This window comes from Tiliqua scincoides, chromosome 1, assembly GCF_035046505.1.
Source record: "Tiliqua scincoides isolate rTilSci1 chromosome 1, rTilSci1.hap2, whole genome shotgun sequence".
NCBI lineage: Eukaryota > Metazoa > Chordata > Lepidosauria > Squamata > Scincidae > Tiliqua > Tiliqua scincoides.
Window position 1 is genome coordinate 40274708 of NC_089821.1, and position 288358 is coordinate 40563065.

The 288358-nt window shown below is 43.4% G+C and overlaps 2 protein-coding genes and 1 pseudogene across 3 annotated transcripts; 2 read left to right on the forward strand and 1 right to left on the reverse strand.

Moving 5' to 3' along the window:
• Positions 1-19624: 19624 nt before the first annotated feature.
• KIF18A (kinesin family member 18A) lies at positions 19625-70487 on the reverse strand. Its single transcript, XM_066636643.1, has 17 exons — positions 70160-70487; positions 69373-69530; positions 64462-64566; positions 61334-61444; positions 60258-60455; positions 57123-57299; positions 55297-55371; positions 54990-55099; positions 50765-50927; positions 47897-48061; positions 43112-43233; positions 41700-41935; positions 36266-36274; positions 25825-26293; positions 25153-25257; positions 22459-22562; positions 19625-19771 (listed from the first exon to the last, which is right to left on the reverse strand). Exons 1-17 carry the CDS (start codon positions 70485-70487, stop codon positions 19665-19667), a joined length of 2742 nt encoding a protein of 913 aa, XP_066492740.1. The 3' UTR covers positions 19625-19664.
• An 8500-nt stretch (positions 70488-78987) lies between these two features.
• METTL15 (methyltransferase 15, mitochondrial 12S rRNA N4-cytidine) lies at positions 78988-171067 on the forward strand. Of its 2 annotated transcripts, none has more exons than XM_066635093.1 (6): positions 78988-79073; positions 87892-88157; positions 136488-136624; positions 155789-155980; positions 159580-159758; positions 168882-171067. In XM_066635093.1, exons 2-6 carry the CDS (start codon positions 87909-87911, stop codon positions 169325-169327), a joined length of 1203 nt encoding a protein of 400 aa, XP_066491190.1. In that variant the 5' UTR covers positions 78988-79073; positions 87892-87908; the 3' UTR covers positions 169328-171067. The 2 variants fall into 2 exon arrangements, with proteins under 2 accessions (XP_066491190.1, XP_066491199.1); XM_066635102.1 differs by lacking the exon at positions 78988-79073 and adding an exon at positions 79976-80044.
• A 16605-nt stretch (positions 171068-187672) lies between these two features.
• LOC136637042 (5S ribosomal RNA) lies at positions 187673-187789 on the forward strand (annotated as a pseudogene).
• The last annotated feature ends 100569 nt before the right edge of the window (positions 187790-288358 follow it).

The following is a 288358-nucleotide window of genomic DNA, read 5'->3' on the forward strand; positions in this document are numbered from 1 at the left end:
GGGTGAAAAGACAATGTTTGCCTGTGCGCAGCAATGCTGTCCCTGGGGAAAGTGGGGGCACAGCTGTGAGGTCAGGGGTGGGGCTTGTCAGCACCTCCCGGGCCTTGCCACACTGTGAAGTATCTCCAGGGTTAGATGATTTTTGAAAAGAACATCAAATAGCAGCAAATGATCGAATATTCATTTTCCACTTTTTTGTTTACTGCTGTGGGCTCCAGTGTTGATATTTTCACCTCAGGCACTTGGAAAAAATATTGGAAGCAGACAAAGAGCAGCACGCATCAAGTAGATAAAAATGGGGACCATAGGAGGAGTGGGGGAATAGATCTCTCTACCCCTCTCTTTTTTGGACCAGAATGTATTGGGCACAGCCTGAACCTACATGAGGATGAAGTTTTTAATAAGGAGGGGGAAATCCTTTTGATTGGTGTCAGCAAAGGAAAAAAGGAAGTGTTTATATGTATATTAGATACGGTCTGAGTGAACACAGGAGGCTCACATAGCTTGTGGGTATGCAAAATATGTACAAGAGGATAAACGTAATCAAGTTGTGCTTGTGCAATGAGAAGAATGAGTCAATTCTCTGTTCAGTGTTGACATGCTTTCTGTTAAAGATATACATTATGTTTTTTGCCAGGGAAATGATTGAAACCTGAACCCAGAAAACTGCTTCAGCTCAGGCAAAGTGATCGTGCCCGCCCAGTGGAATTGGGGACCATTCTTTTCTTTGAATAGCTAACTCTCCTGCCATATTCCAAAGTTCTTTGCCAACTAGCCTCAAACTCCCTGCAGTTTGCATTACAGAACAGGAAGGGATGCTGCTAGGGAATAAACAAGCTTGAAGCCCCCTGCCCTAGTTTCGTGAAAACTAGTTCCTTAGTTTGGTGGATCCCATCCTTAAATTGCTAGTTACAGGACAAGAAAAGGAAATGAGCACTTTGGACCCTATTGATAATTTTTCACCAGCTCTGGCTGAACTTTGCTGCAGATGTAGGGTGGTGTGTGTGTGTGTGTGTGTGTGTGTGTGTGTGTGTGTGTGTGTGTGTTGTACAAGATGCCTTAGTGTCAGGGAGAAAACAACTTCAGACATTTTATTTGGTAAGCAACCCATTCAAAATAGTTGATAATATAATAAAATGTAAATGAAACTGCCTGTTGGTGGTGAACACCTTTATTTATTTATTTTAATCACTTTGATCAGTCAAGGGAAGTCATATTGATTTAGCTGCCTGGGTAAAGAGCAGTTGAAAAGCAGTGAGTCAGAGGCAAAAATACAGAGGAGCTGTGTACAGAACAAGTCTCAAGCTGGTTTGCCACACAATAAGGAAGAGTTAAAAGGAACACAAAGGATTAGCCTGCATTTTTAAACAAAATGGAACACAATCCTCGCCACGCTTGTGTTCTGCTGGAGTGAAGCAGGAGACAGAGATGAAAGCACTGCACTTTTCCAGCAAAAAAAATGGTGGCATCTTGACAGACACCCACTGTCACCCAGGTTTGCCTAATGAAGAGTATTTTGCTCCTTGCATAATTGAGTACAGAGCTGAAATGGGGAGGATGGACACCGAAGTTGTTTGGCATTGATTTGCTAGCCCTTGCCAGTCTAGATTAAACATTGGAGGGAATGGAAGGAAAATGGATGGGAAAACTTGCTTTAAGGTAAGGAATTGTCTAAAGAAGAATACTATCCTCCTGTCTTGGTGGCATTTGCTGAGATGCCTTCAAAGACGACTTGACAAATTCATGGTGGATAAATCTATCAAACACTATTATGATGGCTAGATGTTATCTCTCGTTTCAGACCTGTATACCAGTTGCCTGGGAACAACAATGGGAGAGAGTTCTTGACTTCAAGTCTTGCTGCTGGGCTTTCCAGAGGCATCTGGTGGGCTACTGTGTGGGAAACAGGCTCTTGGACTTGATGAGCTTTTGGTCTGAACCACTAGGACTCTTCTTAGGTTCTTACCATCATGCAGAAAGTCAATAGAAATAATGTTATACGCTGGCACCATTGATGGGATACAGCAAAGGTCTCATGAGATTTGAGCTTCAAGGGCACAATTTAGGGAAGGCAGAGGAGAACATAAGAGCTAAGTTGGATCAGGTCAAAGGCCTGTCTAGTTCATCTTCCTGTATCTCATAGTAGCCCACCAGATAACTCAGGGATAACTCAAGACAACAAGATACCTGCATCTTGTAGGGCCCCCCTCCCACAAAGACACTAGTGTTTCAACTCATACACAATCCTGCAAAGTACCAATGTCTTTGGCCAACACACTGTTTCTGTTCACTATTGTTGTAATGAAATTATTGTATATACCGTGCAATATAAGATGAATATCCACCAAATATAGCCCAGTCCATTTGCCTAAAAAGTGAAATGGCACCCCTGTTTTGCTTGGTGATGGTTAAGTGTACATGTTGTCTACCATCTGAAGACAATTTGATACACTTTGAGTTGTGTCTGGAAACCAGCTAACCAGAGGAACCTCTACCTTGTCCAGATTTTGTTTCTGCTTGCTCACCCTCATTGAGACCTTTACCACCTCCAGATACTGATTCATTATATTCACAGTTTCATGTAGATGTTAGCATGAAAGATAGGATGGAACCCTGAAGAATGCCATAAGTCAAAGGCCATGATGTTGCACAAGAGTCCTTCAGCACTACTTTCTGGTACCAGTCCTACAGGAAAGACTGGAGCCACCATAACAAGGTGCCCCCCCAGTCTCACCCCAGATAGTCCAGAAGGACACCACAGACAATGGATTAAAACACCACCGAAAGGTCCAGCAGAACCAAGAGAGGCACACTTCCCCTGCCCAGGTCCTGGTGTAGGGTCTTCTACTAGAGTAACCAAAGCCATTTCAGTTCTGAATCCAAGATGGATGGCCGGACAGATGAATGGATGGACAGACGGACATGTAGTTCTGCCTTTAGTCAGCATTTATATGGTCTTACAAAGCAAATGGTAAATGGGAAAAAGTCTGTCTTAGGTGAGAAACATCAAAGCTGGAGCATCAAGCAAACAAGGGCATATTTATTGATTTGAACAAGATTCAAGGGAAGACTGTGATGTTGTTGGTGTTTTTACAATTATTTGTGTTTCCAACGCTTGGTTATGCCACCCACAAAGGGCTCCCACACAGCTCATTACATAACTTCTAGACAGGAGAGTGTAGGTACTGCTGATTTCGATACCACATGAATCAAAATGTCAGCTAGAATCCCCACCTACAAACTCCAGAGAAAGTCGCATCAGATGCTGGGTTTCCTTAGGAAATTTAATCAGCAGGGAGGCACAGACATACTACAAATGTTCATTTTCCTCATGCTGTGGAGGAACAAAGAGATTTCCACCACAAATTTCAGGAGTCCAGCAGAGGAAAACTCTTTGGATTTAAGCACAGAAAAAGGAACATGTTTTGCATTTCTAGACAGCTACGACATTGTGATGAAATACGGGGAAGGGTAACTGACCTTCCTTTGGGGTATAGTTATTAGCTCCTGTGTCAAGCAAGCCTCTTAAGATTCAAAGCTTCATGGAAACTTCCAAAAATACAGACAAGAAGAGATTCCGAGCAAAGGCCATGCAAATATAAGCGCGTTGTTAAGGAAATGAGTTTTTACTAAGTGAGGAATAATAAACGCAAGCTACAGATCCAGATTGATCATATTTCTGTCTGATCACTTAATTAAGGCCCTGTGTTGCTCTACACAGCAGATACCAGAAAGGTACAGGTGTCCCCCGTATCTGTGTATCCGGTATCCACGGTTTATCCACGGATAAGTTCTCTACAGATTTTCTGTACTTTCTGTTTTTCTCGTATCTTATTGCTTAGCACAGGAAGAGCTTCTTACTTCACACAGAAACACAACATGCAGACAAGCAGAAAATGTCCTGCTTCCTGTTCAAGTTCTGTTTGTGTCCCTCTAGTGTGCGGGCTGCCTGCCTGCCTGTGTGTCACATTCCTACACTCTTCCTGAGTTAAGCCCCTGCAATCTTAAGGGTTAAGAAACTCTTCCTGAGTTAAGTAAGAAAATAAAAGAAATTACAGAAAAATGAAGATAATGGGCATGGGGAGATATGAGGGGCATGTTGTACAATGCTTTATATAGGGTTCCCCCATATTCATGGTTTCCATATCCACGGCAGAGCCAGAATGCAATCCCTATGGATACAGGGGGACACCTGTACATGGCCTAATGGGTGCTCTGCATTGGTCTTCCTCCTCTGAAGAACAAAATTCAATCCAGGGAGCTGCCCACCCAAGAGCTCTTTGTTACTATCAAGACCACCCTGGACCTAGAATTATAAATAACCTCACTGGAAAAAGAGTTCACTGCTTGCCTCAGCACATGCTGGTTGACATATCCCGATGGAAATCTGCAGCTAACCACCCAAGAAGTTGCCCCACGTGGGGATTCTGCAGTCAACACAATACCTCCAAACTGGTCCCATATCCCAGGACCAGACCTTCCCCCATCAGTCAGGGCCCCAGGGCAGAGATCTGAGCTGAGTCTGAATGAGTCTGAGCTGAAGACCCCACCAAAACACACAGTTCATACATGGTAGGATAAAAGACCCATTTCTGAGACCTATTCTGGAACAGGTAATAAGAACCAGAGCAGATCACAGGACCCCATGGATGCTCCAGGAAGCAGTGGAGCAGCAGGGGTAGCTATAAAACCACTCATTGCTGTTCGGCTACAGCAAATGCAGCAATACTTTTTGCTCAGCTCCTTGTGCTCTGGCTTGACATTGACTGGACAGCTCCCCAGCTGCTTCAGCAGACCTCCTATTAGACCTGCTGCTCCCTAATGGACAGCTCCCATCTTCACCACTACAACTGGGAATAGCCATAACATTGGGATTGAGAGGAATAGTTATATAAAACTGTGCATACAACTCATAATTAAATGAGGCATTCACTGCTACGTATATTCAAGGGATTGGAAACAAAGTACATGTATCTTGTTGCTTGTGTGCTCCCAGAGGCATCTGGTGGGCCACTGTGAGAATCAGGGATGGGCCCTTGGCCTGACCCAGCAGGGTTCTTCTTATGTACTTATTATATGGTACTAATGAAACATGTTCATCTCAGGGATGTGCCATAACCAACCAACCCCCCCAGACTTGAGTCAAGTTCAGAGTCCCCACCCTCCCAACTCGAGTTGCAAATGATATATAATGGGCAGCCTTTGCAACTCATCCAGTGCTGTTTTTAGAGTTGCTATGACTGGGGTTAGAGTTTTTCAAAAAGAAAGCAAAGCTACGAGGCAGCCACAGCTCTGTGGAAAAAAACATGTGCTGGTGAGGATGGGGTGTGTGTTGCATTTCCAATTCACAAAGTGCTGAAGTCCATCACTTTTCAACCACCATTTTTTCATTTCACTGATATAAACAAAAAGCTTGAGATATTCTTCTGTCACAAGGAAACACCTCCTCCTCCCTCCTTTGCCCTCCTCCTTAGCCTCTTTTGCTATGTGACCCCTTTCTATTGGGCTTCTCCTTCTCCCTTGTCCTTGTCAAGAAAAAACATCTGGCCATTTCATTTGGCCAATCATTCTCTCAGTCCTTCCAAAATGGACAAGAGACCCCACTCCTCCTGAGTCCTGGCTGCCCACATCTTCCTCTGGTCACTCTCTCCAGCCTCATGCAGTTTGACTCCCTCCTCCCCTCTCCCAGCCCCTGCCTCCTGGAGTCAACTCAACCTGCTCTCACCAAGCCTGTTGCTCACGATGCTTTGAATGCAGCTTCCAGACCACGCAAGAGGTCTTTCGGGGCACCATGGAAGCTGTAAAAAAAAAAAAAAAAAGTAAGCAAGTACACAGAGACACAGGGCTGGAGGGCAATCAACTCACTTGTAGAAACTCAAGTGAGAAAGTTAAAACTCATTTCCAAGAAAAACATGAGTCAAGAGTCACTTCTGTGTTCCAAAAGGTGTGCAATTCGAGTGCATACGAGTTGCAAAAATTGCAAGTTTTTGTGACTCGAGTCAGAGTCATTTGAGTCTCAGTCCAGTCTTAGTTCATCTCTGAAAAATACAGGCACCTCCCCCACCATATCCGTGGATCCAGTATCTGTGGTTTCACTTGTCTGTGGATTTACAGTTCCAGGGAGATCCCCGTGCCCCCCCATACCCATTATAGTACCTTTTTTTCCTGTAGTAGTGCTTGCAGTGTGGGTGTTTCCTGCTTGACATTCTTGCTTTATTGAAGAACCAAACGGGCAGGCAATCAGCCTGCACACTAGAGGGAAATAAACTGAACGTAAACAGGAAGCAGGACCATTTCTGCTTCCTATTAATTTTCAGTTAGGCTCTTCTCTGTAGTGTGCAGGCTGGTTTCCTGCATGTTCAGTTCTTGCTTAACAGAACGTTAAGCAAGAGACACCTGAGCTGCAAACCTGAGTACAGAAAAAAGTACTATAATGGGCATGTGGAGGTCTGGGGGCACTATTTACCCAGCATTCCCCAGTATCCACAGTTTCCATATCTACAGGGAGAGGGGGTCAGAACAAAGCCTCCATGCCTGTACTTGGCCCTGTCAAATATTTAACAGCAAATGTGGCTGAATCGCTGAGGCCAAAAGCATTTTCAGTTTCGTCATCTTAGTATTTAATGTTCTATTGTGTACATCCAGCTCCACATACAGTATTACACATTCTATTTTGGGAAAGTGAAAGTTCCACAAGGACAATAAACAAGCTCTGGGCCAGCTTGGTGGTTTGACCCTATTTTAGACAGCCATTAGCTTCTATTTTAGACTTTAGCCATTAGCTTCATTCACGTAAACAAAGTGAATAACATCAGCTACTTGCATAGGGGCTATTCTAGAATAAGCTTTTATTTATTCATCTGCTATGTGTGTGACACACTGTCCCCCTATTTGAAAATACAAGACCTTCTGTTACCTATTTTAGATCCACTGCACTGGTTGCCAGTTCACATCTGGGTCCAATTCAAGGTGTTAGTTATTCCCTTTAAAGCCCTATATGGTCTGAGGCCAAGATCCGTCTACCTGTACAAATATATCCAGACATAGCTACATCTCAGGCCCTGCTCTCTGGTCTGCCTTTAAAGGAGGTGAGTGCCAGGGATAGAGCCTTTTTGGTGGTGGTCATGTTTATGAAATTTATCGTCTGGTTGTGTATATCAGGTTTCTGTACTGGTTACTCTTAAGACATTTTTATTCTTCCTTACTTTGTAGAGTTGATCTTTTGGGGATTCTAACACTCATTTTACGTGCTGGTTTTACATAGATTTAAACTACCCTATTATATGTTTGTTTTATTGCTTTTTATCTTTTCATTCTTTATTTCTTATTTTCTGTTTCTATTTTTTAGCCATTTTTGAAGACTTTGGCCCAAATCCTAATCAACTTTCCAGCACCGACTTAGCTGTGCCAATGGGGCATGTGCTGCATCTTGCAGTTGGGTGGCAGTTACGGAGGCCTCCTCAAAGTAAGGGAATGTTTGATTCCTTACATTGGAGCTACATTGCCCTTACCTCGGTGCTGGAAAGTTGGTTAGGATTGCGCCCTTTGCCTTTAAAAACAGTATATACATGCAACAATAAGAATAAGAATCATCTTATGTCTTATGTGCAAAGAAATAAGGTCTATCCTGTCCTTGTAATGAAATTATCAGATGCTGAACACAGAATTAAGATTATGTGGCTTTTCCAATGTCCGTCAAGACAAGTTTTATTAGAGATAGGGGTGAAAATAAATAAAGCACACCATGTATATGTTTGCCACTATAGGATCATCTTGCAAAAGTTCATTGGAAATCTCCCAGAGACAGTAGCAAAATTAAATTCATAGTATCCCTTTCTAAGATACACTTATAATGGTATAGAATTGAGACAGGAGGGGCGGATAGGGGTGTAATTTACCTAAATAATCTCCAAATACTTTGGGATTTAGCAAAAGGGCACTTAATGAATACATCAAAAGGTAAATGTTGTTGTTGCTATAGGAAAAAAATGTTTTCAGTGTGGGAAATAAGTGCCAAGCGCTGGATATTCCTCATCTAAAGAAATTCCTGTTTTGCCTTCATTTTTTGAGCTAAGAAGGCCATAGAATATAGTGATAAGACAAAACAGTTACATTGTGCCTACACCAGAAAAAATGGAAGTGAGACAGCATCACTGGATTTAACCAAAGGCCACAACTTTACTAATATAATTGCAAATTAATACATTGTCTGTTTACTTTTTGAATTCAATCTGGGTAAACTCACAAGCCTCTGTGCAGTTGCTGTAATGACTCCCAGCTTCTCACTGTCACACATTCTAGAACATGTTGAAGGAGGCCTGCTGGACAGCCCAATCCTACCCCTTGGGCTCCACTGGCAGAACACTTGTTCCACCAGTGAAGCTGGCAGGTTCCAGGTGGGAGTGCCTGAATCCTGGTGGATGCTGAGCAATGGTGTTGCACACTCCGGCACCACCAGAAAGCCCAATGAGGTTGCAGCAGAGTTACTGGGTGACCGCACACATGGGACAGTGGTGAGGTCGCCATCTGCTGGTGAGAGATAAGTCGGTGGTGGGAGTAGGTAGTAAGAGGGCGTGGGGGGATCAGTGATGTTCCTGGGCAGGGAGGGAGAATTAGCCAGAGAGGAGGGGAGGCAGGAGGGAGTGGATCCAGAGACAATGGCACATGTCTCATCCTATCCCCTTCTTTTCAAATCTCCCTGCTGCTTTGAGAGGCGGTATGCGTCCCAAGAGACCCATTGCTGCTCATGCAGCCTATCAGAAAGTAAGTAGAAAATATCCTACTTACCTCCTGCAGGCTGCCTGAGTGCTTTCCACATAGGATGAAGCATATCCTGTTTTGGCACACATGTATTAGAATTAGGTGGAAGATAGAATTGGGGCCTCAGTATGTTCCAGTCAAAGTTTTTATTGAATGGTATCACACAGGTCGGGTTGCCAACCATCTCCTACCAGCAGCGTTGCTGTGCCATTGCAAATTATAACAGACAGCCAAATAACAGGTACCAATGAGGTCTGGCTGAACTTCTTGGTTTACTGTCTGCCATGGAGTTTGCAGAGCTACAGGGGCCTGACTGGAAGGTGTAGTTCAGCAAGCTCTCCAAGCTGTAGCTGTAGCTGGGCTCAAACTGGTAGGCAGGCAGGCAGGCAGGCTATAGATGTCCCTTGTGGTCTGTTCAATGTCCTCACCTGTGGGACAGCTGTCTGTGGGGAGCAAGGAGAAAAACAGATAGAATAATCAGGAATAGACAACAGAATCACTCCACTTAGGAAAGGGGGGGCCAAAGTGGTGGCAGGGGTGCAATTTTCATTTTTCCTTATGGGGTCCCTCCTATCTATGCCAGCTGTGTTGTTGGCATAGCATTTCTCTGGTTTCAGTGGCATATCTGTTGTCACAAGATGGGATACAACAGTACACATTGGCTCTTCCCTGTCCTTCCCACATCCTTCCCATTTCACGCCCCAATCTCCTCTCTGCTTTGGTTCCTCTGCTGGTGGAGTTGGCACGTCCATGATGCCTCCATTGGCAGGCTGGTGTCTATGCCAGCAGGGCTGTTGTTGGACCAGTGTACGTGGGGATACAAGGCTAGGATTGGGCCTTTCATCTGTTTCAGCAAAGCTTACTGATGCCCCCCCGATAAATAATAGGCAGTCAGTTTAACTTAAATAGACAATATTCACGCTGCATTAATCTTAAAGTCCTCATGATAGCAGGGAAATTAAAGTAGAAGCAACGATTGTAATGGATATTTTCTCACAGAGCACCATGCTGCTGTGAAATAAAATGGGTCATTTACCATTACAACCACATACATTCCCCATTAAACTGTCTACCGGGATACCCCATCAGGAAGGTTCCATCTGCTTTGTACGTTTAGTGAATTGAAATTGCCAGACACTGTGTGGATAGCAGCCCAGGATGTTAGCACTTCCTTGCATGATGGTGCGCAGAGACGGTGGCATTCCTGGCATCCCATTAGCCCCCAGCCAAAGGAATAAATTAGAGGCAGAGGAATAACATGAGCAGAGGGCTGTATGTCCATGGAGACCTGATGGCCCATGCCCAACCCTTATCAGAAGAGTATTCAAGTCTTCTCAGGCAGGCTTATGCCTGTGAGGAGGGTTTGGATGGATATGGTTCTTTGTCATGTCTTTTAATTATTTCTATGGCTTGTGTGGTGGGTTATTAGGTTGGATCTTTGAGCATCCCTCTTTACCCATTCAATCTGCTGCTGATCTGGGGGGGAAGAAGCAGCCATAGCTTCTTCCACCTGTTGTTCCACCTGGTGTGGTCATCACCCTCCTGCTGCTGCTGTAGCAAGCAGGATTTCACCTGCGTCACACAGCAGGTCGATAGGAGGAAGATGTGGATACAACAGGATTGGGGAGGAAGTGAATGGGAGAAGCGGTGTCTGCTTTGTCTCCCAAGTCACCAGCAGGTTGAACAGGACAGAGGGAAACTGGGTTGCAAACTGGCCACTCGACTTAACTATCGATCACACTACAATTCCACTATTTGGTTGAGCCAAGGAAACTAAAAGTTTTTTTTTCTATATCAGGGGTGCCCAAACCCCGGCCCTGGGGCCACATGCAGCCCTCAAGGCCTCTCAATGCGGCCCTCAGAGAGCACCCAATCTCCAATGAGCCTTTGGCCCTCTGGAGATTGGTTGGAGCCCACACTGGCCCGACGCAACTGCTCTCAGTTTGAGGGCGACTGTTTGACCTCTCGCGTGAGCTGTGGGGTGAGGGCTTCCTCCACTGCTTGTTGTTTCACGTCTGTGATGCAGTAGCAGCAGCAAAGGAAAGGCCAGCCTTGCTTTGTGCAAGGCCTTTTATAGGCCTTGAGCTATTGCAAGACCTTCATTCATTCGTGTAAGTTCATCTTTAATATATTCATTTATGTAAACTTATGTAAATTTATTCAAATGTTAAATGTAAATTAATTCTTTTTTTTCCCCCAGCCCCCCCCCCCGACACAGTGTCAGAGAGATGATGTGGCCCTCCTGCCAAAAACTTTGGACACCCCTGTTCTATATAATACAAAGGCAATGACTTTTTCACATAATACCTAGTTTACTTCTGGATTTCACTTGTGATAAAGTGTGGGGATGGCCCTAGCTTGGATGGCCTTAAGATTAGATAAAATTCAAAATGCCTGTGAGCTTCTCAAAAGCAAATGGCTGTTCACTGTTTGAGAGATAGGCTTCAATCCCTACATGGATGAATGGAGCAAGGTTTACTTCTCACTCACTCTCCACACTGCAGCCCCCCCGATCCCTCTAAAGAAGTTCTCTTCACCCTCAAGAAAGGCTTTTAAGGGGATGCAGGAGCTGTAGTGGGGAGGTCTAATCCAGCAAGGCAATCATTACGTGATCATTTTTATGGAGAAAACCCTGCAGACTGAGCTTCTGGTTGTCAGACAGAGCAGCTTCAGTGATCTGTATGGCTTCTTGGTCCTTTCCCATGGAGTCTGTTCTTTGACTCTGATTGCACGCTACCCACTGACTCTCAATTGCCAATGCCTGTTCTGTTTAAACAACAAATAAACAAAAACCCTCAATTACTTTTAATAATCTGACAGAACAATTCTATGCATATTTACTCATAAGTAAACAAATAGGGCTTATTCCCAGGTAAGTGTGCCTAGGATTGCATCTTTAGGGCCCAATTCTATCTAGTTTTCCAGCATTTATGCAGCTGAGCCAATGGGGCGTGCATGTGAAAAGCTCACAAAAGTTTTATCAAGGTAAGGGAACGTTTGTTCCCTTAATTCAGGGCTGCAGTGTGGTTGCATCGGCATTGGAAAGCTGGATAGGATTGGGCCCTAAGCTTTGAAAATTCTGGGAAATGTGCAGATATTTATTTTCGGAATTCTGATAGCAGAATTGGGAGGTTTCCTCAAACACAGAGCCTGAGCATTCTCATAATTCAGGACTGTGCCATACCAAAAACATGCAGTGTGTCCAGGACTCAGTTGTGATTTGGAATGAAGTCTCCCAGAATCAAGTTCAGTGTACATTCTATTGCACAAATACCTTACTTGCTTGCATCACCATTAGCTCCCTACACAGTCTAATTTTAAAACTGGAATCTCTGGATAAATGTCAAAAATAAAATACAACCCAAAGGGAGGTTGAGCATAAATGGATCTAAAGGAAAGAAAGATAAACTTGTGATTAAAATGCTTCATTTCAAGTATTTGTGTAACCTTTAATAGTCTTTTCATTATGTGCACACTCCTGATGAGTGCTATTCTGATCTTTTGTTCACTTATTGAAACTTCAGCTCATGCAAGGTTTGTTAAAACGCTTACCAGTATTTGGTGTCAAAGATGACAAGCTAGTTCCACACTGGAATTCCAGGAAACTGTGATTTGAGGTTCAGGTGTCGGACATCTTTCAATAGTTGAGATATCTTCGTCAGATGCAAATGCCAGATATACAAAGATCAGACTAGCTAATACACCAAACAACCCACACATAAGAACACAGTGCCATACTTCTCACACAGTGAGAAAGATGAGTCACTCATTACCCAAGAACCTTCAGGTGTCTCAGATGTCATGATCAAAAAGGAGCACAGGATATTTATTTTAGCTTACACACTCACCCCTCTGATTTTAAAGGGATCCAGATAATTTTCACTCTCGTCATATTCTGTTCCATGTAATATTGCTACATGCTGTCAACTGTGATTAAGCATATATATGTCAAAGAGCAGTCAGTATGTGCCTGGATGTCTTAACAGAGATAGAAGAAAAATTCTAATTTTAGAATAAACTGTGGCAATCCACACAACTCATTTAAATTAAGGCATTTTGAGTGTCATATCAGAATATTTTACAAAAGATTAGAATATGGTCAAAGCCAATTAAGATAGGAATTCACTGGTTGAAGAGACACTGAATAGGATCCTTTAGCTTGGACAAATCAACTGAAATTGTGAAGCATGGAAGATGTTGTAGCTGTGATTGGCCTAAAGACTCTCTGTTGCTGTTCACTTCTTGGTTTGCAAGCCCTCTCTAACTCCCTGAGGGTTAGAGATCACCCCCCCCCACCCTTGAAAGTCTTACAGCACATATAGTGCCGAGCCAAATTGATCAAGAGAATGATGGGTGGAGGTCTCACAAATATCCTTTCTGTGATGTTCATGGTGTTAATGAGAGGCATGCACACACAGAGCATCAAGAATCAAGCATGGTGAGGACTCAGTGACGCTTATGTTCATGAAGAAAAAAAATTGAAGCTATTTTACAGATCATGATGGAGGATGTTCTATGTAAACCTATTTTCCCTGTATCTTTATGGTTGGCCAGTTCTTGTGAGCCAATCAGAAGCATTGTTAGAACTGAACAAGCAACATCCAAATTCTGCATCTATATTCATATAAACATGACCCATGCGATGTCATCTCTTGTGATGACACTATTATGTAAATGTCCGGCTTTAAAGATTGGGCACTTTATACATTTGGGACAGTAGGTTAGGTGAGCATCATATGCAAGAATGTAAACTCATGTAACATATTTTTTCTCACCCAAAGCTCCTGGAAAGCTATTGACATTCAAATACAAATATTCCATACATTTGAGATATTTCTATACTAGCTAATATCTGGAAAAACAACCCACCTTGCACTGATCTATGGGATATATAAATAGCCAGTGTGTTTACACTTTGTGAAAGTTTTAGAATCTTGATATTGAAATCATGCAGTTTAAATATGGTTTTCAACTCTCCCATGGATATGCACTTCCCCAGCTAGTTTATAATTAACAGGCAGTGAGGTTTAAGGGCAGTTACAGAATCGGCCACTGTGTTGGCCCGGAGTGCAGGACACAATGCCACTCTCCCCCCCCCCCCCGGCATCATACCACCACCACCACCCCCGGGATACTTACCTAGCTGCATGGAGCCTTGTGTGTCATTCAAGACCACTCCAAAAGCCTTCTGAGGCTTTTGGAATGCTCTTAAACAGTACTTCTAGTTTCCCGGAAGTACTGCTTAAGAGGGCTCCTGATGCCTCAGAAGGCTTTCGTAGCAGTCCCAAACGCCATGCAGAGCTTCCCCGTCCCTTGAAACAGCTCTGAAAGATGGGAAGAGGCAGTAGTGGCACCACTGCCAGCCCCACAAGGCCCACAGGTGCAGCACCTGGGGTTTTTGCCGCCCCCAGGCCCTCCACTGTTTAAGAGGACAATTATCTGAAACCCGTCAACTTTTATTGTGTCCTTCAATCATTCTGACTCTGTATGCCACAACCCATCCACCTTCCATCACTGAAATTGCTAGTATATTCGATTATCTTTCAAGCCAAATGTTGTCTCTCAGTTATGCACTGCATGCAGTCTGTGGTGTTTGCAATCACTTAACAAAAATACAGAAAAGTCAGAATTTAGCATCTTGAGAAAGTGAAATTTCATTTTTTTAATGAAAAAAAAATGCTCCAATTTTTTAAAGTAAATCTCAAAACCCAGGTGTGTCACCCATAAGGCCCACTGGCCTGATAAATGCCCACAGAAGCTCTTTATCCAGGCCATACAGATAATTGGGCTTGTGTTAATTGAGCTAGGAAGTGACACCTTGGCAGCACACAGTTGTAATAAGAGTTGAAAAAGGAAAGATGTTGCCACCAACTTCTATATTGTCGAATCTCCCTCATGTGGGCTGGAGCCAGGTAAGGTGTGCAGATCACCGATAGAAGTATCACTTCTAAGTGAGTCAGTAATGTAGAGCCAGGTATGGTGACTGAGGGAGGCAATATTAGCAGTGGCGTCATTAGGGGGGTGTGGGCCACTCTGGGTAACATGCACTGGGGGGATGACATGCTAAAATCGCGGTGTTTAGGAGTAATACCGTCACGTTATATACCGTTGGATGCGGAATGTCTGGCAGAATGCAATGCAAAAAACCAGTGAAATATCTCCTTTCTATCAAATGTTACAGCCAAAAAACCAGAGAACAAAAAATGCATGGAGCCTATGGAAAGTGAAACTGAGCCGTATCGTGTGTTTACTCACAAGAAGGCAACCTTGCCTTAGCCCATCAGAAAGGGCAGGCTGAGAGGAATCCAACTACATCAGAATGGTCCTGATCCAATGAATGCAGCCCCCAAAAACACCTGAGAAAGAAGTCTCTCTCTCCAAGCAGACAAATGTATTGAGCCCTATGGAAAGCAAAACTAAGCCTCACAGCTGCATTTACTCATGAGTAAGCAAACGTGCCTTGGCTGGTGGTCAGGCCAGGCAAAGGGGAATGTGAAACCACCAGAATGGTCCTGATCTGATGGAACTGGAGCTCAGAAAATGCTCCAGAGGGCAGCCTCTCCCCCCCACCCCAACCACTAAAAAGGATCAAAACAGAGGCTTCAGCTGATAAGATGAACTTTTTTGAGACTTGCAAAGCCAGGTGGATCCTGACAGTGATCTAGTTTAAACAGAAGTTCTTAAATTGAACTGGGCACTGGGTAAGGTTGAAAACCTTAATAATTTTGGAGGGGGGCGTTATTGCAGGCAGGCTACAGAGAAAAATTCACTTGGTGGCCCAGGGCTGGCATCTGCTTATTTATTTGCTTTACTTTATTTATACTTATTTATTTTAATTTGCCTGATGTCACTTCTACCATGACATCGCTTCTGGTGGGACTTGGACAGATTGTCAATATACAAAGTGGGTCCCAGTGCTAAAAGTTTGAGAACTGCTGCAATAAGTAGTTAGTAAGTTGACATCCTGGGGAAGGGGTGTGCGACACCACTAGTGACCAAAATCACAATCTGGAAGAATACCATCATGTTATATACCAATCAATGTGCAATTTAATGCAGAATGCATTCTATCTTTGTTCCATCAAAAGGTACAGCCAAAAAACCAGTGTGGGCAGAGTGATGATACATGCATGATACACTGCATGGGGGTGACTCGAACCTTAGTGACACCAGGTGTCACTGAGAGCAGGTGCTGCTCATATTAGAGAGCAGGTGCTGGGAGAGGGAGTATTGAGGATATGGTCATTATAGTTAAATCAGACTGGCCATTGACCATTTTAAGAGGACAGTTGTTATGCACTGCTCAGGTTATTAACTGCATGGTAGGGGCAAAAAAAAATTTAGAGGGATCACTGCTCAGCCAAAGCAGCACTGCTGAAAGGGTGACCCTAAAGCTAATTGGGCTCGCCCATATTTTGAAAATATGATCATGATTTGCATATTTTCTGTCATTTGCAGGTAATGAGTTCCTAAGTGAGACTGAAGTGCTAATTTTCACTTCTAGTTCTCGGCATCATGGATGCTAACTTCAGCCCACAGTATAATTATAGTTTGACACCCTTGCCCTAGCCCTTATAGGTTCAATGAAGGGCTTGAAAGTAACTACACAATGATGAGTGAAATGTTGAAGCTAGGGGCATGCAACTGTTTGCCAATTATTACTAATAAAAGGGGGGCAGTTTGATCCAAACATACTGCTGTGTAAACAGAAGTACCTTCCATGGGCACAACTCTACTTTTGTTCACAGAAGCGCCTCCTGTTTACCAAGTGGTATGTTAGGATCCAAAGCAGGATAAATACAGAACACACACACACACACAAGAAAAGCCCCACTGCATCAGGCCATAGGCCCATCTAGTCCAGCTTCTTGTATCTCACAGCAGCCCAACAAATTGTCAGGGAGCTTGCACATGCACACACCAACACACAGAGTCAATCTGCTTAATTTGAAGAGTGTATACAAGTTGTAGAAACTAACTTTTCTCCACTGATTTGGGCAATCTTGGTGCAGAATTTGGAGCTTGCAAATGACTATTCATCAAAACAGTCAACTTAAAAAAAAGAAAGAAACTCAAAACATTCTCATTTTTTAGAATTCTTGTTCACATGCACATTGTTTTCAAGGTCATTTTTTTGAAATGAATTATCTGAAAAGAATCTGTTGCCTCTTTCGTCTTCACTTCCTCACTCATCATTGGCATTTTGCAACTTTGAATTAATAGAACAATAACCTGCCTTTCCCATTATCTTTTGTTTCCCTCCACTCAACAATGCCCTTCTGAAGCTTTTAGTCATACTCAGACTCACAACAAACTCCCAGGTAATGTCATCCTAATGACCTTGTGGCAGAACATATGGTGGGGGAAGGCAGAGTACACTTGAATAAGACCTAGGAACTTGACTGCTTTTTATCAAACTGTAATGCCCCTGACTGTTTTGACATTGTCTGCTCAATGGGCAGATACCATAGGGTAGTGGTTCTCAAACTCCCATGGAGTTTGAGCTCTGTAAGTCCTTGCAGGGGAGGGGGGGAGGCAGCGACCTGATTGCCAGGATCGCATTGCTTTGCAGGGGCACAGGGGCTTGGTTGGACTTACCAGAGCCTCCTGCAGCCTCCCGGGGGTGCGGGGAGTCCTGTGCTCAGCTTTCACTTTTTAAATTTTGGGAAGCCCTGCTGAGGGAGGCTGCACCCCAGGGAGGCTGCAGCCGGGACTGTAAGTAAATGCCAGTGCCTGCACCCCCTGTTCCCACCCCTTAACAGGGCAGGGGCCAGGGTTCTCAGGCTGGGGTGTCATGACACCCATTTGAGAAGCCTTGCCATAGGGCTAGATAGCTAGTCCAGTGAAATGTAGGTGCACACCATCAGTAGCTATTGCATTACTTATGATCAAGATTCCCCAACGTATCAAATAGTTTTTGCCAACATTTTCTGGCTTTCACAGACTGATAACCACATTTAGAATTAGCCTGTTTACCTTCCCATTGTCTATTGCATATTCAAACCCCTTTAGACAGATCTTAAGATCTCATTAGACAGATCTCTTTAGACAGATCTTAAAATACATGCTTTTGATTGGCTGTGGGGTACAGAGGGTGAAATATTACACAGATCACAAAATCCCTTCTGAGAAGGATGTTTTCTCTCACTGGAGATGTCCTGAATTTTGCTTAACAGCATCCACCGTAGTGGCATAGCTAAGGGGAAGCAGGGGGTACACCGACCCAGATACCAATGCCTTGAGGCAGATCTGACGATGGATCCAGAGCTGTCCTATCCACCACATTGGAACAAGTCAGGAAGATGTACTGCTAATGTGGTGGTATGAAGTTTTGAAAGGTTTCTGGTATTAACACATTTTAGTCCAACACATAGTACAAAACAGGAACCTCAAAGTTTCATGGTCAATTTTGCTGTGGTATTTTGTGGCACACAGAACAAAATGAATCAAGAACAGTATTTTTATTTTCAAACCACTGAGTGAAATACTGGCAGATTCTTTTGGATCTCAGATAAGGCCTGTATTAACATTTAAGCAGTTAGTTCCCTTAATTATGGAACTGCAACCTTAAGGACATGTACCACAACGGTGATTTGTTGGTGGGTTGAAGGCATTTGAACTGGGTTTTGATGCTACTAGTTCCCAGACCCCCTTCAAAATGACAAGATAAAAATGCACTACAGAAAGAAAAGTGATTCTCCCCTGAGCAGCCTCAATTATTAATTGCCAAGATTCAGCACCCACTTGATTGAGCTGGCAATTGGCATGGTTACAACAGAAGCAAGAACTTTTAAATTCCGCGTGCAATAGAAATACATTTCTAAGAAAATAATTCTGATAGCCAGACCTAGAAGCGTGAGTTTCGGCTGACAATTAGTAAAACTTTATTCACAGTTGGCATCGTTAAATATACACAAACAAAAATTAAGAGACTGTAGCAAGACTAATATACAAGGACATATTTTATACATTCAAGTTGTTCAGGAGGAAGTTTGAAACCAAACACTAAATACCATTTAAAAAATAATAATCTAAAATTTATTACTTCAGTGGCATGTGTGGAGCACAAATGAGCAAAAGATCTGACATTTTAATGGTGAGAGACAATGTAATATGAATAAGCTTTAATTTGCTTTAATTTTTAAGTGACAATGAAAAGGATGATACAGGAGTTTCAGTAAAAAGCTGCCTAGTAGGAAATGAAATCCAAGGACACAATCCATTCCCTTGTGAGCTACAGATACAGGGGAGAAGATTTCCACAGGGAACCACTGAGCCTTCTCCCTTATACTGGCACTCAGAATGGCATATATAATTGCCAGGCTTACAGCAGGATGCCTGCTGATTAAGATAAAATAAGTGAGGTTTTTCCCCCCTTCCAAAAAGGTTCATTTTAATCTCTTGTAGAGAAATTGTGTTGATTTTCCTCTTCCCTGGCTGACAGTACTTTTACATACTTGTCTGCCACATTGGGGGACGGACGGATTAGATATCCTTTTGAAAAAAGATACTCCAGGTATCATATAATCTATAAACACCATTAGCACTAAACAGTAAAAAATGGAGGCCCACCATTGTTTGACATTATTTTTGAAAGGTATTATTTAATCTAGTTATGTTGAAAGGCAAACATATTAAAGCAGTGTTAGTTCACCGAGGTTTCCAATTATGTATTACGACCCAGAGAATGTTAACACTAATCCAGATGTGAGCATTAACTTTTTTTGTAAACTAAAATGGATAATTTTATTTAAGAACTTCTTGGGGTTATGCTATATTTCAGTAAGTAAGAGTACCACCACAGACAAGAGCTAAACAGAACAGAGAAAAGATGGAAAGTTCCAATCCCCTTCCCGCCAATAAATTAAAAATCTGTACAAGGGAAAGTTGTGTTTCAGCTCGAGTCATTTTGAGGTTCTCAGCTTCATGACCATGGCGGCATTATCCTTGGAACTACTTTTGAGACGGTTTCTCAGCCCATCAGGTTGCTTCCAACTCCTTGTTCTGTTCCCTGTGAAACAGCAGTTATGAAGTTTGTACTGTTTTGTCATAGAAAACCTTTTTGAACAGTCTACTAACACCACCTGATCCCTTGCTTTTGCAAAATGACTTCTCCCTCATCTCCAATTTTTGACACCTGCTTTCAGAGTCTAGCTTGAAAAGAGAGCGACTTCAGAATTATGTTCTTTTAAACATTCTTTTGGCTTATCTGCTAAAAACTAAAAATTGGCAGGTTGCAAGTTTGCCTGCAATTGGCAGGTAGCAGCCTGTTTTGCCAAGTTTTTTATATGGGGCTCAGCATCATGTATAGCCCAAAGAATAGCTCCACCCATGTTATACTGAGCTGTTATATCACTCTTCAAGGGTCTTTCATGGGAAGAGCCACAAGCCAGTTCCAGACTTCTTGGTCAGCAAGTTACTGTGCAGAGGAAGATCATGCTCACATGGTTCATTTCGTTCATTTTGTGCCCCACAAGACTCACCCATCAACCTTTCACATAGAAAAGTTGCAAAAGAAATCTCTGAGAAAGGTTGCAACAAAGGTGGTGGGAGCTCACTTTCTGCTCTGCAGAATGGACTCTAGAAACATCTCTCACCCATGCCCTGCCCTGCCTTCTGATAGGCCCAGAAATGCTGAGAAACTTACCAGCTCAGCTAGTGCAAAAGAAATCAGATTGTATAGAAATATTCTCCTATTTCCTATGGTAAGCTTTCACTGCATCTGTGCACAGTGTGCATTTTTTTTAAACTGCTTCAGAATATTTATGCTTTTTTGAAATTCTGAGCATGTCTCACGCACTGCTGCCTCTAAATTAGGTATTCAATTGCATGATTCTTTAACAATACAATTACAGTAATTGATGCTGGTATGCTTTATTACCTAACATTTAGTACAAATAATTAACATGATGATAGCATTGTGTGGAGTACTGATAAAACTGTATTCAGCCTCTATTAGCTCCGAAGACACGACATGTAACACTTCACCAAATGAATCACCTAACAGAACATTATTTTGCCTGGAGGAAGGACAGGTTAAAGAACAAGAGTGATTTGTTTCAGGACAGCTAGAGTATGTACTTGGAATGCTGACCTTCCCAAACTTAACTGGCGCTTTCATTACTGTTTTAAGAATGCAGGGAGTGATGCAGTGATAGAGGATAAGTGAGCAGCAGGAGGTCCCAAAGCAGCAACACTTACGTGAGACTTGACCACTCCCAAAATAGCTTTCCTGCCACACCTCACTGCCCTAAGATAGGGGTTCCCAATTTGTGCATTGTGAGGAACCCTTCAGGGGCATCGCAGGAGGCTCACTGCAGAGCAGCGAGACCAAGGTCCTAGCCTAAAAATAGTGAGAGGCTTGGCACGGTGGGCAAAACTGCTGTACATGAAAAACCACACACTCAAAAAAGCCCTCCTGCCTACCCTGTCTCCCTACTTTCTGATACAGAGAAATCTGCCTGACCTGCACACCGCTGTCTTTACTATCATTGTTTCAAAAACACATGAAAGTAGATGTGATGGATGGAGCCAGGGAGGCGAGACTAGAATCAGAGGTGGGGGGGGGAGAGAGAGAGATGGAACCGAAATGTGTTTATGACGTAGTGGATGCAATATTGCGGGAGGCGGGTTGAAAGTAGGGAAGCACTTGCCCATGCTGTCCCTGTTAAGTGGGCAGAGATGCTTTTTAAAGTACTGGTTCTCTTAGATTTTGCAAGGGGAGAGCAACTCTTCATCCTTTCACAACATTTTACTTGTGGCTACTGGGTGGTGTTTCTTCTGCATCGTTAAGACTGCAATGGCTTTTGGGGAATGGAACCATTTGTTTAGCTGGGTAAGCCACTTTGTGACCTTCTGCACACCATTTTCCAACCAATTATTCTAAATAATAACCAGAGGGCCTGTTTCCCCAAAAATCAACAGGGCTGGTCTCATCTCATGGAGAAAGAATGTGAATATGCATACTCCACCCCCTCCAACACCCTCTCCTGTTACTATCTAATCGTTCATCAGAACCACCCCATGCAACTAGACAACATTGAGATGGCATAGTGGCTTGGTGGGGAGCCGAGTACGTGCCCACAAATGCTTCTCTCCCACAAGAGGCCACAGTATTGTCTAAAAACAACACACTGTCTTATCAAAAAGAGGCACTGAAGGTATGTGGGAGGGAGTGGGAAAGAACTCTGAAGTTCTGTCCTGAGCTACAGTGGCACTGCTGGTAGGAGCCTCCTATAAGCCAAGACAGGGTAAACAGTTTAACTATCAGTTTAAGAGGATGTGTCCATTCCTAACAGGAGGATGGAAGGCTAGAAAATATCTGCGCACTCCAGTGAGGATGAGAAAAACGTAAGGGTAGAAAGAGTTACATACAGTCCTGATGCAAATGAGAACATGTTTAAGGGTGGCCTGAGAGCACCTGTCCACCCAATTTTGTCTTAGCTGTTTGGCTTCTCTTTCACTGTACTAAAACATGGATATGGCTGAAGGTGTCTCTGAAACAGAAAGTGACCTATTCGTTTTTTAAAACTGAACAAGCGAACCATATCCACAAAACGGTGTCTCTAAATGATCAAAGCAAAATACTGAACATACACTTTCTAAATACCAGGCCCTAACCTTGGACAGACTATGCAGCTAACAATTCTTTAAGTCTAGATATACTGTAATAACAAAAAATGGTAATTTGAAACTTACCTGTTGCTTTAGGTACTCTTAGTGGTTTATTACTTAAAATGCTGTCAGATCTAATTCGTTTTGCAGCCACATGATCTTGTTGATTTGTTAAACCATTGTTCGAGCTGAGAAAATTAGAAAATGTTTGTTTTTAGGAAAGTAATATTAAACCAACATGTTGCTACCTGGTTTTTTAGGACATAATATCTCAGAAAAGGGCCAAAATTTATACATTTACTATTGTAAATTATTGTAGCTCCTATTGCTGATTCCTTGTTGTGGACTATGGTCAATATAGTCAATTATCTGGCAGAAGGTCTGGTCTAGAGGGTAGAGCTGCTGTTATGCCTAAAGACATCATCTGAAGGTTGCCAGTTCAAGATTACCAGAAGCCTCCGTGTGTGGCGAGACCTCAAATCCAACAAGCTTGACTGAGCTCTCCTGAGTGGGAGACAAGAAGAAGCCTGCTGTACCTGTTTGACAGCGTGGGAGGCAACATGGCCCGAGTGATGACCAGACAGAAAAAGATCTATCTGGAAAATAGCGTGTTCTTGAAAGACAGAACTTCTTGGTTTATTGTAAAAAAAAACAAAAAAAAAAACCCTTGGGGAGTTTAGAGAAAGCTTGCCCATGTAAACTGCCTTGAATGAAGTCAAAGGAGCAGTCCAATGACCAGAAAGGTGGTATATAAATACCATTATTATTGGCAATTTCCCTGATCTCAGAAAAACAAAATAATGTAATCCAGTGGTTCTCACACATTTAGCACCGGGACCCACTTTTTAGAATGAGAATCTGTCAGGACTCACTGGAAGTGATGTCATGACCGGAAGTGATATCATCAGGCAGGAAAATTTTTAACAATCCCAGGCTGCAAACCTACTCACACTTACCCAGGGGTAAGTCCCATTTACTATCATTGTTAAAAGAATATACATAATAGCTTGTTAAAAGTACAGGTCTGCAACATTCCCCCAAATGCAGTCACATACCATGACAGCATCAAGTCTAATACCTTAAAAATATTGAAATGAATAGAGACCCACCTGAAATTGGCTTGTGACCCACCTAGTGGGTCCCAACCCACAGTCTGAGAAACACTGATGTAATCCAAATTATATTTCTGGTGTCATTATCTGATTTGTTTTCCCCTTTTCTAAACATTCACAATTGTTAGAAATAGATAGATGTATAAGTTATGGAAAGGTTAAAATCCTATCCAACTTTCCAGTGTTGATACAGATGCGCCAATGGGGTGTGTGCTGAATCCTGTGGTGGGAGAGGTAGTCACGGATGCTTCCTCAAGGCATGGAACATTTGTTCCCTTACTTCGCGGCTTCATCAGCAATGGAATATTGGATAGGACTGGAACCTAAGGCTGATATCCTACACTCCTGGGTGCAAGGCCTACTGGACACAGTGGGGCTTTCTTCTGAGTTAATGTGTACAGCAGTGGTTCTCAAACTTTTAGCACTGGAACCCACTTTTTAGAATGAGAATCTGTCAGGACCCACTGGAAGTAGTGTCATGACTGGAAGTGATATCATCAAGCAGGAAATTTTTTTAACAATTCTAGGCTGCAATCCTACCCACACTTACCCAGGAGTAGGTCCATTTACTATCATTTTGTGTGTGTGTGTGTGTGTGTTATAAATATAAAAATTATATAATATATAATAAAATTTTGAAATGAATGGGAACCCACCTGAAATTGGCTCATGACCCACCTAGTGGGACCCACAGTTTGAGAAACGCTGATGTTCAGGATTGCACTGTGACACAGCTTTACAGAAAAATCAATTTCGTATTCATATATTGATATTACAATATACAATTACAAGTAAACAAACTCTCAATAAGACAAAACTTTACAGATAGAAAGATTAATCTTGTATTTGCAGAATGGAATTTATGCAAACTACATATTAGGGAATGTTATTTATAGTCCAATTCTATGCTCACCGAGATGTGCCACTGACTCAATAAGACCTACTTCCAACTAAGTGTTGATAGAATTGCAGTCTTTGTCTGCCAATACAGGTCAAATTTGATTTGGATAACTATCTATGATCAGCATCACTCAAAGATGTTCAAGGTACTGTCATGTACTTGAGGTTAAACGGTGTGCCAAATGGAGAAGAGTCTCAGTGCTAGAAGGGAAGCAGGAGGGGAAATAATGAAATTTTTTTGGCAATGGGAAAGTACTGTGAGAAACTGTGATAGTTGGAAAAAGATGGCTGCAGAGATTCTTTTCGATTTCCAGTGGTCTCGGGCCATTTCACCAACATGGTTTTCACCTTTTAAAAACTCTTATGAGGGTGGGAAACATACTCATTCTGAAGTTGAAAGCTGGGTCTCAGGAAGTAATCAGATATTAGAATGGAAGAGGAAGACATTTCCAGTCCAATTCTGAACATGTAGTAAACCAAGGTTATTGTGGAGAAGTCAAGATGGCAGCTTTCTATGCTCTGTTTGACACTCGGACAGAGCAATCTGAACAAACAGAAAGACCCTGTCTCAGACCCCAGAGGGTTGTAGGCAATTGTCGCAGGCAATACTGAGCTAGATGGACCCATGGTTTAATTTAGTATAAGGCAGACATACATGAGATACAACCCCCCAATCACCGTTATAGTACCTGCTTCACTGATTGGAGGCTAAATCCTAAATATTGTCAATGCAGTATCCAAAGTAACTTGCAGAAGCATTACCCACCTTAATAATTTCCTTTTCCTTTCAGCTGCTGATGTCATTGCCATATATGATGGTCTCTCATGTATGGGACCTGGATGCCTATTTAGCAATGAAGGAAGGCCAAGTCTGAAACAAACAGAAAAGCTGTGAAAAATCCACTAAGTATTCTCTGAAACTAAAATTTCCATCTTTCTCCACATTTTTAGAACCTGTTTGGTCCCTATTAACCAGGGCTTGTTAGTGGGAAAGACTCTGCATATGCACAGGGTCAAGGGTTACTATTTCTCAGCTAATTCCCCCACAGACATTGTGCTCCTCTTGTGCTCTAGCTAGACTTACTGAATGGCACCATAAAAAACTAGTAGTTTTGCTTAGCCATCATTTTGGAGAATTTCCCCCTTGCTTGTGTTTGCAAATTTAATGCTGGAACAAAATTTTTTGCACCATGTTTTTGACTAAGTCTCACTCTTCCTGGGTTCCAGATGGACAGCCCAAGTTCAGTAGGCATCATCCCACATATGGCCCATTGCTGCAGCATGTACATATTAATACATATGCCTGAGCACATGTAGCATGTGAACAGCAGAGCAGGGACCAAGTGTAGATTGTACCAAGTGAAATAATTAAGACTAGAGATTAAAAGGGGAAGGAAGAGGATGAGGAATGATATTTCAGATGCTGTTCCACACACACCTTTGTAAGACACTACCACTGTTGGTAGACTGTGACTTGTTTTCAGCTACATCAGACGAAGGGTAATCTGTACTGTCCGTGATATTTTCATAAAGAGTAATTGTTGAGTTCATCTGACACTCTGGAGTCCTATTATGTTCAGTAGCCTTGCGGCTGTTCTCCTTTAATGACTCCTGAATTTGTACAGTACCACTGTTTGTTTCTTGAAGACTTGCTGTACACAACACTTGCTTGACCACAGTCTCTGGACACCAGTTCTCTTTAGACTTCCTGCAGACCTCAGGTGTATACACAATAGGACGAAGTGCCTTGCTGAGGGAGTCCAGCAGCTGACCAGGGCTTGGCTGACTGGATTGCTCAGGAGTTTTTACTGCCAGGGGAGAGTCCATCAACTTCCGTCTTGTTCTTTTGACAGGAGGTACTCCACAGTAGGCTTCAAGCTGTACGTTTGTCTTGACTTTGCCTGATGCTGACATACTTGAGGGCGTACCTAATACCAAGACAGGAAAAAAGCACTGAATTAGAGGTGCTAGATTATGGGAATTTAAAATCAAAACCACAGCCAAGTCATGAGAACTATGATGGAAAAGCCTCCTCACCCCTTTTAAATACCAGCTTTTGATACAAGTCATCTATAAACCTGTGTTCATAAGAACAGGCTGACAGAATTATGCACATGGCCTGGTAAACATCACTTCCCTAATTCATTCAATACGATTTGTAGTCAGGATCATGCAACTCACATGAAGGTGGGGCTTCACCTCACATAAGCGAGATGGAATGAAACTTCTAGCTTGATGGCTGGTGGTGAAATGCCTGAAAGAAACACTGTGAGAACCGATGTTCCCTCTAAGGTGGGCAGTCAAGCGGTCGCAAAGCATGAAACTTGGCAAACTGAAAGTTCGGTGATGACGTCAATGCAGAACGTCCAGAGGCAGTGTCACGACACCAGGCGGCTGCTGGAGGGGTCTATGTACCAGTGCAAACCCCTCAGTACAGGGGTAAGGCCTCTTTACCAGATGCACCCCCCGGAAGCAGTTTATCCAGCCCTCATTATAATTAGGCCTCTCATTTCTTAAAATTATGAACAAGTTTTGTACATTCTCTCTACTGTCATTTGCAGTGAATGAGTTTCTATGCAAGAACAAAGTACTTATTTCTAGCTGTCATCTGCTTAATGATGTCACTTCCTACTTAATGATGTCATTTCCGGCCCCCAGTAGACTCCATGAATGCTATTTGGCCCACCATATGCCAACACCCCTGCCTCAGAGGGAGTGCTCAGAGGCACACAATTCTGAAGCCTTTTCTTAGCTCTTGTGTTCCTGCCATCTTTGTCCTAAATGCCTCAGGCAAACCCCCCATTTGGGGGGGGGGAATGATGATGACCCAAAACATACAGCACAGCAGGTCTCCGATCATTTTACAATATGATTTGAAAAATGTAAGTGCAACAGTAGCTGTGCAGGGGAGAAGGAAACAGAAACACACATGCACACACACTATTTTATCAGTGCATATCTCTACAGCTGCTGGTGGTACCAGCTTATGCACCATAATTAAAAGCAGCTGAGCTTTTGCATGCCTTACAACAGAGCCATTGTCATAATTCCTGATTTACGGTATCAGAGTGAAGGAAGCAAGAACAGAACATAGAAAAACTTCAGGAGGGAGGCAGCGGACACCATGGAAAGTGGAAATGGAGAGTTGCAGTGGTCTTCTAAACTCCAAAGTATTTAAACAATCCTGCATGTTGCATTTAAATTTCTGTTCCCCTCTTGTTTTAATTGCCATTCTTACGTATGTGAATGGAAAAAGAAACAAAACCAATTATGGTCACAGTCCTAACCACCTTTCCAGCACTGACACAGCTGTGCCAATGTGGCACGCACTGCATCCTGCATCAAGGGGGTCACCTCAAGGTAAGAGTATGTTTCTTACCTTACCTTGGGGCTGCACTGCGGCTGGAAAGTTTGTTAGGATTGTGCCCTATGTTTCTGAAGGCTTCATCTAAGGGTTTGTGGGTCGTAAATGAACAAGCATGCATTTCAAACCAAAACACTAGACTATAATCTAGACAAGACTGAGTTGGGAGCCAGGAAGTTTCTAGTTCAAATCTCACATCCTCCATGTACTCACTAGCTGGCTTCAGCCCTACGCTCCCCCCTCCAATTTTTAAGTAGGAAAACTAATACTGGCCTATTTTATAGGGAACAAGGCTTACTGAGATTGTGGTATGAGATCTAAGCATTCAAGAAAATCATGATTTTTAATCCTGACAATGTGTGTGCTGTTCTAGCCTAATAATCAAAGGTCCGCTGCCTGCTAAAACATGAACCATAGTTAGAAATTAAAGCAAGAATGTTTGCTACCTTTGGAATGTACACATGATTTGATTTGCTTGTCTACCTCCTAGAGCAGCCATTTTCAACCACTGTGCCGTGGCACACTGGTGTGCCACGAGTGGTCCACAGGTGTGCCACAGGAATTTGGGGCAAGGTCATTTATTAAGAGGGCCAGTGGGAGATGTGAGCCCCACTGGCAGTGCCTTGTCAATCGTCAACAACCTGGTGGTGTGCCTTGACCATTTTAGTGCCTTGTCAGTGTGCTGGGAGATGAAAAAGGTTGAAAACCACTGTCCTAGAGACTATCACTTGCCTGGTACTAGGTAGAGGCAGGAATAATGCAGTTAGTTTAACCCTTTTTAAAATTTACTCAAAAACCATTTGATTTTGATAGATGAGCCTTGGCCTCCAGTGTTAAGCCATTGCAAAAATAATGTCAGGAATAATAAGTTCTGTAAACCCACAGTTAACTTTGATGCTACCAAAAGATGTACTGATGGCACAGAGTCTTGCTTCTGTTTGGAATAGTGAAACAAAATAAGCAAAATAGCTGGAAAAATAATGGCATCTTGGCAGAAGGCAAGATACTGGCAAAGTCCTCCATACAAACAGCAATTTATACAAAAGACTTATAGAATCTATTCTTAAGCCATGTGAAAACGCCTACTTCACTACAACAGATCACTCAGAGTATAACTATAATCCTGAAAGGCTGTAGTTCACAAACTGGGGCATCGTGATGCCCCAGTCAGAAAGCCCTGCCTTCTGCCCCCTTAAGGAGCAGCGACGTGATCACCAGGATCATGTAGCTTTGGAAGGGTGCAGGAGCTTGCTGTATCCCAGGGTACAGGGAGCCATGCACCAGCCTCCGCAGGGCTTCCCAACATGCAGAGAATGTACAAATAACGATCGTGACCCACTTCTGGTTTGCAATCGTGAAACGAAGTGGGTCGCGATTGTTATTTTGCCTGTCTCTGCATGTTGGGGAGCCCTGCAGAGGCTGGCGCAGGGCTCCCTGCACTCTCGGGTGGCTGCTGCAGGCTGTGGTAAATCTCAGCAAGCCCCTGCGCCCCTCGAAAGTGATATGAACTTGGCAATCATATCGCTGCCTCCCCACTCCTCCGCAAGGACTTACAGCGGGGCTCAAACTCCCTGTGAATTTGAGAACTGCTGCCATAAGGTAAGGTACCTTACTGCAGTTGAGCACAGAGACCAGGAGACAGGCTTGCCCAATGCTACCTAGTAAGCTTATGGCACAGGTGAGATACAAACTGGGGAAGATGTGCTTCTGAAATGATTGGTCCAAAGAAGTCCATCAGGCCCCCACATTATTTGTGCAGGCATAACTTTTCCTGTTGAGTAGTTCTTACTTTTACAGACACAGTGATTTCATGTTGCCATATGAACAAGAATTCTATATTCCTTTATAAAATAACCCCTCTATATTCGGTTGCCTTTTAATATCAATTTTATATTGTTTTATGGTTTTATTGTGCACTGCTTTGTGCAAATTTTAATTGGAAAAAGCAATACATTAAATATATTCAAACATCAACCTAAGTCCCTATTCATAATGTAACACCCTATGCTCATAGTGCAATCCGAAGCAGAAAGAAGATCTGCTTGTGCAGTGGCACTCTGTGGACGCTGCAGTCAGGCCTCCCACCTGAGGGCACAGATCAGGCTAGGACTTGTGGTGGGAGGATGGAATGGAAGTGGGGGAGGGGAGTGTGGTACAGGGGGTGGATTGGGCCCGGGAAAGGTATGGGATTGGCGGAGGAGACTTCTGCCATATCCTAACCCCCTTCCTGGGCCTCCTGGTGTTACACCAAGCCACACCTGCTATTTAGCAGGCACAGACCTGAGAACCCCCATAAGATAGGCTGGGGTGTTACTCAAGGTAAGGAGAAAAAGATCCCCTTACTCTAAGCTGACCTCCAGCCTGCTCCTAAGCTGTGCTGGATTCAGCAAAGGCCACGCAGCCCTAACTGCGCCAGCAAAGCTTAGGACTGGGCTGCCCATCTTTTACAGCACAGTCCTATGTGCATCTAGTCAGAAGCAAGTCCTATTGATTTTGATGGGACTTACTTCCAGGTAAGTGTGTACGCAGTCTTAGCCACCACTATACCAGCTCCTGTTTAAATATGTTTTAAGTTGGAAAAACAATCCTAAAAACAAAAACTAGACACAAAACCCAGAACGTCATGCTGAATTACATCGCAATCATGACTTTGACATAAGACTCACGGTACAGATGCAAAGTCAAAAAAAATTATAGGCATAAGAGCAAAGAAGCATGACATGCAATACTCACTGGATGCGGTGCGGCAACAGGGCAAAATGGAACTATTGCTGTAGTTAACTGCTTTATCTGACTGTTGCTATCTTGCAAGGAACACGAGCAACGGAATTCTACTGAATAGACATATACCAAGGCTCAGGGACTAAGTGGCAGGTTTCCCCTCGTTAATTTAGATTAGCTGAAAATAATTCCATTACTTTTCCGTTTAGACATTTTTGTTTCAAGAATTCCACAGATAATAAACAAACCCTTTGTGCTCAAAATATTTATCCTCCAAAATCCTAAGGCAAGGAAACCAAATTTTAAGACTAATCACCCAGGCCTCCAATCAAAACATTCTGAACAGCCACTTTCCCCAATGTCAACAATGTGCTTTGCTCAGGGAATCCAATTATCTTTCAAACAGCTATGCATTAAATATCTTAGCCAACACTTTAAAATATTAATTTATGAGGCGTTGCTCAAGCTTATGCATCTGAAAATGTGTGTTTCGGGAAAAACTTGTACTTGGTGAGCCCACTGGTATGCGTTGCTACATCACAGCAAAGAAGTTCCGCTTTAAGAAAAGAAGTTTCTTTACTGTAAAGCGCTGGTGTTTTGCAAAATGTCCTAAGAGCAATTGGGAAGGAAGTCTACAACAGAAACATTTTGGTGAGGATGCCAAGTTTTAGAAGCTTCTCCAAGTCCAAGTCCCGAAACCACTTTTAAATTAACCGTAAATGCAAGCATTTAAGCTATAAACCAGATAGGTGGAGAACACAAAAAGTATTGCCAACATTAATAATTTGTTGAACTTCATCACAATGGGCCATATTTAATATTGTACTACAAGTACATTAATAAAAATCAGATTGCTGGGGTTCTATGTAGCACAAATTCAAAGAGAGAGAGAGAGATAGAGAGAGAGAGAAACCCCCAGGCCTTTAAAAATAGCTACTGAATGTCATCAGAATAAAATCCATAGCAAAGAATGAATTAAAATAATATTATCTTGCCATGAATGTAACAGTTGTCAAAATATTGCAAATAAAAAGGGCTGTCTTCATAAAAGAAGGTTTGCTGAAGTTCATTAATGTGAACCGATATTGACTTTTTTTTTTAAAGGAGATTTCTTGACAACATCTGCATATTCCATGTTCAATCCGATTATCATTTCTTAGAATCCAGAAAGATTTACTAAGTGGCATAATGAACAGAAGGATGGAAGAAACCAAGTGTCTAAGGACAGAATACCACATAGCGTGTGAAGTTTTAGACTCAGCAGTTTTCCATTTTGTACTTAAAAATAGTTCATTAGGTACAAGGAAGCCTGGTCTAAGGCCAGTTTAATTGAGATACTGGATGGTGAAAAGAATGTATGCATTGAAGGTACTACGTGGCCTAGTATTGCATTTAAAGGTTCTTAGGGCTCAAAAGGCCCTTAACGCAGTGCTGAGCTCTAGTGCCGGGTGTCGTAAATGTGCCGTAAAGCACGTTTACGGCACCCTAAGAGTAGGGAGCACTGGCACTTGTCCAGCTCAGGAAGGAGACCGCTTGGAGCAAGGCAAGATCTCCTGGCAGCAGTGTGGGTTTTCAGGGTAGGAGAGATGCACTCTGGGGCAGGGGAGGAACTGGCCCGGGAGAGGGGTGGGATCAGTGAAGCCCTGCTCCGCTGTATCCTATCCTCCATATCAGGCTGAAAAGCCTGTTATGGAGGTTCTCAAGACTGTGCTGGCAGACTAGCCAGCACAGATGTAAGAAGCCCTGTTGTGGGGTCTGGGGCTTTCCTGAGGGGAAGGGGCAAAAGTTCCCTTCTCCTGAGGAGACCTCGCGCAGCTTCCTGGCACCAGCAGAATACAGCAATCACCATTTTGGTGCTGCTGATCCTCTGGGCACCAGGAAGCATAGGATTAGGCTTCCCGCCTGCACTCTGGCCCCTTGATATCCTAAGTCTGTATGTCAAGTACAAGTTTCATTTAGGTCATAAATATTCTACACACATCCGGGTCAAAACATGGATGACAGAAACCTTTAACATAATGGTGCCAGGCCATGTGAAATGGAATTGGTAAGGTGCTTTTGCTTTCTCTTGCCTTCACTTTCTATAGGGAAATGGCTACTGGTCAAATTCCTAAAATGTAGCTAAAGTTGGGTGTTATAGGCTGCGGTCCAAGGTGGGCTCCAACTCTTCACAAATGGAAAACCACTGCTTTTGACCACAATGCTAAACCACCTATTAACATTGTTATTTGGATAGCATTAATTCAACAATCAATGGACTTACAGAAGAGAGCTGATATTTACTAATTATTTAACATTCTTATTGATGGTTTTATTGCTGCTGTTCACTGCTGAATTGGCTTCTAATATGGTATTTATGTTTAGTTATGCGTTTTATAGTTTTACCTTTTATATATTTTCAGTATATATGTATTTTTATTGGTGTTCATTTTTGTTTGTGTGCTTTGGGTGCCCTTTGGGGAGAAACATGGAATCCAATCCAATAAAAAATTTGAGGGGAAAAACAAAAGTAATCTAAGGGCCCAAAACTATCCAATTTTCCAGCGTCGATGCAGATGGAACACAGCCCTGAGGTAAAGGAGCAAGTGTTCCCCAACATTGAGGAGGCCTCCATGACTGTCCCCCCTCCACAGGATGCAGCACACATCCTGTTGGCATGGTTGCATCAGTGCTGGAAAGTTGGATAGGATTAGGCCCTAAATTAGTTTATTAGGCAGTCCACATTCTGGGGCAAATGTTTAAGACATAACATTCATTTTAAAATGGTATATTTTATAGCAAAAATTCCATTGTGCCTAGTTAAGACACACAAATCAAGGGTAACTTAAAATACTAAACAGAGCAATTGTTTGTTGTCAATGGCAAAACACTATAATTTTAACAATCAGAAGCAAGAGAAGGAACTAGTACCTCTAGCCAGCTCTATGAACCGCTGATTAACCAACTACCACATTAAGAATTCCAAAAAAATTTATGCAAAATCCATCCTTTTTTTCCCTTACTATGAAGAATGCTATGGTACAATGAACACGGCTCACGCCAAAGCTGCTACAGAATGCACACTTACTTGGGAATAAGCCCTTTTGAGCAAAGTGAAAGTTATTTTTCAGTAAGGATTATGCTACATACATTCTTGGTATGCTTTTATCTGTCATGTAGAAGGAGTGAAGCATTAAGGTGTCCAAGTGAATACATTCTCTCTCTTTCAATTAAGACTTTTTGGACAGCCTTGGCTGTGCTATGTCATCCTGCCCACCGAAGCCATTACCCCAAAGAAACTAATTTATCAAGGAGCGAGCATATGAACACAAGAATTAGCATAGTATCAAGTAATGTGGAAAGTGTGAAAGTAGTATTTAACAAACATGACTCACAGTCTGCAAAAAGTTGGGTTCTTGTCAAAAAGACATTGATGAATGGGATTAGCTCTAATTGGGTTTGGGACAAAATAACGGAATGGGATTTTTCTACTTCCAAAACGCATGTTAATACATGCATGAGCGGATATTTCTGGAAACTGTGCTAAATTAAGTCTTGCGAGGTTGTTCGGCTAAAGTGAAATCAAATATTAATGTATTCATTTCAATAAACATTGCTGGGCTGCCAGTGATTGATCCAATTACTCTACTAATCATAAATTTTGATTCTTTTAACAGCTTTCTGACTCATGGAATTCCAAGCTGCAAATGTTACCTAGTGAATGAATTTCAACTATTTAATATTCATGTGACCCAAAGGTGTTCTTATGCTGGGCAATTTAATGACATTCTTAAAGCAATAACTGGGATATGAAGACACTACAAAACAGCGTGCATTTTTAAATAATGGCAACAGGGTCATTAGTACTATGTTGTCACTCCAAGATGAAGAAAGGAAGTTGTGCAATGGCAGGTTGGATGGAAGCAGCTTGCTGGTACGTAGTGAATCTTACAGGTAAGTGCAAAAGAAACTGAGAATTCTGTCTTTAAAGTCAGTCTTTCGCTTATCAAAAAGAATTCATGGTAATTAGCTCTTCCCAGTAACAAATTGGTGTTGTGCCTGTTCAATTCCCTCTACCTTTAAAAATGGATTTTCTCCTCTCTCTCTCCCTACTAATGCACAGCACGGCTTAAAGAAATGGGATGCCTGAAACTATGCCAAGAACCTTCTGCACAGAAATACCAGCTTGTGGCTGGCTGTGCGTGTGTGAAGCTCTTGTTCATATGCACCTCGCACATAAGAGAGCATGGATCACACCATCAATCAAAAGCCCTACTACTCAAATGTCATCCTTAACTCAGAGCTTGTGCTTTCCTGGACTTCTAGAATAATTTACGCTGAGCTCAGTAGCAGGAGTTAAATATCACAGCTGCATGTGATTTTGCAATCTGCTATTCAACTCACCCAAGCTGTAGCCAAAAAGGTAGGTCCCTCCTTTAAAAAAAGTTTTAATAACAAAGTATGATGTTGTTAGCCTACAGCCAAGTTTGAACTCGTATTCTCATTCAAGTGCCACTGAAAGCTGATAGTAACAAATCTTTGAAGTCTCTAGTGGTATAGCAGGTAGCAAAGGTAGGATCGACTGGCTCCTGAAGGAGCTCCATTGCCAGCAGTCAAAAACCATTTGGCACCCACACCCATTAGAGGTGGAGAAGTATCTAACCACCTTAATAATTTTTGGAAATGTGGCATTTGAAATCAAACGGGGGACTACATCTTTGAAACTATACAACTGTCCTATCTCTCTAGAGCAAGCAGTGGGGTGCTGAAATGAATAAAAATTGAATTTTGCAAAAAGATGGCAGTTCTCAAAAATTTAGGTTGGCCAGAAGCAATCACTGATTGCTTGAGTTCATCATATTCTGCGTGCATCTAAAGTTCTGGAACATCCTCCTTGGTGACTTTTACTCCACTCATTCCAAGTCAATGAATAATGGTCAATGAATAATGGCTTGCAGTTGCTCTACCACTCCATCATCTGCCCCATCTCCCTATCTCTGAAGTAGCTAATCTTACAATATTCTTCTTTTAAGCTCGTGTGCTGCACTTTCTCCCTGCAAGCTTGGATTGGAATGATATAGCTTCAGTTTTCTGTATCTTCTGATATCTGGCCTTGCCTGCTCTCTCTAGATTAAAAGTATAAACCCTTTGGACAACAGCCATGAGACTTGTATATTTTAAACTATATCTCATTGTTCTTTAAAAACTTAAGGTTTATAACGCCAAATAAAATGCAATAAAAATAATATAACAATTAGCAGCATTTATCGGGCAGGAAGGCAATGAAACAAACAAGGCATGGACAATACCGTAATACCTCCGATAACAGTGCTTCATTTAGTGTTATTTCATTACAGCTTGATTGTCAGTTATTGTAACCAGTGGGAGCAGTGCATTTTGGTTAAGCAACGTCAGCTTCCTTCAATGATATCTCCTAGCCTAGACCATATTTTAGATGGTGTTTGGTTTTCTAGGAAAAGATACCCCAGTGTTATCAGAGGTATTACTGTTTACAGGGGGCATCCCCTATCTGCAGATTCACTTATCTGCAGAACAGGTCTGTATCCCCACCCATGCATGCCCCTCTGGAAGCAAGGGGAGCTCTTTTCCCCTTGCCTCTGGAGGGTCCTCTGAGCCCAGCAGAGATTGCACAGATCTTTTAGCAGAGGCACATCCATCTTGCTCACATCTGGAGGGCCTCCTAATGCCTTATAAGACATTAAAAGAGTCACTTCTGGTTTCACAGAAAAAAAAAACAGAAGTCACACTTTAACTATAAGGCTTAGTCTGAGCCCAGTAGAGGCCGTGGATGGACATGTTCGGCCTCTTGTTAGACTCAGAGGACCCTCCGAGGTGAGGGGAGCTTCCTTCACCTTCTGAGGGTGAGGGGGTGTTTCTTGGTATCAGCGGTTACAGTTAACCGCTGGGGGAGGGGGGTTTCTGGAACTGAACCCTGAGGATAATGGGTCACACCTGTACTTTTAATATGGCAGTAAATTACAGCATATAATGCTGTTGAAATAGTGGACTCTTGAGGCAGTACCAAAAAACTGACAATGAGGGTACCAGCCTCACTTTCAAAAGTTAAGAAGAGCCATAGAGTACACCACCAAAAAGGCCCTCTCACATGCCACCACCAAGCCAATCTCTGACAATGGTGGAATTTGCAAATGACCCTCTCTGAATTATCTTCTCAGATGGGCAGATAGTTGGTGCCAAAAGATTAGTAAAATAGAAATAGTGAAAGAATACTCTTTTTTAAAGAGGAATCAGTATTAGCATGGACCAAGTAAGAGCATAAGCCTTCTTCTTTAACTGCTGCAATCCAAATTTGGACCTTGTGTTGGGGAAAGATTAGTACCCAAGAGTGCCAGCCCACGCCCCCAACCCTGCCAGTCAAGACCCACCAATGTAGCCTTCCTGTAGCACCTCTTATTCCAAAATAGTGTTGGGGGAGGATCAAGGAACTTGAACCTCTCAGTTTCCAGCCATTTAGAAATAACAATGCTGAAAAAGGAGAAGGTGGTAAGACCCCTCCCCCACTCCCATCCTTTTCTTGCTCCATACGGCTCCATTTTGTTTCCCCCGCCGGGAATGGCTCCGAAGGGAGGGGCCGCTTGCCCGCCGTGCTGAGGCTCCCTGCCAGACTGGGTGCTCCGCCCCCCTCCAGCTACGCCACCGCCAGTGATTTAAATGCATGGTTCTGCAATGGAGTCAGACTCTAGTACAGTCATACTACAGGGAAAGTTGGCATTTTGTACCTGAGAATTCCAGTTCTGGGAAAGGAAGAGTGGAATTCTAGCAGTAAGAATGCCAGCCCTTCCTTCTCAGAGAACCCTCCGTTTAATGTACTAATAGGGGAGATGGGGTGTCAATGTCTGTTAAACTCAAATGCATTTCTGAAAATGCCACATGCCATGGCACTGCATATGCAAAACATATGACTAGTTTTTAAGACGCAGGCAATGTTCATCCTTTCCAAAGTCTGGCTAAATGAAGGATTGACTGTAGTACAATGACTGTAATTGATCAAGGCTTTTTAACCATTGTGGAGCTATGGCACCTCCAGTGGAAGCTTGGATCATTTTCTTTACAGAATCCCTCGCAGCTTCATCGCAAGCTGCTTTTCAGATTTGTCCAAAGCTTAAAAAGCAGCTTGAGATAAAATGAGTCGTTAATAATGAAATAAGCCCTTTGGGACACATGGAGCTTCTTATGTGGTTCCTAAAGTGTGATTAAGGAGCTTTCTCCTATACAAAGAAGCATGAATAGCTCCATAGTCATTTCCCACATGAGAACCCACAAAAGTACATGAAAGATTGGGTCAAATGTTGGCTAGAATTACAACTATACCAATTATTGACCACTGCTCCTGCCCAAATTATCTGTGGTAGAATAGGTTGCTTAGGCCAGTTGTTCCCAAACTTTTTTGATTGAAAGCTCCCTTAACCTATGGGCTATTAGTTGCAGCTTCCCATTAGGGTTAGAATCCTGTACATTGTATAGCGTGGCAGATTTTTCGCAAGGATTCCATGGCTCCCTGGCTGGAAGTTTGAGTTCCAGCCAGGAAGTTCCCCAGGGAACCATGGTTAACAGTTTGAGAACCACTCCGGCTCTGGCTTTTTAAAGTGGTAAAGGCCAGTAACATTGAACAAGACGTAATTGACTAAGGCAGTGGATCTCAAACTTTAAACACTGGGACCCACTTTTTAGAATGAGAATCTGGACCCATCTTAAGTGATGTCATGACCAGAAGTGACATCAGGAAGCAGGAAAATTTTTAACAATTCTAGGCTGCAATCCTGCCCACACTTAACCAGGAGTAAGTCCTATTTACTATCATTGTTAAAAGCATAGACATAGTAGCCAGTTAAAAGTACAGATCTGTAACATTTCCCAAAATGCAGTAATATAACATGGTAGCATCAAGTCTAATATATTACAAATACTGAAATGAATGGGGACCCACCTGAAATAGGCTCACAACCCACCTAGTAGGTCCAGACCAAACTATTTCACAGTTTGAGAAATACTTTCTCATCCATAAGGTATGGATGCTGGCCAATTAAGCTTTGGACAGATCAACTGATTATTTTATGGTTAAATAATGGGCAATGTTTTTATATTGCATTATGGTGTAATCTGATAGCTAATGGAAGCATGAGGGTTCCTGATCCCCTTTCCCACATTACTATAGGAAGGAGTTCCAGTCTTGAAGATGGTTTAATTTCTTTGGTGTGCTGCTGTCTTCAGTATGTTTCTTAAGTCAGTTTGAAACCTTTTCAACTCCGAAGGAGAGCAGTCTGGACAAATGGGGAAAGAGGGCAGAACTTTCCAATAGTGCCCTTGCCCTAGGGCAGTGGTCATCAAACTTGCAACCGCTGCATTCTGAAAAAGCCATCCCTGTTTGAAGTGGCGCTTACTGTTCTGCCGTGCCTTTCACAATCTGCCCACCCAATCTGAACACAGCCATACTCTGGGCAGTCAAGTCTGTAGCCCACTACCCCAGCAGGCTCTGAACCTCGATTTCTGGGCAGACACGACTGTGCAAGGGGTTGAGCTGTACAGATTGGGTGGGCAGATTGTTAGCAGTGCAGTGGAATGGTAAGCGCAGCAGACAGGAGCAAGAAAAGAACAAAGCATGAAATGGAATTGCTCGGCCTGCTCCAAATCTTAGTATTACAGGATGGACATCCCTTCCCCATTCTCCTCTACAGTGTACAGATACAACAAGCTTCTGTCTGCTCCAAAGCTCAGTATAAGAACGCCTCCCCCTCCAAGTTTTTTGGAATTTCTGGAGAACTCTGGGGTGGGACTCTGAGTCTCCAAGACACACTTGTTCCAAGTAATTTATGAAGGTCTGACGACAAGTTTGGCCAGGATGAGTGTGCCACTGGAAAGAGGAACAGTGGAGGGGAATGGGCCAATTCTCCACTGTCATCATATTCCAAAATGTTGAAATGAGACTATTAAAGCATGACAGCCATGGAGGAGACAGACATGTTACTGGTTAATTGACCAATTTATTTTTTTTACAGGTCAAATGCCCAACTTTATAATTATTCCTTTTATGCGCTGTAAATTGTATGTCATGGAACAGATGTAAGTATCACTAAATATTAAGAAATATACTGAAAAGCAAGTCATTGTTCACTGGTAATTCATAGTAAATGATTTTATTAGTACTAAACAACGTAGCTAGCATTCAGAAACATAGCTGCATTGTGTATCTAGAAGACAGCATTAGCAAAAAAATTCAAAATTATTAACCCTTAGTAATCAATCCACACTTAAGAATAAATTGGCAAAGTACATGCTAGGAAACTGAACCAACGCACACCCTTCCTGTTCTACTCCCAAGAGGCACATAATTTTATTAAATGATACTGCATACATCATTTTGAACATAAATAAAACATTATGATTACCAATTAATTTATCCAAAATACAGAGTATTTTGTAAAACCTCTCAAATATTCCCATGAGAAGGCATACATATTTAGAAAATATTGTTTATGTATTTTGAAAAGTTAGATCTCAGCTCATAAATGAGTTGAAAAATCAAGAATCTAGAGCCAAGAAATAGAACTGCATTGCTCTTATGTTGACAAGTAAAGCCCATGCAATTACGCAGCATGTGAAATATGGATTTTTAAATAAGGAATAATGACCACTGTGTAACAGGTGGCCAGTGTTTTCTCAGCCTCTGTGCAAAACCCCATTTCCTGTCCAACATCTTGAATAAATTAGGTACCAAAAATCAATGCACCAAAAGGGGCAATGGGATCTGTATAAATCTTCTTTTGAAATATTTCTTCCCAAGAATCTTAGATAGGTCAGGTCTTCCCAACAATCACAAGCTCTTTTTTTTTTTTAGGTGACTTGGTTGAGCAAACAATGCCTATTATTGACAAAGTGTTCTGTTTTGGATCTTTACGCAAAACTGGAACAAATCATTGCATTGCTCTTGTTTGTATGGATTCTCAGTTCTGTATGAACAGTAACATTTCACTTATTCATATTTAAATTGTAAGAGTTCTGCCATGCCTAAAAATATCTCAGGTTTCGTACAGGCTCATTTTTAAGCATAGGTTTCCATATTGTTATCTGGTTTCTGAATAGATTTGTGTTTTGTTTAAGACAGTATTTTGCACATTTTCTGCTGCTAGAGAATGTTTCCCACAACTACCAACCTGCCTGAAGAACTTTTCCATAATTAGAGAAGATTCTAGGGGTAGGCACAACTGGTTCACATACAGGGTGAGTCTGTTGGGTCTCACTGGCACTCCTTCTGAACTGAGTGTGCATCCTAGAACACACCCCTAAACTCACTGCTGTGCACTCCAGAAGAAGACTAACAATGGCAGTCATTCAGGGACATTTGTCTGCAGAGATCACCCCAGAGTTCCCTGTAATAGAGTTTGAAAACTACTGACTCACTAAGACCAAAACCCCTGGCTTTATCTCAGACCAGTTGTATTAAAGATGGCCACTTCTTAGCACTTTCCTGCTAACCTCTCTATGAGGGGGAGGAGAGAAGAGCAGCCAACACAAACATTGTAACATTAGCTGTCAGGCTTCCAAGACAATGCAATACATAAGGTTGTTTTCTGAATTAAACTGGAAAATGCCACACTTCCATTTATAACTAAATTGATCATATATTCTTCCAAAAATAAAGTGATGAGACCCTACAAGGCCAGTGTTACCACTGAATGGATATTTACACAAGATTAATGCTTTCTAAACAAAAAAAAGGTAGCTAACAAATGGCTCCAATCCAAGTCAATGCACTTGCATGTGAACAGTGGGAGTATTTGCTGTCATTCTAAGCCAGTCCCCTGCCTTCCAAATATACCAAAGGCAGTTTATTCAAACTCCAGAGTAATTCAGAAGCAACAATAAATAACCTTAATACGCAAGGATTGGTCCACACACTACTCTGGATCAAGGTTAATGGCAATATTTACTTCTTTTGATTATCAGGAGCAAATTTATAACGCAGATTTACGTCAACACCTAGACTGTTGCTGTTTGTAACTGCTAGATGAGTCGATTTGTGCAAGCTGATGTTCCTGAGATGAAGATGAATAGCAATCCCAGGAAAGGACTCTTCTTGTTAGCTTGTACTTCAACTATGACAATCAAATATTTATGCTTGGCCACATTGTATCCAATTATATCCCAAAACTGACCTATTCCAGCACATTGAAGCATTTCAAAACACAAGTTAGTTATGTACTTACAGCAAGGAGAATTCCGATTGCTTGCAAGTTGTGGAAATGCCATGATAGCAGACATTTTTGGCTGATCGTTTTGTTGTGGTTCTTCTTCAACCATCTGATCAGCCCAAACTACAGCTTTCTCTCTCTGAATCAGCTGCTCAAACTCCCTGAAGTCATCTGTGATGACACCGTTTGCTAGCCCGGCATTTTTCAGAGCTATGTACTGTTTTCTTAGAATGATAAGTGAAGCATTTAGTATCCTGTAAAGCAACAAGAGAAAAAATTGCAGAGGTATAATTATAAATATCTGAAAAGATATCATGAAGGCAGTGGTATTCAAACTGGGGTGTTGCGACACCCTAGACTGAGGGCCATGGCCTCTGCCCCCTTAAGGGAGAGGGCAAGGGGAAGGCAGTGACACAATCCCCAGGATCGCATCGCTCAGGGGGGCTGCAGGGACTGGGATGCACCTACCAGTCCCTGCAGCAGCCTTCCTGGGGTGCAGGGAGCCCTGCATGAACGTCTGCAGGGCTCCCCGTGTCTTCAAAAGTGAAAGTGCAGCGATCGTGTTCCACCTCCGCAAAACCGGAAGTAGAGCACGATTGCTCCACTTTCACTTTTAGAAGCCTGTGAGCCCTGCAGATCCTGGGGGTTGCGTTGCTGTCTCCCCCCCCCCCCCCGTCCCCACTGCCTCACTCTTCTCCCCTGCAAGGTCTTACTGTGGTCTTCAAATTCCTGGAGAGTTTGAATCGCAGAATTGAAACCGCAGCACTAAGGTATCATAAAAAAATTTTAAGTGTCTGTATGGTGGGGGGAGGGAAGGAAGGCAAGAAACTGAATACATTTTGGAGTTAGGTGCCATAATATCAGTAACAAGGGCCTCTAGCACTTGCTGGATATTTTAAGGCTGGGCAGTTTCTAGAATAGAGATGTCAGGTCCCAAACAGACCTCCTCTAAAAAGGATAAACCAGAGAGACTGTGTGTGGGTTCAGGTGACTGAATGAAGATGATCTGAGCTCACATGGTCACCCTCTCAGCTCCTGTTTACAGCACTGCAGTTTGCAGAAACCTCAGCATTATTTTGTACCCGAACCTGGAGCTACGCTTTAACTGGTTTTACAAATCAGTTTTTGAAATAAAAGTTCAGTCTTGGTTTAAAGCACAGCTCTAATTTAGGACACTACACAGAATTTAAACATGGTTTAAACAAACCATGATGTTAATATCACAGCCCAGTAGCAGAGCCAAGTAGGTTAAGAGTAGGAAGCGCCTGGGCTTGGGTCATATTCACAAAGTTTGTTTACCATATTTACCTCCTAAAGATTCCCCACATGGTAAATAGCAATTGCTGGAAGAGAAACATAAATTGCAGCCTCTACATACATCAAAAGTTTTAGATACGAAAGTCAAATACAGCATTTGAACATGGCCTTACTTTTCTGTTTGTTTATGTTGCTGTTCTTGGAGGGATGCTAGAGTCCTCATGCATTCAATCTGAGTTTTCAAATCCTTAACTTCCAACTTCAGGTAGTAACACTTCAGATCTCTACAGAGCTCCTTGAAAAAGAGAATGCATTTAAATAGAAGCAAATGCATATGGAGTCAAAGGAATTACAGTAATGCTATTATTTTGGAAAAGAAAAAAGAAACAATGTTACCCAATTACTTCTATAAAGAATGTGGTTCATAACTCCAACCATTCTGCGAAATCTTGGACCTTAAAAAATCTTGGCTCTGTTAAGCACATTTGGTTTGCAGGATCCCCTCTCTAAGCCTGGAATTGCCAGTGCCAGAAAGACCTGTCCCGGAAGTGGATGCAAGTGGCAGACAATTCGAAGTACAGGTTAAAGAGGAAATCCTGCCAGAGTTTGTATTCCTAAAAGACATATCAGGCAGGAAAAAGAGGCAGAAGCAGGTGCTGAAGAACCACTTCCAGAGGGTAGATCAGCTCCACTGGGGATACAAATTGTGGCATAGCTAGATCATTTGACATCCGGGGCCCATGTTTTTGACACCCCGCCATGCAAGAAAATTAATTAATCTGGGTTTCAAGTCCAGGTGGGAGCCAGATCTATCTGCTCAGCAAACCTCAGCCACAGAGGCCAAAGTTCAACTAGGAGACCATGTTTACTCACCTGGAAGAGATGGCTCCAGAGGGCAGTCAGAATTGGAGCCCAGGTCTACCCAGCTGGTAAACTTCAGTCAGAGGCTGAAGTTCAACTGGAAGCCCACCGAACCTACCCACCGTGTTGACTTGGGCTCTGGAGTTAAGAGTGTTCGTGCCCCCCCCCAACACAAACATTGGATCAATCCTGGACTCGGTGACATACTGCCCTTGCATTTGGAGATTCAATGTAGCCATCATGGTCAATAACCACTGACAGACTACATTCCATCATGAATGTTTAGAATCAACTTTAAAAGTCATTTAAGCCAGTGACCAGCAATACCCAACCTCCCATTCTGGTAATACATGGTGTCACCCCCATTTATTTTATTATAGAACAGTACCAGTTACCAAACTTATCAGCAACCAACAGTGGCCAACTTGTTGACACTCACACAACTAAACATGAGTTTGAGTATTAGCTCTGATACATGGAAAAAGGAGATGACTCATAACATCTTATTGGTTCCATGCTGTGTCATAACAACACCTTGTTAGCTCTCATAACACCCAGGCTCATTGGTCAGTTTTGAGTTAAGGAAATCCACTTTTTGTGACAAAAGTCAATTGTGTTTCCTTTCCTGGTTATTTGGCTATAGCTTTTGTTAGAAAAGATACTTCAGTGCAGTTTATTTCATTGCATTCTGCTCTAAATTACATTCACATTTTTTGAACACGATTGCCACTGTTGACATCAAACACGCACCAAGGTATTAAAGTGCACAGAAGATATTCTAATTGTCGAGTGCCATAAACACTAAATCCATTTTGTTTATATCAGTGGTTTTCAAACTGGTGGGTTGCAACCCACCAGTTTGTGTAACACTTCCCCTGTCCCTTTAAGGGGCGGGGAGGGGAGGCAACAATGCTATCCCCAGAATGGGGGGAAGGGGGTGCTTTTTACTTGCATTTAACTAGATAGGACTGCTGGAGTCTGCAGGAGATGTGGGGAGCCATGTGTAGCCCTCCACAATGTTCCAAGCCTTGGGGAATGTTCAGAAAAAGCAGGAGTAAAGCACATCCTGCAAAACAGAAGTGCTTTGCACCCGCTTTTTCTGAACATTCCAAGCCTTGGGGAATGTTATGGATGGCTACGCATGGCTCCCCACATCTCCTGCAGACTCCAGCAGTCCTATCTAGTTAAATGTAAGTACAAAGCACTCCCCTTGCCCCCCCCCTTACAAAGTGATCCTGGGGTTGCTTTGTTGCCCTAGCCCCTCCCCTGCAAGGACTTACTGAGCTCCCTCCAAGTTTGAGAAAGGCTGGTTTATATAATTGGTCTTCAATTAGAAGAAAGGCACTTTTCCTCCCTTCCTGCCTTACTTTCTGAATTTCTTATGGGGCTATAGCTTAGTAGTAGATAAGATCTGAGGTTCAATACCTGGTACCACCAGGTAGGGCTGGGAAAGACCCTTTTATGAAACCCTGGAGAGCTGATGCCAGTTAGTGTGTACAATACTGAGCTAGATGGCCCAACAGTCTGATTGGGTGCAAAGTCCTGCATACATTTATATTCATGGGGTGTTTTCAATACATTCAAAATTCACAGCAACAAGTTACAAAGGCCAATTATAGTTATACCATCACGCAGTGAAGTACAGAATTTGTTAAACATCCCATGGTCCAGCTTTAAGGGAAACACATGCAAGAGAAGGAGCGAAACCACAAACATTTTGTGGTTTGTAAGAAAATGTAATCTGTTATGGATAAAGCAAAACAGAACATTGTACTAGATAGAAGGAAGAGGAAGAAGTTCTCTGCCAAAACGAAAATCCAAAAAGTAGATATAGCAATTAACATTAATAATTAAGAACAAGTTCATGATAGTTTAACACAACTGGGCAGTAGTGGTTTAGGCTGAATGTGTGGCTGAAGCTCTCATTTCCCCCTTGTTTCTTGCCTCCCCTCAAAGAGTCTCTCTTCATCTTTCCCATCCCATGTGAACTCCGACATTACGGTCATAGGTTCCCCTCCTTGGGGAAAAGACCATAGCTCTATGGTGGTAGAGCACCCACTTTGTGGGTAGAAGGTTCCAAGTTCAATCCAGGTAGTACTGGGAAAGGACACTTGTCTGGTGCCCTGGAAAATCACTTATTGCAGAGAATACCAACATAGACAGAAAAATGATCTTGCCAAGTGTAAAGCAGCTTTCTAGGAATATACTGGTCCCTTTTGCTTGTTACAAAGATAGGTCCCAGTTGCCCGAGGGAAGACAGACCTTTCCTCTCCTTTCCCTTCATTCAAATGCCAACATTGTATTGCTTGGTCACATTCAGGCCCCCCACCAAACATACATTCTGGGAGAAAAATGCATCCATGAGTCACATCTGTGCCAATGAATGCCGGACTTCCAACCACACATTCACTGGGACCTACTTGATGGCAAAAGCTGCATTAGTCCCTCCTCTGTCTCTGCAAACCATCCTTCAGCAGACTTGCTGCATGTGCATATATCCCAGCAGCGCCTGCCCGCTGAAACAGGTGGGAATTTCCCTGAGGTTCTGCCCTTCGGAGGGCAGCAAATGTCCTGCTCCTACCAGTTACAGAAGGATTTGTGTGTTTTTTGCTGTGTGTTTACTGTCTCAGTGTGCAGGGAGGGCTGACCAGCTTGCATGGTAGCAAGCTGAGGCTGCCCCTTGGGGCTTGCTCCTGAGCAAGCGGGCTTAGCAGGCTGCACAGATTTGTGTCAGAGGTGCCACCTCTCTCTTGCTCTCTGAATCTGGTTGGAACCTAGAGAGCATTCATGCCTTCGCTTCAGGACAGCTATTGAGATAGCAGCATCACCCTTTGCGCTGAGCCACATCCAGATACACTTTCCTGGAAGCAAGCCCCACTGAACACAACAGTAGGCATGTATAGAGTAACATAAAGAAGCAGTAAATAAAATGCCCATGGCACATCCCCCTCTCCTTCCAGCGAAAGGTGCTCATCCCCATTGGGTGTGCCGAATGGACATAACACAGGCTTCTCCCCCTCCACATTCACAGAACAAAAGACAGTTCATGCAAAAGGCACTTTTGCTGCTATGCCTCCTATGCCACAAGCACAGGAGAAGACATGGGAGTAGAAGCTCTGGTGAAGGAAGGCTGTGCTGGGAGTCTGTCTAGGAGATCATCCCACCTCCTCGGAGAACTCAAAAATCATGGATATTGACAGTCATGTGAGTTTTGCAACTATACATTCAAAAAAAGACACTGGAACTGACTGGAATTTGGAATTGACTGGAAAAAGTGAAAAGTGTGCTTGGCTTATTATTTCATGGGGGCAGGGGGGGAACTGATGCATAAGGAAACCCATGTTGGTTTTGTTTCCAGACATGCTGTAACAAGTATAACAATTATCCATGGATTTTTCACACACGGTTTTATTGAGCCGTGATGAGAAATTAAAGGGAAAACATCCCTTTTAAAAACAGCCTTGCATACCATTGTAATGGGGGAAACTGGCAGCAGTCAGGCAATCAAACTCTCTCTCTCTCTCCAGGCACTTAGAAAGGCTTCACTCCTAGGCAAGCAACCCCTCCCTTACCTCCCCCCCCCAGAGCATGTGAAGATGCAGAGCAGAAGTGATTATCAACTCGGCTTTGCATTCTTTCCTGACCTCCCAATGAAATAAAGGGAGAGGTCACTTGCCTTGGAGTGAAGCCTTTCTAAGCACCTGGAAAGACTGATTGACTGCCTGCCTGCTGCCACTCTTGTTCATTACAGAGGTAAGCAAGGTTGTTTTTAAATCGCTGAGCTAGGGGACATTGTTTTTTAAATGAATTTCCTTTAAAACATTTTGGCATCCACGGGGGGTGCACCCTGAAAACAGAACCCTTACAGATACTGAGACTCAACCTGTATTCTGTAGGAATGCTCATTGTTATGTGTGTTTTTCCATGTTTGGTCTGGGCCTCAATGCAACTCACATAGAATGTTAGGAGCTGCCCCCACCCGAAACACAAGATTATTGCTCCAGTGAAATAAAGAACAAATCATCTGCTTCCAACATTGACCAACTTAAACATCCAACATATCCCTAGGGAAAAAGGGGGGAGAGACAGCAGTTTACCTGAGGAACATGGCCATTCTGACCAAGCAGGCGCATTTCATTTTCTACCCGATGCAACCAGTTAGTGTTCTCCTCCAAATGTTTCATCTCATCCTCTTTCTTCTTCTCCATTTGCAAGCAACGGGTTTTAAGCAAAGCAAGCCGGTGATCTCGTTTGAGAGTTGCCTGAAATATAAGAAGTTGAATCGTGTAGCACACTAACTTAAGTTTCCACATAAAATAAGACGATATGTCAAGTCAAAAGCAACAGCTCACATTTTCTCTTTCCTGGCAAAATCACACAGAAAACAGCACATATGCTGTCAAGTGTTATAATCCCAGATATGTGTTATAACACCAGAACCAAGGGATATCCACTAAAATCAGCAGGAGAGTTAGCAAAGACAAAAGAAAAAGTCAGAATTTCTTGCCTGAGAATTCCAGTTCTGGGAAAGGAAGGGCGGCATTCCTACTGCTGGGATGCCCCTCCTCCTGGGAGGAGGATCGGGACCTCAAACCATATATTCCCTTGGTGGGGCATCCCTTCCGGTCACCAGTTTCAGTCCTGCCTTCGAGGAGATCGAACAGACCTCAGTCATGCTCACACACGACCTCTTGAAAAGTCCAGACGGGGCGGGGGGGGGGGGGGTAGGATAATATTTCTTTACCCAGAGTGTAATTAATCTGTGGACCTCCTCGTCACTGGATACGGTGATGACACTTGGCTTAGATGCCTTAAAAAAGGGATTGGACAGATTTACAGAAGAAAAATCCACCAGAGGTTACTAGCCATAATGGGTATATGCAGTCTCTTGGTTTTAGAAGTAGGCTGTCTCTGAACACCAGTGCAAGGGAGTGGCAACTGACTACAAGTATCTTGTTAGTTCCCCGAGGTACCTAGTGGGTGTGATACAGGAAGCCGGACTAGATGGGTCTTTGGCTTGATCTTGCAGGGCTCTTCTTAAGTAACTATTTTTTCCCATCTCATTTTACATTAGCAACTGCTTTCAGGGTCAGGAAAATTCTCAGTGAGATGTGATGTCATGGCACAGATTTTGATTTAGTCAGATGTTTCTAGGAAAGAAAAAAAAAGCCTCCTTGTTTTGGTGGCAGGCTTGCATTTTCCCTGTTGTATAGCTCTGCTCATTGTCTTCCAAGTCATTTGGGATAGGAGTGGTTAGAACGTTTCAATCAGGTTTGGCCAGACTACAAAAGGGTGGGTGCCATCACATGTGCCTAATATTTTTTCAGAGTTACTTTAGGAGATTATGCCCCTAAATTGCTCTTTGAACTCAAAGTTCAAAGAAGTAATTTGGCAGCTAAGCACAGACAACTTTCCAAAGGAAAATCTTCCAGTGTGTGTGCTTCTAGTATTTGCCTTCTATTTCAGCCTTTTAAACCTTTCGTGATTAGTCCAGCAGAAAGAAAAATATTTCACCTTCAGTCGCAGAAAGCTATTGTTATGCTCAATTGAAAGCAGATGTTTGAGAAAAGTTGAACACAAAATTATTTTACAAGCAAGGCTTCAGTCACTGAAAGTTAATGGCTTTGTGAAGGAAGTTTTTATATAGAAATAAAAATCACTCAATCTACGAGTACATCATATATGAAAAGCAATATACAAATAGCAATTTATGATTTAAAAAATCAAAACTAAAAGGTCTTCAGTAAAATGTACAAAGAGATAAAATCCCCCACACACACTCAAACTGGCGCCTGCATCTCAAGCTTTCTTTCCTGCAGTTATTGAAGAGAGGCTATAAAGTCATGGAAAGTCCTGCTAAGGTGAGAGGGATGAATGCAATACAAAACAGCAGCTTGCAGTACTAATAACTAGGTACGTTTGTTTGGGGCATTTGAGAAATGAAACAAAATAAAGTCAATTTTTGTCAATGAAATACGTAAAGCATTTTTTTGATATATCACTAAATATCATTAATTTCACCCTGCAACGTCTGACTGTTCTGTGGCCTCTTCCACATGCCTTCCATTGGCTGCTGGGGCACTATTCTGAAGGCGGACAATGGCTATAGGGGCAGCATCCGGCCTTGGCCTGAACCAGATGGCCTTCCTCATCCCACAGCCATTCCACCAAGAACAGGCCTGGAAGGCTGTGAAAAGTGCAATTTCCAGTTCAGGCTGCAATCAAGGGTAGGCACAACACCGCCAGCTCCACAGGGCAGAATCTGACCTCAGCTGTATCCAAGAAGGTTGCCGCTGGGCCTTCTTCACCTCACCGCCATACCAGCAAGAATGAACTGGGACCAGCGTCCGTCATTCCAGACCAAACCAGTAATCTGTATTTTTTTTTATGCGATGCATTAAAAAAATGCAAGTTGTATTGGAACAAAAACACAAGCCACAACATTTTGCATTTTTATTCAACAAATTTTTTTTTAAAAGTCAATTTTCAAAACACCCCTACTAATAACTAACAGTGCTGGTTCTGCAAGGGAAGTGAAAATTGGCTTACTGGATGACATGTTGCACAGCTCTAAAAGCAGAAAGAGAAATGCTGGGGAAAGCCAGAGAAGGTGAGGACTAAGAGGGAAGAATGCCCCAGAAGTGAAATAAAAGATAGCCAGTCCTAGAGAAAAGAAAGCTAAAGGAAAAGGGGATAGAAGCAGAGACTGATGGGAAGATATGCTGAGAACGTTGGCTTAATGATTGGAAAAACCTACTCTGAGGCTGGGGACAGGAGGCTAAGAAGATTAATACCGATTTGAAATAACTAGGTCTCTAGTAACAAACATTTAGTGCACTTCAATAGAATAAAGAGTTCCTAAGACGGCAGGATCTAGACTTACATGCTAAATTAGAACAAAGTGCCTCTGGTTGGATTTAATAGGCTTCACAAATATGGCAGAAAGGGCTGCAGATACCGCTTACCTTCTCTAGCCTCCCTGGAGAGCACATCATCTCAATTTGTTCATGGCAACATTTTTGATAATGAGTTTTAAGGGCATTTTCTTTAAGACGCAGTTCCAGCTTGAGGAATTCCTTCCTGATTTCCTCTCGATTTGCGAACACGCACTTCAAGATTTCTTTAAACCTGCCCCCCCAAATTTACAGAAGGCATGTCATTACATAAACAAAGCTTAATGAAGTAGTATTTTCCACTGATTCACTGAGTGAAGCACATTGACATTTCATCTAGATAATGCAGTTCATGTATAGAGTACAAAAAATCCCAGCACCCATAATCAGGCGGAGCTTTGTTTTCTCAGCATATGAATAGTAATTTATTTACCAAATTCTTGACATAATTGTTACCTTCTACAGTAGCTACATAAAGCTAGAAAAAATGTGAGCTTATCAGTAGACTGCTTTTGGGCTAATTAGCATGTGACCCTTCATTTTGGTCAAGCCCTTGCTTGTGGAGAACAATGTCAGTATTATTCACATCTATATTTCCAAGATTGGGTGGCATAAATGAAAATAATCAGATAACAGTATTTTCCTCTGGGCTGCACCCTAAGTTTACTTTTAGTTATACAGATTCAGACCACCAACAGAAGGGCCAGCCCAGTCATGAAGTGGGTAATGTGGCACATGTTGATGGTGGATGGAAAGGGGAAGGGAGACATGGGGTGCTCTTCACCCTAAAGCTGCCGCCATCTCCCTTGAGCCCACCATAGATGCAAGTGGAATTTATCTGCTTTCTTGCTGTACACTGTTGCATGGTTTTTCTGAACTGGGACGTGTGGGACTTCCAGCTCCTTTAGTCAAGTGGTCCATTTAAATAAAACCAGAAGCCCCAAACTTTCTGGTTTGCAAAAAGTTACATGATGGACCATGGCTAAGGAGCTTTCTTCCTGACACACTATGATCGAGGTAGCAATGATGGATCCGGGCTGGTACAGTGTCAGGCAAAGTTTTCAGTTGTGCCGTCCCTGACCAGGAGCTATGTGACACGTACTCAAACATTAACCCCATAGAGCACTACACCATTTGGAGGTGTCATGTCCTCAGTAGTCATGTATCCCTTCCAGACATATGATTTAACCAATAGGTGGTACTGCTGAGCTCTGAAGGTATGACACAATAAATTCTCATGTGGGTTGTCACAGCAGGCCCCATGTTTCAGGATCAGCTATAGTTGAGCCCTTCAACTGAAAATATTGATAAATACTACTCTTAAAGGATCTGAAAGAGATCTTTTTAAAAGCCTAAATCCAAGCAGTTGTCAACATACGTCTACCTACAAAACCGGCAAATTATGTGTCTGAAGTGTATTTTACATTCTTTGAATTATTTTGGTAGAAAGGTTAAACACTTTTTAAGTTACAGTATTAACATACTGGTTGCCATGGGAGAATTTAGAGATTACTACCCATGCTCCTCCTCCTTTGGAATCATACAGAGACATAAACATTCTAGAATTCATTCATATGTTTATATTTTAAAAGGCAATAAAAAGCTGTCAGTATTTACGCGGTTCTGCTTAACCCAAGTAATTTTCCCAGTTTCATGAAATTTTAAAATAATTTATAGGGTGACATTCTGACTAGCACGTCTGCCACTGGGAATGCACATATGTGTGCTCTCTGTATAATTATTATATCAGTTTAAAAGAGAACAAGTGACTGCTGGGGAAACATTTTTTTCTCATCCCTAATGAAAACAACAAAATAGACATGAAGTTTTGAGCAGACAACATACACTCTAACTTCACATGGCATGAAATGGTTCTTTAAGTTCCTGTATTCTCATTGGTTAGTGTTTCCCAACTCCTGGTTACAGAAAGAATGCAGACCTGAAGCACTCCCCAGACTAGCTAAGGGCCCAATCCTAAACAGTGCATACCGGCTCACCACTGGCACAAACATGACATAAAGCACATTTACGGGGATTAGTCCCCCTTCCCCTGAGGAGCCACTGGCAGCTGCCTTGTGCGCACAGGATACTGTGGCAGTCATTTCTGGCGCTGCAGCAGCCCTCAGTACCTGGCAGCTCAGGATTGGGCTGTATGGTTCCTGCAAGACATGCAATTATTCAATGAGAAAATACATCTGTGAGTTTCCTCGCATGTGAGATTTATGTACATCTACACATTCACTGCAATCTGGGGGTTCTTTCATTGCAAAAGCTGCACTAGCTCCTCCACTGACACAGCCAATCATCCTTTGGCAGACTTCCTGCATTTTCATGTACTCTTAACAGCATTTGCCAGCTGAAAGGGGTGAGAATTTCCCTTTGAGAGTTTGTCCTTCTGAAGACAGCAAATCTACCTCTCCTGCCAGCAGGATTCACATGTTTATTTACTGTGCCAGCATGCACAGAAGGCTGACTTGCTCGCACGGGAGCAAGCTACCAGCCATTCCTTGGGGTTTGCTTCAAAACAAGTAGGCAGAGGATTGTGTCCCAACACAGGCACGGGGAGATGGTCACCCAAACAGCTGCTCTTCACACCCACATTCAGAAAAGGAGACCAGGATCTCAATTCCAAAAATAAGCTATGTTTTGCATGCCTACATGCACTTTCCTGGGAGGAAGACCCATTGAACCCAAGTGAGTAGGCATGTATATGGCAATATAAATGGCAGTACCAAAAGAACTTCTCCAAGACAGAAGAGGATCAAAGTGCCAACAAGAGGCGCCCATTGGTTGTCCTGAAGAGAAGGGGGCTTTCCCCTCCTTCTCCTCTCCCCCCCCCAGATTCCACCAAAAGAGCAAAAGATCAAGCAAAAGTCACTTCTACTGCTGCCTGTCCTTCACCACATGTAAAGGGCAGACAAGCTCTAGCTAAGAAGGGCTCTGCTGGGAGCCAGGCTAGGGAACTATCTCATACGCCTCCAGGGACTCAAAACTCACAATCATGAGCTTTGCAGCCATTTGTTTGAAACCCATGTGGAAGATTAAGAGTTCACAAATAAAAAGTGAGAGACTTGGATAGTCTGTGGGAAAACATGACTCTTTCATGGATAAGAACACACAAGTGGGTTTTTCATCCAAACCTGCAGTTGCTCTGTGGGGAAATGTTCATTTCCATGAGGCTTTCTGCACTGTTGGTGTGGGCCTGATTCATTTTTACCTTCTGCCGCATATAGGTACAACTTCAATAGCTTCCTCTTTAATCCCTCCCACTGTATTGTTACAGCCCAGGCGACTCCAAATGCCAAACAGTCTCAGACGACAAATTTAAAATTTGCCTAAAATTTGCTTCCCAGACCAGCTGAATTTAAGTGCAAGCAGAAAAAAGTTCTATGCATATTGACAGCCACAAACAGTTATTATTTATTAAGGACAGTAACAAGTTGATGTGTCTTGTTGTAGACATGCTGTAGGAGGCCCCCCAATTTTTGCCAATTAGGAAACACCTTCCCCCCCCCCCCCAAATTAACAGCACAAGTCATTCCCTTCTTTTGTGCACAGGAGAGGTCTCGATAGAGTATAATAAAATGGAATTATTTATCTTCTTTTTCCCACTTCCAGAGCTCCAGCAGCTCATGTGTGCTGACTTTGGGAGGAGTAAGACCACTGGATAGCATGAAAGTACAGTATGTTAAAATACATACTGGCAGGAGGTCTGGTCTAGAGGGTAGAGCCTCCGTCTGCCTGAAGATAACATCCACAAGGTCGCCAGTTCGAGGCCACCGGCACCGTGCGACCTTGAAGCAGCTGACAAGCTGAAGCCGAGCGATTCCATCTGCTCTGAGCGTGGGAGGATGGAGGCCAGAATGTGAAACCAGATCAGAGTGAAACACCTGGACTGTTGTGGTTCTTGAAAGATAGAACCTTCTTTCAATTGTAAAAATCCCTACTGGGATTTAATCAGCCTGCCTATGTAAACCGCCTTGAATAAAGTCTTGAATAAAGACCAAGAAAGGCGGTATATAAATACCTGTTAATAATAATAATAATAATAATAATAATATTAAAGGACCTACTGTAAGAAATAGCCAAGCATGTCACAAAGGATTCCAAGTGGGGCAAGGGTCAACAGGGAAGGTAGCATTAGGCTGCAATCCTATGCACAGTTACCTGTAAGTAAGCCCCATTCAGCAAAGTGGAACTTACTTATGATTAAACATGCATAGGATTGAGTTGTTATGCTTTGAGCTGTAAGCTTTAAATGGATCATGCCATATGTTTTCTACAAGAGACTGCCTACCTTAGTATCTCCTCCTCCTGTTGATTTGTAAGTGTACCTGTGTTACCATTTTCAGGAACAGACATTTTTTCCATCTCATAGGCTTTCAGTTTTTCTTTCAACATTACGATCTGAAACAAGAGGACAGAAATGACATAGCTTGTGGTCCATATTTAGTTTGCAATTTGTCTATTGAAAGGGCTTTTTGGAAAGAGAAAAAATAGAACTCCACACCAGGTATCTACATTACACTCCGTTTACTTCAACCAATTACACTAAGCCATTGCATCATAGCTGTGTTAATGGGCAACTACACTGATCAACATACCTCTCTCTTTTGTTCTTCACAAATCTTAACGTATTGACTTATATGGCTGTCCAGACTCACAACATTGCTTTTCAGCTGTGGAAGAAAGAGAAAGATCATCTTCAAAAACACTGTAATATATCCTACTCAGAAAATGCTCCCTTTGCCTACAAGAACTATGGTTATTAGACTAGAAAAATGTGTGATGCTGGAAGAGGCAGCAATCAAGACTTATTCTTCTGTGTGCTTATGCTGCTAATAAAGATGTTTTTAAACTTTACAACACAATTGACATGAGAAGCAGGACATTCTAGTTTTTCATATTAATAGCTCAATTAGTGTATACATACTCGCTGAGCAAGTCCTACTTAGGTCAATGAAAATTACTGCCCAATAAGTACGCTTGAAGCACAATCCTAATGCATCTCTATCAGTTTCTCTCCCCAACAAAGATGGCAGAATTATTCCAGCAGAGTAGGTTTAATGACACCAGTCAGACATAACACTATTTTAATTTATTGTGTTGACATATCCAAACCAAGAGCGTAATCACCAGTCACATACACACAACTGTAGGCCACAATTATGCACACAAAGATAAGCCAACATGATTTAGTAGGATACATATGACAGTGCCTGGAAACAAGAATAGCAGTATACCATGCCTGCCAGTCAACAGTACTACAGTGCACCTAGATAGTTCTATGTGCGCCTAGATGCTTTTTAGGTCCACCCTTTATATATGTACTTTGAAGTGAGTTAAGCACAAGACTGCAGTGTTTGGAGATCATGAGTTATGACTTAAAACTTGTGTATAACCTAGCCAAAGATAACTAGAGGGCGATTTCAAATTTCTTCTGTGTAATCAGTGCTTAACTTTGGATCGTGTGCTTGAATTCCCTTAAAGCATTGGTTTCCAACCTGTGGTTCATGGACCACAACTGGTCCGCGAGACCCTGAGAAGTAGTCTGTGAGGTCTCTGGAAAAAAAATATCACCTTTGATCACTTCCAGTGTCTTGCCAATGAATTTCCCCAAGGACCAGGAGAGCAGGCATAGAATAGATGGCCCACAGCCGGCATTGAAGTGCCAGCTGCAGCTGTAGGTGGTTCATTCTCTGTCCTCTCTGGTTGTTAGCTGGGGAGAGCTCGCTTGGGAGACACTTCCCCATGCACCACAAGAGAGGGCGGAGAACAGACCACCTGCAGCTGCAACCAATAACAAAAGCAGCAACCCATAAATCTTCCCTATAAATAATAAATCTCTAATAAATGTTCACTAATTATTGGAAATTTAATTGTATTTTTTGTGTGCTGGGGGTGGTTGCATGTGGTTCAATACAATTCCAATTTTAGCCTCAGTGTTCCAGTCTCCTAAAGGTTGAGAACCAATGCTATAACCTGGTGACACTTTTTGAAAGGGTTATAATATTTTCCTAGTTCTGTCTAGTTGGGTGGGAAAGCATAAAATAAATGAATAAATAAGAAATGAACATCTGCTTTTTGCATTGCATCAGATAGGTGTCACTTTGCCCAACTGATTAACATAGCATGAATAAATTAAAGTCATACCGAGTTGTTTTTCTCTCTTTAAATAATGTCATATAGAGGGAGGAAAGGAACATGGGAACAGGTTGATCAGGAAAACAAATTTGAAAGCTCCAGTCACTTTGTCAGAACAGCCGTGATAGATTTGTATTAAAAGTGTGCCGTACGATTTCTACAAATAACTTTCAAAATATGAAGCAAAAGGACAAGTATACTTTTTTCCTGGTACAATCATCTACTTAGTTAACAAGTACACGTCTATCATTTGCAACTGTCGGTGCAGAACGAAAGATTTACTTACAGAAGATTTAATGTCCTTGGCTCGGTTGGCATACTTAAGAGTGTTATACGTATCATCATAGAACATAGAAGAAGGACTAACAGCAGCTATAATTATAGTACGGCAATTTCCTCCCAGAGAATCCTTCAGTAAGCGAGTAAGCTTGCTATTACGATAAGGAATGTGCTGTTTCTTACTCTGGAAGAAAATGATGAGTGTTTAATGGATTTCTGAGACTGAAACAGCTGTTCATAGCAGGTCATGATCTGAAGCTAGAGCATACGTGCATATCAGTGGCAGGTGATAAAACCTTAACATCACTGTTTCTATTGGTAAGCTTCCTGTAACACGCACCGAATCCTCAACATATCCTGCTATACAGACAACGTTCTAGTCTTCTCTTCCAACTGAATCAGAAGTTAGCAATTATTCTCAGTACTCAAATTCTTGAAAGAAAAGAGAATCTGCAACTTTCCACCACCTCACAATATCTTCATGTACGAGTAGGCTACCGTTTATTGACAAAATCTGCTATAAAAATCCAGGCTCCTTCCAACTGAACAGCACTTTATGTCCCCAGTACACAAGCCCTGGAGCTCAGCCTGTATTAAACACTGTTTAGGCTTCCAGAAAGTCACAGAAGGGGCACACACATGGAGGCCAGCTGTAGATACAAGTGGCACCCTAGTAACATCTCAGTTCTCTAAAATATTATTAAAAAAACATTCACTTTTATTTTCCATCACCACAGAGCTCACAGTAGTGTATACAGATGTGGATCACTCAATTTTACTCTCATAACACCACTGCAAAGTAGGTAAAGCTGAGAGAGACTGGCCCAAAGTGACCCAGTGAAGTTTATGGCTGAGGGAGAATTTGAACTTAGGGCTACCTGATACGGGTACACCATGAGCAGTCCAACCTAATGTAACTCCCCACACAGCAATGCAGCGGTGCCAGCATGGCATCCAATGTATCCTACGCAAGAGTTTTAGCAGGTTGAGACCTGCCTGCACTAAGAGAACATTTGTCCCCTTGCACTGGGGAAGCTTCAAGCCAACCCAGTGGTTCTACTCAGACCTGCCCAGCAATATTGCTGGCAGCAGTCCACATTGACCCATGAAGGCAGATCAGACCTGGAAAGGGAGTCAAGATTCAACAGGCACTGCTGCAACCAAGCCTGCCCTTCTGCCTTCTTCCAGTCCCTGTCGCCACCCTGTTCTGCCCACCCCACCCCATTCTGCCCCCTTCCAGTGCCTGTGCATTCTTAGGCAAGGCAGCGAGTGTCCATGGTCCATTGCTGCACAGACCTGGTCCCTCACCATTTTCAGCCAGGTTATGCCTTCTGGCAGAGTCGCATTTGCCACAGCCGGAAAGCATGCTATACTAGCAGAACGTGCACTCCACTGGCATACTGGAAACTACTATACCACAGTGCCTCATTTGTCATAATGTGTGATGGTTCTGCAGATGATTTTTCTGCTTTACAAAATAAAGTCCTGCAGAAACAAGAACGTGCATTGGAATATTTGAAGCATTTCACATGAATGTGTGCTATAATCCATACAACAACCCTGAAAAGTAGCCATTATGATTCCTATTCAGCAGAAGGAGGTGGGACTTAGGCGAAGGGAGTGTGGATAGCCAAAGGCCATCAAGTGAATTCATCACCAGAAGCAAGATCTAAAATGAAGGACTCCCAGTTGCTACTAAGGTCACAGACCTATGCACACTTACCTGGGAGCAAGTTCTACTGAACCAAGTAACCATGCACAGGATTACACGGTCAGTCTTTAGCAACTACAAATGTGCATCGCTTAGCAATGTTCTGATCAACAATGGATCACATACATAATGGTGGCTGCCTTCCCTTCTCTAATCCCTATGCACCCTGAAAAGTCTCCTGCAGTTTTCTTCCTCCTAGTTGCTGAAGCAGAATTGCTGGGCTCCTGCTTTCCTCAACTGTCCTGCTGAGCACGATTCTTTGATCTCTGATATATGCGGAAGTGAGGTGCGTGTAAACTCTTGCTGTGTTCAGGACACACCTCACTTCTGCCAATCTCGGAAGTCAAAGGATGGGGCTCAGCAGGATACTCTAGGCCAGGGGTCTCCAAACCCCAGCCTGGGGGCCAGATGCAGCCTGCGGCCAGCCTCTGATCCCCTGAAAGCCTCTGGCCCAGTTGACCAAACAACCAGACTTGTCCTTGTAGGGTTGGGGAATGGGGGTCCATTTAAGTGTGTGTGCTTTATTTCTTGGGCTGTGTTGGTGCTTGGAGAAATCCTGGACATTTGAGCCCATTCATTTCAGTCACTCATCCAAGTTCCATCTCTAATGTATTCATTTAAATTTTATATTTAATTTTTTTCCAGCCCTCAACACTGTACCAGGTATTTGATGTGGCCCTTCAGCCAAAAAGTTTAGAAACCCCTGCTCTAGGCAAGCAGAGATTCTGCTTCAACAATCAGGAGGTGGAAAAGGTAACCACTGCAGGAGACTTTGCAAAGTGTGTGGGAGTTAGAAGGGCAGGATCACACTGCAGCATCCAAGGAAGAAATCAAGAAGCCTGTGATACTTCTCCTTTCACTTAACAACAGATTTGTTTAACAATGGGGATCAGAGAACGCATTGCTATCATTAAGTGAAACACACCTATAACTCTGTTGCATAGAGGAACTTCTTTATGTTTGGTACCTTAGATCAGCAGTTTTCAAACTCTCTAGGAGAGTTTGAACCGCTCTAAGTCATGGCAGGGATGGGGGGAGGCAACGAGGCAGGGGAAGGCAGGTAACACAATCCCTAGGATCGCACCACTCAAGGGGCTGCAGGGGCTTCCTGCACTTCCGGGAGACTGTAGGAGGTTCTGGTAAGTACAGCCAAGCCCCTGCAGCCTCCTGAGCGGCGCGATCCTGGGGACTGTGCCATGCCTATTGGCTGCCCCCGCCCCTTAAGGGGAAAGAGGCTAGGGCCCTCAATGCCCCAGTTTGAAAAACCCTGCCTTAGATCAAACAGCCTGCCTTAATCTATGAATTCATAAAATCAGCAGATAGAAAAGGATTAAGGGTCACAACAGGTTCTATCATTTCCCTCTTTAGATTTGATGCCATAGTGATCCGAATGAAATCTGACTAAATAGATCAGAAGAAAACAGTACCTACTTTTGGGTCTGCCAGAGCATTGATGACATTGCCAAGAGCTAGCAGGGAGCGATTAATATTTGCCCCTTCTCGAAAGCGAGCTCCTTTAGCTTTTGTGGCACTGGCACGCTCAGACCCTGCTAGGTCAATGAGGCACATTTTGGCGATACGGACATTTTGATTGATGCTTGCTGTCTTATCTTGTTGTCTCAGATAAATCTATAACAGAAAAATAAGAAAAAAACCAAGAAAATGCATGTGCAAAACTCAGATTTATGCAACTCACAGTGCAATCTATGCATGTCTACTCAGTAGCAAGCCTCACTAATTTTAACAGAACTTACTCCCAGATTAGGTATAGGACTGCAGCCTCAGACTCCTTGCACAGTCTGGAAAATCTAGTGGGTGGACAATATTAAAAAGAGCAATCCAATGGTATTTTTGATATTTACATTTTTTTTAATTCAGAAAGAAAATTTGTTGGTTTTTCTCCACCTTTCCAGCAAGGTTTCCATAGTGGCCTTGAAACAATTCAATATAATTGACTACATATATAATAATAATTTTTAAAAATCAGCTAAGAGTTTCATAGTGGTTTCAAATTTTGCTACTTTAATTAGCACCTTTTCAACCCAACCCTATGTATGTTTGTCCAGAAGTAAGCCCTGTGTTTAAGGGCACTTATTTTCAAATTTAGCTGCAGTAAGGCTTACTTCTGAGTCGTGCATAGGCCCAGACTGTTTTATTACAAAGCCAGACCTAACCACTTGTTATAAGAAGAGCAGAAGAATTGGTGCTTGCAAAATGCTACATTTATATAGGCATACAGCACTATATTTTTCAGCTGCAATGCTCAAAAGATTACTCATCTGAAGCCTAATGACAGCACAAACCCAGAGAGCACCTCTCGTGAATGCTGCTTAGCACAAAGGATTGAAAGCAGACAAGACTGTGAGCTGAGTCTCTCTTCCCAAGACCAAAGGATGATATGGATGCAGTGCTATATTCTGAGGATTTGCTCTCTTTTTTTTTTTTTTAAACAAAGCTTCAAAGGTTATCTAAGATCCTCAGACACCGTATCTGCCCTATCATCTTACCTGAAAGACAGCATGGGACCGAGATGAGGAGGCATTCACATCAGTGGGATGTTGTGTTCGGTTTTTGTTTCCATAATCCAACATTTGCAAGATCTCCTCAGCAGATTTAGGCTGCAACAGATTTAGAAAACAGCCACATGAAATTAGTAAATCTTTGCTAGATTCTTATCAGGAAGTCTCCTTTTTGCTGGATTCAGCAACAACATTAACATCCATAGTTTAGGCTTTTGTTGCCATGTTGGTCCCGGTAGGTGACACACACAAAGCAGGTAAGATGACACCTTTTATCAAATCAGCTTCTGTTGGTGCACACAAGCTTCAGCACCTGCCTGAAGATTAGGTTCAAGATTAACTTGCATAATGTGGTCTAAAGATGTTCGGTCAGTGAAAGGCATCATTTTACCCATTCCAAAACTGCAAACCCATTTGGATTATGCTATTGAAGTTCCTTGAATAGACAGTAACACGAGTTCAAGATGTCTAAAGTTCAACCGAAAAAGTACTTAAAAAAAGAAGAGTGTTTGCCAATAACAATTTAGAAAGAAATACTAATATAAAAACACAGCGGGAGGGGGGAGGGTCAAGAAAATGGATTTAATCAATATACAGATTTGAAAATAAGTTGAAGATCTGGTACTTTGAACTACTGAATTAAGGAGGCAAACAAGAGTATGCTTTTCTTGTTGGGGCCAATCACTTTATAATAAGGCGAGGGAGGCTACAGATCTCTTTCCAATCACTACAATCATATCACTGTCCTAAGTGAGGCCCAAATCCCAACCAACTTTTCAGCACTGGCATAGCTGTGCCAATTGGACATGTGCTGCATCCTGCAGTTGGGTGGCACTCATGGAAACCTCCTCATAGTAAAGGAATGTTTGTTCCCTTACCTAGGAGCTGCATTGCCCTTATGTTGGTGCTGGAAAGTGGGTTAGGATTGCACCTTGAGTCAACTCTCTATCATTCTTGGCATAAGCTTCAAGCTTCTGAGTTCTTTTTAAAGCTCTCCATGTTTACCATTTATCACCTCCCCCCCCTTTTGTTGTTCATGCCCTCTTTGTTGCCTTCCCCCACTATCTCCATGCTGTTTTGACAGCCAAGAAGAGCTTCTGCCATCAATTGCTGTATGTTAGTAGACCTATGCTAACAGTAGACACCAGAACCTCTTTGAGTAATTGCAGCCATTTGATTTTAGCCTCTGTGCTATTAGCTGGGACAGCTGGGGGTGCAGGTGTAGAATTTGTGTTCTGAAGATCTTCACTGTAGGGAAGGGTTCAAGGAGATTCTGCTGCTAACTACAGCAGTTCCAAATACCAAGGCCACCACAGCCATTTGGGTGCAATGACAATTACCTCTGCTATCCAATGGCAACCCTTAACTGCTGCCAAGTTCTGGGAATGAGAGCCAAAAAGAAGAAATGCATAAAGTATGACTTGGCTAAATTGGAAGCAGAGCTTCAACAGCCTCTACACCAGGAAGACATGATGAGCAACGAATCTTGGCAGAAAACCGTTTCCATGCATAGCAAGCAAGTCCATGACTGGCCTTCTGAGGTGCCCGATCACCTCCTGGAACAATTCATGGTTTACATCCTGCTGAGTCTGTCAGGTAGTATGTTGGATGTCCCAGTCAGATGTTCTTCCACAACTGATATCAGGTCATTTTCTTTCAGGAAGGAGACTATGTGCCTCCTTAAAGAGGACCTTGGATTGGGTGCCTCCCCAGCTACTGATATAGGCCTTCAGTGTTGTATTGTCTGTGCAAATTAAACTTTGCTTCTGATGAATCTTGTGCTTGAAAGGGAACAAACCACAACGAGTAGCTCTGAGTTCTGGCCAATTGTTCCTCCTCAAGAATTCTGCTACATATCATGCTCCCCAAGTCATTAGGTCTTCCATGTGAGCCCCGAAACCAGAGAGTCTGGCATCCATTGTGATGAATATTCTGTCCAGAACCAGCAACATCTCTTGTCTGAGATGGCTCTGGGATATCAACCAACCCAGGTCCCTCCTGGTGCCTTCTGAGATCATTATTTAGTAGTGCAATTGAGTAGTAATTGCACCCATATGGGAGAATGGACTCTTCCCACTTTGTGCTAGAGGGGCTTTAGAAACGGTGGCTATCCCACTGACATTGTGCTGTTGTTGCTGTGCCACTGGCACAGCTTTAGATTTACAAGAATGGGCAGTCAGTCCTTCCCTTTTCCAAATTATACCATGCCAAACAAGCGTGGGTTTGGCAGACCTGATCAGCTCTCTGAATTTGCTTTCATAAATGTTGATCCAGCAAGGCTGAATCATCCCTGGAAACTCATCTATAAATCCCAACTGATTTAGGAAGCTCAGTGGAACATTGGAACGCTGTTCATAGTGAATTACAGTGTTAGGGTAGCAAGAGCTAGCTTATAAGAATAACCAGAGCACCTAATCTTGTAGGACCTTTACAGTGAGATTTAAAGAAAACTGTGTGAAAAGCTGAAACACTTCCTAGGTTCTTTCCCCCTTACTTTTCTCCAGCACTCCAGTTTTACCGGAACTTCCTCAAAGTCAACATCTACAAATCCAATTACAAGCCAACATCATCTGATGAAAGACAAGAAATCACAGAATATTTCTGTATTTAGCATTTCAATTTGTACCAGGTATTCCTGCGGGAAAAGTTTACAATATAGAGAGAAGGGAGGACAAAAGGAGAGCGAATAAGAAGATGAATGGAATTAAAGTATGCTTGCTTAATAGCAAAGAGATGGTTACATAGGTTTTATATGGTTTAACTTCTACATCTATAGGTCTTCTCTTAGGCCCTCCGTCCTCCACATTTTCAAAATTGCTCTTTCATTCTGTCTTATTTTTATGCTTCTCACTTTTGAACCATTTGGCTTTTTGTGTCCCTCAACCTCCTTTTCCATTTACTTGGTGACATCCTGCCCAATACAGCCCTTTCCTTTCCCCATGCAGCACACTCTTATGCAAGTCTACTCAGAACTAAGTTCAATGGGGATTAGTCCCAAGTGTGCACAGGATTAGAGCCCTAACAGGTCTCCTCTAGAGTAATGGTTTAAAAAGCAAAATACTTTGAGATCTTCATTTAGTTAGTAATGTGGATGGTAAAAATATAGATGCACATACCTGATGTAAAGTTAACCCCTGAACCACTACTCCTTTCTGTGGATCTTCACGAACAGCAAGTGGTCCTGAACTGACTAGTAAGTCACGTATCTGCTCATTGTAGACCTTGAAAAGAATAGATTAAGAATGCTTATAAGTAGGTACTTTATTGCCACAATATCTAGAAAGTAGGAATTTCTTACCTGAGAATTCCAGTTCTGGGAAAGGAAGGATGGCATTCCTACTGCTGGGATGCCCCTCCTCCTGGGAGGCAGGACCGGGACCTCGATTGATGGATACTCCTCCCATGTCGGGGAGGGGGTATCCTCTTGAAGGCCCCTCAAGAAGAACCTTGGACCTGCGCGTTCTCTCTTGGGGCGAAGAGGTCCACGAGCAGCAACTGGAATCTATCGCTCACTAGGGTGAAGACTCATGGGTTTAGTTGCCACTCCGTCTCCAGTATTTGGCGCCTGCTCAGCCAGTCCGCTGTGGAGTTGTCTACCCCAGCCACGTGCTCCGCCCTTAGGTGGGCTTCGGTCCAAGTGATGATGGCCGCCGCCTCTTTGTGTAGAGCTGTGGATTGCAGCTCTCCTTGCTTGTTTACATAGGCCTTGGCGGTCATGTTGTCCGTTTTACAAGTACCTGTTGGCCGTGGATCAAATGAGAGAACTTGGCCCGTGCCAGACGGATGGCTCTGAGCACCAGCAGATTGATGTGACTGAGGGACTCCTCCCTGGTTCAGGTTCCTTGGGCCACTGCACCTCTCATGTGGGATCCCCAGCCCAAGAGGCTGGCGTCCGTGGTTATCACTGTCCATTCTGGATTGGAGAAGAGGAGGCTCCTGTCATCCAAGAGCGGCTCCGCCACCGCATCAACTCCTTCCTGACCCTGGGAGGGGGTGGAGGTCCTGGTGTGGGAGTTGTCCTCTATCTCTTGTTGAGAGTGGAAGAGAAATCTCTGAAGCGCCCTGGCATGGAAGCGAGCCCAAGGAATAACGTCCTGTTGTTGTGTAGAGAGAAGTGTTGCTGCCACATCTTCTCGCATCTCTCCGCAGAAAAGGAGATCGTGGCTTTGGCAGTGTCTAGGAGCAGGCCCAGGTGTTCCAGCTGTTGACTCGACTGAAGACAGCTCTTCTACCTGTTGATCACAAAGCCAGCTTCCTTGAGGGTCTGTGCCGTGATCTTGGAGTAGACTCCCCTGCCCCTCTGCACTGGTGGAACTGGCTCCACCGCTCTGATGTCCAGCAGGTGCTGTATTGCTGTTTGCATGTGCTGGTGCTTTTCCTGGACCGTGGGACTCTCCAGAGGCAGTTCCTCAGCTCCCACGCCCGCCCACCGCAGAGGGAAGGGGTGGCGACGCTTGTCTGGGGGCTTACCCAATCTGCTGCGGGTGCTGGTCTGCTGCAGGGGGGACGTACCAAGTACGGGGGGCCCCGCCGCCTGCTGCCTCTTCACAGCTGCCTCTGCTCCGCTGCCACTATGGGGGAGAGGGGGGCTGCTAGACGGAGCCTCCAGCGGGGCGCAGCGTTGCTGGAGCCTGCAGTTCGCTCCTTCTCCCGCTCTCCCTGGATGGCACAGCAAGTCTTCCCGTGCATGGGAGAGCCAAGATGGAGCCTCCCACTTGGTTGGGGCTAGGCTCTGGCCCCGACGCATGGTCATCCAGGCACAGGTCCACCTGCCAGTGAGCTGGGGGAGACCCGCCTGCTTGGGGGGGGTCTCCTTACAGTGGGGGCTGAGCCACCCACGCTGAAGCTGGCTGCTGCTGCTCCTTTCCCCCACTGTCGCAGGCTAGATGGGCTCTGGCTGTCGACCAGAGCCTGAGAGTGGAAGGGGTGGGGACGCAAGATTACCCACCCAGAAGCGATCCATGGGAAAAAGGTGAAAGTCATGCAGGAGCACGGCTAAGGTCCGTCCTAGCTCCTAGAAGGCAGGACCAGAACTGGGGATCAGAGGGATGCCTCCCCCAACGTGGGAGGAGTATCCATCAATCAAGGTCCTGGTCCTGCCTCCCAGGAGGAGGGACATCCCAGCAGTAGGAATGCCAGACTTCCTTCCCAGAGAATTGATAACTCAATTATTGTATTTAGAAGAAGAATGATTCACATACATGACACCGCATGCATCTAAGTTTCTTTTTCCCAGTTCAAATTTAGGCAAAGCTCTTACTTTACTGCCTAAATATCCAAACCACACTTTCAACTCAGGGCCCAGTCCTATGCAGTGTGTGCTGACTCACGCTGGCGCACTGTCAAACAAGCCATAAGGCATGGTTGCAGCCCTCAGTGCTAGTGGAGCACCAGTGCTAGCTCAGCGATGGCCGGCACTGAGCTAGTGCTGATGAAGCACTGGTGCTCTACTGTTTGGCAGTCGCACGGACAACTAAGCTGTGGAGAGGTAGGTGAGAGCATGGGGGGGGAGGCAGAGTTCCGGGCAGGAGGGAGACAGGACTGGTGGAGCCTTGCTCCACCGGATCCTGAGCCTCTGTGTCGAGCCACCAGACTGACACAGAAGCTCTTAATTCTAAGTTGATCCTTAGGTCGCCATAGAATTGAGTAGAAACACTGCAGGGCTACCTGCCTCACCTGGGGGAAGAGGACAAAAGCCCCTTCTCCTGAGGAGCCTCCAGCACTGCCTGCTAAGTGTGCAGGATTCAGCAACAGCCATTTTCGGTGCTGCTGCAGCCCCGCATGCCAGGCAGCTTAGGATTGGGCTATTAGTAAAGAAAGCAGTCTGGCAATCTGACATGCAGAGGAAGGCTATAAAAAAGAAACAGCGCATTCACATGGTTTGGGTGGGTGATGACAATGTCATACCCATCCAATGCATAAGCCATCATGCAACTCAGCCTATGCACGCTCACTCAAAAGTATGCCCCCAAAGAGTTCAAGGGGACATATTCTCAAGCAAATGCACATAGGCCTTTAGGGCATTCCTGCTCTGTGGTTAAAATGCATAAGAGAACATTGTATTATCTATGCACTTTAGAGATATTGTTTTGAAATTCAATCAAGGTTTAACAATGCATATGTTCTGTTACTAGAACTGACACGACGTAAACAATTTCATTTTTTTGTTGGTCATTCTACATTCGTACTTGCTAGCATAGTTGGTAATTCACCATGAGGTCATTTACCAATCATACCATTATTTAATCATATGGCAAGATGCAGCATCAGTATAGAAAATTCACAATATACAAACAAGCGATAAATTCTTAAAACCCACATGAATAAAACTACATTATACATGGTATAGAAGCAGTTACTAAATGACTAGGCCTATGGTTGAATATCTAATCATCTAACCATGGGACAGCAGTACCCTCAAGCTGATGTAGTTCCTGCAGGGAGCCAGAATATCTTCTCAGGCATTCCACTGCAATATGGTGTAAAGTTTGCAGAACATTCCTGCAGTCACAGTTAAGGTTATCAACCTGCCCCCATTTGCGTTTCATAACATAAGAACAGCCCCACTGGATCAGGCCATAGGCCCATCTAGTCCAGCTTCCCGTATCTCACAGCAGCCCACCAAATGCCCCAGGGAGCACACCAGATAACAAGAGACCAAATCCTGGTGCCCTCCCTTGCATCTGGCATTCTGACATAACCCATTTCTAAAATCAGGAGGTTGCGCATACACATCATGGCTTGTACCCCATAATGGATTTTTTCTCCAGAAACTTGTCCAATCCCCTTTTAAATGCGTCTAGGTTAGACGCCATCACCACATTCTGTGGCAAGGAGTTTCCAATATTGATACCTGCCATGGTTAGTACGAATCCCTTGTGCTTGGAAGATCAAGCGGTAGGGACATTGCACTGGATGAGACACTAGATTAAACAGGTTTGTGTTGGAAACTGTCCACTCCTGGCGCCATGTTGACTCAGTATCAAAATCTTCTCTCACTAATTGCTGTCCAAATTTTCACGATGGATTCCAAGATTAAGTCTAAATACTTGATCACGGCAATCCTCATGTATATGTAATAGTCTGTTTGCCTCAAATTTCTGCCATTCTCTTTTTTAGGGCTAGTTGTCTTTTATAATGTGGTGGTAGTATATTAGATAATACTTGTAGCCAGACAGAAGGTATTTCATGGTTCCCGATATTAACCTCACAGTATGATTGAGCTGGATATCCACTACTTTCATGTGGGCACTGTTTAACCATACAGAGCTATAGTACTCAGCCACCGATTATACAAGGGCAAGAGCTGATGTCTTAAGAATTGAGGTGCTTGCTCCCCAGCTAGTGCCAGAAAGTTTATGTAAAATATTATTCTGAGTTTTTACTTTGTCCATAGTTCTCTATAAGTTAAAGATCAATCAAGAGTCACTCCTAAATATTTTGGATACCATTTAGTGTTACAGTGGTATTGAGTAATCATCTACTTTGTGGGATATAACCATGTAAGTTAGGTTTTCACTATGGTACTTTCTAACACACAAACTGTCAGGAAAGTCCTCATGCTGGAAGGAAGATGTTGACTGGGTGGGAAAGACTAAGGGTGCAATCCTAACCCCTTATGTCAGTGCTTTCCAGCACTGACATAAGGGCAATGCAGCTCTGAGGTAAGGGAACAAACATTCCCTTACTTTGAGGAGGCCTCCGTGAGTGCCACCCAACTTCAGGATGTAGCACACATTCCACTGGCACAGCTATGCCAGTGCTGGAAAGCATTGACATAAGGGGTTAGGATTGCGACCTAACTTTGTTAACCTTATCCATAAGACTAGAACAGTTATATGTACTCCATAGTAGGATACATCTGTACCATGCTGTTGGTTTGCTCATGCTGCAGTATCAGAGTGAAGGTGATCCATGCTGTTTAGTGGCCAGTGTTTCCTCAGTCTCTGACAAAGCTGACCCAAGAACATTTCACCATAATTTGTTTAGATATGATGCTGTTTCCAGCACGTCTCCCATCTACTTACCTCAAGATATGAAACTGCAATAGCGCAGTGCTTCTCCTCTTTCATCCGATCTATAGAATCATAAAGCTCCATCATAGTCAGGTACATCACACCAGGTTCTTCAGGTGAGCCCAGCATTGTATAGGTCTTTCCTGCTCCAGTTGCACCATATGCAAGTACTAAATTGCAAGGGAGAAGTGCAACTTTAAGTTCAGTATCTATCAAGTACATAATCCAACATTTCAAATGCAAAACTGGTTGCTGAGATTTCTTTTGCAAATCATGAGTTTGGGAGAAAACCATGAGTACTGGAGTGAGGGAGAACCACAAATATCGCAACACCGCTATGAACCAAAACCATGCACTCGGTTCCATCTATAAAGCAGATGGATGCATCTACAATATACTGCTGAATATAGATATTCTTCTGCCTGAATAGCTGATACATGGAGCAGGATATTGGTATTAATGGAATCAAAACTACCAGGGAGGAAGGATGATGAAAACTGATTATTCTTAATGCTCCTCATCCAAGTCACTTCAAATGAGATTCAGAACTCAGAGTTCCTAGTATACAACCAGTGAGAGATATAACCAACATTTCCAAAGCTTGACTTGTTCCACAACAACAGCAGCAACAAAACTGCAGACTTTTAATAAATACCATTCTGCAGAACTACAGAATACAGAACAAGAGAGATGCTAACATTTTGGGTTTTAATTAAGTATAGGAGTTCTCCCCAAGTACTCTGGCTGCTGACAAAATCATTCTCACAGACAAAAAAGGACAAACAGTGAGAAAAATTACCTGTGCAATTATATCCATTTAAAAAGCCATCCAGCACTGTTTTGGTAGTATGTTCAAAAACCTCCAGTTGTGTAGAATTTTCATCAAACACAGCATCAAACACAAATTTGAGATCCTTGTTTTGTTTCTTATTAAGATCCCGGTATTGACGTTTTTTTCCATGAAAGAAACTGACTTCCTCCACTTTTGGATCAAAGACCAAAATATACTTGTCCACAACATCAAGCACTTTGCTAAAGCTGCTCTCTTTCTCTTTTTGATTTTCTGGACGAACACGGATTACTACCTTCACGTGATTACAGACATCTTCATGACTGACTGCAGACATTATGAAGTGCAGTTATATTGTCTGTGAAGTACTTCTCAGGCAAGATAAGCGGAGACCTTTCTGTTAGTGGAAAATAAATTAGTTATTACAACATTCTGTTATCAATTTTGAATAATTCTGCCTGGACAAGCAAAGGAGTTTGTCCCACTGGCCAGTTGTTATCTATGCTCCACTGCCTGCAACAATTAACACTTTTACCATGCTCTAGATCAGGGGTGCTCAATAGGTGGATCGCGATCTACTGGTAGATCGCGAGGCAAAATGAGTAGATCGCGGAGCCCTGTCTCTCCAAACTGTTAATATGTCAGTTTCGTCTAGTGACTAGATGAAACTGACATATTTAGCTGACACTAAACTGACACTGAAACTGACACTTTAGCTGCTCTTCAGGCATGCAGCAACAAAACTGACGAAACTGACTAGACTCTAGTCAGTTTCATCAGTTTGTGGTGCTGCATGCCAAAGAGCAGGAGCTAAAGTGGGCGGTGGCGGGAGGGGGAGCTGGGCTGCACTGGACTGAGGCACTTCCTGGGGCTCCATAGCAGAAGGGGGGAGGGGCGGGAGTTCGAGATGGAGTTGCTCTGATGGCGGTTGCCGCAGGAGGCCCCGAGTGACCCTCCCCTTCCCTTCCAGTCAGGTCCAGCCCAACCCAGCCCAGCCATGCCCGGCCCAGCCGCCCCTGTAGGAGCCCAGAAGTAAGTGCTGCGGCCGCTGCCGCTCTCGGTTGGGGCTGACAGGTGAGACGACCCCCCTGGCCCCCCCGCCGCTGCAGGAGGAGGGCTGGTGGGAGCAGTGTCTCCCCCACCTGCCGCCTGCACGAGCAGCCCCTCTCCATGGAAATGGGGAAGCCCCCCGCCCCTTCTGAGGAGGACCTGCGACGCCTCCCTCTCCCTGCTGGTCTCGGGGCGCAGCCACAAAGAGTTTGGGGGGCGGGGAGTGGGGAGCTCCTCCCCCCCCCGTAGTGCAGCAAGGCTGGGCATGTGCCTCTTGGGGGGACCTGTGGCTGCCCCCAGTATGTGGGGTGGGGAGAGAGGAGAGGCCTCCTGTGTGCTTCCTGAAGCATCTGGTAGGCCACTGTGGGGCACAGGAAGCTGGACTTGGTGGGCCTCCTCTGACATGGTCCAGCAGGGGCTCCATACATCAAAGGGGGTGTCTGTCAGATGCTTCCTTCCCCCCTGGTAGATCTCCGGGCCTTGCTGGGTTTCAAAGTAGCTCTCGAGCCAAAAAAGTGTGAGCACCCCTGCTCTAGATATCCATCAGATATATCCTCTTATTCCCTCTCAACCAAGTATCAGAAGTTTGTAAGGTTCTCAAAATTAGTAGTGTATCAGGCCTAAAATTCTCTATCTTGAAGGGTGGGCACTAATCTGAGCCAATCAGGACTCCTTCCCACTTTCAAAAAAGACTAAAATTGCACTTGTCTGGGAGAATAATTTTTTCTTCTCCCTGACCTTGTGTAGTAACCTCTGTGCTGCATTAAAGCTCTTGCAGTAATCTTTCGTATCTCAACAAGTTGCTCTAAACATGGTCAGTGCCACTGACCTTCAAGGGGAACAGAGGTACTCAATGCTCTCTCACAACTTTCAACTAAGGGCCCAATCCTATCCAACTTGCTGATGCAGCTGCAATGTAGCCCCAAGGTAAGAGAACAAATGTTCCCTGTTGGCATGGCTGCATTGGCACTGGGAAGTTGAATAAGATTGGACCTTAGGGCCCAAATCCTACCCAACTTTCCAGCACTGGCATAGCAGTGCCAATGGAAAGTGAGCAGCATCCTGCAGTTGGGTTCTCAAAGTAAGGGAATGTTTGTTCTTTTATCTCAGAGCTGCATTGCCCTTATGTTGTGCTGGAAGTTGATTAGGATTGCATCCTAAATGTATTTAGCTTAGTCCCACTGGGTTAAGCCAATTGGCTATCTCAGCCACTAAGCTTCCCAGGCTTTCATCCTCCAGTTCCGTCCCAATGACCTCACTTGACATCCTCTGTGATGTGCCAATCATTGGGCACAATGAAGGGTATTCTTAGCTAGATTCCCTTCCCCCTTTTGGGCAGATCCATTCATTAGCCTCTTTATGAATGCATTTGTTTCCCCCTCTCCTTCTCAATGCTGGTCAAATGCAAGAAAACAGCTCTCTCTCTCTTTCCAAGCAGCTCTAGATAACTGTAAGTATGCTATGGATGAAAAGTGAGTGACCATTACACTGATGTCATCAAGCTCACATCTTTGCCATCTAGCACTGAGGAAGCTGTTGAGGTCTTGGAGTATTGTGGTGAGGTGGATGGGAACTGGATGGGGGTTAGCAAGTTGAAATTAAAACTGGACAAGATACAGGTCATCCTTATCCTGAAATCCATGATGCAGGTGCTGAACTGCTGCTGTTCGGAATGGGGCTGCAGCTTGAGAGTCCTCTTGCATTCACAGCTGCCCCACTGGGCAGGGGCTTTTCTCCATTAACAACTGGTGTGCCAGCTACAGCTGTACTTGAGTCAGCATGATCTGACCACCATGGTCTACACCTTGGCAACATCTTGATTAGCTTACTGTAAAATGGATCTGGAAGCTGTAATTACTTCAGAATGTGGCAGCCAGTGTGGCTGCCTGGGTTCAGTGGTTTGACTCCTTTGGACCATTCCTTCCAAAGCTGGATTAGCTACTGGTTCATTTCAACCCTGAATTTAAGGTGCTGGTTTTGACCTTTAAAGCTTAGGATCAGTGTACCTGAGGGACCATCTTCTTCCATATAGTCTAGCCCATCCTCTGAGGGGGGGGGGCCTTCTGTGTGTGCCATTACTGAAGCATTTCCCTGTACCATTTGGAGGTAGTGGCAAAAAATAGGATGTGCTGTGTGGTAGCACCACAATTATTCAATTCCTTCTTGAGTGACTCTGCAGTTATTCAAATCTAAGAATGCCTGTCTCTGTTGAAGTCCTCCTACAGAGATTGAAAACTTTGTTTTAATTAACATTTTCATTGTGACTTGGGTGGGGTATGGGATCATGGCCTTGCTGCTGCTAATTTTTTGAACATTTCACTGTTATTGTCATTTTATCATTTATCATTTTTTGGTTTTACTGTGCATTGCTGCCCTGCTTTTATGCATCCACTTCTGTTGTGATGATAATTTTTACAGCTGCTCTTAATTTGCTGCGTTTTATTGCTATCCCATTTTGGGTTTATGTGCACTGAAGGCTTGTTTTATATACTGATTTTTAAAAATGATTTCAGTGAAGTTTTAGAATGTTTTTGTTGGCTGCTTGAGCATTCATGTAAGTGGGGAAAATAGATTTTAAAAATCTTTAAATTTATTAAATATAAAATAGCAGATAAATTGCTTATGCTGAAAGCCATATTTATCTGCTATTTTATATTTAATAAATTTAAATAAAGCTTCCAATCTACATAAACACATAAATCTACATAAATCTACATTCCTAAAATATTTTCACATGGTCACATAATCAGTTTCAAATTTGACAGAGATCACCCCAACCCTACTTTGATTCTGCACAAAGAACACAGAAGTTACCTTGCAGTATGATCATTTCCTATGCATTACGTAATGCAAGATTATAGATCTACTAGATGTCAATAAGATTAGAAAAATCCCATGCATCTATAAATGCAACACTGATGCATTAAAAACTCGTGCACAGTATGTATTCAATTTGAACTTGTGCTGGTCACAAAACAGCTATAGAATCTGCTATATTTGTCTGGCCCTGAATTCCAAAATCCTTTTTCAAACTATAAGTTGGCTTTGGTTTTTGAAATGCACAAAGAAAAAAATGATTTATATATACTTTTTGCCCTTCTGCCACTGAACTCAGGGCAGCATTTACAGGGTTTATCCCTTTTTATTCTCACCTGTAAAGGTAATAAGCAGAGAGCTTTATACCTGACCAGGAATTTGAACTCAAGTCTCTACAGGCTATCCGATACCACGCCATACTGCCGTTTGACAGTCCTATTAGAAATGTTCATATTTTAAATTAAATACCCTACCCTACCAATTACATCACACCACCACTGGCACTGATATCTCTGGAGGTTTAAAGTATTTCTTTTTAATACTTTAAAAATAGTAAATGTTTGTCAAAAGGATTTTCTTAACCAAATTTCTGCATGAAGAGGGCAGTTACTATTTGTGAGACTCTACAAGAACTACGTACTGAGGTTACCTCTGCAAGTTTAGCTTCTGAACAAAGCAATACATCCCTTTTAAAGCCCAAACATTGTCAATTTCCACAATGTTGTAAAAACACATCTACCCATACCCTCCAATACAGTATCTTCTTAGAAAACATTTTTCTATAGATTGATATAACTGGTTTATCTTTAAGCATTGGTTGACTCCTTAATTAACCACCACATAGAAACCACATAGAACAATTAGAGATTGTTCACACATATTTCAAGCAGCATTTTTGCTTACATCAAGGTGACATGCCTGTCAACATGGATACTTCTTTCCCATCAGTCACAGGATTAACGTTTACTAAGCCTTTTTTCTCCCCAGCAGTGAACTACTACCAACCTTCTCATACAACACAGGACAATGACAATTCTTAACTTCATGAATAAGATCAGTTGCAACTTGGTGCTATTCTGTCCCTGATGGTACAGCAAGAGTCTAAGCATGTTTACTCAAGAGGAGAACTTTACTCCCTAGTAAGTGTATATTAGAACTTCAGCCTGATCCCAGCTGTAATTCTAGACAAGCTTACCTGGAAGGAGGTCCCACTAAACTCAATGGGACTTACTTCTGAATCAATATCCATAGGATTGTGCTATTATTTAGTAGCCTGGCTGAATTGTACTCCCACATAACTTTGTAAAGGATCACAGCCTTAAATACACCTAAGCTTCTCAGATGCAGCTTCAGATTTCCTTGACCCACACAGTTCAATAAAAAGAAAACTGTAGAACCTTGTTCATATAATAAATATTCTTAAGCAACAACATCCAGCCATTAAATGTTGCTTGCTGCAGCAGTAAGGCTTTTTCAAGCATGGAAAAACACGGTTTGGAGCTCTGCCCACCAAGCTGAACCTCCTACCATTATTTGTTATAGTCAATGGGGCTTACTCCCAGGAAAAGTGTGGATAGGATTGTAGCCCAACAGCCCTATGCATAGCTGCTCAGAAGTAAGTTCTACTAGGGTCAATTAAGCTTACCCCCAGGTAAGCATGGGTAGGCTTGGAGCCGAAAAGCCCAATCCTAGCCATGTCTACTCAGAAGTAAGCTCCATTATAGTCAAGGCAGCTTACTCCCAGGTAAGTGTGAATAGGATTACAGCCTGACAGCCCAAACCTATCCACACTTTTCTGGGAGTAACCCCATTGACTTTAATAGGACTTACTTCTGAGTAAACAGGGATAGGTTTGGGCTTTCACCCCCTCAGCAATCCAACTAAGTACTCCTGCCTCCTCTCACAACCACTACAGCACAGCAGTGGGACTCCTGCTCTACTAAGCCCACTGCTAGAGCTTTACTCCCTCCTGGCCATCCATGCATTTCTCTACCCACCTGGTCATCGAGGCCCCTCTTTGTTTACCACCAGCCTCCCTCGACCCGCTTTTCAAGGCGCTGCCGCCGCAGCTACCACCAGCCTCGCTTCAGCCAGCCAGACAGTCAAATTCAAACACAAGCGGCTTGCCTTTCCGCGGCGTCTGATTGGTTCGTGGCGGCGTGACGTCACAAGCGCGACTGAGGCGGTGATGGGCCAGGGGAGGTATTTTGGTCACCACGAGGACCCGTCTTTCTGTGCCTGCTTTAAGAATGGGCTAAGCTGTCTGTCCAAGGGGTGAGGCTGTGCACGGAATGAATGGGGATGTGTGCATTCAGAGCAGGGGCTGTGCTCTGCTGCCCACCTTCGAGCCTGAACAAAAGCTCTTTGCAGGCACTGGAGTGAGTGCAGAAGTGTTTGTGTGAAGCAGTGCTTTGTTGGAGCACAATCCTATGCATGTCTACTCAGGAATAAACCCCTGAGTAGTCCCATTTCAATGTCCCATTTCAATTTCAATGGGACTTACTCCCAGGTAGAAAATTGCAGCCTCAGAGCCCAATCCTATGCATGTCTACTCAGGAGTAAACCCCATTGATTTCAATAGGACTTACTCCCAGGTAAAAGATTGCAACCTTAGAGCCCAATCCTATGCATGTCTACTCAGAAGTAAGTCCTATTGTATTCAGTGGGGCTTACCCTCAGGAAAGTATGAATAGGGTTGCAGCCTTAGCCCACAAACCTGTGCTTGCCGATTCATAAGTATGTCTCATTGTCTTCAGTGGAGAGAGTATGGGGAGCACTGCAGCCTTAGAGCCTAATCCTATGCATGCCTACTCAGAAGTAAGCCCTATTGTGTTCGATCGGGCTTACTCTCAGGAAAGTGTGGGAAGGACTGTACCCTTGGAGGCCAATCCTATCCTTGTGTACTCAGAAGTATGTCCCATTATAGTCCATGGGGCTTACTCCCAGGTAAGTATGGATAGGATTGCAGCCATATGAGAATGGGTGCTGTTTGGTTTTTGCGCGCTGCAGAGCGGGTTCGCAAATAGGAGACGGGCTTGCCTGGAGAGCACATCAGAAATGTACAGTACAATTGTAAAGCCTAGTTCCTCAATGGTCCGTCCCACTGACCCTGTTCTCACTTTCCTGGGAGTAAGCTCCATTGACTCTAAGGGGATGTACTTCTGAGTAGACATGCATAGGATGGGGCTGAGAGTTCAATGGCACTCGCTTCCTGGTGGAGTGCAAAGGATTGCAGCGTCCCTTGGCTTGGAATGTCCCCGTGCTGATTGTGGGTGCCCCCCACCTACCCACCCACGTCCAGGTGCGCGTGGGATGGGTGGGCACCGCTGGGGGAAGGCGTGGGCTGGTTGAATGCGAGCTTTGCTTCAGCCACGAAGTGAGGTAGTACTCCCTGTTTTACGTCCTGATCTCTCTCTCTCTCTCTGTGTGCGCGTGTGTGTGTTTGGTAATTTAAGAGCAATGCTTGACTGCAGTATAATAAACCAAGTAACGGGAGGAGCACTTTCTTGGACTGCTGTGCAGGAACCTTCCTTGGCACTTTTCAACACGCACATCCTGGCAGTTGCACGACTGGGCTTTGCTTTGGTGCTCAAGGGGATGATGATGGAAAGCAAAAGTAACAACAGGTATGGGGAGCAGGGGAGTGGTGGGCAGGCTGAATCCCCTTTTCTGAGTTTCAGCTCTCAGAGCCCAATTCTAGGCGTGTCTACTCAGAAGTAAGCCCCATTAGAGACAATGAGGCTTACTCCAAGGTAAGTGGGGCTAGGATTGCAACCTCACAGCCCAATCCTATCCACACTTTCCTGGGAGTAAGTCCCATTGACTCTAATGGGACTTACTTCTGAGTAGATGCCTTTGATGCCTCATCAAAGATAGCATCCCAAAACACTTAGATGAACAGGCCTTGCTGAGGGAGAATCAGCATGGCTTCTGCAAGGGTAAGTCATACCTCACAAACCTTATAGAATTCTTTGGAAAGGTCAACAGGCATGTGGATGCTGGAGAACCCATAGACATTATATATCTGGACTTTCAGAAGGCATTTGACATGTCACCAAAGGCTACTAAAAAAACTCCACAGTTAGGGAATTAGAGGGCAGGTCCTCTCCTGGACTGAGACCTGGTTGAAGACCACGAAACAGAGAGTGGGTGTCAATGGGCAATTTTCACAGTGGAGAGAGGTGAAAAGCAGTGTGCCCCAAGGATCTCTCCTGGGACCAGTGCTTTTCAACCTCTTCATAAATGACCTGGAGACAGGGTTGAGCAGTGAGGTGGCTAAGTTTGCAGAGGACACCAAACTTTTCCAAGTGGTGAAGATCAGAAGTGATTGTGAGGAGCTTCAGAAGGATCTCTCCAGACTGGCAGAATGGGCAGCAAAATGGCAGATGCATTTCAATGTAAGTAAGTGTAAAGTCATACAATACACATTGGGGCAAAAAATCAAAACTTCACATATAGGCTAATGGGTTCTGAGCTGTCTGTGACAGATCAGGAGAGAGATCTTGGGGTGGTGGTGGACAGGTCAATGAAAGTGTCGACCCAATGTAGTGAAGAAGGCCACTACTGTGGATAGGATGGCAGCCTTAGAGCCCAATCCTGTGCCTGTCTACTCAGCAGGAAGTCCCATTAGAGTCAATGGGGTTACTCCCAGGAAAGTGTGGATAGGATGGCAGCCTTAGAGCCCAATCCTGTGCCTGTCTACTCAGCAGGAAGTCCCATTAGAGTCAATGGGGCTCAGTCGCACTTGTCAGCCAGAGTTGCCTGGTGCAGGAGGAAGCATGCCTGGGAAAGGATGGGGTGGGGGGAGAAGAGGAGCCCTATGGGGGGCTGGGCTGGGCTAGGCTGGGCGGGGTAGGCTGGGGGGACCCTCGTTCAGTGGCTGCGCTCTCGAGGGGAGGGAGGGAGTCAGGCAGGCGCCGGGCTGGGAGGCGGAACTGAGCGCGGCGGCTGCTTGTTGCGGGGGAAGCCCATCGGCAGCTCTTCCTCCTTCCCTCCCTCCCGGCGCTGCGGGTGCCCTGGAAGAACGCGGGGGCAGAGGGAGGCCTCGAGGAGCGCTGTGAGTACTCAGGGCCGCCTCCCGAGCGAGGGTCCCCCAGTGCTGGGACGGGGGTGGACGAGCAGGCGGAGGAGGAGAGAGGAAGGCTCGTGTTGTGGTCTGGATACCGAGGCCTCTGTATGTTCTCTTTCATCACTCCCCCCACCCACCCATGAGGAGCCCTGGTTGCTAAGGCAACGGAGGTGGTGGTGAGGTGTGCCCCCCCATCTCCTCTTATGGTCCTCCTCCACAGGTCCAGCCTTTGGAAGCATGCTGAGAGAGACTGCCTTATCAGAAACAACTCAGATCATCATCATCAATGATATGGACCTTCTTAGGGGGAAGAAAAGGATGGGGGGAGCATCTCTGACAGCAGCCCTCCCTCAGAGTGTAAGGGCACAGTCCCTTTTCCTCCCCCCCTAAGAAGAACCATATGATTATCCCCCCCCATGGGGCACTAGCTTGTAGTGGTGGTGGGGCTTGCGTGCTTCAGTGAGGCAGGGGGCTCAGCTGGATGGGACCACCCAAACCAGACAGGCCTCTGCTAAGGCCCAAATCCCAACCAACTTTCCAGCACTGGCACAGTGGTGCCGGTAGGGCATGTGCTGTATCCTGCAGTTGGGGGGCAGTCACACAGGCCTCCTCAAGGTAAGGCAATGGTTGTTCCCTTACCTCGGATCTGCATTGCCCTTATTGTACAATGCATTGCATTGTGCTGGATTGTACTCTAAATGTGCCCCAAAACTATTCCCAGTATGATGCACAAAATGAATAGAAAGTCTATACTGGCTTGGTCATCACCCGGGTTAACAAGGGCCGCACCAGGTGCTGGAGTTCCTGGGCACCTGGTGATAAGGTCCATATTATTATTGTTATTGGCAGCCTTCAGTCTTGAAAGGCTATGGTATTGCGCTCTGAATGGTGGTTCTGGAACAGCGTCTAGTGTGGCTGAAAAGGCCGATTCAGGAGTGACAATCCCTTCCACACTGGGAGTAAGTGCAATGGACTGTCTCCCTGGCTCTGGGCCTTCCTTCTTTGCCTCTTTGCCTTTGTCTGTTAGCCAAGTGTCCCTTCAAACTGGGAGAGGCCATGCTGCGCAGCCTGCCTCCAAGCGGGGATTCTCAACGGTTATTATTATTATTCTCATCGTTATCATTCAAATTTCATGAGACACAGCTGTAAACTGTTGTTGTTGATGATGATCATGAAGGGGTAGGCATAGAAGGACAAGTGAATGTATCAGTACTGTATAGCAAAACTAAGGGATAGCGGAGTGGAAGAAAAAGAACCTGGAAAAAGCAACAAAATACAAAGATTTACAAGCAGAAATTGAAAAGTGGTGGCAGAAGAAGATCAAAGTGATCCCAGTGGTGATTGGCGCCCTTGGTGCTATTCCAGTACACTCTGAAGAGCACCTGAAAAGTATAGGGGCCACAGAAATTTCCATCTCTCAACCTCCAAAAGCAGCATTACTGGGAACCGCTTACATTTTGCGACAGTATTTATAGGATAAAAACTATGCATCCCAGGTCCTTGGGAAGGAGTTGATGTCTGGTTAAAATAAACCAGTCGATATCACCTACCTGAATGTGTGAAAATCTCATAATAATAATATTAGAGGAGAGGCATGGAAGGACAAGGGCAAGGTGACCGTTTGCCTTTTATTTACAGGACATGTTCTCTGTTTTTTAGCCTCATGTCCTGGTAAACAACTTAAGGGCTCAATCCTAGCCAATTTTCCAGGACTGGTGCAGCAGTGTCAGTGGGATTTGCGCTGCATTGCATCCTTTGGTGGGGAGGTAGTCACAGAGGCCTCCCAAATGTTCTCTTACCTCTGGACTGCATTGCAGCTGTGTCGGTGATGGAAAGTTGGATAGGATTGGGACCTAATTGTCCTTCTTTTCCCTGTGAGCAGGCAGCGCAGAGCCTTCTTGAAATTAATAAATTTATATGTAATATAGTTTTGAATTTAATAAGAATTTAATGTTTGAATTAACTACATGAAGTCAATATATGAGTGTTTTTAGCTTTTATTTTGTCGTGTCCTACATTTTTCTTGGATATCCTACATTTTGGGGTGCCTTGTCCTCTTTTGCGGTTATAACATCTGGTCACCCTGTCTTTGGGCAAAAGAATAACTCTGCCCCCCTTAGCATTTAAAAAAAAATAATAATGTGCACCTTCTTATGGGGAAGAAAGGGCATTTTGACAGCCCTGGAAAGCAAAGGGGCTGCAGCAGTGTACAAGGGGAAATCCATGCAAATTGCAAAAATCAAGAGGCACCTGGAATGCTGCAAGGTTCCACAATTCCTGCTGATAAAAAAATTGTCAAAAACACATGCCTGGCTGTGTGAATTGGAGAGATGGGATGAAGTAATTCCCCACCATTCAACACTAAAAGGAAAACAGTTAACAAGCTATCTATCTTCCCCTTTCCAGCTAAGCTGTATTGCTGATTTCCAAAGAGGCACTGGGCATCCATACCATTCTCTCTTGAGCTGTTCCTCAGTGTCCTTACTCTCCACAAAGCACTTCTGCTTTGCCTCCTCATTTTAACATGTTTACCTCCTGCCGAAGCTATTTATTTAAGTGCTGACTTCTGCGTTAAATTATGGATATTTGCACCCTTTTTGGGTGGACAGTCGACACATTCAAATAAATATCTGTTATGGCCTTGCACTTGTCATTTCTTTATCCTGAAGAACTTGACATTTTTCTTTGAATGTTTTCATTTTTCCCCCCACTACCACATTAAACTTTTATAGCACATGGTAATACTTGTACACCAGGGTAATAGTGGCTATTTCACTAAATTGTAAACTGGGAATAGCAGAGACCCAACTTTAGCATAGTTAAGCACTTGTGCCCATTGGAATCATTAGGCTTAAAAGTGTGCCTTATTGTTGTATTTTACCCATAATGGCTTACAGTGCAATCCTGTGCATGTCTGCTCAGATGTAAGCCCCACTGAGTTTAATGGGACTTACTCCCATGTAAGTATATGTAGGATTACAGCCTTAGTTCTATTATTTCCTCTCCATTCATGCTTTTCTATGCAGGAGAAAGTATTCAACTTTATCTTTCAGAGGATCTTTCTATATGATGATAAAGCACAGAGTGCTGTATTGATGCTAATACCTATCCAGTGTCAGTGTGTGATGGCCTGACTATATTCTACGCAACACTCCCAGTCATGATTAATGTGCTAAGTAGGATAAAATATTACAGTTTTATTGCCAGGAAAATACAATACAGTAGGGCAGGAGGTCTGGCTCAGTTGGTAGAGCTGCCGCCTTGTATGCCTGAAGTTCTGAGGCTGCCAGTTCAAAACAACCGGAAGTACCCTAGAACTGACGACACTGATATACTGATGAGCTGACCCTTGGTAAACCACCTTGGATTAAAAGTCTGAGGAGAAATCTGACGACCAAAGAAAGGCAGTATATAAATACCTGTATAAATATTCATGTAAACAGATGTGCTACTTGAGGAATTATATTTGAATCCCTTGCAATGGAGCAATGTAATGCCTCCATTTTTTGTTCCAGAAAAGAATGCTGATTTGGAAAGGCTGAAATAGTAGTTTGGGAAATTACCACTTTTACTTATAGATGTAATTGCCACTGCCTGCATGCCATATCTAAAAATCAACATACAAGTAGATTTTGTAAGAGAAATGCTATAAAATACACATATTTTAAAATTGTTGATTTGTTGTGTCTCATCCCTAAGACACTCATGTATATTTGTTATGGTGTACCTGAAATACCCTCAACCTCAACCCTCAACCCTCAACCCTCAACCCTCAACCCTGGGGGCTGGGGCTAAGAATAGGCCCTCAGTTTGGCTGTACTTGTCGTAAGAGGCGACTAAACAGCCACCGGGTAGATGGGACTCGTCAGCCTAGGAAGGCAGCTCATCTAAGAGAAGGAAACTCTGACCTCAAACCTCCACTGCCTTGTGGCTACATCCAGTTCTGGAAAAGGCTTCAGGAGTCAACCTCAAGGCAAAATCAGGAGCCGGAGTCCCTTAGGCAGTTCATGGCTGAACACAGTCACGTTCTGGCAACTCCTGCGACGCCGCTGGAACCAACCGTATTGGCTTCTGCCTTTCCATTGGACCATTCCAGCGACGTGGAGAGGGGGGATTTGCTGCATGGGTAACAGCCTATCCTCCATACCTTCTTTACCCAGGCTTCGCGCACTGGAGAGGACACTCCAACTTCGCCATACGGCGTCGGCACAACACGGGAAGCAGCAGTTTACCGGTTATAAGTCTTTGCTCGATTGGCGTAGAGCATGACGCCAGGGGCTGCTTCCGACGGTGGGAGAGATCATTGCATCTCATTGGGCAGCTACCGCCCGCCTTAAGCTGGGCAGTCCCCAGCCAGTAAGGTGTTGCCTCGCCACGGTCCGTTAACCTCATGGGGTGCGTGGGGTTTAGGGTGAAAACCGACAAGCGGATCGACAACTCTGCACCATGCAACAGAAAACAGAAAACTACTGCCCTAAAGCTGGGCACCTGGAACGTTAGGACAATGACACCTGGCTTCTCTGATGACCTGCAAGAAATAGACGACGCACGCAAAACAGCTGTCATCGACATGGAGCTGAGCAGACTGCAGATGGACATCGTCGCCCTTCAAGAGACTAGGCTGCCAGATTCCGGATCTGTCAAGGAGAGAAATTTCTCATTTTTCTGGCAGGGAAAACCACCAAACGAAACCAGGGAACATGGCGTTGGCTTTGCGGTCAGAAATACCCTGCTGAAATCCATCATCCCACCTACTGTGGGAAGTGAAAGAATTTTGTCCCTGCAGCTCCAGTCATCAGCAGGACCTATCACTCTCATCAGTGCTTATGCACCGACTCTGTCGTCTCCAGCAGAAGCCAAAGACAAATTCTATGATGACCTGGCCACCACTGTCAAGAAAATCCCTGTAAAAGAGCCATTGTTCATCCTCGGCGATTTCAATGCTAGAGTTGGTGCTGATAACAGTTCATGGCCCACTTGCTTAGGTCAGTTTGGCACTGGGAGGATGAACGAAAATGGCCAACGCCTGCTAGAGTTTTGCTGTCATCACGGTCTCTGTGTCAGCAACACGTTCTTCAACACAAAGCCCCAACATAGAGTCTCTTGGAGACATCCAAGATCAAAGCACTGGCACCAGCTCGACCTGATCCTCACCAGACGCTCCAGCCTTCCCAGCATCAAGATCACACGCAGTTATCATGGTGCTGCCTGCGACACTGACCACTCCCTGGTGTGCAGCAGAGTGAAACTGCAAACAAAGCGACTGTATCACACGAAAAAGGAAGGAAGACCTCGCATTGATACCAGCAAGACCCGGGATCAGAGAAAAGTGGAGGAATTTGCACAAGCGCTTGAGGAATCTCTTCCAGGCCCGGCCGACGCAAACGCATCCAACAGATGGGAACATTTCAAGAATACCGTTTACAACACCGCCTTGTCCATATTCGGCAAGAAGACCAACAAGGCGGCAGACTGGTTTGAAGCCCACTCTGAGGAGTTGACACCAGTCATTGAGGAAAAGAGGAGAGCTCAAGCAGCATACAAGGCCTGTCCCAGTGAGCGCAACCTGCAGGTCCTCCGAACTGCTCGCAGCAAAGTCCAACAGACTGCCAGGAGATGTGCTAACGACTACTGGCTCCAGCTCTGTTCCGAGATACAGATAGCAGCTGACACGGGCAACATCAAGGGGATGTATGATGGTATCAAGCAGGCCCTAGGTCCAACACAGAAGAAAATTGCCCCTCTGAAGTCTGCCACAGGCGAGGTCATCCAGGATCGGGCGCAGCAGATGGAACGCTGGGTGCAGCACTACTCTGAGCTATATTCCAGAGAAAATGTAGTCACCGAAGAAGCACTGAACAACATTGAGTGCCTGCCTGTGCTGGAAGAGCTTGACAGTGAACCAACCCTAGAAGAACTTCACGTGGCCCTGGACTCCCTTGCCTTTGGCAAGGCACCTGGAAAAGACAGCATCCCTGCTGAAGTCCTAAAATGCTGCAAAGAGATCATCGTCACTGAGCTGCATGAAATTCTCTGTCTCTGCTGGAGAGAAGGTGGAGTACCTCAAGACATGAGGGATGCAAACATCATCACGCTGTACAAGAACAAAGGTGACAGGGGTGACTGCAACAACTACCGCGGCATCTCTCTCCTTAGCGTTGTAGGAAAGCTGTTTGCCCGAGTTGTACTAAAGAGGCTCCAGGTACTTGCAGAGAGCGTCTATCCAGAATCGCAGTGTGGATTCCGAGCCAACAGGTCCACCACTGATATGGTATTCTCCCTTAGACAACTGCAGGAGAAATGCAGGGAACAACGACAGCCACTCTTTATAGCCTTCATAGATCTCACAAAGGCTTTCGACCTGGTCAGCAGAGACGGCCTCTTCAAGATTCTCCCCAAGATTGGATGTCCACCCAGGCTCCTCAGCATCATCAGATCCTTCCACAAGGACATGAAGGGCACTGTTGTCTTCGATGGCTCCACATCAGACCCTTTTGACATCCGAAGCGGAGTGAAGCAGGGCTGTGTTCTTGCACCAACCTTGTTTGGGATTTTCTTCGCTGTCCTGCTGAAGCAGGCCTTTGGAACTGCAACAGAAGGCATCTATCTCCGGACCAGATCAGACGGAAAGCTCTTCAACCTCTCCAGACTGAGAGCAAAATCCAAAGTCCAGCTGAAATGCCTGCGTGACTTCCTCTTTGCCGACGATGCAGCTGTCACTACCCACTCAGCCAAAGATCTCCAGCAGCTCATGGATCGTTTTAGCAAGGCCTGCCAAGATTTTGGACTGACAATCAGCCTGAAGAAAACACAGGTCATGGTTCAGGATGTGGACTCACCTCCCTGCATTACAATCTCTGAGCATGAACTGGAGGTTGTCCATGACTTTGTGTACCTTGGCTCAACGATCTCCGACACTCATTCTCTCGATGCCGAGCTAAACAAGCGCATCGGTAAAGCAGCTACCACGTTTTCCAGACTCACAAAGAGAGTCTGGTCCAACAAGAAGCTGACGGAACATACCAAGATCCAGGTCTACAGAGCTTGCGTCCTGAGTACACTTCTGTACTGCAGCGAGTCATGGACTCTTCACTCACAACAGGAGAGGAAACTGAGCGCTTTCCACATGCGCTGCCTCCGACGCATCCTCGGCATCACCTGGCAGGACAAAGTTTCAAACAACACAGTCCTGGAACGTGCTGGAATCCCTAGCATGTATTCACTGCTCAAACAGAGACGCCTGCGTTGGCTTGGTCATGTCGTGAGAATGGATGATGGCCGGATCCCAAAGGATCTCCTCTATGGAGAACTCGTGCAAGGAAAGCGCCCTACAGGTAGACCACAGCTGCGATACAAGGACATCTGCAAGAGGGATCTGAAGGCCTTAGGGATGGACCTCAACAAGTGGGAAACCCTGGCCTCTGAGCGGCCCGCTTGGAGGCAGGCTGTGCAGCATGGCCTTTCCCAGTTTGAAGAGATACTTTGCCAACAGTCTGAGGCTAAGAGGCAAAGAAGGAAGGCCCATAGCCAGGGTGACAGACCAGGGACAGACTGCACTTGCTCCCGGTGCGGAAGGGATTGTCACTCCCGGATTGGCCTTTTCAGCCACACTAGACGCTGTGCCAGAACCACCTTTCAGAGCGCGATACCATAGTCTTTCGAGACTGAAGGTTGCCAATATATATATATATACCTGAAATAGAAAAATTTAAAGAATTAAATGGCAGTTCAGTTAGCACATGAACATAAATCAGGATCGAATCGTGGCCATGACATGTCTTATATTTCTCTGGTGAGACAAATTATTTTTCCACAGTAGTAGCTGCAGTTAATTTATCCAGGAAATAAATGTTGCTGTAGTCCTATAGTACTCTATAGTGTGTATGTTTAATCTTATTTATCCTTGCAAAAACCTGTGAAGTCCAAGACACAGTGCTTTGCCCAAGGCTAGCTAGTGACTGAATAGAATTTGAACCTGAATTTTACCATCCAAGCCTCATGTTCTGGCTATTGTGTGTTGCTTGACCGAAAATACTTGGTGGCAATCCTAACCACACTTTCCTGAGTAAGCTCCATTGAATAAAATAGGACTTACTTCTGAGTAGACCTGGTTAGAATTGTGCCCAATGCGATTTACTCTTGAATAGTTATGTTTATGGTTGGAAATAGTACTGATTGTAATATTAAGCAAATGTTGTCTGTGGTGCATCTGAGGGGGAGCAAGGGGGGGTCAATGTTCAGGCACCAGGGTTGGGGGGCGGTGCCACTCCACCATCCATCTCACCATGGTGCCCCCTGTGGCACTCAGTCAGCTGAAGGCCTTCCCTGCAAAGGAATTGTGAAGGACGGGGAAGCTGCGCGCTGCCTCCCCAACCATCTGAAGGCCTTGTAAAGCCCTTTGAGGGTCAAAAACATCACTTCTGATTTCACAGAGGAAACTGTAAGTGACATTTTTATGCCCTCAGAAGGCCTTCTTAAGGGCATAAAAACATCACTTCCAGTTTCCTCCATGAAACCGGAAGTGATGCTTTTGGCCCTCCGAGGGCTTTATAAGGCCTTTGTAGGGTAAGGGAGGCAGCACCATTGGCAGTCGTGGGGCCAGGATTGCCGCTGGTCTAAATTGTTGAAAATATTAGTATAATATGACATCATCTTTAGCTGACATGTTTAAAAGCATCCTATGTAACTTAATGATATTACAATTTTCTCGTCACAATCTAAAATAAAAACTCCTGTTGCTTCCTTATAGCTCCTTAGATCCATTTTGAAAACATTAATTTTAATTTCTAATTCTTTTTTCCCCCAGATCTGCTTATCTACAATATGCCGCAACTTCCGTACTTATGCAAATTCTGCAGCCAATATCTTTTTCACAATTTAATTAGATGTAGCCCATGGGTCAGAAATGTACATTCATCCTTAGCAAGTAAATGTGCAGTTGAAGAAAAATCATTGAGTTTGTATGGTGATGAAACGTCACACTCCAGAGTAGACAATGAAGAATATAAAGAGCTGCATATACCAGTCATGGTCAAGGAAGTTGTTAATTTTTTAGCACCCAAGCAAGGACAGGTAAGTTGGAATTTTCTGTGGGATTATGCATACATTTTTTAAAACATTTGCCATTTTGTATCGTCACAGGATAATTGTGTTCATCTGACTTGGTGGTGGTGAAGAAGATTTTTTTCATCATTTTGGGTGCAATTACCAGAGCCTCCTGCAGCCTCCCCAAGGGTGCGGGGAGCCCAGTGCAAGCGTCTGCTGCAAAAGCTGCAAAAGTGAAAGTGGAGCGATCACGCTCCACTTCCGGTTTAGCGAAAGTGGAACGTGATTGCTCCACTTTCACTTCTAAAGCATTGGGGAGCCCTGCAGATGGCCACACAGGGCTCTGCACACCCCCGGGAGGCTGCAGGAAGCTCTGGTAAGTGCACCCAAGCCCCTGCAGTCCCCTGAGTGGCGCAATCCTGGGGATTGTGCTACTGCCTCCCACCTGCCTTCTGGCTGCCCCTGCCCCTTAAGAGGGCAGTGGCCAGGGCCCACAGGCTGGAGTGTCGTGACGCCCCAGTTTGAAAAGCCCTGCCATTGCCTGTTTGCACTATGATGTCTAAAAAGTGAACCTGTTGGATGTGAATGCACTGGCTCTGGTAGATGTCCATTGTCATGTTAGGGCGGAAATTGTTGAGTGCTGGAATTTCTGCAAGCATAAGAAGGCCAGCTCTTGAAAAGATGATGTCACTGATGTATAGACACTTGAAGGCAGGAGGTGAAGAGATGTTAAAATCAGCCATAGACACGTTGGCATCCTGTGGGGCTCTTCTGGTACCTAGAGCAGTGCTGCTTACTTGACAGAATATTTCTAAACAATTGAAACAATTGTGGGTGAGGACAAAGTTGCAAACCTCACTAGGTTTGTAATGGTATCATCAGGGATAAAGCCTCAATGGATAGTAGCCCATCTTGTATGGAATGTTGGTATGTTCTTGGTATGTAGAACATTTTTTCCCCTAGTGTATCCAGGATAGTGTATTCTGGAATATCCTCAATAGATTTTACTTTTTCTTAGGAAGTAATAACATGTTCCGTAGATTGTGGGGCAAGAATAGCTGTGTAACAGTACATTTGTTACTACAACACAGTGTGCCTTTGGTTTGTTTGCTTCTCTCTCCTTTCATCCTTCCTTTGAGACTATTTGAAGCTTTCATTTGTAGTTTGTAACAAACTGCAATCTCCCTTTGAATTCTGATCGGATTCTGGTTTGATGTCCTGAGTTTTGTGCAATCTGCGGTTTCATGGTTTTTATTGTCTAGGTTTTCCAGTTGTGTAGGGCAGGGGTCTCCAAACCCCAGCGTAGGGGCCAGATGCGGCCCGCAGCAAGCCTCTTTCTGGCCCATGGCCAACCTCTTGTCCCCTAAAAGCCTCTGGCTCAATCAACGGAACATGACCAGAACTGTGCTCTGATTGTGTCTGGAGGGTGTTCTGAGGGCCAGAGAGGTTGAATGAATGAGCCCGTTCATTTATTCACTCATCTAAGTTCCATCTCTAATTTATTTATTTAAATTTTATATTTAAATTGTTTTTCCGGCCCTCCACACCACGCAGATATTTGATGCGGCCTTCTGACCAAAAAGTTTGGAGACACCTGGCGTAGAAGAACCCTGCATATCTACAGTTATACATGCATAAATCAATTTTGCATTGTCCATGTTTCCCAGTTGCATAAAAGGACCCTGTATATCTACAGCTACGCATGCATAAATCAATTTCTCATTAACCCTAAAACACATGGCCTCAGCATGGTGGCAGATCAGCCAGTGACTTAGCATTGGAAGATGTGGCCTGAAAACACGGTCCATTTCTCCATGCGTTTGATTATCAGTGTGGCGAGAAATGTGAATAAAGGTTCATGTTCAGTCTTGGTATCAAGTTCTCTCCATTCTAGTGGGGTTTCAACAGTGTTCCCAAGCAAGGAGATGACTTAATTTTAGGAAATTTAACTACTGCATAGGTCTTGAATAATTTCAAAATATGGTTTGTGCAAGTGTTGTAGAGCTACTGCATTTGATAAATGTTTATTGGTTAAGGAACAGAAAAGAGATCTACTTACTTAGTTGGTTTAAATAATGGGAGAGCATCTATCCATAAAATGGAAATTAACTGGGTGGTCATTCTTCTTTGTTCTTACCTATGGGAAAACTGTTGGCACTGAGTGGAAAGGACAGGTTTCCTGGCAAACTCTTAAGAATCTAGCTGTTGCTTTAGAATTCTTTCCCCCAAGTGTCTCTTCTCTAGCATTCTCTGAAGTACATTGTACGGATGAGTCACTCCCTTTCTTTTCAATGAAGAGTCTGCTGCAGTATATCCACAGAAACGTATTTCCTTTAAAAACGGCTATATCGCTATTATTTTAAGATACCTTTCTCTCTCTGGTCTACCAAAAATTTCTATGCTGGTATGTCCCATAATAGCAAATTATATCAATAGTATGACCTTTTCCAGCCACATCATACTTGCTTGTAGAATCAAAATAATTGTAAATGCATCCTGCTTAGATTAGTGTGTCTCCCTCACCCTCTAGTCATTGGAGAGTCCTACAGATAAATGACTGCAGGACCCGCCTCCCTTTTTTTTGCTGTGATAACAGCCAGTAATGGGAGAAGTAAATAAGTGTAGGAAGGCTACAAAATAACTGATGAAATGTGGGTGTGCTAGAGCAGGAAGAAAAGACTGGCAATGTTGATCTTGTACATTGAGATCCTTACATCGACGACCCTAAACTATGATGTAGTTTTCTGTAACTTTTTCTTTTTCAAGAACAGTAGAGGCTGCTGTCTTCTGTGGAAGACTGGTGGGTATGTACATGTTCTTGAACAATGCATCTTTTTATGTCCTTCTATACCGGTCCAGCCTATTTATACACAGATTTTTTATACACGGCTTTGACTCAACAGGAATGCCCCTGCAAATGAGAAGGAATGTGCTGATCCATGGAGAAGGGGAAAATGCACCCCTTTAAAATCAGTTTTAAAAACTGAACAGTCCTTTAACAATAGCCTTCTTAATGAGAGAGAGAGGGCAGCTGGCTGACAATCCATCAATCCTTCTCTCTCCATCGGCCCCTCCCTTCCCCCTGAGCACATTTGCATTGGTGAAGGGAGGGGCTGAGTGAAGTGGTTAGAGGAGGACTGATTGATGGATTGTCTTCTTAATGACTCTTAACTTGGAGTCAAAAGGTCAGCAAGGCTGTTTTTAAATCGCTGGAGCAAAGAAACTTTGTTTTTTAAATTGATTTGCCATAGTGTGTTTTTTACCATCCACTTGAGTGCTTGGAACCCAGGAATAATTAGTCTCAGCCTTTACTTTCTTCTATACATGACACTTGTATTTCATTCCTCAGGAGGAAGCATACAGTGTGACATTAGGGTTAGAGGACAAAAGTGATCACCCACTCCTGTCATTTAGGGACCTGACTTGAAGGCACTGTATCCATGCTCATCTTACCTGGCATAAACTTGCATACACTAGAGGGTAATTATCTCTAAATGCCTTTCTCTCAGCCTCCCTAGAAGATTGCATATTATTATTATTATTATTATTATTATTATTATTATTATTAATATACCGCTTTTCAACTAAAAGTTCACAAAGCGGTTAAGCATATGTTAAGGACATAACAGCTTCTTGCTTTAGAAAAGTTGGTCTTGTTAACTGACATATTAGATGTGCAATATATTTCAAAGAAGTGCCTTCCTCTGCATTACTCAAACCTGCCTCTAGTTATTTATTAGAGTTGAGAAAGAATTTTCACTGTTAACATTAGCCTACCCTTACAGTAAGTAAAGATTGTTCTGCTTACCCTGGGGTAAATAAATACAAGTTAAGTGCTGCAAAATTCTAACATGAGCTCAAGCCTTTTTAGTGGGCTGCCAGATATCTAGATATAAGTGCAGTAGCTACCAGTGTATTATAATTAAACAACCAAGGAATAAAATATCATGAACCCAAACTTGTGCTAACAGATTCCTTTTGATTCTGATACAGATTCCTTTACATTCCTCTGTTCATTGCATTCATCTAAGAGCAAAATCCAGCAGGCAGGAGACCCTGTGTTGAGAGATGAGCTTTGGTCTGCTGTTTTTCCCTTCTTCCTCTTGCCCATCAGTGATGAGTGCTACCTTTTGAGAAAAATTATTTCTGAAACAGAATAAGGCAGCCATTTTCAACCACTCTGTTGTGGCACATTGGTGTGCCAAGAGTGGTCCAAAGGTATGCCACAGGAATTTTGGGCAAGGTCATTTGTTAGTAGGGCCAGTGTGGGATGTGAGCCCCTACTGGCAGCATGGTGTGCCTTGTCAATTGTCACAAACCTGGTGGTGTCCCTTGACAATTTTAATGCCCTGTCAATGTGCCATGAGACAAAAAAGGTTGAAAATCACTGGAAAAGGTTGAGAGAGCACTCTGCAAATACAGTAGTGGGCAAACAGCCTTTTGCTCTGCTGTGTGGCCTAGATTGAAGTGAATCTGGGTATAAGTTCCAAGATTAGGGTGTCAAAGTTGCAATATGTTTTAGGCATAGCTTTGTTTTAGGCATAGCTTAAGTTAAAAACCTTCAGTGGCAACAGTGGTTAGAATCTGCAGAATGAATGGAATCAACTCATTGTTTTCAACTTATTCTGTGTTAGATAGTATTCACTTGCATAGTGGTGTGGGGAAAACGATTCCCAATTTCTACTTGGTAAATCTGTAGACTTTGAGCAAATTGCCATAAACCCTCTGATCTTTGTACCTGTTTCTTGGTTCTCCACAGGCAAACATTGATTCTTGCTTTCGTCTTCATGGCAGTCCCCAACTGTTCTTTTTCCATGTACTTTTATACCAAAGGAGAACCTGCAGCTTCTACCAAGAAAGAGAACAGCAAGGCACTTGGCTTGCCTGCTGAGAACCATGCAGTATTTGCACCAGATCTCATTTTGCTTTTATAGAAAGTTAGCTTGTTGCTATCTCCATATATCACATGACAAATGATAGAATTTCAGGAGCCTATTTAAGGCACTATGTTATAATAAAAAGATGCAGTGCTTATGGATGACTCAGCTCGTAAATGAGTCTGTGTACATTTTCCCTCTGTGTTACAGCATTAGTCTTTGCACTTCTTTGGCAAAACTAGTCACAGGAAAGTAATCTAAGACCTTTGAATTGTAACCTGAATGAGACACTGGTCCCAGAAGTAGTGATAGAAGTGAGTAGTTATCTACTCTCCCTTGTACTAGCTAATGTGCTTATAAATATTTGAGTACTGGTTTGTATGCAGTGATTCAGATTTTCAGTTTTCTGCTGCACCATATAGTACCCGGACATTAAGCTTGTGTCATAAATGTGACACAAATGCCACTTAAGCTACAAATGCCATTTTAGAATCAATGCTGGAGTTGTATTAGACCCAAGAGCTGGCAACTTGAGCAGCATACAGTACCATGCTGAAAGCCGCTCCTGAGCTGGAGTGTTGTGGTAATTATGCTTCTAAAGACACACTTTCCAAATCTGCATGTTGTTCATGTAATTGTGGAGTAAGTAAAGTCATAGGTTTGGAGATAAGGGCAGGAGAAGATACTATATATTTCTGTTCTTTTGTAACGTCTTGTGTGAGTCCTAGCAGAAGACTTCTTGCAGTGTCGCACCAGAGTGTATTGGGGTTTTGGTTACAGTACAGGAAAACAGTGAATAAGGAAGATATTGGGTATAGCAATATAAAATATAGTAAGTCTGAAGAGAGCTTGTACAAAGATCTTGCACATACAGGTTGAGCCTATTGATCCGTGGGTTTTTCATCTGTGGATCTGGCTCAACCTGGACCCTTCAGAGGCGAAGGGAACTGTGCTCCCCTCACCTCTGGAGGGTGTTCTGAATGCTGGGGAAGTCATGTGTGGCCTCCCCGACCTTTGGAAGCCCTTCTAAGGCCTCTGGGAGGCCTTAGAAGATCACTTCTGGTTTTAGGTGAAAATCAGCTTTTAAGGCTTCCAGAGTGTCAGGGAGGCCCTGCATGGCCACCAAAGTGCTCAGAACATCCTCTTAAAGGAGGGTTAAAGGTGCCTTAAACTGTGGGTTTCATTGCTGGTGGTTTTCAGTATCCATGGGGGTTTCAGGATATTTATCTCTTTCTGAGTACTGAAATGTGAAGTACTTCTTGTGTATTGATGATGATTTAAAAATGAACCTGTTAGGTAAGTATTATTTCCTATATTATAGCTGGGGAATTGAGACTGAGAGGGAGTGACTTTTGTAAGGCTACTCATGGCCCAACCTTATACAGGGCCTACAGTAGCAGATCTCCTGTTCCATTGCTGCTCTAAGCCCTGTAACAGTCATGCAGCCGTTATGTGTAGCAGAACCACGAGCAGAAATAGCAGAAGCTCCTCATGCCCACCACACATGGACCCTGCCCATGTAGGAGTAGGTAAGGTGCAGGCAGAGGCAGGTAATGGGTGATTCAGGGGAGGTTCATGGCAGGGAGGGCGGGGGGCAGTTCAGAGGCTAGAGGGATGAATCTCAGTGGTTGCAACGTGTGCTGTACCCATTTTTACAGACCAACATGCTCCCTGCGTTTCCTAGGACTTACACCAGCAAAGTAAGCTGGTATGGGCCCTAGAGGACACACTGATGTTTAGGCAGCCTACTGGGAGGCAAGAAAAATATTTTACTTACCTTTCCCAGGCCATCTTGTCTTCCCTCATCCATTACATGCAGTGTATGCTTCATCAGTGTGGCTATATGTCGGAAGATAGTGGGGGATAGAATAGGGCTCTTACTGAGCTCATGGCAGAGGTCCAGTTCAACCTGGGGAACTCCTGATTCAGATCTCAGTCTCTGCTGCTACCCCAGAAACAGACCTTCCATGAGCAAAAGACATTTTTTGCTAGCAGGACATTTTTCGAACCAAGAAAATGCACTTTTTCTTTGATATGCTTATTCTTCAATGGTGGTCAACTAAACATTCTAAAACATCCTGTTATTAAAACGTATATGTTCAGCACTGTCCACATAAAGCCATAAAATTAAAAATTATTAAAATTTCAAGTATTTAAAATTCCAGCTGTAACTACATAAGCATTTGATTAGAATGTATCACAGGTATGTATATTGGGTACATATTTTATAGGTGTATAATCTCTCTACCTGCTACTTTTTCTGAATAAGCTAGTTAGTACCTTTTTAAAAATAAAGAATGTAACTATCAAAATTAATTAACATTTTATTCTCATAAGATATTCTTGGCCATTCAGTTAATTGCTCCTTCAGCTCAATGCTGCCTTTAGCATATGTTAGTCATGCCTGCCACCTCTATTTAAATGTTGAAACGATATTTTCAAGTCGTCTAAAGGTAGCTTAGTGGCTAAAATGAAATTACAGGAAGTGAAATTAACACAGCAATAAATTAATTCAACATGTTGTCTGACAACCTGATGCCTTAACAAGCTGATCACTTTATATCTCAACTACACATTGTAAAATATACCCTCTGAAAGTAGCCAAGTAACATGAAGACAGGAAATAAAAAATGCTTTAAGTCTGCATTCTGTGCACATATACTTGGGCATAAGCCCCACTGAACTCATCAGCATGTATTTATTTTTTCATATTTCTGAGTAAATGGGCATTGGATTGGCTGTAAGACAACGTTGTGGAAAGTGTGTAGTGTGTGATGGTGTACACTTTATAATGGAGCTGTTCTGTGCGTCTGCTCACAATTGAAAAACAAGCATATTTTGTAGGTTGAGCAATGCCTTCCCTTTTCGGTGGTTTTTAGTACTTCTGCATTGACTTAATTTACCTCTGCTTCCAGTGATGATAATATGGGTCACATTGAATTGGCTAAGTAGTGTTAGATAGCATTGCTGTTAACTGTATAATTCCCTTGAATGCTTGGGCTTAGTTATTAGGCTAATCCAGGAAGAAGGAAGTCAGGATTTTAAAAAATGCACCCAAAAAGATGGGACATGGGGCAGCAGCAGATCTCCCCAGCAGCCTGGGGCAAAGGTCTGCGATGTCGCCCACCCTGCAGACTACCACTGCCCCCCACGCAGAAATCCGCCCCCCCAGTCACCTGAGGCTCATGGAGCCTCGCGTGACCTCCACCTCCGTTGGATATACCCTGTGAGGTTCCCTGACACAGTTTCCACCCCCATTGGCAGCCTCAGAGAGGCTTCTGCGGGGTCCTAGCACCTTGCGCCTGGGGCTTTTGCCCCATTGGACCTTATGGTAGTTTTGCAACTGGCATGGGGAATGTATGCATTATTTATTCTTTTTACAGGAAATATTATACACCACTGAAATTGCCAGTTATATATTGTAATATTGTGGCATCATAATGTTGTGCTGTTGCAAAGTTGAAAGGGCTTGAACTGAGTGGCTTGATGCTTTGAGGGTTAGGTTCTAAGAGCCCAGTCGTAAGGGCTTTTAGCACAGGCGTTGAGCTCTAGCGTCAGTGCACATTTATGGCACATTTAAAGCACATTTATGGCACCCTCCATGCAGGCAGCACCGGTGTTGGTCCAGCAGCAGTTGGTGCTGGATCCAGTGCTGGATGGACACTGACTGGAGCAAGGAAAGAGCTCCATGTGGCCATAAGGTTTGTTGGGGCACGGGGAAGCATTGTGGGGTGGGGTGAGAAACTGGAGAGGGAAGGGAGTGGGACCAACAGAGCCCTGCTCTGCCATATCCTATCCTTCATGTTGGGCTGCAAAGCCTGACATAGAGGCTCTCAAGTCAGTGCCGGCAAAATAGCTGGTGCAGAACTGAGAAGCCCCCCCGGGGGGCTTGGGGCTTTCCTGGGGGGAGGGGACAAAAGTCCCCTGCCCTCCGACAGTGGCACTGGATGCAGTGCCAGACGTTTTGAGGCTGCTGCACCCAGTGGCAGCACTCGGGATAAGATTGGGCTGTAAATCATCTAGCTTTCAGATACTGAACAATCATTGATATAACTTCCAATGTCTGCAGTCCTGAATCTGTTTTCAAATATTTCATTCTTATGTAGACACATGGTCCTGTTGACCTTTAAAGCATTTCAGTAATATTGGGCAAAATTGTTCTCTGTAACTTTTGTCACCTGAAATAAAATAAAGAACAGTATTTATTTACATGCTATTCTTAATCACATCCTTTTAATCTATACAGTATATTCTTCTTTGCTTTAACCTGCAAAATAAAAACTTTAATTAACAGGAAGAATAAAACATTTTATGACAATGTGATACAAATACAATATATATTTTGATTCCAGATACTGTTTTATTAAATCTGATGATTTAGTGAAGGTGTTTAAAATTTGAAATTACAGTGGAATTCACTATGTCTTGAAGTTATTGATTCCCTTATATTATGCAGTACATCACAAAGGTAATAGACGCAGCCCAATCCTTTTGGGAGCTTATAGTAATGGATCTCCTGGTCTGCTGCTGTAAGTGCTGCTGCAGAATTACAAGCACCACACTGTGTTTGTGCACTACTGGACTGCCAGTGCAAATGGCCAGAGGCTCTGTGTGTGCTACTACGGGGTCCTGGATGCACTACTGGTGCAGGTAAGGTGGTAGTGGGGCAGTTCAGCGGAGTATCAGGGCAGGGACTGGGACAGGAGGGGGTGGATCTTGGTGAAGGTAAGATCCTATCAGGATCCTATCCTTGTTTCCCAGCCAGAACTGCTCTCTGGGGCACCTTGAACTTAACACCAATTGAATAGGTCAGAAGAGACCCATTGGCAGCCAGGCAGCTTGCCAGGAGGTAAGTAAAACATATTTCCTCTCCTGGATCACCTGAATCCCCTCCCACCATGGGCGCCACTGTATCATGTAATGTTTTGGGGGATAGTATTAGGTTAGGGCATCTCAAACTAGGGCATCGTGACACCCCAGCCTGAGGACCCTTGCCTCTGCCCCCTTAAAGGGCGGGAAAGAGGTAGTGACGTTATCCCCAGGATTGCATCACTATGGAGGGTGCAGGGACTGGCATTTACTTATCAGTCCCTGCAGCAACCTTCCAGGACTCCGGGGAGCCCTGTGCAACCCTCCTCAGAGCTCCCCAAAGCTTAAAAAGTGAAAGCAGAGAGATCGCACTCCGTGTCCAGTTTTCCAGAGGCAGGGCGCAGTGCGATCGCTTTGCTTTCACTTTTTGAACGTTGGGGAGCCCTTCAGAGGGTCCCACTGGTCCCCCTGTACCCCCGGGAGGCTGCTGCAGGGACTGGTAAGTGCATGTTGGTCCCTACACCTCCTTCCCCCGCAAGAACTTATAGCGGCTCAAACTCTTCCAGAAAGTTTTGAGAACTGCTGTATTAGGCCCTTGGAGACAGGGCCCTTGGAGACTGCAGTCTCCTTCATATGTAACAGAATAAACCTGACTGAATGCTTATAGTCAAGTACGCATGTGTAGGATTGCATTATGCATTAACTGAATTATTAAAGTTATAGTTTAAGGATAGAGATGCATTTTTACCTCTTTTGAGGTAATGGGAAGAAGATGCTTACCTGTGTTTCTTCTTGATTTATGCATACAGTGCTTCTCTGGTATCCGATGGGGTTTTGTTCCAGAATTTGTCACGGATTCTGGAAACTGCAGATATATGGGATGCCTCTGGGCTTCCTGCGCCTTTGGGCATTGCAAGGAGAGGGGAGCTCTTCTGAGCCCTGCAGAGGCCGCATGCATTTGCCTATGGACTCTCTGGGGCTCAGAATGACGGGAAAAACGTCACCTTTTTTGGGGGGGGCAAACAGGAAGTGGCTTTTTGCCCTTCTAACAGTCATTCTGAGCCCCGCAGAGGCTGTGGGTGGATATGTATGGTCTTGTTGAGCTCAGAAGACTCTCCAGAGACACGGGGTATGCCAAACAGCAATTGCTCTTTATGTAAGCCATGCAAGAAATTACTAATCTGCTTTTTAAAATTTTGCTTCTTAAAAACAAGCACGCACATGCTGACGCACACGCATGAGTTTAAGTTGCATCAAACCACTATAACCATATAATTCCTGCAAATAACATGGATGATGCCCCTCTGGATGGTTCTCTTTTGTACTGTAATTGAAATGTTATATGATAGTTCCTTCAATGATTTTGGAAGAAAATTCTCTAGTTCTGTTACTGGAACATTAGGAACAATAAGCATTTGCTTCATACAAGAACCTTTAATGTTTGTTACTATAAATATATGTGCAGCAGACATCTTACCTGATTTATAACACTTCTTTATTGCTAAGAGATTATAGTGAACAAATCTCACAGCTCATAAATTCTTCTGATACAGGAAATGATGTAATAAATACATAAAAAAGCAAAAAAAAAAAAAAAAAAAAAAGACCACCCATGATTCTCACTGTGCTAAATTTATTTTAAATTTCCTCTCCTAAATTATCCTTAACACCTGCACTATAATATTTGAATGGGCCAATTCACACAATTACTATTAACAGTATTTATATACTGTTGTTTATATACTGTGTACTATATTTAAATACTGTATACACAATCAGGGAACTATGTTTAGATTGGATCAGGAACACAGTCTATACCCTGTTAATATAACTTGCTCATGATCTTTGCATCCTGATATGTTTGCCCAGTGGCTTGTGCAAAGCTTCGAACCATAATTTAAGTCTGGTTCACAAACCAGGATTCTACTTTGTCAACTAGAGTTAAGCTTCAGTCTCTGGCTTCGTACAAGCCACAGAACCATGCTTTAAACCAGTGATTCCCAAAATGTGGGTCTGGACCCACAGTGAGTCACCCAATTTTTGGTGAGTTGCGAAACTGACAAGCTGATAACTGATAGAGAAAATGTATTGAGCCCTGTGAATACTGAAATGGAGAGCACTCATGAGAAGGCAAATGTGCCTTGGTCCACTTCAAAGGGCAGGCTGAAGGGAACATAATGCCACCAGAGTGGTCCCAATCTGATGAACGCAAGCTCCAACAAACTCAAGAAGGAAGTCCTCCCTCCTAGCTGGCAAGGAAAATGTATTTAGTCTTAGGAAAGTGAAATTGAGCCACACGTGTGCCTTTACACATCAATAGGTAAACGTGCCTCAGTTCTTGTTGAAGGCCAGGCAAAGAGGAATGCAAGGCCACCAGAATAGTCCCAGTCCAATGAACAAGGAGTTCAGCAAATGCCCCACAAGGCAGTCCCTCCCATCAAAGAAAAAAGGTTTGAAACAAAGGCTGCTAAAGTGAAACTTTTTTTAGTCTCCTGAAACTTGGTGGGTCCTGATAGAGTGTCATTTTAAAAAGTGGATCTCAGAGCTACAACATTTGGGAACCACTACTTTAAACATACCAAGATGCTGACAATTCACAAGCGGTAAAGAAGAAAGCGAGTGCTCAGTCTCCAAGCTAACCATAGTTGTTGACTTTACCACCCCAGTGTCACTTGTGAAAGTAAACAGATACTTAAGAAAATGAAAGAAAGTCCATAACATTTCCTCTCTGGTTTGTTGTTATAAAAATAATCATTATATTACTTGTGCTCTTCATTATGTAATATAGCCCAAAGATGGAAAGGGTTGGTGATAAGCTGTGGTTAAAGAGGTGTGATAAGGTGGGGCTACAAGATCAGTGCCTGCAAGGGACACTTTTTTCCCCCTTGCATTACTCTGGAATGCTAGGAAATTAATGGAAGGAAGTTCATGAAAACAGATAGGAGAGCACAGTGACAACTCTTTTTCCTGCTAAGCAGGGTTTGGATCAGAAAACAAAATATCCTTAATATCAGAGAACAATTAAAGCAAGTTGCCTAAAAAACAAAATACTCCCGTGGGATTGTCAGTCAGTAAAACTGAGCTGACAACTGTGCTTTAATTAAATTTGAGACTGTTACCAATTAGTCTATAGCACTACAGGCTTCAAACTGCCTATGACTCAGTGTGTTGACTCATCCAGCAAAACTTTTCTTACAAAAGAAATATCCAAGCACCCACAAGGATGAAAGATCAAAAGGAAAGCAGGTTCACCAACCTTCTTTTGCAAAACCTTTTTGTTAAATGTTAGTGATCAGAAATGTACAGTGTTCCCTCCCAGTATAGTTTAGTGGTCAAAGCAATTGCAAAAGTACAATTTATTAAGAATAAATAATTCAGTTCTCAGTATATGTTATTCTTAGAATTTCATTCGCAGAATATTTGGATTTGTACAAAATAAAGCTCAGTGGTTCATGAACATATTGTATGTTACTTGTTAATATTTTCAGTTATAACTCTAAAGTATTCTGCAAGAGAGAGAGGTATAAGAAATTATTAAATACATTAGTACATTTTATTTAAATCTCATTTAAACCTTTTCACTGCCTCTTTGTCAGGCTGGATGACTCAACTACCTTCCACCAGAAATTATTACAAAGATGGAACAAAAGATTCAGAACAAAGAATATACTTGTCACCTGAACCTGTCTCATTCAACTATTAACTCTTATGTTCACATATCACATTATCAGTTTAAGGAGGATACCATTTTGATTAAGCAGAATAATGTTATTGGTCAGTTTTGCTCTGTTTAAACATGCTTGATTATTAGTTAAGTGCATGACTGACAATTGGTTGATATTTCAAAGAAACTGTGCAGATTATACAGGATTGTTTCTCTGGCCTTATACAGATATAGCATTTACTAGTGATTAATTTTTCTTAAAAGGCTAAGGGCGCAATCCTATCCTGCGCTGGAGCAGGCAAGCCAAGAGGCTTGCGCTGTATCCAGAGCAGGATAGGGGCCATAAGCAGCTCGGCCAGAAGCAAGGGGAAACATTTCCCCTTACCTCTGGATAAGGGCTGCTGGTCCCTATTGGTCTCCTTGGATTTGCACCACCTCAAGAGGTGGCGCAAGTCTGAGGAGAGTGGAGCAGCTTGAAGCCGCTCCGTTCTCCCTGGGTATGGGGGTTGGGATCCTGCATAACTGCTGGATCTCAGCCCCGCCTCCCGCTCCCCGTCCACCTGCCCCACCCAGGAATGCCTCCTCCCTGCCTCCCCCCAGCCTACCTTTCCTCCTTACATCGGTCCAGCTGGGCCGATGCAACCCGTGTGCAGGAAGTCGGCACAGAGGCTTGCGTCGGCCTCTGCAGGCTGGCGCTTCTCTGAGCACTGGCCTGGCTTCCTCCTGCGGAGGCGCAAACACGCCTTACGGCACATTTGCAACCCTCCCGGACTGGCGCAAGGGACTTGCACTGACCCAAGTCAAGGGCAGGATTACGCCCTAAGTGTTGCATCTGAATGTCTAAACCAGCAGTTCCCAAAGCTTTTGTTGCTGTGACCCACCTTGTTCTCCCTCACAGGTCTCAATTCTCTGTTCCATCTTGTGAGGCCCCAGAGATCTCTTCTGGGCCAGTGACCCACCCTTTCTGCCTTCATGGACCTCAGAATGGCCCACAGAAGCCTCAGAAAGTCACTTTCGGTTTACCGGAAGCGACTTTTGGAGTTTTCTGCAGGCCATTTTGTGTCCTGCAGAGAACAATAGGGTCGGTCACTGGCCTGGATGAAGCCTCTGGGGCCTTGTAATTCTTCTCGAATGACTTCAGTTTGGAGCCATCCAGAAGCAAGGGTGGGCAGGACGGCCAAGGTTGTGACCTACCAGGGCTCGTGAGTCACTGGTGAGTTGCTACACACACCTTGGGAAGCTCTGGTCTAACCTATGACACTGAAACTGTCTGCAAGTCATGATGTGATGTTTTTACTTGGGCCTGCAAGCTATCATTCGCTTAAATTTTGGTCGGTACAGTGGTCCCTCCTTATTTGTGGGTTCAGCGCCCACAGATTTGACTTGGCGCAGGTGCTAACCTGTGCTCGAGAGTTTCACTTGACCTCTTGGACATGAGCAGAAGTTACTTCCAGTCGTGCCTGGGAGTTCCTTTAAGGGCTTTCCACAGACCCCAGTGTCAGTGAAAATCGGTATGGGGGTGGGTTGGTGGGTGGGTTGCATCCTAGAATGGATCTGTACTGAGGATCTGCACTTGCAAATTGTTAAGGTGGTTTCCCCACTTCCCCAGTCTGATCCTTTTTCTAAGAGTTTCTCCAAATATCAACCGGAGGGCTGAGCTTCACTATAAGTTTGAGATCATAACCATGTTGTGTCTGCACAAAGAGTTTATTGTAAGGTCCTACTTTTAGGCGGATCAAATTTGGCTCAGACTAGCTTTTCTTATTTCCATTTTTAGGATAGGTGTAATGATTTTTGGTATACCTGAATAGTATGTAAAAATCCATTCATTGAAATGAGTATGCTCATTTGTTGACAAGTTCTTGCTTACAAAAGGTTTTGTTGTGTCACTGTACAGGTGTTCAAAGCGTGTGACGACCAAGCATTTTGTACAATACGTTTTGTAAAATACTTCCCTTCCCCCATGTCATCACTTCAGATTTAGACCAATTAATTGACTATCCAGATAAATATGAAAATTTCTGCCTAAGGTTTTTTAAGGGGGAATATTCAAGCAGGGACCTGCAATGAGAAGGGGAGATAAATGAAAATGGCCCTTTCTCCCTTTTATGCTAACAGAGCCTCTTTCCCAAATGGAAGAATAATTTAAGATACAAACCACTGACTATATTGGGGAGATTGTTCCTCCCAATATTACACAATTTAAAGTTCATCATACTGGATTGTGCACTTGGAAATAGCTCAAAGATTTATCCTAATAAGGCAATTAGTTCAACAACAAGTAATAGGGTCCTAAATATTTGTCCACGCTTTAAAATATATTTTTCCTGAAACCTTTTGCTTGTCGAGTTTGTTCTTTTTTGTTTTAATTAATTGATTTATTTTCCCCTTCCCCCCAATTAAAATATCAATAAAGTTAAATTGAGTTTGAAAAACTAGATTGGGAACAAATCTTAAGCAATTGGTTTGTAGTTTCTTGACTAATCGTTTAAACTGTTTGTAACCGGAATAATTAATTCTAAATAATGTGACTGAACACTTATGATATTATTCAAGGCAAACAAATGCAAAATTAAATGTACACTAGATATTTTAAAAATGGGCTCAGTTTTGCATAATCTAAATATTCATTTGATAAATAAATTTGTGGATTATACAAGGACAGGCAGTATTTCTTTTTGTCATCAAGATGACTAACACTAGTGATGACTAACATGCCCCTCAAGGTGCTTTTTCTCATTAGTTTATAATGCCAAACTCAGTTTGCAGACTTTTAACCGCTAATTTGAAGTTTAAGAAAATGCATTTGAAAGACTAATTGGAAATATTCAATTTTCTTTTAAATGTGTTAGCTACAAGCAAGGTTGTAAATCTGTGCAAATGGACTGTAATTAGAGCATGTTAAATGTAAAATAATTTTTACAACTGGTAAAATAATTTGTACAACTGTCTGCCCATTCATTTCCAGGCCCAATTCAAGATGCTTGTTTTGATCCATAAAGCTCTATAGAGCTTGGGGCCAGGGTATTTTAGAGAACATCTTCTTCCATACAATCCTCTTTTGTCATCAGAGAGGGCCCTTTTGCGGGTGTCACCGCTCAGGGAGGTGGGAGGGGCGTCAGCAAGAAATAGGGCCTTCTCCGAGGTGGCACCAACTCTGGAATTCCCTTCCTATTAGTTAACTAACTGCTCCTCCTTGGAAACTTTCTAGTGGAACCTAAAAACATGTCTTTTTACTCTAACCTTTTGAGATTTTATATGGACATTTGGGGGTTTTATGCTGATTAGTTTTATAGTGTTTTAAAAATTGTCTTTTACTGGTCTTATTTGCATTTTGTCACTCTTGGCTTTTAATGAAGTCTTATTGGATTTTAGGAGTTGTTTAATATTTATATTTTTAAAAAATCTTATTTTTTATCATGCTTGGAAGCCACTTTGAATGCTGTGAAGGGGATAAAGCAGGGTATAAATTTGTAACTAAATAATGTACTCATTTAAAAAGTGCATTTCAGTTTATGCTAGGTGAGAATTTATGATGTCAAAAGTGGCAAAGCATCTATACACATTACTACAAAATAGTTCTTTTGATGCATGCTTAAAATTTGTCAGCAAACCTTAAATGTAATTACTACTAGTAGTAGAGCAAAATAGTAAATAAAAAAAATGTCCTATCCTTTTACTGTTCTTTAACTTTCAGGGAGTTACTTAAAGGAGGTTAGCTTTTTAGGTTTTTTTTTTTCTATGCTATGAATTCCACAGTGGCAGGTGTATTAAGATATCACAGGGAAGTTTCTTTATCATTTTGTCACAGTTTGCTAGATGTTTTATAAGGGTCTTGAGAGCACTTTTTCACAAGTGAATCCAGCTGCACTACTATACATTGTGTACACAGTAAGTATGCTTATTATGTGATCTAGACTGATCCTAAAACCTTTAACTAGAGTGAGGAAATGAAAGCATCTGTGCAATAGTGACAGTAGCCATATGTTGTTACCATTGTGGTGCAGTTGCTGCTTCCCTGTGCCTGGTTACTGCATTAGCCCAGTGATGCATTGCAGAGGGTGTGTGTACTATTCGCAGCTGTAGCACTCTTGGAGGAGATGGAACACACGAGCACACTAATGCTATATGTGACTTGCGTAACGTAGAAATCCAGACATGATGTCCTGCAGCATTACAAATGGGCACACCTAGCTGGAAGACTAGTGCATGGAGCACTTAGGGGGAGCACTACATGGGCCAAGCATTGGTCTTGCATGTGACTCAGGCCCCCTTTTGCAGCAGCCCACTCATTTAACCACACTGGGTCCTTTGCATCTATCCTTCACCTGTCTCACAGGTAACTCCTCCATAACTGTCGTCATGCTGTCCTCCCTTTCCCCTCACATTCGTCGTGGCGACAGCGAGCACATGACTTATATCCAGCAAGTTGGAGAGTGAGGATGCTACAGACCCTGAGTCCTCATAGCAGAGCAGTCTCTCCCTTGCAGAGTCCCACCTGAGGCAAGAAACAACAAGAGTGGGGATAAGGGAATCCCTATCTGCTAATAAAGTGTGATCAAGTCAGTGTTTTTATTGCATAAAAGAGACGGCAGCATTTGAAAGAGAGACAGAAGTGAGGTTGCCTACCCATCTCATCCCCGAAGGGCTTGTATCCTTTTGCAAGTTATCAGACAGCAAAGCAGCAAGTGTCAGTGAGGTGTTGCTTGCATCAGTTATATTGCTGTTGTAAAGTTAGAAGAGCAACAGACTACTGCCAGGAATAGGTGTCCCCCAGAGAGGGACAGAGGAGATCACACTGCTCTCTGCTGCTAGGTGTGCTGTGAGCTTCCCTTGTGGTCTGCATACCCGGGCTTGTGGAATGTCCTGTGTCCTTTTGCTCTGTTGAACAACTGCCTACGGAGGTCAAAGAGAAACACAGAGAGTTCAGCAAGACATAGCACCATCAGCATGGTCTCTGAATCCAGGATCAGAATGCATACTCAGTCCGGGGGGGGGGACATCCAAGGGTATGGGTACATGGCTTCTCCCAAAACTGTTGCACCAGCAGGGAAGTGTGCCCACTGGGATGGGAAGTGAAGTCGGGTGCCAGGGGAATGCCCACTGGGCTGGGTGTCAGCAGCAAGATTGTGCCCGGCTGACACTATGACTGGTCTGAGGTCTTGTGAGACCTCGGGTGGGCCATGGGAAGGGGTGGGGCTCCCCGATCTGGTGGCCAGGCTGATAAGGAGCCAGGCCGCCGTGGAGGGAGGTCGCTTCTTTGGGAGCTCCAAGGAGGTGACCAGAGAGGTTTTCCTGCTGCCCTTCCTCAGCCTCAGTTAAGCTAGTGGTCTTGCTTCCCACAACACAAACATTGGATCTACCCCTGTACTCGGTGTTTGTTAGGGAGTGTGGTGCTGTCTAGATGCACATTCAACAGTCCTGTGTTGGGCATGAGGGTGTTCTACGTAGCAGCATTACCTTTCCATCCCCTTTTGGGGTTTGCCCTGGAATTCTGTTAGAATGACTGCCTTGTCCATTGGCAGTGCTGAATAACAGAAGGGCTCCAAATGAGTGTTTGACCAGCAGTGGCGATGCTTTGGAGTACCTGACGTTCACCAAGAGACAACAAACTCTGCAATTAACTGTTGTCAAAAGGAAGGGTTAGGGAACATCCTGTATGACAAAAGTGCATTTTGCAGTACTGAAAAGTGGGGGCGGTGTGACAACTATGCAGCACCAATACATTGTGGCATGGAATTCCCTCCCTCTCTTGCTCACAAGTGTGGGGTGCATTATTCTTGCCTCCCCTTTCAGGGTGGTAGAACAGAGGTTTTACTTGGTTTGTGTGCAGAATCTTCCTGGGGCTGAGTACTTAAGAATTTTGAGAAGATACATTAAAAGCATATCTTGTCATATCTGCCCATCTTGGGAGGGCAGGTATGTGCAAAATGCTCTGTCTGTGTGCAAAATGCCCTTTCTCCAAAATTCCCTTAACCACAGTTCCCTGTTTAAATGTGTGCATGGTACGAGGCCAGATAGATATGCCATCTATAATATCATGTCACCTGAATCTTTTATCTCCTTGGCTTTAGTACTGGGCTTGGTATGCTGTGTTTGGCTACAGAGTATATTCGGTATCCTTTCCTCTGTCCAGCAAAGTGGCCAGGGCAGAGGTGGTAGCAGGAGTTAAGTTTTTCTGGGGGTTTTTTTCCCATTCTCTAACACTTTCTTTGGGATTTTTGGTTTCTTTGTCAGCTCCAATAATGATATAGTATTACACTGATGATTGGGGTATGTCTGTCATTTGGTGAGATTTAGGATATGGTGTATGTCGGCTCCTCCCTGAGACACATGTCTCCATCTTATTTTGGGGTATACGCTGCCTCTATTTAAACTAGCAGTGAAAGTACGTCCGCATAGCATTGTGTCCGTATTTTTAGCATGTTCATCAGTGGAACAGGGACTGTGATGGTGGAGCTTTGTTGCTGCCAGCTCTGCTGTAGTTGCACCAGTGTAGGCCAGAGCGTGACTTAAAAAAAAAAAAAACAATTTCCACATTATAGGATTGGAGTCTATATGATTTAGGCTGCTATACTATCCACACTTGCCTGGGAGTAAGCTCCATTGACCATAATGAGAATTACTTCTGAGTAATACATAGGATTGGGCTCTTAATCTTTAATCCTGTACACACTTACTAACAGGTAAGTCTCATTGAACTTGATGGGGCACAACTGAGTAGACATGCATAGGATTGTGCTGTTTTCCAATTAAACTATGCCATTTTATATCTTGCAAATTAGTTTAATTTGGAAATAAATGCCTGCAAGTGACGAACAGATGAAGTGAGATTCTGTTTGAGGAAATCAAGATTGACTTGGATATGTTCTTCAGATAATAATGAAGATTAAAGTTTGTCCTTTTCAGGTTAGGAATAAAATCAATAATTTTCCTTCAGAGATCAAATAAAGGCAGAGAAAAGGTTAGTGCATTTTTCTTTTGGGGGACTCAGACTTTTCAGCTGGGGAAAAAGGAACCCTGGTTATATAAGTCTAAATAGTGAGACTGAAATGACAAAGAGAACAGTAAAAGCAAACACTGAAATATTATCATTGTGGTTCTAATATATGTAAATGTAGTTCTCATGTATTGATAGTGAGTGTTTTATTTAAATTTCCTCAAGAACAGATTGCACTCAAAGTATATTTAAATAATACTTAATAGAAATTAACTATTTTTGGTTCTTTAATCCTTTACAGGTGGGGCCTTGGTATCCGCAAGGGATCTGTTCTTGGACCACCCCATGGATACTGAAAATGGTGGATACCAAAATCTGCTGTTTCAGCCCCTTTAAAGCCTCTGAAGTTGCATCCGGAGGCTTTCTGAAGCCCACAGAGGCCACGCATGTCTGCCCGTGGCCTCGGTATGCTTCAGAATGGTTTAAAAGACTGCCCCTCCAGAAACCAGAACAGACTTTTTAATACCTTATAAGGCATTGGGAGGCCCAGAGCTTGAGAACCAAGATAAGTTTTCACAGGGTCAAGGGAATGGTGATGACATGATAGGAATGATTACTTCGCCTCTGGGGACACAGGGGCTTTTTTTTTTTTACTCACCCCATCCACAGCAGCCTCCAGGGGTTGCGGAGAAGTGGGTTGCGATCACATTAATTTAAATGTTTTCAGGCACAGGAGGCCCTACTGAGGCCTTCATGGGAGTCCCTGAACACCCCAGAGGTTGCTGCAGACAGGGGTGAGTTAAAAAAAAAAAAAAGCGATCATTCCATTTGTGTCGTCACCATCCCCCTGCCCCTTAAGAGAATAGAGGCAGACTTCTTGGCCTGTTGGGTCATGACCCACCAGTTTGAGAACCCTTGCTCTAAAACATCACCCTGTATCAGAACATTTAGATGCTATAAATGAACTTTGTCCCATACAACATGTTTTCTTTGGGTGGAAAAACCTCCAATTAGATTTATCTCATATTGCACCCTCGACACAGCTTTGTTCTGTGGCATACTGTGAATTGCCCAAGGCATCATTTAGCCATGGTGCAGTTGACCTTAGCTGGATTATTTTTATCTTTTTGTATAATATTTTTGTGAAGTTAATGTTCTAGTGCATGTGAATTCAAGTTTACATTGGCTCATTTAGAGGCCATAGCTATAAAGTGACAAAAGTGTTTGTCTGGGAATAAATAATGCTGCTCAGACCTAGTGATTATACAGCATTAGAATGGGTGCTGGTATCAATTGGAGATAAAGATTTCCTTGTGATGTCATGAGACAAAAAGTACAAACTTGTAGTTCTAATCCACACTGATCTGGTTATTTTCCAAACTCGCTGAAATTCAGTTATGTTGTGTGTTTTTACAATCATTAAGTTCTGATGTGAGGAATGTTGTGACTATTCTTGTAATGTTCTTGCAGCTGATAAAGAATATATCTTCTAAAGCTAATGATGAGTCATTCAAAATGTCATTTCAAGCAAAACATTAAACCTGATATGATGCGTGCTAATTTTGACTGGAGAGTATATAGTGATTTTCATAGAGGAATTTCAAGACACCACACAAGTTCCCATCATCTTTTTCTTCTCCCCATCCCATTCAACTTCAGATTGACCCAGAAGTTAAGCAACATTTATAAAGAATGTGAGGAAAATGAAGGACTGAATGAATTTCATTGAGGTTGCTAGATGTATGGATAATAATAATGATAGTAAACTAGTCTACAGTCGTTTGCAACATTTTCTCATGTGCTTAAGAGCCTGATACTATGTGGTGCGTGCCATCCCAGTGCTGTCACACACTGTTGAAACCGTGCCATAAGGCATGCTAGCTAGTGCCAGAGCAGGCTCAGCGCGAGCCCATGGCACACCAGTACCGATTGGAGGCCGGCTGGACGCTGCCTGGAAGTCTGGACATGCCCCAGGCAGTGGACAGGTACTTTGGGGTGGGTAGGAAGGCATTTTGGGGCAGAGAGAAGGTGTAGTGGGGGAGGGAACGGGGCACGAGTGGGCAGAGATGGTGGCAGGCTCTGCCGCCATATCCTATTCCCCCTCCCAGCCCAGGAGTCATGACATGGATCTCATTGAATCTGCACCCACTCAATAGCAGGTGCAGATCTGAGGAGACCCATCGGGGTACCCTGCATACTTACCCCAAGTAGCCCTGGTGCTGCTTCCCAGCCCCATACGATGCAGCAGTACCCATTTTGGCACCACTGCAGCCTTGGGCGCTGGGAAGCTCAGGATTGGACTCAAAGCATGTCATTCCATGCAATGGACATAAAATGGTTTTGACCTTAAAGAAATGTGTTTGATTAGCTACACCTGTCTTTTTGGTTTTGACTTTGACCTCTTCACCTTAAATGTTCTCTTCCTGCTAGGACAAAACAAGTATTTAGTGTACTGACTAGCTAAACAGGATTGCTTCTTCTCCTATATTTTATAGCAGTGGTTCTCACGCATTTAGCACTAGGACCCACTTTTTAGAATGAGAATCTGTCAGGACCCACCAGAAGTGATACCATGACAGGAAGTGACATCATCAGGTAGGAACATTTTTAACAATCCTAGGCTGCAATCTTACCCACACTTACCCAGGAGTTAGTCCCATGTACTATTACTGTTAAGAGAATATACAAAGTAGCTTTTTAAATGTACAGATCTGTAACATTTCCCCAAATGCAGTCACATACCATGGTAGCATTAAGTCTTATATACTGAAATGAATGGGGACCCACCTGAAATTGGCTCGTGACTCACCTAGTGGGTCCCATCCCACAGTTTGAGAAACACTGTTTTATAGAAATCGAGTAATAACATGCTCTAATAATGATTGAGAGTCAGAAAGAAAGGTTAGCAGTAGAATATATTATTGGGAAGAATACAGGTTGTCCTTCATTATCCACTAGAGTTCTGTTCCAGAACCCCTCGTGGATAAAAAAAATCAGTGGATAAAAAAAAAATGAAAAAATAGATTTAATGACCCACTTCCATGTTTCTTGCCCTTCCATTGCTCCTAATGGAATAAGGTCGTGCCTCAACATCCTCAGGGGTTTGATTCTGGGACTCCCTGCTGATACCATAAAATGTGTTAAATAAAAACTTAAAAAAATTAAAAAGTGTGTCCCTTTACAATTGTGGTTTAAAACAGTTTTTCTTACTGTTGTAGAAAGGCAGACAGAAATGCATAGGATCCCCTGCCTTTGCCTGGCTCAGCTGAAGATTGGAATAATTGCTTGTATGACTGTTACTCTACAACAGTATGAAAAGCAGTTTTTTAAAACTGTGATTTTAAAGGGATGGATTTTTTCCCCTTCTCCAGGGATCAGCACATTCCTTTTCATTTGCAGTGGCCATTCATGTTGAGTCAAATCCGTGTAAAAAATCCGTGTATAACAAGGTTGGACCTGTTGTTTTGTTTGAAGGTAGCAGGTGTTACATATAGCAATCAATGATAAACCTGATTATATATCAATCCTATGCATGTTTACTCAGAAATAAATCCCATTATATTCCATGAGACTTGGGCTACAATCCTAGGTACATTTTTCTGAAAGTAATCCTCACTGAAGAAAATGACACTTCTGAGGGGGATAAGCAATAGGCTTATGCTTGCAGTAACTCAACTCAGTGTGCATAGGATTGCATCCTAAGATTGTGAGCTCTCCATAGACTGGTTGGAATGAGAACCCTAATTCCTCCTCACTTGGATCTTAGAGAAAATCATGCAGGAATACCTGACACAGGCAGTATACAGTTGTGGGTAAGCTGTGATTTGAGGCAATATTAGAAATATTTTAGCAATGCTTCTTGAATTATGTAACTAAACTCCTAAACTGAGCTTCTTTACTCTATCTGTTGCATGCTCCAATTCTTTTTCTGATCTCTGTCTTTTGAGTTGTTCATATAAATTCATTATCATTTGATGCCTCTGAACCCATGGGGAGCAGAGGTGCCTATCCCACAAAGGCCCAATAACCCACTTTCAAGCACTGGCATAGCTGTTCCGATGGGATGTGTGCTGCATCCTGCAGTTGGGGGGCACTCACTGAGGCCTCCTCAAAGTAAGGGAATGTTTGTTTCCTTACCTAGGAGCTGCATTGCCCTTATGTCGGTGCTGGAAAGTGGTTTAGGATTGCTCCCATAGCCTGCTTCACACCTTTTTCTTACCTGAGTAGTTTGTGGCTAATCTAAATACTCAGGGTGTGAATGTCTTATTCATAGGAGTATAAACTGTGACGTCCAAAAACACTTTGTGATCTGTTTCAAATGCTTTGGGTCTTTTTGTGAAAGATCCATAGTGCATAAAGAAATTACGCATTTTCTCAATAATTTATCTCCTGTGCTGTCATTAGGTGCTGATGTGACAATTACTACTCCTCATCTTAAACATCAACATGAAAAACTTCAGGATCTAGTTATTAGTTTGCTAACTATGGATGCCAAATAATGGTTAAGATGCAACCATTGTGAGCATCTAATTTGTTTAATTAAGTTAGGCACAAGATATTATACACTTTTTTTGTTTCAACCAGCAAGCGACAAAGAAAAGCAAAGTGATCTCATCAGTGTGCAATATGATATCACAGATAGAACTTACCAGATAAACTGACTGCTGTCAAAAAGTGAAAGAGTAAGTAAGCTCCCTTCTGTTCTGCTTGCTTTTTGAGAAGGCCAATGATATGATAGTGTCTTTATTATGTTGTGTTAAACTAGTAGTTTTCTAAAATATATACTATAACCTTCAGTTGAGAATGCAATTATAGACGGTTATCAGAAAACCTATAGTACCATAGTTTTAAGTAGATCTGCTTAATTCAAAATCATGTTTTAGCATGTATTTATTTGAGAATAGTATATGATAAATCTAGTGGCACTTTTTTAAAAAAAAATAACCATTTGTTTTATTTTAATTACTTCAAAACAGATCTGATAGGTCTTAGTTTAGTGTCCTTTGTCAATGACTCAAGGCCCAATCCTATCCAGCCCAAGAGCAGCAGGGACAAACAGATCTCGCTGTATCCTGTGCTGGTTTTGAGCAGACTGGAGATCTCCTAAGAGTAAAGCTCCAGCCTGCTCATTGGGGCTTCTTGGAGCTCCACCAGCTATTTATCTTGTGCAGACTTGTGAAGCCCTGTATCAGGCTTTCAAGTCCAGGAAAGGAGAGGATTTAGCAGAGGAGATTTCCTCTGGTCCCACCCCCAACCAGGCTAGTCCCACCCTGTTCCTCACTCCCTTGCCCTTCCTCCTGCCTAGAAAAGCCTCCACCACCCTCCGCATGCTCCCGCATCACTTGGCACTTACCCTGTCACTGTGGCTGCCAGGGCTCCAACTGTGGTGTCAACAGGGAGGGGCAGGCCTCCCCATCAATGCTGCTTATTCCTTGCATGGTTCAAATGCTGGGGCTGCAGTGTCAGCACTGAGATAGCATAAGATCGGACTGCCCTTCATTTTTTCACTTTGGGACCAACTACTTTTCTGTTCCATGTATTTTTTTTTTAACTAATAACAATCAGGAGTGCTTTGTGTTCTTTACAGTTCGGTAGTTCAATGTCATATAGCATGTCGCCCCTGTATTATAGTTTTACATAGACAATTGTTATTTGTGTCACAGTTAATTTTTAGGATTTAAATTTTTTCAAGATATATTTTGCTAGCAATTTGGGAGCTATGGGATCAAAACAGAACAATCATATACTGCTGAGGATTTTAAGTCTAACAGTGCAATCCTATGCATGGATTAAGAGGCAAACTTGATTTTAATTTCTCCTTTTTTTGCAAAACCGACCTCGCATAAGTATAAATCACAATAACTGTATGTCCTTTAATTATGTATTAGTGTATTGTACCTGCATCCCAGATGAGAATATGAGCATCTCGAATTACAGTTATTGGAGGTCATTAAATCCTCTCCTCTCAGTGAGGCTTAGAAGCATTGCATTTCTAATTACTGAAAAATGCACTATATTTGTGGTGTTCTCTTCATATGAGCTTGGTTGAGTTCCAGTAACATGAATAACCTCAATTTGTGTCTGCAGGTATGTTTCTAGCACTTTAGGAAGCATACATCCAAAAAGCATAGAATAAACATATAAATAAGTTTTTTGGCAAAGGCGAAAGGAAGGGAGAAAAAGGTTTGAGTGTCTTGAATAATTTGAAGGGAGTCTGATGGTTCAGCTATGTTAACTTTTCTCAGAATGCTGTTCTCGGATGTTACTGGTTTGTGCAAGTGCATGCCAGGGTCGTCCAGTCCATGATGCTGACTGAAGTGATTGTATTAAGTTGGAGGGGAGCCTGCATCTGTTCACTGCCCCCTCTGACCTACCAGTCTCCAAGCCACTGTAATAGGGTTGTTGAGCATCATCCTGCTCACTTTTGAATAGGAACAGGATTACAACAGCAACAGCCCAACTCTTCCTCCAGATGTGCCAAACCAAAAAGCTGTTCCTGCTCCCTCACACTCTTTGAGGATAACTGGAGAATTCTGAATTCCTTTACCTGAGATTATGATAACGTTGGAATGTCCCTTGCTTTGATTTCATTTAGATCAGTGGTTCTCAAACTTCTTAGCATCAGGACCCAGCTTTTAGAATGACAATCTGTCAGAACCCATCGGAAGTGATATCAATAACCTGGAAGTGATATCATGGCCAGATGTGACATCATTGATTTAGGCTTCAAACCTAAGTCATGATCAGTCAAAAGTACCATTACACAGCATGCTTGTGCTGTTATTTGCCTAGCTCGGAATTGAAACATTCCAGCTTGGAATTCAGAGCAGAAGACCAACTTGGATCCTTCTCCAACCACACAGCCTTCTCCTTTTTCCAGCATCCCATTTTCCCACCTATTCAGGGGAAAGCATTATGCCTCTCCCACCAGGAGCCCACTCTTCCCAGCAGCTCTGTACCTTGTATGTTCAACTCCATGTTTTCAGTGGTGTCTGAGCAAGGTGCTATGCAACCCACCTGAAATTGGTTTGTGATCCACCTAGTGGGTCCTACCCCACAGTTTGAGAAATGCTAATGGAATGGGTGGGGTGGATAGGGAGATATAATCTGAAGATTCATTGTAGTCCATGATAGCACTTTTGCTACCTGCAACAGATTATATCTGAGTCAACATTATTTCATGTATGGTCCTCAGGTGTTTCTAAAAATATTGACTTGGATCCATAGTGGCACAAGTTGGAATCTGGTCACACAACATAACTTTTCCACTTTCCTCTTTCATTTTTTGACCTCCTGAGAAAGTTTTTCCCGAGGGTTGGAGGATCTTCTCACTGATTTGGGATGGGTATGGGTAGTTACAGGTGACCTCTGCATGATTTTTGCAATTCCCCTGCAGTCCACTCACTAGCGTTCCCAGAGGGGGAGCACAACACTAAGTTTTGCAGGCTCCTCAACATGCCATGGCAGCGGCCTCTCCCCCTCACCTTCAGAGCCATTCCTGGTGGTGAGAGCAAAGTGGAAGCATCTCCTCCATTTTGCTCTCACCACCCAGCTCCAAAGGCAACAAGAAGGGACCTCTTTCATGGTGCATTAAGGTGCTTGCAAAACCCAGCACTGTGCTCCCCTTCTGGGAACGCTACTGAGTTCACCATGCCTTTCATGTGCCATTCTGAAGGATCCCCTAACCTTCAGCGGATGCATTGGGCTGATTTGAGGAGAAGGGGTTGGAACTCTCAAGATGACTTCTGCAATTCTGGATTCAACCCATTAATTCTGGATTCAGCCTGACTACTGTATGTTTTTTTAAAAGTCTCTAAAAAATTTTCCCCGTATTTTCAAGTGATTGCGTTTTGCTTCAAGTGCCTGAATTCCTAACAATTTAATCTGTTTCCCAGCTACTTAATTTGGATTATAATAACGTAGTTGAATCAATAGCCTTCCTTCATGCCAATGATCTCATTCTTTCATTTTGGCTAAAGAAATTTTGTAAATATTTTGAAAAGATAATTCATGTTTTGAACAATGTGTATTAAATTATCTTAATTACTGTGCTTGTTGCTGACTGTGACAATATTACTTTAAAGAGCAGAGTAATTGAGAGCATATATTTGCTCTAATCTGTTTTTCTTTAAATAGTATTTATCATTCAACAAAGACACTGTTATTTGCATTTATGATTTGAGCATTCCAAACAATACATTTATTATCTGCTGATGAGACGTGTGCTGTAATAGCTTTATATATGTTGAGTTCAGCTGGGTTGTAAGTTGAGTCCAAGTATGAACTTGAGTTGACAGGAAAAAGACTCCCTATGTGTCTCGAATGAAAAGTGATCCTCCTTCTGTTAGTCTCCTAATGATCACTGCTATAGTAAGACATTCTATAGTTGATGGTGACATTTTGAATTGTTCCCCTGAAATTAAATCGGCATAAGCAATTTTTTAAATATTTGACCATGGAACAGTAAAATGTGCAGAGAAATACCAACAAGTGCCCATAAATTAATGTTTTCATCAAAGCAAGTTCATTATGGATCAGTTCTCCTTTAAATTTAGAACAAAAAAAATCAGTACACTATGCCATGTGAATGGGTGAGCATTTGTTCGTTGATTCCTGTATTTTGAAAAAGTAATAAGTTAATTGTTAATGCAGTAGAAGCTGGATAGAAGAATTTAAAAAAACTTTTTGAGTGAATGTGTTGATAGGAAGAGGATTTGAGATTACTTTTTGTCTACTAGGTTATATAGTTCTGTAACACCTTTTCAATTATTTAGACTTCAGTTTTATCTTACAGGTTTTGTTACCTTTTTTGGTGGTGATGTTGCTCAGAACAACTGTTAGCATAAGGAAGTCTTCTCATCTAACTTTTCTTCTTCCACCTTTTCAGAATGTTAAGTCAGATTTTAATGCCCTTTCACACTTTTCCATGAGGTATCGGGATTCTGAGCTTCTCCTATAACCAAGCAACTAATGACAAAAGAGGAGGTTTTTTTTTTTCTGTCTGTGTCTCAGGTAACAGAAATATGATGGGCTTCTATAAAATTGTACTTAGAATTGTTGTAGAGCCAAGCATACCCTGAATGCTTCTTGAGTGACCAGTGGGGAGAGAACCTCAAGTTCTCTGTGGACTTCTATATGTAAGATATTCCACTTCCTTGTGAGGAATCCATAGCATTGGCTTCCTCACAAGAAAGCTGCTTGAATTGCTGTATCCTCAAAACTAGAGCCAAATGGGTAAAACCGATGCCATTTTTAGATTCAGCACCCCAAAAATATCCTATTCATTCAAACATCCTTGGCAACTAAAAAAAAGTTTTAATTAGGTCTGTGAAATTCTCTGTGTTTTGCACATTTGTGAGTTATCTCTGATTGTTAATGAAGGGTCTTGAGGAAAGATGTTTGTAGTAACTGGGCAGATCGGGAAGTAGTGTAGAAAATTTCCAGGTTTTCTTTTTGTCTTGGTTTAGTTAATACCATTTTGCTAGAAGCTTTTGTGTGTTTGTGTGCGTGTGCTAAAATCACAATAGAACTTGTCCACTAAAGCTGAAATAGTAAATGTGGGGGGGGGGGGGGAAGGGAAGAAGTGGAATTATCAGAAAAATTGATTTTATGGCTCTCTCTAATTTGTTTTCTGAAAATTAGCCTGAGGAGGCAATCACAGATTACTTGAATAAAAATAGCTACAGTAAAGCATCAGTGTCACATTTCTATATCTGATAAAATGGAACATTTCTTTAAATGTGAAGGAAGTAATAAACAGAATAATACTATGTATTTGGTCCCAATCCACAGAAGCCTACACAGCTTGTGGCCCCACCGGAAATGGCTGGTATTATCCATTGGGGTAGTGCTGGTCACCTGTTGGGTTTGGATTCAATCTCTCCCTAACTGTTATACAGGTGATTGGCATTGTCAAAATCGATGTCAGCCATCTGTTGTGTATATGATCATAGTCTGTTAGACCTTAACCATTTATGTAATACCTCCCAGGGCTGTGCAGGAAGTGCAGCATCCTTTCTGCATCCAAAGTATTCATCTTGAAGGCTGTGGGCAGAAGCTGGCTTTAGTGCACAAATTCCCACTGTTGGCATAGTTGTCAGTCATTGTGTGATAGCTTCCCACATTATAATGTGGCAATAGCAGCCACTTAGAATATTTTGAACTATTCATATTTTACATGAAATATTCATATTTTACATGAAATATTTTACATGAAATATTCATATTTTACATGGGAGCGTTTATCCAGAATCACAGTGCGGATTCCGAGCCAACAGGTCCACCACTGATATTGTATTCTCCCTTAGACAACTGCAGGAGAAATGCAGGGAACAGCGACAGCCACTCTTTATAGCCTTCATAGATCTCACGAAGGCCTTCGATCTGGTCAGCAGGGATGGCCTCTTCAAGATTCTCCCCAAGATTGGATGTCCACCCAGGCTCCTCAGCATCATCAGATCGTTCCACAAGGACATGACGGGCACTGTTGTCTTTGATGGCTCCACATCAGACCCCTTTGACATCCGAAGTGGCGTGAAGCAGGACTGTGTTCTTGCACCAACCTTGTTTGGGATTTTCTTCGCTGTCCTGCTGAAGCAGGCCTTTGGAACCGCAACAGAAGGCATCTATCTCTGGACCAGATCAGACGGAAAGCTCTTCAACCTCTCCAAAGTCCAAAGTCCAGCTGAAATGTCTGTGTGACTTCCTCTTTGCTGACGATGCAGCTGTCAGTACCCACTCTGCCAAAGATCTCCAGCAGCTCATGGATCGTTTTAGCAAGGCCTGCCAAGATTTTGGACTGACAATCAGCCTGAAGAAAACACAGGTCATGGTTCAGGATGTGGACTCACCTCCCTGCATTACAATCTCTGCGCACGAACTGGAGGTTGTCCATGACTTTGTGTACCTTGGCTCAACGATCTCTGACACTCTTTCTCTCGATACCTAACTAAACAAATGCCAGCTACCACGTTTTCCAGACTCACAAAGAGAGTCTGGTCCAACAAGAAGCTGACAGAACATACCAAGATCCATGTCTACAGAGCTTGTGTCCTGAGTACACTTCTGTACTGCAGCGAGTCATGGACTCTTCGCTCACAACAGGAGAGGAAACTGAACGCTTTCCACATGCGCTGCCTCCGACGCATTCTCGGCATCACCTGGCAGGACAAAGTTCCAAACAACACAGTCCTGGAACGTGCTGGAATCCCTAGCATGTATGCACTGCTTGAAACAGAGACGCCTGCATTGGCTCGGTCATGTCATAAGAATGGATGACGGCCGGATCCCAAAGGATCTCCTCTATGGAGAACTCGTGCAAGGAAAGCGCCCTACAGGTAGACCACAGCTGCGATACAAGGACATCTGCAAGAGGGATCTGAAGGCCTTAGGAGTGGACCTTAACAAGTGGGAAACCTTGGCCTCTGAGCGGCCAGCTTGGAGGCAGGCTGTGCAGCATGGCCATTCCTAGTTTGAAGAGACACTTGGCCAACAGTCTGAGGCTAAGAGGCAAAGAAGGAAGGCCCATAGCCAGGGAGACAGACCAGGGTCAGACTGCACTTGTTCCCGTTGTGGAAGGGATTGTCACTCCCGAATTGGCCTTTTCAGCCACACTAGACGATGTTCCAAAACCACCTTTCAGAGCGCGATACCATAGTCTCTTGAGACTGAAGGTTGCCAACAACATATTTTACATGAGTACAATCAGTAGCATCACACATGGTTTACATTAATGAAATTTTATAGCATCAATATACAATTAACATATGTTACCTATTTGAAGCAGAGTAATTGCTTTTGATGGGCAGACAAGCAATTGTGAATTGCTCAGACGCCCCCCAGCCGTCTTGAGGTAAAGAAGGCCAATTCTATGCTTGAGATCATTAGAAAAGGTATTGAGAACAAAACGGCTAATATTATAATGCTGTTGTACAAATCAATGGTAAGGCCACACCTGGAGTATTGTGTCCAGTTCTGGTTGCCACATTTCAAAAAGGACATAGTGGAAATGGAAAAGGTGCAAAAGAGAGCGACTAAGATGATTACTGGGCTGGGGCACCTTCCTAATGAGGAAAGACTATGGTGTTTGGGCCTCTTCAGCCTAGAAAAGAGACACCTGAGGGGGGACATGATTGAGACATACAAAATTATGCATGGGAAGGATAAAATGGATAGAGAGATACTCTTTACAATCTCACATAACACCAGAACCAGGGGACATCCACTAAAATTGAGTGTTGGGAGGGTTAGGACAGACAAAAGAAAATATTTCTTTACTCAGTGTGTGGTTGGTCTGTGGAACTCCTTGCCGCAGGATGTGGTGATAGCATCTGGCCTAGATGCCTTTAAAAGGGAATTGGACAAGTTTCTGGAGGAAAAGTCCATTACGGGTTACAGGCCATGATGTGTATGTGCAACCTCCTGATTTAAAAATGGACTGTCAGAATGCCAGTGCAAGGGAGGGCACCAGGATGTAGGTCTCTTGTTATCTGGTTTGCTCCCAGGGGCATTTGGTGGGCCGCTGTGAGATACAGGAAGCTGGACTAGATGGGCCTATGGCCTGATCCAGTGGGGCTGTTCTTATGAATGTTCTTATGTCCTTTGTGAATTGCACTAAAGAGTTACCTTTGTGAGTTGCACTAAAGAGGCTCCAGGTACTTGCAGAGAGCGTCTGTCCAGAATCGCAGTGCGGATTCCGAGCCAACAGGTCCACCACTGATATGGTATTCTCCCTTAGACAACTGCAGGAGAAATGCAGGGAACAACAACAGCCACTCTTTATAGCCTTCATAGATCTCACGAAGGCTTTCGACCTGGTCAGCAGAGACGGCCTCTTCAAGATTCTCCCCAAGATCGGATGTCCACCCAGGCTCCTCAGCATCATCACATTCTTCCACAAGGACATGAAGGGCGCTGTTGTCTTCAATGGCTCCACATCAGACCCCTTTGACACCTGAAGTAGAGTGAAGCAGGACTGTGTTCTTGTGCCAACCTTGTTTGGGATTTTCTTCGCTGTCCTGCTGTAGCATATCTTTTGAACTGCAACAGAAGGCATCTGTCTCCGAACCAGATCAGATGGAAAGCTCTTCAACCTCTCCAGACTGAGAGCAAAGTCCAAAGTCCAGCTGAAATGTCTGTGTGACTTCCTCTTTGCCAATGAGGCAGCTGTCACTACCCACTCTGCCAAAGATCTCCAGCAGCTCATGATTCATTTTAGCAAGGCCTGCCAAGATTTTGGACTGACAATCAGCCTTAAGAAAACACAGGTCATGGTTCAGGATGTGGACTCACCTCCCTGCATTACAATCTCTGTGCATGAACTAGAGGTTGTCCATGATTTTGTGTAGCTTGGCTCAACGATCTCCGACACTCTTTCCCTCTTTACCGAGCTAAACAAACACATTGGTAAAGCAGCTACCACTTTTTCCAGATTCACAAAGAGAGTCTGGTCCAACAAGAAGCTGACAGAACATACCAAGATCCATGTCTACAGAGCTTGTGTCCTGAGTACACTTCTGTACTGCAGCGAGTCATGGACTCTTCGCTCACAACAGGAGAGGAAACTGAACGCTTTCCACATGTGCTGCCTCTGACGCATCCTCGGCATCACCTGGCAGGACAAAGTTCCAAACAACACAGTCCTGGAACGAGCTGGAATCCCTAGCATGTATGCACTACTGAAACAGAGACGCCTGCGTTGGCTCGGTCATGTCGTGAGAATGGATGATGGCTGGATCCCAAAGGATCTCCTCTGTGGAGAACTCGTGCAAGGAAAGCGCCCTACAGGTAGACCACAGCTGCGATACAAGGACATCTGCAAGAGGGATCTGAAGGCCTTAGGAGTGGACCTCAACAAGTGGGAAACCTTGGCCTCTGAGCGGCCCGCTCGGAGGCAGGCTGTGCAGCATGGCCTTTTCTAGTTTGAAGAGACACTTGGCCAACAGACTGAGGCAAAGAGGCAAAGAAGGAAGGCCCATAGCCAGGGAGACAGACCAGGGACAGACTACACTTGCTTCCAGTGTAGAAGGGATTGTCACTCTCGAATCAGCCTTTTCAGCCACACTAGACGCTGTTCCAGAACCACCATTCAGAGCGCGTTACCATAGTCTTTCGAGACTGAAGGTTGCCAACTACCTTTGTGAATCCAACCTTAAATACTCCCCAGCCTGGGAGAGTCTGCACACATCTGACTTTGAAAAGCTTGAGCCATCTCCAGATGGATTGTGGATTGGAGTTATTTCTTTTTAAAGATTAGGGGTACGTGTGTGAACCATTTTCAGATGGATTGTGGCTGGGAGTCATTTTTTAAAGATTAGAGGTGTGAGTGTGTTTCCTTCAACACTTCTTTGATTCAGAACATTCAACTTATTTACATTTTACACTTTGCTTGCCTGCCCATCAAGAGGAATCACTTGAGAAACCCAAGGGAAACATGACAGGCATAGAGTGTGTCTATCTCCTTGTCACCATGCAGTGGTCAGTAGTAGGACCATTGTGACAGTGCCAGAAGAATCTTTGTTACTGCATTTTTTCCAAAGTGATTGTAGTAAAATACTTATTTTAACATGATGAAAAACAGAAACCAGTTACTTAAACAAATACTTTATCTTGTGTAACAGACGTTAAGTGGGAAAAGGTACATATTTCAGTGGAAAAAATGCTCAAGTTGTAGTTATCCAGTAGCCATAAATATGAAGCCTGCTTGATGCAAGGGGAGATTCCTGTAGCAGACAGATTTTATTCATTTGCTTCATGATGTCATCTGTAGCTTTTTGTGTTAAATTTATTATTGTACCTAAATAACTTAAAAAGATAAGTAAATGTATTTATATTGGCCATATAAAGTGATATACGTACTGTAGCAGAGTATGAAACAAAGCCACAGCAAAGCTATGTTCTCTTACCACTATCCATCACAGAGAAAGTGGACTCTTTTAATCTTCTTCTGCTTAGAGCTGATGCTTTAAAGCAGAGTGCGAACAGAATTGTTGCCACAAGAAGCAAGTTCTGATATGAAGAACATGGGTTTTTGAACAGCAAGACTAAGTGTTTGCAGAGTTTAGAGAGGGTGACTCATCTGAGTAACATCAACGATCTTTGTAAAATGGAGGAAAAATGAAATGTATGTAGGGATGCATTGATTGTTTTGTTTATATTTATAGCTTTTCCCTTCCTGGGGATTTTCCCCTTACATAAGTCTATGAAAGAGGTACACATAAGAAGAATGAGTTCTTTGTAGACGGCTATCCAGCAGAGCCTGGCAATGAGATGATGAATGTTCAATCTGACTTCTGACTCAGTTTGAGGACAAAAATTGCATTGGTTGATTACCTATGCCAAAAAAGCGGATAGGGATGTGTGATCCTGATGCTCTTGGGTTGCTTAGGGGCTTTAAATGCTCTTGACCATGGTTTCCTTCTGGATTACCTGAAGGCTCTGTGTTGTGGTGGTTTCATGTCAACCTGACAGAGAGGATCTAGAAGGTTATGCTTGGAGAGTGCTGCTCTCTCATAGGAATTGTCCAGGGAGTTGCCACCAGGGTCCACTTGCCTTCACTGCTGTTTAATATCTGCATAAAACAGCTGGATGAGATTTTTTGTGAATTTGGGAAAGGTCCCATCTGTAGGTTGATTGCACTCAACCATATTTCTCTTTTTCCCCAGCTATGGTGGGGGAAATCTCTGAACAGGTGCCTGAAATTAGTGGTGGCTGTTTGGTAATGAACAAACCAAAGATACATCTAGATAAGAAGGAATGGTTGATGATGGGGCTTCAAGAGATCTTGGAGCGGTCAGTATCTCTGATACTTATGAAGTCACAGGACATGCCTGCAGTTTTGCATGCCCCCTGACACACACACACACACGCACACACACTGTATATTGGTTTTGTGGGTCTTTTGGTGAGGCGGTACTCTGAAGGCGCAATCCTAACCAGGTCTACTAAGAAGTAAGTCCTGTTTTGTTCAATGGGGCTTACTCTCAGGAAAGTGTGGTTAGGACTGCAGCCTGAGAGCCTCATCAATTCAAGGACTGGTTGGCAGCAACCATAAACAGCATGTTTCGTACATATAGTAGACCAAGTTAAGTTTTATTTTGTCTTTCAACTCCTGTTTCTGTTAACAATGTGAAAACCATGTAGGATGTTGTGAAGTGTTTGCCAATTACAAAATGAAGGGAGGGCCAAGTGAAAGTAGAAGAGAATTATCAATGATGTGAGCAGCAATAACTATCTTTCCTACTGATAGAAAGTAGATTTACAGCTCAGCTTAGGTTGTAGACAAATGAAAGTAAGTAACTTATCAAGCTAAGCAGAATTAAATAGTGGCTGGGATGTGATTAACATTAGGGATGATCAAAACTACATGATGAATTTATTGTGGTTTTCATCCATATGTAAATTGTCTTCCCCTCATAAAATCTGTGCAGTAGAGAACTTTTCAGGTTTGAGGTTGTTCATGAGATGCCCCTATGTTGATCGTCCATCTAAAGTTTTAAAATTCCAAACTGCCTGAAACTCCTGATGTTCTTAATGTTGATACATCCAAACAACCTGCCAATTTTTTGGATCCATTGTCTGAAAAAGAGAACCTAAAGGAAGGGGTGATGGAGAATGAGACTTAAGGTAATGGGGGGAAAAGAGGAAAAAGAATTGAGGGAACAGTGGGCTGTTTGGGAAGGGAGTAAGACCTAACATAGCCATCCCCACTGGCTATACTAAGACTGTGTTAGGGGTCAGGTGAAACTGTAGTGCTAGAAAGTCTGCAAGAGAAAAGGTAGTTATAGAAAGTGGGACAAAAATCAGTAAACAATTTTGAAAAGAGGTACCAAGGAAAAAAGTAGAACTGGCGATAGCTTGCAGGCAGTTAGCTGCATTACTCTTTCCAGTCTTTCTAACACTACACAAACAGGATTCTTTAGCACCTTGCAGTCTAACCCATTTATTTCAGCACAAACCTGCATGAACCATGGTCCACTTCATCAAATGCATGAAATGAAATCACATATGCCCATGGGTGTAGAGCAGGGCTGTGCTCTCCATACCCCAGTCCGTGGGCCAGATTTGCCACACGGTCAGATCCATCCCCAGGTGAACGTAACATAACATTCTGCCAGGGAGCCTCCTTACCATGCCGCCAGTCTCCCCAAAACTGCTTGCCACCAACCACTTCGAGGTTCAGTCACCTTAGCAGGCTTTGTACCCAGATTTCTGGGCAGACATGGCTGGTCAGTGTGCAGTTTGGGGAAGATCGGTGGCATGGTAAGGAAGGTCTCTAGTGGAACAGAACGTTCCATTCACACAGGGAAAGCCTTTCCCAGAATGCAGCAGTCTCCAGTTTGGAGACCGCTGGTGTAGAGAAACGAGAAAAAAGTTGTGAAAGGTCAGAGGACTATGGAATAAAAGAGATAAAGCTGGTCAACACTCCTGTGTAAAGTACATTGAAGATTCACAACAGCAATACTTAAGTTGAATTTAATTCAAGTAGTGTGACAAGAGCAACAGAAGCGTCTTGAAACCTAAACGCCAATCCTAACTAACAGTTGCACCAATGGAATGCACATTCTGTTAGCTCAGCCTGCCTTAAAGCAACCATAAAGTACTTTGTGGAAGTGCAAGCATCCAGCACGCCAGCAGGAAGGCCTGCTGGAAAAGGTAAACCTGGTGCAGGTGATGGAATAGGGTGGGGTTTAGGTGGAAAGGGTGTGGATGGGGAGGGCAGAACAGGGAGAGGTGGGGTAGGGATGGGCAGATCAGGCTTAGGAGGCAGTGACACCCACCAAATCCAACCCCCCATCTTGGGGTTGATCCTCCTGCACAGGTCAATGTAGACTTGTGCCAGTGATATAGCTGATGCAGGTCTGAGTTGTTCCATAGCAGCTGCTGGGGCTTACCCTGGGGCAAAGGACAAATGACATGCAGCAGAGTCAACACCAGGGTTTCGGTAAAATTGGTTTACCCATCTGTGAAAAAGGACCAAATTGCTGTGGAATTTGAAAATAGTTGACTATTCTTATGGGTAACTATATGCATGAGATCTGACTACACTGTTATTTAACAATGCAATAAGTAGGAGTGTGGTTTTTTTGGTGATATTTTTCCCAAAAATTTCTTGATTAAAATAGCAAATTGTGGTGTTCTGTATTTTTATCCAAATTCTTATTCAAAATTATACAAACAGCGCAATGAAGCATAATAGGCATTTCATCTAAAATTGGTTAGTCTAGCGCAGTGGTTCTCAAACATTTTAACACCGGGATCCACTTTTTAGAATGACAATCTGTCGAGACTCACCGGAAGTGATGTCGTTAATTTGGAAGTGATCTCATGATGGAAGTAACATCATCAGACAGGAAATTTTTTGACAATTTGAGGCTGCAATCTCATCCACACTTACCCAGGAGTAAACCCTATTGACTATCATTGTTAAAAGCATAGTAGCCTGTTAAAATTACCGATCTGTAACATTTCCCCAAATGCAGTCATGTACTATAGTAGCATCAAGTCTAATATATTAAAAATAAGTATTGACATGAATGGGGACCCACATGAAATTGGCTCATGATCCACCTAGTGGGTCCCAACCCACAGTTTGAGAATCAGTAGTCTGGTGTTTCTCAAACTGTGGGTCGCGAGCCAATTTCAGGTGGGTTCCCATTCATTTCAATGTATATTTTATGTTTAATATGTAGGCTTGCCTCAATATCTGCAGTGGTTCCAATCTGCCCCCCTGTGGACACTTGAAACCGTGGATACTGTGGGCACCTTCCCCCACCCCCACGATTTAAACTTAATGGGGCGGGGGCTACATTCTTGCTTAAACTAGGTAACTACACGACTGCTTACAAATGTCTAGAGCAAGTTTAACAGGAAGTGGAGCTTAACCCCTTCCTGTTAATCTCCGTCTAGTTTTTTTTCCCTTAAAGGGCCAGTCAGCTGGGAGCCCATTATGTCCTTTAAGGACATACACCAGCCAAAATGTTTTTTTAAGCAGAAGATCCTAGCGACCGTCTACTTCAAAAGGACCTGAGGTAAATTCTTTGACAAGCTAATGGGCTCGCAGGGGTGGTGGTGAGGGGCTCTGCACCCCGTCCATGAGCCCATTAGTTTGTCAAAGAACTTACCCCAGGTTCCTTTAAAGCAGAAGATTGCTAGGATCGTCTTTTTTAAAGGGAACTTTTGGCTGGATAAGTTTCCTTTAAAGCAAAAGATCTTAGCGATCTTCTACTTTAAAAAACTTTTTGTCTGGGATATGTCCTTAAAGGACCAGATGAACTTGTAGGGGGTGCGGAGCTCCCATTGCCTTGCCCTCAGAGCCCATTAACCTGTTTAAAGTCTTACTCCAGTCAAAGTTCCTTAAAGGAGAAGGATACCTCCTGGCAGCTTGGCCCTTTAAGAAAGAAAATAAAACCAGACAAAGGTTAACAGGAAGCAATTTAGGTCCGCTTCCTGTTAACCTCACTTTAGTCATTTGTAAGCAGCCAGGTTGCTGGGAGGCAGCCTAGAGGTTGTGTAGCGACCTAGTTTAAGCAAAAATGTAGCCCCTGCTCCGATAAGTTTATATTGTGGGGGGCGGGGCTCCCTCGGGAATTCTGCATCCATGGATAAGTGAAACTGTGGATATGGGATCTGTGCATTCCTGATTTAGACTTGATGCTACTATGGTTTGTAACTGCATTTGGGGAAATGTTACAGATTGGTGCTTTTAATAGGCTATTGTGTCTATGCTTTTAACAATGATAGTCAATGAGGCTTACTCCCAGGTAAGTGTGGCTAGAATTGCAGCAACTGCTTAGGAGGGTTAGGAGGGTTCTTCTTTATTTTAAATAAATTTTAAAAGTTATTGTCAGCTTTTAATTTACTTAATTAGATTTTTTCTTATAGGGCATCAACAAGCAGTGACATCATCAAGCAGGAAAAAACATTTCCTGCTTGATGATGTCACTTCTGGCCATGACACCACTTCCAGGTTAATGACATCACTTCCAATAGGTTCCGACAGATTGTCATTCTAAAAAGTGGGTCCCCATGCTAAAAAGTTTGAAAACCACAGGGTTAGGTGCTACATGACTGTTATTAGAACTGAAGAAAAGTGGAGAGTAAAACTGGATCTGTGTATCATTGGCGAAAGGAATTGGAAAGCAAGGGACATTTTCGAGTATCAATGACTGTGTTCCAGGGTGGCATAGATTTACTAGGTCATTCTGCCAGTTGTAGTTTCTACTGTCACAACAGCATGGTGACCTGGATATATTAACAGGACAATAAGGGTCAAAGCTGCGGGTCTGAATTTCACATTTGGTTTGAATTAATGAGCTAGTTCTTGGGCTGCAGGTTTCTAGGTTATGAAATATTAGAGCATTAATAGACAGGATAATCAACTGGTTTTGTAAAAGCTTGTAACCATACAAACCTGTATTTTGCAAGTTGGAACAATGAAGATTACCTGTGAGCACGACAGAGAAACATACCGTAGATACTCAGGTATAGTACCTGAAATTTTTGCCAAGTAATCAAGCTCCAATTCTCACTTCGCCTTATCTCCGGGTCAGTCAGAGGGCAGAGCCTTTCAACTCTGAACAGGTTAGTTTCTCTGATAAGCTTAGGCAGGCAGCTGGTTAGTTGCTATAGTTACTTTCCTGGGACATTTCAGCCAAAGTTAACCTTTTATTCCCCTCCGTTACCTTTTGCTGCTGCAACCCGATTCCCTTTTGCAAAGGCTTTGCATTTGGCAGAGGTCTTTTTTTTTTCAACACCAGGTTGGGATCCCCTTTCCATTTGAAGCAGCAATTCCCGGGCTACAATTCAATGCACCATTACTTAAGAATAACACCTATGGAAAGCAGTGGGTCTGCTTCTGAGTAAAAAGGATTGCAAATACATGCAACTGCATCTCTCTGCTGTGAATTGAATTGCACACTCTCAGATATGTGTTATGGGTTGTATGTAGAGCTTCTGGCTTAACACACCAGACACCTTAAAGGTGGATTTGATTCATGGTTCTCCTGCAGTGGTTGCCAACCTTTTTCACTTGTATATCCCTTGGCAATAATAAATTGTACCCTTCATGTTAGCAAAATGTTTGTAATAATACAAGCCCTCATCTCCTCTCTATGAAAACCCAGACTTCATGTATTCATCACAGTGTTTTCTCTTTTTATCTGTTTGAAGAACAGAAGACTCTGCCTTTGCACTGTTTTGCACCAGAAGTGTGCTGAGAAATTCTGGGTGATTGATCACTTTCCATATTATGTTTCAGCTTTTTTACTGTGCTGGTTTTCAATCACTGGTTCATGCATGAATTGATGACCAAAAACTAGCTGTTGGTGGGGCTTTCACAGCCAACTAGCTTCCTGCCTTCTGGAGCATGACCTGCCTTTTTCTACTATTATTCCATTCTTTTTCAAGTACCCCTAAAGGTCCTGTTGAGTGTCCCTGGGAGTACATGAATACCAGGTTGGGAACCACTGATTTACTGGTATGTTGTTTACAGTGCACTTACTCTGATAGTGTTTACAAAAAGGTGGTGAAGACCAGAATTTAAAAAGAATAAAAATGTATCTTATGATCTTTTACTATGTTTTAAATAAATTAGAGGCTACAGTTCGTAGGTAACAATTAGTGGTAGGTTATTTTTCAGGATCTGGCCTTGGGTAAAATCAGACAAAACTATAGTCAGACACCAAGTTTAACCCCGACTTATCCGAGGGTCATAGAAAATTCCATGATTGATGGCTCAAGACCTGCCCTCGACTTATCTGTGGTGTCAACTTATAGGCGAGGGTCTGTGGTAATCTTCTTGCGCGATATGTCATCATGTGTGACAAAGAGAGGCGGCCATCATCATTGCAGGCACACAATGGAAACATTCAATTACAGTGACATATCTGTAAAGCAGTTTATTAATGAGTTTGATTCTTTCAAGATCAATTTCAGTACTATTTCCTATGCGTGATATGTGAAATGATTCAATACAAACAAAAATTCAATGAAATAAAAATATTCTTCCCATACATTTTGTATCTTTGTTTTGTGTAAAAGAGGAAAATAGTTGAGTTTTTTTGGAAAAGAAAATATAGACATGAGAAGTAAAGGAATTGTTGAGAAGGACTAGTTGTTGAGAAGCAATTTGAAGCAATAATGTAATTTCAAAGTAAACGCAGCAAAGATCATTATTATTTCTGTAAATGAAAAACAAAACTGATAGAGTTTTGTAGGCATATAACTAAATTAAAGATACAAAGATTTATTTTTTTTCTGTGGATATGGACTTGAATGCTTTCTAGAATGTACAGTCACAAACGGATTATAAAATTCCTATGGGGAATTGTAACTGAGTATCATAACTTAACTATAGAAATGTGATTCATTGCAGGAAGTGTTTGTATCATAATCTGCTCTGGTATTTATAGGAGCATGGGGATAAAATGTCATTTAGTTGTACAGAATTACAATTTTTAAAAAAAACAAAAACCAGCAGCAAGATGGAAAGTATGACCATCTTGGCTGGTGATGCCTTTTCTATACTCTAATTGGTGAATGGATTCTGTAATTAATTTATTGTGAAGTGCGGGAATACCGTGTTTAAGTCATGATTGATCTTTCGAAAGGTTTAATTTAAAGCACAATATTTTTTTTTGATATGTTGAAGTCATCTTTTAAAATATACGTGGCTTAATTTTCTGACCACACAGGTATACACATTTGGTCCCTGTTGCATATTTGCAGAACTGGACAGAAGTGGCTTAACTTTACAGGGAAACAAAGTATCCATATTCATCTTCTTTTGCATACATTCCTTGCAGGCATTAACACCACTTAACTCTTGTTTCACATCCTGGTTTTAATTTAGCAGCAGCTCATAGTTGGACAAGCCATGAAGCTGCAGTTTTACCAACCACAATGCCCATGTCAGACCTCTATGCCAGAAGCTGGAAGCAGAGCCCCATTCAGAAAGCACCTGAACTTAGGAGGGTTAGAAGTTGCATTCACAAGCCCAATAAACCAGGGTTTGTTGATTATATACTGTCCCATAGTAAAATTAGGAAGTGAACTAAGACCATTGTCATAACTAAGACCATTGTCATAAGTTTAGGATTGAGTTCTAACGTTCACTTTCTCTTTTTGTATCCTTTATCATGAGTATTGTGTATTTTGATTGTCAACTTGGTGTGTCAAGAATTATCTGGTTGACTTACGGCCCAATCCTATCCAACTTTCCAGAACCGGTTTAGCTACAATGCAGCCCTGAGGTAAGGGAACAAATGTTCCCATACCTTGAGGAAGCTTCTGTGACTACCTGCCCATCACAGGATGTAGCACATGTCATATTGGCACTGCTGCACCGGCACTGGAAAATTGGATCGGACTTGGCCCTTAAGAACATAAGAACAGCCCCACTGGATCAGGCCATAGGCCCATCTAGTCCAGCTTCCTGTATCTCACAGCGGCCCACCAAATGCCCCAGGGAGCACACCAGATAACAAGAGACCTCATCCTGGTGCTCTCCCCTACATCTGGCATTCTGACTTAACCCATTCCTAAAATCAGGAGGTTGCGCATACACATCATGGCTTGTACCCCATAATGGATTTTTCCTCCAGAAACTCGTCCAATCCCCTTTTAAAGGCGTCTAGGCTAGACGCCAGCACCACATCCTGTGGCAAGGAGTTCCACAGACCGACCACGTGCTGAGTAAAGAAATATTTTCTTTTGTCTGTCCTAACCCGGCCAACACTCAATTTTAGTGGATGTCCCCTGGTTCTGGTATTATGTGAGAGTGTAAAGAGCATCTCCCTATCCACTCTGTCCATCCCCTGCATAATTTTGTATGTCTCAATCATGTCCCCCCTCAAGCGTCTCTTTTCTAGGCTGAAGAGGCCCAAACGCCGTAGCCTTTCCTCATAAGGAAGGTGCCCCAGCCCCGTAATCATCTTAGTCGCTCTCTTTTGCACCTTTTCCATTTCCACTATGTCTTTTTTGAGATGCGGCGACAAGAACTGGACACAATACTCCAGGTATGGCCTTACCATCGATTTGTATAACGGCATTATAATACTAACCGTTTTGTTCTCAATACCCTTCCTAATGATCCCAAGCATAGAATTGGCCTTCTTCACTGCCACCGCACATTGGGTCGACACTTTCATCGACCTGTCCACCACCACCCCAAGATCTCTCTCCTGATCTGTCACAGACAGCTCAGAACCCATCAGCCTATATCTAAAGTTTTGATTTTTTGCCCCAATGTGCATGACTTTACACTTACTGACATTGAAGCGCATCTGCCATTTTGCTGCCCATTCTGCCAGTCTGGAGAGATCCTTCTGGAGCTCCTCACAATCACTTCTGATCTTTACCACTCGGAAAAGTTTGGTGTCGTCTGCAAACTTAGCCACTTCACTGCTCAACCCTGTCTCCAGGTCATTTATGAAGAGGTTGAAAAGCACCGGTCCCAGGACAGATCCTTGGGGTACACCGCTTTTCAGCCTTAATTGTTTGTTAAAATTTCTACTTTGTTCCAGCCCTAAGGGTCTAGGTTAGTGGTTCCTAAACTGTGAGTCTGCGGCCCACCAGTGGGTCATGATCCAATTTTTGGTGGTTTGTGAAATGGACATGGTAGATTAGGCTACATTAGTCAATAGTTAAACAATCTCCTACCTGGGGGGAGCATTGTTGCCAACTCACCATTATAACCACAGAGGCTTAAGAGCCTGGGAAAATGAAACTTTTTTTTTTAAAGAGTGGGTCCTGAAGCTAAAAAGTTTGGGAACCACTTATCTAGGTACTTTATAATCTATAGTATGGGCTGCCAAATCCTGTCCCATGGGCTGGATCTGGTGTGCCAGAATAATGATTCTGGGCACAGCAGTAGCAAAATCTTAACAGTCTGTGCCACAACCAGCAGTTTTCACTATTTACACAGCCATGCACTGGTCAGCCACTTACCCAGGAAATTGCCCCATAAGGCTCTGAGCCTGGATTTCCCAGGTGATGGCTGACTGGTGAGTGGCTGTGTGAGCATCAGACACAAAAACTCCTAGCTGCATTGTGGAATGGTAAAGCTTCACTCACATCTTGGGCTGCTGATGCATCTTGGGCCACAATTTGGAGACTGTTGATCTAAAATGTGTAAAAATATGTTGGAAACTGGAAAGAGGATTCTTACGGGGGAGAAATAACTTAAAGGTGGAGGACAGAATATTTTCTTCTTTTAGAACATTGAGGTGTTTCACTTAATAGTATGAGTTCCCAAATTAAAAGAATTATAATGTGCATGTCTTTTGTGGGCTGGAGAAATGATACCCACAGATAATCTTCTTTGTTCTTCTGTCTAGAGGGTTTTCTGTACAGTTGTATATCCAGCCCTCTACTCATGTTGTAGGGCAGGGGTGCCCAAACCCTGGCCCTGGGGCCACGCGGCCTTTGGAGACTTCCAGTCCCACCCACAGGGAGCCCCCAGTCTCTAATGAGCCTCTGGCCTCCAGAGACGTGCTGGCCCAACTCAGCTGCTCTCAGCCTGAGGGCGACTGTTCAACCTCTCACGTGGGCTGTGGGATGAGGGCTCCCTCCACTGCTTGCTGTTTCATGTCTGTGATGCAGTAGTGGCATGAAGGATTGCTTGCTTGTGCAAGGCTTTTTATCAGCCTTGAGCTATTGCAAGACCATCATTCATTCATCTAAGTTCCATCTCTGATCAGTTCATTTATGTAAATTTATTTAAATTTGAAATGTAAATTAATTCTTTTTTTCTCCTGGTCCCTGACAGTGTCAGAGAGATGATGTGGCCCTCCTGCCAAAAAGTTTGGACACCTCTGCTGTAGGGGAATGCCTCAAGTGTCATTTGTTGCCTGCAAGAAGTGTTACCCATGTATATACTGAACACATGTAGTGGGTGCCAGCCACAAGAGCACAACCCAGGACAGTCATGTGACTTGAAACAGGACAGGGATCCACAGGCTAAAGGAAGTCCACATGTGGCTCTTTGATGTATAATGTGTGGCCCGCTGAAATATATTGGCTGAGCTCTTTTTTTGCATCAAAATATAAAAGTTAAATAAGACATTTTCGAGCTTTATAATTATTTACCAGGTATAAACTGAGAGTCCACTGGATTAAAACATTAATGTTCCTTAAACATCTCTCTTGTGGTTCTCAAACATCTGGAGTTTATCGTATGTGGCTCTTATGTTAAGCAAGTTTGGCCACTCCTGTATGTAACAACCAGTTACATTTTTCTAAGTTGCATGAATGGCTAAGATACATTGATTTTATTGTTATTAGTCTCCTTTCTGGAATTTGTAAAATTATCCCCACAATAGAAGTTTGTTTGTTGAACATTTACCCTAGCATCCCTCTCCCCCCCCCCACCAAACCAATTAGTTGTGTCATTGGATTCCAGCACACAAAATAGATAGCCCCTGAGTGTACGTATTCATGCATTTATGAAAAGCACACTGGTCACACAAGATTTGAGGCCATGTTCTGCAGCTGTCAGAGGATGGGACTGAGTGAGTGCTGGTTGTTCCTCCTCATCTCAAGCAATGACTGCTACCTGCATGTGGGTGAGAGGGAAGGAGCCCTGGTCTTCCCGAGCATACTAAGGGTTGTGTGGGTGCACTTCCATTCCTGTGACTACATATAATACCTACTTAGAGATCTAGTTAAAGGTCATGAACCTTCTGTAAATTTTTAGGTGAGTCAATGAACCCTCCTTTGTGAATATCACATGAAGATATCACTGTTGAAAAGAGAAGTTGTGAAGAAAATTAGGGGCAGAGACAGTTCTCGGGTTCTGACTCTGCAGTTTAGAGCACTGCAAGGCTGCAGACACAAAACTAGAGTGTACACTTCAGCCTCTAAGAATGCTCTAGGGCAGTCGTATTCAAACTGGGGTGTCACGACGCCCCAGCCTGTGGGTCCTGGCCTCTGCCCCCTTAAGGTGCGGGGGCAGCCAGGAGACAGGGGGAAGGCAGCAGCGCGATCCGCAGGATTGCACCGCTCAGGAGGGCTGCAGGGGCTTGGGTGCACTTGCCCAAGCCTCTTGCAGCCTCCCGGGGATGAGGGGAGCCCTTCGCAACCTTCGGCAGGGCTCCCCAGGTCAGGGAAAGGGATACTGGGGTGATCTGCTCTGCCTCTGCAAAAGTGGAAGCGTAGGGCGATTGCCCTACTCTCCCTTTCCCTGACCTGGGGCGCCCTGCAGGCACTCGCGCAGGGCTCCCCGCACACAGGGACAGCTGCTGCAGGGACTGGAGGGTACATCCTAGTCCCTGCAGCCCCCTGAGTGATGCAATGCTGGCGATCACGTCACTGCCTTCCCCCTGCTGCCTCCCCCCCACCCCCGCAAAGACTTACTGCAGGTTTCAAACTCCCGGAGAGTTTGAAAACCGCAGCTCTAGGGGCATGTGTCTGTTTGTATTTGAGGTAAAATGGGAAGCCAGATTTGATGAGGTTGGCAGAGGTGAAGGTGTATACAAATATGCGAGCCATTTGAGAACATTGCTCAGGGTTTTCTTTAAAAGGCTAAAGCTATTTTTAGCATCAGTATTTTGCCCTTGCATCACTTTTATGAAATTGCCTTTCAACTGATTCTCCCATTACACCACATTAAAACTAACCACCAGGCTGCCTGAATGGAGCTGTTAAGGAGAGCAGAGTATATGAAATCACAAAAGTAGCACATCTCCATAATCAGCATTGGTGTCATTTTGTAAAATAATAACTTGGAAGAAGAAATGCAAAATGTGATGTTATTCAGAAATGACAAATTGATTTCCTTGGATTTTGTTTTCAGCCCAAGTTTATTTTGTTTTAAAGTTAATGTTTTCCGATATGAATGTGCATTCTGATCTTGTGAATGAGTCAATACAGGTTCACATCACAAGGCTAACCCATGCACTTTAACAACCGTACCTTTTATTTATATGTATATGTTTCTTTTTCATTTATGTATTTGCAGTTTATATCAGTTTTCAATGCACAGGGAACTATTTTCTCATTCTTTCTGCTACGTAAACCTCTCTGAGAACTAATAAAAAGGTTATTTCCCCCCCCCCTTTTTTGTCCCCCAGCGTATCCTTGATATGACTTTTGGAGCAGGTGGCCACACCAAGGCTCTTCTGGAAAAAGCTCTGGATATTAAAATCTATGCACTTGACAGAGACCCCATGGCTTATGCACTAGCTCAGCAACTTTCAAAATCTTACCCGTGAGTATAATTCTTTTTAGCATTTATTTGTCGGTAGTGTCAACCTGTGCATGTGTGTGTGAGGAAAAGCTTTAATGGCAAAGAAAAAAAATGGTTCAGTACTTTGTAATGGGCAGTTTAGCTGCAGATTAAATTAGGTTTATATAGAAAAGTGTTTTATTGAGACTGCTAAATTTCCTGTATTATTTATTTATCACCCTGGTAAAGACTTTAGTGTAGTGTTTCTCAACAATTGACTGTCACTGTACCACTTCATGTGGTCCACCTATTCCACGTACTACTGGAAGTAACTGGTGATGACATCTTTATCAGTTACTTCTGAGTTGGGAGGCCAGATGCAACACGAGCAACACCAGTAAGAGGCTCAGGGTGGATGGGAGGGCTTTACTGAGCATGGAAAAGCATGCTTTTGCCCACCAATCTAAGCCTCTGTTTGTTTGTTGTGTCAAGTTCTTTGTCTCGCTCCTGAGCAGCAGGTGTCCAGGGGTCCCATGATTACCACTAGCCACCACTTCAAATACCCATACCATTGATTGAGAAACACTACTATAGTGTAGGGTTTTACATCTCTGCTTCTTAGTAATTTCAGTATTTCAGGTTTCTTGTTTTTAGTCCTTTGACAATGCCCTACGTATTTGAGAGCAAAATGTCAGGAAGTTCTAATCTTGCTGAATGTGTCCACAATCTGTTAAGAATTCTCTGCCTCAGGATAACTCCAACCACAAAAGCCTCAGTTTTATACAACATGTTACATATAAAAACATTGAACAATGTAGTCTTCTATTCACATAATGCCTACATGGAATGTAACCTCTTGTTGAGTTCAGCAACTTTTGCTGAGTTTTGCTCAGCCTTTTGCTGAGTTCTTCAAAATACTGTGAAACTTCGAGAACCCAATAAGCTTCCCTGAGCCAGATTTGGTGGCAATTGGTCATTGAGGATATTAGAGGTTCCTCTATGTATGCAGTACAGTCTTAATCACTCAAATTGTTCCGAATCTGATAATAATAATCTTTCAGTAATATTTTCAGTTGGGCTTGTTAAAATAATTAGGAGGTTAAATATCAGTAAAATAATGATTTATCACTTCACTAGCAGTTTTGTGGTCAAGCAGAAGGAGTTGTGTTCATTCCATTCACAGAAGGAGTTACTGTGATTAGAGCAGTAAGTTGGGATCTGAGCCCTACTTTTTTTTTTTGAGCCCTACTTTTTTTAGTTCAGTAGCCCTACTGAGCCCTACTTTTGTTAGTTCAGGAAAACTGAGATATGATCTTTCTAATTCCCCAGATGAAAGGCCAGAAATGAGAAGAAAAATCATGTTACATTTTCCTGTAGGCGGCGCTAATGAATGTAGTCCTTATATACGTAAAGCAAAAGAAGATTGACTTACAAAGCATTAACCTTGTATGCTATTTACAATCAACTTTAATTATTCATTTTGTTTATGTGTTTAGCATGACATGAAATAGTAACAACAGTTTTCAACAGGTTATGGGCCCACTGCAGTTTTTTGAATATGTTTAGCTTTTCTCCTGCTTCAAGCTGTAAAATCCTTTTTCTTTATTGAAGAAGCAGTGCTGTTTTAATAAGAAAAAGAAATGGGTCAGGCCCTATTTAAGTATTCAGTGTGTGGGTAGAACTCTTTTGACATGTATTCCGGGGAAGCCTATAAGTTGGGAATTGCTGCAGAGATTCTAGAACAAAATAAACCTCTGACAGAAGCAATATATATTACAAATAAACCCATTCATACCCACTAAAGTGAAAGGTTGAAGGGTTGGCATGGAGATTATAACGCAATCTGAATAAAGTGTATAACTCTGTGTCTTTTTGTGCACTTTTTCCGTCAGGTATACTCAATTCAGAAGATTGGTTTCTGTATCTTGTACCAGGCTGTGGCATGGGGTGAAGGACAGGTGACCCTCAGTCCATACATCCAGGGCTCCAGATTAGAGATGAGGGAAAAGAAAATGGGGTTTTCTTCACTTTCTTTGTATGTGTTGCCTAGATTCATCTGCTGGTTTGGTTACTTGGAAGTCACCTGAGCTCTGACTTTCTTTCTCTGGGGAATCAGGTGGATTTAATGGTCCAATGATTTAATGGTCTCAAAACCAAGTTCTTTGTCTACTGGTCAGTTGGAGTCAAAAGGGAAAGCAATCAGAAACAGCAAAGCAGAAATAGTTGCTATTCCCAAATGACTCAACAGCCCTTTCAGGATGCTGACCCTGTATAGGGGCCAGTTTAGAGGATAGGAAGGTCAAAATATGTGAAAAATCTAGAGATTTTTTATCACAGAAGGGAACAAGAAATGTATTTTAACAGTAATATGTGAGTACACTTGCTGTATCCTAGGAGGTTTTCTGACTAGAAACTTACAGCAGAATCTTAATACTGAGTGGAACTAACATAAGAACAGCCCCACTGGATCAGGCCATAGGCCCATCTAGTCCAGCTTCCTGTGTCTCACAGTGGCCCACCAAATGCCCCAGGGAGCACACCAAATAACAAGAGACCTCATCCTGGTGCCCTCCCTTGCATCTGGCATTCGGGTCATGCACTGCCCCGGCAATGGCCGTTGCAGATGTGCCGGTCAGATACCTGCCAGCGGTAGGTTTGCTGTCGAGTGGCAAGGAGGTGTTCCTGGGCAGGGGGAAGGTGGGGAGGGAGTGAACCTGGGCAGGGGAGGGTGAGCCAGGGTAGTTTAGGCCCAGGAGGGGGTGGAGACAGCAGCCTCGGCTGCCACCAAATCCTGTTCCCCCTCCTGGGCCTCAGAACCCAACACAGATCTCTTCAGTTTTGTGCTGATTCAAGTGTAGGGGCTGCCGGCACTAAACATGAAGTAACGGAACCAAAGTTCTCAATAGAATTACTATAGAATGAGATGTACCAGTTAGATATCCTTATCTAGTGAATATTAGAATTTTTTTTTGCTTGCAGTGCTGTGCCCATTTACTTGTGATTTAGTGTCATAAGACTCTGTAAGGCTTGCATCTAAGTAAACATGCATAGGGATTGGATTGTTAGACTTGAAATGTTGCTCTTGAAATGGTAACTCTTGTTTTAGCAATTTCTCCATTATCATTTCCATATTTTTATAATAGCATGCTTAGGATACACACTAAAGATTTCACTTGGATTCCCTCCTCTCCCCTTTACAAAAAAATGTTTCATCTAAATCCTTAACTTGCAATCCCAAGGTTTAGTAGAGAACTCAATGCTTTCAGTCCTGTGTTCAAAATGTTGCTATTCTTAACCTAATGTTATATGCATAGCATATAGGCATCTTAGAATTGGAGAATAGATTACCTTGAAAGTATGAACAGGTAATTCTATTTTCTCTTAGCCATAATAGATGTCATTTGTGTTTTTCTGAATCAGAAGTGTCAAGTGTAATACTGATTTAGAGTGCAAAATAGAGCAAAGCAATGTTGGATAGAAGGTTTTATAGAAAATCTCCACAATATAACTGTGTGTGTAAGCAGGCTGCCATCCATTAGCTCACGTGGTGATAAAAAGCAGTGCACTCACAAATATGCAACTGCATATGTACATATGTTGGTGCATATGGAACTCATTGAACACGCCAGGTCAGGTGTGTGTGTATTGTACACACCCTCATCTGAGACCACTAGTTGTTACCAGTCTGTAGAGCCAGATTATGGCCACTATTCCAATAATCTGTTAATAAAAGTGTAGGATAAGACTTTGCATATAAAGGCAAATGAAAATATTTATATACAGTTCTTAGATAATAAAAATAATGGCACTGCAGGATTGAGCTCGCTTAGAAAATGGTCAGTGAATTTCACCTATAGGTCATAATCTAATTGCTTCATTCGTCCATCAGTTTTCTCTAGTTGTAACTGAAAAAGTAGAGTTGTGATTTTTCTGTAGATGTGTTTTGGTTACCACTTTCATTATTATGGATTCTGTTGTGATTAGTTATATTGTGTTTTATTGTAATTTCTGTATTTTAATTTTTATTGCTAGCCATCTTGCACGTCCCATCTTCTGCGAGAAAGATGGGATAGGAATATTTTAAATAAATAAAACTTTGCTAGTTAATGTTGAGATACAAGCAGTAAAAAAAAAGAAAAATTACTAATTTGGAAATAAGAGGTTGGTTTCACTGAAATAAGTAACAAATAAAGAATATTTATGCATGTGTCCCTCAGTGTCCACAGGGGATACGTTCCTGCTCCCCATGGATACCAGAAACCACAAATAAGGGGGAAATTATCTCCACACGATCTCTGCACCCCCCCTCACTCATTACCTTCATTTAGCTTCCTGCTTTCTGTTAGCATTTGTTTAGTCTTCTCTTGCATTCAGTAATCAACAAGGAACTACTTGTTAAAAAGTAATTATAATTTCTAGAGTATAGTTTCTTTGTTTTGTTTTTAAATGCTGGAAAACATGCAAAGTTAATCTGTGGAGGAACATTTAGGAAAATATGCTTTGTATAGAATAAATGATGCCAAATTTATCTAAACTAAATTTTCAAAAACTTGTTCATTTTTTTCTTCAAAATATTGTACCATTCTAGTAGTTTCATTAAGCTATTATTATTATTATTATTAGTAGTAGTAGTAGTAGTAGTAGTAGTAGTAGTAGTAGTAGTAGTAGTATTTATATACCGCTTTTCGACAGAAGTTCACAAAGCGGTTTACAGAGAAAATCAAGTATCTAATGGCTCCCTGTCCCAAAAGGGCTTACAATCTAAAAAGATGCAAAAGAACACCAGCAGACAGCTACTAGAAAAGACACTGCTGGGGATGAGGAGGGCCAGTTACTCTCCCCCTGCTAAATAAAAGAAGAGTACCCACTAAAAAGTGCCTCTTACCCAGTTAGTAGTTAGCTACTGCCAGTTACTCTTGATGTGCAGTCACATTTATTCTTATTTGGGTGAACCTGTCATTGAACATAATGGAAGTTGGGACCTACTTTCAAACTGATGATTTGACTGCATGATTTGAAGTATTTTCTTTTCAGACTAGCAAATTCTCCAGAAATACAGCTTCCTTTGATTTTTGGCGTACATATCTATCTGAAAATATCACGTTAAGATCTCAGTTTGTGAGGTGTGCCTTACTGTGAAAACCTAAGCTTTTCCCTGATTTTGTAGTTTCTTTCATTTGTGTGCGTGCGTGTGTGTTGAACTATGGCAAAACTTTTTGGAACTTTCAGAAGTAATAGTTTAATAATCTGGAGTTTTCTCCTTTCTCTGTCATGATTTTTCTTTTTAAATTTCTGCAAAACATTGTTGGTTTTTCCAGTACGTTTTAAGACTGAACAGCTGGCATTTAAAAAATAAGACACAATATTTTTTTTTTTAGTTTTTTCTCTTTCTATAAATGACCAACTAATTGCCAGCCTTTCAGCAGATCTGACGCACATCTGATGTTCTAAGGTCAGATCCTGTGAACGTTTTTAAGCTCGAATGACAATTCGGATAGTATCTGGGGGTTAAAATGCATGATGCATCCAGTGATAAAAGAAACATTCTCAATTCTCAAGCTTTCTGACGTCTTTTTGCCCCATAATCAACTTAGGAGGTACAGGAGGTAGCTTGAAGGTAGAAGTAAGTTAACAATTAATAAAGGGTTTGCCCATCTTTTGCGTCACTTTTACTAACAAGTCGCCCAAGGGCTTGAAATCGATCAGGAAGATAACAAAAGAGAACTTGTGGTACAATTGACACTGATGAATAGAAAACCGAAAACCTGGAGCCACAAATAAGAATGGTATTATTTACTTAACTACAGTATCTTATAAATATTTCTTTTAATTGTAAGGAATACATAACTGCTAACATTTAAAATGCAAATTTTGCACATATGTCACTATTATCAATGCACTGGGTAATCTGTAGATTATAGCCTCTCCCAGTTTAATAATTTCAAGTTTGCGCCTCCTTATCTGCCCCAATGGCATACTGTGCCTCACATATTGTTAAAGCTGGAATATCATTAGTGGTGAATATCAGCATTGTCTTGAGCTCTGCTTATAGGTCGAGATAAAAAGCTAAATAAATTGGCATCTAATTTTCAAAAATACAGCTTTATGGGAAAAGTGGTATGTAGAATTTCCATCAAGGAAATTATTAGTTTGTTGGCTAATCAGAGTTCAAACCACCCTGACTTGGCAATACTGAATGTAATAAAATGGCTACTGTTTATAGATGCATAAATTGAGATACATAGTGACTAGTGAATAATAGACAAAGTGAATTTACGTGCTTTTGTGGTAGCATCTCCTCCTGAAGTTGTAGGAATACGTCCTTCTCCTAAAGATGGACTACCCCAGAGGTTCCCAAATTGTGCATCATGACAACCTGGGACAAAGCGACAAGTTCCACTGGGGCATTGTGGGCTGCAGGCCGGCAGAGCTGCTCAGCAGTGCAAGTGCAGCAGATTGCAGAGCAGAGCTCTGTGCTGTGACTAGAAGGCCATGCGCACTGCTGTGTGTCTCCCCACCCTCCCTGGATGGCCGATTTTTAACCCCTTTTCTAGGCGCAAACCCAGAAGTAAGTCCCAATAATGTTGTACGTTGTTGCATCATTGGCACTTACTTCCAGGTTTGGTGACCGACAGAAGCCGGAGGAGGGTGTTGCTGACCTGGTACTTTTGGGAAGCACTGGACTACCCCATCCTCCAGACCACACTGGAAGTGCAGCAGTAACCCTCGTAGTCTTGTCTTCCACTGATCCACCAGTGTGCCATAGCCTTGGAAGCCCAGAGAGCACTGGAGTCAAATGAGACCCCCCCATTCCTCTCTCCACATGTACAGTGAAGGCAGATGCTTGTAGATTGTCAAGAGACAATTGTGGCAGGTGGAGTGCTTCTGGGAGACAATGATAGGAAAATGTCCTTTCTCATTGTCTACTACTTGATCCTTTAACTGATATGCCATGGATTTAGCCAAGGATGTTTGGCATGCAAACCACATGTTTGAGCACAGAGTGATGGAATCTCCCTTGCAAGGCAACCTTGAACTCTCCTTCTGTTAGCCAGCTCCCTGCTATTGCAATTGTGCTGAACGCTGGGCACAGAACATTCATGGCAGTGGTGAAAACTAACGGGCCTTTCTCCCAAATAGTTCCTTGTGGCGAGGTTGGGGGCACACCACAGAACAGACTGAAACAAAGGAAAAGCCAGTGGGTGCCCAAGAGGCTTGTTGACAGACTAGTTTCCACACTTCCCAATGTGCTTCAGGTGTAAATACGAGTGTAAATCGTATCTTCCCTAAAAGAAACTGAAAATAGTGAAAAAGTAATAAGATCATCCGATGGAGATTATAAAACATAAGGCCTAAATTTAAAAGATACTGAAAAGAAAAATTATGACATTGGTATCATACTTTCTATGCAATTTGTATACCACCTGATGGTATTGATTTTTCACTTGTTTACAATCTTTGAAGCATTTATGTATAAAAAGCAGTTGGAAATTTGGAAACCAGCTGATCAATAGACCTGTCTATATATGTATTGGTTTTGCCTTTGTTCCATTCATTGTAGCCAGCAGCAGAAGAGCTTGGCACAGCTGTGAGTTTTGGTCCTGAGAAACCTGCTGGAACTTGCTGGGGGGAGGGATAAATTTATTTTATTTTATTTATTTACAGAATTTATACCCCATCTTTCTACCTCACTAAGGGCACTCAAGGCGGCTTACAAATAAAATGATAAAACAATACTAAAAATATTGAGATATGATAGAAACAAAACAATAAGATTCAATAAACTTGAATCACAATTAAAACACATTCATTAAAAAGCGCCAGCACCCACCCACCCCTGTCAGCATCAAAAGGCTTCCCTGAATAAAAAGGTCTTAAGACCCCGCCAAAAGGACTTTAAAGAAGGCGCTGTTCTCAATTCCACGGGGAGGGAATTCCACAGGCGGGGCACCACCCCCAAGGAGGCCCTAACTCTTGCCGCCATCCCTCTCACCTCTGCAAATGGCGGCACATCTACTCTGATGACCTGAGTGGACCGGTTGGATTGTATGGAAGAAGGTGGTCCCTCAAATACAGTGGACCCAAGCCATGAAGGGCTTTAAAGTTGAAGCTAGCACTTTCAATGGAGCCTGAAAATGAACTGGCACACAATGTAGTTGCTGAAGCAGCAGCCCAAATGAGTTGAACCGACAAGCCCCAGCAATCACACAGGCGGCCACCTGAAGATGCCCAAAAGAAATTATTTGTCTTCTCCTTCGTATCTGGTCCACTCCACACACCACAAATTATTATGGATCCCTAGGTACACCCATGCATGTACGTACACACAGACATGGACACAGCATCATTAGAGATATAATATAAATTTCAACTTGGAAAGCGGGCACGAAATTGTTCCCTTCTAGTTTACAAATGCATAAATGTTTCATTTATACCGTTGCTGTCAGCAACTGCTTGTTCAGTTTTTTGCTGTGATCTTGCAAATGTAAAATACGGTAGGCTTGTGTTTTGGTATGTGTGGTTGTCCTGGTTTAACCTAAAATCACAACATTCACTGTGTGGGTTGGGGAGGAATGGGGCACATGAGCCAGAAAATACTATTTTTATATTATCTATCACTTCCCTTAACTATTTATTGGGCAAAAATTGTATTGTGTCAGGAGGCATAATGACAGTGTGATTTACCATGCATTCTATTTTTATAACTTTATTTAAAACTGACATGTAACTTGCTGTACCTGAAACCCCAAGTGAGACAGTTATTGGAGTGTAACAAAGTTTTGACGTCAGAACTGCTATTTATTCCACTGGAAACCATTAGTGATGCATTACCCCTTGGCACTCGTGTTTTCAGAAACACAGTTAAATTTTTATGACTGGTTTTGGCCAATTAGAGTTCTTTCTCAATACAGGAAAGAGGAGAAGCATTTTCTATTGCGTTTTAAAGATGTGGCTTCTCAGCAATGGTATCATTGTAAATTTTAAATTGTTATTGAATTAATTCCCTTTCCTGTGCTTTGCATTGGTTCGTTCATTGCACCTGTATTTCTATATTTATGCTGATCACGTGTCTGCTTCAAAGTAGGGAGTCAGGAAGAAAAATCTTTAAGATACCATGGAAAAGTGAAATAAAATTTGAGAGACCCACCCTGGATCTTTTGTTAGTAGGTAGGTGTTTGGTAATAGAGAATACATACAGCTCCGATGATAATAAAACCTTTAATCTTCCATGCCACTCCCAAATTGCCCACCCCAATTTAGGGCTTTAAAATCTTGGATCATGTGCATAGAAGTAAATAGCTCTTTGTCTCATATCTTAACATGCTAGTAGTGTTATGATAGCGTATGTTTCTTTAATAGAGTGTACAAGTGTACCTAAGATATCCACAGATCCAGTATCCGTGGATTTGACTTACCCCAGATGCCAACAGATACCGGGGTCCAAGTTTTAAAAGGTGCAAAATCAGGGCTTCTACAATTGCGTGGCAAAACTCTGCCATTTACAAGTCTCCAGCATAATTTTTATGGCAGAAAGACCCCCTTCTGGGCTGTGTGGAGGTTCCTCACTCCTCCCACCTTTGCCCCAGAATGCATCAGCACAGTTTTGCCACACAATGATAACAGCCCTGATTTTCATGCCTTTTTTTGCTGTTTAAATGCCTTTAAAACATGGACCCCGGTATCCTGAAATAGAACCCCCGCAGATACCGAAGGTCCTGCTTTATACCTAAGATAAAATATACTGTTTATACTGTAATAGTTTGTTTAAACTCATTCAAGGAAAGGAATAATTTGGGCTGTAGTAGTTTCCAAATTCCATTTAGAGAAAGGTGGGAATGCCATCTGCTTACAAGGATGTTAAGGGAAGAGAGATTTCTCCTAAGTGTTTGTTTACCACTGTCAGTCTGTTTTTGTTTTGAAAATGAAGGAAAATGCAATTGTGCTTCAAATGTAACATCATCTGCAACTGACAGATTTTTCCTGCTACTTGGTTTTCAGTAAACATCTCCTGGGGGTATTGAAATATTCACGCTGCTTCCATGCATGATGTTGAAATCACGTCACTAACCTAAGTTGCACTGGTTTTCATAAAGTGCTCTGCCAGTACAATTGAAATACGATTTTGAAGAGACTGGTCTAGGGTTCAGACAAGCTATTGCCATTTCTTTATATTTTAGGCATCTTTAAGGTTAAAACTGGTACATGTTTTTCTATGTTAAATTCATCATTGAAATTTATCCATTAATCTAGGACAGATGGTCACTTTTTTCCTGATCCAATATGTACATTTGCTCTCTATATTTGGCTTGAAAGGCATCTCTACCTGATTTATCAGTGGACCTTTGGTCTCTAGGTCCTCCTCATTGTGTGTTTTTTGTGATGGCGATCTTTAAATCTAGATCAGTGGTTCCCAAATTTTTTTGACTGGCAGCTCCTTTACCCTTCTGGGCCTTTGACCATGGCTCCCCATTAGTGCTAAAATCCTATGAATTGTATAAGGCAGCAAGTTTTTTGTGAGGATTCCACGGCTCCTCTGCCTGGTTTCTGTGGCTCCCCAAGGAGCCACTGCTCACAGTTTGAGAACCACTGATAGATCTTAAAGTTGACTTTCCAAATTTGACTTATGCAATTTTATTTCACATATTTGTATTTGGTTTGGTTTGGTTTTTATAAATCACAAGCAAAGAGCATCAGTTATCCTTGCTGTGGGCATCTTTTACTTAGTGTTAGGATATAGGGACTATGTCTGGAATGCAGACTGTCTTCCCTTTTTACTCTTATGGGGTCCAGGAGGCAAAGAGACAAATGTAGATTTGCAGTCATATTACAAAATCCTTCTCCTGTAGTCTGTTGGCAACCTTCAGTCTCGAAAGACTATGGTATCGCGCTCTGAATGGTGGTTCTGGAAGAGCGTCTAGTGTGACTGAAAAGGCCAATTCGGGAGTGACAATCCCTTCCACACCGGGAGCAAGTGCAGTCTGTCCCTGGTCTGTCTCCCTGGCTATGGGCCTTCCTTCTTTGCCTCTTAGCCTCAGACTGTTGGCCAAGTGTCTCTTCAAACTGGGAAAGGCCATGCTGCACAGCCTGCCTCCAAGCGGGCCGCTCAGAGGCAAAATCCCAAATTGTTTGGGATTTTCTTTGCTGTCCTGCTGAAGCAGGCCTTTGGAACTGCAACAGAAGGCATCTATCTCCGGACCAGATCAGACGGAAAGCTCTTCAACCTCTCCAGACTGAGAGCAAAGTCCAAAGTCCAGCTGAAATGTCTGCGTGACTTCCTCTTTGCCGATGATGCAGCTGTCACTACCCGCTCTGCCAAAGATCTCCAGCAGCTCATGGATCATTTTAGCAAGGCCTGCCAAGATTTTGGACTGACAATCAGCCTGAAAAAAACACAAGTCATGGTTCAGGATGTGGACTCACCTCCCTGCATTACAATCTCTGCGCATGAACTGGAGGTTGTCCATGACTTTGTGTACCTTGGCTCAACTATCTCCGACACTCAATGATCTCCGACACTCTTTCTCTCGATACCGAGCTAAACAAGCGCATCGGTAAAGCAGCTACCACGTTTTTCTTCTGTAGATAGAACAGGGAAGTACCGGAGTTTGTGGAACTTTGTGTGTACTTTGGATCTGTAAGATTATCATGTAGTTTTTTATATAATCAGAATAATGAATAGTGTCTTTTCTCATCAGCTAAAACTACTAAAAAGGCTCATAGTTGTCCTTTTGTGAAATTCTGCCAGAGATACAGGATTGCCACATTTTCAAAAGCCAGTGGGACTGTTTGGAACAAAGGTCAATGCCAGGTTGGAGAAGGAAATAGTGTAATAGCGATGAAAATATAAAATTGTGACTCTATATAGAGAAATAATAATAGGTTATTTTTATCCCAGAAAGTTAGAATTCCTAAATCCCATTGAAATCAATAGAACTTAAGTTGCAGCCCAGTTCAATGGGTGTCTTCTGCTGACAGAATGAATGTTCCATCAGCAGAAGGCTAGCTCTATTAGTGTTGCAAGTACAGCAGCAACACATACAGCAGAGCCGCCAGAGCAAAAAGTTGACAAGCATGCAGCTGTGCACTGCTGGAGGAGGTGAGTTGGTGCAGGGGACTGTGGGTTGGGAGGGAAAGATTGGGGCAGGGACCGGGGCTAGCAGGAGACATATTGAGGGAGGGCAGGGGGAAGTTATCAGCGGTAATGGCATTGCCAATAGCCTATACCGCCAAAGAGCTGGCACAGATCCAAATAGACCCACTGGGGACCATACATGGTGGATTAAGTAAGTCAGAATTTCATTTATTCACCTTTCTGTTATGCCATGGTCCCTAAGTGGCTCGCAAGATGCAATGGAGGCTGTGCCAGCCTCACTGTGACTTGCAGGCTAGCCAAGGATAGGACTTATTAGTCACAACCAGCTTGTCTCATTAATACCAGTGGTTCTTAGTCATGTACCTTTCTTAGGATACAATTCTATAATAACAACCACCATTACATTAGCCATGTTTTCCTGTCAACGCATCCCATCTATGGAGTGCCAAAGCAAAGAGTTCGCTTCTTCATGAATGAAAAAGGAAAGGCAATCAGATGAATTCTCTTTGTATTAGCAGCATGCTGATAAGACTATTTGTGCTGTTCCTCATCCATAGTTTTGTGTTTTATTCCTGGGTATTAAATATGGAAGATTAAGATTCCCTGGGTAGTGGACAAGACAGAAGCTTTTCTTGTCATACAGGGCATACCTGGACATCTGCCAGCCCTACAGGGAATAGCATCCTTAACACAGCGGCATGCTTATTCAAAAGTAGATGGCAGAAGAGAGAGTGTTCATTGTAGCTCTTTAGGTAGTTGATCTTTCTGTAATTTTTTCCACTTCATGCACCACTTCCTAATGAACTCATTTGACTGTAGTCTCAAGTAACAACTTGTTATTTATTTAAAATCTTGTTGGAGAGTCGTCATAACAAAAAGCATTTTTGTAAAGGACAAAAATGGAAAATATCCAGCTCAGTGGATTTCTTATCTAGTTTAACTGAGTTTTGTGGAAGCATACATAGCATAAATGTAATAATCAATGCCTCTGGCTATTTCAGAGACAGTCTATTTCAGAGATATGTTTACCTATACTTCAGTATATGGCTGTAGTAATTCCATTTGGTCATGAAAAATAAATAAATTGAGAATGGAGTATCATCTCTTTCGTCCTGAAAAGAGTGTTTGAAGTTGGTTGGATATGCTGTTGGAGAAAGAGTTAGTTACTTCACCCCTGCTCCCAACTTCTTCTTGGGTATGCCATGGGCTCATCACCTATGTTCCTCCTCCTTTATCAGGCCTTCTGGGTACCTACTACCTGGAAATCTAGCTCCAGTGCTAGAAACTCACGACCCAGTCCTAACCTATGCTGAAATAGGCAGACCACAGCGTCCTGCATTGTATGCAGCCCAGGTTAGGAGGCAGCTTTAGGTCACCTCAGGTTAAGGGTATATTTTTCCTCTTACCCCATGTCGAACCCCAGCTACCCCTATTGGGCTACTGTAATTTAAGACCTGGGGGTAGGATTTTGCGCACACTGCTGCTGCTGAGTGCACCTCCCTGGGCCTGATCCGTCTCCCGTTCCAGCCTCCCTCACCCACAAATGCCTGCTCCAGCCACCCTTCTACTACCCAGAGCAAACTTACCCTGGGCAGAGCAGGGGCTGGATCTGGCCCTCCCAAGCCTTTCGACATGTTTGCGACACTTGGGAGCAGGCAAAAGGGGCCTGTGCTGGGTCATCTCTGACTTTGGATTGCTGTCTCAGGGTTCTCTATAGCTTGCCCTGGTAAATGTCTTCCTTGACTTCTGTCCAGGCTTTCCACGACTCCCCTCCCTCTAAAAAGCAGCAACGAGCTCAGTTTGTTCTTCTGTTTGGTGTTTCCTTCTTCCTGATGTTCAACAAATCCCATGTAGTCACATCTAGATATAGATATAACTATCATATCTTTGTAATTGTACAATTAATTCATCTGAAGTGACTTGATCCTCAATGATAGTATTATCAAATAGTCCCTTTTTATTAATGAAAGACTTGTGTATCAGGTTCTACATAGAATAATTCCATTGTTATTGGGATAGAAATAATAATATGTGCAAAGCTTTCCAAGAGACAGTGGTTCATTAGCTACATTCATTTAAAGACATTTGATTTTACTTTATATAAAATGAATTGCATTGTGTCTTTTTGCACTCGTTAGAAGAGAATTAGGAAATTGATAATTTCCTTACTTGGAACCAAGTTAGGGTGAAAAGGTAGATGGATGGGACTGAGAAATATATTAATCTCTTTGTGTAGATTCCCACAGCCAAATATAGTCATATTTTTTTTACTTGTAAGGATTAAATTAAATCACTATTAAGGGAACTCAGAAGTCTCCTGGGATTTGCCATGGCAGCTCCAGCACTCTAATAATTAGTAAATAACTTGTGTGAGAAATAGGCCTCTTTTCTATTCATTGATTGTCAGACCTGCAACTAGCTTGTAAGATTGTGCATGTTTGATTAACAATGGAAAGGTTATACAAATGTACTCTAAGTAATGATAGCAACAGAACTGTCAAGGCAATAATTATGAATAATTTTACAAAAGCCCTCTCTATGAATAGACCACTTTGAGAGTTAAAATGTATGATCTAGAAAAAAATGATGTAATTTTGACTTTCGTTGGCTAAAGAAAGATTCCACTAGTAACATTTGTTATCCAGTTTTAGAGAAAGGATAATAGAGGTGGTTGCATACTACTCTGAGTGTTTATAACAATCTTACAAAATGTAAATCAAGCTGCAGTGTGAGTCAGATGTTGAAACACAATTGAATGTGTAGGTGTAGGAAGGAACATCTTGTTTTGACAGTGCATTTTCAACTATTTTCTAAATCCTGAACATTTTTGTATTTTTTTTTAAAAGGAGAATCTTGTTTTATACCCAGATGAATGCAGGGATACATCTAAATGATGTAATTAAAATGAATACATCTAAATGATGCAAATCTAAAAAATCAATTTAACAACACTAAACAACTGAATTGATGTGATTAAATAAAATTAGATCTTACCTATGTATGAGGTTTATAACTCATGGTCACGGTGTTTCCAAAATAGCATGTAAATTTGTTGGGATTAAGTAATAGTAAATTCCTTGTGTGTGAAAAAGTGGTTGTCCAAGAGTTAGAAAACCATGTTGAATTAATATGCCTTATTACATGATAGAAGGGTTATTTTAACCTCCTTTTAAAACTGTCTGATTCTGTATGATGTACAGCATGTAAATACAATCTGCTGAGAATGGGTGACAAAGCTCACAATAGTCACAACGCTCACGCAGTTCAGAATAGTCAGATGAAATTGATGATAGGAATTGTGTTTACGCTTCTTAAAAATTTGGCTGCAGGCATTGAAACAGTGTTGGTATCTATCACATCACACAGACAGAGCTTTCAGACATTGTAGTACATGTAAAATTATATTATGGTATTTACACTGAGATGGGATTCATCTGATCCCAATCCACCTGCTTGCCTAAGTGTAGATCTAACCATTTGGTTCACATTGCCTGTAATACAGTATTTCAGACTTTTTAAAAAAATATGCACATTGCATTTCTTTATAATTATCTGATAAAATATTGATACAATATTTTAGTGATTGCTGATCCGAATTCAGGGATCACAGCATGAACAGAATGCTCTTGTGAAGGGGCACTCCCAGTTTTCATAAAATGTTCCCCCTTCCAGCTGCAGTTCCCAGTACTGCATTGAAGCATTCCAGAGGGTCTTTCAGGAGTGACTGCTCAGGGGGTATTATTATTATTATTATTATTAACAGTATTTATTTACCGCTTTTCAACTAAAAGTTCACAAAGCGGTTTACAGAGAAAAATCAAATAACTAAATGGCTCCCTGTCCCAAAAGGGCTCACAATCTAAAAAGATGCAAATGAATACCAGCAGACAGCCACTAGGACAGACAGTGCTGGGGTGAGGTGGGCCAGTTACTCTCCCCCTGCTAAAAAAAGGAGCACCCACTTGAAAAAGTGCCTCTTACCCAATTAGCAGGTATTAAAAGTGTTGAACAAGTAATGGCACAACCCTATCTTTCAGCAGTACCAGCGCAGTGACTGCCATCAAACGCTCTGTGACAGTGTAGCATTTAGGAGTACCGCGGGAAGGTGTGTGCTGTCCGGAAGGTAGCATATCCCCAAGGAGCAGCACAGTAGCAGGTGGAGGGAGCGTAACAGGGTGTGGAAGGGCAGAGAAAGGGCAAATCAGGCTCAGCAGGGGCAGGATTGGGCTGTAAGAGCATTTATTATTATTATTATTATTATTATTATTATTAATTTATACCCTGCCTTTTTGCCCAACGGGCACACAAGGCGGCTTACAATTTAAAACTGCAACATGAAAAACAATTAAAAACAATTTACAATAATTAAAAAATCTAAAAACAAACAAACCCCCTCTCACATCACTTAGTTGTGGCACAGTCAAAAGGGCCCCCCCAGATGATCTAAGAGCACGGGCAGGATTGTAGGGAAGGAGGCGGTCCTTTAGAGAAAAGACTCCAAGGTTTTGTCCTTGGTTGGATCCCTTAGGAGTGGGATTCAGAGGGCTGAAAGTATAAAGCAACAGTATGCTTGAAATTTTGTAGTATATCGCAGAAACATATTGCCTCTGTTGGTAAGGTAAAAAATGGTGAGGTAAAAAGGAAATACATCAGTTTTATCTGGTGTGCTCCCTGGGGCATTTGGTGGGCCGCTGTGAGATACAGGAAGCTGGACTAGATGGGCCTATGGCCTGATCCAGTGAGGCTGTTCTTATGTTTAGTTTCTGTAAAATGTTTCATTTTGTAAATGTAAGCATATAGACATGGAGCTCTTTCATCCATTTGAGTAATGATTTCAGCCATAAATTCCAAAATACCTGGAACTTGAGTATAACTTGTTTGAAGGTTACAATGCGATTAAATTGTACATAGCAGTATATAGGCACTTGAAATTAAATTTTCCATCGTTTTTTTCATTTGCCTTAGGACGTCATGAATGGCAGTTGTTAAATTTGAGAATATGAGCATCCTTTGCAGTGTGCATTAAACAATATTGGACTTATTTTTTCCCTCCTGCCATTTTTCATTTTCTTTACCCATTGAAATTGATGGCTGATGTCAGAAACAGGAACAAAGAGCTTGACTTGGTCATACACAATGCGCATGGCTCTTTCTAAAATTGCAAGGTATTCAGAGGTTTCAATATAAATTTGTGGTTCATGTGATTTGTAGATAAATGTAACATAGGGCGCAATTCTCACCCCTTATGTCAGTGTTTTTCAGCACTGACATAAGGGCAATGCAGCTCCAAGGTAAGGGAACAAATATTCCCATACTTTGAGGAGGCCTCCATGAGTGCCACCCAACTGCAGGATGCAGCACACGTCCCACTGGCACCGCTATGCCAGTGCTGGAAAGCACTGACATAAGGGATTAGGATTGTACCCATAGTTTGCTTTCTAAGATCCTTAATTTTTTTTTAATCCAAGTAATTTCACATTATTGTATTTTTGTGCAAAATATAGACTGTCTGCTTTTATGTGTTGCCAGGTGTAAGCTGTATGCTGTGTGTCACTTTTGTGGTATCTAGGGAAATAGGCTTAGTGTGATTTTTGCAGTTAAAGTTTATCTCAGGAGAGTTGAGTCATAATAAAATTACCCTTGGTACTTATTCAGTGTATGGCTGTTGGGTTCAGTTGAAATCTCACAATGAATATTTTATTATGAGGTAACAAATAATGTTGAATTGTTAAGAGAGAAGTTCCTCTTGAGCTGGTGGCAGCAGACTAGATCTACCAGGTCTGGTACCCCCAAACTGTGCGTTAAAATGGTTGGAAGAGTGAGGAATGGGAAGGGAGTGAGTGCTTGGCACTAGACATCACTGCCCTGGATTAGTGAATTTGAAGAGTGAGGAGCGGGAAGGGAAGTGAGTACTTGGCACTAGACATCACTGCCCTGGATTGGTAAATGATTGCTGGAAGTACCCCTCCTCTTTCATGACAGGAGGTTTAAAAGATAGAAGTTTCTGCATAGTTTAGTGTTCCTCAAATACATTAAACATCAAGGTTCAGTAGCATTTTGTGATTTGGGGCTTACTTATCTGGACTATGAAAAGTAAATATAAAAGATATCATAGGTGAGAAATTCAGTATTTCTCCCCAACAGTTCTTTCTCTTTAAAATATTTTAAATGAATGAAAAGTATTTTGGTGGAGCCCTAAAGAAGATATGCAGAACAAATCGACGTGTTTGTGTTCAGAACTACGTTCCATTGAGTTTAGTGGAGTACTCTCAAGTTGGTGTATTTAGGATTGCACACTGAGGGCCCAATCCTATCTCTTTCCACCATGCCGCAGGACAGTGACACCAAAGCCTATTGTATCCTGCAGGACTGGGGAAGCAGCCCAAAGTCTCCTCAGGGTAAAGGAACTTTGGTTCCTTGACCAAGGTGTAGAGCCCTGGCAGCCCCGATGGGTCTGTTTGGAGATGCACCTACTGTTTAGAAAGGAGGGGGACCCATGTCTGACTCCAGAGCCTGGGAAGGGAGAAGGTCGGTGGCAGCTCAGGCTGCCACCCCCTCCCAGGCTTAAACAAGATTATAGAATCTTGTTTAGTAAAACCAAAAAACACATGCAAGCATTGCAGTTTATTAATAACTGGAGAACTCACATCTAAGAATTCGTATCTTGCCGTACCTTAGATTTGAGTTGTCCCTGCTATCCAACAGAGCTTAACTCCCTTGTTTAAGAGCCCAATTTTCCAGTGCTAATGCAGCGAGGCCAGTGGGGCATGTGCTGCATTCTGAAGTGGGGAGGGGTCCTTTGTTCCCTTACCTTGGGGCCATATAGTAGCTGCATCAGTTCTGCAAAGTTGGGCAGGGTTGGGCCCTAAGTTTATTAAATGCTCAATTAGTTGCTTTGTTACAAAGCTAAGCCTGGGTGCCTATATATGAATTTTACAATACAATAATAATTCATTCTGTTGCTAATGTTTGGCAACACCATTGTTTTTGATTATGTAAAAATCACACATAATCATACAAAAATCTTACATTGCTTGCTTATATTTGTAGGGTTCCGGAACAAAACACTGCTGTCCTGATAACCAGTATTTTCTATTGTTTGATTTTTCTAGACAACAAATTCATGCTATGCTAGGACAGTTTAGCCAAGCAGAAGCCTTGTTAACCTCTGTTGGAGTGCAGCCAGGGAGCCTGGACGGAGTTCTTTTGGACACTGGTTGCTCTTCCATGCAACTTGATACTGCAGAAAGAGGTTTTTCCTTACGAAAAGATGGACCCTTGGACATGAGAATGGATGGCTGCAGGTATATATTGATAAAACTTTCCTTTATTCAGCAAGAAATCAATTTCCCAACAGCATGTGGAATTGAAAGTCCTTTTTAGGCTGCAGAGTTGTGATCCACACCCTCATCTCTACCTCTGCGTATACATAACAAATCATCATTTTCTCTGGCAAAATGCTTTCCTAATGTTCTTTATTTAGGCCCTATGGCCAGTCTGTTTTCTTGTTTATACACTTTCAAATTAAACTTGAAGCTGTGGATGACAATAACAAAACACAAATCTAAAGTGAGCAACACAGAACTGGGATGTTCAAACCATTTACCAAGTAGAACGGTCAGTGAGACCATTTTTATTGAACTTATCCTTGAAATTAGACTGATGATAGTGTGTGTTTTGTTTTTTGAAGGAATTACAATGTGCTGGTGTTAAGTTTACATATCAGAATTGCTTCCAAAGTACTAAGAATTTTAAATTTGCATTCTTAAAGCCCTGAGCAGCCCAATCCTGAACTGCCCAGGGCGCCCAACTTTGGCGACACCAAAAACAGCTGCCGCCGCATCCTATGCACCTCGGGATACAGCGGGTGGCGCCTCTGGAGAAGGAGACTTTTGTCCCCTTTTCCCAGGTAAGGGAAGAACGCCTCCTCCCCGTTCTCTCTCCGCCCTCTACCCACTTCTCCACTCCCTGTCACGCCTCCTCCTTGTCTCTCCCCCGCCCCCGCTTTCCTCTCCGCGGCTCAGTGGTCTGTGAGACCGCCAAGCAGTGGTGGTTGGGTGCCCGGCCGGCTCTAGCCCAGCGCTGGCCAGCACTGGGCTAGCACGGGTGGTAGCCCAGTGGTAAGCCTTGCAAACATGCCTTATGGCACGCTTGCGACAGTGCGCCCCGGCGGAAAGCCGGAGCACCGAAATTAGGATTGGGCTCTCAACTCGCTACCAATCTATTTCTGAACACAGTTCAAAGTGTTGCAGCTGATTTTAAAAACTGGACAAACTCGTCAGCAGAAATGGAGCAGCTGAAAAGGCAGCACTGGGTAAGCCCAATTATTACAGTAGTGACACTTCAGCAGATGCAGTGCTGCTGAAAGGGTGACCCACATAATTGGGCTCTCCCAGTGCTGCCCTTTCAGGAGTGCCATTTCTGCTGATGCATTGCTGCACAGCTCAGCAATTGAGAGCTACTGATGGTAGTAGTGGGAGAGCCCAATCATCACAGGGACCAGATAAAGAGCTTATGCAGGCTGTGTCTGGCTATTGGGCCTTATGTTTGACTCCCCTGCACTACAATATCCATCTCAGGTGAGATGGGTGGTGACCTGACAGGGGACCTCCTCAGTAGTACTGCCCACCTATGGAATTCTTTCCTTAGTGAGGCTCACCTGACTCCTGATTATCCTTTCAGCGCCAGGCAAAAACCCCTGTTAAACTCCCAAGCCTTTTAAGGTTTTATTCATTTTAGCTACTGGTTTTAGCTGCTACTTTAATGTTTGTTTCATTGCTATTTATTTCTGTTTTTATTTTGACAATCATCTTGGGAATTCAGCTGAAGGATGGTGAATAAACATAAAATAAATACATAAAGTTGTTCCACCTGGATACCTATTTACTGGTGACAAGCATTGCATTCCATTTTTGACATACAAAGCATGTTACATTATGGACATATATTAGCAATACACTTCATTGAATACACTCAGCAGCCATTGTGTAACCTGGCAACTAGATGCAACATGGAAGAAAAAAATACTAGGGTCAGTACCTTAGCAAGTCTACTAGCAGATATAGCAACTAGAGTGACCCCAGTTGATAATGGCTGTGTACCAGTATGTATAGGTCATATGGCTACGGCTCTGGCAGGAGTTTGGTGTCTCCTGTATCATTATTTTCACAGAGGGACAGAATGCATAGACTGTTGTCCAGGGAAAAAATGAATGAATAAAACCAAGGCGGTCTGAGAACATTTTGGCCAAAAAAAAAAGAGCAAATCATGTGAGAAATTTATATGGTACAACAAATGGAAGTTAATGGTGGCCAAGAAAGGCACAGCCTGAGCCATGTTCTGTAAATGCAGTTTAAAAGCAAAGTATGTATATTTCAGGTTGATTAACTACCTTGTGGTGAAAATCCCTGACCCCTCCCTCTTTTGTAGGCATATTTTTCATCAGATTTTGACCTTTCTATCACTTCAGAGGCTTCTGCGATGCCTCAGCTTCATAAAAGGGCTGCTGAGTCATCCCAATGCAGTAGTTATTGTTATGTTGTGGCTGTTGCTGATCCTCTTTCTTCTCCATTGAACGAATCTTGATTTTGAGCTAGTTCATTAGATCATGAAGACCACTTCAGGAAATTCTGAGGCTGAAATGACCCTGCCTTCACCAGGACCCAGTCCCATAGCTGAAACTTGGTTGTTTCACAGGTTGTAAAAAGCAAAGACCCGCACTCCCTTTTGTGCGTGTCTGAAGTCGGGAGCATCTGATGCTACTTCACTGAGGCTTTACACTCTTCTCGTAAGGTGTAAGGGTCCGCTGTCTCCATCTATCTAGAGTCTTAATTTTGGATAGTAGTCGCATGGACTACGCTTTCCCAATTCATTCTTAGTTTACCCAAACCGAATAATCCCAGTTGAAGGACAGTGTGAAGTGGTGCCTGTGTTCTACTCTGTGTTCTACTCTGCTACAACTCACTTGTTGAAGGCATTTTCAGCCTTGCACTTTGGAAACTACTACTATAACACAAACGTGGTCTTACCTGGCAGTCTTCAAGGGCACTAGCAGAATAGCATCCATATTGAGATGACTAAATTGTCTCTTTGTTTCATGCTAGTAAATGTCAATGCAGGCACCACATGCAGGTGTTCATGTGGAGCACCCTTGCCTGAAAGAAGCAGACAGGTCTCTGAATCTCTGGCAATGTATACATACGAACACCTCAAACAATTATGAAAAATCAAGTTGTAAAGGTGAAAGAAATGTTGTGGATTCCTTATATGGTATGAATGTTAGCTAGATTGATTATTGCTAATACCTTTCTTTCAAAAGCGATTTCTGACTTGTGAGTCCAAGAAACGATCATTTAAAAAAACTCACATTTTCTTCACATCAGATCATTTTTTCATAACACCAAATGTGAGGGAAAAGGTCACAGAGATTAAGGTTCTCTTTTCTGATCAGGGAATAGATTGAGCAATGTGTGATGTCTTGGAAAAAAAATATCTGCTTGTAAAATGAGATCTTGTCCTGGCTTTATGCAAGCAAAGACAGCCTTAGCAGTATTTTGTCTTTTTGTCTTGAATTATATTTGAGCTACAGCTATTTTTAAAAATAAACTTCTTTATAATGTTCTCAAGTTCATGATTAAAAGGCATTTCAGCTATTCTTTGTAGCTAATTAATGATATTCGGTGGGGGAAGGGAGGGAGAAAGCTTCCATACAAATTAATAAGAGAGTGATTTACAAGGTAGGAGCTATTTCTGTTTTAAAATGGTTTCTCCCTCTAATTGTAAAGTCTCCGAAGCACTTGTATGCAGCGAGTATGTGTTTGACTTTATTTCTCAGTGCTTGAAGCTTCACCCCTTGTCAATGAAAGCTGACGTCAGTGAACTAATTGGCTCTTCTTGTGCGTAGGTATCCTGACATGCCCACCGCTGCTGATGTTGTGAATGCTTTAGATCAACAGGCACTTGCGTCCATCCTGAGGACATATGGGGAGGAGAGGCATGCCAGGCAAATAGCTTCGGCAGTTGTTCAGGCACGCAGCATCTACCCCATCACCAGAACTCAGCAGCTTGCCAGCATTGTTGCAGGTATCTTCATTAATTCTAAGCAGTGTCTGAGAGAAAGAAAAGATTAATCCACAAAGTCCCACAGGGATCTATTTGTACTTGAAACCATACAGGATCTAATCCTGTCTGTCCTGCTCTGATGTCAGCTATTTTTCCATATACTCTGTCTTTTTCTGTTGCAGGTTGCTGATTAGTTTAATCATGGATTTTACATGAAGACATTTATAATTTTGCCTATCAAGGTGAAATATGGGATGAGGAGCAGAGAGTCCTCAACTATCAGAATTGACAGAGCTTCTGTCTTAGTTTCAACAATTTAATTTTGTTATGTGGCAAGTTGCCACAATTGCTTGAGTTGCAGATTTTTCTGTTGTAAGCAAGGAATAGACGAAGTGAAAAAAAATAGGCTGTTTCAATCATTGATGCTTACAAGACAAGCTTAACAGGATTTTATTGAGATGTATAGTCTTGACTGCTGTTCATCAGAGATCTTGCAGACTCAACTTTGGGCAAGCTCTCATAGCCCCCCTGGGTACATAATAATAGCTGTTTTTTGGGTGCATGGTGACCCTTCAGAGCACAGCACAACTAATATCACACTGATTCACTGCATCCAGGAAGTGAGTGAGCTACCTTGTTTTTGTATTATTGGGCTGGAGATATCCAGCTGGAGATTATTGGGCTGGAGATAAATGGGATGTCCATTTACTCTTTCACAGTTCAGTAGTTAGTCAACACCATGTTTTAGGGGTAAATAAATGTATTGCACTGCCATACCTTAAATCTATTGGTCATCTAATAGTGGTCATCTAAGCAGGTTATCATCCTGCTTGCCCCCCCCCAAGCCCTCCAGTCATCCCCAAACCCCTGGAACAAGGGAAGCAAGCGACTAGAGATTGTGATCCCCACTGCTCCTCTTGCAAAGAGTGCCGTTTTTTCCAGAACTTTTTGCACAAGTGGTGATTGCGGGGGGGGGGGGGGGCATATTTGCACTGGCAGGTGGCCAATCTGTTGCCCCAGGCAGCCTGCATCCCAGTGCAATTGCTGCCCATTCACCCATCTGGTTATGGCACTGCCCAGCACTGTCTGCTTTGGAAGTATGTCTCTCTATGATCTCAGGCAGCAGATGTACTCAGCCCTGTTGTCTGAAATTCTTTTCAGTTGAGATAACACATATTAATGTCTGGATATACTGCATGTAGAGCATTCATACCACCGAGTTATGATGCCCTCAGTTTCAAAATCATGCTATTTACTGTATCCTATGATGAATGGTCTTCTACAGTAGAAATTTAATAAGATGGTGACTACATCTTAGGTCTTGTTCCCTAAGACCAGTGACAAATTGCTCCCCCCCCCCCCCAATAGTGGCAACTCACTTTCTGAGTGAATGTTACTAAGGCTGCAATCCTATGCACACTTTTCTGAGCTCCATTGAAGCCAATGGGATTTGCTTCTAAGTAGACAATCATAGGAGTATGCACTAAATCTCCTTGCACAGGAGTGACAGGTAAAATGGACAAAAAGCTCACTTCTGTTATAAGTCCTGAACATTCTATTGGGCATAAAATTGGAACCTTCCATCTTGGCACAAAGTATCTATGTCACAGTCTTCACCCTCTCCACCCTCTTTGTAAATTTGGACCAAATTTACAAAGAAATGAGCAGCGTACAGCACTTTCAAACTCCAGCACACTTCTGTTCACAAAGACAAAACTGCTTTTCCAATCTTCCTGAAATTTGGTTCAGGCTTCCTGAAAGCAAAGGTCAGGCTTCCTGAAAGTTGGGTACAAATCCATTGTGAAATGGCTGAAATCCAGCACTTTCGATATTTTTGAAGCTGACATTTCTGATTTCTTCATTGGGAATAATCAGGAGGGTTATTAGATATAAAGGGAGACAGAGTGCATATACCTTTAACCATTGTATAGAAGAGGGAATTTTGGCAGGTGCAGGTCAACATGGAAGGGTTTAAAAAGTTGCACAATCCTAGGGGTCATCTGCTGCCTTCCTCCTTTCCCCACTCCTTAAAGGGGCAGGGACAAGTACCGTAGCTACTCGCGGGTGTGCTCCACGTGCTCCTTCAGGCTGTTGCCCAGCTGCAGAAGCTCCAAGCGCAGGGCAGGGCAATTGCCACCGTAGCCATCAGCAGCCCCCCTCGCTCAGCACCAGCGCCCACGGAGGCATCTCTGGAGCAGCACCCAAGACAGAGCAGGAGACAATGAGCTGTGTGTGGGAGGGGGCGTCTGAGCGAGGGAGAAGCAGTCATTTGAAACAGCTGAGTCCATCTCCTCTTTCCTTCTTGTTCCCCATTTCTCCCTTCCTACTGTATTTAAACTTCAGGCACTCCATTGGAAAGCCCAACTTGCTAACCCCCTTCCCATCTCCCCACAGATGAAGTTGGACAAGGTGGGGAAGGGGGGAGAGTGATCTTTTTAAAGAGAGAGGGGGGGCTGTACCTTTGTACAGAAGGCTGTACCTTTGTTTCTCAACCATTGAAAGGGTTAAGTCCATCTCCTCTTTCCTTCTTGTTCTTGCCCCCTACCCCTTATTGTACTGAATACAAATGTATTTTATGATCCTTTACTTTATTTTTAATAAATTAGATGGTACAGTTCTTAGATAACAATTACTGGACATTTTTCAGGATCTGGCCTCGGGTAAAATCAGACAAAATTATAGTCAGACACCTCCCTAAGTTAAACCCCCGACATCTGAGAGTCATAGCAAATTCCATGATTTTAGGCTCAAAACCTGCCCTCATCTTATCTGTGAGATCGACTTATAGGTGAGTATCTGCGGTACTTCCCTGGCTGATGGGTCACAACCCACCAGTTTTGGAACCACTGGTATAGAGTCTTCTATTTAAATATTAAGAAAACCTTTGGTTTATGATCTGTAAGTGTTAAGGTACTTACAACTTTCCCTTGTTCTCTAAAAAATAAAAATAGAATACTGGAAATTAAGGTCACCATGTCAGGTAAGCTGTAAACACTTTTCTCGTTAATAACTAAATCTTGGGTCGAGATCCTTGTTTATTTAGAAACTATGGATGAATAATCCAGAACAGCGAACTCAGAATTGAGTGATTCTGACTTCTTCTGAACCATGTCCAAAGTAGATTTGTTCCTCTCCTTGCACGCATTTGTGAGGCTAGAGGATGCACTGCAAAGCCAGGATTGATGCTTATGTGCCTTATGTGATGTCTTTGCTGGCACATGATCAGAGAGACTCAAAAATAGGATATGGGGTACTTTCTTCTCAGCAGTGAAGTTCAGTGTTCATATTATCTCAGTGAGGAACCATAACATTTCTGTCTTTCCTCCAATGCCTTGTTATGCTCTGCAAGGAGTATGGGAGCTATAGCTATTTCATCATCATTTCAAAATTCACTAGTCCAGTCTCTATGATCCAGATGGCTAAAGAGCTTTCTAACAGTTTTCTTCATCACTGAAAGAGAACAAACAGTGCAAAGACTATTTGCAGAACAACTTTGGACACATCTGTTACCAGACCCAGGGCCCAATACTATCCAATTTTCCAGTGCCGGTGCTGCTGTGTCAATGGGGTATGCACTGCTTCCTGAGTTAGGGAGGCAGTCACAGAGGCCTCCTCAAGGTTTAGGAACATATGTTCCCTTAGCTTGGGACTGCATTGTGGCTGCACTGGTGCTGGAAAGTTGTATAGGATTGGGCCCCCATTCCTCCAATAGGGCCTGGTGGGCCCAGAATACCTGCTGGATTGCAGGGGTTTGTGTGGCAGAATGCATCTCAGTCACTGGTCCCTTGCCCTCTGCCATCTGTGGCAGCAGCAGTCCATCTTGATGAGCAAAAAGAAGTGGAGGCACTGGTGGCTGTTGTCGCAAGAGTGACCACCAGTACTCCGTTCTTCAAGTTCTTTTTACCAGTCCTTGCTCTTTTCAGAGGGCAGGAGCAGTCTGTTGACCAAGGAGGCAGCAGTGCACAGGATGTCAGCAGCAGTCTTTTGGAAGTGCTGCTTCCAAAGATGGTAATAAATGGTGGGAAGGTACAGAAATGGGGGAAGGGGTGGCAAATAAGTGTGGTGCATCTCATACACAAAATAAAAAAGCAATTTAAAAACAGGGTGGGTATCTTCAGTTGGGAATCAGGTGTCAAAAGGGCTGGTAGGGATAAAGTTTGTGTGACATGCTTTGTGTGATGCAGAGAAGGCGGCACCTGGACTCTGTTCTAAGTGCTGTGGGGGGCTTGGGCCAGATCTTGCCTGTGACCTTTTTCTGAGGGGAATGTAAGAGGTCTTGTACTCAAATACATACAAAATCCTATTTTATCCCCCAAGCAATATCTCTACCTGCATCTACATGTTAGAAGCTTTCTTAGCATACAGTGATCCTAACCAAGCAGACTTGCCTAAAGTTAACCTGGATGCCTTTTGTCACTTTGCTGGCTGACAGGATGCAGAGACCATACTAGTGATGCAGCATCCAAAGCTACAAGAAAATGGACATTGCCATCTGCTGGCAGATAATTTGTCCCATGATTGATGTGATTTGTGTCTTAAATTTTAATACAAGACCTTTTTCACTTGGTTCTTTTACTATCCATGAAGCAGACTTGAAAACTTTACCTCAGCTTTTCACTCAGAGATTGATCAGAAAGGAGGTTTCAGTGCTGGAGGCCATCCATTTTTTGTTGCTAGTATTATTACTGCTGCTATAGTAACAATAGTCTTTTTTTGTCATGGAGGATCATCCATGTGCCTCTTAAGTCAATAGCAATGGTAGTCGGAGGATATGAGATTTAGTAGTCTCTGCTAGACTTCTGTGGTATGCTGGACCAGAGTAACATAATCTTTTATCTTGTTAGTTGCCAGTCATGATGAGCTGTGAGACCTCTGCAGCCATCTTCAGTCGAGATTCACCAATGCACTTTTGACTAGTGATTAAAAAGCTGGACATCTCAATGTGCCTGTTGTATTCTTCACTTCACTATTACAATCTCTTATTTAGGTGGCTGGTGTCCCTTGTTACCAGATAGCTTTATATAGTAACTTAATTTTCCTGGCTTTCATTTAGGTTTGTGACTTGTTGACAGATCATAGTGAGATCATGTCATCCTCTGAATTGAATTTGATGGGCATTGGAAGATTAGGAGCCAAAGAAATTTAAAGAATCCTGGGGAAATAAATCTAGTTTTATCCAGATCTACCAAAGTTCACAGACTTTTAATTAAGAGTTTGAAATTTGTCATATTGCTTGACTTTCAGATGGATATGAACTAACATAAGAGATCCTAGACTAAAGGACATAAGCTGCGTCACTGAAACTTATTAAATGTGATTCAGATTCAACAGGAAATTCCTGTAAACAAGCTCCTGATCAGAATTAATTTTTAAAAGTTTACCACTCTCTTTTTTCACAGGAGGCTCGAATGCTGCCCATTGGCAGGCACAGCAGGTTGCTCATTTCATTCACAAGCATAAAATCTCAATGCGTTTTAACATGTGAATCTATTAGGTTTTAAATAGTGTAAGCAACGTCAGGGTATCCCAAAACTAAAAAGGATAATTTCTCTCCTTGGGATTTTAAATCATTCATCTTGCCAGAAGCGTGATATTTTTATGAATGAAATCCAGTCTGCATGCTTCCCATACAGATTTTGTTCTATTATTATCTATAGTAAAGCCTGTTACCAAGCAAGATTTTTCTTCTGCTGCCAGTGTGGTTTTCTTTTCTATGGAAAGGTCAGAACAAGATGGATTTTTTTCCCCCTGCACAAATATTTCTTCAGAAATATTTCTAGTTAAAGTGGTAAAAAATAATATGCATCTTTGGACTCATCCAGCATTCCTGGAAGAGCACATCTATATATCCAGAAATTATCCAAGGGAAAACCTTGATTAATTATTTCTATTTTCTTCCTGTTTCACTCTAGCAGAAATAAACTGCTAGTATTTGGCACAATGTGATCATTGGGCCAGAAAATCCAAACCTACTACTTGGAGAAATGCTCAGATATTCAGTAACTTAAGTACCTGCCATGAAGTTTCAACTGCACCTGGTAAAGAGATAGCTTTCTCTAGCTATCATCATTTGCTCCTTTCCTACCTCAAGGCAAGGCTGTTGTAACGTATTCTCTGTAGCACTGCTCTGGATGAGTGTTTGGAAGGTTCAACAGGTCTGGGACATAGTAGTCTGCCCCAACTGGAACAGCTGACTGAGAGTACGTTACACCATGGTTTGAATGCGTGCCCTGGCTCATTGCTGTCATTATTCCATGTGGTACTACTTTGGGCTAAAAAGCCATAAGCAGTCGTTCCTCAAGATATCTTAGAGACCACCTGCTTCCCCCATGACTTACTTAAACCTCTAATATAAGCCAAAGGATGTTCTGCCCAACATTGCATATATGCAATTCTGCATTTCTGCCCAGTGTTGCATATATGCAGCAGGGATCAAATGCGTACACCTGTGAGCTGGGCAGAAATGGGTTAAAGAAATGGGCTTTTATTCTTTTAATGATACTTTGATGAGAACCACATGATTAAAGGATAGCAAAGCGTGGCAATATCTAAATAAATTGTTTTATATGCTAAAAAGAAATCTGTGTTGTATTTTACTCCGTAGATTTAGCTTTATTCTTGACAGTAGTTTAGTTCTGTATTCATACTTAAGAAAACCTGAGCATTTAAACTTGATTTATGAATGAAGAGAGTATCTAATCAGTGCACGTGTGAAATGAAGTGAGTAAGGATTGTTGAGGAGCAAGGATAGTAGAAAATCAAGTTATTGTTTTCACTTGAGGGATAGACAGTGTAATCATGTGCACTGTCACATGAACAGTGTCACAGAGAATCATGTCTGTTCCCAGATCTCCTTCTGGGTTGGCCTGGTCAAAAGAATTAAAAAAAAGAAGTACATCTGCATTGTCTGTGGTTGTGCGTTCAGTTCCAATTGCTAGATTAAGATTGCTTGGGTAGTACCAAAATCATCTTAAAACATCAACTTTGACAGAGTCAATCACCTGCTTATATATGGGAAGATCACTTCCAAGAAGTGTTTAGCACTGTGGTCCAGACTCACTTATATAACATGCTGTTGCTAAGAATGCTTTATATCTGGGTTTTATGGCTTATTCTGTAACTATTTGGTATTGGGCATGAAATGTATGTTCCACCAAATAGTCTCGCTTTTTTTAAAGTAAAAAATATTAAATACTAATTCAGCTAAAACTTGGACCAAACAACCCATATTGCTCTTTTAAATCATGCTCATACCTGTAGACATAAGGAGCAACTGAGATTGTCCAATTACATTACAGCACATAAAAGAACAGAAATTTCTAGGGCAGTGGTTCTCACACATTTAGCACCAGGACCCACTTTTTAGAATGAGAATCTGTCAGTACCCACCAGAAGTGATGTCATGACCAGGAGTTACATCATCAAGCAGGAAAATTTTTAACAATCCTAGGCTGCAATCCTACCCACCCTTACCCAAGAGTAAGTCTCATTTACTGTCATTGTTAAAAGAATATGCATAGCTTGTTAAAAGTACAGGTCTGTAACATTTTCCCAAATGCAGTCACGTGCCATGATAGCATTAATTCTAATATATTAAAAATAAAATATTGAAATGAATGAAATTGAGCCCACCTGAAATTGGCTCACGACCCACCTAGTGGGTCCTGACCCACAATTTGTGAAAAAGTGTCCTAGGATATTCCAGAGTGCCACTATGCCTCACATAAATTGTGGCTAATCAAATTGTTTTCCATGTGGCCTCTGTGCATTCCACACACATGGAAAGTGAGTGCCACAGCATGATTGCAAATGGTTCTTGGCATCCATGTGTGGTCTTGTATATGGGGCTTCAGGAAGGGTGTCCCCAAAGATCTCCAGCAGACTGCAAGTAACTTTCATTTAATGGTCTGTAAAGCACAAACAATGCATTTTAAACTACATAGATTGAAAAAGGAAAACAATCAACAAACTGTGAACTCAAAACAAATGTGGACACATATCTTATGGTGAATCTCAGGAATTTGGCAAATGAACAGAATTACTGTTCTTCACATTTTGGAATGCCAGTAAAATATACAAACAATCTAGCTTTGATAAGTGACCAAATTTGATCCTCATTTCCATTGTGTTCTACTAAAGACAGTCATTCAGAATGTCTGTTCCTCCTGTTTCATGGTGTGTTTTAAGATGCTAGAGAAAGCAGAAAGGAAGGCAGACACTCAGATGACTGCAGTCTTCCAGCATGGGGAAAAATGCGCTTAATCGGTTCATTCTAACCCTAGTGGAGAAATGTAAACATACCTGTTTGATTCCAATGCTTATTTATTGGCATTGATTGCTTGGGGTAAATCAGTGCTATTCAAACTGGGGCATTGCGACGCCCCAGCCTGAAGGCCCTGGTCTCTGCCCCCTTAAGGGGCGGGGGCAGCCTAGAGGCGGGGGGAAGGCAGCGGCGCGATCCCCAGGATCGCGCCACTCAGGGGGCTGCAGGGGCTTGGGTGCACTTATCCGAGCCTCTTGCAGCCTCCCTGGGGTGTGGGGAGCCTTCCCCCCACCCCCCGCTGCCTCCTCCCCCTGCCTCTGCAAAGACTTACTGGCTCTCAAACTCTCCCAGAGAGTTTGACAACCACTGGGGTAAATAAATGTATTAGTAAGTGTACTGGCAATATAATGCAAAGGTAATTCTGAAAGTAATTGTTTTCTTTTTAATCCTGGCCATTTCTCAACATGATCCAACAAATGCTACTATCAGTAATGGAAATGAAGGTGAAATTTGGCTTTGGCCAAAGGGTCTTTGTTGACTTTGAGATTCAGAGAGGCATTCTCCCCTCCCCTTTACTTTCAAGAAGCCTCTGAAAAGCCAGTGTGCAAGCCAGGGTCAAGAGGGCTGTTTGGAATAAAATGGGATTTTATTAGATTAGAATAAAATGGGATTTTATTAGAACAGATTAGAAAGATCAGTGTTTTCTCTGATGGAGATGTAGATGGAGGGGAATGTCAGTAGAAATTGCATCCCCCTTCTGGCACGAGTGGAAGTGCTTTTCTGGTCCTGGAAGGAATTTCTGGATCTATCCCAGTGATGGTAGGTAAGGGCCGTCTGAAAGTGTATGACTGACAAAATAGCAATATTTTCTCTCTTTGTAGGTGCTTTTCCAGAAGCAGCCTTGTATGCTCGAAAAGACTTGCTCCAGAGACCTACTCATGTTGCTACCAAAACTTTCCAAGCCTTGCGCATATTTGTGAATGATGAGCTGCATGAACTCTATGCAGGCTTGAAGGCAGCTGAGAAGTTTCTAAAACCTGGGGGCCGACTTGTAGCACTGTCTTTCCATTCATTAGAGGATCGTGTCATCAAGCGATTTCTTCAAGGAATAGATATGTCTGAAAAATTCAACCTCAACATAAGACAAAAAATAAGGCTAATGGGAAAGAATTCTTCAAATCAAGAGGATGAGGAGGAACTTTCCAGTGGGAACACCAACTCAAGATGGACAGCTATACAGAAGCAAGTGCTTACTCCCCAGGTCAAGGATATTGAACATAATCCAAGAGGACGCTCAGCAAAACTAAGAGGAGCTATCAAATTGTAAATTAGCAACATTTTCTTTCTCATAGTGCCTTTATGATAATTTATCATTCAAAGTGATGAAGACACAGAGAGAAAGAGAGAGAGAGAGATGCTGAAAAAGATAGTCACTCATTTAACCACTTTCAGTGGTACTTTGTATGTCTAATTAAACTAAAATGCTGAAGAACAGAACACCACATGTTACAATAAACTTTTGAAGATTAGAGATGCAATTAGATATATTGCCATTAGTACAGGAAAATACCCATCAAGTATGCAGATTAAAGGACAAGCGCAATAGTTCTATTGGTTTTCTCATTTTTATGCAATTGACCTTGTTCTAAAAAATATTCACATACACGTAAAATATAAATACTCCATAAAACATTGCCTATTAATGTTTTTGTCCTCTGCTATGAACACAAATGTGTGCGCATGGCAACATGCTAAATAATGAGGCAAATAAGTATCATCGGGCAATGTACAATCTGGCCAGATTGTCTTCCTCTGTTCTAGAGGAAAGTTAATATAGCTTGGTTTTGAGCTACATGAAAATATGCATTTTACAGCCTTATTGTGGTTGTATCATGTTTTATTTTTAGATACAAAAGTTGTTCATAAAAATGTGGGTGTATCGTGAAATGCTCATGCAGTTTCTATAAGAGCTGCAGATTATGTGTATGTGTGTTGTGCAGCACAATCCTAACTTGTGCTGGAAACAGGCAGGCTAGCGGGACTGCACTGTATTCAGTGCATGTTTTGGGTGCTTAGTGGCTCAGCTTGGGGCAAGAGGAGTGACTTCCCCTTACCCCGGGGAGAGCCGCTGCAGCCCCAGTGGGGCTACTCAGATCTGCGCCACCTCCAGAGGTAGCACAAATCCAAGCAGCCCAGGGCTGGCCCAGGCTGTCCGGGAATAGGGTTAGGATCTGACATAACAGCTGGATCCTGACCCAATCTCCTGCTGCCCGTCCACCTGCCCCCAGGACTGCCTGCTCTTCCTCTGCCACAAAATGTGCACAAACACACTGGCCAGACCCCTATGCCAACCAAGGTCGGCTGGTGCAAACTCACCGTCCCTAGGGCCCATGACAGCGCAGTTAGGTCAGTGCAAGTCCCTTGTGCCAGCCTAACTGCCTCCAGGGTGGCGCAAAAGTGCTTTAAGGAAGTTGCGCCGGCCTAACTACTAGTTAGGATTGCACTCTTAAAGTATGTAAAATTGCAAGAATGGTGTTCACAAGCCAGCTACCAAAAGGCCTCTTGGGGTTCCCTGTAATTCTGGAATGTGCTGGTAGAAACCATTCAAAAGTTATCTCAGAACCCTTTTTTCTCCTCACAGTCAACGGTGAGCCTGACGTCAAGCTGGAAATTCCATATCTAGGAACCTATGAAGAATGTTGGTTGTACTGACATTTTTCATTAGTTTTTCCATACCATCCTGAGACCAGTTCAGTTTCTAGCTGTGACCTGTAAAGTCACAGACACTATGTGCCGGAAGATTTGAGAAATTGATATTGTTTAGTTTAAAAGCATTAGTACACTACTTACTCCACTTGCTAATCTATAGATTTAACATTGTGACTTCACAATGTGAGATAAAGAAAATAATTGTTAGGTTAATCTTGCATATCTTGATCTTGAATGAATTTGTTTCAGATTTAATCATGATTAATGGTAATGAGAGTGTTTTTTGCTTTAAACAATGAGACTGCTTTCCCCAATTTTCATTATATGTACCATTCAATATTAAATGCAAGTTTCTTGCATCAAATGATTTTATTTTTAAAAGGCAGCTGCTAGAAAATAACAAACTGCATTTAAATAAATTTGTTTCTATAAACATTAAATATGAAGAAGTATACTATTTTTGGCTACTGCACATTGAAGTGCATTTCCAGCTCAAAAGGCAGAGTTTTGGCTTGAACAATGATACTTGGCACAGAGGCACTATTTCAACAATCATTACTCAGAAATTACATGTGTACGGTGACTCTGCTTCTGCCCCTAAGTGATTAGTGATATGTTCCAAAACACATCAGTTTTTTCTTATTTAATCAGTAGGGCTGTGGCTCCCTGGGGATCCATGGAAATCAGACAGAGGAGCCACAGAATCCTTGCAAAAAACCCACTACCCTATACAATGTATAGGAGTATAGCCTAATTGGGATCTGTGGCCAATAGCCTAGTACTGCGGTTTTCAAACTCTCCGGGAGTTTGAAACCCACAATAAGTCATTGCGGGGGCAGGGGGGAGGCGGCAGGGGCAGGGTGAAGCAGTGACACGATCCCCAGGATCGCGTCACTCAGGGGGCTGCAGGAACTGGGATGCACTCACCAGTCCCTGCAGCAGCTGTCCCTGTGTGCGGGGAGCCCTGCGCAAGCGCCTGCAGGGCACCCCAGGTCAGGGAAAGGGAGAATGGAGCAATCTGCTCTGCCTCTGCAAAAGCGGGCGCGGAGTGGGATCACCCCACTTTCCCTTTCCCTGACCTGGGGAGCTCTGCAGGCACTTGCGCAGGGCTCCCGGCACACAGGGATGGCTGCTGCACCCCAGTCCCTGCAGCCCTGTCAGAAGGGAAAGCGGAGCGAACGTGCTCCGCTTCCAGATTTGCGGAGCGGGGCGCGATCGCTCTGCTTTCACTTTTCCTGACCTGGGGAGTCCTGCCAAAGCTTGCACAGGGCTTCCCGCACCCCCAGGAGGCTGCAGGAGGCTTGGGCAAGTGCACCCAAGCCCCTACAGCCCCCCTGAGTGGCGCGATCCTGCGGATCGTGCCGCTGCCTTCCCCCTGTCTCCTGGTTGCCCCCGCCCCTTAAGGGGACAGAGGCCAGGACCCACAGGCTGGGTCATTGCGACGCCCCAATTTGAATACCATTGGCCTAGTAGGTTAAGGGAGCCACCAGTTGAAAAGGTTTGGGAACCACTGCAATAGGAGCAGGCTCTGCCTGTTGCGCTGGCCCTCCCTCAGGCTCTTCTCATGCACCGTAAGCCTCTTCTCAAGGCTCCGTAAGACTCCTATTAGGAGTGCAAAGGGTCCAGAGACTGAAAAGTTTCAGAACTGCCGCGCTATGGAAATGGAACCAATTTTCCATGTAATATAATTGCTTATGAACAGGCTATTTCGAGTTTCTATAAGGGAGGCATAATGCTAAGACTCCTAGCTGTTGCAGGCCCAGATATGTGAGAGCAGAGACAAAACATACACACAAAGAGAGAAGGGGTATAGAGGAGCCACAGAGAAAAGTGTCAAGCCAGCAGGGAGTATAGAAACTGGTCGGTAGGCAAAAGGCTATACAAGGGGTATAAGGCAGCTGGGTGAATTGGGTATATCTAATTCACAAGGTAAGCACAATTTTATGAAGTCTGAGAAACTTCTGTAAAATATCACAATAACAAAACTGACTGGATTAATAGAATGTATCTAAATACAAAACAACTGGAAATGCCAGTAGCTAGCAGGTTAAGAATAGCTGATATTCTTAGCTGAATGCAGAACTGAAGAGACACTGGGCAGCCACTTTCTCAAGTTGTGACAGGCTAAGGTTGCTTTTCTAATGGATTCTCATCTCACTGCTATAAATCCCCTGGGCAGGATTTCATTTTTTGACTCTAAAAGGTCCCAAATTTTCTGTTGCTCACACCATGTTGTGTCCCAGCACACAGCATTGCCTTATGCCAGGACTCTCCAGATTCCAGCCCACAGGCTGAATCCGATGCCCTTCCAAATCCCTCCCCGCATGCTTACCGTTCCACAGGGGAGCTGCAACAAAGCACCTCCATTTGCCCCCATTCCTCCTTGCATCCAGTCACTTCCGACGTCCCAGTAGGCTTTGTGCCCGGATTTCTGGGCAGAAGCAGCTGGATGCAAGGAGGAATGGGGGCAAATGGGGGTGCTTCTTCATGGCTCCTTTGCGGAACGGTAAGTTCCGTCTGCTCTGGGAAGCCTTTGCGGGCATGCTGCCTTATGCTTTCCTCCATGACACATCTGGATTGCTCAAATGATTTCTCTAGTTTATTGACCCTTGTATTCATATGACTCTTGGGTTACCTTCAACCACGGATTCCTGTTTAGGCTGTTTCCCAACTGCAACATGATATAGTGCAGACTTCTCCGATGTGATCCTAAAGTATAGCCTGGCATTCTTGCATACTCTTTTCCAGGAAAACTCTTGAGCATTTCTCTGATGTAGCAGGAGACTGAGAAAATTATGGTTACTCCACTGAAATATGAAAAGAAAAAAGGTAATTGACTGCCACAGCTCTAGCACTAAATCATTGAGTAATGAAGAAAATTGGTAATAATCTGTTTTATCTTGATGGACCTTTTGGTTACCACCATCATTCTCTCATTTAAGTAAGTTAACATTTGCACTATTAATACATAATAAAAAGTTCTGTCAAATAGGTTATTAAATATCACAACCCTTTAAAATTTATTAATGTGGCTGTCATCAACTCATTTCTTCAAAGTGCAAGAACTAATATGACTCATGGCATCTTAGCTTGAACCTGTTCAATGAATGTCAATTAATTCTGCCTATGCCAATAATTTAAAAAATATTCCAGGGGCTAGGCCTCTCAAAGCTGTGTAGGTCTGTGCTGTGATTCAGAACTGACTCAAACATATGGGGAAAAAACATATAGTTGTGTCCTTCCTAGACTGTAGAGCTTCATACTGCAGAATATTCTCCGTATGAAAGACTGTCTGCTCAGATAGATCATTGCTTAGAGTCAAAAAGAAAACTGAGTACAATAAAGTAATATCTATGTCTCTTCAGACAGGGAAAAAATAGAACAAGACCAAGGATTGTGTTTTGGTACTTTATTCTGAACAATTTGCTTTTGTTTATTGTTATAAATAAACTATATAGGCGTTGTCTCAGTAGTGTCACTTCAATCCCCATGTTGTTGAAATTTGGACATCCCAATCCTATCTGCTTCTGAAAGTGAGAACCCATGGGGCAGTGTCTGGACTGGAGAGCCATGCTCTAGAAGCAATCTCACGTAGAAAGTGAGAGGATGCCTGCTGAAGTGATGTTCTCCCATTGAGCACAAGAAGGTTGTAGGTGCAGTGGCTAACAGTTATGCATGCGTGCCATGGTGGAGAGACCCTCACTGGGGCAGGTGAGTTGGCGGTGGCAGCAGGCAGTGGAGGAATGTGGGCATTTCTGGGCAGGGAGTGGGGAAGACCCAGGGGACAGGGAGGAGGCAAGTGGGGTGGATCTGGTGGCCCACACTATAAAAATAATTACTTAGGTCAACGAAAGCCCTGGAGCCACCTATCGGTCTCCTTAGACACATGCCATCCATTTTAGTGATGTATGCCCGAGGAGGGAGAAGGGGGCAGGGAGGTTCACAAAAGTATGGTTTCTTAATTACAGAGACACCTCATAAAATAAAAGAATTGTCCCTATGAGAACATAAGAACAGCCCCACTGGATCAGGCCACAGGCCCATCTAGTCCAGCTTCCTGTATCTCACAGCGGCCCACCAAATGCCCCAGGGAGCACACCAGACAACAAGAGACCTCATCCTGGTGCCCTCCCTTGCATCTGGCATTCTGACATAGCCCATTTCTAAAATCAGGAGGTTGCACATACCCATCATGGCTTGTCACACGTAATTTATTTTTCCTCCAGAAGCTTGTCCAATCCCCTTTTAAAGGTGTCCAGGCCAGATGCCATCACCACATCCTGTGGCAGGGAGTTCCACAGACCAACCACACGCTGAGTAAAGAAATATTTTCTTTTGTCTGTTCTAACTCTCCCAACACTCCATTTTAGTGGATGTCCCCTGGTTCTGGTGTTATGTGAGACTGTAAAGAGCATCTCTCTATCCACTCTGTCCATCCCCTGCATAATATACTTGAAGATAGGGGTGAGAAAAAGAATGCTTCAAATGGTGGCCCATCTAGCAAAAAGATAGCTTCCCTTCAAGGGAAGTGTCATATACCCTGCTTGTCTCCATGTGGTCTGAAGCAGAACTTACTACTTTTCTCATCACTGTGAGATGTTCTGAGGTGGGAAGAGCTTGTGCATCACACTGGTGGGTAGGTTGGCAGTATAGAAGAAGTAGGAAGCATGAGGCACTCCCTGTGTTCCGCTATACCCAGGTGGGAATCTAAAGCTTCTCTTCTGATTATTTGAAACTCAAAGGCCCCAAAACGGTCTTCTAAGCCTTGAATGCTGCCTGTCAGTTCTGGTCCTATTGAAATGTTCCTTCAAAATAATCCTGATCCTGAGCCATCACTACCTGCCTCCTAGTTCTGAAAAATAATAATAACAATAACAATAACAACAACAACAACTATATGTTGGCATGGTTAATATATTTTCATTCTGCTTAATGGGCTGCATGAAGCAGTTTTTAAAATGACATTTGATTGTGTCCCTGCCTACAAATACCACAATGGAGAGTATATGTTTCTAGGTTTTTTTTTAAAGGTGTTTTCACGTTTAAGGTATTTACTTGTGCTGTGCCACTTACTAGAGGATGCATGCTAATTAATTACCTTTTAAGTGAAATTGCTAACAACAACTCATGTAATTAGGAAAAACATCTAGGCTAGAACTGCACATGTCATTGAGAACCTACCTCCACAGAAATGGTTTCACAGTCAACCAGGATTACTGGCTACAAAGAGTGAGTTCTTGGGCAACTGGAATAAAGACCACTCAGTTCCTGGTGGGCTTGCAGGTTTTAAGATTTGATGTCACTAGTTTACTGGATTAGTGGAAAAGGATCACCTAGAGACTGGGCAGCTCAGGATTGGGCAGGATTGGGCTGCCCGATTTGCAATTCAGATGCACTTTTTTCTTATAGTAATGCAGTCAAATGTATGGGGGGGGGCAGGGGATTCTGTGCAAAGTAACTGTCTGTAGTACAATCAACAATCACAGTTTTGAGGTACTGTACTTTGTTACATCCAAACCTAGACCAAGGAATTGCTTGCATTTTAGTTTTGCTAATCCTAGAGCAACCAACTCTCAACAGTAGCTTTATGGAAAGTTCAGAAAGCTTCACGAGAGAGAGAGAGAGAGAGAGAGAGAGAGAGAGAGAGGATCAGGAAGATGCCATGTGCTAGCACTTTTTGCCACAGCATTACTGTGAATGCCTTTATTTCAGGTAAACATGCACAGAATTATGCTAAATAATTGACATATGCACACGTACTTAGGAATAAGTAGTAGTAGTAGTAGTAGTAGTAGTAGTAGTAGTAGTAGTAGTATTCAACCCAAATGTACTCATGATATCTCAGAAGGCTTACTGAGTTCAGTGAAATTCAGTAAGGCTTCTGAGATATCATGCATAAATTTGGGTTGAATACTACTACTTGTGGTAATAATAGTTGTGTGTGTGTGTGTGTGTGTGTGGGTGTGGGTGTGGGTGTGTGTGGCTTTCAGCAAAATGTTCACAAAGTGGTTTACGGAGCAAAAATAAATACACAATGGCTCCCTGTCCCCAAAGGGTTCACAACTGAAACTGATCAAGAAGAAACACCAGCAAACAGTTATGGGTAAAGATGCTGTGTTGGGGGGTAAAAAGGGACAGTTGCTCTCCTCCTGTGAAATGTGAAAGGAGCATCATTTTAAAAATGGTGTCTTTGCCTCAATAGCAGGGGAGCTCATTCCTATGAACACTCTCATAGGAGGAAATTCTACCAAAATTCTGCGAAATTTACTTCTGAGTAAACGTAGGGCGGTTAACTTGCCTGTTCTTTTGTGGCAAGTGCTTTTACAGGCGCTAGCACACTGCTTCTCAAACGTTTTAGCACTGGGACCCACTTTTTAGGATGACAATCTATTGGGACCCACCAGAAGTGATGTCATGGCTGGAAGTGACATCATCAATTTAGGCTTCAAACCTAAGCCACAATCAGCAAAGGTCCCATTACGCCGCATGCTCAGGCTGTTATTTTGCATAGTTTGGAATTCCAACATTCCAGCTCGGAAGTCAAAGCAAAATGCAGATTTGGCTCCTTTTCCAACCCCACAGCCCTCTCCCCCTTTCCAGCATCTTATCTTCCTACCTATTCAGGGCAAAGCACAGAGCGTCTTTCCCACTGGTAGCCCGCCTACCCAGCAGGTCTGTGCCCTGTACTTTCAGCTTTGTATTTTCAGTGACAGCTGAGCTAGGTTCCACACGACCCAGGTGAAATTGACTCACAACCCACCTAGTGGGTCCTTACGCCCAGTTTGAGAAACACTGCACTAGCATATTTGATCAGTCTATTACAGCAGAAAGAGAGAGAGAAAGAGAGAGAGAATGCAGTGACAGCTTAGAGCAGTGTTTCTCAAACTGTGGGTCAGGATCCCTTAGGTGGGTCGCGAGCCAATTTCAGGTGGATCCCCATTCATTTCAATATTTTATTTTTAATATACTAGACTTGATGCTACAATGGTATGTCACTGCATTTGGGGAAATGTTACAGCTCTGTACTTTTAACAGGCTACTATGTATATGCTTTTAACAATGATAGTAAATGGGACTTACTGCTGGGTAAGTGTGGGTAGGATTACAGCCTAGGATTGTTAAAAATTTTCCTACTGGATGATGTCACTTCTGGTCATAACATCACTTCCGGTGAGTCCCGAGAGATTCTTATTCTAAAAAGTGAGTCCCGATGCTAAATGTGTGAGAACCAATGCCTTAGAGACTTAATGGCTTGTGGCATGGCTTATAAGGAACAGCTCTGCTGAGAAATATCCATGCATTAGAACATTTTCATGTGAATATTTGTTATGTATAAGGCACTTGGAGTTCCAAAATCCACTCACCTGGTCATCAGCAGTAACTGTAAATTTAAATTTGTCGATAAGGATAATGTGTATTTGTCTTCATGTCTGCTTTTCTTGTATTGGAATTAGCAGCAGTTGTAGGAATGAGAGGTTGGAGCTAAGATGGAGGCCTTTCGCTTTTGCATACCTAAACAGGATTAATTTATACTGTGCATTAAGCATGTGGAAGACTTGGCAGGTAGCAATGGCTTCAGGTTTTTCTTAATGGAGTTTCAGAGCTTGTGAGAGAGAAAGGAGGTCATGCTACACAGGCTAATATAAACAGCTCAGACAAAGGTGTCCTTTAATGTGGTCGCTGGACTTCAAGAACTTCCCTTGAATGTACTTAGGTGGGCAAAAGTGCAATGCTTGCGAGCCACAAAAATGTGAAAGAAAGATGGATGCTTTTCTCTCAAGATTATTCACCCAACTGCAAACACTTGAGTGCCATCGTTTTATATGAAGGCTTTTCATCTCATATGTTTTCACTGGAGTTGGGTAGTCTTAAGTCAATGCACTGAATGAGATTAGCGCATTTAGAAGTGCTGTCAAGGAGTCACTCCCATCAATCTTCTTTTCAAAAAGGTAATGCATTTTCCTGGTGATAGATTCAACTTCTTAACAATGTCCTTTGAAAGCATAAACTTTCTCCCTTTCTGGGAGTGTGAGCATGTTCTTTCTCTGTTTTACGGTTACCATCAGCTGGGTGGTTCATTCTGTAAACAATCTCCTTTCTCGGCAAAGGTGCATTGTTTGACATTTGGCTGGTTTACCAGGTTCCTGCACACGACCGACCGGGGGTTTCCTTTTGTCATCTTGACAAGAACAAAACCCAGCCATGGTTTCATTCATTACAGCATTCCAACACCTTGCCCCGGGGCCTTAAGAACATTCGGTGACCACCTGCACCCACAGAGTAACACTTAAAGTCTGCATTCAGAAATGCATGTTGTCATTTCTCGAGATGTAAGAACAAATCCTGTGCTAATCTGTCTCAGATGCCTATCGAATGCATCATTCATTCTGATATCTACTGTATTTGCCATGTGCTAACAAAAATCATAGTAGTGCAGCCCTTCAACTGTGTCTTGCTCTCCTGCAATAACTTTCAAGAAGGAACATAGGCCTTCTTGAAAGAGTTCTCTCATATTCCCAAGGTTAGCCTTAGCAGCTACATTGTCTACTGCAGTGTTTCTCAAACTGTGGGTCAGGACCCACTAGGTGGGTTGTGAGCCAATTTCAGGAGGGTCCCCATTCTTTTCAATATTTTATTTTTAATATATTAGACTTGATGCTACCATGGTATGTGACTGCATTTGGGAACCTGTACAGACTTGTACTTCTAACAAGCTACTATGTATAATCTTTTAACAGTGATAGCCAGTCAGAATGCCAGATGCAAGGGAGGGCACCAGGATGAGGTCTCTTGTTATCTGGTGTGCTCCCTGGGGCATTTGGTGGGCCGCTGTGAGATACAGGAAGCTGGACTAGATGGGCCTATGGCCTGATCCAGCTAGGCTGTTCTTATGTTCTTATGACTTACTCCTGGGTAAGTGTGGGTAGGATTGCAGCCTAGTATTATTAATAATTTTCCTGCTTGATGATGTCGCTTCTAGTCATGACATCACTTCCAGCGGGTTCTGACAGATTCTCATTCTAAAAAAGTGGGTCCTGATGCTGAATGTGTGAGAACCGCTGGTCTACTGTACATCACTGTGGCCCAAATCCTATCCAACTTTCCAGCACTGGCATAGCAGTGCCAATGGGTCATGTGCTGCATCCTGCAGTTGGGTTGCACTCACAGAGGCCTCCTCAAAGTAAGGGAATTTTGTTCCCTTAACTGGGAGCTGCATTGCCCTTATGCCTGGTGCTGGAAAGTGGGTTAGGATTGCACGGGGGCGAGGGGGGGGGGAGGAGAAGCTGTTGCTTTTAAAAAAAACACTCAATTAGAACACCCAGCTCTAAAAAACAATGCAACAACATTGAAAGGGCACACAGGTCATAAATGCATACAAACCAAGTGTTGATTTAGCAGTAATTAGAAGAAATTTACATTTGTTAGAGTGGACTATTAAGTGCTGAATTGCTGGATTCTAATTGTAGTTTAGCTGCTGCCTAGCAAGGTGATTATCCCAAAATATTACCAAAATCATTATTTTTCTTAAATGTAGGTGTTGTGTTATGTGAAAATCCCCTTTTGCCTTTTAGCTGTGATTTTCTATATATCTGGTTATAATATCATGCAAGCTAAACTGTTCTCCCAGCATACAGGTCACATTTCCAGGACTCTGGTGAAGTAACAAGCTCCTGGTTACACAACCACCACCCCCCCATAGTCACACATTATTGGAGGAAGTCTTGTGTCTTAATCCAATCACTGTTTAAGTGTCTCCTATGCAAATGATTTTGGTGTTGTATTGTACCTACACAGAAGCTCATGGTTACACCCCCCCCCCAGTCACACATTATGGGAGGAAGTCTTGTGTTTTAATCCAATCATTGTTTATGCAAACTTGAACTGCCTTCTTGTGTTTTAATCCAATCACTGTTAAAGTATCTCTTACATTACTGTATGCAGACTTGAACTACCCTCCATGATTTTGGTGTTGAAATTCTGTTTCTGATTCATTGTATTGTTTCCACTCAGTCTTTGTTAAGGAAGCCAGCAATAGACCCCACTGAATTTTGCTGATAACTGACACCCTGATCCCCATTCAAATGTATATATACTCCAAGCACCTGGCCTTGAGTTAGCAATCAAGCTACCATGCAGCTCAGCACTGTCTCCCAATCCCTTTTAAGAGATGGCTTCCTCTCACATGCTCTCTCTCCCTCCAAGGCCCAACACATTTGTGTTGTGCCAGAGGGTCCTCTCCACAGGAGTCCCCCTCCTCCAACTGCTGTACAGGACAGGTAACTATCTTGTGCCTGGAATTCTTCCCCCCCTTTTTTTCTCCCCTTCTCTCCCTATCTTTAGTTAGCAGCTGGGATTGGCATAGCAAGGACCCCTAAAATCCTTCCCTAGAACCTTTCCTTTTTCTGATTTCCACGGATGGACCAACCACCATGGTCCATCTTCACACGCAACCACCATGAAAGCTAGGTACCAAGAAATACATTTTGTTTACCTTTGTGCTTTTGTAATAAAACTATAATCTTTTATTGAAAGTTATCTTTCTCTCAGTCTCCTCTTTAAGCAAAAGGGAATTTCTCTGCTTTATGCCGTCTTGTTATCCAGCCTAAGATCCTAATGTTCCAATAAGGGCAGTGTAATAATTCCCCTAAACAAAACAGCCCTTTTGGTAACAGTTGTCTTAAAAAAAAATCCACCATTAAACTTCACTCAGAAGCCTCTCCCTAAACTGCTCTGGGGCAAGGGTAGAAAAATGAAGGAAAGATAGCTGAAATGGGTGCTTCCTCCTCAGAGCCATCCCACTGGGCACCAGAGATAGTAAATTGTACTATCATGCCCGCTACATTTTCTTTTTTTATAGTGGCATGATCTTGTCTGATCTTGGAAGCTAAGCAGCATTAGGCCTGGTTAGTACTTGGATGGGAGACCGCCAAGGAATACCAGGTGCTATAGGCTTATACCATAGTTTTTCGAGACTGAAGGTTGCCAACCAGTGGCAACAGCTCATGCTGTCACTCCTCTTCTTGCTTCCTATGGTAGAGCCATGAAAGTGGAAAGAGTAGTGAAGAGATTGGCGTGGCAGTAGGCTAGGGTATCTCCCAGGAAATGCCTTAAGCCAGTCACGCTAGTCTCCTCATTTCCTCTTGAGAAGGAATTGGGTCACACAGGTGGATGAGCAGGTGCATTCATCTTGATCTTCCTCAAAAGCATGGAGCTGGGAGGCAGGGTAGAATCAGTGGTGGCAGCATACCCGGCAGTACATCCAGGCAGCCCTGCATGGGTCTTTCCAGATTTGTGCCAGCGATCTACATCCTCTTACCCAGAGGAGATCTCCAGCTATATTGGATGCGGCTCAGTGCATGTGGTCTGGCTGCCTGCACAGTGTAGAATTGGGCTGCCCATTTCAAACATTCTGGAATTGCGACAATCTGTAAACTTTGTCAGAATACAGTCATAGCTCTCATAACATAGGGAATACATTCCTGCAAAGTCAAGCTCTGTGAGAAACAGTCCTATAGGAGGTATAATTAAGAATAAATCAGGAAACTGGTGCTGATTGTTCCATACTAGCCAGAATATGCTATTCCTACTAATTGCAGTAGCTGTCAATCACATCCAGAATGAAGAGTGCTGTAGTGAACTCATGCTAAAAGAAGCAGCATTTTAGGAGGTATTACTATAAGCAAATTACTTTTTTTTTTTTTACCATTCTCTTTTGCTTTCCAATATTTGACATAATAAAATAAGAGCTCTGCTGGATCAGGCCAAAGGCCCATCTAGTCCAGCTTCCTGTATCTCACAGTGACTTACCAGATTTCTCAAGGAGCACAGAAAAGAAGATACCTGCATCCTGTTTCCATTCCCTTGCACCTGGCATTCTTAGGTAGCCTACTTCTAAAACCAGGAAGTTGCATGTACCCAACATGGCTTGTAACCTGAAATGGATATTTCTTCCAGAAATCTGTACAACCCCCTTTTAAAGGTATCTAGGTCAGGTGCCATTGCCACACCCTGTGGCAAGGGGTTCTACAGACTAATTATATGCTGGCTAAAGAAATATTTTCTTTTTTAACTCTCCTAACACTCAATCCCTCTATCCACTCTGTCCACCCCATGCATGATTTTATACATCGTACGACTGCTGGTTATTTTATAGGTTATTTTGTCAGCTGCTTTTATTGTTTGTTTGTCTTATTTGTTGTCTGTGGTGCCAATAAAGGTGTCTGAGTCTGAATTTTATACATCTTAGGTTGCAATCCTATGCACACTTTCATTGACAGTAAGTCCCAATGAACAATGGGATTTAATTATGAGCAGACATAGATAGGATTGCACCGTTAATCATGCTCCCTACCTGTTTTCTAAACTGAAGAGCCGCAAATACTATAACATTTTAAAAAGAGATCTTCCCCAAACTCCTAACCATTTTGGTTGCCCTCTTCTGCATCTCTACAAGTGTGCACCTTCTACAAGTCAATCTTGCTGCAGCTGGGGCACATAAAAAAGGCTCTTGGAAACATTTTTTGACATAATTCAGCAGTATAATAGGATTCAAAAGATAGTAGTTATTCATCATACTGACAATAGTTTTCCTTACCATTTGCCAAAAAGATTTTTCTTTTATCATATAGTACAGGCACAAACCCAACACGTGCCATTATTAATTTTATATATTTTGGAAAATTTCCATGGCATTAAAAGCCATTGCATGACTGATTTAAAATAGGTTTCTTAGATATTCACACCACTGGAGGGGGTGTGTGGCAAAAACCTTTTGCAACGTGTGCCAAACACCATTCAGTATTTCATTTGCACTTTATGTCCTCTTTTTCACCACATCTGATTTATGCCATTCTAAGACATTAGACATATGAATCTAATAAAATAAAATGATTTTGGATAATGCTTTTTAATCCTTTCTGTTGCTGATTTTGCAAAGCTAGTAAAAGATCTTCCAATAGTTTGATTTCATTTTTGAATTAGTAAGAAATACTTGTTATTGGCAAAAAAAATCATTAGGTTATTAACCATTTTCACATACATATTGTAAAACCCTATTATTATGGATTCTTCATAACAGCAATTCCTAAGCGTTTATCAAGATTAAGCAAGTCACAATTGAATACAGATCTTAAAGGTAATATATTTGGTAATATTTTTTCTACTATAAAATGATTAAAAAAAACTCCAACACTTATTTGATTAGATTATGCATATTAAATCTTATTGTTGCAATTGACTGTGATGTTCATATGGGGAAAAAAATAACCAACACCATTTTTTCTTGTCCTGTCTAGTAACCACATTGATTTGTTTACATTGTAGTAATATAAAACATTTGGCATACCATATCTCTTTTCCATGCTGCTCTACACACCCCAGTGGATAAACTAGAGAGAAGAAGATGGGGCAACTGGAATCTTTCCCAGGAGTCTGTAGCTACAACCTCCACATATATGATGAGGGCAGGAGCCTAAAATAACAAATGTGTGACCTACCTGAAGAGATGGGGAAATATCCTCTGGAGTCCTAGTGAACAAAAATGCATGGTAAATTCACTATAATGATCGTGGTGGTGGTGATGATGATGGGATCACTTTCTCGAGGCTGGAACACAGTGGTTGGGATCTAGTGAACTAGTTCCTGATGTTCAAAGGGAGCTTTACAGCTTCATCCTAAATTTCCCAGCACCCACTTCTCCAGTGGCACCAAAATGGCAACTGCAGAATCCTGTGGGTGCTGAGATACTGCTATAGGCCTCCTCAGGGAAGGGAGCATTTAGTTCCTTACACTGAGTAGGCAGCCGCCAGAGGCAATAGGTCTTCTTGCCTCTGTGCTTGCGTTTGAACAGACGCAGAGCCAAGGAAACCGTGTCAGGTCACCCAGCTCAAGAAAGGAGTTAGGATGCAGCTATAGGGGCTGCCGCCATCTCTGCCCCTCCCAGGTGCAGTCTTCCCCTCCCTCTTCTCTGTTCTGCCCACTCCCTGCCTCCTCAAAAATACCTCTGGTGCTGGAAGAGCCGTCTACACAGTGCCGAGACCCTGCGCCAGTGCCCCCTCCTCTCCAGGTGCTGTGGACGTGCCTTATGGCACCTTTGTGATACCCAGCACCAGTGCTGGAGCTCAGCACCAGTGCTAGGGCTGGTTAGGATTGGGCCTTTTTTGTTTGTTTGTTTTTTTGACAAGCAGCCCTATTTGCCACACGATGAACCATGTTTTGAGAATAGGAACATTTTAAAGAGCAAGTGAAATGAGAGAAAGATCTGATGTCCAAAGAAGTCCAAAATCCATGGGCTATGCTCAAATCATCAGGCACATTGAAAGTAACTCTTAAGCCACACGTATTATTCTCAATTAACATTTCTTCTACACAGAATTTTTAAGAATGAGGGGACACAAAAGTTATCATATCATGCAGCTAACTGGAGAAAGAGGCACTTTCCACATGGTGCGCCTCTTATAGCAGGAGGAGAGTAATAGCATGATGTGCCTCTTATAGCAGTGTCCCTTTCCACCCCAGCACACTGTCTGTCTTTTCTAGTGGCTGTTTGCAGGTGTTCTTCTTTTTAGACGGGGAGCCCTTTTGGGACTGGGAGCCATTTAGTTATTTGATTTTGTCTGTAAGCCACTTTGGGCGCAATCCTAACCCACTTTCCAGCACTGGCATAACTGTACCAGTGGGGCATGTGCAGTATCCTGCAGTTGGGGTGGTGGTCATGGAGGCCTCCCCAAGGTAAGGCAATGTTTGTTCCCTTACCTCGGTGCTGCATTGCCCTTTTGTCAGTGCTGGAAAGTGGGTTAGGATTGCAGCCTTTATGAACTTTTTTTTTTTTTTTTTTGCTGAAAAAGGTATATAAATATCTTTTTTTCTTTTTATCACCATTATCTTTATTTATTATAATAAAAGAAAAAGAGAAAGGAAAAACACAGAACAAATAAAAAAGCAACATTAAAAAATACATTAAAAATACAGATTTAAAAAGCGTCTAATAATGTAGCACAGGCAAAGTTGAATATTCAAATTCCTTACAGCTTTATATTTTAATAATCTAAATGTCTATCCAAATATACGTTAGATCTTCAACAACCCATTTCAAATTGCTATTTTGGAATAATGTCCTCTATCCCTTACAATCTAATCTTCAAGTGGTATATAAATATTCTTAATAATAATTTGTAATCTTCATGATTGACAGCTCCTTATATGTTATGTATGAAGAACCCTGGCAATTGCCAAGACAATAGGCACAGAAATCTAAACAGCAGAGAATGGTAAACCAAAACTCAACAATTTTTTGAAAAATGAAAATGAAAATTTCATTGGAACTGACTGAGAATATACAGCAATAATTCCACATTGCTGCTATTTACTTTTCTCTGTAGTTATTTGACTCATGGAGCTCTTGTTGGCTCCTACTCCACAGTGTTCCTACTGGGATGTTAAAATATCCGCAAAGTAGTCTTGTTTTCTCTCTGCATGCCCAGGAGGCTGGTGATGCTGGCTTGATTTGTACTGCTCATTTTCGGTAGACTACACTTATAGTGAAATAAGAATATGTTGATTTGCTTGGAACCCTTTGGATTTTGAGAACCTTAAAATACCCTAAGATACTCTGGAAACCTCCCAACTCAAGATCAAATAAAAATAATTTATGTGGAGTCCTGTTTCCCCAGAAGCTTCACTTCCATTTCTACCATCTGATTTATGAATATAATCTGATGTATAAATAGGACTGGCATAGAAAAAGCTAGTGATGACGAGAATGCCCACTAAGTGGTAACCCCAAACCTAGAAACATTTTAGCTGGGAAAAAAGTATTAGCAGATGTTAGACATAGAGTTCAGGGTCGTAATCAAGAAACGTGTGTGTATACATACTGAAAGCAATGCAGAACTTTTATTTCGCATAATCAGACATCCACTTGAAAACACGAACACCTCCTTTTAACCACGAAGATTTGCTTTGAAGCAAGCTTAAGTGACTTCTGAAAATAAATCCTGATTTGAAAAGTAGTCATTGGCTTGACTATTCAACTAATTATGTCTTTTATTTTTTTAAAAAAAAGGTTCTACAGCACTTGCCAAGAACAAATGTAGCAACTTGCAAACATTTTCCATGTAGCACAACATGTGAATTTCCTTGAAAATACATTTGTCAGGCCCAGATCCCAACGCACAGTTTTTTACTTTTCTTTCGTAACAGTAATTACTAATCTAAGGTGTGTGATTGCCTTGCAAGACGCTAGTTGACCCTCTCTGACATATTCTAATGAAACATTGGCAAGCAAATCCATCCCATTTTGATGAAATTTAGTAAATTATATCACATTAGTCTGCAGGTTTATTCCATATGTTATTTATTGGCTGTCAGTCAGAGAATGACATGCAGCCAACACTCTCTTCAGTGGGTTTTCTACCCATCTGCTTATTCATCTGTAACTAGAAAAATATATTCTCATCCCATCCCCCCCAAAATGGGTGGGCAGCCCAATCCTATGCTACAGAAACACCATTCTGAGCAGTATAGGATATTGCATACATACTTCAACACCAGCATGATGACAGCCCTACTAGGGGTGACAAAGTCTACGGGTGTAGCTGCAAACCTGCTGGCAAGCATCCTCTGCATACTAGTAAAGTACTATGACATCATGCCTTTTGCCCTCACATCCCACAAGACAAGATGTTGTAGGTTAAAACCAGGACACAATTGATAGACACAAATCTGCAGCAGGAACTGCATAACACAAAATTAACCCACCATCCCCCCCCCCCCATTAAGTGCAGGTTCCTACGGCATTCCCTCCCTGACTCAAAGTCAAGGATTCTAAGGATATGTATTCCCAGCTTCTCACTTTCTGTCTCCCAGGATAAAGGTGGGTGGCAGGAAATTTTTAATGCCTGCTGGAGAATGAAACTGGGTTAAAAGAGAGAGCCATTTCCACAAATGAATAGGAAACAGACATGCTTGCAACTGTTACCCTGCACATGCCTGATCTTGTCTGATCTTGGAAGCTAAGCAGGGTCAGGCCTGGTTAGTACTTGGATGGGAGACCACCTGGGAATATCAGGTGCTGTAGGCTTATACCATAGTCTTTCGAGACTGAAGGTTGCCAACCATTTCTCAATTTCAGATAACTCTTCATAGCAACCACTGGGCAGGGACTGGACCTGGCACAGCCTGCAGCTGCATCAGCTGTCCCCTCCCCTCCTGGCTGGTTTAGAAATATCTGAATTTAATACTAACCATATGAGTACCAACCTGGACATCGGGCAACTACAGATAAATTCCAGATTGATCTTGTTTCATCCTGGCTAAGAGCTAAAGGTCCCAAAGGAGGTGACAACGACTATAGCTAAAAACAAATTGCCTTATTTTGGGAAAGAAGAGAGTAACCAGATAGGGCTGTGTGCATATTTAAAAAGGGGCCCGTCAGAAGTGACATTCCACTGGCATTCTCACTCTTTCCTGTGTGAATGGTGTACCCTTAGATATGGCGCACTTGTGCAGTGCACAACTATATGGGTGCCCACAACTGCCCTGTGATCAGAAGGCCACAACCATGCTCAGCAGAAAAGGGGCACCTATTATTGCCTACCTAAGGAGTTTTCCTAGACCAACCCTCAAGCATGCATTTCACATAGAAATCTCCCTTAGGCCCAAATCCTAACCAACATTCCAGCACTGGCATAGCGGTGCCAATGGGACGTGTGCTGCATCCTGCGGTTGGGGGGCACTCATGGAGGCCTCCTCAAATCAGGGAATGTTTGTTCCCTTGTATTAGGAGCTGCATGGCCCTTATGTAGGTGCTGGAAAGTGGGTTAGGATTGCGCCCTGTGAGTCGTAGAAACCATCAACCTTTGCCTGAAAGGCAATAGCCACTAAGAAATTAGTACTAACTACCTTACCTGAATTCTTAAGGTGGACAAGGAAGTTCATCAAGTGCTTGGGGGGGGGGGGAAGGATGGGGATGACCAACCAAACATGAGCCCTCCAAAAATGTTCTTTTAAACTCACATACCTGACATTTATATGAAGCCCTGGTACCACGAGCTAGCAAAGCTCAGTTGGGCTGTGTGCTTCCCAGACCCAAGTCTCCTCAGCCACTGGAACATGGGATGAGATCCGTGATCTGTAAGGAGCACCAGTTCTTAAAAGCGGCCCTCCTGGAAACAAGACAGTGCATCTGCAATGCTGTTCTGCAAACCAGGAACATGCTTGGCAAGAAATAATGTGCGATTCCACAAGCATTGTTTAACAAACACCCTGACTAAACACATAACCTGAACAGATTGAGAAGTCTGCTTGCTAACAACAAAAGACTACAGCTTGGTGTTGCACCAGAAACACACTGCAGCGTTCTTAAACTGATTGTCCCAAATCAAAACCGATACAATGATGGGGAAAACCTCAAGAAAAGTCAGAGCAGCAATCACGCTTCTCTCAACTCACTTGCTTGGTGAATGGGCTGCACACCACGCCACTGAAGAAAACTTTGAAACCGGTACCTCTGGCTGCATCAAAGTGAGCCTGAAGTCTAACCTCAAAGAGCCTATCGGCATGCCAAAAAGAAATCCACCACTGAAATCCTCAAGGAACGCGAGCCAAATCAAAAGATACTCCCTCATCTGCTCTGTGATATAAATGTGGTCATGGGGTGTCACCACATCAGTCATAGCATCACAGAGATGCCCAATGACTAGATGCAACCTCTGGGTATTAGGTGTATCCTGTCTGAATGCCAGATGCAAGGGAGGATACAGGTATCTCACTGTTTTAGGTGCTCCTTGAGGCATTTGGTTGGCCACTGTGAGATACGGGAAGCTGGGCCCTTGACTGGATTCAGCAGGGCTCTTCTTAATTGTCCTATTACAGTGGTTCTCAAACTTTTTAGAGGCCCTAGAGGCCGCTGCCTGATTTATAAATACCAAGGGACATGACAATAAGGATGACTGTGAAACAGTTCTCCACCCCAGTAGCAGCTTGATGCACAGAGCCTAATCTGTCCTGTCAGTTTTGTGAACCACCAAAAATTGCGTCATGATCCACTGGTGGGTCCTGGACCCACTGAGAATCAGTGCCCTACTGGGAGCAACAATACAGCAGGCAAAATAAGGAGCCCCACAAGCTCCTATGGCTGCCTGAGTGTCATCTTCCTGGCACTGATTACTGATTGCAGCTTTTCTCTCAATTGTCACAACCTTATCCAAAGGCAATTGGCGCACCCATCACTGACTCAGCTCAATGACAAGGTGAGATGACAGCAGGGCTGTCAGTCTTATCCTCAGTCAGCAGAGCACCCAGTTACACAGCCAATGAGACAAAGCTTGCTGAAAGGAGTTCACAACAACTGGAATTCAACACTTCCACAAACAAGAAGTCATCAAGGCAACGATCTGAGTCCCTCTCAGCCTACTCCAGCATTACACTGAATCTCCTGAAGGTGGTGGAAGGGGGCAGCCCACAGTGAGAACCCTGTCCATATAAAACGTGTCCTCAAAAGAAAAATTCAACAAACAGAATTCATCCAGGTGAACAGGCAATAGGTGAAATGCTGACTCAGTGTTGCATTTTGCCATGAGAACCCTGGAGCTGCTCCCTTTCAAGAGAGGAACTGCATCATCAAGGGAATTGCAGCAAACTGTGCATAAATCATGGGGCATCTCATCAATGACAGAAGATCTGTGAGGGAAGGAAAGATGATGAATAATGTGGTGTTCCTCAAGCTCCTTTGGGCACAATGCTCAGTGGAGGCTGGTTAAAGGCGACAGTGACTCAGCCAGCAGCCACCTCCTTATTAATCTTCTTATGCACCACCTCCTCAAAACCCATCATAGGCTTTACGTTCTTTGATTTCAAAACCCACCTGGAAGAGGCACAGGAAATCCTAAATTCCTCGGAAAACTCAAGCCCAAGTGTACTTGGGCTTGAGTGTACTTGCAGTGTGACTATGAACCAAAGGCTCATGACAATCTTTGCCACACTGCTTAGGCTCAGCTCTGGGTTTCTCAGGAGCAATTAAAACCTTAACAGTACCACAATCATCCTGCTGGGGAAAAGTGGCTGAAACAACCACTGCAAGGGCCTTCTCACCAGTTTGTTGATATAACTCAGGGGTGGGCAAACTTTCAACTTTAGGGATTATGGACCTTTAACAATCATACAGAAGAGAGAATTTCAGCAGGTGCAGAAATTCTTTCTCCTATACAACTGTTAAAGGGGCAAGATCCCTAAAGTTAAAAGTTTGCCCACCCCTGAAACTGGTTGAGATAGCTCAGGCATCATGAACTCCGCAAAAATAGCAAAATGCAAAGGAAAGGAAGCCCATACTACCTCTGCTTCTAAATTCTTAAAAAGAAGAAGGGGAGACCGGTGAAAACGACACAGTCCGTCAAAGAGGCTCCCTAACCACCCAGTCACAGCATGAGATCAATAAAAGAGGTAAAGAATAAAGCTAAAACCAACATATGATCTAAAATACAGAAAGCAGAACAAAGTCTCCCATCCAAAAAATAAAATAAAGCCACACAAGATCTTGCTTGGCTACCGGACCACCTCAAAAAATAAACCTGACTACAGAAAGTGAAAGTTAGTGATCATGGAGGGGGCAACAACCCACAAATAAGGATGAGGGGACAATAAAATGTGCACCCCTCACCTCAATTAGAAATATTTAATATTACCTGCTATGGCATCTTTGTGTCAAGCAGGTTGGATGTGCAGTGTGCAGTGTGCTTCAGGTGGAGGAAGAGGTGATCCCAGGAAGTATCTACAATTGTTTCAGCTAACAAGCTTTAACTATGTAACTACAAAGCAAAGAGGACTTAGGTCTTGTGCCAAAGGCATCATGGGAAAGCTGAGTGTTAAGAAAGGATTGAAGGCTGTAAGAAAGGAGGCCTCACAGGGGTGTTCCAGAAGATGGTTGACATGGAATGGGATGTTTGCTGATGTCTTCAAAGGGGGACAGTCTATATGATGGCATTTGTGGGGTCTAGAGCCACCATTCAGAGCGTGATACCATAGTCTTTCGAGACTGAAGGTTGCCAACAACAGTCTCTGAAAGCCCAAGCCTCAATGTATTTCTTAATATTTGAGAAACCACAGGACTTTTTGCAGTTAAATGTAATGCTATATAAGAATCATGACAAAATCAAGATGGGGTATTGGGCTGTGACTCTAAGATAAGTTGCTTGGAGGTGAGGTCCACTCAAATCGGTGGAACTGGGAATGCTAGCTTGTTACACCATCCTTGCAATAGCGGCAGTTATCACTTGCTTGCCCAAGTATATGAAATTGCTGCAATCAGTTGTCACATAATGATCGAGGATCTCTGTTGTTTTGTCCTCAGACTATGACCAAACAGTGGGAGCCAAGTAAAACAGTGATAAATATTTCACCAAGTGTGAATGTGTGTGCAGTGTACACTGAATGTGTAGACTTACACAGGGCCTTTCATCTTCGATATTTGGAAGCATGAGTAAGACCAAGAGAAAGGTTTATGAGGGCATGAAGATTGCCACAGGCACAAGCGGTGCAGCTTCACACAAATGGCATGTGTCCATATGGAGCAACTTTGACACAGTCGTGTTCCAAATGGCCACCCACATGGGCAGCTGGATAAGGGGCCCAGGTTTGAGACTCTGAGAAGCAGTTGATGGAATGTAAGCAATACAGCTGGCATCCAGATTCCAAATACTTTTACTTGGAACCTTCAGAAAGTCACATTCCCCTGAAAGAACATCCTGTTCATTCTGATGATTGTTTACAGTCAGCCAATTATTTATTTCATTGAAATGGTTTTGGTATGGTTCATATTGTAGATAAAGCTCCCTGTTGTCTCTCATGCCCTATCTTCATAGAACCATAGAGTTGAAAAAGACCCATAAGTTCATCTAGTCCAGGGGTGCCCAAACCCTGGCCCGGGGGCCACTTGTGGCCCTCGGGGGCTCCCAATCCAGCTTGCGGGGAGCTCCCAGTCTTCAATGAGTCTTTGGCCCTCTGGAGACTTGCTGGAGCCCGTGCTGGCCCAATGCAACTGCTCTCAGTGTAAGGGTGACTGTTTGCCAGTGGGACGAAGGCTCCATCCACTGCTTGCTGTTTCACATCTGTGATGTAGCAGCGGCAGGAAAGGAAAGGCCAGCCTTGCTTTGCTCAAGGCCTTTTATAGGCCATGGCCTTTTATAGGCCATGAGCAAGACCTTCATTCATTCATATAAGTTACATCTCTAATATATTCATTTATGTAAATTTATTCAGATTTGAAATGTAAATTTTCTCCCCCCCCCCGGTCCCCAACACAGTGTCAGAGAGATGCTGTGGCCCTCCTGCCAAAATGTTTGGACACCCCTGATCTAGTCCACCTCCTGCCTGTAGCAGGAAATTCTCCAAGATCAGTGCCTGTTGAGCCTCAGCTTGAAGATCTCCAGTGAGGCAGAATCCACCACTTCCTCCAGCACTCAAAAATTGAGTGTTGGGAGAGTTAGAACAGACAAAAGAAAATATTTCTTTACTCGGCGTGTGGTTGGTCTGTGGAACTCCTTGCCACAGGATGTGGTGATGGTGTCTGGCCTGGACGCCTTTAAAAGGGGATTGGACAAGTTTCTGGAGGAAAAATTCATTACGGGTTACAAGCCATGATGTGTATGTGCAACCTCCTGATTTTAGAAATGGGCTATGTCAGAATGCCAGATGCAAGGGAGGGCACCAGAATGAGGTCTCTTGTTATCTGGTGTGCACCCTGGGGCATTTGGTGGGCCGCTGTGAGATACAGGAAGCTGGACTAGATGGGCCTATGGCCTGATCCAGTGGGGCTGTTCTTATGTTCTTAATCTGTTCCACTGCTTAACTGCTCTGACCATCTAGAATTCCCTCCTGATGTCCAACCGGAATCTCCTGTCTTGTAGTTTGTACTAATTGGACCTAGTTCTAAGAGTTCTTATCTCAATTCTGATGGCACCCTGATCCTCAGGAGAGGCTGTTTCTGGGGGTGCAGTTGTGGAGAGGAGGGGAGTGTTTCCAAAAATTAGATTCAGGCACAAGGTGCTCCAACCGACTTCTGGGATTTCTCCCCTTCTCCAGTGCCCCATGCCACCTGCTTCTTGTGGGTCCCACAAGCTTCAAGAGAAGCTGTTCAGGGGACTGTGAAGAAGAAGATGTGGGAAAGTTCCTTTCATGCACACTTCTTGAGCTGAATGTACATGAAGTTATGAAGCTGCCTCACATTGTGTCAGGCCATTGGTCTACCTTTGTCAGTAAAGTCTATCTACCCTGAGTGACTGTGGCTCTCCAGAATTCAGGCAGAATTCTTTTCCAAACTTGCCAGGGATTGGAGCTGGGACCTTCGGCTTGCAAAATATGCGCTCTGTCACTGAGCTTTGGCACCATCAAACCCTTGGGATCAAACCCTGGGTCTAATTGGAGGTGTGCAAGTATTAACTTGACTGCCTGTTGTCAGGTGTATGCTCATAACCATTTGAAAAATGATGGCAAGGTTTATGGCAGCTGTTCTGTATTCCTATGTGTTTTCTCCAAAGCGTATCAAAGACATCTGTTGTTTTAATTTAATTAGAACTTACTGTCCCCCCAATAATTGCTCGAGTCTGTGTTTAGCAGTGAAATCCTCAAAATGTACGGTCAGTGTTAAATAATCTTTGAAGATACAGTCCACAAGTTTTTTTGGCAAGGATATAGGAACAGCTGTTCCAAATGCAACAGTATGTGCCAGGCTGACTTTATCCTCCTTCAGTATAAGAACCATTCTTTTGAAGACACAGGGCTGTGATTAGTTCAGGCTAAAAAGAATGGCAATCGGTAAGCGCAGAGCCCAGGACAGTCACAATTCACCACTTGATTCACATTGTTTTTGCGATCGGCTATTTGAATTAGCAATTACACAACGGAGATGATAGCAAAGTCTTCCCCACTCAGGCAGACAACACCATCACAAATGTTTTCTAATTTAATTTTTTTGAATGCATTAGTAATGACTCAGTATTAAATTTAATCCCGTATTAGAAGTTCCTAAGGGAGCATATTTATAGACCTCAACGGTATAAATAACTCTGTTGGGAGACTGAAAGATCAGAGTACGCATCAGGATTTTTTGTTCCACTCCTGAATCCTTAGATGGAAGAAATCTGGCTTAATGTTTTACGTTATTTATTGTACTTAGATACAGTCTAAATCAGAAGGGGTGGAATAATATTTTTTTAAAAATACACCATGTGTGATGTGACCACATCTGATATATGATGATTTTCAAAGTGAAAATCTTTCTCACCTCCCAAGTTACTAATAAGCCAAGCCATTCTTCAGTCTCTTCCCATTTAGCAGAATGTAGCTGGGTTTTGTGGACCACGAACACACAGTCTTCTTCTGACAGTTGGTGCTGGTGAGGTCAAAGGGGCACACTTCAGTACCGCATGGGTTTCGCCTGTTCTGGAATCCGTGTTTACAATCTTGATGAATGTGTAAGTTCATCATATGCTGATGTAAACATGACCACACAGCCCAACCCTATCTCATTCCTCCTCTCACGACAATGCTGTAGTGCCACTGTGGCGTCCACTGTATCCCATGGGGGAGTTTCAGTCTCCTTGGGGTAAAGGAACATTTGTTTCCTTTGTAAGCCCTTGCCGGATTGCTGGGTCTACCTGAATCTGTGCCAGTTATATAGCTGGCAAAAGTCTACATGGACCCAAGTTGGTGGATTGAGGCCAGGAAGGGAGTAAGGATTCAGCAGATGCTGTTGCCACCAAACCTGCCCCTTCCTGATTCTAATCTACCCTCCTCCCTGCACCGTCACTGCCTATCCCACCCACCCCGTTCTGTCTACCACCACCTCCCTCCCACCCACTGTGCACACTTACCTGTGCTGGTGGGCATCCAGAAGCCACTGGCACACAGAGCTGGCCATTCGCTGCTTGAGGAGGCACACCCTAGTGTGTTGCCTTTTGCGACAGCCAAAAAGCACCTTATGCCAGAATGCCAGAAAGCACCAGAATGTTCACTCCAGTGGCGCTAGGATTGGGCTGACAGTATATAAAAATCTGATGTATCTGCCTGTGCATCTGATTTGATCTCTGTGCATGCTTAAGTGGTAATCATAAAAAATGATGGTGAATGAGCAGCCATGGCTGTGAGTGAACCGTGGCAGCAGCAGAACCAAATATTCTGGCAATGAATATGCTTGACCAAAGGGAAGTCCCAGGATATTTCCCCAGTCCTGCTCGCAAAAGGCAAAACAAAGCCTGGCACCTTTTATTGCACCCAAAGGAGATTTCACATCAAGCAACTGGAGCTTTCCCGTTTGCAGTCCTGGGTTGAAGCCTTTTCTGTTTCATTAACTGAATGAAGAACACTCTGTCTTGCTAGGTAACAATCTTATTTATTATTACTCCTTCTAAGGAAAGGATAAGATCAAGTCAATGGGGGAAGCCCATAGATACATAAAAGACAAGCAGCCCAATCCTATCCACACTTTCCTGGGAGTAAGCCTCATTGACTTTAATGAGACTTACTTCTGAGTAGACAAGCTTAGGATTGGGCTAAAGGTAGCCACCTGAATTTGTGAATTGTTGTATCTCCCTTTGGTTTTTCCATGTCTTTTATGCTCCTGGTACCATTTCTTTCTTTCACAAGGATTAAGAAATCAGAAGAGCATAAACCTGAGTTTTCAGGGCTCATTCATTCTCTTCTTCTCAGGGCTCATACTTCATTCTCTCAACCTGCACTTCCACCGGAGCTCTTGTTGTGGTTTGTTGTAAGTGGCAAAGTTCTCTGCCAGCATCAATATCCATATTTTAGGACATAATTCCTGGCAATGTGTACAAGGACGGTTACGGGGAATGCTGCCGCTGAACCACAAGTGTGCTACTTCCTGGAAGAATATCTCAGATGACAGAGAGTAAACAATTATAAGCCAGCTGCAAACAGTTTTCCTTACTGAGAAGGTAAAATCTGCAATGGCACATCCAAAGCTCCGATTCAGGCCTCTGCTCTTGTGTGGCTTTGTCAATGCAGCCTTTCTACCATCACGCAGGAAAGCCAAGAGTTTATTATGCTAAACTAGTGGTTCTCAAGCTGGTGGGTTGTGACCCACCATCTGGAGAACCACTGCCCCTTTCCCAGGGGCTGGGGGCAGGGGGAAGGCAGTGATGTGATCTTTAGGAAACTGTCCAACCATGCAATCTGAGGGCGAAGAGGGGACTTTTTAAAAACATAACTTACCTACTGCCAGGGTCTGGGGGTTGCGGGGAGCCCTGCGGAGCCCTTGTAGAAAGTAAAAAAAACTATTGAGACCCACTTCTGGACCTCCAGAGTGTGATCCTTTTTAAACTTTCTACAAGCCGAGGGCTCCACAGGGCTCCCAGCACCCTGGCAGCAGGTAAGTTATGTTTTTAAAAAGCTTGGTCTTCCCCTGCAGTGGTGTGATCCTGGGGATCACGTTGATGCCTTCCACCCTACCCTTGCAAAGACTTATCCTGGTCCTCTAACTCCCAGGGAGTTTGAAAACCAGTGTGCTAAACCGTTTTATGAAGCAAAATACTTTGGCCTTCTTTGTACTTTCATCTTGCCTTTCTTCCAGCATGTAACTCAAGGTTGGATCTCGAGAAGTGGTTCCCAAACTGTGGATCACCAGTGGGTCGTAAACCAATTTTGGGTCAGTTGTGAAACTAACAAGACAGATTATGCAATGTGCATCAAGGGTTGAAAAACCTGCTATTTGAGGGGGGGGGGGAGCACTGCTACCCAATCACCATTACAGCCACACCCCTTGGCATTTATAAACCAGGCAGCAGCTTCTAGGGCCTCTAAAAAGTTTTGGAACCACTGGTCCATAGTAGGACTTTGGGACCACAGTAAAGCTTTGCAGGGGTGGGGGTGGGGCTAGCAGTGACACAATTCCCAGGATTGTGCTGCTGCTGGGGCCAGGGGGGGCGGTTGTTTCTACTCACAATAGCAAGCGCTGGTGTTCCGGGGTGCGGGGAGCCCCATGGACACCTCTGCAGGGCTTTCCAAACCTTTAAACAGCTAAAAAGTGCAATTGCAAACCACTTCCGGTTTGTGATTGCAAAACGATGGATGGATGGATGGATGGATGGATGGACGGACGGATGGACGGACTGACGGATGGACCGATGGACCGACGGACGGACCGACCGACCCATGCAGAGCTGCCTAACTAAGGAAGCAGGTAAGGATGTGATGTGCCCTGCCACTGCCAATCTTGCCCCCATTCCAGGTCCCATTCTGGCCCACATTTTGGGCCATTCTTGCTCCTCACTGCTGCAGTCAGGTAGCTGGTAAAGGGGGAAAGGCAGAATTGTGGAGGATCTCGTGTGTCTCAAGCCAATCTGAGGTTTAATTTGTAGCTACCTGTAAAAGCGTGGAAAGCTAAAGCTGCAGCCAGTACTAAGAAGGGAAATGTCTGGAGAATCAGAAGGTTTTATGGGCTTCTCTCACAGAATAATACTTGTATAAGCCTCATTTGAAAAAATGGGTTTATGGTCAGTCTGTCTATATAAACCACCTTGAATCTGTGACAAAGGCAGTATATAAATACTGTTATGCTATTTATTGGCAACCTTCAGTTTCGAAAGACTATGGTATCGCCCTCTGAAAGGTGGTTCTGGCACAGCGTCTAGTGTGGCTGAAAAGGCCAATCCGGGAGTGACAATCCCTTCCACACCGGGAGCAAGTGCAGTCTGACCCCGGTCTGTCTCCCTGGCTATGGGCCTTCCTTCTTTGCCTCTTTGCCTCAGACTGTTGGCCAAGTGTCTCTTCAAACTGGGAAAGGCCATGCTGCACAGCCTGCCTCCAAGCGGGCCGCTCAGAGGCCAGGGTTTCCCACTTGTTGAGGTCCATCCCTAAGGCCTTCAGATCCCTCTTGCAGATGTCCTTGTATCGCAGCTGTGGTCTACCTGTAGGGCGCTTTCCTTGCACGAGTTCTCCATAGAGGAGATCCTTTGAGATCCGACCATCATCCTTTCTCACGACATGACCGAGCCAACGCAGGCGTCTGTTTCAGCAGTGCATACATGCTAGGGATTCCAGCACGTTCCAGGACTGCATGTTCCAGGACTGTTATGCTATGTGCATCAAATATAACCCATAAATATATTTACGCCGCTTTCCTGCCCACATTGGGGCAATTAAAACTGTGGTAAGTCTTCTCATGTGTTCTGTTGTGCTAGGGAAATGGGTTTTAAAACAGTGACCAACCCTAGGTGAACAAACAGGGCAGGGTGGTGAAAACCGACAGGCTGTTTTCCAGTAAGAGACTATGTGGTAATATTATGCGGGTTACAGAAGCAAGATGTACTCAAGAAATTTGAAAATTCAATCAGTCAGCATTTGGGCTATTTAAAACTTGCCAATCTGACTAATTTAGCAACTTTCCCAATAATGTTTGTAATAATGGAGGCTTTATTGAGTCAGCCTTGGTGGGTACACCAAACAGGGACATTAATAAGTCTGTGAAGAATTCTATTTATATGCAAAATATAGAGGAGTTATATAATACATATATGCAAGGGTTTGGCGAATGACCGCACTGAGGCTTACTTTCCTTGATATAAGAGCTGTTTGGTATCTAAAGGAAGTTTTAAAGTTCAGAGCAAGAAAGTATACCTCCCCAGCTCCTGCCAGTGGCATAGTGAAACTGGGGCAAGAGGGGTCCATTGTTCCTCCTTTGGCAGAGTGGCGGTTTTCTGTTGTCTTCGCTGGCGGGGGGGGGGGTTGACAGTACTCACCAGAGGTGCATCGCAAATGCCATTAAATGGGCCCTTCTGCCTGCCCCATTCTCTGTACAGTTCCAAATGGAGTTGTTTCTGGGGTCAAGGCCGCTCATGCGCAGCAGATGGGGTGACTAACAGGGGTGACACGATAGTGCAGGTTGCATCACCCAGCCCCAGGTACCTGCCCCCTCAGCTATGGTACTAGCTCCTGCATCTAATTATCCCATGTAACTCTAAGGTTATCTGAACTACTGAGGTAACACTAGAACAAATTGCTTTTGCTTTCAGGATGCCATTGTGTAGAACAGGTGCAGCCAACATCTCAACTTTAGGGCAGAGATGGGGAAACCCAGCATGGCTTGACTTGAGTCAAGTTTAGAGTCACCACCTCCCTGCGATTTGACTCGAAAAAGAGTCATACTTTCTAAGTTGTTGAGTCATCTTTTAGCAACTCTAAAGGAGTCGAGTCACCCCCTCCCTTTATAAAGCCCGCCATGGAAAAAAAAGAGGCTGCTGCCAAAGGTTGTGTGTGTGTTGGAGTTCTCTTTGGACACTCCCCTGATGTCCCCACCCATCTGTAAACAGGGCAGGAGGGGGTGGGAGGGCTGCATGAGAACCGGGACAGAAGCGGCAAGAGGGAGGAGGGTCATGCGCAGCAGCTGCAAGGCTTACTAGAATGACTTGATCCTTCTACTCAGAAGTCTTCCCACTGCAGCCAGTCATTCAATGGGCTTCCTCTACCCAAGTAACAACGGAGCCAAAAGGAGCCATGTGTTGGGAAAGCATGATCGCTACAAACTGCCTCCACCCCCCCCCCCGCTTCCCTGTCGCTATTCCTTCTCTGGTATTTTCTAGTCAATGTAAGGCAAGAACCCCCTTGGGCTCCTCCTCCTGCCCTACCTCAGCCAAAGAAAATATCAGATTCCCATCCTTTGTCCAATGAACATTGGTTCCTTCCTTCCTATCAGAGATGAATAAAAGAGCTTGCTTCCGCCTCTCCCCTCCTGCTCTGATGCATTAACCCTTACCTTCCTCATGGCGGAACCTCCTTGTTCTTCGCCCAGTCTGAATGATGACCCCATGATGTTTTCCACGCTACAAAAACAGTAGGTAAGCATGCCCAGGCTCAGGCAGACTTGAGTCTGCATGCATGGAGACGGGTGCCTAGTCAGGGGCCCCTGACTTGAGTGTTTTTCTGAGTCTTCCATGCGCGTGACTCACGAGTCCATGAGTCAGCAAAAAACACGCATTTTTGCAGCTCAAGTCCAAGTCACCGAACTCTAGTTCCGATCCCTGGGCACTTAATAATTGTGTAGAGGCGGGAATTTCAGCAGGTGCAGCTTGTCATCTGAGATGACAAGTTGCGCCTACTAAAATTCCCATCTCTAAAGTTGAAAGATTGGCCATCCTTGACATAGAACTATCTAGATTTCTGTTTGTTCTGTGGTAACCTGGAAAAACAATGGAGCTCTCAGGAATACTGCTCACAAAGAACAAACAAGGGATCCGTAAGAAGATCACTTCTGAATTTGACCAGTCTGTCTAGTTCAACATCCTGTTTCCAAAGGTGAGCAGTTGGATGCATCCTGAAAATGCATCAGCATGGCCGGAAGGAACCAGCCCCCTCCCATGTTGTAATGGGCTCCGCACAATTGCTCAATCCTCAATAGGATTGGGCTGTTAATGTGTCTCACTTTACCATTCTAACACTTATGGTTCAATCCTATGGGCTCTTTAGGACTGCAGAACTCACTTTCTGCGGTCATAAATGGCATGGAGCTGCTGGAAATGATGCACAACTGCTGAGTGTGTCAGAGCTGTGAATGGCCAGCAGCTCTGCATGCCAGCCACCAATGGAACTGGCAAAAGAGGTAAGGTGGCAGAACAGGTAAGGTGGCAGAACATGGATGGGCTGTAAGTGGGTTGTGGGAAGACTGGGGAAGGTTCAGGGTGGGGAGGAGGGGCAGTTTTGGGCTGGATGGAATAGATCCCAGTGGCCAATGCTAGCTGCTTTTTTGCAGCCTGACATGTCCCCTTCCTTTCCTCAGACTTATGCCAGCAAAATGACTGGCATCAGTCCAAGGAAACTCATAGGTGACCAGGTGCCCTATCAGGCAGGAGGTCTGGTCTAGAGGGTAGAGCCTCCATTTGCCTGAAGATAACATCCGCAGGTTGCCAGTTCGAGGCCACCGGCACCGTGCGACCTTGAAGCAGCTGACAAGCTGAACTGCGTTATTCCATCTGCTCTGAGCGTGGGAGGATGGAGGGCAGAATGTGAAGCCAGATCGGAAAGAAACACCTGAAATGTTGTGGTTCTTGAAAGATAGAACCTTCTTTCAATTGTAAAAATCCATACGGGGATTTAATTAGCCTGCCTATGTAAACCGTCTTGAATAAAGTCCGAGGAGAAATCTGAGGACCAAGAAAGGCGGTATATAAATACCTGTATTATTATTATTATTATTTATCAGGACGCAAGCATTTTTTTTTTTTACTTACCCCTTGCTGGCTGTCTCATTGCCACTGCCCCCAAGCATGCAGCAAGTGCTCCATTGGAACAGCTGCAAGCTATGGAATGGCATGGGATAAGATTTGGCTGCTCTTCTCATTTATCGTTTTGCTGCCTATTCACTCAGTTTGGAGAGCTACTTCTGCAATTATTTGGACAGAGCCTGTGGATAGCCCTCTGCTTACTTTCCTTCTACTGTGAAAACTGGCCATTTATTCCTGCCTTCTGCTTCCTGTTCTTTAATCAGTTACCAAAGCATGGGAGAACCCATTTTATTATCTTGAATTGTAAGATCAAAGATAAGCCACCACACTATTAAATGCTTCCTCAAATATAAAAAAAATAGCATATCCAGGGGAAGACTAGATTAGAAAGTTATATCTATGAAGGATCATCTAATCATGCAATTTCCCCACCTTCAATTTTGCAGTTGTATAGTCCATGAACCATTTTACTACCTCATTGACTCTTACTATGAAGTAGACCTTGATGGATTTTATCAGTCGCTGCTGTTACTCCAAATGCAGAAGACATCTGTGTGTAAAACTGTCTTCTGTTATGGTCTGATGGTAAGACTAGTGGTATTAATAAGATATTTGACGACTGAAAGAAACTCAACTCAGAACACAATCTTATGCCTGTTTATTCAAACGTAAGCCCACTGTGAACAATAGCACATATTCCTTGGAAACTGTTATGGGATTGTAGCCTTGAAATTACAATTCAATTACAATTGAATATATACTGAAAGTTCAGTATATATAAAAGTCTTTCAAGTCTGTTCCTTTTGAGCTGTAGGCAATAAGCGTATGCAGAATGTCTTTTGTGCCAGTATGAGACATCCCAAAGAGAAGAAATAAGCATGTGTTTAGATAGCTATAGATGGTGACCTTTTTCAACAATGGACACCATCTCCTTAACATGAAAACCTAGAATTGATGCCGCCGTTCATACATTAGCCTGGCAGTGCTCGACTTCAGCATTTCTCAAACTCTGAGGGAGCTTTACTCCCTTAGTAAGTCCTTGCAGGGGAGGGCTAGGGCAGCCACACGATCTCCAGGATCGTGTCACTAGGGGAGCGAGGCGGGTGCTTTGCACTTACTTTGAACTAGGTAGGGCTGCTGGAGGCTACAGTAGGTGTGGGGGAGCCCTGTGCAGCCCTCCGCAGCACTCCGCAACGCTTAGAATCTTCAATAAAATGGGCGCAAAGCACCTCCTTGCAGCCTCCAGCAGCCCTACCTAGTTCAAAGCAAGTGCAAAGCACCCCCCCAATCGCCCACCCTTAACGACGTGATCCTGGGAATTGCATTGCTGCCTCCCTCCTTCTCCCGCCCCTTAACCCACCAGTTTGAGAACCACTTCTCTACCTAATATGGTGGCGGAGCAAGGTAAATCCTCTCACCTTTATATAGATGACCACCGTGCGAATCATAGACTTCCTGAGTTGGAAAGGGTTGTTGCCAACATTGCTTCTTCACATGTACATGTGTGACCTATACGTGTCATGCGCACATAACTAAAATTGGGGACATTAGCAAGCAAGAGGTCAGATCTAGCAGTGTGACAAGGTTTGGGATCATTGACATGGATGAGCAGTGCAACCAATCTCAAAGTGCCTCAAAAATTAGGCTAACCACAAGACAGAGCTTTTCAATGAGTTTATTAAAGAAATAATCTTTTGGGGGAAGAGAGTGAGAGAGAAAAAGAGAGATCAAAAAAGGGGGGTTCAATCACCTATCCTAGTCTGCTGGTTTGCTAGAGTGTGAAGTAATTCTTGAACAGCAGGGCAGGGCTGCAAAATTCCCAAGTTGAACAAACTCTACTCTGTTCCTGTGTCTTGTCTTGTCTCTGTCCTTGTGTCTTGTTCCTTCTTCTTGCTGTGTTGACTAGTCAATCTCTCTCCTTCTTGTGTCTTGTGTTGACTAGTTCTTGTCTTGCCCCTCTCTTCTACCTTGTTCTAATCTGCTTCCAGAGCAGGGAAGTTATATGACTTTTTACAAAGGAAACAAAGGAATATCTGCAGGACAAAGGAGTTTGGAGAGCTTCTTGGGTGATGGATTTTGGGCTTCTTGGCCTTGACTGAGTCAGAAAGGAGCTTGATGGCCCATCCAGGAAGTTTCTACTGAACAATGGTGTGGCCAGGTGTGTTATCTCAGGTAATAATAATAATAATAATAATAATAATAATAATAATAATAATAATAATAATAGGTATTTATATATCGCCTTTCTTGGTCCTCAGATTTCTCCTCAGACTTTATTCAAGGCAGTTTACATAGGCAGGCTATTTAAATCCCCATAGGGATTTTTTACAATTGAGAGAAGGTTCTATCTTTCAAGAACCACAACATTCAGGTGTTTCTTTCTGATCTGGTTTCACATTCTGGCCTCCATCCTCCCACGCTCAGAGCAGATGGAATAACTCGGCTCAGCTTGTCAGCTGCTTCAAGGTCGCACGGTGCCGGTGGCCTCGAACTGGCGACCTGCGGATGTTATCTTCAGGCAAATGGAGGCTCTACCCTCTAGACCAGACCTCCTGCCCAGACCAGACCTCCTGCCCAAGGTAGGACTTCTTGGCCTAGTGTCTGAAAAGGAACTACCCATTTGGGCCATTGTAATTCAATTTAATATTCAGGCAGGACTTGTTCTTGCTAGCTATCCTTTGTCAGACCTCAAGCACCCAGATTTAATCAACCATAGAGGGACCTTTCCTTGGGAGCCAGCAAAATCTCATCCCTTTTGCACTTCAGGGAGGCTTGCCCGACTCTGAAACCAAGATGGAGTCAGTTTAAACTGGGCACGTGTTTGGGGAAAGAAGGTGTCTGTAACAGGGTCTTCAAGGCCAACTACTCCAACCCTCTGCTTGAAGCGGGAAAATTCTTTTTACAGCATCTCCAAAAGGTGACTGTCAGGCCTCTGCTTGAAGACCTTCAGTGAGGGAGAACTCACCACTTCCCTCAGTAATCAATTCAATTTTCAAACTACTCTTACTGCTAAGAATTTCTTCCTGATATCCAGCCAGAATCTCCCCTCCTGCAGCTTAAGCCCATTAGAGCTGGGCCTACTTTCCAGGGCAACATTCTTTGCCTGCTTACATGTAAAAGCCCTTTAGGTATTTGAAGAGCACTATCATGTCCCCTCTCAGACTTCCCCTCTCCAGGCTAAACATACCCCGTTCCCTCATATGTCACGTTCTCCAGACCCTCTGACCATCTTCACTGCCCTTTTCTGACCCTACTCCAATTTGGCTGCATCCTCCTTAAAGAGGGGCATCCAGAATTGGACACAGTAGGCATTGGGGAAGTAGGCAGTCAAGACATGAGATTCCTCCCCACACAAAAAAGGAGAGATTGCATGAGTCAGAGGTTCAAATGGTCACATGTCATGAAGCACCTGTGTCATTTTTGAGGTTACACATGTTTTAAAGATGGGTAGAGGCGTCCCCTCCTTCACCATATGAGAGCGGATTCCAAACTATGAGCCTAAAAATGACACATTCCTATATGAAAATGAAATGAGGAGGCTGATCTGTCATAAAAGAGCTGTGGAGGGAATAAACTCCCATAAAGCCAAGAGCTGCAAATTCTACTGTGAGTCAGAGGCACAGTGTTCTTTCAGAGTGGCCACTCCATCCCTTGGCAAATATAGAATTTTGCTTCCTAGCATTTTGTTTAGCCTAGCTTCAAAAGCCCCGTGTGGTGGTGATTCCTCTGGAGTCTTTTCAACTGGTCTCACTGTCAGAGAGGTTGCTGCTGAGCTTAGCTGAAGGGACCCCAATGTTTTCACAATCTGATGTGATGAATGTTCTGTATACGCTTTTCTTTCATTTACATTCCTTTTTTTTTTTTCCTTCAACGCTGTTTCAAAGGGGACTTGAAGGCTGAGTTCACATGAGCATATTCTCCATTGGTTGACTATGATGTCAGAAGCCCTCTCCAGATCTTTGTTCCCATTTGTAGGGTTTCTGATCACATGGACAGAGCCCTCCATCCAAACAGCTGCGTATGAGGTGGGTGCGCACTTACACACATGCTCTATTCAGATGTTCAAATGATCATGCATAGATGAGAGGGGGGAATCTGCCTCTCCACATGCATTCATGCGTGGGAATGATAGCCTGAAAAGGGCTACTCTGTGTGTGTGTGTGAAGAGGACTATGGTGGGCTACATATTACTTAAGTGCCAACATTTTGCCAACATTGCTCTAGTTATTCAGTGCTATTAAAAAGGAAAAGAGCTGCAAAATCTAAAATATGCTGCCTTTTGAGAAATTAACACTCAGAAGCACAGACACTCAAAAGCACAAATCTAGCCAGATTCCATGAAATTTGAAATGGTGCCCCAGCCCATTAAAATAATACTGAAGTTTTCTGGTTGTCCATTGTAGAGGCCGGAGGTGCGACTGGAGGTCAAACTACGCCTCCTCCTAATAGCAAGCTTGAAAGATGTGATTAAAAGACAAGTCTCTTTAATCAAAAGCAACCATGGGGGCCTGATTCTGAGTGGGACCGCAGCATCCAGGAAGGAAGAGATTAATTCTTTGCCGTTGCATCATTGTCCGTATGAAAATGCCCCATTTTGCTTCATATAGTTTCTTTGTGGGCAAACTGCAGCTTGGGGGGCATTTTTGAGAGGAAAACAATACTAGGAGAAGGGTTAACCTCCTCCTGCTTCATGCAGAGGTTGCCAATCAGAACCAGAACCAAACTACCCCCATACAGTAGCTTTGACTTAAAGAAGAGACAGTGCACTTTAAGCACATCTTTTCAGCATATAATGATGACAACATATAGGCTGACCCTAAACAAGCTCGTGCTATTTTTTCCTACCTTGTCTTCAGGAGATCTGTGACCCAGAGTGAATTCACAGCACATTAAAAGCAGGGAAGCCTGATATATCTCCATTTCAAGTGCTTACGTTTTATGGCAATAGTCCCATTTGCCATCATCCTGTCTAGTTTTCTGACAGTTGTAATTTTGATATTTTAGTCTCAGTGTTACTCTTCCTTTGATTTGCTCCTTCCTTTCCATTTCAACCCTGATTACTTTTTGTTTGGACCCAAAATTTTATCCTGGCAAACAAGAAGCCACAAATAGAAGGAAATAGTTTGATCAATTTAATCAGCTGCCTGCTTGGCGGAAGCTGTGAAGCTGTGACTCCAATTTGAAATGGATTCGGTTTTCCACAGTGAAGTTATGATGATTCATTGTTTCTAAAGGGTCTATTTTTAGTTGGCCTGAATTATTGGGAGATTAGAGAGGCTCATTAGCATAATTGTCACCTTGATAAAAGTTCCAAGAATGTAGTATACAATAAGCTCTCGGAAACAGATACAGTTCTTCCCTCCTAGATTCGTTTCTGAGTGATTCCATAGTGTATGCAGAAATAAATCACTTACCATGAAAACATATTAGTGGTTTAGCAATATTTTCTGCTGAATATATTGCATTGCAAAAATATATATTTTTTAAACAGAACCTTTTAAAAGAGTTATTCAAACCAGAGCTCCATAGGAATCTTTACAGGCTAGTTCTAGGTTAGGCAGATGCTTCATCCCATGGTTGATCTAGGTTCCTTACAAATGGGATCATCCTCAGGCAGGTTCTTGCTCATTATTTACTTTTGTGATTCTTAATACACAATTTTTTCCACTGGTCTCCCAAACATCAGACAAGCAGTGGGCAGCATGGGTTAGGTGATGTCATCAGACAAAGGCTTGGCTTGATGGGGTCTTCTACAATCCATGGGCCCTAAATGTCTCGACCTGCTAAGCTAGAGAGCCAAAAATTTCCATGTGGTTCAGCTGCCTGTTCACACATAGACCTATGTGCCACAAATCTTCACAATCGCCACCATGCAGACCCCACCGTTACCATAAGCAAGGCTTCTGCAAGGCCTGGGTGTAGTTGATGCAATAGCAACAAAGATCTGTAGAGGCCTCTCAGCAACCCTATGAGGTAGATGAGGCTGAGAGAGTGACTGGCCCAAGGCCACCCAGGAAGACGTTTCTGCCTCATCATAGCAGTGGACATTGATTTCTGACCCAATATAATCTTTAAAGGAAAAATGGGGGTTACAACATGTTGTTGGAAATGGAGAAGTAAAAAAAATAATGAATTGAATTAGGGGAAGTGAACTATTCTATGATAGTATTATGATATATGAAACAGGATTATGATATTTCTAGGATCATGGAGAACCAAAGTAATAACATTCTGTGTGTGTGTGTGTGTGTGACTGTGTCTGTGTTTTTGACTATTGTTCATAAGAAGCCACCTGAGAGATCAAGCACATACATTTTTCATTCCTTCCTTGATTCTACTCTGCTTGGACTGCCTCTTTGGTTCAAAAAAATAACATCTCCACAGGAAGAGAGAGACTGGGCAACAACTCGAATGGCTAAGGAAAGAAAAACAAGGCTGTCGTTTTCGAGACCCAAATCTGAAGACATTTCAAAGTGAAAGATCTAAGCATCAGTAATCAATCTAATCATCACAGTTCGTAATTCCTAAAATGTGAGTCCTTCAATTCAGGCTAGCCTGGAGATTTCACCCTGTTTTGAAAGTCCTTCCTCCAGTTCCTATGTGTGTGTGTAGAGCAATTGAGATTCCTGAATGGAAAGTACTTTGTATGCACTTAAAGGAGGGCATTTCATTATTCCTTCATAGGTTCCAGGTCTCTGCACTGAAAAACATGTTTAAGTGTGCTCTGGCTCAAAAGACTTCAACATAGTCTGCTCTTGCTTGCTTGCAATTGCCCATAAGTTGAGATGACTTGGAGCCAAATCCTATCCAGCTTTCCAGCCCTGGTGTAGCTGTCCCAATGGGGTGTACACTGCATCCTGTGGTGGGAGGGTAGTTATGGAGACCTCCACAAAGTAAGGGAACATTTGTTCCCTTACCTAGGGGCTACATTGCAGCTGCACTGGCACTGGAAAGTTGGATAGGATTGGGCCCTTGGTCTAATATAAAAAGAGCTCTGCTGGATCAGGCCAAAAGGCCTATCTAGTTCAGCATCCTGTTATCCAGAGACTACATACTGGGTGAAGAAGTACCTCTTTTTGTCCACCCTCCATCTCCTGTCAATTGGTTTCATTGAATGAGCCCTGGTTCTAGTGTTTGTGAGAGAGGGAGAAAAAGCTCTCTCTCTCTCTCTACACCATGCATGATTTTATAAGTCTCAAGCATGCCTGACATTAAATGACTTAGCTATTAGTTCTAACTTTAACTATAATAGCTATAATTATTTTCCCAAGCTAAAGAAGCTGGGAATTCAAAAGCTGAAGGAAGGAGCTCCAGCCCCTGATTATTTTGGCTACCCTCTTCTGCACCTTTTCCAGTTCTACAGTAAGAACTCTGTGCAATGTTTCAAATGTACTTGCACCATAGATTTGTAAGCAATTTTATGTTCAATCCCTTTCCTGATTCATAGCATGGCATTTGCTTTTTCACAGCTTTTGCAATACATCAGTAACATCAGCAGTGTCCATTACTATAACCATATTAGCGCTTTATTATTCTCACAACGCAATATATTGGGGGTGGGGGCTACAGCTATGTCATATGCCAACTTGTATGCAGTCTTTCACATGAGAATTAGGCCCCACAGAAATGTATTTGTTGTGTCCCTGGGAGCTGGGAGCTTTAGGGATATCTGGCATTGAGACGGTGCCTAAAGATAAGACACAGGCCATCACCATCAGACCCAGACGGAAAATCGGAGTTCACCCTCTGCAGCCCGATCACTCTCTGCTTCTTCTCCAAGGACAACCAAATGTAGTGGAGGAGGTCTATGAGAATGGGGATTCAGCTCAAGATTGCAGCATTGGAGGGAGAATTTAAACCCTTTCCTCCTGCTTTCGTTTCCTTCCTAGAATCTCTTAACCAAAGCTGTTACTTTAGTGTGGTGAAAAGCATATAGGTTTCATGGGGTACTTCTAGTTCCTATATTACATCAAGTTTGGTCTTCAGAGTGGCCCTTATCTTTCTACTGTAGTATAAAATCTGGGAAAGACCAGCCTGTAAGTATTCAAGGTATTCCAGAATATATGACAGTATTATTGCACTTGCTCTGTGCTTCTCCACCTAGAAACTATACAGATGGACCTCTTTCATCATCTGTTACAGCTGGAGATACTCTATCTCATCTTCTAGTTAACTTACTGGGACCCATGATGGAGGGGTCTATGCAATGAGTCCCTTTACACATTCTGAATCACCATGCATTCAATTAGGGAATTTCTCAAATGGTCCCTGATAAGGCCAACGGTTGGGATTCTTTAACAGAGGTTAATTTCCAGTAATGATCCCATTACTGGATCCCGTGAAGTTCACAGCAATATTTTGGAAAGGCCTGTATCGCTGTTTTAGCTTATGACAAAGTGTTGTTTATTGGTGTCCTGTGGAAGAGGGTCTGAAGGTCTTTCTTTACTGAAACAATATGCCTTAGAAAATGAAATTCAATGACAAGAATGTTTTCCTTTTATGTCAGCATGCCATTGAAGCCAAAGTTATGTAACCTAAGCCTTTTGAATGGGATCTTTACTTTTTATGCAGTCTCTGTATACTCCCTCCCCCAAAAGTTTTATTTTTATTTTTTTTAATGTTCTTTTATGTTTTTAAAAAATGCATTTATTTTTGGTGCCAAACACTTTTGCTGCCTCTTGAAAAGAGGTTTCCAGCTGCAATGTTTCGAAGTTGACTGTTGCAGGTAAAAAAAAAAATGTCCTTGATGCTTTTTTTTAAAAATGAAGAGCTGTCTGGATACAATGCTAATTGAACAACAGAGTTCATTCTCTGTGCAAAACGGGGGGGGGGGGGAGATTTCTCAATGAACCACTTTGAGATGGAAGCTATTTGAATTTTTTTTCTCTGAATGACGCAAAGATGAGCTCATGAGAGTCAGATCAAAACCAGTTGAAGAAACGAAGATGTTGAGAGGGAATGAGAGTCCAGCTGGGATTCCTGCTATTCACAGACTCACGATAAAAACTTTGATAAAACATGATCCTTCTGAAGTCCAGGCTCTCTAGGGGAGGTGAAGCAATTTAAACGGAGACAATGAATAAGTGAAACATTTTTCTTCTATTAAAGCCTGCAGGTAACAACCAGTGTCTCGTAATCATTTCTTATGATCCCAGAGTCAGTTATTTACATCATATATGTGTACAATGAACTGATTATTACTTATAGGTCAGCGTGGCTCTGCTATGTAAGATCATACCATGATTGCTTATTAATCACATTACAGAATACTTGCCTATTGTATTCAGGAACATGGCAGTTATTAGTCAGCTGCAGACATGATGAAAAGCTCCAGAGCTTTTGAAGAACAGCACAACGTATCTAAGTTATGGCATGAATGTGATCAGTTTTTCAAAGGAGATGTTTCTTCTTCCCCTCCAAGACTTGTTCTTTCTGTTTGGAATATTTATTATTATTACTTATAAAACTGATTCAGTTTTTACAGCTCATAGCCACGTGATCCCAATGCATGCATAACTGTGCATAATCATTAGCAAATTAAATAAACCAGTCATATCATACTTAAAACCAATATATCGTACATGGAATAGAAAAAAAGTAAGCCTCAACTCCAACCACAGGAGTTAAATACTCATAGTACATAAAAATTCACATCACATTAATTAACCCATTTTTGCCCAGCCCACACATTTAGTCCCTGCTGTGTTAGCAATTGATATCTAAATAAACATCAATTAACTAGAGGGGATCACTTGGTTCAAAGAGTTTTATGAGGTTGTCTCCTTTCCGATGTATTACCACAAACAGTGCAGTAATAGCTCACCTGCAGTGCAGGCATCTGTCTGTCTGTCTGTCTGTCTGTCTGTCTGTCTGTCTGTCTGTCTGTCTGTCATCTGCATTCACTGACTGAATTATTCACTGACTGAACTATGGTTCATGAAAGCTTAAGCCACAATAGAGGTGTTAATCTTCAAAGGGCACAATCCTAACCCCTTATGTCAGTGCTTTCCAGCGCTGGCATAGCAGTGCCAATGGGACATGTGCTGCATCCTGCAGTTGGGTGTCACTCATGGAGTCCTCAAAGTTAGGAAATATTTGTTCCCTTACCTCAGAGCTGCATTGCCCTTATGTCGGTGCTGGAAAGGATTGTGCCCAAAGTGCCATAAATCTCTTTATGCCACAAGACAATTAAAATTAGGCAAAAACAGTACTTTAGGGAGGTTTGATGATATGTGATTATTTGCCTGCTATTTTTTTGGAGGGGGTGTGATGATGCTAATTTTTTTTTTAAAAAAAAATTTCTGTATTTCCCTTCTCAGTTTCAATTGGCACTATATCCATATAGCTTTTAGGGGAAGCACTGAATTATCAAGGACATTCAGCATCAACCTTTGTTGATTTTACTGGTAGTTTAATTGTGTTTTATGAATTTCATTGTATACGGGCTCAGGTGGCAACTCAAAAAAAGTACAGAAATAATTTATTTCATCCATGATTGGCCATCTTATGACAAAACAGTTTGCCTATCCACTGTATATGCATAATTGGAAAGCCTTGAGCATCTTGTCTAATTGCCTTGATGTAACTGTGAACCATGTAATTATCATTCTAGACCTTGAATTTATTCGAGTTTCTGGCTTTGTAAAACCACCAGGTTTTCAGCAGCTTTCTCCTTGACACAAAAAGAGGCCAAAGAGTGGAGAGACAGGCTGCCATCCTTCATTTTACAAAGTCTCTTTATTTCATTGACAGGCATGTCAGAACATCTCACAACCAGCAAAATCATCTTCTAAAATGTAATGACTTTTAACCCATTGACAATCAAAAACCACAAAATCAAAACAAGATTTTTTAAATACCAGCTAAATCCATCTCCTCAACATGAGCTTAAAGAATATTTAACATTTATATAGCCATTTTCTGAGCAAAATGTATAGCATTTAGATAGCAAAACAGTCCACAGAAAAGAGCTCGATGAGGCTCTTCCAACAACCCATATTTCAATGGAGGCTGAGAGGTGACAGATGTGAATTCATGGCAGAGGTGAGATTTGAAGTGGGGAATTTCTGATTCACAGCTTGATTTCTTAGCCACTACACAACACTAGCTTGAGTCAAGAAGAGTCACCACAAAGAAGTCAGTTACATACGTTGCAGGCTGTGCTAAATAGTCAAGGGGAAGCAATTCCAGAAGTTTGTAAGTTTGGGAATCACTAGTCTAGTGACTCAGGTTTCTATGTTTTTCACTTACAGAATCCTATGGAATCTTTTTGGGGTGAACCCATCAAGGGATCTTTCTTTGTTAGTCAATAGATGGTTTCCCCCCTCAGACCGAAATAGGTGTTTTTTGTTCTCGCCCCAGACTGCGGGTGCAGTATTGAACTCAGGACGTCTGCTGGCTTGTTAAAATGCTTATTTGATTTAGTTAGCATGGAGTTGGTGAGGCCAGCAAAGGTTGGGGATTCTTCTTTTGCTTTGTAAACAACTTGTTTCCCTCAGTCAGGAAGCTTCTAGGAGCTGGCTTTGGTCACAAGATCTAGCTTGCTGTGTCAGTAAGGTGCAATCACTGGCAGAATTTGGGGGCAGTCAAGGCTCCATCCAAGCCAGTCGCGTAGAGGGGCACAATTGCTCAGAAAATTGCTCAGGGGTGGGGGAAGGGTGAAATGGTGTTGGGGAGGGGGTGTTTCAGAGTGGAGGAGGGTGGGGATGGAGTATTTCAGGCCTGGGATGGGATGGGGACTTCCACCATATTCTAACCCCGTCCTAGGCCTGAAAGCCCTACTTGGGGCTACTTGGTTCTGTGCCAGCAATTTAGCTAGTGCAGATGTGAGTAGCCCCTAAGGCAGTGGTTCTCAAACTTTTAGCCCACTTTTGGGGAGAAGACTTTGGGGCCCACTTTTTAGAAGGAGAATCTGTCAAGACCCACCGGAAGTGATGTCATGATCGGAAGTGACATCATCAAGCAGGAAAGTCCTATGCTGAAATCCTACCCACACTTACCCAGGAGTAAGTCTCAATTACTATCATTGTTAAAAGAATATATATAGTAGCTTGTTGGAAGTACGGGTCTGTAACATTTCCCCAAATGCAGGCACATACCATGGTACCATCAAGTCTAATATATTAAAAATAAAACATTGAAATGAATGGGGACCCACCTGAAATTGGCTTGCGACTCACCTAGTAGGTTCTGACCCACAGTTTGAGAAACACTGCCCTAAGGGAACAAATGTTCCCTTACCCTGAGGAGACTTCCAGCCGGCTCAATTTCAATTGAGCTGCGCCAGTATTGAGTAGGATTGGGCTGTAATTCGGCAGGGCTCTTCCGCTAAGTTCAGCATTAGATTTCTCCCTTCTCTTCCCTTCCCCATCCCACGTCATGTATCTTGATAGAGAACAGCTGAAAGAGATCATGAAGAAGTGGTGGTCTGGGTTCACCGCTTGTGAGGTTTTGGAATTTGATTTATTTGCCCCAAATGCTCCTCTTGTAACAATAAAACTGCAGCCTTGTTAAGCTCACATCTTGTCCATATTGTCTCCCAGTCGCATCCAGCCACAAATGAAGTTTCCCTGGGCATAATAACTGGTGCATGGAGCATGGTAACCTCAAAAACATTTTCCCCTTGTCTGTTCAGCCAGTTTTCCACACTGCCACCTAAACAAGATTATGTTTCTTATGCTGCACCACAGAAAGAAAAATAGTTTCCACCAGTCATTTTGCATTAGTGGGGGGCTTAAAGTCTTCATTTACTACCACTGGGGCTCCTCAAAGCACAGCACTATCATTTTGAAAACCATTATGGATATTAGACACAGCATTTGAGCTTCATTCTCCTTGTAATTGGAAGGCAAATCTGTTTTAAGTTCCTGCCTACTCACATTCTGGCTTTTCAAGAGCCTGTTCTTCTTGCCAGAATCTAGCCTACAACCAGAAGCGGCAAATGTCTATTGTATACAAATATAAGATATCACTCCCAAGCCAAAATCTCCATATGCAATTGGCTACCTGCTGTTTTCAGCACCTTCTGAGCCAGAAACCCAAGTGCTGCTAGCAAGGGTACAGTCAACTTTGTACCCAGTTGCACATACCAGACATTTCCAGAGTAGATCTAGGCTGTGTTAAGGGGAATACTATAACCACCATTGGTATCTGTTTTGCATCAAACCTTAAGAACACAATGTGGTGGGAGGTTATTTTTCACATATTATGTGCTCAGGGAGCATAAAGAGTAGTCTCGGTTTAATATTAGACATGTGTGAAATGTAGTGGACGGTTAGGATACGAAAAGAGGTGAAGTACTGTCTGTCACAAATTGGAAGATTGCCATTATGGATAATGGGTTCTATCAAAACCCTGCCTTTGGTTTGCACTGTCTTGCAGTTTATCGGGGGGGGGGGGGGAGGATATTTTGCAACAACCTTTCCTATTCAGGTCCCTGCATCCTAAATCTGAGCATTGGGTGACCTTCAGTAACAGGATGGTATGCTGCACACAGTGCTGCAGAGGGAGGGAGGAATTGGGAAAAAATTACGTTTCTCCCTTATATGAGCTTATATGAATCAATATATTAATTTTGGTCTACTTTACCTCTACTCGATTTTTCTCCCTGTTTGTCTTGGGCCTACTCTTATGGCCCAATCCTATCCATTGGCCCTGCTAGCAGAATGTGCTGGAGAAAGTTCTACTGGTGATGGCAATGAGGTCACCAGCTCGATGGCTGGCAGCCATGTATGCAGGCTGGCAGGGAGTCCACTGGTGCCAATGAGTTGGTGGTGGAGGTGATGAGTAGGCGGAATGGGAGCATTTCTGGGCTGGGAGGGGAAGGAGCTGGGGGCTGAGATGGATCTGGTGGCAATTCCACCCCCTTCTGCTCCTTCTGCTGCTATGACCTTCTCCAGGATCAGCGCAGTCAGTGGCAGTCTCAGAACCACTTCCGTCTGATCTACGTACTCTTCTGTGACCACAGTACAGCTCAGCCAATCACTGCCAGAGGTTTTACCACCACCACCCTTACCAAATTTGTCCCCTAATCTTCAGCTTTTGGGAGCAGGGGCTTGAATGGGGAAGGATGAATTGTATCATGACAGTATTCTGACCAGTGTTTCATTTAAATTTGTTTCTATTTAAAAGATTTCTATACTACTTTTTCAGCACTCAAAGATATATTTATTGTTAAATAACAGAGTAAATGCTGCAACTACTCCTGTTTAGTTTTTGTGTTCCATTGATAGTTCTGCTGCTACTACACTAGACATCGTACAATAAGGCACAGAACAGTGGTTCCCAAACCGTGGGATGGGACCCGCCAGTGGGTTGCGACCCAATTTTTTGGTAGGTTGAGAGGCTGGTAACTGACAAGGAAAATCTGTTGAGCCCTATGGAAAGTGTGTGTTTATTCATGAGTAAACAAATGTGCTTTGGCTCTTACCAAAATCAGGTGAAGGGGAATGCAAGGCCACCAGAATGGTCCTAGTCTGATGAACATGGAGCTCAACAAATGCTTCAGACGACGGTCCCCCTCCCCCCCCCCATCATAGTAAAAAGCATAAAAACAGAGACTTGAGTGACTGGTCAAGTGAAAAATGGGCTGTATTGCTTTCTCCCACCCAACACATTTGTGTCTCAGATCTTAAGATTGGGGCTAGGAGTTCATACAGTTCATTGTTTTCTACCAGTATGGGCCAGTAAAATCATACTAGAAGCACTACGTCTTTTCCATTCTTTCTTATAAGAAGAAGGTAGTTGGTGGGGGGGGGGGAAAACACACTACTACTACTACTACTACTACTACTACTACTACTACTACTACTACTACTACTACTACCACCACTACCACTACCACTACCACTACCACTACCACTACCACTACCACTACCACTACCAACAACAACAACAACAACAGTATTTATAAACTGCTTTTCCACAAAAAAGTTCACAAAGTGGTTTACAGAGAAAACCAAACAAACAACTAATTGCTCCCTGTCTGAAAAGATCTCACAATCTAAAAAGATGCAAAAGAACACCAGCGTACAGCCACTAGAAAAGACACTGCTGGAATGAGGCAGGCCTGTTTCTCTCCCCCTGCTAAAAAGTGGAGCACCCACTTGAAAAAGCACCTCTTACCCACTTAGCAGGGTAATCACTGCATTTTCCTGTGTATACACAGTCAGTTCTCTTTATATATGAATACGCTATCTGCAAATTTGCCTATCTGCCAATAGCAGAATTGCCACCTATTTCTCATTATCTGCAACTCTGTTGTCATTATCTGTGAATACTGTGCCACTGCATGCTGAAAGTTGCCTGGATTGGGTCAGTTTTCTGGTATTTTCATTGATATTGACCTGTGGAGAATAGTTGAACGTTTGTCTGGTTTCAGACTTGCCCCACCATCTTGGGAACTCCAGCTGAACCTTTGCAACCTTAGTGATGATGAGAGGCCAATGATGAGAGGTCTCTAGATGGCTACTTGGCAGCTGCTCTGGGGCTGGGACAAGCCTAGGGAAGAAGACCAAGAGGTAAGTGGAGGAGGATGGGTGAAGCAGCCCCACTGCTGAACTCTGAGGCATTGGTGTTGGGCCAGCAGCCTTCAATGAGCTGAGGGATTGCCAGCACAGAGAAATCACAATTGCCAAAATCTTTAATGCATCGAAGGATATCCAGCATGGAAGAGGAAGCATGTTGGAGAAGTTGATAAGCCCTTGCTATCACCCAGCCCCACAGACTTCAAATTAAGATTCGGATTCATAATGTTTCTAGAGTGTATGGTGAAGAGGGTCCCTGGAACCAAACTCCATTTTCCGCCATAGGCTCAATGATTTGGTATCCATTAATTTGGTGTCTACTAGGTTTTCTATGAACCTAACCCCAGTGGATATCTAGAACTTACTGTAAGTATCTTACTGTATACTTACTGTACATGCTTATTGTAAGAACTTACTGTAAGTATACAAATCGTGGTAGGTATGTGCAAGGTAGAGGTAGGCTGCCTCTGATTGCCAGATGCAGGGGAGCGTATCAGGACGTAGGTTGTGTCTGTTGTCTTGTGTGCTCCCTTGGCATTTGGTGGGTGTTCTGCCAAATCTCCCAACTCCCTTCTAATGCCCACTTTTTGGCTAATTAACACCCCCCTTTTCCAGGAAGCACAGCTGTGGTGTGCAAAGGAATAAACACAGAACTTCTTATCTATAGCAATTAACAAGAATTTATTGCTACAAACACAGACATTCCCTGCAAGTCCTCTTGTCCAGAAGTTTTCCCTCCCCAAAACTCCACTTAACTCTGGGGGTAACATCTGAAGCCTCCAGTCCAAGTCCAACCCGGTCTCCAAAACACAGTCCAGTGTTCTGCAGTAGAGTTCCTCCTCTCCAGCAGTGTGTCTCCTCCAGCAGGGTCCTGGCAGTCCTCTCTTCCTGTAGGTCTGGGTCAGGTAGCCCTCTTGGTCAGCGTCCTGCTTAGCCAGCCCTTTGCTCCTTCTGAAGCGGCCTTTTATCCTGCAGCCCCTTGTTAAGTCCAAATTCAGCTCAGCTGTGAGCTACCTTGTTAAGTCCAAGTTAGGCTCAGCTGAGCTATCTCTTCAGTCCATGAGTCCATGCAAAGTCCCATCAAGGTCAAATGAAGCTCAGGTGCCCATCCAGGTCTCCATTGGCCTTGATTGATTACAGCTGTGGAGCCAGCCCTGCCCTTCCCAGAGCTGTCAAACAGCTGTCAAAACAGGGAATCGCTGTCAACACCACATCATCCACCTGATGATCTTCTGATCTTCCATTACAGTGGGCCACTGTGAGATACAGGAAGCTGGACTAGATGGGCCCTTGGCCTGATCCAGCAGGGCTCTTCTTATGTTCTTATCTTCCAATCAGCAGCTCATTCTTTCCTTAGAGCTGAAAAGGATTCTTTTCCTTCCAAATATTTCAAAAATGTCAGGTATCGTGTACACTGCAAGCGCTAGGTTAAAATCATAAATGGTAAACATTTCTCCCTTTATGAAATCCAGGCACCAACTCTTGCCACTCAAAACCACAGAAGGAGGTGGGGCATGGGGATGGGTGGGTGGGAAGCAGTCGGATCAAGTGGAGTCAATTTCATTGTAAGAATGAAAAATTGGCTGGTGTATTTGAGGAAATCAAAGCAAATTCTCTCCACCCAGACATAGTCAAGGAGCCATATCTGTGTGACAGCTAAATTATAGGAGTACTTTACGTACATATTATCTTGTCACAACATAAGAGCTGCCTACTGTGCTTAAGTACCGCTTTCAGGAACAACATGTAATTTTGCCTGATTGCCGAGGAGGGAGACATGGAAGCCTGGTTTTTTCTGCACTGAGTTGTGTGCACTGCCTTCCCAGGCAGGTAAAACATTAATGGCACAGGTAAAACAGAGTTACTTTTTTCAAAGAAGTATTGATTTTTTTTTTTTTGGCAGTTTAATGCTGTTTCACTGGAGATAGGAGAAATGTGGAACTCACAGAACAAACTCTATATGCATTATTTTAAGAGAGAAAGCATGGAGGATATGTGTGACAGCCCAGTCCTATTCACCCCCCTCCCGCACTGATACGGTGGGGCAGTACAGCCTACAGGGCATCCTATGGGTTTTTCTTTTTTTGCAATGCTGCCGGCCTCCTCATTCTTCCCCTCGCCCCAGGGGTAAAACCTAAGCCAGCCAATGTTGCAAATCAGATCTGTGCCTGCTAAACTGCTGCACAAATTCGCATTGCTTTGTGTTGGTGGATTGGACCCAGGAAGGGGGAGAGGATACGGCACGTGCTGGTTCTGCTGTATGTGTTCTGCTGGCACAGAAGAGAGTTAGGATTGGGCCATCAGGGTTCTGCCATTGCTGAAATGTAAATGAGGGGCAGAAGCAGTAGAAGCCTCCATTTTTTTTCATGGCTTGCCTATAAACAGCTGCAGGGGCAGTATCAGGGCTTGGCCAGGTCAGGCAAACCTTCAAACTTATAGAGCTGGTGGCAGTGGTAGCACCCAACTGACCCTCAGGGGATAGGCTGGGGGTACTATGGAATCTGCCAGTGCAGGATTTTCCATCAGTCTGGCACTGAGCAGCTGTAAATAATATTAGCTCCACTGCAGTCAGTGGAAGAATCTTTTTTGAATGAGGTCAGACTGAGACTTTGTGTCTCACTGAGACTTTACTCTGGGAAGTTGGTTTTGCCTGTGTGTTTATCCAATACATTTTATATTTCTAAAAGGTTTTGCCATGTAATGTTATACATGTATAACGTTTGAATTGAATCCCAAGTACCTTGTACTTGATTATAAAGCTTTGTAAGCTGCCTTGGGTATTTGCTTCGGCATAGGAAAGGCAGGGTATAAATTAATTTTTTTTAAAAAAAAGATAGAGCACGATCTGCACTTCAGAGCCAAACTACACATTTTACTCCAAGGCTTTGCATTCCCTCTAGCTACACCACTGCTCAAATGTCCCATTCTGATGGAGAAAAGCTGCTTCGGGTGGTCTTTCCCCAACTCTTAGTTACTCACTCCTACTCGTCTTCTCTCATGCATGTTTATTCATTACTTATTTTAGAAATGTACAATCCATTCTTCTCAACCAGGATTTCTGGGTAGTTTTACCACATTTTTTTTTTAAACAAATGCCTTTTAAAAACCCAAAACAAAAAGAACAGCAGAAGCAAACAATGCGATTGGGGGGGGGGGAGAGATTGAGATCCCAACTGGGAAAAATGTGACAAGCAACCCAGGTCTTCAATGGCCACATACAGCTTTAACCCATTTCTGCCCTGCCCGCAGGTGTACACATTTGATCCCTATTGCGTATATGTCATGTTGGGCAGAAATGGCTTAAATGCTTTTTCTGTAATCAAAATCAGTAGTGTAGCTAAAGGGGGGGGACAGTAAGTACTGTAGGTGCTGCAATGCATTGTGAAAGCAGTCCCACTCAACATCAGATCCGTTCCAGGCAGCAATGGCAAAGTGCAGGAGATTCAGTTTGGTTTGGTGAAAACCTGCGCATTGCCACTGTTGCCCAGAATGGCTCAGACAGTGAGTGGGAGGGGCCATTAACACAGCTCATTGTGGCACCTGCAGTATTTACTGCTTTGCTCCCCTTCAGCTACGCTACTGTTCTAAAACCTAGTAGATGACACTTAGGGGAGGGAAAATGGTAGCTGGCAAATTACGTAAGCACCAACACCCCTTGTTTCCCCTGGTTCCCTTTCTTTTTCCTCTTGAATTCTAAGTCACAGGCACAGAAGTATCGCCCATTATCTTAACTCTAGTTATATACAGTAGTACCAAATAAAACTTATGTGTTTTGCAAACACTTTTGTGAGTATGGGAGCCGTTCTGTCCTTACTGGGTCAACTGTTCTTGAAGCTAAATAACATTTTCATATATGACTTATACGCATAGTTTAGCGGCTGCAGTACTTAGTTTGTATGTTTGCATGTGGATTACCTGGGCCTTGCCAGGCTGGGCCGTTGTATCACAGTAGCACAGGACCTAGTTCTCTTAATGACTTTGCAGGTGGAGAGAGCAAACACAGCTATACCTATTTTTCCCAAAAGAAAGTCCAGTTTTAAACCAGGCCTTGCGGTAAGTTGGTCAGACATATGCTGGCCACTGAAGCCTGTAGACTTAAGAACTACAGTTTAACCTAGACAGGATTCCCAAAGAGAACAGCATGAGGACTGACTACAATCAAACACCAAGGTGGTAAAGTAGAAAGGAATTAGAAATTAGAAAATCCTAAGGCAGTATTAGGATTTGTTCAGCTTTTCCAGATGCCTCCAGAGCATTGTGCAGGTGTTCTGTTTGCATCACCACATGATGTATCACAGGCCCCCTCTACGCCACTTAGTAACTTGGGTGAAACATAACAGAGACTCACACAATATGCCAGAGGGCTCTAGTATGCGCAGTGAAACCAACTATGGCCCTGGGATATCCTCAACCTCACTAGACTTCACTTCAGAGACACAGTGATTTTCCACATATCTACAAATGCAAATACACATGTTCAACTTATTTATTTGATGCAAATGAAAATGTGAAATTGAATGTGCGTGTGGGGTATTTCCTAACTTGCCCAGCATCAGAAGTCACAGTATTGATTTTTTGGTATCCTGGTGAAAAAAAAAAAGAGCAATTGTCACTTAAGCTTAGCTTCTGATGCTTATTTTAAAGTTCCTTCTCTTATAATACCTTGGTTTAAATTATCAATATGCTTATGTTCAGAAGGTAAGTATTTATTTTCAAGTATAAATTTATGCATGGAATAAATAATAACTGGGGTATGCAGTTCAGGTACAGTGCAAGAGATGCCAGTTACTCTGTATGTACTACTGCCCTCTACTGCTTGGAATCTGAACTGAACAGGGGATTCTAAGATGTGTTGGGTTGGACTGACAATCTAGCAACACCTGGAAAAGACTGCATAAGTATTCGTTTTAATTGTCAGATAAATTCTCATTTACTGCATTTGATGCTACTTAAAGATTATTTTGCAGAGAACTGCAAAACAAATTTAGTATCAGCAGCAACTTTAAAAATACATTAATTTCACCATCATGGAGAGATGTTCCCCTAAAAGCTGCATTGATTCTCAACCTGGCAGAGCTACGTTGTACATCTGATGTTGTTTCTTAACAAAGCTCAAACTGGGGAAAGCAAATATTGCAAGAAGGTTTGAAGATGCCACATTTCACCACCCAAAGAGGAACGGTCGGAGGGACAAAATGCTGCTACCTTGCTTAAGTTCAGCTGCTCTAGGTCTGGTCAGTGTCTAGATCAGTGACGGCAAACCTATGACACACATGTCAATGGTGACACCAGAGGTGTAGCTAGGGCACCTTCCCCAGGCACTATACACCTGAGGGGCACTTTCCCCAGGCACTATACTAAGGGAGGCACAAAGCCACTAGCACCTCCTCCTCCGGGGAGAACCTGGAAGTTAATGCCTTGTGCTGCTTGTGGTTCTCCCAAAGGAGTAGTGCTTGCTGTGGCAGCTTTGTGCCCTGTTCCTTCTCCTGTGGAAGCTTCCCCTTTGAAGGGGGAGTGCCTCCTTCTCCAGAGAGAACCTGGAAGTGATGTCACAACTGGGCCCACAAACACCCTTCACCCTGATCTTATCAGAATACATCAACAGACCAGTTAAAAGACCAGCAACGAGGGTGTTTTGATCATCTGAAATTTGAAGAGCAGCCTGACTTTCTTTGGTAACTTAGCAAGACCCATAGCGGATCTTGGATCTGTCTGCTCTGCTCCATATTCGTTCCTCGACCCTATAGATCAGGGGTCTCTAAACATTTAGGCCAGAGGGCCACATCAAATATCTGACACGGTGTTGAGTGCCAGAAAAATACATTTTAAACATAAAATTTAAATCAATACATTAGAAAGCCTCAGAAAGCCTCAGACCTTCAGACAGCCCAAAAACCTTCTGGAAAACCAGGAAGTGATACTTATAAGCCTTTAGAAGGCATTCTTAGAGGAGGCGCATGGCCTTCCTGGCCCTCAGAACATCCTTTAGATATAACCGGAGCACAACTCTGGTCATATTTGGTTGAGTGGGCCAGAGGCTTGCAGGGGCCTAGAGGCTTGCCATGGGCCGGACAGAGGCTTGTTGCGGGCCGCATCTGGCCCCAGGGCCGGTGTTTGGAGACCCCTGCTATAGATGACTGAATAAACATTACTCTGCACAACCACATCTTTTCTTGTCTCTTTGTTACCCTCTTCTTGGACATGGGCATGAAGAGAAACTCTGTAGAATTCCAAAGGCTGCATTTCTAACATTTTGGACATCTCTTGATTCAATAGGATGTTTTTCCTTGCTTGTTCTGTGCCAAGGGCTTCAATTCCATGGGAAAATGTCACTACCGTAAACCATTGTGGGGGTGGGAGATGGTTAAGCCTCTGTTGCTACCACAGATGTTCTCCAATTCAGTCTCCAAATGGGATTTTTTTTTTTTAAAATGAAATTCAGCAGCAGAGCAGACAGACCTGCCTTTCTCCCAGCTGTGAACTTCCCAGAGCTGATGGTGTTGGAAGCTTTCTAACAACTTTGAGCACTGATGTAAATAAAGGAGAAATAAATTCAAACTGTTAAAAATAAGACACCAGGTGAAAGCTTTCCCAGTACCAAGAGGTTCATGTAAGCCAGTAGGAGTTACCAGTATTTGTGGGTACTTTATAGTAACTATGCTAATACAGTTTGAGTATCCCTTATCTGGACTGCTTGGAATGGAATGGTGTCTGGATTTTGGAGTTCTCTAGATTTCAGAATAATTGCTTTCTCTTTTCACTGTTACCATACAGGTACCTGCTGGCCTCTTTGACATTTTTCAATAATATCTGTACAGGTACACACCACAAAGTAGAGAACGGAACTCAGTGGCATTCCTGGGTGTGTGTGTGTGAAACACTAAGTTTTTTCAGGAGCAGGGACACCTGTGTAAAGCAGAAGGTCTGGTCTAGAGGGTAGAGCCTCCATTTGCCTGAAGATAACATCCACAGGTCGGCAGTTTGAGGCCACCGGCACCGTGAATGGTGAGACCTTGAAGCAGCTGACAAGCCCAGTCGAATTATTCCACCTGCTCTTCGGTGCGTCTTAGCTGCCCTCCATGTGAAAGCTGAAGGAGCTGCTTGTCAGCTTGCGTGGGAGGAAATCGGAGGCCAGAATGTGATACCAGATCAAAAAGATCCATCTGAAATGTTGTGGTTCTTGAAAGATAGAACCTTTCTTTGATTGTAAAAATCCCTACGGGGATTTAGAGCAGCCTGCCCATGTAAACCGCCTTGAATAAAGTCTGAGGAGAAATCTGACGACCAAGAAAGGTGGTATATAAATACATGTATTATTATTATTATTATTATTATTATTATTATTATTATTATTATTAAAGCGCCCCCTGCACCTTGCCTTCACAGTCAATCACAGTTGCGTAAGTCTTTGCTTTTGCAGCTGCGACTGGCTCTGAAGACAAGGAGGAGGTGTCCCTGAGCCTGAAAAAGCTTAGTGTTCCCCCTCCCAAGAACCCCACTGTACCTACACCATATGTGGGAATGAGCATAAGACACTACATAAAACAAGTCTTGGACAAAAATGTCTGGATTTTGGAATAGTCTGGATTTTGGATGTCTGGATAAGGGGTAATCTACCTGTATTATTATCAAGGTCAGCCCAAGACCTCCTGACACCTAAAGCAGCATGTCAGATGCTGCCCCCTTTACCCAATGATGTTCCAGTCTCTGCTTCAGCACTTTCCTCCTCTCCACATTTCACCTTCATCTCTGTCCTCCTCTTTCTTTTCCAATCCACAGAGTGGAAGGAGAAGGAGGATCAGTGGACGCAAGTAGGTGGTCAGAGATGGGTACCTCCCACCATCAATTTGCTGCCTGTGGTGACTGCTTCAGTTGATCTCCTGGATAGGCCAGCACTGCTTATTATAAATAGAGAGTATACCACGCCCCCCCCCCCCGAACATGACATTGACAAGGTGTTTGTGTGTCCCCAGGGGGCATGACCACTGACAGCATCAATGCTGGAGTTGTGACTACTTGGTACCGTCCCAAATGTAATGACTCTTAAAATTGCTTTATGTCTATCACTTAGATATAGCCGACACACGTATCTTGGATCGTAATACGACCTAAGGAAATAAGTATGCATTACCTAGACCCACTTTCCTGGGAGTAAGCCCCACTGAACACAATAGGACTTACTTCTGAGTAGACATGCATAGGCTTGCACTGTAAGGGATGACATGTAAATTAGGCATCCTAAGAACTGTCACAAAAGAAAAAAAAAAGGTTACAAGCAATAAGTACAGTTGCTTTGATTTGGTAAGTGCTCTGTGTGCCTGGAAGCTGACTTTGCATCTGTTTGCCCTGTCCTGGGGCTGAAGGCAATAGTAGGTAACTAGATGCAAGAGGGTGCCTGTCTTCTGCACCTGTGAAGGTTGAACACGCGTATGAAGTAGTCATCTACTGCAACAGACCAGTGGTCTAGCTAGATCAGTATTGTCAACTCTGACTGCCAGTGGCTGTCCAAGATTCCAGTAGGGGTGTCTCCCAGACCTACCTGGAGAGACTGGGAATTGATGCTGGAACCTTCTGAACACAAAGCACTTAGCCCAAGAAATAATAAATAAATAAATAATTCGGTATTTATATACCGCCTTTCTGGTCATCAGATTACTCCTCTGACTTTATTCAAGGCGGTTTACATAGGCAGGCATTTCTAAATCCCTCAAGGGGATTTTTACAATTATAGAGATTCTTTCTTTCAAGAACCAACAACATTTCAGAATGGATCTTCCTGGTTTGGTCTCACTTCTGGCCTCCAGTTCTCCCAAGCAGGCTGGCAAGCAGCTCCATCTCTCACATGGAGGGCAGCCAAGGCGCTTCTTGCTCACACCAAGAGCAGGTGGAATCACTCAGCTGGGCTTGTCAGCTGCTTCAAGGTCTCGCCATTCTCAGCCGTTCAGGGAGCTGCTGGTGTCCTCAAACTGGCGACCTTCTGATGTTTATCTTCGGGCTAACAGAGGCTCTACCTGTTTGGTAGAGAAAGGCTTTTTTTCTTGCTGGTCCAAAAGTGCTGGAAGCCATAAGAGACTGAGGTGCTTGGGCTGAAGTTTGGGGTTAGCAGGCATTTTCAGAGCAGAGTTCAGAATGCTGGGAGTGGGATCATGATAAACTAGAATAACAGCACAATGTTGTTTACATAAATCATGGTTGAAGTAAAGGACTTCAATGCAACGGTGATTGAAGTGCAGATGGGAACATTAGGAGGAGTTACACGTCGTCGTTCCCCCCCACACACCCCACCACCACCTCCCTTTCTTCTATTAAATTTGACTCAGAGACTTGAGTCATGACTTGAGACATGCGGCTTAGCTTGAGCTTAACTTGAGAATTTGAGCAAGGACTTGAGACTTGACTCAAGACTTGGGGTTGGGGACTTGAATACATCACTGCAAAGCAGTTGCTCTATTCCTGAACTACAGTCCCTTCCTAAAGTTGCTAGAAGAAGGAGTATTGGTTGGTGCAACCTATCATGCGGAGCGGTGGTTCCCAAACGTTTTTGACCGGCAGCTACCTTGACCTACCGGATCATTGGCTGTGGCTCCCCATGAGGGTTACAATCCTATACATTGTATAGGGCGGTGGGCTTTTTGTGAAGATTCCATGGCTCCCCTGGCTGGTTTACATGGCTCCCCCAGGAGCCATAGCTCACAGTTTGAGAACCACTGATGTTGGGATTGAAAAACTACACAGCTGACTTCCCTCTTCTGTATAGCTATTACGGGCACAAAAGTCCTGTATTCCTTTGCCCCTGTTCATTCTAAGGGCAGGAGGCAGAGATGTTCCCACTTGAAATCTCAACCTCACACACTGCATGTTCCCGGTGTTTACAACAGAGCTCTCCCTGCTCCTCAGTAGATTCCTTATAATCTTTTCACCCCCATTCAGCACAAACATTGCAAAGCCAACAGAAGGTGGGTGTCTACGTTTGGCAGTATCTACCTACACAGCCTTCCTGAATGAAACAGTGATGAAGGAAGATGCAAAAACTGTGGCAATACTGACATGGATCCTCATATACTTGGCTTTATCATGCACCCCCCCCCAGATTTTGATCTTTTAACAGGAGTTAATTACGTTTTCTCTGTCTATGCTATACCGATAATATTAATTTGATTCTCACCTTCCTGATGGCCAGGTTGTTTGTAACACGGTTATCTATTCAGGGAAGGTCTGTAGAATATGTAAATGAAACCTCCTCTCTGGCTGGGTTTTTTTTGTCCTTCAAGTCTGTGGCAACTGGAATATCAGAATCAAGTTTGTGACCTGAATAATGGAAAGAACATCGTGAACTATAAGAGAGAGAGAGAGAGAGAGAGAGAGAGAGAGAGAGAGAGCCTAACATAATAGTAAACTCAATGGAGGAGAAAAGGGAGACCTTCCCATGTTTTGATTTGTGGCTTTTAATTAAGTGTGGTTGGTTTCTTCAGCCCCCACCCCCAAAGAAATGTATATTAGCTGTCATGGAACCTATTTATGTATTTATTTATGGTTTCTCCAACTGTTGTGCAACAATGACAGAAAGAGCATTTTACACTGTTTCCCATGTTCCCATCTTTCCAGAGTGGTAGAAAGTTTCAGGGTAGCTGTGACTGGATCTAGCTTCCTTTGGAGGAGAGATCACTGGAGGCTTATGGTGTCATTGTAATATTAGGTTTATTTACCTGTGGTTGAGCTGGATGGAGGTAGATAACAGAACACTCCTTACAAGCCCTGAAATATATCATTTCCCCAGAGCTCAGCCCTGGACTTCAAGGTGGTCCATCTGTTAGCACAGTCTGTCTCAGTTCATCTCTATCTCAGAGCCTCCTTCAACATGAAGCTCCCAGGAAACCCTTCCTTCTCTTAACCATTGTCCCAGGTGAAGATATACAAGTTTAACAGCTTTCCAATGGCCCCTTTTGTGTGGATACCTGAGAGTTATTAATGCTTCATTCAGCAATATCTTTGGCTATCACCCAGTAATCAGCTAGACAGAAGAAGAAGAATCCAATAACCCAACTGGTAGCTAGCTAACTACACAACCTTTCTAACGAATAGGGCTACGGCAGCTAAGAACAGAACATGTTATAGTGAAAATCATTGAGTTCCTTCTAGAGCTTCCTTAAAATTTTGTACAACTTACCTGAGTTCTGACATCATTATGCATCTTCCTGCTCGATCCAGCAGTGAGGTGGAGGACAGCTGGAGAAATCCACAACATAAATGAGGTCAAGACATGGGCTGTCATAGGAGAATGAAGGAACTTTACAAGACTTCACTGCCAGTCACAGCCCTCTGTGTTTATTCTAATGTTAGTTCTATTCCAAGACCTACTCAACAGGTCAAGTTCTATTCAATATTCAACTCAAGTGCAACTTAAGTTCTACTCAGTATTGAATAAGACCAAGCCATGCCAAGGGCCATAGGATGCTTTTGATTCTCTTTCACCCTTCTGGTACATATTGTATAATTTCTTAGCAGACAATATATTGGCAGCCCAATTCTAACTAGTGCTAGCGCTGGCAGAACATGCACCCTGAAAGTGTAGCTGTAAAACACTTTGTGGCAACGCAAGCAGCTAGTGCGCTGGTAGGAAGGCTGGAGCTTTCCTGTGCACGCCAGTGGATGTCAGGAGGCCCACTGGAGCAGGTCAGCCTCGTGCAGGGAGTGGAACAGGGTGGGGGAAGGTGTGGAACGAGGAGACAATGGGGTGGGAGATGGGCAGATTGGGACCAGGAGGAGAGCAGGTTTAGCAGCAGTGGTGCATGTTGATTCCAAACCCCATTCCCAGACCTGGAGCAACATGGACTCAGTTGCTCCATAGTAGCTGAGTTGCCCCCTAGTGGCTGTTGGGGCTTACTCTGGGGCAAGGGGAAAAATGTCCCCTTACTCCAAGGAGACCTCCAGCACCTGAAAATTCCCTGCAGGATGCAGTGGAAAGTTGTGCCCACACCACTGCATTGCCAGGTGGGGTTTTAGGTGTAACTGGGTTTCTTGTGTATTCCTAATCAAATGGATAGATTGTGTGGATTCTTTTTTTAAACCACGGTGCATTTTCAACTTCACCATCACCTTGTCATTGATCTCCCAAGTCTTTCATCTGCATTGTGAAGATCTGTTGCCATGGAAAGAATTGTGATGCCTTAACCATGAGTGTGTTTCTTGAATAAAAAACAGCAAGCACAATACAGACAGGCAAATTGTTTTTGACTGAAAGAAAAGTATTTCTCTCTCATTCACATACTTTGATTCACAGAATTCTTGTAGGGTTTGGTCTCACTTAAATCGATGCAACTAACCAGCTTTAATGGTCACTAAATTGCCCTCATTGACTTCTCTGGCCTTTGGATCTTGAAAGTAAAGCTGTGTATGTGGCTTTGTATCAGATCAGAATCAGCCCAGCTCAGGATAGTATGGATCATAGATAGGAAGCAACAAAATGCTGAGTAGGTAGCACCTTAAACCAGGTGATGAGCTAAGCCAGTGATTGAAAGCAGCTTCAGGTATTACATGCAAGTTTTGTCAAACAACAAATGGCTCTTCCACAAATGACTGTCGATGCTTGATTGCAAGAAATATACAAAAAGGAACTTGCACTGAGAAATTACAATGGCTGCATTGCATACTGCAGAATTTTCCTAACTAAGCAAGCTCCCTTGCAAATGTAATAATAAGCACTGCCAGATAAATGCCAAAGTGCAACTGGCATTTTGTGTTTTATGCCCAGAACTAATCTGAGGGCTGATTCACACGCACCATTTTCTTAGTGGTACATCAAAAGTGTTAAGCAACAAAAGTGGAGTGTGTGACTATGACAGATGTTTGAAAAGCACATCTAAGAGATAGCAACAACCCATCAGTGCAAGGATGGCTGTGATTTTGTTTGAGTAAACTCTGCTGTTTAAAATAAAAAGTACTGTAGGGTTTGGGAAACAAGTCTTGTCTTGGCGGATGGTGTGTCAATAAAGCCGTGTTAGCTGCACACGTTAGCCCCAGCTGTTACTTGGGGATGAGATTCAGGATAACTTCTTGCCACAACATTAAAGAGTAAACAGGCCTAGAATTAAAAAAGACATAGCTGAGGTTGGAAGTGGACAAGGGGAGTGGATGCCAGCTATATAGCTGGTATAAGTCCAGGGAGAGAAAAGGTGAGAGACTGGGCCAAGGGGATTGGATCCTGGCATAAGTCGCTGCCACTGTGACCCACCCCTCCCCCTTCCCCCACCCACCCTGAAATTCCCCTGCCTTCCCCCTCCCCAGCCACAACATGGCCCCACTGCCAACTTACGAGGAGCATTGCAGCCCAGGTTTCACAGAGGCTTGGGTCTAAGCCTTTGGCCCCTTTCAGACTGGCCTAGCACTGGTGCGATATTGGCGTCTGTTGCTGGGTCTTTTATGACAGCTTGTGCTGCTGTCGCAACAGGCCCATAGGACTGGACCAATTATACTATCTATTTGGCCATCTAGAATACATGCACATAGAATACATGAATATACATACAAATATTATTTGGCCATCTAGAATACATGCACACACACAACTGCAGTCATCCATTTCTTTGTGGAGAGAGCCTTTTTTTTCATCAAAGGGAAATAAGGAACTCTGACTTTTAGATGATCAGATACAAAGGTGGACAGGAGCAGGGACCCCCTCCATGAGACCAACTGCATAAGGTGGTATAATTGAGGTAAGGCTTTCTCATCAAGAAGGGGAGAGGAGAATAGGACCATCACTTGAAAGGCCTGCTGCTCTCACCAAGGGATGGATTAGCTCTACGAGGGTAAAGGGATGATAGCATCCTGGAGCCTGAATGGTTTAGACTTGCATTGTTTTGGTGTTGGACTTCATGGTTGTGGGAAACTACAATGCAGTTATTAAAGTTCTGTTATGAAAAGTTGTGGCCTGTTTCAAACCAACATCATCTTGTACCTATACTGGTTGTGGGGCAAGAGAGTTGTGGACTAGAGTACTTTGCTCTCACCCACCACTCTCCTGTCCTCCACACTTCCTCTTCACCCCATTTTTCATTTTCCAGTCCAGGTAGACATGGATGGCACAGCTCAGGTGACATGCCTGATGCTTCCTCAGGTCTGCCACCTCTGCACTACAAAAAACAAACAAACAAACCAAAACCCAAACCTGAAATGTTTACCACGGTCCTTGCACGCTGTTGTCAAATCTGGAAGTGCTCCTCCATTTGCTCTGTCTCCATAAATAAAGCTAGAGGTCTTGCACTTCGGGGTTGGACAACAGTGTGTGATGGTACGGTGAGATGGGGAATGATCCATTTCCCACTTGAACTGATCTACAGAATCTAAGAGACTAAGGGCCCAATCCTATCCAACTTTCCAGTGCCGGTGCAGCCGCAATGCAGCCCCAAGGAAAGGGAACAAACTTTCCCTTACCTGAAGGAGGCCTCCATGGCTGTCCCCCTACCACAGGGTGCAGTGTATGCACCGTGGGTATGGTTGCACCGGTGCTGGAAAATCAGATAGGATTTGGCCCTACGTGCGCAAACCTAACCAAGTCTACTCAGAAGTAAATCCTATTTTGTTCAATGGTGCTTAATCTCAGGAAAGTGTGGTTAGGATTGCAGCCTAAGGGCCCAATTTTATCTAACTTTCCAGTGCCAATGTGGCCGTGCCAATGGGGCGTGCACTGCTTCTTGTGGTGAGGAAGCAGTCTCTGAGGCCACCTCAAGGTACGGGAACATTTCTTCCCTTATCTTGGGACTGCACTGCGGTTGCACCAGTTCTGGAAAGTTGGATAGGATTGGGCCCTAAAATAAGTGAAACCAAAGAGTGTTGTGCTGCCTCCTTGAAATCTGTCATTTCAAGGACAGGTTCAGGTGCTTCAGGTGTGTTACTGAAGGAATGGGGAAGATGACATTTGAGGGCTAACTTAATATGGGGCTGGTTTCGCCAAAGCCATCTGTATGGTGGCCTGTTGCTTGAGGAGAAGTGATCGTGTGCTGCTCTGACCACCTGTCTAGTGTACTGTTCCTGCCTTGCAGGAACCACTTGTGGGCCACTTAATCACATGGTGTGATTGCCCAGACAGCCCAGATGTCCGAATGCCCAGACGGTCACTTAATCATTTGGTGTGGAAGTAAGGATGGCCCACTGTACAGGCAGCCACAGCATCACACACCTGTTTCTGTTCACAAAATGGGCCGTCGCTTGGATATTATCCAAACCTGTCCATAGACATTCCTGTATTTATTGTTGTAATGTTAGTCAGATAGGATTAACCACCTCTCTTTGTTCCTTTAAATTCTTCCTCAAACCCACCTTTTCTTTGAAGCCCTCGGCATTCATCCTCATCTATTACTGTAGCTAAGCACCTGTAACAGCCCATATCCTTCCTTTGTTCCCCTGTTCCTCATCTTCCCTCCTCTTTCTTATCCCCCCCCCCCCCCACAATGTTGAATTTTAGACTGTACACTCTTCAGGACAGCATCTTGTCTTTGTGCTAGTTTTTCTATTATGTGCCACTCACACTGACAATGCTGTATAATATTTGTGCTATGTAGAGAGGGGCAGGTCAGCGTATTCTGCTTAGATGATCAACTACCCCCATACAGCTATATTTTCTTAAATAACAAATTCACTCCCTTCTCCTTCTTCTCTGCCTCTCCCATACACATTTACAGTCAGAAGTCCCGGCAAAGTTCTTTGATGGCAGAAATGGGAAATTACGCATATTCTGATGTTTATAGCTCTGTAAGAGGCATACCAGGAAACTAATAAGAGCCTTCTTGCTGAAATGCATTCCTTCTATTTCCTGACACATTTTATTTTGGCTGTTAGATTTGAAGACTAGGAAATATGCATCAATAATTAAGTGTACAATCACAGCTGAAGCTTCAGGTAGTTCTATTTTTCTCCCCCTCCCATTCTGACATTTGATGAATCAACAGAACCAATGACATCAATATGGGGGAGATTTATTATTTTTTTAGCACTTTCCCAAGCACAAACACACCAACACTTAAGTTAAACATTGACTATGGCAATGATATTTCTCTTAAATTTCAGTGACATGGATAGTTGATGCTCAGGAAGCCCCTTTTTTTCAATCTCTGTGGTGATCTTCATAAAGCGTTCCACAGATGCACTTGCAAAGAAGGTAGGAGCGTTAATGATTTTTTAAAATCTCATGTTTTTTCATATTGTCCATTTTATTATTTGTATCTCCATAATGCTTTAGCCATCTAAGGGCACAATCCCAAACCCCTTATGTCAGTGCTCTCCATCACTGGCATAGCGGTGCCAATGGGACATGTGCTGCATCCTGCAGTTGGGTGTCACTCACGGAGGCCTCCTCAAAGTAAGGGAATGTTTGTTCCCTAACCTCAGAGCTGCATTGCCCTTATGTCGGTGCTGGAAAGTGGGTTAGGATTGCACCCTAAATGACCTAAGGTCATCTAATGACCTTAGCCATCCCCAACTGACAGCCCCATCCTATGCATGTCTACTCAGAATTCCCATTATAGACAATAGGGCTTACTCCCAGGTAAGTGTGGATAGAATTGCAGCCTAAACTTAGTTCTCCCCCCTCATGTTGTACTGAGAACTGCTACAGCATAGACTCTGAAAACTCTTAGTTATGCCATCTCAAAATATACTCCTGAATGCACAAGAAGCTGTTGGAATGTCCTGACGAGGCACAGGATAGTCACAGACCAATGCAGCTCAGGAAGTAGAAGATAATGAAGGAAGCCTTGGTGTATAACAAGCATAATGCCTCCAATAGTAATAAATGGAATTCTGAGTCTTTATTCCACCATGGAACTCCTGGTGATATGTATGGGAATTCTGGAGGATTTCCCATCCAATTGTTAACCAGAACTAGACCTACTTAGCTTCATTATTATGTGCCCTTAGACCATGTCCAAAGACTGTCAGCTATCTGCTGGAAAACATCTTACACGATTTTACTGGAATATATGAACAATGTGGAACTGAAAGAAATGGGTTCTGTATGTCTTTTCAGCCCTTTTGTACCACCTATTTATTCTGCTGTCTCCTGTTTTCCATCTTTGTCTTACTTTGCTTCTCCATTTCTTCTTTGTTGTGAGTCCATGTGTTTCTTTTCTCTCAGGCTGCTTCTTCACTCTTTGATGGCTCACTGGAGCACAGTATCTTTGATTCTGGAGATGTTCAGTAGGAACATTTGTAAAGGACATAAAGGGATGTTACTACATGTGTTTGGGAACACGTATAATATGTACACATGAGGATACAAACATGTGCAGGGACCCAAGCTGGTTTATGGCACACCCCAGTAGAGACTGGTGATTGCCAAAGATAATAGAGACAGAGAGTGACAGGACATTGCATTTTGGAGATCTGTGTTCCTGTCAAATGAGTCCCAGTATTGGACATTTGTGACCATTCTTTTTGTGTTGAGGATGTATATTTATATTAGATGCACTTCTTTATTTCTTTTAATGCAAAAGTAGAGTTACATTTAGATCTGGAATAATAGGCTTAGGACCTATAACATGGGATTGCCAGTTCTAGAGGGATGCAAATGAGCAAGGTGCAAATGTCCAGGGACATCAATGACCAATGACCTTCCCTGCCCCTCAAAGGGGCACATACATACTGGCTGGGGCATCACTACACCCTAGTTTGAAAACATATGGTCCAGAGTGTATATACCCTAGTACCAGAGAAAGAGATATAGAGACTGCAGTTGGCAGCTGGGGGATTTGTTCTCCCGGGATGGTCGACAGCCAAGAGGTGCTGTCTTCCACGGTGCACACCTGTATGCCTGTGTGCTATCTGGGAGGAGCAGCTTCCTGGTGTGGATGACGGCCGGTAGGCATGGCCTCCCAGCACACCTGTCAGGGGCCTTGTGAGGTATCATAGTAATATTTACTGTGGGGATAAATGTATCATACGAGGAAGGGGACTTAAAAGTGGCAGTGCAATAAAATCAATGAGCTGTGATTTTAATGTATATATTTATCTAATACTCAGTCACATCTAAAATCAAATTGTATCAGTTGCTAGGGGACCAGAGTGCAGAGAAAAAGTCTAGCTTCTTGAAAGAAGGTAAACACAGAGATGCAAAATGCATCTCATGGAGATGAGGTAGTTACCCAGGGGACAAGAAGAATGGAGGCAATATAAAGGGGTGTACAAGGGGGAGACCGAAGGAATAGGAGCTAAAAGAGAACAAGAAGACTAACCTGAGACTTGAGGGCATGGCTGCAGCATGACTCTCTGTGCTTTGAAGACAGCTCACGATGATGGTCTTAAACCTGTTTAATTCAGGAGGAAATTACTCACAGTCAATGTTTTTAACAGATACATATGTCAATCAAGCTGAGGGAAGTAACATCTTCCAAATATTTTAGTCTTTCGTTGCCCACCTGATAGATCGGTTAAAAGGAACCGTGTCGGAGATGGATCAGGGCTCATCTTTGGATTGTCATCTTTACTGATGAAAAAATATGAAGCACTAACACACACACACACACACACACACACACACACACACACACACACACACACACACACACACACACACACAGAGAGAGAGAGAGAGAGAGAGAGAGAGAGAGAGAGAGAGAGAGAGAGAGACTCTACAAACAGGTGGAAAACAAATGGAGAACATAGACAAACAGCCAAAGCCTATCCATTCCCCCCCCCCACCTACATGACAGCACCAAAATGGCACCCACTGCATCCTGTGGTGGTGGGGTAGTCCAGGTGATGTCCTTTGGAAAAGGGAACATTTGTTCTCATTTGTGGGGCTAAGACTTTACAATTCAGGGGGGTCTACTTGAACCTGTGCTAGCTGAATAGCTGGCAGAGGCCTGTGCGGACCCATGGTGCAGTATTGGGTCTGGTAAGGGGGATAGGATATCAGAGATGCCACTGATCCTGCCCCCTCCTGGCCTGAGCAGCTCCAATCCAGCACAGGGGATACCGCTCACCCGCCCACTGGGAGGTAGGCTGTCAACTGCAGTTGGCAGCTGGGGGATGCATCTTCCCGGCATGGTCAACGGCCAGGAGGTGTGGTCGCCCGTGGTGCATGCTGACTGGGGGCGTGTCCGCCTAGCGTGCCCGTGTGCCATCCAGGAGGAGCAGCCTCCTCGTGTGGGTGACAGCTGGGAGGCATGGCCTCCCATCATGCCCACCAGCTGGACAATAGGTTTGACAGAGGCCTCGCGAGGCTTTACAAGAAGCCCTATCCCTAGGCGCTCAGTGTGGGTGGCACCTGGAGACGGCTGCCTGATGTGGAACCCAGCCAGTTGGGGAATTGGCCTGAGAACTCTGGCCCAAGACTAGAAGGGGCGGGGCCACCCATCCTGACTGCCAGGCTTATAAAGAGGCCAGCAGTCATGGGGAGAGGTCACTCTTCTCCTTGCAACTGCAGCAGAGGGAGGGGGAACACACGAGGCGGACACCTCACCCTTCCTCTGCCTGTTCCTGGCCTGGAAGGGGTCCTTGAGGCTCTGGCCCCAGGTACTGGGAACCGGCCCCAGGAGCACCCTCCAACACCAGGGTAAGCGTTCCCCGACCAGCATCCCCTGAGGAGGTGGAGCCCTGCACCGCAGTGAACTTCACAGCCTCATCCCATTCCACCCCCTACTCCCTCCAGCCTCTCCCACTGACTTAACACTCATTAGTGAGTGGTGGGAGAAGTGCTGGAGTCAGTGTGAAGTCGCAGGCCATCCTGCTAGCACATTGTATTAGGCTCTTAGGGTAGAGGCACTTATAGAGACAAAGGAAAGAAACATCAAACTGTATCATCAGTAGTCTGCATACAATTAAATGGAAAAATGGCTAGTTTTCAGTCAAGTATACCTATCTGCTGGGGTATAGGATATAATTTGGAGATGTCCCCATACAGTGAGTGAAAAATGTAGACCAGCCCTCATGCCTATGCTTTTGAGGTGAAAGAGTAACCAAGCATGGCTTTTCCTTCAATACTTCTGTGGCAATATGGCCTTGTGAAAAGTATCCATGTGGTGATATTGGAAAAATACCAGAAAACTGTTTGCTTTTTTGCTGGCATCTGTGCAATGTCAGCATGGAGTTTGAATAGGATTAGTCTGGAGATCATTTAAATAATAGTAATAGCAGTAATAATAATACAGTACAGTATATGGGAATTTAGTTTCTATGAAAATGGACAGGTAAGAAAGGCAGCAATGAGCAAGGAAATAACTTTGGAAAAGTGAGAATACCTGTATTGAATAATAATAATAGAATAATAGATAATAGACAATAATAGAAAGGCCTCTTGGTATAGCTGTGGTGCGGTTTGAGTGCTTTGAAAGAGATCCACAGATTTGGAATGTGAACGTAACTCATACATGAAGTGACTACTTCCTATTCCTTTCCTTGGTTCCAAAGTCTTCCTCTCCAGACTCCTAAGTATTACTCATACGTTGTGGTCACCACTTGCTAAGTGTTTAGAGTTGATTTCTAAGAATGTGAAAAATCTCCTGTTGAATGCATGGTTTTGCATTCTCTTTGCACTTGACTCTTCTGATATCAGCGTTTTGTCTTGAAACCCTTATATTTAGGCATAATCTTTAATTGCAAAGTTTGCTTTTTTATTGAAAAAGTAAACCTATTATAATTGGTCTTCCATTTAATGGGGAAAAAAGAGAATTCAGTGCAAGGGGATATATTGAGAAACACAATGAGAATTTCTCAGAGTCAGAAGGCACTTTCAAAAGAGATAGTTAACCAAAAGGGCAGGGCAATGATAGGTTAGCTTCGTAGGTGTTCTCTGTGGGTGCTGACAATGTCCTCTAGTAAACCCTCAGACCTTTCCTAACTTCAAGTAATAGCAATATCACAGAATCCAGAGTCTGCCACAGTCTCTAAATTGGTTATCGCTTGAACTTCTAAGGTTGCATGATTCAGAGCAGGGCAAGGTTGTGAAAAGGTGCCTGCTCTGTAATACCCGGAAACAGGAAGAAAAGAAACGGCAAATGAAATTGGTGTATAGCACAGATAGCAAATGTCAGAGCAACATTTGAAAGGTGCAAAAGATGTTGCCAGACTCGAACATCAAAGAGGTTTGCTTTTGTGGTGGGAGACAAAAAACGTTAGCATGTTTGAAAATTGGGTAGTTTGTCTAGGGGAACTAATGCCACATTGACGTCTCTGTTTCCTATTGAAATGTTCTATAGCAGGGATGTCAAACTCATTTCATAAAGAGGGCTGAAGTTTGCGTTCATGGTGCCTGCTGAGGGCTGGAAATGACATCATTATGCAGGAAGTGATGTCAATAAGCAGATGATGGCTGTTCCCATGCTACCTGGACATTCATGCTGAGGTGGAGGGTGGTTCTTATAGCCAGGCTTTCCTCAATGCTGGAACTGAAGGCAGCATACATGAACTTCCCACACAGTTTCCCTTCTAGGTGCTGTCCTAATGCAGACCTGTTAAGCAGCCCAATCCTATCAAAATCCGACCCCCCTGCTAATGCAGCCCAGTCACCTGAGTGCACACTGCATCCTATAGAGAGGCAGACACAGAGGTCTCCTCCAGGAAGGGAACATTTGTTCCCTTGTCCAGGGGTTAACCTCTGCTGCCCTGATGTGTCTTGGACCTGCGCAAACAATTTTGCTGGCACAAGTTCGAGTAGACCCAGGTAGGTGGATCGAGGTTGGGAAGGGGGGTGGGATATCAGTGAGGCTGCTGCAGCTGATATAAGTCACTTTCCTGCCCGTTACACACCCCTATCCCCTCCTGGGTCCCTGCTCCTACTTCTTCCACCCTGCCCCATTCAGCCCATCCAGCCCCATACCAACTTACCAGTGCGGGGCTTCCACAGTGGCTGCTGTCACCTGGCCACTGCCACTCACCATTTGCAGTGGTGAGCAGGCTACGATCTATGGTGTATTGCATTTTGTGATGGACGCAGAGCATGCTGCACTGCTCAAATGTTTGTTCTGGCAATGCAGTAGCCAAGTAGGACTGGGCTGTGATTTCAGTAAGGCTGTTGCATGGTACTGGGCCCAGGCTAGTGGCAAGGGGTTGTGCCACATCTTTTCCTTATACAGTTAGGGTGCAATCCTATCCTGCGCTGGAACAGGCAAGCCAAGAAGCTTGCACTGTATCCAGCTTGGGATAGGGGCCCAAAGCAGCTCAGCCAGAGGTAAGGAGAAACTTTTCCCCTTACCTCCAGATAAGGCACACTGGCCCCTATGGGTCTCTTCAGACTTGCTCCACCTCCTGAGGTGGCACAAGTTCGAAGAGAATAGAGCGGCTTCAAGCCACTCCGAACTCCCCGGGAACAGGGGTTGGGATACAGCATAAGTGCTGGATCCCAACCCGCCTCCCACTCCCCACCTGCTTGCCCCTGGGGCCAGCCATCTCCCCTCCTCCCCCCTCCTCGGAATGCCTCCCTCCCTGCCTCCTCCCCATCTCCTCCCCACCCCAGAGCCTTGTGTTGGCCCAGCAAGGCTGAACACAAGGCTTGCTGTCTCCGTCGGCACAGAGGCTGCCTTCACAGGCTGACCTTGCTGACTCCCAAGGAGGTACAAACGTACCATAAGGCACATTTGCGACCCTCCTGGGCTGGCACAAGGGACTTGTGCCAGCCCAAGGGGGCCTCAGAATTGCGCTCTTATCTGATCTTGCAATCACCCTTATGTGATCCACCAAAAATTAGGTCGCAATCCACAGTTTGGGAACCACTGGACCAAAATTCAAGAACATTCTGAACAAAGAAACAAAAACTGAAATGAGGGCCGTGAGAAAATAAACACAGAAATGATATGCTATCCAATATCCCTGGCCAATTAGAATGCAATATATGGTAATCTGCTTTTGTTGGTCTGTTTCAGAAACTCCTTAACCAGAGAGTAAAGTAAGCTTGCCATAGCATGGGTAAGATAAAGAACTGAAAAAGAATGAATGTATTTTAGGTAGCCAGGGACACTTTTTTTTCTGGAAAAGTTACTTTTCCAAATAAAGCAAATGAGGGGATTGGTGATGTTATGTTCATCCAGCCTGTACCAGTCAACAATGGTTCAGCTATTTTTCATTTTGGTAACAGAGGAAAGACTTAGAGTGACCTGGGAAACTATAGGCCAGTCAGCCTAACATCTATACCAGGTAAGATGGTGGAATGCCTCATCAAAGATAGAATCTCAAAACACATGGACGAACAGGCCTTGCTGAGGGAGAATCAGCATGGCTTCTGTAAGGGTAAGTCTTGCCTCACGAACCTTATTGAATTCTTTGAAAAGGTCAACAGGTATGTGGATGCGGGAGAACCTGTAGACATTATATATCTGGACTTTCAGAAGGCGTTTGACACAGTCCCTTACCAAAGGCTGCTGAAAAAACTCCACAGTCAGGGAATTAGAGGACAGGTCCTCTCATGGATTGAGAACTGGCTGAAGACCAGGAAACAGAGATTAGGTGTCAATGGGCAATTTTCACAATGGAGAGGTGTGAAAAGCGGTGTGCCCCAAGGATCTGTCCTGGGACCGGTGCTTTTCAACCTCTTCATAAACGACCTGGAGACAGGGTTGAGCAGTGAGGTGGCAAAGTTTGCAGAAGACACCAAACTTTTCCGAGTGGTGAAGACCAGAAGTGATTGTGAGGAGCTCCAGAAGGATCTCTCCAGACTGACAGAATGGGCAGCAAAATGGCAGATGCATTTCAATGTAAGTGTAAGGTCATGCACATCGGGGCAAAAAATCAAAACTTTACATATAGGCTGATGGGTTCTGAGCTGTCTGTGACAGATCAGGAGAGAGATCTTGGGGTGGTGGTGGACAGGTGTGCGGCGGAAGTAAAGAAGGCCAATTCTATGCTTGGGATCATTAGAAAAGGTATTGAGAACAAAACGGCTAATATTATAATGCTGTTGTACAAATCAATGGAAAGGCCACACCTGGAGTATTGTGTCCAGTTCTGGTCGCTGCATCTCAAAAAAGACATAGTGGAAATGGAAAAAGTGCAAAAGAGAGCGACTAAGATGATTACTGGGCTGGGGCACCTTCCTTATGAGGAAAGGCTAAGGTGTTTGGGCCTCTTCAGCCTAGAAAAGCGGCACCTGAGGGGGGACATGATTGAGGCATACAAAATTAGGCAGGAGATGGACAGAGTGGATAGAGAGATGCTCTTTCTCTCTCACATGCTCTCACATGCTCGTCACATGCTCGTTATGCTCTCACATAACACCAGAACCAGGGGGCATCCACTAAAATTGAGTGTTGGGAGGGTTAGAACAGATAAAAGAAAATATTTCTTTACTCAGCATGTGGTTGGTCTGTGGAACTCCTTGCCACAGGATGTGGTGATAGCATCTGGCCTGGATGCCTTTATAAGGGGATTGGACAAGTTTCTGGAGGAAAAATCCATTATGGGTTACAAGCCATGATGTGTATGTGCAACCTCCTGATTTTAGAAATGGGCTATGTCAGAATGCCAGATGCAAGGGAGGGCACCAGAATGAGGTCTCTTGTTATCTGGTGTGCTCCCTGGGGCATTTGGTGGGCCGCTGTGAGATACAGGAAGCTGGAATAGATGGGCCTATGGCCTGATCCAGTGGAGCTGTTCTTATGTTCTTATGAGGATGAAAAAGATGGTTTTCTAGTAGGGGGCAATGTGCATTTGCTAGGATGAGTTTACGGAGTGTGATTACGGATGCTGCCAAAGTGTGGAAATAATGTACTTGAAATACAAATTCTCCCAGTTTTCATTACTCAGTTGCACTCTGAGTCATACTTCCTTGCCTTGACATTCTTACTTGGTTCATGAAGATATATAAAGAGTGTTTGTGCCAATTTTGCACTTGTGTGGTTGGTACTCATCAGACTAGGTATCCTGAACTGGTAGCCACTCTTACTGCATGCTCAGTCGTTGATTACTTGCTTGTTTCCTGAATTGATATATCGCCATCCAACACATTTGTAGACCCTCTTCCCATATTCCCAGAGCAATTCACACATGGTACTTCTACCTCTTGCTCTCGAATGGCAGTGACTTGTCTAAGGTGGGCTGCCAGGTGTTCTGTATTGGAAAAAGATCATTTGTGAAGTGGCTCAAACTTAATACAAGAGGAGTGGGCGCAAGCTGCTGAACAATTTTCAAATGCCCTGAAGCAGCAAAATTAGATGACTATTTGCCTTCTGTATGTGCTTGCTCCCTATGAAGAAGCAGCTAATTTGCCCAGTAACTTCTTCACCTTCGCTGCTGTTTTGAGCAAGTAATTATGGAAGGTCAATGTCTGGTCAAATGAAACATCGAGATAAACAGGACTAACATCATGTCTCACCCTCTGGCAATTTTAAGATGATATTTAATTCCTAACTAGCACTAGTGCTGCAGAGATGGAACACACTTAAGACAATTTTTTTGACAAACAGTGTGGGCAATAATCAGTTACAATAGCAATGTTGTTCGAAATGTTTTCCGAGTCGGGAAAAGGTCAGCAGTAGGATGAGGAGACCCATTTTCCTTATTTTGGGCTATGATGTAGTTTGATTGTCTCACATAATGGTCTTATGGCTTATTGTTCCAAATTATGGTAGTTAATGCATTAGTTAATGCATTTCACTCACGTAACAGCTGGGTCTACTTTAACTGGCCAAGTTTGTTGAATGTCTTCTGACGAGAGATGGGCTGCACCTAGCGATGCTTGGAAAAATGCATTTGGGATGAAGCCTGCAACCTGATTGGGGAGCCTAAGCCACATGGAGGGGGGGAGATACCTCAGCAGTCGATGCAACCCAACACTGAAAGCTGGATAACAGAACATGGGCAATATAGATGCAACTGGGACTGTAGATGCAGCTGTAGATGCAGCAACTGGAAATGGCAATACTAGGGACAAAATGTAGAATTCTGTACTCACCTGGTGAACCTGGAATTCAGCTGTTCTACTCATGGCTTTTGGCGTCTCTAATGAATAGGGAGATGGAAAGTGGTCGAGGTTGGATAGCGCCCTATTGGAAATGTTGTCGTTGTGGATTGCCTTCAGTGACCAGGGCCTGGACAATGATCTTGTAGGTCCCTTTCAATTCTGATTCTATAATACTGTGTCATCATTTTTTATCATTATAGAAAGTAGTTAGATTGAATCAAAGGACCCTTTCCTCTGCCTGACCTTTTTTCCCCTTCACATTTGGAAGGTTAGCAGTAACAAGACAAAAAATGACCATGAGTTACTGGCCAGCACTATATTGTCTCCTGCTGGGGACAATTTAATAGCAAAACACTTCCTCTGGACTTGCTAAGGGATAAGGAGGAGACTTTGTAAAATCTTGGAGTTAAAAATATAACAGCAAACTTGGTTTACAGAGTGCTGAATATCTTTTTTTGTTTGTTTCTGTTCTTGTGTGTGAGAGCATCACTTTCAGAATTTGTTGAAAAATCAGCGATGTAACATGCGCACAGACAAATGCCCACCGAGAGTGAAAATTCAAATGCAAATTCAGAGATATTACTGAAATCTGCTTTATTGGTGCACAGTTATATTCATTATTCACGAATCATAAAAGGTCTTTCCTCACTGAAACAGGTTTCAAACAGAAGGGCAACAATAAATACCTGGCTTCAAGACACATTTTCTGCCCTTAAGGAAACACTTTTGGTAACAACAGCCTCACTCCTATGACAGGGTAATTTGTGAAAAAGGAACACATTTCTTGACCTATTTCAAAGCTCAGCAATCTAACATCCTGTTGTGGCCACCAGGGGCCCAGGGTCATTCCATGGGGGAAGCTCAATTGCAACAAGTTGCTAGAACAACATGTCCTGGGACCCACCTGTGAATGCTTCTTCTAGCCACTCTCTGTGTCTGCTGTTGATCCTTTCTCATTGTGTCTCTTCAGGGGGATCGGCTCAAATGGATTCCCATCAACCTCTGCTATTTGGCCTCCACTTGTTGCTTCTCTGCACAGGGTGGCTCCTTCACTGGTTATCCCTCCTGGAGGATGAAGCTCTTATCCTGTAGGGCCCAAATGTGCCAGGACACAGATCCCTCTTCCCAGAGGATTCCTCAACAGGTAGGTAGTGGAGAGGGAGTGTCTTCTCCCAGTCTGTCACATGGCCTTGGGTCACAGCATCCAGAAAGGGGCTACATAGAAGTTGAGCCAAACCACTGGTTCATTCCCTTTCTCTCTGGGGCAGCCTGCTGTCTCTCTGATGCATCCCCATTGGGGTTTGCTACCCATCCCCTGGCTCCCTCCCCAGGGCACTCTGTGCTTTAACTGGGCACAGGTTTTTGCCTGCATGCAGCTGAACCTGCCTCCTTGCTTGGTGGCCCCATCCTAAGTTTGGAGAAGTTTGAGCCTATGTCCTATGCTCACGTGACCTGCACCAGCTTTCCCGTGGTCTCCCCAGCTGAGGTTCCCACCCTCCCCTAGGGTGATGGAAGGCTTGTCCCTACGAGAGTCCAAACATCCCTAGCATGGAGTTGCTTCTTATCTGTTGAAAAACTAGGAACGTCTGCCTGTCTGTCTCTTTGTAATTCTCTCTAGTGTTGTACATGTTGGTGCATTTTTCTTTTCATTTCCTCAAGTTATACCAGTTCACTTCACCCAAACAGCATGTTCCAGATGTCCTCCAGCTCATCCCTTAAAATAGTTTCTAAGGTCTTACGTACAACTGACGTCAGCCCAACAATTTTGTAATTCCAGAGCCTTTCCTGAGGCCTATTCTTGAATAACAGCATCACATTCATTTCTTCTTTTCTCCAGAGGTCCCTCCTGAACTAAAGCGAACCTGTAAAAATCTTCACTTTAAACTCCTCCAGGTTCTCTCTGTTTCAGCACACAGCTGAATACCCGATTTCCCCTCCAAATGCAGGTCCTCAATGCTCTTAATAATGTCAAAGCCTATTTGTGACTTTTGTATGAGCTCATCACTTTTCATATATGGCAAAGTGTTCTTGTAACATAGTAAAACCCCATTGTCCTCAAAATCTTTTCTAAAGTACTAAAGCCTCCTTATAACGGACAATGGCTTAGTCATGAAAACAAAACAAAACATTGTGGGATGCCTTCAGAGTCTTATCACTTAGCAGACGCATACTTTCAGAGGCCCTCTCTCTTCTTCCCCTTCCAGGAAATGAGGTTGGATGACACAGAACATCTGCACCAAACTAAGGTAAAAAGAAAACTTGTTTTATAAGTGATAGTCCTTTCATATGCCTTAGCAAAATAAAATGGCTGCCCATGTGAAATTTGACAGTGTGACCTGAGTGGCTCCATATTCAATTCCCCCCCCCCCCCAGATCAGCTAAAATGCTGCCTAGACAACTTAGGTGATCTATACCAAGTAGGAAGTAATGGAATGGTATTATTTATTTTATTACTGTATTTATATACCACCTTTCTTGAGGACTCATAGACTTGAGTCACATAAATCAAAGTGGTTTACATAGGCAGGTAGACTGAAACCCAAATTCTTGCTCTTTTCAAGCTTCCATAGTTAGCTGCGAAACACTCCTCAGGCCAGTGGCGAACCTACCCTTCAGGCGCCCTGGGGCAAAGGTCCGTGAAGCCACCCTGCCTGCATGAAGTTGCCACTCCCCCACTCACCTGGAGTGACACGGAGCCTCACACAGCTCCAGGACCGACAGGAGAAGCTGTCTGAGGCTTCCCTGCTGTCTTAAACTGTGCTTCTGGCAAACTGAAAGCACAGTTTCTGACCACATTGGGAGCCTCATTAAGACTTCCCATGCAGTCCTGGTGGCACGCGAGTTCCATACCCAGGGTATTTGCCCCGTTCAGTGAATGAGAGGTTCACTACTGCCTCAGGCTGGTTCTCAGTATGTTATCTATTTCTTGCCAGTCCACATTCCTTCATCTCTAGCCAGCAGCTTCTGGTTTCCTATCAAAGGCAAAACCAAAAGTGATCGTGTTATCTTTCTCAGGCAAGATGACGGCTCAACCTCCAGATCACACCACTTGTTCTATTACCCTATTAAATGGTTAAAGAGGCCTATTACCTATTAAATGGCCTGTGTGCAGGATTAAGAGAAAATGTGGCTAAATCAGAGCTTAGCTGTCACTGAAATGTTCACCTCAAGGAGAAAACCACGGCTTGCAGGATCATTCCAGTCTTCCTGGTTTACCAATGCCTTCCTTACCAGGTAAAGCATCAACTTCCATCACTCCTCCTCCTGCTCTCTCAATTTGAAAAGGAAGAGTGGAAAAGAGAGTGAGCAGGGGACACTTCATCTCTTCCACTTCTGTTCCATTCTTTTTTACTTCAGGGGGCAGAAGGAGAAAAGAAGATGGAGGCAGGTGGGGGGAAAGAAGCACTTTCCCTGCCAAACAGCTGCCCAAGTTCATCTCAGGGACAGTTGATCTCAATTGATCTCTGATGTCTTGTCTATGTCAGAATATGTTTAGAATCTTGACAACTCTACATTTTCCCCAAGCAGTGAACAGGGGAGGGGTTTTACTTTCATACTGCTGGTTCACAATGTGTAATGTTCTGTTCACTGGGCCACAGCCAGGTTGAGTCAGCAGGTGCACCATTTCATCTGTGGCTCTTATCCACCATCCCTAGTAGTAATTCCCCCCCCCCCCTTTTTAAAAAAGATTCTTTGCATGTCAGCTTTCAAGCAAAGAATGAGCATTTGCTTTTAGAACAGAAACATGTCTAGTTTTCAAGAACATTTGTGGCAGCAATATGTTGTGCATTAAACTCCACCAACCTGATTTGTCTAGGATTGCCTGTTCAGGACTTTTTCTGGCCCAAGCTGGATTTTTCAAGATAATGATCACCTTTTCTATGCTTGTGATCCTTAAAAAAACAATCCCCTTTCAGCCACTGTGACTGTAACTTTATGGCAACTGAAAGTGGGCAATGCATAATTTAGGATGGCCAATTTCTTCAGCTTGGCTCAGATCAATATTTTTATATAGTGGTCTGAGCATTTTTCCTCCATAAAAAACTCTTAATAATGAAAAAGAAGAAATACTAGGCTGGTTGTAATGGAAATGTGCAAGACCCGTTAAGGAGAAAGGGTATGGTGTCAACAGTGTCCCTTTGGTCTGGCAGAAAAGCATGTGGTCAAAACCCAGGCTATTAGCAATGGGTGTGCTGCACAGCTTCAACCCCTTGGAGGCAGAAAGGCCCTCAGGGTTAAAAGCAGCACCTGCAGGAAGGAAAAGGGTGTGGGTAGTAGTAGGAGAAAACAAACTAAACTGATGGATTAATGGACTAAGAAACTATTGGACTGGCTAATGGACTAATGAACTTGCTCTCTGACTAATGAACAGATGAGTGAATGGACTTGCTGGAATGGAGAGTGTTGGAGACTGCTGGAACAGAGGCACTGGAGATGTGTGTGTGACTGCCATTTCCAAGACCTGCTGAGAACCAAGGTGTTGCTGTGGTAGCTGGAGAGGCTGCTGGCAGGAGAGGGGCGGAAGGAGGACCTCTGTAAGTTGAACAGGTGAGCTAGTCTGGTGGTGGGGTCCAGCAGTGCTGCAGTGCAGAACTAGGGCCATTTTGGGGGAACAAAGGGGAGCTAATTAGCTCAAAGTGGGCATAGGTTCTCTAGGCAAAGCTAGGACTGGGAATTTGGCAAAAACACTCATATTACCAGCAACATTCAAAATGCATTTGAATCAGTTCAGATGTTTTCTGTGTGAATGTCATTGACTTTCTCACATAGACAATGGCTTTTATGACAGAACGCAAATCTCTTGTGGAATTATGAAAACATTGCCAAGGAATAGATTCCAGGCAGTCTTATTCCCCAAACTCAAACTTCTTTCAATATTCTCAAAATACCATTGCAAGGTGAATATTTTTAAATGGACTCCTGAGGTTTATTTTCTTGGTTTCCTAAAATGTACTGTTAAACTTCTTTTCTGTTCAACTTTCTTTTCCATTCTTTATCTAAATTTAGCGTGGCATTCTTAGATCCCAAATGATTTTCAGGGTTTCATCTTCGGAAAATGTTTGTCCAATTTTTCTACTGACATGATTTTGAAGTTAGAATTGTTTCTGGGCATCATATGTTTGTTGTCATCTAGGGACAACATTGCAATAAGGAACTGTGTGTGAGAACCAGGCATAGGTATCATTAACATTTCTCCAAATCTTAATCCCTCTAATTTCTCTGTTCCCTATTGACCTTGGAGGTTTTAGAGATAACCTATTTCTGAAGGCCAGATGCAAGGAAGTAACAACAGGATATCTATAACTTGTCTTGTGTGCTCCCAGAGGTGTCTGGTGGGCCACTCTGAGATACAGGAAGGTGGACTAGATAGGCCATTGACTTGATCCAGCAGGACTCTTCTTATGTTCTTAAGATATGTCCAGTGACATATTCTGTCATACTTGGTTTGTGATATTTCTCCTGTTTTTGTTTACCACATTGATGGGAGTGGGGCTAGAACTCAGTGGTAGGCAGAAGCTCTCGGAATGAATGCAAGCTCTGAAAGTGCAAGATCTGTCTGAGAACAGAAGAAGTGCTCCTCTTTTACAAAGGATCTGTGCGCAAGGCGAAGGGGCCTTTGTACAAATGGAACACTCTTTCCATTCTCAGAGGGAGCTTGTGTTCAATGAATGCACTTCAAAATGTTACTCTGGATGACACCCATTGATTGAAAACAGTCTCACCTCACCTGTGGCGGCAAGGAAATTCACCATGCCATCTTTAGATCATAAAATCATAGAGATGGAAGGTGCTCACAAGTTCATCTAGTGCAACACCCTGCAAATCCTCATAGAGCACATCCAGGAGGTGTCTGTCGAGCCTCTGCTTGAAGATTTCCATTGAGGGAAAATTCACCACCTCCCTTGGTAATTTGCTCCACTGCTAAACCACCTTTACCATTAAGAATTTCTTCCTGATATCCAACCAGAATCTCCTCTCATAGTTTGAACCCATTTGATCTAAATCTACTCTCAGAGACAGTTGAGAACAAGATTGTTCCTTCTTCCTTATGACAGCCCGTCAGGTATTTGAAGATGGTTTTATTTTGTTGGGTTTTTCTGACAACTCAGTGTTTTTTCTGTTTTAATATAAGAAATATTACTGAGTGATATTGATATCTGATGATGTTTTATTATGATTTTACTACCAGATTTTACTCTTTTTGGCTGAAAAGTAGAAAACTCTCTCTCGTTGGCTCTCGCTCTCTCTCATTGTGTGTGAGTATGTGTAATTTTCAGTTATAAGGTGAAAAGTTTGTGCCATATTTTTGCTGCTTTTCCCCCTTTAAATGCTACCCGTACAGTGTTCTGGTTCTGTTTAAGAGCAGAGAACTCATTAGTGGGTATTCAAAAACCGTTAGCTGATCTCGTCTGATCTTAGAAGCTAAGCAGGGTCAGGCCTGGTTAGTACTTGGATGGGAGACCGCCTGGGAATACTGGGTGCTGTAGGCTTACACCATAGTCTTTCGAGACTGAAGGTCGCCAACTGACCAGTCTGATTGTGGTTCAGAGCATCAAATCCCTGGAAGATATACGATGACAGGCAGGAGCCACACATAACCCCTCTTTCCCTCCACATTGGAAACTTTTGAGATTGCGGCTCTGAAGAACAGAGGGGAAGGTCCAGTTCTACAATCCAGTGTAAGTCCTCTCTGTGAAGCTCAGTGAAACAGATTTTCCTTACAGGGAGGCTGTTCACCTGCTTCCACTGATTAGCAGCTCGAAGGTCACATTCCCCTCTGAAGTCAATTGGCACAAACCATGTTATTCAGGGACTAACTGGACACAGATGTGAATTGCAGGAAGCCGGCCAGTTTTCCTCTCAATTTTGGCAGGCCGCTTGTGGAAAGCCTTACAGTAGCTGGCAAATTTGGGGACGTCTTAAAAGGTCAACCTTTTATTGCAGAAATGGATGTAATGATACCCTTAGTGGGGTTGTATACCCTCTCTTCCAAGATGTCTCTTTAACAAGGAACAAGACGCATGTTTTTGTTCTTCTCTTTTTCCTTCCATGAAATGTTTCATTAAGTAGAAAGTACAGTATTGTATGCATAAAATTAAGGGATTGCTTTAGACTTCTGCCATCCGCACAGATTGCTTTTTGTTGTTTTGGTTGTACAGCAGCACCAATGAGTGCCTCTCCAGGAATAAGAAGAGGCGAATCCAGGTGAGATTTAAATATATGTATTGTCACAAAGCAGAAAGCAAGGCACAAAGGGGCAGTGGAATCTGAATCACAATGAAATCAGTTGGCAAACGTCGATGGGCAAAGCAGCAAAATGTTCCTCAGAAATTAGATGTGTAGTCGTGACTCTAATAGGTCAGCATCTCTTTAAATAATTCTGTGAATTTAGAAAGGGCAGCCGTGTGTGCTTGGAGGTGGCATTTTGTTTTCTTTAGAGGACTTATTAGGAAAAGGGTAGATGGTGAGTTGACTGTGAGCAATGCTGTATGGCGAACGAAGCCCTGCCTTCCAAATCAATAAACAGCACTTCAGCTTAAACCACTAACCATCTGCATACGTGTTTCAAGAATTTTGCAACTTGGCCGTGGTGTGGTAAGAAGCTGGAACAACTTGTGACCAGGATTCTGCCACTGTAACCTCAGCTTTTTGCATCGGTTGTTAATTTCTAGTACATTTGCCGATTTGAACACTGGAGGAAAAAGCAGCAGGAATCTTTTTTTGCATTATAACTGAAATCATGCCTTTTGTGATACTTTGGAGGTAGTTCACACATCCATTGCTCAGTGATGACAATGCCAAGTCAGGGTCTCATTCATGGGATAAAATCGTCACACAATATCGCATCACCATGCAACACTTCAGACATCAGCCCAAAGTAGGCAATACACCTGCCACGTCAATGTGGCCTGCAACCTAGATGCTTGTTATTCAAAGAAGCAGTCCAGGGCCCTGATCTGGACAGGAAGTGTAAGATTAGGGGAGGACACTTTTAACTCTACCCTCGCCGTAGCCCAGAGGTTCCCAAATTGTGCGTCATATCGCGAGGCACTCGCTGGGGTATCATGCGTCTCCTGCTACCCAGCTGTGAGACTGCAATGTGATCCTACAAACATCAGTTGGAGACTTGGCAGGTGGAGCTCCTGCACGGGGTTTTGCATGCTTGAAAAAGCTCACCTGTTCCCTTGAGCCTCTTACTGCTGTTTGCAGAGTTGGGTCAGAGCTTCCTTCCCAGAAGTAAATGGTAATGACATCATCATGCCAGCACACCATTGCATCATTACCACTTCCTTCCGGATGCCAGGGCGTTGCAATGGAGGTAAGTTTGGGAAGCACTACCATAGCCCAGTGAGATCCCCACAGCAGCTTTTTGGCAAGGGTAGACACTTCTTTTTTCAGTAATGGGGGCCTTTTTCCCCTTATCAAACTGCAGCTCCAGGGGATCTAATTGGGACTTTGTGGAGAAGAGGGAAAAAACCCCTTTCCCATGCAACTATTCCTATACCATTCACACATACTGTTTTTTTGTTGAGTTGGTTATACAGCACAAATGTGTGCTTCTCTAGTAACCAAACAAGGTGAATCCAGGGGAAATTTAAGTATACAGTCATTCCTTGATATCCACAGAGGATATGTTCCTGCAGCTACCGCAGACACCCAATATGGTGTGTAGTAGTGAACCCTACTCAACTTCACCCATCACGCTCCTAACTCATCTCTCTTCATTTACTAATGCTTTGCAAAAGGCAGCTTTTTCTTCCTTTTACTTTGGAACGCTTTGGAAAAGTAAGCAAATAGCGAAAACCTAGACTTGTCACTGCTAGAAGAAAACTCGAGGAGGCAACGGTGAGAATGCTAATAGGAAGTGAACAGCAGAGGGAGTAGACAGACAGTGAGAACGCTATACTCTGTTTCCTGTTAGTGTTCTCACTGTTGCCTCCTCTAGTGTTCCTCTAGCACAGGGGTTCTCAAACTTTCCCTGCCATGACCCACCTGTTCTGCAGTGGAGGTTGCTGTGACCCACCTCCTTCTCTGGTGCCAGGCCTCAGAAGGCCTCTGCAGGTCTCTGGAAGCAACCGGACATCACTTTCATGAACCCAGAAATGACCTTCTGGCTCCTTCTGGAAGCCTGGTATGGCCTCTAATTGTGTCCGGAGGATTCCAATATGGAGCCAACCGGACACAAGGGTAGGTGGAAGGGCTCAACACCCAAACTCACCAGAGATCAGCTTGCAATGAACCAAGTGGGGTGCAACCCACAGTTTGAGAAACCCTAGCAGCTACGAGTTTAGGTTCTCACTGTTTGCTTCCTTTTCCAAAGCAAAAGGGGGGAAAAAAGCTTCTTTTTGCAAAGCATTTGCAAACAGAGGTGAGTCATGAACATGATGGGAGGGAGGGTTTGAGAACTGCAGGTAAGAGAAACTGGATATGGGACCCACGGATATGGGGGTGCATGTATGTTTTGACACAAAGCAGAAAGCAATGCATAAAGTGGCAGCAGAATCTGTCGGCTGCTAATTATATTTGAAGAATTAAGCACTCAGACTCCAGTCATGTGATGGGTGTTTTGGTTTTGGGACTTAGTGCCTTTTAGAGAACCCTGTTTACATGTTTAGCTGAGATCGTGATGCACCTGCATATGTAAATCAATCTGTGAACGAGCCTTGAAACATAGTAACATTCTGCACTAGCCTACACTGTATCCTGCATAAAGTAGGATCTGGTTACTGTGCAACTCAGAGTGAGGGGACTGGATTCTCTTTACCCCATGTCACGTGACTGCCACCCCAATGGGACTACTCGGATCTGCGCCAATGAAATTGCTGACGCAAATCTGAGCAGTCCAGTGTAACACCAGGATGCTCAGGAAGGGGGTTAGGATATGGCCTAAGTGTCAGAGGCTAGTTCCATCCCCCTCCTGGGCCCAGTCCACCCACTGGCCAGCCCGTCCTAAAACACCCGCATTCCGCCCTCCTCTGCCCACCCTTCCCAACCCCTACGCCAGCAACCCTTGGCCAGCAAAAGCTCACGTGGTCCAGCGAAGGATCTGACATGGGGAGGCCCACACACATCCTCACGCTGGCACGCCCTGATTCCTGAGGTGGTGCAAACATGCTTTATGGCATGTTCACTACACCAGGAAGTCAACGCAAGTCGTTTGAGCTGGCCTAAGTGCCAGCTAGGATTGTGCTCTAAATTATATTATTGGTATGAAGAAGCCTAGCAAGCCAATGGTTTAGGATGAGTGTACTACCTCCTTTAGTGAGCAATTTTACCCAAATGATTTTACACAGCCATTTTCAGCAGAATGCAATGACAAGAGCGTAGAGGGTCAAAGAGGAGGGAGAAAGTTTTCAGAAGACATGTGCTCAGGCTGAGAAGCTTGGCATTAAAAAAATTGTGATGCAGAAGAAATGACTAGCCATTCCTCTGCCAGCTCTTCCCACTTCATCCCATTTATTTCCTCCCAACCCTCATACTAAACCTTTAGTTGTAACTGATCTGTATCTTCAAAGGTTTATTTTCTATAGCCCCAGGGCCCTTTGCTTTTCAAGATCAAGGGTTGGGGGGGTGGGGGTGGGGAGAAAATAAGACATGGTAATCACTTATGAATATTCCAACAGTGCAAGTACTAAGAAAGGGGAGGAATTATTTATTGGAGCGTGTGAGGCCATGTATAAGAGTAATATGCAATTAAGAGAATGGAGTGAGAATGGAGGAAAATGTGTTGACATTGTGACCTATAAATGGCAAAGCCATCTCAACAGGTGAATAACTGAAGTGTCATGACAAAAACTATGCCTGTTTTCATTCGCTCAGAAATGTGGGGCATGCAGCTCAGTGTCTGAAATCTAACACAGGGTATGGGTTCCTGAAAAATCACAAATTTTAAAAAGAGAAGGGGTTTTTGCACATTGCTTAGAGCAGTGGTACTCCAGCTGGTGGGTTGCGACCCACCAGCTTGTGGAAAGCTTCCCCTGTCCATTTAAGGGGTGGGGGAAGGACAGAGGAAGCAACAAGATTCCCAGGATCATGTCACTAAGGGGGCAACGGGGGGTATTTGTACTTACTGAGGTCTGCTGCAAGCTGCAGGAGGTGCAGGGAGCCCTGCGCAGCCCCCCACACGGCTCCCCAAGGCTTAGAATGTTGGGAAAAAGCGATCAGAAACCTCTTCTGGTTTCTCAACCAGGAAATGGTTTCCGATTGCTTTTTTCCAACATTCTAAGCCTCAGGGAGGGCTGTGTGAGGCTACCTGCACTTCCTTCAGCTTGCAGCAGCCCTCAATAAGTACAAACACCTCCCCTTCGCCCTCCCCCCTTAGTGACATGATCCTGGGGATTGCCTCACTGCCTTTGTCCCCTCCCCTGCAAATATTTACCTTGGGAGTTTTACTCCTGAGACTTTTGAGAACCACTGGCTTAGAGTATGTCGACAAGAATTACTACTAAAGTATATTGAATAAATGTGTTACCCAGTCCATGTGCTGAAGCTATGGAAAACCTCATCACCATTTTTTCCATTTATTACAAGTTGGACACATACACCAGGTGTAAAGACAACTGAGCATCAAATCTACCATGTGTTAAGTGTTTGTACTATGTCAGTAAAGACATCAAAACTTACCCAGTCCTGTCATTCCTTTGTAAGCCAGGAAGTGATGGAGTGTGATACACAAGCACATTCACATCAGTAGCTATCATTCTGTTGTTTTTACTTCAGTTGTTTATCTACACTGTTTCTTATAAATTATGTAAGTTACCTTGGGCTGGATCAGACAATACTCTGACTAGCAGGCCTGACCCAAGCCGAAGTGGCACCTGAGGTAGTGCCCAAATGTCATCCTTTGTCTTTTGTTTTTTATCACTTTTCCACATTTTTATACCACTCTTTCTCCAAGGAGCTCAGGGTGGTGTACATGGTTCAATCCCTCCTTCTATCATCACAACAACGCTGTAGGTTAGGTTGAGAGATTCTGACTGGCCTAAGATCACTCAGGAAGCCTCATGGCTGAGTGGGGACTTGAACTTGGATCTTCCAGGTCTAACACCAGAATTACTACACCTCACTCCATTTCCCACTATGTCTTCATAACCAGCTGGACGAGGAGGAACTTGTGTGGCTCTAGTCCAGGGGTCCCCAAGCCCCAGCCCAGGGGCCAAATGCTTCCCACAGCCAGTCTCTATCCGGCCCGCAGCCAGCCTCTGATCTACTGAGAACCTCTGGCCAGTTGACCAAAGACAACCAGAGTTGTGCTTTGGGGGAATGGGGGTCCATTTTAGTGTGTGCTTTATTTCTTGGGCTGTGTTGGAGAAATCCTGGGTATTTGAGCCTGTTCATTCATTTACTCATTCATCTAAGTTCCATCTCTAATGTATTTATTAAAATTTTATTTTTTCCGGCCCTCGACACTGTGCCAGGTATCTGATGCGGCCCATCAGTCAAAAAGTTTAGAGACCCCCTGCTCTAATTATTCAGATGACTTTTGAACAGATTATCCATGCTGCCTGGGAAGGGTGGAGTAAAATATGTTTTTTACAAACATATTTGCTTATAATATATTTGGCAAAGGAAAAACAGAGCATGATCCAGCAAATGGTAAACACTTTTAAGCCCCACTGAGTTCAGCAGGAGAGGTTTAAGAACAAAGTTTTCCCAGAATAGCCAATCAGACTTTAAAGTGCTTGATTCTGGCCAGCTTGTATCCAAGAATTCACGATACATATATGTGCTTTTTAATTACATCTGACTAGCATATTAAACTTGGTTTTGATAAAGAAGAAAGTGCCCTCTTGTCATTTTTGCATCATGTACATTCTGTGGTTTCAAGCAGAGTTTTTCTGTAAATCTCTGTACATATTTTGTCATATGTAAGGGAACAATATGAGCTCCCTCTTGTGGCTAAAGTTTCCCTTTAAAGGTGTACCACTTTTATATACTTATATATATAAGTACTGCACCAAATTGCATGGTTCCTTGTTGTAAAGGCTTTAGTCTTGTAGCATTCTTTAAAGAATAACGTCCTATCCCAGATACATATATAGCAGGAAGCTGCTTTATTCAGAATCATTCTTCTTTTGCACACCCCCACCACCAAAAAATAATAATGCTAAGCCCTGATTGACCACCAAAGTCTAGTAAATTATAATTAAGGTCCTGACTAAATGCACAGTTGCAATGTCCTAGGCATGAGTTCAGTGGGGCTTACTCCCAGGTCAGCATGCATAGGATTGCAGCTTTAGGGTGCAATCCTAACCCCTTATGTCAGTGCTTTCCAGCACTGACATAAGGGCAATACAGCTCTGAGGTAAGGAAACAAACATTCCCTTACTTTGAGGAGGCTTCCGTGAGTAACACCCAACTGCAGGATGCAGCACATGTCCCATTGGCACCGCTATGCCAGTGCTGGAAAGCACTGACATAAGGGGTTAGGATTGTGCCCTTAATGTTTTAGACTTAATAGTCCAGTCCTATTGTAGGAGAATGTTGGTGGAATGTACATTCTGTCAGCATAACATCCTTTATGGTCTTTGCAAACATGACTAGACAATGTGTGGGCGGGCTGCCCTCGCAAGCAGTGTGGCTTGCCGATGGATGTTAGGAGACTGCTGGAGGAGGTAAGCCAGCATGGGGGGTGGATGGGAGGTGGGTAGGGCATTGCATGGATGGGTGGAACAGGGAGGAGGTAGGTGTACTAGGGCAGTAACAGGGCAGAGAGGAGGGCAGATCAGGCCTGCAAGGGGACGGGATCTGCAGCGCATACTGCATCCCGCCTCTTTCCCAGTCCTGATCTGCCTTCATGGATCAATGCGGTCTTGCACCAGTGACTGGACTGAGCTGGTGCAGCTGCTTGGGTTTGCCTTGGGGCAAAGGAACAAATGTCCCCCTTATCAGGAGGAGACCTCCAGCAGCCAAAATTCCCCTGTGGGATGCAGTGGAAGCCATGTCAAGACTGCTGCATCACCGCATGGGGAGTTAGTTAAGATATTGGGCCGTAACTCTCAGCCATTAACTTCACCATCAATAAGATATTTTAATTAAGAATGAAAGAATAAGCAACTTCTGCACTAACAAACTCTGCAAACAATAATGTGTAAGGTATGGAAAATATCTGCAGAGGACTGTACCTCCACCATCTTGCAGGAACTGCACTAATTCTCCTTTGATTTTTGGGTTCAATTCAATGTGATAGTAGTTACCTTTAAAACCCTACATCAGTGGTTCTCACACATTTAGCACCGGGACCCACTTTTTAGAATGAGAATCTGTCAGGACCCACTGGAAGTGATGCCATGACTGGAAGTGACATCATCAAGCATGAAAATTTTTAACAATCCTAGGCTGCTATCCTACCCACACTTAGCCAGGAGTAAGTTCCATTTACTATAATTGTTCAAAGAATATACATAGTAGCTTGTTAAAAGTACGGGTCTGTAACATTTCCCCAAATGCAGTCACATCCCATGGTAGCATCAAGTCTAATATCTTAAAAATAAAATATTGAAATGAATGGGGACCCACCTGAAATTTGAAATCAGGGGACCCACCTGAAAATGGGGACCCGAAACAGTGCCCTACATGGTTTGGGCTCTGGGTACCTTCTAGACCATGTTCTGCCATATGAATCTACCTGCCTGCTGAGATCAAAAGGGGAGGTTCTGCTCCTATTCCATTGTTGGCTGAAGTACACTTGGTTGGCAACATGGGATAGGACCCCTTTCAGTAATTGGTCCTGAGCTCTGAAATTCCCTGTTGGGTGAGATCCATGATGTCCCTACCCTTCTAGGAGGGCTTTGAAGATGTTTATGGTTCTTTGAGCAATGCTTGATGGAAGAGTACCCTTGGAAATGGTAGTCTGTTGCATTTGTAATTCTCATTTTGTAATTCAGTGTTTCCGCCAACTGTGGGTTGGAACACACTAGGTGGATCGCAAGCCAATTCCAGGTGGGTCTCCATTTTAATGTGTTTTTTTTATTTTTAATATATTAGACTTGAAGTTACCATGGTATGTGACTGCATTTGGGTAAATGTTACAGATCTGTATTTTTAACAGGATACTATGTATATACTTTTAACAATGATAATAAATGGTGCTTACTCCCGGATAAATGTGGATACCATTGCAGCCTTTGGGATGTTTGGAAAATGTTTGGAGGCAGGAGGTCTGGTCTAGAGGGTAGAGCCTCCATTTGCCTGAAGATAACATCCACAAGGTCGCCAGTTCGAGGCCACCGGCACCGTGTGAACTTGAAGCAGCTGACAAGCTGAGCCGAGCTATTCCATCTGCTCTGAGCATGGGAGGATGGAGGCCAGAATGTGAGACCAGATCAAGAAAGAAACATCTGAATGTTGTGGTTCTTGTAAGATAGAACCTTCTTTCAATTGTAAAAATCCCTACGGGGATTTAAATAGCCTGCCTGTGTAAACCGCCTTGAATAAAGTCTTGAATAAAGACCAAGAAAGGTGGTATATAAATACCATTATTATTATTAAAATCTTTTTAAAACAGATCAGCAACTGCTTGAGAGGGTTCTTCTTTATTTTAAATATTTTTTAAAACTTATACTTATTGTAAACTTTCAATTTACTTAATTGAATTTGATTTTGTCATATGGGAGTGTTAAAAATTTTCCTGCTTGATGATGTCATTTCCAGCCATGACATCACCTCCAGTTTAATGATATCACTTCCAGTGGGTCTCGACAAATTGAGATTTATATTCTAAAAAGTGAGTCCTGCTGCTAAAAAGTTTGAGAACCACTGTCCTAATTTGTTGTTTTATTGGTTTTGTGTCAACATTTTCAGTATCCTTTTCATGCATTTATTGTTGTGTTTGTCCTGCTTTATACAATGCTGTTAGCTACTTTGAGACCTATGGTGAAAGGTGGGATAAAAATGAAACATAAATAACACCAGCCCTGGGCAGGATATATCACTGTTATGCAAGGCCATTCTTGGAAAGCAGAGGTCCTAGGTCTCACCTAAAAGCACCCAATATATCAAGGACATGTTTGGGAATAACTAGTCCTACAGGAACAGCCTGGAAAGCATGTTATAGCATGAACTACATGCTAGCTGCATAAACTTCAGAACATTACCTCAGAATGCCAGATGCAAGGGAGGGCAGCAGGATGCAGGTCTCTTGTTGTCTTGTGTGCTCCCTGAGGCAACTAGTGGGCCACTGTGAGGTACAGAAAGCTGGATCAGATGGGCCTTTGGCCTGATCCAGTGGGTCTCTTATGTTTTTAATTGTATTAAATGCCATATGAGTCTCTCATATCCAACAACTGCCCAGAAAAGCTTTGAAATTTTTTTTTTTTTTCATAAAACTGACGACAATAACATATAAAATCTGAGAGGGCCAGCAAGACAACACAAGCATCCCAAAACATAATACAAAATTGCTTGTGATTTTTACATTAAAACGAATCCCCATTGGACATTTAGGGGGCCAGATCAGACAATAAAAATTAGATTGATGTTGGAGCATTTGGGAACAAAGCATTGGATAATATGTGCGCTAGGTAGGAAGACTTAAAGGGAAAGTCTAAATGGGGCTTCAGTTATTTGGGACTGGAGTTCTGAATAGCCACCATTCTAGAGGTTATTGTAATTTTTATGTCCTGTTATAACAATTTATGTGATGATATCACGGCAAGACTACTTCAAGGCAACGGTAAATTACCCCAAAATGGCCACTGGAAAGCATGGCAACAACAATAGCGAACATTTTGGGAATCTTGGAGCAATTAATTTGTTTGAAGTGAACAGTTCTGTCAGCTGACAGGAGGCGCATAAATTACTCATTTACTATAGTCATCAATGTGGGAATACATTTTCTCTCTTTGTTACGGACAATAATCCTATGCCTGAAATGTGCTAATTTAATTGAAGCAAGCATAAGTACCGTAAGAACGATGAGGCATATGGTGAAGTATATCCGTCAATATGGTGAAATAGCAGCTATTTTATGGCAGTGTGAGTAATAGGATGCCAAATCAAGGACTCACAACACTGGAATAGCTGCTGTTTTTGTGACTGCTTGCTATCTGATTGGTTTTTGGACTGCACACAAAAGAGCCTGACACCTTGCAGAGCACCAGAGAAAAAAGAAGCAACAGGTTCACTGTTGTCGTTGTACTCCTGACGTCAGTAGGAGTAAAAGGTATTTTGCTCCAAGTAAACAATTGGCATTTCTACGTGGGATTCCTCTGTAGTCTTGCCATGCTGTGGTGCAATGTCAGTGTTGACGATTTCCAGAATGATGATGAGCAATCACTTGGATTTTCTTTATCTTTTTTCTTTTTCTTCAATATTTCAAGAGACTTTTAGAACTTTCATCAAATAGATAAAATAAAAACTTTGGAAAGCATCCAGACCCAGTGTGGGAACAGAGGCTGCTGGATAGTCTCCTTGAGGGAAGAGGGCATTTCTCTCCTTACTCTGGGTAAAACCCCAGCAGCCTCTATGGGGCTCTTGAATCTGCTCTAGCGATATTGTGTTGGACTTTCAGGCCTGAGAGGGGGGATAGGATGTAGTGGTAACCTAGGCTGCTTCCCCTGTCCCCTCCTGACCTGAACCCTCCAGGCAGGAGGTCAGGTCTAGGGCAGGAGGTCTGGTCTGGAGGGTAGAGCCTCTGTTAGCCCGAAGATAACGTCAGAAGGTCGCCGGTTTGAGGACACTGGCAGAGCCCTGAATGGCTGAGAATGGTGAGACCTTGAAGCAGCTGATAAGCCGAGTTGAGTGATTCCACCTGCTCTTGATGTGAGCAAGAAGCATCTTGGTTGCCCTCCATGTGAGAGATGGAGCTGCTTGTCAGCCTGCGTGGGAGAACCGGAGGCCAGAAGTGAGACCAAACCGGGAAGATCCATTCTGAAATGTTGATGGTTCTTGAAAGAGAGAACCTTTATGATTGTAAAAATCCCCTTGAGGGATTTAGAAATGCCTGCCTATGTAAACCGCCTTGAATAAAGTCAGAGGAGTAATTCGATGACCGGAAAGGTGGTATATAAATACCTAGTTGTGATGATGATGATGATGATGCTCTCTCCCCACCCAGTAATGCCTTCTCCATCCCTGTTCTACTCTCCCCCAGCCCACCCGCCACCCAGCAGGTGTAGGCTTCTGAGTGGTGGTGGCAGGCTGGCGCAGGCCTTGCCACTGGCACTGTGGGCCTCCATGCTGCCATCTTACAGCACAGTGTGTGTGTGTCTGTTCCACTGGTGCTAGCTGGCATAGGACTGGGCCATAACCATTGGCAAGTCAAAGTTCTCTCAAGACACACCTACAGGTATCCATTGTGCTGAGAATTGTTTCAAGACCCTGTAAAGCTATGTCAAGCACCCTCTGCTTCCTCTACGCAAGAACTGCTTTGCCTGCTGACACTCAGGGCAAGTATCAGATTACCCTCTTCTCTTTCCAAACTTTCTCCCCCCCCCCCAAGCATTATCATAAGCCTCCGCTTCAGCCACTTTCCCTTTGCAAGCTGCCACTTCAGCACCCAACTGTACCATTTCTCAAGAATGTTTCCCCCCAGGAAAGCCATCTCAGCTCCTTTGCCTTGCTTCCCCCTCTGAAACCAGATTACAGCCTAGCCCTCTTAGGTTTCTTTTCAAGCCCTTTTCTGCTTTTCTCCCCACCTATGAACCAGGATATTTTGGCCACAGAGATCCATTATCTCTGCAATCCTACAAGCTCACCTCACAGATACGAACAGGAAAACTTGGCCCACAACCCCCCTCCCCTTTTTCTGTGTATCGCGTGGAGCCAAATTTACAACATGCTTAATATTCATTCCTTTCTAGGACTCCTTAGAGCCAAGGAGTTTGAGAACCAAGGTAAGTGTGGGTGGGGAAGGGGCTGAGGCATCAACATGATTCCCAGGATTGCACTACTACTGGGAATGGGAGGGGATTTTTTACTTAACAGAGTCAGCGCCATCATCCTAAAGGGTCCAGGCAGCCCACCGTAGGGCTCCCCATGCCTTCAAATATTTAATAATAGAAAACCGGAACCGGAATAGAAAATCACAAAACCGGAAGTGCCTGTATTTTTTCTATTTTTAAACATTTGGAGGTGTGGGGAGCCCTGTGGAGCCTTAGAGCCCAATCCCACTGTTTCTCCCCTGTTGATGCAGTAGTGCCAAAATGGCTATCACTGCATCCTGAGTTGGAGGAGACAATCCAGAGTTGCAGGGGCAATCCCTTTCAGAAGGTCCACTCTGGGTAAGAGAACAATTGTCTCCTTATCCAGAGGTAAGCCTTCACAATGTGGGAATTGTACTGTTTCTACCCTGTTGATGCAGTAGTGCAGCCTAACCCCACCCCCTTCCTGAACCGAATCTGCCCATCACCACCCAATTCCCACCCTGTCACCATCCATCCCTATTCCTTAAGGGGGAATGCCCTGCTTCCAGTTCCACTGGGGGGTTGCGACCCACCAGTTTGGGAACCACTGCTGTAAATAGCTGTATTTCAGAATTAGGGAGGGCAAGAGTCTTAGTTGCTACAGTCTTTAATGGATTCAAAAAAAGAAATCTTGTCCACATTGATTGCCCAAGAAACTGACTCTGGACTGAGAAACTGGGAGGGCATGCCACTGATTGAATGAATGCTGTGTGCAGTGACCAAATTATTCTGTCTTTGATATCCAAAAGAAGTTAAGCTAGACAGGTTCTCAGAATACCTACTTAGTTGAATCCATTAGGTGTGAATTTAAAGGCTTCTCTGCAGTATAAAAATGCACAATCTCCTTCCAGTCATGTTAATCATTTTAATTTTTATCTCCTAGCAATTTTATTGCATAGCTTTTTTGATGTTGTTTGCCCTTCTTTCCTTTGCTGTCTCACTGTTAAATATACCACACCCTGAAGAGGCAGCAGGAGACTTTTAAAGGTGTAGTGTTGCTTAGCAATGCCATGTATTCCTTTGTGCCATTATCAGAGCTGCGGTTACCTGGTTTGCACTGCTAAGATTGCGACCACTCAGCTCTTTCCTAACGTTAATGATAAGAAGTGATAAGAGCAGAGAGCATTCTAAGAACATTTCTGAATGATGCAATATGATTAAATCTTTATCTTTGCACCAGAAGCCCATGGAGATCTTACCTTGGAAAGTTCAACAGCTTTTTATCTCTCATTTTTGAAAGATAAGCATTTTACTTTGGGCTTAAAATACATGATGGTGGCTGCTGCTGATAGGAGTTTAGCAAGACAATCTCTCCTATCATAAACATACTCAACTTTTGACAGAAAGACATGGCAGTGTCACAAACCATTCCTTTCTTTCTGTTTTTGTGCCAGCCGGAGAGTATGGACAATGATCGTCATGATAATTTAGTGTTTTTGGCTCCCTGGGTGTTGTGATTGGCTGTCAGTAGTTAACAAATTGAGAGCCAGGACTCAGAATGTGTACTCCACTTAGTGGCTTCACTAGGGGGTGTGGATCAAACTGAGTGACATCCCCAAGGGGGTGACCCCACTAGTGGCCAAAACTTTGGAAACCTTTTGGATAATTTGCATTTATGAATAATACCAACATGTTATATATCACTGGAAGGATAATTTCATGCAGAATTTAATGAAACAAACCACGCTGAATTCACTGTATTCTATCAAAGGTTATGGCCAACTAACCAGAAAATGAAAACACCACTGCCACAATTTAACAAAAGTGATTTGCTCAACTCAGAACTGACCAATGAGACTGAAGGATCTCTCTGACCACTGCTGGGAAAAAAAAAAGAAAAAAAAAACTGGACTTTTAGGTACTTTTGCTCAGACCCACCAGGCCTGTCCTTAATCCCTTGATCATGCATAAAGTACCCCTTTTAACTCCCAGCCACCAATATTATACCTTGTTATAATGTGACTGCATCCTGAAACCCCTTCAAGGTGTCCGTCTCTTGCTCAGTGGTGATAAGAGCAACACTGAAGGCAGACAAAAGAGAAACATTAATAGGATAACAATAAAATTTGTACTGCTAAATGAACCCATGACCGTCTGTTATCTGCTCCCTGCCTTCCTGCTTTTATCCTGCTTGTCTAGTGTAATTACTCCCAGCAGCTTGTCTTTTCGGATTTATTTCTCGGACTGTGAAATGCTGTGAAGTGCTGGGAGAAGCCTTCATGATCTAAGGGGTTCCCTCTATATTATAATGAAGTGTGCCTGGCCTTTGCGGGATAATACGTTTGTCATTGCTTGCCCAATTTACATCTCCTCTTTTTTAACTTTACCACTGAGATAACTGGAGAGACAAATGGCAGTAAATTCCAATCTGTTCGTGAAGGTGTGATACTCCAGCCCCCTACTTGGGAGAAGAAGAAGAAAAGAAACCAGTGTTGTTACTCTGAGACATATTTCTTATGAGATGTGCCAATAAATATTAGAGCATAAATGCTGGTAACATTTGTGAACAAGATGTAGCTACACTTGCAAAAGAGCTTTTCAATAGTCAAACCTCGATTGTAGGAGCTGATGGGCTTCTTAAGATGCCAGTGTGAGGTTTTTATCTTGGAGCTCTTTATTTTCTTACATACCCCCTCCCCCCAATTACGTCTATTGATTTGTTTCAATGCCTTCTTGTTATGCTCAGCGCTTTCTCCCATTCCCTAATGATGCTGTTGTAATGACAGGATGTTAATCTTGTATTTATGCCAGTATCAAACTGCTTTGGGTTAATTAGTACGATCAGGCACACTTACCAATCTCAGGCGCACACTTTTGTGCTTCCTTATTGTGCAGTCAGCTTTATCATAGACTAGTTGCCCTCCAGCCAACAATGAATCAGCCGCCTAACATAGCGCAACCCTTGTACCAACTGTGTGAGCTCTGCAAGGAAACAATTGGATTTTCCTATTTAAATCCCTCGCATTTGTTATTCTCTTTTCCCTTCTGTCGCAAAGGTAGTTTGTTTTAATTTTCAAGCGATACTCAGGCATTTATTATAAAGAACATGGGCCATGTGTTATTTTGGGTTGCCTAAACTTCTGTGGTCTCTGATAGACAGTTCGCAGCACTGGAGGTCTGTGCGGAGTCATTAATTTTCACTAAAACCAGAGCATCCTGTACAGGATGCTGACAGCGTGGTTGTTCAGCTCTGTCCACTGGGCTCTCTCCACTGTTTGTTTCCCTCTTGCTCCCTGGTTTTGAACAGGAAGGTGGGAATGGAACAGAAGAGGAAGTGTGGAGAGGAGTGTAACTGTGCACGAGAGCAAAGGTCTTCAATAGGTAGGTTGGGAACCAGAAGTGGATTATAACCCAGACCTGGTTGGGTTGCTTTTGTGCCCCTGTTGCCATTTGCTTTTGAAGCTCAGCACTGCACAGTTTGAAGAGTGGCAAGGAATAAGGGCCTCAGAAGTGGTAAATCTCACCTGAGACTTTTACACGGTTGTGCCACTTTGGCCAAATCTACCAATCTTCATTGGCCCCCTTTAGTCTTCTCTCCATCCATGTGCTCTATCATGCTGCCAGTGCTCGCTCTGTTCTGCCTTGTCTCATCTGCAGCGGCAGACCTCCCTAGCCCTGTGCCCATGCAGAGGTCCGCAATGGTGCCCCCCATGGGTTGTTGCCGCCCCTCGCGTGCAAATCTGCCTCCCCTCACCTGAGGCTCACGGAGCCTCGTGCAACCCAGGGCTGCATCAGCGAAGCCTCTTTGAGGTTCCCTGACACTATAAACTGTGCTTTCAGAAAACCAGAAGCACAGTTTCTGACCCTGTTGGGAGCCTCACAGAGACTTCCGTGGGGTCCTAGAGGCTCGCACCTGGGGCATTTGCCCCACCGACATCTTTGGTAGGTCTGCAACTGTTCATCTAGTTTCTTCTTTTTCTTCCTCTGCCTCAAAATTAAATGCAAGTTGACCCCATGCTTTTCTCCTTCCGTAAGTTGCAGAATGATTCTACAGCTGTGCATGCTGATTGGTGTCACTGGGTGGGAAAAGAGGAACTATGACCAGTCAATCACCCATACCCTCTTGCCTGATAAGCTCCTGAAGTTCAATGTTGCACACTAGGGTTTGCAGTGGTGCTCAGCTCTTGACAAGAAGGGCTGCCTGCATGAACCTGTGGGAGCTCAATTTTGCTTGAACGTGGAGAATTTCAAGTTGCCTTCAGGTATATCAGAACTGTAGCAACTTCAGCCACCTTCTCTTGCTCACACATACACTATAGTACAGGGGTGGCAAACATAAGGTCCAGGGGCCTGATGCGGCCTGTGGAAGCTTTTATCCAGCACTCAGGCTCTCAGCTGCTGAGCAGTGCTGAAGTGCTGAAAGGGCAGCCCAAATGAAAATAGGGCTCTCCCATATCTTGAAATATGATCAAGATTTGTGTATTTCTCTTCTGTCATTTGCAGCTAATGAGTTCCTAAGTGAGAAAAACTGCTTTTACTTTGGTTATTGCCTGTTTAATGACATCACTTCCTGCCCTCAGCAGGTATCATGAATGCTATTTGGCTCTTGGTATGAAACATGTTTGACGCCCCTGCTCTAGTATATTCATTTGAAATTAAAACCTAATATGAGAAGTTCATCCTCGGAAGGATGTTGCAGGATGATCAGAAGGAGTTCAGGGCAGCATATATGGTTCTTTTATATCCTCAGAACCAGGCTGAGAGATAGTGACCTATGGTGGTCCAGTAAGCTTCCTATATGAACTGATAGCATAGCATGACCTGATCTAAGTCCAACCCTTGACCACTAGACCACATGAACCCTTAGCTGCAAATTAAGGAAGGACATTCTGTGGGAAGCAAGTTTCATTTCAGTTGGCCTGATTTAGTTCTAAATTGATATGTTCTGGATCAGAAGGAAAAGAGTAGTTAAATTATTGTGGGGTTTCTTTGAATTACGACAGGCTATATACCTAAGTGAGATCCAATAAGGGCTTCTTCACCACTGGCATTGTTCTTACAGAAATATCTGTACTGGGAAAAGAAAGATAAGAACAATCACTTGTGAAGTGAATTGTAGCAGAAATCTTTATTTTGCCACAAATACACAGGTCAGAAAGCTGTGACATGCTTTTCCCCTACCGAGATTATCTCCGTGTAGGAAAAGATATCATGTGTGGCCTACAGACAACAGTGTCAGACTTCTGATTAGCACTCCAAGGCAGAGGCTTGATTTTTATCAGAAGAAAAGTGAGCGAGAATGTAAAGCACATGGCAAATATTTTAGGTGAGGGACTCTCTCAAATCCATTTTTAGCTGTGCTTTCTTTCCCCCTGCAGAATTGCATGTCGTTTTGAAACCTGTGATAAAAATATACTTGTGTAACGCCAGAGTCTCCCTCCTCCTTTAATGTTGATTTTATAAAGCAGAAGTGTCACCAATGATGAAAATAGGGAAAAGGACAAAAATACATCAGAGAGGCTTTGTTGAAGAGGAGGGGAAAAAAAAAAACTCATGGGAAAGATGAGTGCGAAAACATACCAACTAGTCATTCCAAAGGTTTTAGCCATGACACACCAAAATGTTGTGCTTTCCGTAAAGTGTGCGCTATTTTTAGGGTCATTGCTGTCACAAATGGAGCACCGAGGTCAGGATCCAGATGAGCAATCTGTGTATGCACAGGAGAGCAACAATCCAAGGCTGCAGCAGATTCCCCGTGTCTCTTTGACTGTGGAAACTATAGCAGCAAGAAAGGAACTTCTGGCTGTTCAATTTACTTCTGCATACCGTTTATGCATTTTTATATCCTAAATTCCCAGGTTTGCAAGTGGAACAAGATCACTGGATCTTCATGGCTTCACTGATCTCTGCCTCTACCAAACAGTTCAGTATCCACATTTCTGCCTCATTTTACAAATGAGAACTAGAAATTCTGTATGCATGGTGAGCAAAGGCTCATGCTCAATCTTCACTCCCCCAATACATATACGGCAATGTGTAAAGCAGTCAGCATGTGGTCAGACAGCTGATGTGATGTATTGGTTAGAGTGTTGGGCTAGGAATCAGGGAGATCTGGGTCAAATCCCCATCCAATCGTGGCTTGCTGAGCAACTTAGAGCCAGTCACTATCTCTCAGCCTCCATACCTGCATGTGTACATACACACATGTGTAATGCCTTAAAGAAGTGGAGGATAGCTGGCAAATTGGATCCCTGCTCAGGAGAATTGTACCTGTCAAATAGTGCAGCTTTGCTATTACCCAGCAATGACTCAATTTCATGTTGCGATGACCTTCCTGCAGCTTATGGGTATGAATAACAGGTAAACGCTTGAGTTCTGAGAGCTCTGAAGCTTTTCTTAAGGATTCTGAATCAAAACCCAGGAGACGATCAACTTAAAGAGGTTGGGTTCACATCAAACTTCACTTGCACTTTCCAAGGAAGGGTATCCCACCATCTCTTTGTGTACTATTGCTGAATTGCCCTTATTAGGAAGTCTTTCTTTGTGTTTAAGTGATTGGCCTTTGTTCTGCTTTTGGCAGATGAGAGGATGATGACTCTCACATTTAAAAAAAAAATGACATTCTTGTTATACTGAACAACTGTCATTGTGCTATCCTTCGGTCATCTTATTCCTTGGCTTTGCAATTGTTTTAACCTTCAGCACAAAGACTTCAATCTTTCCTCCTAAGACTTATTTTCCCTAGACCTTTAATCATCCTGCAAGCACATCCTTTGTGAATTGTGGCTCCCAGAGCAAAACACCATACTCCATATGACATCTTCCTGGTGATAAGTTGAGTGGTAGAGCTTCATCAAAGCCTTGGACATAATTGTTATGTAAAAAGCATGTTGCTGTTTAAAACCAAGCACTGATGCCAGATCCAAAAAAGTGCTATGAGCACTCAGGACAGAACTGTCATCTCCGACTGTGAGTGTTGTTGATGCTGCACCAGATTCCAATTCTCTTTTCAATTCTCCCAGTTCTCAGTTCCCAAGTGGTAGGACCTTAGGAAGCAAAAATGAAACTGTGGCTGAACAAGATTTTGATGTGTGGCTTTGATGTCTTTTAAACCTGATTCCTCTAATGGATTATTACTGTTGACATCTGAGGATAAGTCAATCTCACAGATAAGTCAAGGGCAGGTTTTGAGCCAAAAATCATGGAATTTTCTATGACCCTTGGATAAGTCAGGGGAGGGGGATTAAACTTAGGGGAGTGTCTGACTATAGTTTTGTCTGATTTTACCTGAGGCCAGATCCTGAAAAATAACCTACTAGTAATTGTTACCTAAGAACTGCAGTCTCTGATTTATTAAAAATATAGTAAAAGATCATAAGATACACTTTTATTCATTAAAATTTTTAAATTCTGATCTTCACACTTTTGTGTAAACACTATCAGAGTAAGTGCATTGTAAACAACATACCAGTAGAACCGTTATTCAAATCCTTCTTTAATGTGCCTGATGTGTTAAGCCAGAGGCTCTACATATAACATACAACATATAACACATAACTGGGAATGTGCCATTCAATTCACAGTGGAAAGACAAGAAACAAGGAATAACTGTGAGCAAGTGCAGCTGCACATAGTTGCAAACCTATTTACTTAGAAGTAAACCCATTGCTTCCCTCGAGTGTTATTCTTAAGTAATGGTGTACTGAATTGTAGCCTGGGACTTTGTTTCAGATGGAAACGAGGATTACAGCCTGGTGTTGAAAAAACTAGACCTCTGCCAAACATTTGCAAAATGGAAGGAAGCTGCAGAAGGGTCTGCTAAAGAGAACGAGGCTTGCTTGATTTCAATATAAGCCTTCAGCTCTGGGTTATGTTTTTTACTTCAGAGGAGAACAGAAGAGTTAACTTTGGTTGCAGCTTCTAGCCTCATTGCTTTGGATGCAAATAACCCTCTAATTATCTCTGCATTTTGCTTCTCCTGGTGCCACGTCTTGCCTGACTTCTGAGTGACCTTGAATGATTTAAGCTTGATTTATTGGCAGAAATTTTTTGCCCTATAGGCGAGTAGCTACAGTAGTTGCCCGCAGTGGCCAGTATACTTTATACAATACTGTATATACTGTATATACTTTATACTATACTGTGTCCCAAAAAACCCCCTCCCTGTCCCAAGCGGCGCTTACTGTTGTGCTGCAGTGCTGCTTTCCTTTCAAGCTGATCTGGGCACAGGGATGCTAAATGGTAAGCACCTCTCGCAGAGGGGAGTCTTTTTCCAAACCCCAGATCTGGCCCACAGGCCAGAGTTTGAAGAGCTCTGCTGTATAGTATACTGGGGATGTGCTGATCCACTGTGGTGAGACTGAGTCTAGCCCCCTTTGACTTGACTTGTGCATGAGTCTTAATAGGAGGCCTTCACAACTTGTCCACAACTTTTTGAGACTCCGTTTGACTTGAGTCTGAGTCTTTTCAAGAAATGAGTCAGGCGAGGCTCTGCAGAAAAAACGGAGCTGCTGGCAGTATGCGTGTGCGTGCATGGGCGTTCTCATTTAATGCCCCCATCCCATCTGTAAACAAAAGGTCTGCTGCTCTTAGAGTTTGTGCAGCAGTGCCGAAAGCATCAGTCCGTGCCTTATGAACCCCAGCGATGAACCCATCCACCCTCGTTCACATCACAACTTCTAATTCTGCTCTCAGAAGTAGCACCAAGCAGCATGCCATGGACCGACCAACAGGGAGGGAGGATAATGGCTTGGCAAGGGAGGCATCCCAGCTTGGCAAGGCAGGAGGGGATGAGCAGAGCAAACAAGAGGACAGAAATGGCAGGTGGGTGGGCAGGTAGGCACACGTGTGCATTGCTCACAGTAGCCAGGAGGCTTTCGACACACTCCTTTGCAGCTCTGCTCAGAAGTCTCAGTCTGAATCTCATTGCTGTCAATGGGGCTTCCTCCCAGGTGACTGTGGAGGAGAATACTAGGAATACATATTCATTGTTCCTGAAAAATCTCCCGAATCAAGAATCACTTCTGGTTTCAAAACACAGAAACCACAGTGTTTTGTGACTTGAGTTGAGTCGCCCATCCCTGTAGCACAGCATATTAGGACAGCAATGCCTTTCTTGAATGGTTGGCAACCTTCAGTCTCGAAAGACTATGGTATAAGCCTACAGCACCTGGTATTTCCAGGTGGTCTCCCATCCAAATACTAACCAGGCCTGACCCTGCTTAGCTTGCAAGATCAGACGAGATCAGGCATGTACAAGTAACATTTGCTGCAGCTTTCTTGAATACGTTTGATCTAGCCACAGTGATGCACACCTTCATCACATCCACTGGTTTATTGTAACATGCTCTGTGTGAGGCAATTGTTGATGGTTGATGATGAGTTCTTAAAAACTATACACAGTAGTTGGTTTAGAAGGTAGCTACCAGACTGCAGAAGAATATCATTGAATATATTGCTGCTAACTGGGCAATGAGGTACCTTTTCAAGTGGTGTCCTTTTAAATTTAGCAGGGGAAGAGCAACTGTCCTTCTTCAATCCAGCATGGGCACTTTTCTAGTAGCTGTTGCTGGTGTCCTCTCTGTATTAATTGTTGTTGGCAACCTTCAGTCTTGAAAGACTATGGTAACTAATAATAATAATTATTATTATTATTGTTATTATTATTATTAATTGCGAGCCCTTTGGGGACAGGGAACCATTTGATTTATTTTATTATGTAAACCGTTTTATGAACCACTCTAATTGAAAAGCAGTACAATATTGTTACAAAAGTTACTTTGCAATTTCCGTGTTAGGAAGATCCCAAGTAGGAAGATCACAGAAGACGTTTGTGAATGGCAATGGTAGAGAAATTTACAGTGAATATTTTGTATTCTGAATTAAGAAGGCACCAGAACATGTTAGATTACAGCTGTGGGGAGGGTCTATAGTGCTAATGTAAAGAAACTGCAGCTTTTAGTTTCTGGTGAGGACACAGACTGATGGAGAATCTGAGACAGAGACCTGAGAGGTAGAAGTGTCTTAGCAGGGGTTCTCTCTAGGCTTTTGAGATGAGGAAGCGTGCTTATAGCCTGATAGGAGTGCGTGCTGTTCATTGTCATCGCTCAGCTTGACTACTTGAAAATAAACCAATTATGACAAAGATACTGTTAAGTCTGCTTTGATCTTTCTTCTAAAGAAAGGCTACATCTTAGTGGCACAGCCTCCTGGAACTTCCAGGCACTTGCAGCCCAATCCTGTGCCTGTCTACTCAGAAGTAAGTCCCATTAGAGTAAATGGGGCTTACTCCCAGGTAAGTGGGGATAGAATAGGGCTGTTGAAGAAGTGGGGACAGTCTAGCAATAGTGTATCCATTTTGAAACAACTTCTTTGACTTTCAGTTGGCTTCTGATCCCAGTTCAAAGTGCTGGTGAAGCTTTTAAGACCCTAAATGATCTGGGTACAGATATGTTAAGGACCACCCCATATAAACTTAGCCATACTTTAAGATGGTGTTCAGAAACCTTATTCCACATTGTTCAGCTAAATACGGTCTGCCGGATGTTTGCCTGGGGCAGAAGTTCTTTGACAGTGGCACAAAACTCCAGTGCTGAAATTACATGGGTGGTACAGAGGAGCTTGGCTCCCTCAGCTACTGCTTTTAGAAAGTTTCAGGGTGATATAATTTTGTTAAAATTGGGATGAGCCAGAGATGAAACCTATGGATTTCATTCAGGACCATTCTACCTTTTCAGCTATAATTTGTGCAGCGCTCCCAAACTCTGTTCTGGGTGAAATTTGCTCTGCCTTGTTCACATCTATCATTCTGACATCAGGCAAAGATACCTCTTTTTCAGAGAACATTTCAATCCAAGTGTTTCTGGATGTTTATGTTGGCATGTATTCTCCTTCAAGGAGTAATTTGATTTATTTTTCCTCTGTTACTTGCTTTCTAATTTTATTTTTCTTGTTGATTTTGATTTTTGCCCACTGTTGATGTGTTTTAATTAATTCTGAACTGCCTTGTCTGTTTTGGATTTAAAGTAGGGTAAACAAATGTTTTAATGAATTAATTAAAGGCTTTGGCTTGTTCTGTTCTCATGGTTGGTTCACTTGTATCTCAGTTATTCCTCGTATAACCCTAAATCCTTCTTGGAGCCATATCTTAACTCTTGGAGCCAAATCTTAATCTCCTTGCTTCTGGAAGTAGCACTCAAATGGCAGGAAGTATTTTACAGGCCTACCAATGAAGGTGGGAGGAGGTGGAATGCAAGTGGAATGGGAGCAGGAGAGGGCAGAATCGGGCCTCGACGGGGGTGGGGGAAAGAGGATTGGCTCTGGGAATGGTGTGGATTAGGTGGCGGTAGTGACTGCTGAATTTAAACCTGATCCAGTTTGACGGCCTGGACCTTTGGACCACATGGACCTGTGCCAATGATTTCACAGGTTTGGAATAGCTCCCTCACTTCTGCAGAGGCTTACTCCTGGGCAAGAGAACAAATGCTCCTTTATCCAGAGGAGACTTACAAGACTGTCCCCTCGCAGAATACAACATAAGCCATTTTGGTGCGCTTGCATCAGCGGGAGGGGGGGAAGAATAGAGTTGGGCAGCTAATGGTGCCATTGCATAGACAAGGATTCCTCTGTCTTAAATATATAGGTATAAGACAGTTGTCTTCCTCTTCCATCATTTCCTACCTGGAATATCTTGATTAAATTATTGCTTAATTATTTGTTTAATTTTTTTTATATAAACAATCAAATTATTGTTTATTAACACTTGTATCCCATTCAATGTCATTATTTTAAATTTTCTTGTAAACAGATTTCAGAAACTCACAGTTCTCTTTCATCAGTAAACAGACACAGTTAATTTTGTAATTAAAAAAAATGTTTGGAATGTTCTTAGAGTCCAGTCAATTTCTGAGCAAATCATTGTAGTTGTGCACAAGACATGCGCTTTTAGCATGAAGTGCTTAAAAAATAGAGGGTGATCATATGGATGATGATGATGATTTCCTTTGTATGCAATTCATAGTTAATAACAGCACGAAATCAAAGTTTATTTTTGATTTTAAAATGCTCCTCTTTTTTTCTAATCACAATACTTATGAGGTATAAAATTATAAAAAAATTATTGCTTTTAGTGGATTGAGGGGGTGTCACTTAGATAAGAAATTAGAGAAGGTGATGAGTTTATTGTTGAAATTGTACACGGAAACTGGAATGTCCCAAAGGCTAAGTTAAAAATGATTGAATGGCATTAGAAACAATTAGTATGTATATGTTTCGTAATGAATTGATGGAATGAATCTGTTGAGTACGCAGAAGGCACCGCTGCTCCAGAGACCCAAGGTCAGGCAGATACTCCCGGTAAATAACGAAGCACAGATACGGCAGTGCTCTACCACCAGATGTCCTTAACTTGAAGTATGTACAATATTTATAGTGCAAAGGCGGCACAGCAAAGCAAACAGCAAAGATAGCACTTTCCTCAATCTCCAATCACCAACTCCACCAACGTAGCTTCCCGCAGACGCTCCACATAACATCTCCCACATGGCAGCTTGCACCAGCTCCAATATATACTGGCACAGGCCAATGGGAAGCGGGCTACGATCTGGTGACAATATGACTCGTAGTCTTGTGATTGCAGGGTATTGCATCATCCCTGCTGTGCCCTCTTACATCAGCCAATCCCATGATGCAGCAGGGCTAGGCTGCATGTATTCTGGCCAAGACATCAGGGCCTAGCCTTGCCCTATCCCGCCTGTAAATTCCTATAGGCCTGGGGCATATATCATAACAGAATCAATATTACATACAGTGCATCCCCCTATATACGGTGTCATCATTCCCCTTCCTGCTCTCTGTCATCTCCTTTGGCACTATTTCTAGCCCCTTGATGTTGCTATATAAATAACAATATAATCCTTATGTGAATCAAGGTCACATTCACCATATCAGTAATCCTCACAACAACCCTGTAAGGCAAGTCAGAATTATCATTCAGTATGGCAGCAAGAGGAGCTGAGAGAAAAGTTCAGTTTGGATAAATGAGCATAAGTTCGAAGCCCACTTGGTGGTGGTAGGGAGTGAGATCATGTCAGCAGATATGCATCTGAAGCCCCACCCCTAAGTGCAGTGTTTGTCACCATAGGCACGCATGGGATGCATGGCAGGTGGGACTTTAGAGGCCTGCCACTGTCGTCTTCCTCCCTACCACCGTATGGATTTTGAACGCACGGAGGTTTGTCTGAACAGGGCTAGAGTAGCTTGCATCAGGATGTCTACTACATTTGCCGTAGAGTAAGACTTTTAACTGAGAAGTTTCTGCCTCCAACTCAAGTCTTACAGGCTAATCCTGAGCTGCTCAGGGCTGCAGCTGTGCCGAAAATGTTGCTGCGGCATCCTAAGCACACTGGGCAGCCACCTGCAGCTGCTGGAGGAAGGGGACTTTTGTCCCCTTCTCCTGGGTAAGGGAGGTAGCCCTGCAATGGGACTACTTGATTTTGTGGCGGCTCTTTAGCTGGCAGAGAATCAAGGAGTCCCGTGTCAGGCCCTGCAGCCTGACACGGGGCTCTGGACTTGGTGGAGCTCTGCTGGTCCTGCCCCCTCCCTCCCTGCTCCCTCCCCTGCCACGCCTCCTCTCTGCCCTCCCCTACCTCCCTCTGCCCCCACTCACCTCTCCACTGTCCGGTGGTCTGGGTGTATGCCGGGTGGTGGAACGTGGGGTCAGCACCGGAACTGGCCCAGAATGGGTTCATGCCAGGCTACCTCTGGTGCTGGACCCACTGTAAGGCTCATAAACGTGTCTTATGGCACATTTGTTACAGTGCGCGCCGACTGTAAGCCAATGTGCTGGGCTCTGGATCTGGCCCTTCGTCTCCACACTGAAGTAAAACCTTCACAGTTCTTTGAGTTTGAGCCCACTGTTTGCTCCTGTTTTTCCAGGTGATTGCTGGAAGCTGGAGCATAGATCCTGAATTCACCTGCTGTCCACCTGCTGGGTCTGTTATTTGCTTTTAAGCTGCCATGTGGACAAACTAGCTTATTTTGACTTCCTAAACCTCCTTCATATGAGCCTATTATCTTGTGTTTTGGTGGTATTAAACAGTAGTGTTGGATCTGTCCTCTTTGTTCTAGTTTCAAGTATGGTTTTCTGCATAGATCCTTGTTAAAACAGGCTACTATTTCAGCACTACATATAAGAGGCATTCCCCTGGGGGCTGGGGATAAGAATAGGCCCTCAGTTTGGCTGTACTTGTCGTAAGAGGCGACTAAACAGCCACCGGGTAGATGGGACTTGTTAGCCTGGGAAGGCAGCTCATCTGAGAGAAGGAAAACTCTGATCCCAAACCTCCACTGCCTTGTGGCTACATCCAGTTATGGAAAAGGCTTCAGGAGTCAACCTTGAGGCAAAATCCAGAGCAGGAGTCCCTGAGGCAGTTCATGGCTGAACACAGTCACGTTCTGGCAACTCCTGCGACGCCGCTGGAACCAACCGTATTGGTCTCTGCCTTTCCATTGGACCATTTCAGCGACGTGGAGAGGGGGGATTTGCTGCATGGGTAACAGCCTATCCTCCATACCTACTTTACCCAGGCTTTGCGCACTGGAGAGGACACTCTGTTCCAGAACCACCATTCAGAGCATGACACCATAGTCTTCCGAGTCTGAAGGATGCCAACAAGATAAGAGGCAACTCTCTGCAGACTGGCAAAGTTTATACAGCATCAACACCATATTTGCCTTTGGTCTTCTCGTATCTTCCTCACGTGCCAAGGAGTTTTTGTTTTTTTTAAATCAACTTCAAGAGTAGACAAAATACAGACATTAAATTTCATCTGCAACAGCAAATACAAAACCTCATTTTGTTCCATGGAATAAGATTTGGCTTGAAAAACAAACAAACATACTAGCCCCAAACTCCTGAAAATGGTTTCTTATTTTAAGCACAGCATCACATTGAGGGGGCTGGAGTTTTCAAAGAGCTGTCACAGGAGGAGAGATCTAATTTGTAAAAATAACTGGGCAGAACACAGCCCAAAACACAAGGGGTAAGGGAAGATGACAGTCCCATTTCTTGTTTTCTTTCTTTTTCTTCATTGGCTTGATTGATAAACAGCTCAAAGGCTTCTTGCCAGTGACCTCAGTCCTTTTTCATATGACCAGGGGGATGCAGGCAGGAAGCCAAAGCTTGCCTTTAGTCAGTGATCTGTGAATAACCCTCAGTCCCTCAATGACGTGAGAGAAGCCTCCAAAGGGAGGCTGTGAGTCAGACCTAAGGAGGCAGAGAGATTGCTTCAACAGCCATTAGCACGTCATTGGTAATCCCAACGACACCTTTCACATTCCTGGCATTTGTCTCAATGCATTCTCCTGAAGGCTGATACTATGCTTGATTATTCTAGGCCTTTTCACTGGCTGCTATAGTAGTGTCTGTGTGTGTGTGTTTATGTGGGGTGAACACATGAAGACACCCGGCGCACTGTTTCTACTGAAGGCTGACTGAATTGCTTGCCTGTTCATGGTGACTGTCACTTTTGGATGTGCTGGGAGGGAGGGGTCGGGAATAGAAGGCCTGCTATTACTGGATGGTTGGCAACCTTCAGTCTCAAAAGACTATGGTATAAGCCTACAGCACCTGGTATTCCCAGGCAGTCTCCCATCCAAGTACTAACCAGGCCTGACCCTGCTTAGCTTCTGAGATCAGACAAGATCTGGCATCATAGCAAGTTGCTTTATGGAAAGAATCTACGTCAGGTTGGTCCAACTTTTAATACTATGGGGGAATCCAAGACCCTGGCATTATATCCGACTGTGCTGATAGGGAAGTAATTGGCAGTGATGTGATGATGACACCACCAATGACTTCTGGGTTCTGAGTCGCTGAAGTCTAAAACAGGGGTGTCAAACCTGTCTCATACAGCATGCTGAATAGCATTCATGGCACCTACTGAAGGTCAGAAGTGATGTCATTATGGAGAAAATGACATCATTAAGCAGATGATGACCAGGAAGAAGCACTTTCTCACTTAGGAATTCATTAGCTACGGATGACGAAAGAGAAAACATGCAAACATTGATAATATTTTCAAGATATGGGAGTGTCTAATTATTGTATGGGACACCCTCTCACCACGGCTTTTGCTGAGGTGTCACTCAGCTTAGAGCATCTGTTGGTGGTACTGGGAGAGCCCAACTGTCACACGGGCTGGATTGAGAGCTTCCAGGAGGCATATCTGGCCCACAGGCCTTATGTTTGACTCTAAAATGTTGCTAGGAAGAGGTGTCCACAATGCTCGGCATATTGGGCTCTGTTTTAAATACTGCTTTGAAAATTTTAAGTCCAAAACAATGAGCCAGGCTACAGAAATGTGTTTTGCTTTTGTTTCTCCTGTTCAACTCACTTGGTAAATGCTTGGCAAGTTCACCATGGAGTAGAGTGCTCCAGACCTTTACTGCCACCTTGCTCACTATCTCAATTTCTCCTTCCCCCAGGAAGAAATTTGTACCTTCCTTGTCCCCCTCTCCATTAACTCAAGATTTGTTCTTCTGTTCTTCAACTCCTGAGTCCTTGTTTTCTTCTGACCTCTCTCTGCTCCATCTGCTATCCTGCAGATTCACGTCTCTCTGTTCATGGCCTACTCCCGTTCTTTGGGCCTTCTGACAGCTTGGAACCTTTTCCTGCACAGCTTGCTAGTCTTTCTTCCTGGAGATTTTTTTTTTCCTGGGCCCATAAGAGGTAGAAATTATATATACATATAAAGAAAAACAAAAGGGAAAGTTGTGGGGGAAAGAAATCAGTTGTAGTTGACAACATCTAATCTTTTCAGCATACAGTTTTGCTGCTGTATCACATGGGTCCGTTTTCTCTGTAGCCTTGTGCTACATCAGTTAACCACTGAGAGGAAAGCAGAAAATATTATTTTGAATGTTAAGGAAACCTTATTGGAAAAAGTTCTTCACTTCAGTGAAGGCAGAGTAATAGAAGACCCTTGGTAAAATGCATTCTTGTGATCTCTGAGAAGGAATCAATGTTGCAAAGATCATATTATTATTAAGAATATTTCTATACAGTTTTTCAACACAAATGTTCACAAATTTGTTTACAAAGAAAATCAAATAAATAAATTGTCCCTTGTCCCCAAACGGCCCAGAATCTAAAAACATGCAGAAGAAACACCAGCAAGCAGTCACTAGAAAAAAATTGCGCTGGGGTGAGGAGGAGTTACTCTCCTCTTACTAAATATCAGATGAGCACCACTTGAAAAAGTGTGTCCTTGCCCAGTTAGCAGGAGTAAATGTTCATAAATGATCCTGCTATCACAGGGGTGTCAAACATAAGAACCACGGGCTGGAAGTGGCCCCCAGAAGCTTTTTATCCACCCCCTCATTATAATTGCACTCTCCCAGAGCTCCCTTTTCACAGTGGTGAGGGGCTGAGAAAGCGAGAAGTTGCTGAGAAGCTGGGAGAACCCAATTTTCACCTGGACTGCCCTTTCAGCAGTGCTGCTTCTTCCAAGGTGTCACTTTGCAGACCACCTCTCAGCAGCTGAGCACTGCTGCTGAAAGGGTAGGTTGCGTGATATTCAGGCTCTCCCATATCTTGAAAATATTATCAAGAATTGCATATTTTCTCTTCAGTCATTTGCGGTTAAAGAGTTTTTGTGTGAGAACAAAGTGCTTATTTCTGGCCATCATCTGCTTAATGGCATCACTTCCTGCTTAATGATGTAACTTCCAGCCCTCAGTAGGCATCATGAATGCTATTTGGCCCACTGTATGAAATGAGTTTGATGTTTCTCTGCTATCAAGCAAAGGTTTTTGTCAAAGGACTACCATCTCCCTAGAGTACCGTAAGGGTTGCAAGGTTGGAGGCATCACTACACCTGAGAAGCAGGGACCTCGCAAGATCCCCTCACAAGATGACACAAACCTTCAGGTTTTGCTAGGCACAGAAAGATTCAAACTGCTATCTTTTTTTTTATATGCCCCACAAATGAACATAAGTGCATAAAAAGCTGCTGGACTCAACAACCTAAGAAGGAGCTGGAAGTGTGTTTTGTACTAAGCATTATCATAAAGACAGGCAAGTGGGCAGAAACAAAACACTTGGGTATCATTTGTAAACAGCTGTGAAGTTAAGCTAATTAATTAAGTGCAATTGATATTCAGTAGCAATGAGGACAGAAACGAGAGTTAGATTAACAGGGGCATGATCCCAAAGTCTTTTTTGATGGGGGTGGGGATGGCGTTAGATAAGCTATTGAAGTAAATAGGAAGGGACTGCCCTGTAGGATTTTGATTGAAGCTCAAAACGTTATATGGGTCCATATGAACAGAGGAAAGAAATCTCCTGTGATTAAAACAGTTATGTATTATCTGAACACTTGTTTCATGCAGAGTGTAATTTAGCAGATGCAAAGGATTAAACTCACCAGGTTGTCTTGGGTGCAGGGCTAGTCTTAGGAGCTGCAGGGCCCACTGCAAAACCTTTCTGCAGAGCCCTGACTCACCCTGTGTGCCCCCTTACTCGCAGTGGTGAGCCCAGGGCCAATGGTACCCCACAAAAAGCATGGCATCCGGAAGGAGGTGGCAGTGACTTGATGATATCACCACCGGGGGCTAATTTTGAGCCAATCAGGTGCAGGGGCAGGTGGGAGGGCCATCCAGTGGCAATACACCATTCACCACATTCTTGTCGTGGTGCCTCAGCATAGAAGATTCCATGCCAGAGCATCAGCTACAGAGCGAAGTGCTGGCTGTGGCTATGGGTGCTTCACTCACTGCCCCAACATGGGGCTCCTCCAGGTGCAGGGTCTGATTTAGTCAAATTGCTCTAAGGCAGGCCCTGGCTTTGTGGTCAGGCAAACACAGGTGCTTTGCAAGTGCTTTGTCGGTCTGGGCAGCATCTCTTCTGCCAGTTTGGCATGGCATAAGAGCATAAGAACATAAGAACAGCCCCACTGGATCAGGCCATAGGCCCATCTAGTCCAGCTTCCTGTATCTCACAGCGGCCCACCAAATGCCCCAGGGAGCACACCAGATAACAAGAGACCTCATCCTGGTGCCCTCCCTTGCATCTGGCATTCTGACATAGCCCATTTCTAAAATCAGGAGGTTGCACATATACATCATGGCTTGTACCCCGTAATGGATTTTTTCTCCAGAAACTTGTCCAATCCCCTTTTAAAGGCATCCAGGCCAGATGCCGTCACCACATCCTGTGGCAAGGAGTTCCACAGACCGACCACATGCTGAGTAAAGAAATATTTTCTCTTGTCTGTTCTAACTCTCCCAACACTCAATTGGGCATTACCTTGAAGTCATTTCTCCGATTCAGGAATGTGGCACGTTCTAAGTATTGCCTGGCTCTGGGTCCTCTTAGGTATGAGATCCAACTTGGCCAAATTGACCTAAAGCTGGCCGTGCCTGTTGGTGTTCTCCACTGCCATCAGTCCACCTGAGTGGCAGCTTGCCTTAACCTTGTTCAAGGCAATGAAAGCTGGGACCACTTGCTTGGTTCCTGCCTCTGCCTGCTAGCACAGTGAGACTCCAGTGAGACAAATGCAGTGAGACTCCATTGTCAGTAAGAAGACCGAGGCGCTACAGCTAGATATTGGGGAGGAAGGAGGGGCAGAGCAGGCACTAGAAAGGAAGCCCAATCAGCAGCAGGGTTTTAATGCCCTGTCATCAGCTCAGGAAGAGGAGAGGTGGCAGCCACATGCTGAGGGCCTAGGGCCAGCCTAGGTTGAGGACCCTCCCTGGTACCCAGAGAAGCCACTAAAGGCCTGGAGGAAAAAGGGGTAAGGATGCAGCTACAACCCCCTCTCTCCAGGAACTGAATCCAGGGGGAGGTATAGGTGTGCACTGCTCACTTTTTTGCCTCACCCTAGGACCAGAGCTTGCCAACTGTGCACTGCTTAGCGGGTGGGGAGGGGGTCCAGGTCACCTGATCCACTACACCTGTACAACGGGAAAGGATTTTGACAAGGCAAGTATGTTAGGAAGAGGAGTGATTATATACAAATTTGTGTGTGAGAGAGGACAAAATTAGGCATGATGTCAGAGATCACCTGCAAATGAACTGTCAGAGATCACCTGCAAGAAGATTAATAGCAATCACTAAATGGCAGTGTTGCTGCCAGATCTCTGGGGCTCCTATATAGTTATAGCCATATGAATTAATAAATAATAAATATGAATTTATTCATATCATTAGTCATATCACATTATCTATTATTCATATCGTTTATTCACATTTCTTAATTCATGTCCATATGAATTAAGAAATAATAAATAATGAATAAATGGTGTCCCTGTTTGTAATTCAGAGTAGCATGTCTTGCGTCTCAGTGGGCATGCAGACAATATCACTTTTTAAATGGGACAGCTCCTCCTCAACACTGTTTATATCAACTGAGTAACACAATTGTTAAGCACGTCATGAATTGCACCTTGACAATGGGCTCTATTAATAAAAGCCTCAGTGCTGAGTAGAGTTTAGAGCATGTCATTGACAATCTGCTGACTTCTTGAGCCTGAAACAATAAGGATAAAAATCAGCAAGAGCTGAGTGCAGACATTTTGGGAAAGGTTCGAGATCAGCGATAGAGCACATATCGTGATACCGAAGGTCTCACGTTCAGTTCCTGGCATCTCCTCATAGGGCAGAGCCATGGCCAGTCCATGTGAATGAACCTGAGATGGATGGATCAATGGGTCTGGCTCAGCATGAGACCACTTTCTCTGTTCCAATGAGACTCTACTACCCAATGCAGTTAACACAACCTGATTACCTAACCATGATTAGGCTGTTAGTAACATCTCACTGGCTGTGCACCCTCCCCCCTCCCCATATCTCCTTTCACATATTAGGACTCAATTAGAGAAAATGTTAAAACACATCATCATTTTATTTTAAAAAACATAAGAACATAAGAACAGCCCCACTGGATCAGGCCATAGGCCCATCTAGTCCAGCTTCCTGTATCTCACAGTGGCCCACCAAATGCCCCAGGGAGCACACCAGATAACCTCATCCTGGTGCCCTCCCTTGCATCTGGCATTCTGACATAACCCATTTCTAAAATCAGGAGGTTGCACATACACATCATGGCTTGTACCCCGTAATGGATCTTTCCTCCAGAAACCTGTCCAATCCCCTTTTAAAGGCGTCCAGGCTAGACGCTGTCACCACATCCTGTGGCAAGGAGTTCCACAGACCAACCACATGCTGAGTAAAGAAATATTTTCTCTTGTCTGTTCTAACTCTCCCAACACTCAATTTACAACCATAGAGGAGGACATTATGGGATTGGGATGGCAGCACAGGTGGACGAGATTGAGGCCTTTGCCTCACTTTTCCCCCAAATGACTACTTGTGCATGAACGTGCCATCGTGGCACATGGAGCTCATAGCACATGTGAGGGACAATTTTCAACAGGAAAAATGGCACTGGGCAAAGGGTTCCAGAAACACTCGTACTTGCAGCAGACTCAGTCTTGAATGAAGTCTTCCTATTGCTGCTGTTAAAAAACAAAACACACACACAGGAGACAGGATATATGTTTATTGCTGCAGCTCAGATGTGTCCTTTCATTAGCCGAAACCACTGTTTGCAAACCTGCTGATAACCATGCTTTCAAATTGTATTTTGGTGCTAAATATGTTAAAGTGAAAAAAGCTGGGATGGATATAGCTTTAATCATAATTTATATATAAATTGATGAGGGAGGAATGCACTTACAAAACAGGAGAAGGAAGAGAGACATGCAAGTGAGCTCCCCGTACTTTAACCATACTTTACTTTACCCTGGTACTTTAGCCATAGTTAGATGAAGGGTGTTGCATTGACTTCATCATGTTGCATTGACTTTTAGAATTAGGGAACATATGTAGAAGAAGAGGTGCCCGGACCAAAGGGAGCCTGTAACACCAGCTTCCATAAGGACTAGCACTGGCCTGTGATCTTTATCACCACATTGTACTTTCAAAATGTCTCATTGGAAGTAGAAATGTGGGATATAAATACAGTACATGGATAGATGGATTAGATAAAAATACTGTATGTACAAGCCCAAGAGCAATCACTTAAGTATTCTTTCATGCCTTTGCATATTGGGATTTTGGTGTGTAGTGGGAGGTGGGAGGTGCTGCAGGATTAAGCTATTAGTGAGCAGGAGGTGGGAGGTGATTTGGACACATGGGCAGATGTGATACATATGTTTATAGATATTTTTAGAGGAGCATATGGAAAATGGAAATGTTAGGCTAACTAGAAATTCTTTGTTTTGTAGTATAGCTGTAGTGATGTCACAGGAGCTGCAATAGATTTAGAAATGAAAGCATAATGTCAACGACTGGGATCAGACCCAACACAAAACCATGGTTTGTTTAGCTGAACTGTGATTCTATGTTATGCCTGAACTTGAGTGTCCCAATAAACCACGGCTAGTTTGAGGCCACCAAACCAAGATCTTGACCCATGGTTTGAAGTTAGTTTGCAAACCAACAGCTCAATCCTATCCAGGAGTTATGGTGGTGGACTTTGAGCACCATAAGCCACGGCTCAGTGGCGCATTTTGCCCCCTCTCCAGGAATGCCAGCGCTCTGTACCTGCTTTGGATTTGGGTTAAAGTGTGTATGCGAAGCTTTTAAAGAGAAAATGGTGAATTATTTGGAAGCGAGTTTAAAGTGGAATCTTCCATTTCACAATAAAGAATGGTTGTAGACATGGAACAGAGATTGGATGGCCTTTCCCCTCTTCTCCTAATAACAGCCAGCAATAAATACAGTTCCTGAGGCTCATAATTCAGTGATATGTCATAGGGCAAGTGCAACAAAGGAGACGCACAATGCAGGCAGGTGACAAGATGCTGTAATTTGACCAATGCCAGTTGTGATGGAAACTGCTCTTCTCTCTGGTTTCTCCCCCCTCCCCAATTTATATTCCTCCATATTCCTTTCCAAGCCATTTCAAGTGACATGTATCATTTGTAATATCAGAAGATAAATGTTTTATAGGTCATCTTCTTATTTTGAATGATGGGTTAGAGTTCCCCAGGTTAAAAAATAAATAAAACAATTCCTTTCTCATAGATCTCTCCCCAGGAGGTGACTTCATTCCTTCATGCTATATGTGAACTGTTTTGAGAGGTAATACAGGGTAGCAGTTAAGGGAATCTAGGTTAAGCGGTTAAGGGAATCTGTGAGCTAGGAAGTCCCCAGCTGAAACATGCACTAGACATGAATCCATTAGGTATTCTCAGGCAAGTCTCTGACCCAGTTTAGCTGTCAGGGATGGGCACTCAACTCAGGTGGTTTGACCTGGAGTTGCATTTAAGTTACTACACCTGAGGATTAGAGTTGTGGCCATCACTGACTCGCATTTGACTTGCAACTCAAGGGCAGTGACTCAAAAATTGACAGTGGACTTCAAATAACTTACAGTCCAATTCTAACCTACCCTGGAGCAGGCAGGCTGGTGACCCTGCCCCACATTCAAGGCAGGGTGGGGGCCAAAAGTGGCTCAGCCTGGGGCAAGGGGAATCGCTTTCCCTTATCCTGGGTAAAGCTGCAGCAATGGGGCTACTTGCCTAGCTCAGCTGGCGAGGGTTTACCTTTTGCCCTGGTCAAGTGGAGCTTGTGTCAGATGTGTGCTAATCTCTCTCCTCTCTCGGTGCAGCGAAAGTGTTTTTTGGCACTTTCACAACACTGGTGGGCCAGCGCAAGGGACTGGTGCTGGCCCTTTCTTCCTTAGAGTCCCTATATTTTTAGTGTGTGTGTGTGTGCGTGCGTGTGTGTTTGTGTTTGTGTTCTTGCTTACTTTTTCCCCTTTTGCCACTTCTGTATTGCATTGCAAGATGTTGTGGGCAATCCAGAAACATGCATTCTGAAGGACAGCAGCAGATGAGGTGGGAACTGGGTAGCACAAGGAGGCAGGGGCTGGGGGGAAGTGCAGTGAGGGCAGAAGTCCTCCCCCCCCCCTTTATGGAAGTCAGCACCAGTGGAGAACCAGAAACCAGGATGCTAGGTAAGAATAAGATTGGGCTGGAAACCCATGGCTTAGTACAGGTGCAACCTATTTATCCACGGATTTTTTATCTGCTCCTCAACAAGAATGGGATGAGGGGAACTGAAAGTCACATACACTTTGCCTCCTTTGCCCTTTGCTGGTGTCTGCTCCATTTCCAGGCAGCCCAAAACACTGCAAAAAGGCTCAGACTCACCCAGGCAGGGAAATAGCCCTGGAGCCATGGAAGAGGCTCCCCTTGTGAAGGAACAGTAAGACTCCTGGAGCACCTGAGCCAGCAAAGAGGCTCTAGAAGGGAATGGGGTGTTGGAAAACCTCTGTAGCCAGAGCACGTGCAGCAAGCTGGAGCTCGCTCACTCACTCACTCACTCACTCACTCACTCACTCACTCACTCACTCACTCACACACACACACACACAACACACACACACACACACACACACACACACACACACAGAGGGGCAGGTGCAGTAGCAACAGAGGGGATTGCTTTAAAAAACCCTGGGAGTGTTTGCCGAATTTCCCCATGGTGCAGGCTCTCCGTGCTCTAGCCTATGGAAACAAAACAGCCCAGCAAGGCTACAGTCCTCTCCACACTTTCCTGGGAGTAAGCCCCATTGACTGGAATGGGACTAACTTCTGAGTAGAAATGCATAGGACTGAACTCTTAAAAGCTCAGTGTCCCACCTATGAAAGAAATGGGACAGCTGGCAACAGGAGGGCTGGGTACGGAGCAGAGGGGAGGGGATTGATAACAGCTGCCTTAGCTTCCTTCCATCCGGAAGTGTCAGGCTGCAGCGTATTTGCGTAACTCTATGGGATTTAGCACAACACATTTTCTGTTAATCGCGCCAAGTCATGGAACGGAACTAACGAGGATAAATAGGCTCCACCTGTATTATAATTGAACTGTGCCATTATCTTGCAACCTGTGATGGACAAAATATCAGTACAGGTAGTGCAGATATAAAAGTACTAGAGTTGTCTGAAAGATTACCAAGTACTTAGAAAAATGTTTAGATAGATAATAGGGACTGATCCCGAGGGAGATAAAAACAGAGGGCTAAAAATTTTACTGGACCAGTAAGGTCAGGCAAAGTCAAGTCGGAAGCCCTTTCAGAGTTAGAACCATGTCCCTCAGGACTGAAAAAGTTACTTACACTTCTGTATTAGCAACAGTGACTCATAGAAAAGGTCTTGCTTACCATCTGCCTTTTTTTGGACCTGTTAGATATTTTGCGTTCAAAGAAATATCAGGCTAGTTCCATCATCACCATCCCATGGGCTTTGTGCACCCAACATGAGTTGATATAAGCAGCAAGAGTACTTTCTCATCTCATTCTATTTTTAACTTTGCATCTCTCTGTCTCTCTCTCTTGTCTTGGACTGCGGAAACTCCTTCATAAATACTTAAGGCACATCCCATCAAGGTTCGACCGTATTTTTGTCTTGCTGTTTCAGCTGAGCAGTATTAGCACAGAGTACTGTGGGACAGATGCATGAAGTTTCAATTCTATACATCAGCTTTTAGTTATGCAAACCATTTCTGATTCCAGATTGTCTCTGTACTTGATTTCCACATCTGTATCCCATAATTAGATTTATCATTCAGGAATAATTTGATACCTTATCTTTCTTCTGCCACATTGTATGCTGATATTATGATTTCCAACTCTTTGACCGTAAGGAATTCTAATGTGTAAGATAATAGTGAACAGAGTAATTCTCATCAGATTAAGGACGCAATCCTAACCGGCATTATGCCGGCATAGGAGCCCCGGGAGGATCGCAAACGTGCCATAAAGCAAGTTTGCACCTCCATGAGAGGAAGCTGCTTCCAGATGTGCCGACGCACAGAGGCTAGCAGAAGCCTCTGCAGTGGCTTCCTCCCCGCTGCTTGTGCCAGCGAACCTGCGCCAACACAAGCGGCAAAGTTAGGTGTGGGGGGTGGGTGGGCAGGAGGCGGGAGGGGGGCATTTCTGGGCAGGGGAGGGCAGGTGATGGGCAGCCCTGGGGGGCAGGCGTGTGGGGAGCTGGGGGCGGGGCTGGGACCCAACGGTTATGCCGGATCCCAACCCCCGTCCCTGGAGAGAATGGAGCGGCTTCAAGCCACTCCGCTCTCCTCATACTTGCGTCACCTCCAGC

Bases quoted from the DNA above. Each gene is read 5' to 3' on its own strand.
- KIF18A (XM_066636643.1), bottom strand. From the start codon at position 70,487: ATGTCTGCAGTCAGTCATGAAGATGTCTGTAATCACGTGAAGGTAGTA. The intron at 25,258-25,824 runs GTGTGTGTGGAA...TGTTTGTTTCAG, and splicing joins AGTGGTAGTGTCTTACAAAG to ACTTGGCCTTCCTTCATTGC. The intron at 22,563-25,152 runs GTGGGTAATGCT...TAATTTTCTCAG, and splicing joins AGGAAAAGGAAATTATTAAG to CTCGAACAATGGTTTAACAA.
- METTL15 (XM_066635093.1), top strand. From the start codon at position 87,909: ATGCCGCAACTTCCGTACTTATGCAAATTCTGCAGCCAATATCTTTTT. The intron at 136,625-155,788 runs GTGAGTATAATT...TGATTTTTCTAG, and splicing joins CAACTTTCAAAATCTTACCC to ACAACAAATTCATGCTATGC. The intron at 155,981-159,579 runs GTATATATTGAT...TCTTGTGCGTAG, and splicing joins ATGAGAATGGATGGCTGCAG to GTATCCTGACATGCCCACCG.